Consider the following 256,773-nt stretch of genomic DNA (forward strand, 5'->3'; position numbering starts at 1 on the left):
AGATCCTATCCGTGTCATCAATCAGATAATCGAGAAATCCTCAGAGTACAATATGCTGTCTATATGGCTTTCATATATTACGAAAATGCATTTGATTCAATAGAGATTCTAGCAGTCAAAGCGCCATTACCCATCAAGAAGTGCAGAACGCTTACGTAAATGCCTTGAAAAATATCTCCGGAGATTCCGCAGCTACCTTAATTGTCCACAAAAAAAGTAAGAAGATACCCATAACGAAAGGGGTTAGACAAGGAGACACAATCTCTCCAATGCAAAGTACTGCATGCATTGAAGAAGTATCCAAGCTATTAAGCTGGGAAGGCTTAGGAGTAAGAAACAAAGACGAATAACTCAGAAGCCTTCGGTTTGGAGATGACATTGTCCTGTTCAGCAACACTCGAGACGAATTACAATGAATGATTGAGGACCTTAACACAGAAAGCCTAAGAACGGGGTTGAATTTTCACATGCACAAGACAAAGATAATGATCCATAGCATGACAAAGGAACAAGACTTCAGGATCGCCCGTCAGCCTCTAGAGTATGTGAAGGAGTACATTTATCTACATCAATTACTCAAGGGGAATCCTGATTAAGAGAACAAAAGTTACAATACAATAAAAATGAGTTGGAGTGCACACGTCAGACATTGCCAGATCTTCACTTGGTGCTTACCACTATCATTGAAAATATAGATGTACAATCAGTGTACACTACCAGTTGTAACATATGGGGCAGAAACCTGGGGACTCATATGGACAAGTTCGGAAACAAGTTAAACACCGCTCAAAGAGCGCTGAAACGAAAAATGTTAGTAGTAACGTTAAGAGACAGGAAGAGAGCGGCGTGGATCAGAGAGCAAACGGGGATTGGCGATATTCTAATTGACATTGAGAAAAAAAAAATGGAGCTGCGCAAGTCGTGTAACGCGTAGGTTAGAGAACCGGTGGACTCTTAGGGTCACAGAAAGAGTGCCAAGAGAAGGGAAGCGCAGTCGAGGACAGCAGAAGACTAGGTGGGTGGGGCGATGTAATTAAGAAATTTGCAGGCGCTAGTTGCAATCGATTGGCGCCGGAAAGCGGTAATTGGACATCCTGCAGTGGGCATAACATAGGTTGATGATGATGCGACCCGCAGCCTAAGGGCTGACCGTTGCCAGAGTGGCTGGCGGCGGCTGATGCCTGCTTGCTCCCGATTCAAAAAAAGTTCATGGGCGGCGAGCCTGTGGCGGCCCCTATTGCATGCTGCGCACACCGCTCGTTGTGAAAGATGTTTTTGTGCTGTGCTATGCGCCCGCCTGGCGATATCATTGAGTCCCTCGCGGTCAAATTTCAATCTAGACGTGAGGCGACAGCGCTCATTCTCTTTCAAGTCTTTCCCTTTCCACCCAGCCGCCAGCGACAACGACAGCACGTGACGTCACTGTACTAATCCTTGAAAACTAACATGCCGAGGATGACGAGGCCGCCTTCGACAAAGATAGCTTCTCCTATCGAAACATTGGCCAGCCTTTCTGACGCACCTTATCTCGGTTTATAACCTTTATACCACAGTGCAATATTCCATCTATCAGCCACTTTCTTGATTCTGAATCTCAAACTACAGCATTCATGGCGAATGCCCAGCTCTGCGCATGCGACATAAATATTAGGGGCAACAACAGATATGACGCTTAACAGAACTAGCTGGTGCATTCTTGGATAGATTAACGAAAGCCCAATACCTTGGATAGGACAGCGAAACAGACATTAGTTCGTGTCCTGTGTCGGTTTTACTGTGAAGCAGATGTTGCGTGCTTTTGTTATTGTGTGCAAAAAAAAAAAATAATAGACGGTTGTTTTTACCATGTTAGATTGCTGCTTTCGCAGTAAATGAGTTCTGAGCCGTAGTAATCCCTGAAATTTTCTGGCTCTTTTTTATCCGGCTCGAAGTTCGCATTCCTTTCAAAGATAGCGTGATGCTGTAGAATATACCGTTATTCCCTTCATGAGGCGCAATTCTGGTTGCAACTGCTTGTTGGCGTGCTCTCGTCATATTATCTCATTGTGATGTACAAGAAAATATTTGGAAGCACTTGTTTCACGTTTATGAACGTGTCATTGGCCAGACGCCTTATTGGGATTGGGATTATAAGTGGCAACCAATAATATAACTGACCCCCACCCCCCCAAAAAAAAAGATGCTTTATTATTTTTTTATTTCGCTTTATTTAAAAATGAGATATTTTCTACGTTATACTTGATAAATTAAGGTCGCTTTATACAAGTATTCGCATTCCATTTCCTATGGAAATTTTCCTATTCTAACAGCACTATCTGGGCGCTCACTACGCTACACTGCTTGTTGAAGTTCTCTGTGCTGACTTTCCAGGGCACATAGATTATTGTTGTATTGATTTAAACAATGCATGATTTTAGTAAGTAGTGTAGGCCGCAGCCATATGTTTACTTGTAAAGTCGAGTGTCCGCTTTCATTTCTTAGAGCATTTTTATTGCAGAACATTTGGTAATAGCTCTCCATGCTCCAAACTTAAGAACAAGGAGCTCTAAGGGACACACTACTGCGTGTTCCGATGGCAGGCGAGCGCATGCGGCTAGTGAGTGGGTAAGCACAGTATACGCGCTTGAAGCGCAGTTGTCACTGCCTGCCGTAGGCGGAATATAAACATTCTATTTTTTGCTCCTGCTTGATAACGAAACTAATTGCAACCGATATTGGGACGCGCTGACCGCATCAGTGTCAGCTGCCTGGGCCACATGAAGCGTGACGTATATACTGCAGATATTTAATCAGCTCGCTGTGCAAGCTGCGCCCTTTGGTCGTCCAGGTGGTCCAGTCAGAGCTCTGCCGTGCAATTCCGTGGCCTGGGCACCGCGGTGCGCCCAGCATCGCACAGTTCTTCTCCTGGGACCCTCTCCCGGGCCGGGACGTCACACATTAAAAAGATTCGCCTACGCCATTACAAGTAAGCGAAATCAAGTATTTAGTAACGTGCGCTACATGAGAATGTAATCGTTGATCCCCATTTTAGACGAGTTGCACCTAACACTATAGTGAAAGGTGTATTTTCCAGGAAACGGTTGCAGCTCTGTTGCACATTTGCGAGTGTAAGCGCATATATGTGCACGGCATTTTATCAACAAGTCTCGCTCGGAGAGCGAAGCAATGACAGCGATAGCGAGCACGCCAAGCCTTTGCTGTTGTGCAGCGTAGGCAGCAGCCTCGAGGCTAACCAGCCGTCAGAGGCATATCCGACGCGACGGAGACGGCGTGTGTGGCGAAACTCTGTCGTTAAAGATGTTCGCCGCCATCGAGTGGTGACGGTTGCTGGGGATCACCTTCGAGAAAGCGCCCTGATCCCGCTACAGAAGGCACTTCGACACTTCCAAGTACTGCAGTCTTTACTGCGAATATAGGTGTCCATGCTGACCAATCACTAGTGACAAAACAAATGATACCTAAATCACTGCATTGCAATAAATGTACGTCATCAAGAGCCAGATTCCTTTAAAAAAGCAAATGTTTTTATACCTATTTCCGTTATAATTAGGTCTGTCCAAAACGGCAAAGTACCGCCATGTCGCGGTTTTGCTTGATGATGATTGCGTGACGTACGCACATGAAACAAATTTTCAGTGGCGTCTGGGGTAAAACACGTTCGTGTCAGTTAAATAGCTGGCAGTGATATAGTGTCCAACCCGGGTACCCCTGGCGTCGCAATCAGAAACTCAACCGCACTGCTCAAAATGGGATTTGTATTATTAATCACTGGCACCAAACAACCGAAGCTTTTGTCGGAACATTTTTGCAGATTTTGCCACTTCGCAATATAATTTTCTGTCAATTTTACGACCCTTCTGCTCCAATAATTTACCTGTAACCTATTTAACGCGTGCAGCCGCTTCGAAAAGTCATTTCCTTAGAAAAGTGGCCCTCTACCACGGCGGCAATTATCGCGGTGGCACTGACTAAAGTGGTCTACTCTTCGCCCATTCTCACTCACGTCTTACTCAGATCCACACTTACAGCATTGATTACATTGGACTAAGAAACATCCAAAGTATAGTTGCGCACTAAAACTAGTGGAGCATACCTTCATACCTTTGCAGAAGCGCGGCTTTTCTTACGACAACGTGTACCCAGGCTACCAATTACCATGTTTGTATTGCTGGTCTGCACAGCACAAATATTAAAGCACATTTACCTTACAAAAAATGAAAAGAAAACACCGCCTGTGAATGGGAAAAAAGCGATATCAATACAAGGGTAAGTCGGGCCTGTCTCTGAATGAAAATTGAAGTAAAATTGAAAGGCGTTCGCGCTTCGTCACTTCGGATTCGCGAACGTTTCAGTTAATTTGTTGATCACCGTTTCGACGAGAAATTCTCGCAATTCCGATATGAACGAACCACAGCTGTAACATGGACGTATTTCCGCCAACCAATCTAATGTATCGGTAGCGGTACACTTGTAGCAGTGTTGCCGTTGGAGAAGCCCATGCATCGAGAGGCACCAAAGGCAATGCATTTTTCTTGTTTTGAAATCTCGTATAAGCGTAATGCATCAACGCCCCAACGTGATTAAACGTACTTCCTTAAGTAAACTGGCAGATCAGTTTAACAAAATCCTGAAGGGATACGTTGACGGATACATGTAAAAAATGAGGGGATTCGCTTCACTTACATTTAGCCATAAGTCGCGTACCTACGGGAACACACGGAATGAAATGGCTATAGGCTTTAAGATTTACACACTTATAAAGGCCATTGAAATCCAGGGAACGTCGTCGCTCGAAACATTTTTTTTGTATGGCTTGGTGATTTCTTATACTCAACAACAAGCTCCTCTTCCAGATCCAAATGAAGCATTAGAGTTCATCGAATCACGTATCTACAAATTAACTCCCGGCATATATTACCCGTTTCTAACAGCGGACAACAAGGCGCAGGGTAGCGCATGTCTTTGTTAGGGCTACTCTTAAAGCTGACACTATATTATGGCATAGCAGCCGCGGCGCTTTGCAGATGTCCAGAACCAAAATTGTGAACCGCGTTTGCAAAGCAATTCGGCTTCCACCAGGAAACATAGGCTCTTCAGTTAGTATTCGTGGTGTTTCACTACCAGCATATTTATCCTCATCGAAAAGTTTCGAACGATATCTTTAGAGGAGACATTTTTTTTCTCTTTTTGTGTGGTAAGCAGTAATGAGTAACGCCTGATACCAAAGACTGTGCATACAGAATGGACGAAGCAAGAATGTGTCTAAAAAAAAGCTTCCTTGGATGAGGGACAGTGTTTGCGACCTTACGATCATTGTGCCGTCTTCTATATTGTTAGTTTTATTGATGTAGTGCTCTCGATTGTGTGTTATCGCCGTTCTATATACTAATCTCTACACGGCAAAAAAATTTTAGTTCACCGCGCGTGAGGTTATACGGGGAATCACACGTCATACGAAAGCTTAAATGTATATTGCAAACGGGGATCAATTTGGCACTTGGCAACTTTTAATCGCTAAAACCTGAAACTTAAGCTTTCAATTCTCGTAATTAACAAAGGCACAAAATTAGGTCATATCAACAGCTAAGCTCGATTCTGAAGCTCACCTTTTCCTTCGTTTCCAGCTCTTCCCTGTCCTTAACCTAGAAATAAATTTAATAGTTTGTTCCACGCTTCTACGCACATGTCCACCATACGAGCGCTTTTCCCATATAAACCTGCCCCTGCCTTTTCTGCCGTTTGTATTTCGTTTTGTATGTTTAGACCACCACCCCGCCGTTCCAAGGTCCCACATGCCAGCTTATCTTTTTTGGCGCCTGCACCATACAGGTTCGCGCCATTTCTCTAGACTGCCGCGACGAAGCCTACGCCGAAATACGGACCTTAACGCCACTTGAAAGAGCAATCCGCTGCCTTGCTAACAGCCCCCCTTGCCCCCCCCCCCCCCATTCCATGTCGCCATCTCATTATCTTAAAAGATGCTGGGCCCAGTGCTGTTGCGCTACTCAAGTCATTGTTTCAACTCGTGTCCTATTGTTGCTTCCACGCTGACCGGCTGTTCTGGAACCACAAACGCACGCCGCCTGCGACACCTAGGGTTTCTGTTCAGTTCTCTGAAGGCTCCTTAGCCTCTCGTTCACCCCCAAAAATCCTCGTGACTGTCCCCAAGCTCTTTCCTTTTTTCTTCTTTTTTTCTTCTTCTGCCACCTTCCCAATCTGCCGCTCTTGTGCGCTCGTCTTAGAAAACATACCTAGAGACATCAATCGGCAGCGCTCATTTTCTTTTCAGCCTCTTACCACCGCACGTGACATCACCCTAGTAACCTGTTAAAAATGACCCGCTGATGACCATAACGCCACCTTTGACTAAAATAGGTACTCCTATCGAAACGCAGGCCACCCTTTCTGAGGCACCTTATCCCTGTTTGTAACTTTTATACCACAGTGCGCGGCTCTATCGGCCGGCCCCCGCCTTGATTAAAGATATCAGGTAACTTCGTAGTTCAGTAATTTCGAGTGTGTAAATCAGGTTAACATGTCTGAACAGGTCGAATGCTATGGTAAAATCAAAACGTTATGCTTCAACTTGATCAGCCTTGTCCAGATCAGGCGCGAAGAAATGGACTACTGCAGATTAATGCTAAACGTACATAGCCCCTCTCGGAAACCGTGCTGACATGGCGAAGAGGTCTGGTTATCATCTAGAAGCTTAGTCATAGTTGATGCGCTCCAGTATATTACATGATAAAAGTAAACTTGTAATGGAGACTTTACAAACGTCAGCGCCGCCTGTGGCGTCAAGAGAATTGTGGGAACTTTGAGGTTTCGTTTCGGTATTCGAAACCACCCGCTGCATAGCTGGACACAGCGACAGCAGAGGGATGCCACGGCGAGCACTCTGTACTCGTGGTCAACTTCTCTTGGATATAAAGCGAAAGCTACGGGGGAGGTAAAGAATACACTGTTGCGCCAAAAAAGGAAAATAAAGACTTGGGAAGGAAGAGTACGAAACGACAGATTGAGCGCTGATCAGCGCTCAATCTGTCGTTTCGTACTCTTCCTTCCCAAGTGTTTATTTTCCTTTTTTGGTGGAACAATGTATTCTTTAGATCCCAACCAACTCGCCCAGCAACAAGTTCTACTCAACTACTGGGGAGGATCTTTTGCACATGACTGTATTCTTACGCAATGTATTCCGGGCGCGCTCGGCAACGGTTTCGGTTCTGCCAACCTCACACGACCTCTTTACTTTAGTCAAGGCAGATAGAATTAACTCGGCGTGAATCAATGTTTATTCACATCCCACATCTACCAAGTTCTGAACAGCGGGTATCGCAGCCCGCGTCGGAGCTCCGAAGCAGCCGTATGAAGTCGATTAAAAGTTGGACGCTCAACCGACACTGGCTTCGGTAGAGCCCACGCCGCAGTCAGCTCGGTCACTCGTTTGTACATGCCGATGGGTGCAATTTCCAGATGGATTCGCTTGGTTTCCGCGCAGACGCTGTAAAAACTTTCTTTTGTGTGCTTTAAAAGTCTTCTGTTGATGAAGTTGGTCAACAGTCTCTCAGGGGAGTTGATTGGCGGGACAGCAATTGACGAACACTCACCAGAAGACATGGGTGTTATTTCGCGTTTGATGTATGTGGAAAACGTGCGATGGTATCGGGTGACCAAAAACTCGAACGAGCAAACTAAAAATACAATAAAATACCAATAGCTGACTGCTGAATTTTACGTCTCGTTTCAAATTAGGTTCTGTGAAAAAAAAGTATTATTTTCTATTTCCCACGTAAGAAAACATGAGCACATTTGCGGGACTACTTCCAGCAGCGGTGAAAGAGGCGCGCTTAGTTTCCGAAGCCTTCACTTCATAGCGAAGAAAAGTTGTTCGCGAGTATAGACAAGAACGGCACCGCGAGCGGCGCTGCTACGCCGGTGCTGAGAGCGCCGTATGCGGGGCAAAATTCAACTAGCGGGTGGTACGCTTCTCCCATCTCTCGTTCGCACCGCCTTGATTGGATCTTGCCCTGAGCGTGTTTGGGCACGTTTCGTACCGCGCGCGGTGTGTGCCTACGTGTGTGTGCATGAACATTTTCTTCGAAGAAAATTGTACAGTCTGTTTCACATTTAGGGGAAAACTCAGAGCGCATTGCATCGCGATGCGGCGAGCGCTTGAGTCAGGCGGCGGCAGCAGCTCGTGCAGGCGCAGGTGCTCGAGGGTCGGGGTCTTGAACAGCGTCTGCGACGGCGGCGCACGCTGGCCGCATTGTCGGGAAGCGTTCTACTGTCAGTTGCAGTGCGCGGATCTCATCGTTACTGCGTGAAATGAGCCGGTATTCTTTACTAAGCCTTGTGCGACGCCCACTGATACGCCTCGAAGGTAAGTTCATCGCTGAAACGTGCAGGACAGTCATAGACGACGTACTGATTCCATGCATTCTTGACGGCCCGTTCCTGGAAAGCGACCATATATTCTAACGCGATAGGCCGCCGATCCACATTGCTCGTGTTGTGCGAGAACTGCTGAAAGAGCGCGCCGTCACTCTCTTGGAATGGTGGCCTGAATCCCCGTCGCCAACATCATTTAAAATGTCTGGGGCTCGGTGAAAATATCGCTGGCGCACCATCCCCGCTATCAGTCGCCCGAGGATAGGCTTCGATCCACCATCGTCAGCAATTGAGACGTGCTGCGAATGAACAGATCCCTGATCAAGTCACTCTACACTTCACTGCCTTCCAGGACGAGCGCTGTCATCGCTGCCGCTGGGGACATGACGAGATACTAACAGAAGTTCGGAGCGTGACGTGTCCAATTCCTCGCCGGTGGGCAGGGGCTGTCTGGTGTAGTGAATGATTGTCGAGAAAAATCACTTCCAGCTCATTGTCTTAACCTAAAACATTCCTTTAATCGTATCTGTTTGTTTCATCGTGATCGACTCCCATAGTTATCATTGTTGAATGCTTTGTTTTCCTTTCGAGTCAAATAAAGACTGAGCACATTGCGCGCACATCTTGGTGCATCTTGCCGCTGCTTATTACGGTAGCACACACAGTGAAATATACGTGCACGCGTTCAGTACCCCGGCCTTTCGAAAGAACAAACGAAGCATGCTGTCAAAAGAAGTTTGTGGAACTCCATTATCGCCAATGAAGGCTCAGAGTTTGGCGTTTGGCACAACGTTTAGTAAAGAATATCAGCTCAGTTCCCACTGTACCGATGAAATCTGTGCACTGCCCCTGACAGTAGCACGCTTCTCGACAATGCGGCCAGCGCGCGCCGCGGTAGCAGACGACGCAGTTCACGACTCCGCCCCTCGAGCGCCTGCGCCTGCTCGAGCTGCTGCCGCCGCATGACTCCATTGCTTGCCGCATCGCGATGCAATACGTTACGAGTTTTCCCTTAAGTGTGAAACACTTAAGGGTAAACTCGTAACTCAGTGACTGCGGATAGAACTCGTAAACTTGTAAATCAGTGACTGCGGATAGAGAACACATGCACGTTCAATAGCTTTTCGGCGATGTCTGCACCTCTTTTTTCAATGAAACTGATAACGTATGCCTGTGTCCTTGAGTCAAAGGATTGATAAAAACTCTGGGCACTTGCAATGTATAAAAATGAAACATCTTGTGCAGAAGTCCATGCTCCTTTAAGAAACTGAAGTTGGGTGGTGACCCAGTGTGGCTGGGTCCGGCCCTATGGAAACACAGCCGGTTCATGTGTCCCAAAGTAGGAGCTGAGGAGAGCACTGTAATGTAATATAAACCTCTTTATTAGTCAGCCAGTAACAAAGACATCGTATTAAGCATTGAGATTATGTCTTAATACGCAGCTCTGATGTGGCGAAAAGAGTGAAAGATGAGAACGATGCCTTGAGATGAGGCAGCACTGCCTGCATCTGTGTAGTGAAATCATGTTTATTATTTGTGTAACTTCAGTGGACTCACTTTCTGAAGTCTAACGTTTACTGCAGCTTACAGCTTTTTTAGTTGCAGGTGCTTCTTTACTCGAAACAACGTTTGATTTATCAAATAATGTTGCCAGCGTGTTGCGGCTTGCCCATTATTTAATGTAAATTAAGGAACCAGTAATGCAGCTTCCATCAGATTCCGTGGATTTGCGTTGAAACGCAATTCCGAAGAGTTATAGAATAAACGTTACCTTGCATATGCCTCCCTCGAACATACTATCTGAGCGTTTATCTTGACTCATTTTACGCCCTGTTGGTGGTCAGCTAGAAGGGGTCCAAATCGACAGACATATCGCATATAGTTCTTTTGGTTAAAATAGCACAACCAGCGTCTCATCAGCGTTGACTTCGATGACCAGGGTCCTGAGGAGATCTCTCTTGCTTCTAATCTAGAGGGCCTCAGTCCTTCATTGCCAGCCCTACCAAAGGCCCTTCGAGAATTACGTCGAGACGTCTTCTGCTGTTGTTGCCACCTAAGAGGCGATAGTTTTCATTCAATTTGCCAGAATGCACGACGTCTATTATTGAAATCATAGATAGCACTGAAGAAATTATTGGTAAGGAAAGAGCTCAGGTTTCTATGACTTTAAGGGCAAAACACAGGTATCTGTACAAAGTCAGGATATACTGAAGCCCATGAAAAGGCTCAGGTATAGCGAAGGAACTGCACTAGATATACGAAGCATTTTAAAAGTCTCGGGTAGATTTCAAACAGTTGCAAGAGAATATCCCTAGGACTTCCAAAGGATGTGAGAACTCTTTTATAAGCTTCAAATGTCGTTGATGTACAAGCTACTCAGATTGGCATACATCTGCGATTCTCTTTTCTTATGTGCAAGGGTTGTGAAATCTTGAAGTATGGAGCTGTTCATTGTGTACTTCAATTAATTTAGACATGTATCTTTATTTAGCCTGCTCAATGCTAAGATCTCTTTTCCTTCAAACAGCACATTCAGGCCTGCCTTATTTCACGCACTATACTAACCCTCGCAACAGTTTTTTGGGCTGTGTGCATTACAGGCGTGATGGTGCCTACTCGCCAGCATACAAACTCCCCCTTTTTTTAAGCAAAGAGGGATGGAGATGAGTTTTGCAGAAGGAGAATACCCTGTTTTTTGCACTTATTACGTAATACCTTTTTGGAAGAAGAGCACCCTGATAAAATATTGCGTATTTTGTTGATTCATTCAGTTCTATGTATCCATACTTGTTTGCATGTACTATCCGCACAAGATTAAAGGGATGCTGATACGATTTTGAAGGCTGTGTGCAAAAAGCATCGAGTTAGTAGGGTAGGCCTTTCTGGTCAAGAAGAGACAGATTTAATTTCTCTTCGTACTGTAGACAATTTTATATTGGGCTTTGAACATCTGCATTGTTAGACATCACAGCATCACGACTTCCTGTATTTTCAGCTGCCTTTGCTCACTTTAAGCGGAACGGGTTAGTGATGTCACTCAAGTGATCAATCAGATCGCCTCCTCACACGGCATCAGGAATGCTTTAAAGAAACAGCCCCATTAAGCTTACATTTAGTTGCATACTTACACATACTGTACTGTAAAATAAGGAGCATTAGGGCTATGGCTTTGAGAGGGAGAATGACGACGAGAGAGGGAAACCTTGTTTCGGTGCTCGATCAGCTGTGCTACCTCCCGCTGCTCTATCGTTCTGGTCGCGAAAGCTTACTGCTCAAAGTGCTTCGCGAAAATACTAATTTGCTTACTTCTAAAAATGAATATAGCAAAATACATAAAAATAAATAAGTTATAAAGTGAAAGTGAGACATCCACTTCATGGTTGCAACTGCTACAAAGGAAACCCATAAGCATAGTGCGTCAAAAATAAATTATTTAGACATGCAGATCTTTCTTAAAACCAATGGCACACTTCCGCCTGAGAATGCAAATCATCTGCTAAAGCTGCAGTTGTCTGTACATGTGCGTTTGCGCACGCATGCGAGGGAAGGAGGCAAATAACGAGTTTCATTAAAAAGGTTGCCTCTCTTGTAGAGGTGTGAAGCAGCAGGTTAAGGGGAGAAAGAATGCGACAAAGGTTAACAATACAACATGGTGATGCAGATTATAAAATGTGGAGGAGTTCTGATTTAAAAATTGGGTGTAGTGATACATATCTGTTCGGTAGCATTAGCATGAATGATATCAGCACTGTTTTGTGCTCATCTTCTTGCGTTACAGACGCGTGCAGGGTGTAAGCTGCAGCGACTGCACGCTGTGGGAAATGTGAGTGCATCCATGTAAACTTGTCGTAGCATCACCGCAGTAACGAGATGAAATGTGTGTGTGTGTGAGAGAGAGAGAAAGATATCCGGGGACACCAAGTTCAAATCAACTGCAGGACATGTGTCTAATGAGGCAGGATAGGGCCTCAAGGTACGAAACAGGCCGGGGCACGTCACGGCTTGAGAGTAGGGCAATTTTTTTAGGTGTTTTAATATGATGTTCTGCCATTAAATGTTTGCGACAAAGCACTTTAGGCGATATGCTCTCTATGTATAGGCAACACTCTTAAGTACAAGAAAAACCATTTCAGGGACTCTAAGTTTGACAAACCTTGTCTCTTTGAATAGGGATATGTAAGGCTTGCTCACAAGCATGTTACAAGCATCGTGAAATAGAAAGCTAGCCTTTCATTGCATAAATCTCTAAAGAAAAAAGACATTTGCATTTTTCCATTTCGCCTCCATCAAAATGCGGCCGGGATTTGATCTTGCAACCTCGTGTTTAGCAGCGCCACACCAATGCCGCTAAGCCACTACGGCAGGTACCAATTACAATTACGTCACACAACAATGTAATTGATTACAGTTACGAATTACTGCCCTGTGAAAGTAATTGAGGAATTACTCAAAAGTAACTAACTATTTGGAGGCTACTATCCTCTGAAGTTTGATAACATTGCAGGGATACCATATTCAGAACAAGCTGGACTGGCACATTTAATGTGTCCTCTGCAGATCTTCACAAATTGTTTATGTTTACTAACAATCATATGTTAAAAAATTCACCAGTCATATTACCTAGTATTTGTTATTAAGACATCAGCAGTGACGCTGGAAGCTTTCTCTGTGTGCTCTGGGAAATAAGGGGGCGTAGTAACGCACATACATCTAGCACAAAAGAGTGTCATTGCTAGACAGCTGGGCAGCTGCCTAATGCCATCTGCCCGAGGAGGCATGCACAAAAGAAAGTCGTGTCGCCTTCCAGTTTTAAGCGTCTGAATCACAACGTGTCATGTAGACCAGCTGGCAAAACATCACATAAGGATTTTTCTGAGGGCGAAGCAGATATAGACAACCAACATTCCTCTTCCTAGGAAACGCCTATTGATGCATTAGCTTCTAAGAAAGCCTGTGCCACTATCCAAATAATCAAGAAACAACAATGAAGAATTAAGAAAAATGCAACGAAAAGATGACATCGAACTAGCTGAGAGCAACAAAACGTGACCAACAGTGCCAGGCCTGCCTGCTGGAAAATGTTTTGGACCATTTAGATGGTGCTTTCATAAATGACATTCTGACTCTGCCATTCTGCTGACTACTACTACGGTTTTCCGGCGAATTGACCATCGCGGCAATTAAAGAGGTCGGGACAACACCATTGTAGCAGTTTCAAGCTAGTACGCTGTCGTCCAACAATTCCGGTCACCTGACAGCAAACATTTTCCGACATGTTAGCAACTAGGATATTTTGTAAGGCTTTTAAACAGACTAAGTGTGGAAAAAGGTGGAGGTAGAAGCAGTTCTTTGAACAAGTGACTGAGCTTTCAACGTTGCAGGACTGCATGCGCGGTTATGTGCTCGTCATATCTAGGTTGTACTGGGTGAACACTGTACTTCCGATAGAGAGGCCAGATCAAAATGACACAGTGGCGTGATGATGGAAGTGTACAGACAGCACAATGGTTTTAATGCATGGTTTCATGCTAAGTATTAAATCGTAACTTCGGTATTGCCAAAACCTTTCCAGGTCAACAGGATCAACAATGGACATAAATTCCCAAGTAAGTCGCAAGAAAAAAGAAAATGTGCAACAAGACCTATAAAGGTGTGACGTTGTTACACAGTTGTTAGACCAGTGCCTGTCTTGTGTTTCGTTTGTCTGTGCGCTGCCCAAGAATGGATAGGCTCCAACTTGCGTGCTTTTCAAAGGAAAAAGTTGGTAGTGTTTGCAAAGGCACAGAAAAACCTTTCAAGTTAAACGTCGATAAACTAAGCATGGACAATAAAACTTATACGTACTGTAAGGCATCTAACACAATCGTGACATGCACCTTGTAGCTACAGAAGAGAAAATGCTTACGCGTGAGCAACAAGGGTAATTTCTTGGTGTTATCACATCCGCTTCAGTTATCGTTTACTAAGACACGCAGTCTTCTGCTTAAGCGTGATCTACTGCGCTCTTTTCTAGAAGATAGTTCTGACATTCTTGTACGAACAGAACATGGCTAAATCCCGGCCGAAATACCTAACAAAAAGGTTTTTGAAGACGGCAAACAGTACAACATATACCGGCGCGATTGAATGGAAGGAAGTGGTGGTAGCGTCTTTATTGCAGTTAACAAGAACATTGTATCTTTATTTGTTGACACAAACTCGGCACTTGAAATTGTTTGGGTCGCACGTTCATCACCTTCCACACAAATATTACTAGGGGCATGCTATCGTCCGCCAGACTCTGGTCCTTCGTTTGCGGATGAGCGCAGGGAAGGTATACCTGGGGCTGCTAAACACTGCCTTGCCAATAATATCTATCTTTTCAGTGATGTTAACTTTAGGCTTATTGACTATCACCTCTTGTCATCCTCTTGCCATGCTGCAAAAAATTTCATCAATTTAACTTTGGATTACAATTTGTTTCAAGTCTATAACCAACCCACTCGTGGTTCCAACATCCTTGATCTCCTATTAAATAATGATCCTGATTCCGTAAGGCTGATTCCACATGTCAGTGGCGTTAGTGGTCATAATATGTTGCAGCTGCAACGAAACATCCCGCTTACTTTTTCAGGAGTTAAAAATATTAATGACCATAACAAGACCAACATTAACGAAATAAATGCTGAGTGATATGTATTTTCTAATTAGACATTCCTGTATTGTTTTTTCGTCCCGCTCTGTCAATGAAAACTATATTCTATTGAAAGACACTGTCATGCTTCTGGTGGATAAGTATGTTCCCTTAACTAACATAAGTAATGATAAAGCAAACCCATGGTTTAATCAAGAACTCAGACAACTAAGAAATCAAAAGAAATGCCTTGACAACTGTGCAAAACACCTCCAAACTCGGTCCTCTTGGGCAAAATACAAATATTTAAAAGCATATTATAAGGCTATAAAACAGCTAGACATAGTTGCTACTCGCATGACCTGCCTTCTTTTTGAAGTCTAACCCTAAAAAGTTCTGGAGAATAATTGCTTCCAATGGCGTGGGCAGCCGTGTTTCTTTACAACGCGATGACCTAACACCAATTTCTGATCAAGAGTATGCATCAGAACTCAATGTTTTTTTTTTTTTTTCATGTGTTCTCACTCGAAAAAATCATTCCAGTGTGCCATCTGTTCTCGAAACTCGTGTTATGCAGCCGATTGGAATCTTCCTGGAAGGCATGTCTCTTATTTGTAACGTTAAGCTACGTATGTACATCTAGTCGCCTTGATAACATAAATTCTAAGATACTGAAAAATACTCTTATATTTCAGGTCAAATAATATTCCACCTATATAAGCAGTGATTACCATCTGGACAGTTACCAGCCGGCTGTAAGATTGATAAGGTCATTCCCGTATTTAAAAATGGAAGTCGACAGGCAGCTGAAAACTACTGTCCCGTTTTGCTGACCTGTATCTGCTGCAAACATTTCGAACACATTATTTCATCCCACCTTTACAACCACCTTGAGTCCAACAATTTTATTTTCACTAACCGGCATGCATTTCGGAAAACTTCATCATGCGAAACACAAATACTTGAACTGACCACAGATCTACATTATAACGTGGATGGTACCTTCAAACTGACTCCATCTTTCTAGAATACTATAAAGCTTTTGACCGTGTAGCGCATTGCTCTCTTATTGGAAAAGTATCAGTCCTTGGAATTTACAGTTTAACTTTATTGCGCATTAGAAACTCTTTATCTTGTCGCCTTCAAGTTACAGCAGCAAATAACGTTTCTTTTTCCCTCTTTGATGTAATATCTGGTGTACCGCCGGGTAGTGTCCTGGGCCCCTTGCTATTTTTAATTTACAATAATGACATTAGCACTAACATGACTTCTAATATAAGGCTTTTTGCCGATGAATGCATTGTCTACCAGGTTATTAAGAAAGCAAATGACCATTTTATCCTTCAAAACAATCTTAATGCTATTAACTTCTAGTGTGATAAGTGGCTAATGATTCTAAACTAAAAGCAAGGTAGTTTCGTTCAGTCGTAAGCACTGTACATCTAGATTCCCTTACACTATAAATAATACAATGTTACCTCATACTTCTTACACCTACCCAGGATAACTCCTACCCTCTCCTGGAAGAAGCACATAACTAACAGTTGCGCTTAGGCATCTAAATACTACGCTATTTGCATTATAATTTGCATAAGTCTAACTCGTATGTACATAAATTAGCCTATATAGCATTCGTTTGCCCGCAGCTCGAATTCGCTTCAGCAGCCTGGTCTCCTCATCTAAAGTACCTGTTAAGAACATACAGTCGATACAAAATAGGGCCACTCAATTTATATAATCTAACTACGACCGCTATTTCAGTGTTACTAACCTTAAACAAGAACTTGACCTCCAGATGTTGGATACGCATCGCTCTGTTTAACTTTTATGTCTACTATATAAATACGTTCATATCCTACCGTCTCGTCGCTTACCAAGCCACCCCCCACGCGCACATCACGACATCTACATAGTAACCTGAGCATCAAACGCATTTCAGGATGCACTCAAGCTTTTAATTCATCTGCACTGCCAAGCGCCATTGCACTTTGGAATGATCTTCCCGATGCCATCGCCACAACCACTGACCGTAACCATTTTCGCGAACAGCTGGGAAGGCATTTTAAAATTCTTTAAGGATTACACATACTGACACGTGTACTTATCTTTATCGGGCGACCACGTTTCGCCGCCTAACAAATGTTATTGCACAGCGCTGGACGCGCGTGCATATATCCGAAGTTTCTGGAAAGTTATCGATGCTTCTATCCGCTGTCTGTTGTCGCCGAACCTTTGTGTTATCCGATTTCATCGCCTGACGCGAATGGTGTATAACTTTATGGAAGGCACGCGGGTCCCAACGGAACATTCGACGACTGCTGTATAAAAGCTGACGCGCTTGACCCGCTGATCAGATTTTCGACAATCGCCGACCGTGTTCGCCGCTATCGTTGTGCTATAAGTGTAGCCTGTTTTGTGGGCACAGGTTCGATCAATAAAAGTTAGTTTTGTCGTTCACAGTATTGATACTGTTTTCTTCAACGTCACCATCGCGTGACATCTGGTGGAGGTGCTAGTGCGTTCATGTACCGAACGCCCCCGCAAAGCCGCGATCCAAGCCCGAAGCCCGAGGACAAAAACAACATCGCCCAAGACCAGCGTGCTAGCCGCAGACTGCAAGGGCTGCCCCCAGAGCACGGACTTCTACCTGAGTCGACAAAGATCGTGGTCAAAACAACACCAATGGCTGCCCAGCGTCCCCCGTTATCCTACAACAACCTCGGCACCCACCGACCTTCCATGGAGCAGCGACTGAAGACCCAGAATCCTGGCTGGAGACCAACGAACGAATCGCGACATTTAACAACTGGGACTCCGACGACAAGCTGCGGCATGTATACTTTGCCTTAGAAGATGCCGCCAGAACGTGGTTTGAGAACAGGGAGTCGACCTTGACAACATGGGACCTCTTCCGTAGCGGCTTCTTGCGCACCTTTACGAGCGTCGTGCGCAAGGAAAGGACCGAAGCCATGCTGGATGCCCGAGTGCAGCTACCTAACGAGAACGTTGCCACCTTCACGGAAGAAATGAACCGTCTGTTCCGACACGCCAACCCAGATATGACCGAGGAGTAGAAAGTCCGCCTTCTCATGCGTGGTGTGAAGGAAGAACTTTTCGGCGCAATGATACGAAGCCCACCGAAGACCGCAGAAGAGTTTCTTCGCGAGGCCACCAGCATCGAGAAGACACTCGAAATGCGAAACCGACAATTGAACCGCCGCACGAACTCTACCAACTACACAGGAATTCAATCGCTGGCCATCGACCATCAGCGCGAGACTATCAGAGCGGTCGTACGTGAAGAGCTGCAGAAGTTGTACCCTAGGTCGCAGCCTCAAGTAGCCTCAATCGCCGAAATTGTCAAATACAAGCTTGAGCGATCCCTTGGAGTTCCTGAGGTGCAACCAGAATCACCGCAGCCCAAGCCGGAAGCGATGACATACGCCGCCGTCGCCCGCCGCCAAGGCCCCCCTGCACGACCGCGCCAGGGACCTTTACCGCCACGATTCCGTCGTCCACCGCCGCCGCCGCCAGCACGCCCGCCCGTCGCCCAGCGCCGCTACGCGAGGAAGACGGACATTTGGCGCGCTCCTGACCACCGCCCACTCTGCTACCACTACGGAGAAGCGGGTCACGTCTACCGCCGTTGCCCATACCGGGAAATGGGACTGCGAGGGTTCGCCGTTAACGCACCACGACCATAGCTTGGCGAACGACCTGGCGATATCGCCGACTACCTTGCCGGCACTCAGTGGAGCGCTCGACGACTGTCCCGTTCGCCGTCACCAGGCCGCTACCTGTCGCCGCAGCGCCGACCATACACTGGCCCAGCCCGGGGCCGGTCTGCGAGCCCATATCCGGAAAACTAAAAGCAGCAACCGACGGAGGTGCGATTGCTGTTCGTCGAACTGACGAAGTTCCTCCGCCGCCGAAGAAGACGCCGAAGAGACCATCTCGACAACATAATAAAGACATGCCGCCGTCCCGACGAAGTCAGGAAGAAAAGACTACACCGACGAAAGACGACTTGACGACGCGACGTACCAGCTTCAGTTCCACACGACGCAGCTGTGATCCGACGCCAAGACCTAACTGCAACGCCAGACAAAGAACCACCGACCTCGACGTGCTTCTCGACGGCCACGCAGTTACCGCCTTAGTGGACACAGGGGCCGATTACTGCGTAATGAGTGGACACATCGCCACACAGTTGAAGAAAGTTAAAACTGCATGGGAAGGCCCTCAAATTCGGACCGCTGGAGGACACCTCATCACGCCGACTGGAATCTGCACGGCAAGAATTACCTTTCATGACCGGACTTGCCCTGCCACCTTCGTTATCCTCCAACAATGTTCACGAGACGTCATTCTCGGCATGGACTTCCTGAACCAACACGGCGCAATCATCGACCTGAAGTCGAAGTCGATAACGCTGTCGGAAGATCGAGCGATACCGCGGGAGAGCTCTCGTAGTCACCATGCCTTAAGCGTGCTCGAAAGTCAAGTCAGCATCCCGCCTCGTTCCGGCATTGTCATTTCCGTCGGCACCAAAACACCTGCCGACGTAGAAGGCGTCATCGAGGGTGATCAATGTCTACTGCTAGACCGTGTAATTTGCGTCGCAAGAGTGATCGCTCGACTGCCGGGAGGGAAAACTGAAGTGTTGCTGACGAACTTCGGCCAGGAGTTCAAGCACATCAACAAGGGCACGACGATCGCGTACATCGAGGAAATTCTGGAAACCAGTAATGCGTTTTTCCTCTCGGATTCCGCCGCATCTACCCCGATGACCATGGTTCCCGAACCAGACTACGACATTCATGAAATACATGGGTGTATACATAAACGAAGGAAAGACGTACTCAAGCACCCACCAAAATAATCTCGAAATAAAGTAAAAGCGGAATGCAGCATTCATGAAAAATAGAACATTTTGGGCCTAAGAAGTATGAGGTGTCGCGTGGACTCTGGAACCAAGTAATGGTGCCAGCGCTAGGGTTCGCAAATGCAGGTATGTGCTGAAAGTCGGGTATCTTGTCACGGTTAGAAGTTAGCCAAACAACGGTGAGCCCGTTAGCTTTGGGATCCCGCGGTAAAACGACAAAAGAGGCAGTGCAGGATGACAAGAGTGGACCTCTTTTGAAAACAGAGGTGCACAGAGCAATATTAGCTTTAAAGAAAGACTCAGGAACATGGATCAAAATAATTCGGCAGCTAAAGTGCACAAGTATCTGCACCTCAAAAGCATCGAAACAGAATCGAGGAAAAGGTCAAGAAAGTTGGCAACCAAGTATAGAGTAAATGAAAGTATAAATATAAAACCAGGTCTGACGAGAAACAAGGTGAAAGAAACAGAGACAGCGAAATGGATGCAACAAATGGACACAAAAGAGAAGACCATGGAGAATCACAAGAATGCGAGGAATTGGAAGGGAAAATCTGCCTGATAACACAAAGACATTACCTTGATATTTTAGGCTAGACCTGGTTGCCCAAGGACAGAAACACACCGAAGCAATGATTCGCAAGAATATGAGGCATTTTACGATGCCGCAAAAATGTGGAGAACACTCAGCACATTCTTATGAAATGAGAAGGCATTCACCCAGTGAGGTCCGTAGGGAAACGTACATCTTCCAGAAACGCTTGGATTTAAAGTAGACAGAAGAATCAACTCGTCAGCAGTAGAGATAAGGAAGATCCGTTTGGAATATATATTTGTGGAAAAAACAAGGAAGGAGATTGATACGACCGCATTCACTACAGGCATAGGTAGCGGTAAAGGTAGATGGAGGTGTTTTGAGGAAGAAAAATATGATGAAGGTATTGTATACAAAAATGCTAGAATGAAAAACATGTAGAGCATACCTGAATAAATAAAGCAGGCTTGGCCACCCTCTGTCACCGCCCGCTTTAAAGTAAATAAGTCATCATCATCACCATATGTCGTTCATTGGGGGATAGTTCAAAGCAGAAAGTGGGTCTCCCTTTTTAGATAGCGGTGCTACCCATGCAGATTTCCTGTCCGGTGACAAGACTAAACACCTGACGGATTCCTTTGATAACCACAAGGAAAATGAGCTAGATGTTCTGCAACACGAAGAAGGAAAAGATTTGGTATATTATAGGGTCCTGGCAATCACTTGAAATTCAACTTGAGAAGCATATATTGAATGCGTTCTGGTCAGATATAGGGCCGATATCGGGAATTGATGAAGGCGCCTTTTTTTGTGAATATTATATATGTCGAGAAAACGCCATGAATATGATGGGTAACGATTTGGGCGAAAGCTTTCGGATAAACAATTTGCTCCGCGTGGCGCGAGATTTTATTCATGGTTTCGCCACTTTTCTAAATACAATTCTAAAATCTTGCGGGATTATCGCTGATAAGGTTAGCAAAAGTCCTTCAAAACAATGGTGTTTCGCACTACAACCCGAACGGAACGAAGTTTATTTAAACGCTCGGATGATGAAACTTTCTTCCTCACACATCTCGCTTTCTATTTTCAATGAATAATTATTCTATTCACCCGTGGGGTGAACTTAGCTGGCGTTCCTTTTTTTTGTTTTTTGTGCCCGCAAGCTTGTGAACACATTAAATAAACTTGCCACTTAAGTCCTTCCAGGGCTGTGAGGCATCGTTTTCAACAAATCAAAAGATACGTGTTTCCAGATAATGAATATGACAGCGTCGTACGCTCGCGCGTAACTTTCATAATTTTAGGTGCACGCGTACTTTGAAATTGCCCAGCTTGCAGTGAAAAAAAGAAAGACGCAAACACGCGATAGCATAAAACAGACCGTACAGAAAGGGCGCATTGCTTGAGGTAGTGATGGAGAAACAACACGAGATCTATGAGGGCACTTAAGCTGCTAGACAAACCTGCCAGCTCTGGTGCAACTTGTAAAAGAGTGTGCGTGATACATTGCACTTAAGATATGACAGAATGAGCGTGAGAACAAGTAGTTCCAACAAATAGCTAGTAGTTTCCGGAGACTGTCAACGTTCTTTGTGATACTGAGCCACGTGGTTGTTAATCTTTAATAAACAGTCAAGCGCCAAATTTGGTGCTCTGTAGATAGCACAAAAACGCAAAGAGTATCCAAGCATACTGAGCTAGACGCGCAGACTTTCGCTATCTTTACTTATAGTAGGGATGGGCTAAAATTACGCACTAACAACTACAGCCTCGCTGTGTTCGAAAAATATTGGAAGTCGGTAGAATTATATCTGTAACGTAGCTCGCACTGCGGAGCCAGGTATAGGTTGTCACAATTGCATGTTGCAATTGCATTGCAATTGCGGGTTGTGGGTCGAAATGAGTTTATCGAGATTGTCAAGTACATTGACTATTCTGCCGGCCTTAATAAGCAGCAGCCTAACACGTTTTGCCTCAGCAGGCCATGAAAAGGGCTTTGAGCCCTTCATAAAAAGAAGTCGACAGTTTCTGACGTGAAATGGCCGAGGTGAAAGTACTATGTTCCCAACAACAACAAAAAAAAAGAACCTGTGACTTCACAAAGAACTTAAATAGTTTAGGGCTGAACTGATCGAACTCAAAGAGCAAAGTAGGGACATGGACGCTGAAATCAGGGGCCTTACTGTTGTTGGAAAAGAGGACCTTGGAGAGATCTTGAACAAAATGGCAACGTGTCATCGGGGCCCCTCTAGCTAAGTATGCCATTTACGTCTTGCATAGGGTGTTGTCTGTGAAGGAATTCTCGCACCGCTATGCTGACTCTAATTACTTTCGCTCTTGTACGACGGCTAACTTCTCTCCTCACGTTAACTGAGCAGGACGGCGTAGGCCACGTGCGCAGGAACCACGAACGAAAGAATTTCGCTCTTTGGAATTCGCTTTGAGACTGCAGAGGGATCAGCGCCCTCGAGATCATCACGTCGACGGCCAAGATGTCTTTCCGTGCATCTAGTCTCACGTCGTTGATCTTCTTTGGAACAGCGTTCTCAAGAAACAAGGACAGTGCTTGCCTGCCGTGGACGCGCAAATTGTCACTCCGAGTTCCGTGGCACAAACCGGATGGTATGAGGCCATCGTTGAGGCGCATATCTTACGGTGAACCAACTTGACTCCAAAGATGCATTGACGATCCTTCGCTTGGCTTTGCGGCTCAAGACAGGTTTAAAACCGTCTTGCGATGATTCGTCAGCAGATTCGCGGTGTACAGGTCAGTGTCCTCGCTGTCACTAGATGTATTTCCTCGCTTTCTCGACGCGATTCCCGGTGATTAACCGGATCCGGACGGGGCCTCGGCACGTTGCACGTCCATCACAGCGAGATGTGGGGCGGCAGACCCCACAGCACTGAATAAGCCAGAAAAGCAGAGAGACGGGCATGTTGTGTTCCGCAGAAAAAGCACTTCGTCGTCATCCCCATATTGTCGGAATTCCGTAATGATCTGGCCATATTTTTTTTTCACGGCACAAATGTATTTTTCGCTTGGTTAGACATGTCAGGAATAATTCAAGACAGCAATATCAAGACAACACAGCAGCAGCTGCAGGAAAGGCAAAAGAAGGAACAAGGAAAGTCTCGCTTTTAATTATGCTCATTGGCCTTATTTAGACGGCCTATACAGAAATAAGGAAATATTTACAGGCAAATTTATTTCCACGTAATGCCATTCGGAAATGGACGCCGGCGTAACTGAGAAGTTTGTAAAAGAGAAAAATAAACTGATTTCGGTCACCTCTTGCACCATAACAACGAACGTAACAAATCAAGTAAACAATAAAGCATCACCATATGTGCGTATGGCAACGTTCAGCAATACGAGAGATTATCATTCACCTCAACGTGCAATGACCGATGGCTTGACATCTGACTAGAAGCCTGAGCTTGTATTACATTGGGAATAGAAGCCAAATTGGGTTTTCTTCAGACAATATATGATTATCCTCATCGGCATGCCACCACTCGTCGGAACCTACTGCAGTGTGAGGTAGTCTGCTTTGCAACTGCGCACTATTCCCGACGGCCTGACGTACGATTGACAGCCTGAGATAATAATGAGTTAGAAATTAAATACATTAGCATTTTCGGTCGACCAACGCGTGGTCATACTTATTGTTATTCCACCCTTCACAGCAGTGTTTTGCTGTACGATATGATCTCTTTGACCCCAACGTGGCATTCCTGACATCATGTTTGATTGGCAGCCTCAGATAACGGTACATTAGGCATAAATTTTCATTTCTTTATTTTTTTCTTCAACCAATGTGACCAACGGGTGCTTATCGGTATTTCACTCCTCATAACAATATTCTGCTGCAAGAGGCATTCTATTGCATGTCAAATTTCATGTCAGTTTCATGTCAGAAGTTGGGAAGAAAATGCCGTCGCTCCAAAACATCTGCTTCACAAGTTGCCTGTGGTTCGCATTGCGAAAAACCGCACAGGCTGAGTCGGCAGCTACTTTCTTGCGCACCATTTCGTCGAAAATCATCGGCGTTCTTGTTGCATCTGCACTCGCTATACATCTGCAGCTTCGGTTCTTTGAGTGGGAAGACGCGACTGCCCACGTCCCACAGGTATTTTACATTTCGACAAGGAAAACATTTCACGTAGACTAGGCAAATGTATGTCCTAGTGCAAGACGGACGCTCCTTACTTTACATTGCGTGAATCTATAATTATACCTGCAATAGTGCTTGCGAGGAACTAATTTGCTTGGGATATAAACCTTATTTGTGTAGCCAAGTGTGCTTAAGTTGTTTGTATGACTGGCACATAATTAAAGCGGGAGAAACCACGGGAACGAAGGGCTTCGGTAATTATCAAGAACAATCGGAAGCCATCGGACAATGTCACCAAAGAATGCGGGCCGTGCGTGCAGACTTTTTCTATTGGACTCTGCAAAGGAACTGTAACTGAAGACTGAAATTCTAATCACCGTTGTATACGTAAGCTTTCATGCCTTCATCAATGCACTCTGTTAGTTTCTCACAAGGGGGCGCAAAAGGGAATCACTTAGGTGGATGTATGTTGCAGCTGTTCTTTTATTATTTATGTCACACTACTGCAGGCCTCATAGGCCCAAGCGGGTGTGGAATATGATAAAAAATAGAAAACATTTGGCTACCAAGCATACAGAATTATTAAGGAAAAATCAACAAATGTGTGTATTCGCACTAACAATTGAACAGGGTACAGGAACAATCCCTGCACCCGTAAAAATGTATATCCAAACAAAAAGCAAACTAATCTAAGAACATATGCTAAATACCTTGCGAAAATCAGTGGCCTCAAAAAAAGTTCTAAGAAAAGGGTTCCAGTTGAATATCAGCCGTGGAAAAGAAAATCTCTGTTTAAATGCATGTGTTCTTGCGGGATTTGGTTTCAGCGCGTGGTCATGTGTGTGCCCATTCTTTCGGGTACTTAAAGGTTGGATAAATATTGACATGAACTTGTCCGTTCTGCCTTTTAAAATATGTTTTTCTCTCTTTCTCGTTAGTTTTTCTTGCTAGGCCAACATGAAGGACGAAGACATCGTTATCACCGGCTTATCCGCGTACTTCCCCCAAGCGGATCACCTGGTCGAGTTAAAGGAGAAGCTGTACGGGGGTGTCGACATGGTCACCGAAGATGACTCGCGCTGGCCTCCAGGTGCGTGAGAGAAGTTTTTCAAATAAACTAAGCAACCCCTCACAAGTTACAGCGGGAACTGTGCCGCGGTTACAATGTCCAGATTAGATGTGTTTTTCCGGCAATAACTCTAATGACACGCTGTGCTGTCGGAACATCAATAATCGAACTAAAGATGACCACGAATACGTGTCGCAAGTATTTAGGCAGTTTAGTATTGCCTTAGCAATAGCGAATGCGTGACAGAATGTCTTCAAGTATCGCTTAATACGTCAATGTCCACTGTTCGAACGCTGTATACTTACTTTTAAGATTTTATCCGCAGTCTGCTTTTCTACAATGAGTGCATCCGTCAGAACAAATTACTACTTTGTTGCTGACTTCATTGAGCTGCAACGTGTGAACGCTGTGTGGACTTGCATATTTTACGCTGAAGCAAAATGTGCCCTTCCCAATTCGCCTGTGTGCTTCTTTGGCTATGTATTTAATATCAGGATCCATGCACTCAATCGACGATAGTGCTTCTTGTTGTAATCTCGCCTAGCTGGCATCATTAACATAACTTTCAGATGTCTCGTTATTTGTTCATTCACATGCTGCCGGAGATTTTGAGATCCATTTGCTCTATTTTATAATAACAATCGAATGTTATTTATTGCAAACGATGATTTCGACTACTTGCCAGCGTAAGAGCTTCCTTTTATGCTGGTACTGGTGGCTGAAAAGCAAGTTGCAGAAGCAACTTGCCGTAGGTCAAATATTTGAAGCGCAAGAATGACGATATAGTAACTTTAACGACAGATTTGTTATTGATGGGAAAGCGTGAAATGGCCTATTGAACGAACAAGCTGGCGTCTGTCGTCCGCAGCAGCGAAACGGCACCTAAGCTCCCATTGCCATTGGCTGCGGTCGCACGCCACGAGCGCGCCTCGACGGAGCAGAGTAGGTGAAAGGGAACACCTGCTGCGGCCAAAGCGCGCCAGGTGTTGCATTAGGAGAGAAGGTATCACCGCGAAGCCACGTCACCGTCGCTGTCGCCCTGGGGAGGCGGCGTGCAGTCCGTATCGCTCTTAAGGTCCCTCTATAATTTCCGACCTAGCGACATCTGCCGCGCGGGCCAGCTAGGAAGTTCCTGTAGCAGACGGCGCCCACGCTAAACCGCGGCACCACGGCATTGAAGAGGTGAAAAAATATCTGCACATGCGCGGAAATAAAACGCTACTGGTGCCTGACTGGGGTGAAAAGCGAAAGAAGGGCCCGAACTGCTAAATCTAGTCCTTTAATTTCAAATGAGCGCTGGAAGAAAAATGCTGAAGACAGCGGAACGAATGCTTGATCACCTCGATTCCGCATGTTTACATTTCGTTCATTTGCGGTAGTATTAACTTACATTACATGTTCACAGCATAAATTATCTGCATATATTTAAGAAGAGCGTGAAGTGTTGATTTACTTGCATTTACTTACATTTCATAAAACAATCGAAGCACTTGACGGGTGAACAACACGGAGTAGGAGCCGAAGACAACGCGACACATGTTTGGTGTCTATCCGCGCGAGCTTTGGCGATTGCTGGCGCTTATTTCCGTTTGCTCTGTGAATTCTTTTGCTTGTAAGTGTGCTGCGTACACATAACGGTTACTTTAAACGAAGAACTTGTGTGAAAAAGAAGGCTGACAGTCGCTTGGACCGAAATACTTCCGACAGTACAGTGTGTAAAACACACTGTACTGTTGGTGGTGAAAATAAACTTCAACTTCAACTTCAACATAACGTCGCTGAAACGTGCGACCCTCACGGCAACTAAACAACATCATGTGTGTGTGTGGAAACGAGTGCACCAACAGCCTTCTTGCCGCTGAGTGTGTCTATCGGGTTGCGATTACATGACGGCTGTTGTGTTTTGTGGTTCAGTGCTACGAGCCAGTGCAACTGTCGTGACATTCTAAAGCGGCGGTATGGATCGTGTCAGCGAGTCTACTCGATCGTGTTCGGGCTGCCAGCGCGATCTAATCTCGCTGCCCACCAACATCGAGCGTAATGTGTGTACGCTGTGAATGTGGTTGACTGTTCTCGTGGACCGTGCGACGTCGCCACGTAAACTTGAATCATGACGCGCATTCTTGTGTTTCGCCTCCGTGCACCGCTAAAGCCCCTTAAGAATTAGAGGGCCGTATTACGAAACGCACGCGAATCGGCCTAGCTATTACTGCACTGTGTTTTGCTGACAATCCGTGTATCGTTTCTGGCGTTTTTCTTATACGTCAACCTGCAGTTGTGTGTTTTTCATCAGTAAAATGGCATCCCGGATTACTGAAACATCGTCGAGTGTAAGGGAAACTTGGCAGGAACGCGTCGCAGCTGTATGTAATGTACTTTGATATATTGCATTATACTTTATTATTTGATGGCCAGTAGCAGTGGCTAGGCAGTATTTGTTTTTAAAAGCAGAGTAATGCAGACACTTAGGAATATATTTATTCACATATGCAATGCCCAAAATACGATTAGGATATTCGAAATGGCTTTTTGGACATATTGTAAAGCGCAGTTGACAACGCGCGCACAAACACAGGAAAGTGTAAAAGTAGAATTCGCTGCTCAAATTTATTATTCTTTATCGCACGTCATGATATTTGTGAGCGAGTTAATGCGCTTCTGCCCTACTATTTACTTGCATGCTAGGTCATAGTGCACTTGCTAAGTCAAAGGGCTCATAATGCACTAAAATTAAAGATATCCACAAATTTCGGCCGTCAACATTCATAAGCCCGCATTTCTACTGAAATGGCGCTAATAAAAATTAAGGATAAGATAATAGACAACTTTGAGCAGAAAATATATACAATAGGTGTTTTCCTAGACTTTAAAAAGGCATTCGACTCCATTAAGCACCCTGTTTTACTGTACAAGTTATATAAATATGGTATTAGAGGAACGGCTCTCACATTAATAAAGAATTACCTCTTAAATCGTCACCAGTACACGAATATTACGAATGCAAAATCCAGCTTAGGTCAGATACATTATGGAGTTCCACAAGGATCAATCCTTGGGCCGCTGTTATTTCTGCTCTATATAAATGATATAATTAACGTGCCCTCTACACCAGAAATAATAATGTACGCTGATGATACCAATGTATTCTTCTGCGGACAAGACCTAAAAGTCCTCCAAGTAGAAACCAATGTATGGCTGGAAAATTTGTCCACGTGGCTCTACGGTAATGAATTAGAGTTAAACACTAAAAAAACTAAGTACATTATATTCCGCGCTCGTAACAAGTGTATAAAACAAGAAATAGTTATCCAATTTCGTGATGAATTTATCGAACGTGTACCAACACATAAATTTCTTGGTGTCATCTTTCACGAGCATCTTGACTGGTCACCTCACACTGAAAAAGTTCGCACTGGTATATCTAGGTCCATTGCTATCATGTATAAAATAAAGAGCCTTTTGCCCATCTGGCTAAAGAAACAACTATACTACACATTGGTACATTCGCGTTTCCACTATTGTTTTCTTGTCTGGGGCACAGCACCTAAAACAAGCATAGAAAACATATATTTATTACAAAAGAAATTTTTGCGCCTAATAGATAATGCACCATACCTTAGCCACACTGCCCCACTGTTTTAGAAAACATCAACTGCTTACACTGTGGAATGTTATAAACAAAAAGATAGCGTTAGCTAGTTACCTACAAATGCATTCCGATCCTACGGCTTTTTTCCAACAATATCTAACGAAAACACACACCTACAACACCCGGCACATATGTTACAATAAGGAAAAAATACGTACAAACTACGGCACCCAGAAACTTAGCTACAGAATTTCCAGTTTTTTAAACGATCACCATCCTGCTGTAAACATTATCCAAGAAAGTAAATCATTCAAAGCTTTAAAAAATAACATCACTATGTATCTATTGTCACTGCAGGCATAACCCCTCCTTTTGTTTTGTTTTTTTCTGTTATCTCTTACATCAATTTTCCCAATTGTACATAAATATTCAATATGAAATAACTCTCGTCTCAATGTTACCAACCACTCTGTATTTCCATCTTGTTTAGTGTTGATTTTATGCGCTGAATGTCTTGTGCTCTCGAATGGGAGCAAGGGCACAGACTCCTTGTCAGGCAACCACTTGCCTTTTGGTCTGCGCCCTAGGCAACTGTACCACGTTGTCTGAATAAACTCTTTGACTGACAAATACTATCGCAGCTCTGCACACGCACGTAATTACTTTCTCTCGCACCTTCGTATCGCTCTACGTTACTTTCCTCGCATAGTCGTGCAGTTACCGACGGTTCAGTCTTTCCGTTCAATTCAATGCGACCACATTTATCTTCTGGTTACGTTTTCTTTGCCGCGCGGGATGCTCAATAACTTCTTGCCTTCCTCCGTCTGATCTCGGAACCTACCCGCACAGCAACAAGGCATTTCGGTCTTTCGCATACTAGGTCATACTGAGCTATTCAACGGGCTCATAACAAGTTAAAATGAATAATATCCACAAGCTTCAGCCACCAACATTCATGCGCGCGAGTGAAATACAATCACAGCTCGACACACGCACCTGTATACTTTCTATCGCATCTTTGTATCGTTCTATGTTACTTGCCTCGCTTAGTCGTGCAGTTACCAACGGTTCAAAGTCCTTGCGTCCAATTCTGTGCAACCATACTTGTCTTCTGGTTAGGTTCTGGTTGCAGCGCGGGATGCAAAATAACTTCTTGCCATCATCCTTCCGATTTCGGCACCCAATCGCACAGCAACAAGGCATTTCGGCCCTCCCGGAACGAAATTATCGCAGCAATGTGCATAGCACAAAAGGCGAAACGCGCGCTCCGCGCCCGACGTGCAGGAGCTTGCATGGCGGCAAAGGGGCGGAGCAAGGTCACATGTCACCGATCAGCCTATCGCTGGCGTCGTCGGCTGGATCAAAGCCTTTCGGTGCTTTGAAATTACTGAGGGATTTTAATCTCTCTCACTCCCATTGGGCTTAGCTACTGCGCCCGCCTGCCGTCGTTGGTTGCCGTTGCTGCATACTAGGTCTCTGGTCGCGCGGGACGTCGCTGAAATGCGGCGGTGGCCCCTCAGGCTGCTGCTGCCTGCTGGCTCGGGCCGCACGTACCGCTATGGTACATTGAAGCATCACTGCGAGCCGGCCTATTTGGAATTGATTTATCGTGATACTTTGCAGTAACCAAATGGAGACAACGAAGATACACAAAGACGAGCGCTTTCTAAGACCTGCTTTTATATATTTTTGTTATTTAGGGAGTTTATTTCCGTAAAAAATAAATCTGGCTGTTAGGAAGTGCTCATTCTTGCAGATACTTTACAACGAAGCTGTATACCTCTACAGTTCAAGGAAATTTTCCTGTCATTGGCGTGATAAGCAAAAAACTCCCCACACGTGGGCCGATCACGGAGATAGGGCAATGCCGGGCCGATCCGCGGCGGAGATGGAGAAGGCGTTAAGCACTCCCCATACTTGGGCCGGTCCTGAAGATAGTGCAATGCCGAGCCGACCCGCGGCGGAGGTGCAGTTCGCCATTAAGGGGCACGCATACGCAGCTTTGCTGGTCATCCTTCTTCACAGAGTGGAAGGGCGCTGAGTTTTTTCGTCACCGTTTGTTTAGCGCAAGGGTTAACGATGTATGGTACATTACTCACAGCGCAGAACTTCAAGGACTGTTCATCAGCGTTCAATTGGAGATTAATGCTTTCGTATTCACAAGCGATACGAATTGCTTAGGTCTCCTGGAATTTTCTTTATTTTTTGAGGTCTTCTTTACTTGTGCGAAACCAAATGCAGCGCCGAAAGCGTTCACTGGCAATGCAGCCCGGCGCTTCTAACCTGCGCCGAGCCGTGCGGTAGATTATTATTGGTTTATTAAGGCGAAAGCCTTAGATGGCTCATGGGTTGGAAACTCCAAGTCTGTCCGGCGTCATATCACCAAAATTCAAGCTCATGCGCCAGTAAGCTATCAAATTCTCCGTCAATAAACGAACTAGATTATCTCTGTTCACGTTGAACAGACACCCTTCTAAATAATCAGTACGGCCACAAAAGTGCTTGCGAGCGGTTTTCCGGCTTTGTTCATACTTGCCGAGCAGCGTACACGCCTCTTATGACGTTTTGAGGAGTGTAAGTACATACGTCTGCGAGAAGTGCACGGAAATCTGTTGTTGAAAGTCAGCGCTGTGCGTTTGTCTAATTCGCCTTTCGTTGTCCCCCTTCTTCTGCCTGCGGTACAAGAAAGTAGAAGTCACCATAGTGACACGTGTACTTATTTATCGCGTGACCTCGTTTCATCGTCTAGCAAATGTTATCGCTTAGCGCAGGACGCGCCCGCATGTATCGGAAGTTTCTCGGATGTTATAGATCGTTCTATTCGCCGTCCGTTGTCGCCGAACCTTGAGTAATCTGATTGTATGTATGCGCGACGCGAATGGTGTAGAACTTTCTGGAAGACACGCGGCCACCAGCGATTACTCTGGAACATTCGATGGCTCATGTATAAAAGCCGATGCGCTTGACCCGCTGACCCGTTTTTCGACGATTGCCTACTGTGTTCGCCTCTATCGTTGTGCTTTGAGTGTAGCCTGTTTTTGAGGGCACAGGTTGGCCCCATAAAACTCTAGTTTGGCCATTCGCAGTTTTGCTGCTTTCTTCACCGTTACTACCACGTGACAATATATGCATGCCCATGTAGCTACCCTCGTCGGTGAAAGTGGTAAAAAATTAATTCATTGAACCAGCGTGTGTGTCCTAATCGTCTTCATCGACATGCCACGACCGTTCTAACATGCCATTAACCCCGCCTAACTTGTGGCGATGTATCGGCGATTGAAAAAGAGATCGAGTGCAGAGAAGACAAGTAATATGATGTAGCAACGCGTTCGAATGAAAATTTCGAAGTAATGTAATGAATGTCGTTTGAGCGCGCAAACTTTCGGCTCCATCCTCTTCAGCGTACGCCAAAGAGACGGTCGGCTTTTTCTTGCGTCGTGTATTGTGGTTAGCATACCTATTGATATCTATCGTACCTTTCCCCTAAAAAATGATCTTCTGGGCCCCAATGGGCCAAAAGCACGTTCTCGTTACGAGTCATGCCGTAGTGAAGCACTGCAGTAAAACAATTTTACCACCGGAAGCTATATAACGATACCTAACTCTAAATACACGAGCGTTTTTGAATTTCTCCCCGTTCGAAATCTGGCCTGCAGGACCAGGAGTGAACTTGTATTCTCGAGCTCAGCAGTGGAACGCCATAGCTACTAAACTGCCACGGCGGGCCTGCATTCCTCTTAACTTTGTAAATTGTTGAGCAATAGCAATCTTTCTGTGCTTCTTGGTATAATCGTGCTGTAGTAATGAGAGTGGCGAAATCAGTGTTTCTCAAAAGTCGACCAGTTCCACTGGCCCTTAAGGACGACGTGGGCAAGGAAGTGGATCGCTTGGTGCAACAAGGGGTATGGGAACCCGTCGCGTACTCCAACTGGGCCACGCCACTGGTAGTGGTAAGAAAAAAAGACGGAACTTTACGCCTGTGCGGTGACTACCGTAGCACCGTAAACAAAGCTATTAAATGCAGCGGGTATCCTTTGCCCACTACCGCTGAAATGCTCGCAGCTCTGGGTTCAAGCAAATTTTTTACAAAGCTGGACCTAGCTCAAGCTTATCAACAGCTAACGCTGGACGACGAATCGGCTGAAGTGCTCACAGTTAACACGATAAAGGGACTGTACAAAGTCAAACGGCTGCCGTTTGGAATTTCGCTGGCGCCATGGGTATTTCAACGAGTCATTGATACGCTGTTAGCAGGCATTCCCGGCGTGAAAGCCTATCTTGATGATATCTTGATTTCTGGCCGTAACGCGGAAGAGCACGCCGAGAGATTAGAAACCGTGCTATCGCGTCTGCAGAATGCGCAGTTAAGAGTAAACAAAGACAAGTGCGAATTCAACAAGCCAAGCATTGAATTCTTGGGTCACAGGATTGACGCCACGGGAATACATCCGAGCCGAAGCAAGACTGACGCCATCCATAAAGCGCCCGCACCCACAAGCAAAAAGGAGCTGCAAGCGTTCTTGGGGTTACTAAATTTTTACAGCAGTTTTCTCAAGGGCAAGACTGAAGTGGCAGAACCCCTCTATCGACTGCTCGACCATGACCACGAATGGAAGTGGACAGTTGAGCACCGACGTGCGTTTGAGAGACTAAAAAAATTGCTGAGCTCCGACTCTGTACTTGTGCCCTATGACACCAAGCGTCCTTTAATTTTGTGCTGCGACGCATCTCCTGTGGGAGTAGGGGCAGTGCTAGCCCATCGTACGACTGATGGGAAGGGACAGCCCATAGCTTATGCTTCCCGGACGCTTGGAGCCAGTGAACGTAACTATGCTCAGATTGATAAATAGGGCTTAGCTGTTGTCTTTGGCGTGAAACGGTTCCACCAGTACCTTGCTGGGCGAGAATTTACGGTCATAACGGACCACAAGCCATTACTGGGCCTGTTTAACACGGACAAGAGGGTGCCTGAAGTTGTGTCGCCCAGAATGCTCCGTTGGATTTTATGTTTGTCTGCGTATAACTACAGCCTTCAGTACAGGCGAGGCCAAGAAAACTCCAACGCCGACGCACTCAATCGTCTGCCAGCTCCGGGAGACGAAGACGAGCCACAGCCACCTGGGGACGTGCTCCTGTTGGAAGCGGTCGAGTGCGCACCGCTGCAGGCGGCAGACATCGCTGCACTGATCAAGAAGGACAAAGTATTATCCATGGTAAAGGAATGGATCCTTAGTGGCTGGCCGTCAACACAACTGGACAGCAAGTTCGCACCTTACGAGGGGAGGAAGTCGGAGTTGTCGTTGCATCGTGATTGCATACTGTGGGGGAATCGCGTTGTAATTCCTAACGCAGCAAGAGAAAGTGTGCTTCAACTCCTACATGCAAATCACCCTGAGATGAGTGCTATGAAAGCGTCAGCTAGAGGGCTCATGTGGTGGCCGGAAATGGACCACGAAATTGAAGAGTTTGTACGACACTGTCCGCCATGTCAGAGTAACCGGCAAAGCGATCCCAAGGCTCCAGTGCATTTTTGGATCAAACCAGATCAGCCTTGGAGTCGCTTACACATTGATTTCGCTGGTCCAGTTTATGGAGAAGTATTTTTAATCGTGGTAGACGCGTACAGCAACTGGGCTGAGGTCGAAATCATGTCATCCATGAAAGCTACAGCTGTCGTCACCAGCTTAAGGAAGATGTTTGCGACACACGGTGTGCCAGACGTTATCGTTTCGGATAATGGCACAGCATTCACTAGCTCGGAGTTGCAAACGTTTTTAAAGTGCAATGGTGTGCGTGCTATTTTCACTGCTCCTTACAATCCCGCCAGTAATGGTAGGGCGGAGAGAATGGTACGAGAAGTTAAAGAAGCATTAAAGAAGCAACAGGAAGGTTCAACGCAGTGCAAGATTTCGCGGTTCCTGTTTAAACAGCACACGACGCCGCATTCGGTCACGGGGAAATCTCCGGCAGAACTAATGTTCGGACGAAGGCTGAGGACAGCCTTGGACAGACTTCATCCGGACCGGCAACACGCGCCGGAACCGCAACGACCGGAGATTAAGAGCTTCCGTGTCGGTGACGCGGTCTATGCTAAAAGCTTTTGTCCAGGTCCAAAGTGGAAGGCGGCCAGGGTTGTGGCATTGCGAGGCCCGGTGTCGTACATCGTCCAGCTGGACAACGGCGAACGCCATCACAGGCACCGGAACCAGTTGAGGAGCGCCTGGACGAGGTTCGAAGCCGATCCAGTCTCAAGTGCAGACTACCACGTCAGACTGCCTCCTACAGCCAGACGACCACAACAGCTGCCAGTCAGCACGGAAGCAGCCGCAGGGGCAAGTCCGGGCCAAGCTACCCAAGACCCGGTCGAGCCGCGAAGATCAACACGAGTTAGACGACCTATCGCACGTTATGGCATTGATGACTAACCAGACATGTTTGCAATTGTGTAACAAATCTTGGGAGAAAGGAATGTTGTATACTGTTATCGCGTGTCACACTGCATTTTCATGATAACCGCTTATCGGCCACGCAAGCAGCAGTCGGCAGATCACATGTTCATCACCCTATAAAAAGGGCACGGCATCAATAAACGTTGTCTGCTCCACCCTGGCGTCCGGCTGATACGCTACATTTATTTTTTGTATGCATTGTAACCGCCCTGAAAATGAGGTCGACGTCTACATCTAACCGGCGCCACTTTTAACCGAAACCAGGCATCAGAATTAGACATCTGAATTCACGATGCAAAAGGCATTTTCTTTATATATATATTTGTGTATCGTGTCACGTTCAAACGACGTCAGGGTTACATTCCAAGAATGTTTTCAATGACGTAGAGGTTTAACTAACTGAAGAAAAGCCAAATCATTCCGGCAGCGAAAATAAAGCGTCCACAAAAGAGTGCTCACTCTTTTGTGGACGCTTTATTTCGCTCTGTAGCAGATTGCCATACGCGGCTGATTGTGACCAATAGCTGACATCAGTGAAGAACGGGGTTTGTATGACTGAGCTTCTTCCTACTATAAATGTGTATATTTATTCACGTAGTTTAATAAACAGGCTGAAGTAAGCGGACATTGCCTTTAGAATTTCGAAAGTAATTAAGAACTTCCGGAAAAAGCAGACTATCGCCTGCTCACGCTCGGTCACGGCCGCCCGCTTAGGAATTAAGCTTCGGCCACCCGGCTTATCGGTGTCGTAGCCGTCGGGTCTCGATAATTTCGACTAGTTTCGAACACTCAAGTAACCTCGAACCAGATGAAATGAAATGTCACACCATAAGCCCGCTTGCGAGGGTGCGCTCACTTTTGGCCACTCCTGGTTAGACGCCTTGGCAGACTTAGCTTCGTGATGAGCAATTCATAACGATTGAAATAATTGGCAAGTTAGATGTGGCTCCAGTTCGTCGATGAAGCTGGTGCCGGACAAAGCCGGTGAGGAACACGTAGCACAGCCAGACCGGAGTATATGGGCGCGAAGACGCACTCTAACCCTGGCGTGCACAAAACAAGCGCTGCAGCTGCGGTCTCCTACGCACTGCCTCCAAGATTTGCGCGCGCCGGCTGTTTCTGCTGCGGCCGTGCGATTTGCCACACTCCCCACTAAAGAAGTGAATCTGGACGCGCGCGCCTGACAATCGCGAGAGGGCGCTGTTAGCCTAAGGTAGACATTACGCGAGCGTATGACGACGTAGACCGCAACGTTCTGTGGTATATTGTGGAAGGGGGAGGGTTAGGCGACGATTGTATACAGCTTGTGAGAGAGATTTTCCTAGAAGATACCGTTTGCGTTAAATAGGAAGGGATGAGGAGCGAGAAGAAAGTTGGTATCAAGGGAATGGGGCAGGGGTGCCCTTATCCCCACTGCTGTTTGTAATGTACAAAGTAAGCATGGAAAGGGCGCCAAACGACAGCATCATAGGTATTCGAGACGTACTATCAGCGTCAAATGAAAGTTGAACAGCGGAGCGCGTGGCCCAAGCATAAGTAAAGATATAGTGTGCGCCGTCCAGTCATCACCATTGACAGGCGCGCACATCCGGTTTGGCGGCACTGCGAGATCCCCCTCTAGGGAGATAATTCCACTTCTGTTCTGGTTCTTACATTTGAAAGGGAGAAAATCAAAAAATAGAAGTGAAGCTAAAATAATGCAGTTTACGGCGAGTCTTGTCGCACAGATCGCCGAAACCATAAGTGCTGTCGGCGAGAAGAACGTGCGCGTGGTGCTGTTTGCACCGTCATCGCCCGCGCCGCGTGGGCTAATCTACCTTGCGATGACGGTGCAAACTGCACCACGCGCACCGCTGTTCTCGCCGACAGCACTTACGGTTTCGGCGATCTGTGCGACAAGACTTGCCGTCTTCATTTATTTTTATTTAGCTTCATTTTACTTTTTTTATTTTCTCTTTCAAATGTGAGAACCAGAACAGAAGCGAAATTATCTGACTAGAGAGGGATCGCGCAGTGCAGGCAAACCGGATGTGCGCGCCGGTCAATGGTGATGACTGGACGGCGCACACTATATCTTCACTTGTGTTTGGGCCACGCGCTCCGCTGTTCAACTTTCATTTGACGCTGACAGTATGTGCTAATTAGCGTGACCTTTAAAGTGTGTGAAGGTTAAGATGCGGCGGCTGAGCACTCGCAAAAAAAAAAAAAAAAAAATCGGCCGCGCGTTTACTGGCTCGTTTAGTTGCCGTTCGTTTAGTCGCTCGCTTTCTCATTCGTTAGGCTGTATGAACTATAAGTTCGTGTGGCCACTATGTCTCTGAGACACATTTGTTGTAGGGCGCTTAAGCTGGTGCATTAATGCCGTCAGCGACCCTTTGTGCGTCAAAGCTGATACGCGCCGCGAATTCACACCGTAAGAACGACGCGGATTCTTTAGGTTAGTGAGGGCTTGCTGGAGGTAAGGATGTTGGCATTCGTTCCTAAACGTGTTATTTGCAACCATTCGCTACAAGATGTTGCCACACGCGCTTAACAAGTGTTGCGTACCTAATTGTAGCGCACGTGCACAAAGGTAAAACTGACGCCGACCAAAAACATCAAAAGAAAAGAAACCAACACGTTTCGGCTCCCATACGGGGGCCTTGTCCACGATGTTCTTTTCATAATTAATTAAGTCTTTTTGTGTAACCGTTTCATGTATTCTTATCGCAAGCATGTATGTGTGCGGGCTGCCGTGGAAGGGAGGCCATGGGTCTTGTCTCGGATACGTGCTGCCTCACTGGTGGTGTTGGGCCCCTGTCGTGGGCGACACTTGGCAGTTTTGACAGCAACCAAGCCTTTTCGCTTCTCGGTGCGAATAGCTGTGTCGTCGACATGCGGGGAAGGGCGCGGGGAAGGACCCCATAATTTAATTTTTTTAAGTGCAATTTTATGTGCAAGTAGTGTCTGCCGCTTCGAGTAGACCACCTCACGAACAATAATTTCGCTATTTGCCACAGGCAACGTGTAAGAATTTTTGAAAGTGTTCGCTAAAACACCCTGCACACACACACACACACACACACACACGCACACACACGCGCACACACACGCGCACACGCACACACACGCGCACACGCACGCGCGCACACACACACACACACACACACACGCACACACACGCACACACACGCGCACACACACACGCGCGCGCACACGCACGCGCACACGCACACGCGCACACACACGCACACGCACACACACACACACGCACGCACACACGCACACACACACACACACACACGCACGCACGCAAGCACGCACGCACGCGCTGTGATTCTCTCTCCACCACTTCCATTACCTGGCAGCTTCATCACAACTCTTAGACTTATATCCACTTTTCACTATCCTGATTAAATACGTCTCCTCATCACCACACCGAGGCATTTAAATGGTGTTTTTATCCACAACATAGAACTTTGGAATGTTTTACCTGGTCATTTTCGTCCTTTAAATGTCACCATGCTGAATTCTTCGATATTGTATACGTTAACCAGTGAACTTGCATTGCATATATTTTTCTTTTTGTTTTCGCTTTTTCATTCTTTGCTAAATTTGTATTCTGTACTCTCTGTTCCTGCAGTGGGCGTTCGGAGCAACGGTATGTTGAAATAAATGAAGAAAATAAATTTCAATCTGATGGCAGTGCCAACTTGAACGCAGCCAATTTATCATTTAGAGAACCTTAATCGTACACAAACCAGAAAAATCTATAAACCGAGGCAGATGTGCAAAATCGAAGTTTACATCACAGCATACTAGCATGTACGCCAGACAGCATCCATCCTACAGTGATGTGTACCCCTGGTGACACGAGACTACTGTGGTGTGCACACCAGGCCACTCTTTGTGCATAGCAGAAACCACCAAGCCGCTGTGTTGTGCACATCACGACACACCAAGCCACTCTGGTGTGCACACGCGAACATACCAGGCCACTCTGGCGGGGACCCCAGAACACACCAGGCCACGCAGGTGTGCACACCAGGTAACACCAGACCGTGCCAGTGTTTACACTAGGAAGCACCTGAACACACCAAAACCCGTCTGGTACCCGCCGTGGTTGCTCAGTAGCTATGGTGTTGGGCTGCTGAGCACGAGGTCGCGGCATCGAATCCCGGGCACGGCGGCCGCATTTCGATGGGGGTGAAATGCGAAAACACCCGTGTACTTAGATGTAGGCGCACGCTAAAGAACCCTAGGGGGTCGAAATTTCCGGAGTCTTGCACAACGGCGTGCCTCGTAAACATAAAGTGGTTTTGGCATGTAAAGACCCATAATTCAAATAATTTCAAACTGGCCTGGTGTATTTTTTAACGGGGATATTCAACCTTACTAACATGCTGTGATTGCGGTTGTACGACTCGGACGTGACCACAGGGAGCCGAAATCAGAGACATTCTAGGGCTCATACAAACAGGTTAGTGACGATTCACTTTGTGAGCGCGGCTTACGTGCAAGTGTGTAGACGCCTCGAACATGCACAGCGAGCAGCACGGCGTCGAAGCGCAAATGCAAAGGGCGCGAACGCTGTCGCGGTCGCTACATTGATCTAGGCTGCAACGCCTCGTGTGTAAAGTAAAGCGCATATTACTACATGTGACAAGAAGAGACGCTGCAAACATGTACAATGAACACCGCGGCGTCGAAGCTCAAAAGGGCAATCCTAGTAAGCCAGTTTCAATCTTAATCTACAGGCACCATCCTGCTCCGGCACTTGCTTCCCTCGCGGTTATTCTCGCCGATTTCACAGATGGGCCACCACGCTTACGCGTAAAACGTTATTGAGCACAACAAAACAATGTACATTATGCAGAAAGGCGAAATCGTGAATACATTTCCCTACTTACGCAGGATACAAGGGCACACCAAGACGACATGGCAAGATCCGAGACCTGACCCGCTTCGACGCCCAGTTCTTCAGTACGAACCCGATGCAGGCTCACCTGATGGACCCACAGTTGCGATTGTTGTTGGAGACGTCATACGAGGCAATCGTGGACGCCGGCTACGACCCGGAGACGCTGCGGAAGCGGAGCATCGGGGTGTTCATCGGCAATTCGGGCTCCGAGTCAGCTGAGGCCTTCAAAATTGACGCGACGAAAATGGCCCGCCACGTTTTAATGGGCTGCCATAGGACCATGTTCTCCAACCGAATTTCATACTCACTTGACCTACAGGGTAAGTGCATCTGGCCGTGAATCCAAGGGGGTGTCAAACGTTTCAAGCAAAACTGCGACTGAACCCATCTCACGATAAACGTCGACATTAGAAGTAAACAGAAACAGTGAATCGGTTGAAATACATAAGGTATTCTTAGTTAAGAGAGAAAATAACGTTATTTTCTCTCCTTATTAGGAATACATAACGTAAAATTTAAGTTTGACCGTTCTGTCAAAGTTTCAGTCTTGAATTTCGCGCCACAACTCCAGGGTTTCTTCGTCAGTGTGACATCATGGATTCCAAAGAATTTTTTTGGCATTTCGAAGAATGTGGGTTAGTAATAATAATTAAATCTTCGTAAGTTGAGCCCTTGTCTATATAGAATACAATGCAGTCAATTTTTTACCTAATACATTTTTTGGAGCCTGAGCCAACGGCGCAGAAGTTTATGACCTTTCAACGAGGTGGTGCGCGGAATTCAAGGCGGCGTCGCCACCCGTCTTTCGCTTTCTCGTCTTTTCTGAATTTCCACACGCCTTATAGCGGTAGATGACATTTTTTTGGTATAGTGGAAGGGTAATTTGCTAACAGAGCTCAATTTTGTTTTCTCTTTCTGCCCTATAATACGGTTGGCGATAAAGCGACGTGACCACACACCATATAGCCACCTCTGGGAGGCGTCATGTACAAGGCGTGTACTGCAACTGGGCCCCTCTCTTCTGTCAACACACACTGCACCGTCTAGCGGCGAAACCGCAAAGTCCACGCTTCGCCTGAGATATGTGTTATCTGAGAACTGTTCCCTCTAAGGCGTTGGCATTCCTAGGGTACTACATGCAAATGCCGGTAGCTAACAGCCTCTACGTCTCTAACCACTTGCTATGTCGCTAACCATTTTCCCGCCTGCCTCGGGCACTGGGCAGCGTACGGTCTAAATAAAAGTGCATCGGGATGCTGTGCTAGGGAAGAGGGTTCAAAACGAACAGTCAGGCCAACTTCGGTCACTGAGTGCGTGATAATGTTTCCACATGTGCTGCTTTTCAACGAACCTGTCTCGCACCGACATGGGTCTCCGTAGATGCTGGACAATTAATGCAGCCCTCTTCACTAAAACTCTTTGACTCCGACTGGGCGCCCTGGGCAGGTGCCACTCGGCGCGGGACGTCACTTACCCTATTTCGTGCGAACTTGAGTCACGGGGTATGTTCGACTTAGGATGCGATGTTCTAGAATGCTTTCTCTTATGTTGGTCGAAATAGAACTCACGTTCACGGCTTCTGCGGTACAAGTGAACTCGGTACGTAAGCAGGCTGCGATACAAGTGAACTCGGTACGTGCTGTTCCTTCAGTGAACTTCTCGCCAGCTTGAGTGTCTGTGTTGATGACACTGGGTGGGCGGCAAGCACGTCTGAATTAGCGTTAGCACACACTGCCGCGTCACCCTTCCTGCCTCACAGGGCACACGCGGACTGCTTTGAATTGCCGTTATATGGCGCAGCGCGTTTAAAAATAGGCGTGAGAGAGGAAGCCTGCTTTCGTATGACGCGCATCTTCGCGTTCACACGCACCGGCCCGCGATGCATTTCGGAGGTCACGCGCAGGCTTCGTGGTGCCAACACTAAATGGCACTGTGTTCAAAGGCGAAATGGCCTGTTTTTTTTCAGGGCTCCGCCACGGCAACGAAAATATTAGTTTTCTGTGCATATATTCGGCTTGCCTCTGAGATTTTTTCTAAGCCTTTAAATAGTAGGCAAGAGGCGGCAAGGCTATCACTTATTAGTTTATTTGCGATAGCAATGATATGGATACTCTAGGTGCAGTTCAGCCGTCGTCGCTGGCATCGCAATAATGTGCAGTGTCGAAGTTCGATAACATCACGGCCGTGCATCGAATGATGTGGGTGCGACTGTGAAAACGTGCGAGATTGAGCCGATGATGGACGCTCAATCTAAAGCGCGCAAGGCAGGAAGGTGGGGAGGAAGTGCGCTGCATTATCCAGCGGCGCCTGCGTATGGCACTGCTGAGCGCGGCTGTGCGGGCTCTGTCTTCACTCTAAGGAAAGTTTACGCCCTTTGGAGTGCCCCTTCTGCCACACAACGATAATCGTCATCTGCCTTGATGTGTCTCCTTTCTTGAAAACGCTGCGCCCGCTACTTTCCTGTCGGGAATGCTGTCATGCTGATAACTCGCATGCCGTTCGTTACTGGAAAGTACCGGGCTCGCAGCGTTAAAGAAAGGAAACGCATCAAGGCAGATGACGATTATTCTTGTGTGGCAGAAGGGGCACTCCAAAGGGTCTAAACATTTCTTGGAGTGTTGAAAGCGATGTGCGGTGGGCACAGAGTCAAGACGCACCGAGGGCTCATACCTTTCTGTGGGCAGAGAGAGACAGACAGACAAAGAACTTTATTGATGGTCGAGAGGAACCGCGTTAGGGTACCTCCCTTTTCAGGGAGTCCCTGGAGCCGTCGCGGGCCGCACTCACGTCGGGGTCGGAAGATCGTGGCCCTCCGCGCTCTCGCAGGGCCTCTGGACAGCCCGTAGTTGCTCTGATAGGTCGCCGCTTCCTAGGGATGCCTCCCAGTTTGTTAGAGTGGTAAGCGATGAGCTGCGTAACGCAGGGCATTGCCAGAGCATATGAGATAAAGAGCAGTACGCCTCCCCACAGTCTGGAGAGTGGGGTTCTACATTTGGCGCGAAGTGACTGAATCGGCCCCTGGAGGGAAACGACCCCATTTGGAGCATGTGAAAGGCCAACAATTGTGACATAGCGAGTTTAGGAGGTGGTAGCGGAAAGGCCCGACGAGCAAGTTAATAATGTGCGAAGATTTCATGGAAGGTGAGAAGCGAATCCCTGTACAGTCCTACGTCGCCACCCGTGAGTCCACCGGAACCGCCGCGGTGTGGAAGACCTCGCGCACAGTCATGGACCAACTCATTGGCGTTAACAACCTCAGAGTGCATATTGATTCCCATATGGGCCGGGAACCATTTGATGATAAGAAAAGCAGCAGCCCCCTCGATGCGAGGATGGCCGCCACCTCCTTTGAGATCGAGCCGGAGGCGAACGCTCAGGCTGCAGACGTGGAGTATGTAAACATAATGGGACGTAGAGGGTCCTTCAGTGTTATAGCTATAGCAACCTGCTCGTCTACTGTTGCAGAAATTATCCTAACGTATGCTGAATTAACGAGAGTGCCATTGGAGTCAACCGAGACTACGGCATAGTGATCAGAGCGCCCGTACCGGGTGTCGTCAACGAAACGTGCAAGATTCGGAGTGACCGCAGCCACTACTGATAGGGAACGAGCGCGGGCTAGCCGGCGCCCTACATTGTATTGAGGGTGGACGTTACGTGGCAGGCGATCTACCTTGCACGTGTCTCGGACCATGGGTGATAGGGTCGCGTTGCGCTCCGTGATTTCCTGGTGACCGCATCCAACGGATTCGAGTATACGTCTCCCCGCTCGCGATGATCAGAGTCGTATTATTTGGGCCACTCGTTGGGCCTCAATCACCTGTGACAGGGTGTTCTGCATGTCTAGTTTCATGAGACGCGCGGTGCTGTTAGTGAGTGGTAAACTCAGCACGCGCTTGATGCTTTTGCGCATGAGGGCGTCGATTTCGACCTCATCCCGTTTAGTCCAGCGCAACGCGGAGGCTACATAGTTTACGTGGCTCATAATAAACGCGTGGTAGAGTCTGAGGTAGAGTTGCTCTCGCTTACCCCCCTGGAATCATCTGGAAAGAAAAAGCAAGCAACGAAAATGCAAGAAATATCTTATTCTTGATATTCATCAGCAAAGAATGTGGAAGTTTTGTTCTATAGACGAAACATCGACTGCGATCACAAATTAGTAGACAGCTGTACGAAGTAAAGATACTATAGCTTTATCGGCCGTGTAAACTTGGAAATATTTGCTTAGTAAATGAATTACCAAACCTGGAGCCAGCGTGCAGAGGCAAACACGAACACGCCACGCTCGATGACCACGGACACTTGCTGTCGAAACGCCGGCGTGAGCGAGCGAAGTGATCGTGCTGTCTATCGATTAAACGGAAATAGCGGCGAGAAAACAGCAGGCACAAAGGTCTGAGCCGTCTGTAGATCGCTTTCAAGGTACGGCGCGTGCGACCGCACGCCACGGCGAACAGGACGCAGTTGGCCTGGCGGACAAGAACTCCTCTCCCCCCAACATCTCCCTCTAGAGCTGCCTCTCCGCTTTGCTTCCTTTCGCACGCACGAGATCGAGCCACGTTAATCAGTTCCTTTGCACCCGGTAGCGAAATAAGCACTTGCTGCCGGAGCCCAACGCCGGCCCCTTCCCTCTCTCTCGTCCCCTTCCCTCACTCTCATCCCCCACGGCCTTCTGCGCCACGGAAGACGGCGCGTTTGCTCACCGCTTTCCTCCCTTGAGCGCGCCAGATTGAGCCGCGATCGTCAACTCCTCTCGTGCGCTTTCACGTCGTCGACGGTGTTGTTGCCCCTGGAGTTTACACGCAACATGACGGCGATGTCAAAAATGGGCCTGGAGGGTCCACGTAAATGCTATCGCAATAAAAGCAGCAATCATGTGAGGGAGTAATTATATATCGGGAACATAGTTACCGGATGTTTACCGGGAAAATGAATTCAGGCAAGTCGCATTTAAAAGAGAACACTAGCGAAAGGTGAACGTACCAGGAAAAAATGCGGTGACTTAGAAATGCGTGTGAAAAGCTACCCTTTCTCCGACCTTGCCCTTTAGCTTGTGCGGAATTGTAAGTGCGCTGTTGTAAGTGCAATTAATAATGCTAGCTGAAGTACAGGAGATATCTAATCTTTCCTGAAAAAAAAAATAACTACATTATTTTGATTAAAGTGTTAGCTCTCTTGAGCCATAAAATGTTACGTTACTTAAGGTAAAAAGCTAAATATTCCTATTCTAAAACACTAATACGTGCAGCGGCTATTAGTAAGTAATTGAACATACTTTATTATTCTTTCTTTAATGTTAATTATTATTCTGATTAAAGCAAACTTCCGTGGGGCATATACTGCAGTTTTGGACTGCAAGCTCCCTACTGTCCAAGCCTCGCCTATTTAGCAACAGTTCTTAGGTTAGCGGAAAGCTGAAGGTAAAGCTCTCAAAAATATTTCGAAAAAAATAAATGTCCTTTCAATTACATATCCGCGAGGTCGTTTAATTAAGGCTTACTAGGAAAACACTAGGCAATAACGGAGACTTAATGTGGCACTCTAGTTAATCATGGGAAATGGTGCTATTCTGAGGATTGCAAATAAGTCAACGTGCATCAAATACGTACCATCTTCGCTCCGTCGCAGCAGTGTGTGGCCTAATAGATAACGAATAAGGTAAATTAGTAGCCTATAAAGTGAAATAATTTTATTCGTGATCAAACATTTTCTTATAACTGCGCTACTAACAGTGCAGTTACAGATATGTCATCTCGACGGCGCAACTAGATAAGTGTTAGAACTTTAGAATTCTAGTTATATTGTAGTTACGGCGAAAGAACAGACAGTGCCAGATGCGAAGCCACGTACTTAACTCTTTATTGGTCAATACGAAATGGTGCAGTGCGTCTCGTGAATCGCACACTGAACAATGTTGCAAGGCAACAGCAAATAAAAATGACATTAATTCGCTACTACATCTTTTTCGATCTCACAGGACCGAGCATGACAATTGACACAGCCTGCTCGTCAACGATGATAGCCTTGAACGAAGCCGTGCTAGCAATTCGCTCGGGACAATGCGAGGCAGCCATCGTCGGAGGAGCAAGCATCACCCTCAATCCCAACTGTACGGTGGAATACAGTGACCTGGGCGTGCTCTCAAAAGATGGAGTAAGCAGGCCCTTCGATTACAAGGGTGAGATCATTGTCGAATGCTTGCAACTATTGTGACGCTGACTTCTTCACCAACAGTAATTTCTTCAACGGCGGTAACATGTGATGTGAAAAACGTCGCGGTAATCAAGCATATGGAAATATTGAAAAGGCACAGTTTCTCCCCGAAGGCGAAGCATCGATTGCGACTGCAAATCAGCAGACATCTCAAAGAAGGATAGCGCTTTTATCAGCCGTATCAACTTGTAAACATTCGCTTGCTAACTAATTTACCAAGCATGGTGTCAGTGCACACAGCAAACATGAACACATAATACTCGATGACGGTGGACACTGGCTGCCGAAACACTGGTGCGATGAAGTGCGGCAGCAGCAGCCAGCGAAGTGAGCGGCGTGCTGTCTGTCGCCATCGGCACTTCGGTTGACAGGTTCAACGAATTGTTGGTTTGGTATCTAGCCTCCACAGTTATGAATCGCAATGGTAAGTTGTGCGTCCAGAAGGCGGGAATCTGCGTCTGGTCACGCCTCGCTCCAGGTTTGACTGATCAGGTAGCGCAGTTGGACAGAGACATTGAGGAGAGCGTATTGCCACATGTCATAAAGATTTTCCGCTTCGTCGACGATTATCTCAGCATTTACCGTGGTAGCGCCGAAGATGCTACGCATAAAATAGAATTGCAGTCAACATTTAAAATGTTCCCCGAAGTAACTCTCACCAAGCAAGTTCCTCTCGATGGCCACATCCGCTTCTTTGATCTTGACCTACACTTTAGCTGAGAGCACGCTTGCTGGATGTACGCCCCTCGGTCGAAGAAATGCCTTCTTCCGTTCGACTCTATCCACTCAAAGTTAGCGAAACGCGCGGTTGCAGTTGCTGCCATGAAGAACGCACTCTTGCGGTCATGCCCTCATTGAGTAGCACATAGCCTTGCTTCACAGGTCTAAAGGTAGAGAGTAGTTGGATTTCCGATTATCTTTTATGCGACCTTGTGGAAACCCTGTTGCGAGAACTGCAAAACAACATAGCTGCGCCCAACAAAGAAAACCTACAGCACAATAACCACCGTAATCCCATGCGCGCACAAAGTGTCACAGATGATTAAGAAAGCTGCGGGACGCGCCGGCGTTGAGGTTGCGTTTTCGGCCCCCAACAGGCTAGGTGATCTGTGTGAGCACGTGAACGCGAATGGCGAGTGGCGAGTGGCCTAATGCCTGCAGCAAAAGACTATGCCAAACATTTTCTTTCCTGCAAATGCGTCGTCGTCTACGAAGTGCCGCTTTTTTGTGGACGTATTCGCATTGGTCAAAAAGGCCGATGTATCAATCTTCTCCCTACGAGAACACGCTAACAACATGAAGCTAATGGTGGACAGCAACATGCATTTCTACTGTGCCATGTGCGCATGTTCCCCGTTTTCAGACCAGAGTGTTACAATCAGAAGTTATCAAAATCAGACCATTCGATAAATTTGTTAAATGTCCTGCATTGAACGGCACGGTACAATAATGTGGAAAGTTGGGCTAGTTGGTGATTAATCATCATACCGTACTGGTGAAGCAGCGCACTGACACGGACACTGTGAAGACACACAAGAGGAGACGAAACTCGCTGCACTCGCAACTATTTTATTTCAGAACACATACTTCATATTTATATACCTGCGCACCCTCAGGCGTCAAAGAAAATCAAGTTTCACACACAATTCGCAAGAGGGGAGAGGGTTGTATCAGTTAGCCATCTGTACATCTAAGCCATGGTGAGGTTGCCTTTTTGGACGTACACTAAAGGAAGAGAAAGTTGTGTAATAAAAATGTTTGTTAGGGGTGCAACAAATACGATAGGATTGCACACCATGATAGATAGGTGCCCTATCTTTGACGCCCGAGTATGCGCGGGCAAATGATTTGTAAAAAAAATGCCTTTAATCTCGCCCTGATTTTCTTTGACTTCTGAGGGTGCGCAGGTATATAAATATGAAGTACGTGTTCTGAAATAAAATAGTTGCAAGTGCAGTGACTGTCGTCTTTTCGTGTGCTTTCACTGTGTCCGTGTCGGTGTGCTGTTTCACTAGTAAGACATGGTACAAGTTGTGTCAGTGCCTGTTCTATGTCGCTCTCAAGGAAAGAGCTTGATTACTTGCAACACGAAGTGACGCAGTGCACAGGCTTCTCCAATTATTGTAGTCATTGATTTCTCCTGCCTCTTTCTTTCCTCTTCCTACAGTTTTCAAACATGCGCTGACTCTCTCGTACCTCTTTTATACCCCACTTTCACTACCTGTTTTAACTGTGTATTCATCGGGGAAGCATTTTTATTGTTTCATGGCGCTATTTACCTTTTATGTCTTTTTCTTTATTTTATCCTTTCGACGATCTCCCTTTTTTTTGAGCTACTATCTTTTTTTTATATTGGTGTCATAGCGTTGTTTTTATGAGGGCATGTTCTTTTTTTACGTTGCGGCTTGGGCGTCGCCTCGATCGGCAATTATTTTTGGGCATCTAGATATGAAATGTTTTCTGACACATGCGCACTGGGTTTGAGTGTTGAATGCTTATATAGAAAACTTTCTTGGGGTATAAATTCAGTTGGAAGTAGCACTTTGTATGTCCTCATTCTTTGCACTGTTCCAGATTTTTGCGCTTTACCTGCCCTAAGAATGAGGCCGTACCAACAAGCTCGGATGCAAACCCTAGTTAGTTAATCACTGTATTATATTTTCGGCAGTATTTGTGGGGTATGTCTGCATTAATTAGTATTCGCGTACTTTCCTCTCATCTTATAAGTAGGAACCACGAAATGCTTTTTATGCGTTATCTTCTAAAAAAACTTTCACCGTAGAACGATTTGACGAAATGAATAAATAAATAAAGAAGAGCCTTAGTTTCGAAAATTCCGCTTTTTTCGGTAGGATGCACGTTCAACAGCAGCACTTGTTTTTTTTCAAATGCAGGCGATGGCTACGTTCGCAGTGAAACTGTTGGCGTGTTCTTCCTTCAACGGTTTTCTGAAGCCCGACGTGTATACGCCAAAATTGTCAACGTGAAGGCGAATACAGATGGTTTCAAGGAAAAAGGTGAGCTGGTTTGAGCAGCTTTGCGGTCACACTGTGTTGAATTCGTAGACTGCCGCCGTTGGGAAACGCGTGGTCAGAGCCGATGCGCAAAACTCGGCTCTCAGCATCGTAAGCCATTCGCCGCCTGTAAATCTGGCACACCGTATTTCTGCACTTGCTTGCGCAGTTCTTTGCGCAATGTCAGCGATTTGTGCTACTCATTAGCGCCTTTCCCAGTGCGTATAAGACTGTTACACAGATGTCTACCTATCAGGGATATGCCTTCCTACCCCACTGGGACTTCTGCTTGAACAATCAACCGTTTGGTGTTTCGCAACATGATGGACTTGGGCGCACGAGGGTTCGACCCTTCAGCGCTTAACCGTCGGTGACAGCCGTATCCGAAGATCCTGAGGCTTCAGCCACTGCTTAGTGTTGAAACCCTTAAGGCTCCTCGGCGGATGCAACATATTCCCTTGGCCTCCACTTTAAGCATATGTTATCATCGGACCTACCCAGAAATCGGTAGTTGCCTTTTCTTGCCTTCTCCCCAACCTGTGTTATCCCCTGTCATTTTTAATGTTTCCTGTATTCTCCTTACTTCCTGTTCCGAGCTTCGAGGCAGCCAGGGTTAAACTTGTTTGGCACAATCACACTTGGTTATACAAATTGGCACACGTACAGTTGGAATTTGATAGGCCTGTGCTTGCCGGTCCGACAGCCCCCGGCCACGCCCCACGGTGGGGGAATGATGGTGCCCTGGGGTGCTATGCAGGATGCGCCGAGTTTCTCGTTCACCCGAGTTTTACCCGAGTTTGATCGACGGCAGTCAGTGAACGGAGATAGCGCGGAACCCTCCGAAGGTGCAGGCAAAAAAATATGTAGACAAAAAGCCGCGTATGACAACATGAGCGCACCCTGCGCGGCACGCTGCTTCCACGTTTCAAGCGCAGAAGGCTGCACAACAAAACGCGCCAGCGCCGCGTATTGTTATCAATGGATTATCGCAACTTAGCGATACCGTGACTGTCCCGCTGTCTGTCTGCACACTTGCCGTGAGACGCTTGCCACGCCTTTCCCGGGCGCGTCAAGGGCGTGTCTCCTCTTTCGTGCACTATCGTTCTTTCCTCCATCGAATGCGAACAGGGTACATGCGGCGCATTCTTGCACCTACACTTTGACTCAAACGAATACGTTAAAATACAACAAATAAAATAACGAACATTTTTATTTCTTTAAGTATCTGTTTTTCGTTTTCAGCGCTAGAAATTTGTGATGACAAACGTAGATCGAGCAAATTATTAAATTTTGCACTTCTTGCCGCGAGTGGCGACAGTGAGGCGAAACCTTAGAAGCGGTACATTGAAGCGGGTCGCACGCACGAGGGCGTTCATACGGTGATAAGTCGCCTAGGGGCGCTGCAGTGCTATTCTCAATAAAGTCGGTCATTATCCATGGAGGGTCATGGCCACTCTTTCTCTTTTAGGGGAATAGAAACGCAGCGCCGCGGTACAGCTGTTCATCGCAGGCGCTTCACTAGGCTATTAAGGCCCCCGCTTTACCAACTAAAAACGACACAACGGCTGTCGCTGCAAAATGGTGGTATGTTATTTTAGAGTGCGTAGTGACGCAATTCAGTGAAAATGTACCAGTTTATCTTTGTGCGCGAAGCCTCTGGGATACATTGCGAAAAGTGCGTGCTTTCCCAGTGACACAATTCAGCGCTTGTCATCGCTTGCCCAGTGAAGGCGCCTCTGAGCGCATGTATGCAGTATATGAGTGTGTTGTGCAGTCGAAGGTGCTTGCGGATTACCTCTGCTGGAGCCAGCAGCGATCGCAGATGGATATCGTAACGACACCGCAGCACTCGCATTTTGGCAGGTGAAGGCTCTTGTGTGCAGTTATGAAGTCAGATTTCGAACAGAGAGAGGTGTTGGAACTGTTGAGTGCGCAGTGCTTGTGATGAAGAAATGCCATTGCACTGGGTCTAGAAGAGCGAGCGATTCTCTGACGCTGATCGTGTTCACGACGCTGTGGCTCCGTTTCATCACCGATGACAGAGCAGCCATCTCAAACGACTGCTGCAATGCGCACTCCTCAGCACCGTCGTCCTCCTCGGCGCAGCGACGCCTTGCAAGCAGCTACAGTGACGTGCCGATAATTATTTACTGTGCGCTACGCGCCACAATGTAGGCGATGAAACCATGTTGTGCGGCCATCTCAGCCCGAGAAGACGTATGCATAAGCCAGCGACAGTCAACGCTTTGTTTTTGATAGTGCTGCTCAGTACTGTACATCACCGATGACAGTGCGTTGTGCGTGTTTTATGTCGGCGGTTCAGTGTAATCTGATTGTTGATGCCTCTCAGATCGACACCGTGTCGCTGTTGCCGGAAGATAACTTGGGCGTGGCCCAACTGTAGTGGGTGCGCGCACAAGAGTTACATGCCTCGCGCGGGGCGTGACCTCTGGTTTTGATTGACAGGCGAACTCGTGCTAAACTCGTACATCGCGAAACCCCCTCCGAGTTCAAATCGGGAACATGGCGGCGGCAGCAGCAGCCTGTTTCATTGCATCCAGTGGTAGCAAGCATCAGTATGACCGTCCGGACCCGTTCACCTACATGACCGACGGGGAGTTTCAGCGTCATTTTCGCCTGTCGAAGACATCAGTGCGCTGGCTGTGTGACGAGCTAGGCGAAGACTCTCGTCTGCGGAGACAGCGTGGCGGGCTTCATTCGCTCACCGTCGTAGAGCAAGTCATCTGTGCCCTCCGTTTCTACGGGACTGGGAGTTTTCAGGGAAGCGTCGGCGCCGAGCGTTACATTGGACGCCATCAAACTACTGTTAGCAACTGTGTCATAGATGTGTCTGACGCGCTTATCGATGCGGCAGTGCGTAAGCGGTGGCTAGCTTTCCAGAATACTGCGACTGAGCGGGCATATATAAAAGAATGCTTCCTACTTCGTGGGAACATTACGAACGTAGTCGGGTGTGTCGACGGAACGTACGTAGGAATTAAGGCGCCTTCAATGTCAGCGTTACTGTGATTAACATTGAAGCAATGTTTAGACACGCCATATTGCCAAATTTGTCACTTCTGTGTAGCCGACTTAAATTTTGTGTTAGCGACATCTCACATGAAGCTGCTTATGATACTGACTTTTTCGCTGGTTGATGACTTTTTACCGATTGTTCTACTTGTCTGTCAGGGTGCCTTCCAAATGGCTCACTTTGTTGGGAAAGAGGTTAATTAAGTATAAATAGATAAATGGATATCACAAATTGTGTGAAGTAACCTATGAATCCTAATCTCATAAAGAACTTGAGGTTCTTCATTGGTGAAGTTACTTAGTATGCACAATGCTGAATTTTGGTCATGCGTAATCTATCGGCCGCACTATGAAACAGCGAGGCATTGCACAATTTGTTGCAGCGCGAGATGTGGATGTTGCGCCAAGCCGGTTGTGCCGATGCATTTGTGGCGAAATGAGAATGCATTAAGAATCTTAGTCTGTTGGCTTGCATGAAGAAAACACTTCAGAGTGTTTGCTCTGTTCACTGTCGATGCATGTACCAGAGGGTCAATGCGTCTTCTTTTTTTGGAGGGGGGGGTGCGGCGTTATTCTGGATTGATAAATCATATATTTTCTTCTCATAATGAGGCTCTAATTCTTAAGCAGTAGAACAATGCACTTCCAATGCTCTGCAGAACTCTCTGTACGTGAAGATGTCATGAACCACCAAGGCAAAATTACATATCGGGAGAAATGTGGTGCAGATGCCAATGAAAAGTGGGTCTTTAACCCACCATAATAAAAATAAAAATTGCAGAACAAATAGACCATTTGTACAGCTTTAGACCAATGATTACACAAAACGTGATATGCTCAAACGAGTAAACGCTTGCCGCAATGCCGAAGTAGGCTGAGCGATATGCAGGATATATTGGCATTGAACATGTCTCGTAACCGTTATTTTTATTGTAAGCCCTCGCTGTCACACCTTTCGCTCCAGCACTCCCTTTACTGAAACGTGGCACTGTCTTTCCATTGGTGTCATGATGATAATGGTAACGGCAGCAGCAAGGCTGGTTAATGCTTGTCCCTTTGATTCCTGTGAGTTTAGTGGTAAAGAATATGGCACGTGCATACATACACCTGTGCTGCAAAATTTAACATTTGTGATTTTTTGGAGAGCTAATTTGTGTTGGGAAATTTCAAAGATGTGCACCATTGTGGCCTAATAACTAGAGCATTGGTGAGGTTGAAGATGGTGTATTGGTATAGAAGCTTGAAGTTTAATTGCAGAACAATTCGATGGGACCCAAAGAAGAGAAATACACACAGCAGAATGCTTTGCTGCGTGTGTTACTCTTCTTTGTGTGCCGTTGAATTGCTGTGCGATCCAACTTCAGATAGAGCATTGGGCTTCTTTGGTGCAGGACCGAGGAAGTGTGAGCTATTCGACAACATGCCAGTGCCTTGCCACACAATTATGGAAGTCGGAAGGTTTGCAAACAAAGCTTTGCTTTCAAATCCACCTGCTCATGTAATACAAGCACTGATTGAAAGAACCATCATACAAAAATAATGGTGAAATCAATGGCCTGTGAAAAGTGTAATTTGTATATAGACAGTGTTGACATAATAGGTGCCATACCGGCCTCAAAATTGTACTGGACAGAGCAGTTTGCTTCCTATGTGAAGCACAACCTCCCATTACATGCTGTGCAGATAACCAAGCTCAGTTTGTTTTGACGTGCTACACAGCATTCAGTGTAATCTGTTTTTGATTCTAAAGAAGTGCCAAACACCACCTCTCTTTCAAGGACGTCAAGGGAATATTTGGCGAGACCTTTTTACAGCCCCTCATAATGGAAGTGTGGCCAACCAGCTTTGCTTGGATGCCTTTATAGATTTCTGCTCCTGATCATTGTGTGCTATCAAGTTGCAGAAGTCTATGCAACTGGTGCAAGGCATTACGTGTTACTATAGTCAGATGCAACTTTAGGAGGCTGCGGAATCTGCCCTTTAAGACAGGTGAACACAAGCCCGCACCAATGGGCACGCACTCTAGACTGACATCGTGCCGCCGGACAGACTCGTTGGAGAGGGTCTATTTCTTTAGACGTGGAGGAAATCGGTTCCTGCGCTTTGGTCATCTGGGCGGGGCCTCTCCTGTCTTCTGAAGTTTTATCCGACTGTAAAGGATGCTGCTTTTCATACAACACAAAAGGACAAAGTGTACAATTATTTGGCCTATGAAATGGGTACATCAGAAGTGTGCTATGCAAGGGCTTAAGAAGCGTAAAATATAGCACATGCAATTATAGGACAATGTTAAAGAGTATGTGGTATCGAACATGCATGTAATGGCACATTTGAATCGGGGAGTGTTGCAGTCATATGCACAGTCTATAGGTGATAGCATTATTAAGCTCCTGCTGTTTCCTGTCTTCATTGTGAATTACACACACCGTTCATCTTGTGGCTAATCAACACGCACTGTATTCTTGCACATAGAAAGAACAAACAGCACAATGACGTGTATGCTGCATTAGTGTATTTTTTATTTACATGGTCCAAGAGTGGCACAGGTTGTCTTACGTTTTTGCCTATTTTAAAGGGACACCAAGTGCATGTTACAAGTCTCCTAATATGCACAGCACAATGTTTACTGCAATAATTTTATTCATGTTCTTCAATAATAAACAAAATATTAAACTGAAAGCTCCTTTATAAGGTGCCTTCTGTGGGCTCGACAGGAGAGCAGTGAGGGCACCGATACTACTGTTGCAGAGCAGCCCTCTGGACCTCTGCCACACACTCAAGAGCACGTGCCTGGCGCTCGCCTACTGCCACCAGGCGGTCTAGTGCCTCCAGCAGCAGAATGTTTTGCTGCAAAAAAGTGTATTGGAATGAATCAGCCGCATACAAACCATTATTTACAAAGAAAAATGCTCGTTGCACTATTAGTACTAAATGCCCTTAACTGTGGAAGCCTCTAGTGTAGTGTGCATAATAAAACAATGCGTTGGGACAACGTTGCTTTATTTTTCATAACTGAGGTTTTCTTTTTCAGAGCCAATTGTCATGTTGACTAGTGTGCCAGCAGCTGAGGTGGCCCCGCACCTTCACGAGTCTCTACTGTCAGCACCACAAACCTATTTTTGTTCGCTGCAAAACAAATGCCTCACCCTACAATACCATATTATACGAGCTCATTGCATCCTATGCCTACAAACATCATATTTTTGTCCCATTACGCAATTTTCTACCATCCTCGGCTGTAGTTCTCTCTCCTTGACATCCATTCCGTCATGCTTATGCAATCACCTGTTATGAATTGGCAACAAGTGATCGAATACGTGCATGGCCTGCCGGCCGATTCCTTTTTTTTTTCTTAATCTCAACTAGCATATCAGTTGCCACGGTTTACTACGCCACTGTCTTCCTGCCTTAATGCTATCTCCAACAATTTTTGTTCCTTCGCTTTCTGCACAGTCCTTGACATCTCAAGTTTCTTTGTTAACCTCCAGGTTTATGTCCCATATTGCATAACCGGTGAAATGCAATGATTTTAGACTTTTTTCAAGGATATCGTTAACGTGGCAATCACGATTCGGTAATGCCTTCCATGTGCTGTTCAACCCATGAAATTTTTGTAAAAGTTTCCTGCTTTATATCAGTACCTGCTTTTGATATTTCACCTGAATAAAGATACTCTTCCATAAATTTTGCGGGCTTAATGTCACTAATGAATTTCTGTTATCTCACCAAGTTAGTGAAGGTTACCTTCATCTTTTCCATATTTTCGTGGGCCCACTTGCATCTAAAAGCACGAACACTCATTGGTTCTCACTGCCTTCTTTAAACTGCTGGACATTCAGTTCGTTACTACGAAATTGACTTAATCCGTGCACTCTTATTAAGCTAAATATGAAACAGTAGAAATATACTTATCTGCAGTTTGTCGATGTCTCCTTCACTGTGTTGGTAGCCAGATCCATCGTCGGTACCACCTCCTTGTCGCATCGTAGCTATATAGGATGTCTGCCTTTTGCCCACACTATGTAATGTTCGTGACGCTCGCAATCACGCAGAGTGGAGGAACTCAGCGCACTCGCAGAAGCAGCACCGGACAAGTTGTTTCTTCAGCACTTCGCCGTGAACAGTAGGTGCGCGTTGCGATCTGTAAGATCGCCGAAGCTATTGGCAGTCTTTCGGGGTGGGGGTGCACGGAAAGATTGCTCACGGAGGAACAGAACTATCCAAGAAATAGTGGTCATCGTCGAGCCTGATCACTACGTCGCGCTCTGCAAGCTCGTTGTGCGAGTTTGTTTACACTGGGCGCCTGCGATGCTTAACCGCCATGCTCGCCCGGTGAATGGATGTGATGACGCCACCACAGCGTTCCCTCGTGGTATAATGCGAAGCGTACTAAATTACAAATTAGTCTAATGCACATTCAGTGTGCATGTTGTAAGCTTTAAAATGCTTCTAAACCACGTTAAACTAACTATTAATATTGTACTAAATGCGTTTGTTTTATAACTCGCTTGTGCATGTAATGCACTCGGTGGAACGACAAACAAGTGAAAGAAGGCACGACCATGCACCGACGGTATGATCACGTGAGCCCTAGTTTGTCGACCGCCCAGAAGGCAACGCCCAAGGAATGATAGCCAGCCAGAGTGAATCTAGATAAACCAATGAAACTGGAGGCTTGTCGAAAGATAAACTGTGTCTCGGTACCATTCGTGCTTTCATCTTGGGGTGTCACCAGAGCTCGTGAAGATCCCGAGTTTCGCCAAACTCGGCGCATCCTGCATAGCACCCCTGGGCGGCTAAGCACGAAGTCTCGCGATCGAATCGCGGCCACGGCGGCAGCATTTCGATGGGGCCGAAATGCGAAAACACCCGTGTATTTAGATTTATGTGCACATTTTAAAGAACCTCAAGCTATGCAACTTTCCGGATACCCCTGTTACGGCGTGATTCACAATCATATCGTGGTTTTGGTACATAAAACCCCGTAATTTATTTTTAATTTTTTAATGATGGTCCTGCTCAAAACAATAGTATTTTCCTGGCTATTTGTCTTGCCGCGTTTCTCGATCGCCTGCAGAAAAGAGGGCATGCCGAAGAGTTTGAGTTCCTTGTCCACCGCAAAGAAAATTTGCTTCGTTAGCATGTCATTTACAGCGTAAATCGAGCAAATAGGCAGCGAGAGCCAACCAGCGCTGTACAAAGATACTTTACATTTGTATCATGAAACGACACAAGATACTCGGGCAACAAGTATTTGAGATACAGATACAAGATACTACTGCAATTATTGCATCCGATACGAAACTCTCCATTTGTATCTTGACATACTTCGATAAATTCGCAAATTTCTTATTACAGATCTATACGCGGCTTCCCAACTATCATGCAAAAAGATATAAAAAAATATGCAAGTGCCACGTAGCTGGACAGAACCAAGGCAGTGTTGGTTGCCGCCACTTGCAGGTACTCAGATTATATCTTGCATTCCGCCGGATTACATAGTTAGTCTTGACTAATTCATGAAGTTATCAAATAATATAGTTAGATTGACAGTGTTAATGAGAATATTGTAGTAGAGGAACATAAAGAACTCTCTACACAGCTTTCTGTTGCTCAATACGTGCTACATGGAAGTGTTTTTCTGAGCGTGAATGTAACTCGCCAACACACGGAAAGTGCCTCGAGCGGCCAGTCACGCGTCAATTGTGCGTGTATTCGCAGGATTCTTTCACGCTCGTAAAAACACATTTATGCAGCATGTATTGCGCTACAGATAACTGTTTCGAAGGTTTTTCATGTTGCTCTACAATTTTCTCATTGACATATTTAATTTTTTATCTAATTTGAGAAGTCGCATAAGTAATTAGGATTAATTATGTAGTTAGGCGGAACGCAAGAAATAATCTGAGTGTCTGCAAACAACATTACCTTCGTTCTGTCAAGCTACGTGGCATTTGCATATGTTTAAATCTTGATGCATCTTGGGTAAACCCTGTATAAATTAGAAGCAAACAGCGATGGACAAATATCCTTGCTTGCAAATTTTTTTAACTCCAACCAACCTTCTTTCATTTGAATGAAATGTCGTTCAGTATCTAAAATGTTCTGTCTTTCTAGCTCAAAGTATACTATTTTCATTCAAAAAGAACTTTTCAGGGTACTTTAGCTGACATGCACAACACTTATTTATACACTGCGCTGTCAGAAGTTGTCGCTTGTCACTTTTTAATTGATGGGAGTCGCCGTTCTGCTAGTCTGCCAGCTAGCGGGCCCCGATATAATAGCAAAATCGTCGATAAGAAGCCCAGACACGATGGCGCAAATACCGCTGTGGAGCGTTACCTTGCCCGTAATCGTATTACCGTTTACGAATGTAACGTAGTCCAAGAAATTTATCTAGATTCTCGGATTTCGCCTGTGATGCACGGGTGCTCACGTGCACCTTCCATGATAATTCGGTACAGATCAATCTCCTACCGGCAGTGTTAACTCCTATCCCCCCTGCTTATCACTACTGTGATTAGTTTTGACTTAGGTTTCATGTATGAAATTGCGCGGATTCTAGTAAATAAACAGGTGGAAGTTGGCGCCCCTATGTGTCGTTTGTGTCTCACTTCGTCCTCGTCAGCTTAGCACCTTAACATTTGTTTTTGAGTCATGAACCAACTAGTTCAGCAACAAGTTTTGTTCACCACGTTGATATGAGTATTTTTGCGGCTAGGGCATATTCAGTGCTGCCTGCTTTGAGACATGTCAAGAAAACAAAATTTCAGAAGGTCATTGTATTCACTAATTTTCAAAGTGTCGAAAAATTTCTAATGTCATTCTGTAGAAGTAAAAACGTGGTACTAAGTGAACTTTCTTCTCTCCTGTGCTCGATACACATATCTATCCAGGATGTAAAGATATGCGGGATGCCATGGCACAAAAGCATTAAGGGCAATATGCTGGCAGACGAAATCACTACATCACAGAGCCCACGGGGATGACCGACAATCTAGTTGACAATAAGAGGGGAAAATGGAGCTGGGCAAGTCATGTAATGCGTGGGGCAGATAACCAGTCGACCGTTAGAGTTACAGTATGGATGCCACAGAAAAGGGAAGCGCAGTCGAGGATAGACAAAAATAGGTGGAGCTACGAAATTAGGAAATTTGCAGGCGGAAGCAGGAATCAGCTAGCGCAAGACACGAGTGATTGGAGATGGCTGGGAGAGGCCTTGGTCCTGTATATAGTGGACATAAAAATAGACTGAATGATAACGATGATCATTATATTCTTGTCGCAACCACCCCACAACAACTATCCTTGTTTTAATACTTCCATATGTTACTCACTTTAAGTGACTCATTTTTCAGCCGTTTTCATCTACCTATCAAAATTCATTCTTCGATATTACTGATACCACACCGCGCTGTGAAAAGTCGCAAACACTTGTTAGGTGCGTACCAAGAGTTTCTTCCGTGAGCAGCCGTTAGGTGTTAATCAGGATCGTAAACACAATTACGGCACACAACCGCTACAACTTACCTCAGGGATGTGCAGTCATGCTGCACCTTCGTCACTCATGCCGTGACAATTATAAAGCATCTGCGGCTTCGCCAATGTTCATCACATTACGTGTTGCTAGTCAATGCATTGTAATGCATGATCCTTATTAGGTGTATAGCTAATAGTCATGCATATTATCTCCGAAGCAATTGTGAACGTGTAGCGCGGTTATGTAGGGTTGTGATAGTGCTGGGAAATTTTCCAAAAGGAATGTCATAGAAGACCAAACGGACAACCATCGTATTTGGGCTTTCGTAACAATTATAGGCGCAGAATAAATTTTACTGCCTGTGTGAGCAGTTACTGGCTGAATATTCGCAACGGTCATCCAAACTGAAGGATATATAAAATGAACTTTTTAGAAGTGGCGTTTACCTACGTGAAAACTCAACAAAAATCCTTACCAAGCGGCGTGTGTGCTCAAACCCTCTTTATGGTGGGTGAGTGAACAGTGTATTGTGATGAGGTAACTAACCACGTACTTCGACACTAATACCTGATGTGGGATTTTCATGTGGTTCTAAACAAACATTGTTCCTGAAGCTCAAGGCCATGATTGTATTATTTCATTTGAGAAATAGCGCTTCCAGATGGCTGCACCACATCGCAACTGCTAATGGCGTGAACACCGGCTGAGAAAAGGGTGCTGTATGCAAATTCAGAGATGCAGAAATGGTGTACACGCTAGCTAGGTCTATGGGAGAAACAGAGAAGAAGCCAGCTATAGAACCGTAGTGAACACCAAAGAACAAAATTGGAAGGAACTGATTTATTAAGTTAAAGGGCTGTTTACCGTAAAAGCGAAGGGAAAGCGTCTGAGAACGCATAGATATAGGGAACATTTGCAATATGAAGAAGACTCGTGGAGTATTAATGAAACAGCTGTTGGAGACTAACAGGGAACAGCTGGAAAACTTAAGGTTCGAATTAAGTAATGACGCGCAATAAAGCGGGGTTTCTACAGTGAATAATGTAGACAACACTATAGAATGTTTTATCTTGGGTGACACCATTTCCCAATCGAAGCGCCGTCTGCCGTCAGGCGCCATTCTGGTATGTGGCATCGCGCTGTACAATGCACGGTGAACGTGCTGTTGACGACGAGTGCCAAATTTTCGTGTTCTCCTTGTAGGTCTCCACAAGTTATTGGGATTGGCAAACTTTACAGCATGTTGTTAACAACGTCTAGGGCTCCGAGATAGCCACAATGTCGAACTGCAACAGGCCTAGAAGAGTTTCTAAAGCTCTGCGCATGATCGAAAGAGGTAGTAAGTATGAATATTGTCGATAAGTAACGCAAGTGTGACGTCTTATTAGTGTATGTCTAGCCTTGAATTCAATTAGGCTATCGCTCACATGAAAACAAACACGGGTGTCTCCTTTTGGCATGCGAAGCACCGAGTAAACAAGTATTGCTAGGTTTGGTGCTCCTAAAATTTTCGCCGTATGTTTTTCTAAGAATATTTACGTCGCACCGACGCACAAAGCTTTGCAAAAACAGAACGGTAAAATAACTCGACGGGAAACTCAGTTAGCCGTAAGTACTCGAGAAAATGACATAGTGACAGTGGCCGCGAATACGCCACAATCAATGAGAAGCCTTGTTGTTTTGAAGAATATGCGCAATTCTTACGTCTTTAGCGGTGCCTTTGAAAGACAACGTCGCCGACTTGAGGGAGCTGAAGAACGAATTATTTTCTGTAACGACACCTTTATTAAGCAATACAGCGCGCGATGCGCGTCGTTGGCCAGACAGTTTGGCAGGGAGACTCGGAAGCACGGAAGAATCCATGTGCACTAGGGTCGGCCGGCGCATGGTAGACATGGTTAGGTTGCAGCGCGAAAAATGAACGCGCCTTGGTTTTCTTCGTCGGCGCGTGCTGTTTTGAAAACACCTCCTCGGTCAACTTTCAGCAGAACGTTGGTTGCCAGGCATGATAATTTCGGAACACATTTGAACAAAATAACTGTCATGTGCCTGTAGGGAGAAATAGTTGACTTCGTACATTCGCACCAGCTGACCGGCTCGAATGCGCACCCTTTGCTGATGTGCCAGTTTGATCATGGTTGCCCATTTCGTCGCCATGTGCTGACTGCAAAGGAAATAGGCTAAGCATAGACGCGACAAAGCTGATGACGTCCGCTTTCTCTTTATGCTGGGAATCGAAAGCTGACGTTTTTCGGCAACCGCAGATGTGGAGTCCACGGTATGGCCGCAGCTCAACGCGCACGTGACATTCGCTTCCGAAAGTTATTTTTACAGCCGAATACAGCACAGTGGTAGCCCATTGACCTTGAGTTATCTGACACCGGAGCAATGACAGGCGGAACAGGTTAGAATCGTGCTAATTTGCAATGGCACAGCTACGGTTCCCAGCTGTTGCGGGGAGAAACGGCGATCCGCACGTGCAAGTGCGAGGAGGAAAGCGGCGCCGCGCGCTGGTTCGAGGCTGCGTTCTTTCTCGCCGATAAAACAGTTCATAACGTTACTTGAAATTTTAAATGATACACAATGCTTTTAAGAACGACCTTGCGAGCATGTGTGTCAAACTGTTTGAAACGAGATCATCATATTGTCGTCGTCATTATCATCATTATGATCAGTTCAAGCACATAATTTACGTCCACGAAGCGACCACTGAGGGAGGCGATGGGCGAAAAAGCGAGTGTGGCGGCTACGGTGAACCATATTTTCTTCAAACCGCAGCCCGTGGTCTACGTGCTGAAGGAGTAACCCCAAGGCCCAAAATGCGCAGGGCAGTACAATGAAAAGTGGAGAGTGAAATTGTTAACGGGGATTGGTTATTACCCCGGATAAAATTAACGAAACAATTATTGCGCACATAGAAAGAATGCAATTTCGTCTGTGCTAAAATTCGAGGAACGTATATATCTCATTCGGTGCTGTCTCTCGCAGATGTTTCATTTCCGTCGGCCGACGTGCAGGCGAAGCTTCTTCGCGATGTATACACTGAGGCCAATGTGGACCCGCGGGAAATAGTTTATGTCGAGCCGCACGGAACTGGGACCAAGGCTGGCGGCACACAGGAGCTCGAGGCACTCAGCAACGTCTTCTGCCCACCAGGGCGTCAAAAGCCACTCAAGATCGGATCTGTCAAAAGCAACATGGGGCACTCGGAGAGCGCTTCTGGTAAGAAGCTGTGACTACTAAAGCATGTGGCCGTAGCAACTAACGTAAAAAATATTGGCTTCCGCTTTCTGCCGAAGATGAAAGTTTAGGAAGTATCTGTGACTATCAAAACGTAGATATCTGTGTCTGTGCATGCTCCCATTAAGTGGGCACTCGATTGGTATCAAGATCAATAAATAGTGCTTGTGATGTGATGTCATTTGCACAATGTAGGCTCGAAGCTTGCTTATCAATAACCAAGGGCTGCATTTGGAAAGAAGTAACGTATCGCTTTGTAGAGCTCATAGAGTCAGCAGTGCATCTAAAAGAAACAGACCAAACGTGGAAGAAAACTTTGATGTCCATGACGTCGCACAAACGTATCGGGCATCTCGCTTTGCGTGGAAATTTTTAAAGGTGAACGTTTGCTCTCCGCGGAGCTAATAACCTCCCTATCCGCAAGTGAATACAATTTATGACTTCAGGATTTAGTCCACCAGATTAAACCGTGTTGCTTTATTGTTCTTTCTCGTAGTACTCACTGCCGTCCCAGTTAGCTTCATCATTGAGACTTTCCAGACAGTAAGATCTCAAATTAAAATTTTTCACGGCAATAACAGAGACTTTTATCAGTTTTGTTTTTATTGGTGAGAGGCTCTTTAAAGTCGGACCATGAATTACGGTGCATGAGATGATGCGTTTGTAGGCGCCTGAGCGAGATGGCGCCACCATACAGAATGCGGCTCAAGGTCATGTGGATTGCACGTCTCTTATGAATTGAATCTAGCCGTCTGCACTGCCGTGCTATAGAGTTAATATAACCAATTCTACAGGAAAAGCTCCCCTCCCCATAGCGCCCATGCATCGGAATTTGTAAACGCGAGTTCCGGAGAAGACGTCCCCGGAAATTATGTCCACGGAAAATATGTCCCCGGAAAAAAAAAAAAATGTCCCCATTTGCGATGTAGGAAGAAACGTCCCCAGGCAGGTGCCCTTAAATGTTGTTGTAACGTCCCGCATTCAAACTCCCCCCCCCCCCCCCCCCCTCTTTTGTTCATTTCTGATTGCGAAAAAGATCCCCGCAAATATTGCAGTTTGCATAAACCAAATGCGCAAGAAAATATATCTATATATTATTTACACGGCGCAAAAGACGAGGAGATGAGAGCACAAACGGGGCGAAATAATGACAAACCAACTCGCCCAACCTTCCACCATACCTATATGTTTCATGTCAGATGCGTCAGATGCAATGTCATGGATCTATCACACGAGGGTGTAACGACATACAGGGGTGGCAGTTTGGCGCCTATGCGTTGCATCTGGAGGCAGCAGTTTGGTGGTAACACTAGCGCTCGCAAAACGAGTGTACAGACTAGCAGACGTGCATTAACAGTACGCAGTGCGCTCAAAATTGGATACTTGTCTTTGTGTTGACTTGAACAATATGGTACTTATTTGCAGAATGGAGGCAATCAAGTCGAACAAAGGAGGCACAAAGCTGCGCCTTGCCGATTATATGTACACAAGAGAAAAATATACTGCCGCCGGCATCGTTGGCGTTGTGCCGAACGTAATGGATGCAAAGGTGCTTTAATTGTGGACAAATCCTCAAGAGAATCCCGCCTGAGGGTTCCCCGCGACCACCCTATAGATAATGCTGCGATTATTATTGCAAAAACAAAACTGGAAATGAAAGAGACTGCACTTGTCTCGACGGAAAATCCATTGTCGCAGATGATATCAGAAATCTTAGCGACGAAGAAAAATGCCGCATCAGCCGCGAGCAGAGCCTGAAACGCTGCATTCGCCAACAGCGAAGGTGGCCGACGATTATCCGGAGCCCTCCACTACGGCGCCCCTCATAGCCCGAGTCGCTTTGGGACATTAAACACCCGTAAGCCTAAGCCAAGTGTCGAATAAATAGTGCAGTTATTTGTCAATTAATTTCGCACAGAATTCGTTCTTCCGTTATTTTTCACTTGGGGACATTGTTTTCTAGAGAGCGATTCCTGAGGCGACGTATGTTCCGGGGACTTATCTTCCGAGGACGTACCTTCCGGGGACGTTTTTTCCTACGCCCGGTAACCGCAAGGGCGCCGCCATGTGGCTACTCTGTGGAAATGTAAATGTAAATGTGCATGGGTCTGGGGAAATGTCTGTGGAAATGTAGAAGCACTGCCATGCTGCTGCGGTATCCTGGATTTTCACGCACCAATTGAAGACACACTTCAAGGTGGCCTCGCGCCGTCTTTGACAGCACGTGTCTGCAATAGCATAGTGAGAAATTTCTCGAAAGCAGATGACAAGAATATTACGAAACCACTTCCGCAGTTTGTTATGCACCGGACTCTATATACAGGGATAATATTTTGGCTAATGACTTCCGCGATTATTTTGAAAAGAGGTTGAAGGCAATGTGACACACATTTATGCACAGAGCCTCAGGAGCTTATGCCAAACGCGCAACAAGGGACGGCGCCTCAATACTGCAGCGCGTCTCGCTAAGTTGTCAGAGCAGACAACGACTTTTTCGCCCCGAAGGTGCGCGCTCCCAATGGGCGCTTACATGCGCAAGAGTATCCCTTACGATACTTCAATGACCAAACTGTATGCACAACGGAGCGCGAAATCAGAGAACCAGTTATCCAAATAACTCGGCCTGACCCAGTCGTCGTTTGTGAAAGAGGCCCAAGGGTCACCGGTCGCTCGCGTCAGCTCGTCTCATTTAGCGTGATACGACGCGGCTCACGAGCACAAATCGGCACGTATTGCAATATTTCTTCATTATTTCATGTTAGCGCCACGTGCGTCCCACTATACTTGATGCGATCTACAAACTGGCTGTACGTGGCGGTGTAAAGAAATGCGGACAGTTGCGCTGTAAGGTTTCTTGCCGTCAATATCCAAATATATTTTGAGACTGGCAAAGAATCAGTGAAGCATAAAAAATTATGCAGATTCCACGCACTGTGAGAATCGATGAAAGCGAAACTTTCCGTCCTGTTAGGCTTAACGGACAAAAATTGGCGGGGATGCAGATGGCGAATGTTTAATTTCTTCAAATGTTAGACCAACACGAGAGTGTTGAGTTGAGGTTAAACGTTACCTTGCGAGTACCACTGCTCTTTGTGTGCGTAGTACACAGGACTCACAGGGACAGGTACTTGTTTGAGGCGTTGTTGTGCGCAATATTTCATAACTTGTGAGATGGCTTAGCATTGTAATAGTCTCACATGGCACATTACGTCTCGGCAGAACTGTTGGTAGAAGTATGGGGCTGTAAGTGCCAAAACCACAATCGGATTATGAGGCACGCCATAGTTGCAGACTCCGGATTAATGTTCACACCATATCGTTTCTTAACGTGGTTTGAAATGAAGTGCACCAGCGTTTTTTTTCTATTTCACCCCCGCCTAAATTCAGCTGCCATGGTCGGAATCACATCCGCGACCTCACGCAATGCCATAGACGCAAAATTGCCATAGTGGGCACAGAAGTGTTGATTTGGCGTGCCGCCGCTTCCGTAGTGTCGCCTAAAGCTGCAGTGCGCTTTAATTAATGCGGCTCTGCCCTGCACGCCCTGCGTAACTTGTCAGATTGACGTATTTGCATGGTGTTTATTTTTCACAAGTAGAAGAAGCGTAGCGTACCGCACCTTGAACTTAAGTTTGTCCATTTTCCCCGCAACTGCTGTATTGTCTATAGTAGTAGTGCTTCCTTGCATTCTAACGTCACCTTTTCTCTATTCCCACCGTTCCCCCCCCCCCCCCACTTTTATGGAAGCTGCGAGCGAAGAGTCGTTTCGTGACTGCATCGGTTTTACCGCTTATCTGCCTCCTCTCCCCGTCCCCTTTCTACCAGTCTATCTAGCTTCCCTCTGGAGTTGCACGTTATTAGAAAGGTAAGGGTTGCAATTTCAGCAATTCGGTTGCGGGGGATCACGGATAATTACAGCTGTGGAGAGGTTAATGTGGCGACGCCCAGGGAGTTCCATAGTGTACTTTGCACATTCGACGTGGTGCAAAGGTGCAAACGAGTTTCTCGCGTCACTTTTTCTCTCTGCCTTGATCCCCTGTTTTATATACACACTCTGAACCACCCCCAGAGGCGGTGTACCAGGCAGCAACTGCAGCAGCAGCAGAAGCAGCAGTAGAAAATTCGAAAGAAGAGGCAAAGAAAACTTCGCTTTGAAGAAGCCAGCAACACGTGTAGATATCTGTAGCGACAATTACACCGCAGGCGTGTCGGCGAGGGCACATGACCATTGCTTCGTTGCAGTATGATAAAGAAAGTGTCTAACATGATGTATAGGTTGGCTAGTTAGCAATGCATTATAATCAAAAGTTAACGTGCTATGAAAACAGAGGACGTAGAACGCATAGAATAGGTCCGGTGCATTCTTTTCGACGAGCTGTGTGTTGTAGCGCTCTAACTTTTTATATTGCCTGAAACCTTGTTTGCCAATGACTCCGAGTGCTCCCGCCGGCAGAGCCGTGGCGCAAGACATTTATTGCAGGAAGTCGACGCACCGAAATCGGCGTTGTGTCGGCCTAGGGTGACTGGGACTAAACCCATCCAAACAACCCTAAACCGCAAAAGTAAGTGAAGGGCATCTGCGGCTAGCCACCCTACTGGAGCGATCGTCGCCTCCTTCGCTGCAGTGATGCCCCTAGCGGCAGTTTCTGCCTCTATAGGAAGCTGGGCCCGAGTTTAGTTATCAGGAAATAAGTATTAATAGGGTCTGCTGTTATAATTTTCGTTATAAAAACAGTAACGTTTTTTTGGACGACTTAATCGCCTTTGACATTTTTTTTCGTCGTGTTGGTTGTTTTCTCATGTTTTTATTCTGCGCGCCTGCTAGCGCTCGCTAGCGATGCCGCCGAAGCTCTAACGATGCAGGTTCGCCATGCACGCACTCACCGTGTGGTAGAAGATGCCTATGACGCGTGGTAGTCTTCGGGGTGCTGCTTCGCAGCGGAGTAGCGCAGGCATCCCGTGCTTGCAATTGAGGTCATTGCTTCGTTATTCAAATGAAACGCTAAGTAATCAAAGAAACTGTGCAAATTTATTTTTTGTTCTTCGATTTGAAAATGTACAACGAAGGAGCCACTGCTTCTTAAAATGAAAGTCACTCTCGCGTTACGAACAATTCCTCTGACGGAGATATTAACCATTCTTTTATTTATTTCCTCATCACGCACTTTCTGTTTAGCTTTCTTTTCGTGAACCACTGCTGCCAACTGTGCATCGAAGTCAGTCTAACTGCTCCTAATTTCTGAAACGCCCCTGCAATCACTAACATTGCTCGCAATCGTATAGCAAGAAAATGAAAACTTTGAAAAACCTGTCATTATAAACCGCTAGGAACTTATGCAGGAACTTATGAATGCGTTTAACAAAACGATAAAACAAGAAACTGCAACTTAGGAGCACTGTCGAAGAATTATTCCGGAAAATCATCGTATTTTGGTCAGATTAAAATTATTTCATAGGTACCTGGTTTCCATCACTCAATTTCTATTTAAGCATTCCTGCAACAGCTTTCGAACTCAAATGGTCTGTGTTTATCAATGCTTGGTCGAAATGGCCGCTAAGAAGGCTGTGTCCTTGATTGCAATCAAAGTACATGCTATGAAAAAAACGTTGGCAGTCATTTTAGCACACACTAATGTGGATGAAGTCGGAAGCCTACACGCTCAAGCGACGTTCATTAAATTTCTTGACACACTCATTCTAGGGTGTTGTTACTTTCTATGGTCCAAAAGAGGGTTCGTGTTCCTTATTTACCTCTATTTTAATTAACTGTGGCTTAACTCCGCCTTCAGTAACCACCAAAGGTCGTTGCTTCGACTCCCACCAAAGATCATGGGTTGGAACGCCTTGATTAAGTGCGTTTGAATTAACGTGGCCCTGATTAGCACCATAACCGTGGGTTCAATCACCTTAATTAAATCTGCTTTAATTAACTGTGCCTTCATTAACTTCGCCCTTGTTAACGCCAAAGGTCGAGGGTTCGACTCCTACCAAAGGGCTAGAGGGCCTTAAATAACTATCTTAACTGTTTTAATTTACTTCGCCTTAGGTAACCCCGAAGGTCGTTTACTTATGTCTACCTTAACTGTACCTTAATTAACTTCACCTGAATTAACGCCAACGGTCGCGGATTGCACGCCAATTTCGGTACCATTGAATTTTGGTGCCATTGATTTTTCCGGACGGTCAAATTATCGACCCATGAGCCATCTAAGGCTATCGGCTTAATAAATTGTGCACCTCTCCTACGTAATTCTTAAACACTGCGTTTTATTTGGTTTTCCATTTGGTGATGGCGAAGATGAAGGTGCGGTAACACCTGACGATGAAAAAATATTACAGTAATGACGGTGACCTGGAAATGGCAGCATCGTCGTCGTCGTCACAACGACAAAGGCGGAAGAACGAGCATAGGAAAAAATTTGGTGGATTCGTATTTCATCGCAATTGGTCATAATACGCAAATGAAATGCGTATTCTAAGACGCAGTGGCAGCTTTGTCACACATTAAAAAATAGCAGACCAGAAAGGTACAACTTAATAACAGTTCTCAATTTGGAAACCCGAGGAAACATAACCCCAATGTCATTGTGGCCAGTTGTTGGGTAGTCATTTATACTTTCCATGAACATTTAGCCGGCACTCTAGGTATAAACAACAGCGATGAAACACTTCGTTGGTGGCGTAGGAATTTCGGTATAGTGTTTTAAGAAACAGTTACAAACACACAAAAGGAAAGAAGGCATAATTATTTGCCGGGCGTCGCACTTGCAACTGGAATGCCAGAAAATGCGGGTGAAAATAATGGCGTGACGTAGCTACATGATAACGATTTTCGCTGGAACTTGGTGGAGAACAATTCATGTTAATATTTATTTTGAGTTTAATGCATAAAAGAGATTGCGGACAGAGAAACGCACTCATTCAAACATCCTAATGTACATCGTAAACATCATAGCAGCCCCGGCATTCCTGATTGTGGCTGCTACGTGTGCTTCTGTCATGGCAATGAATAGTTATCACTAAAAGAAAAGAATAAATGCGTTCCGGTTGGTGAGGTCGAGCTCCTATTCCCTAGCACAACTCGATGCTTTGCCCGTTAGGCCGTGATCACATCTGGACCTGTATCCTGCCAACAAGTTGCTTATAATGATTGCCGCATAATATCGAATGGCGCTACATGCGTGCGCGAGAACACATACCTGCGGCACCAGTTTACTTTATGCAAAAGACGCTGGTGTACATGCAATAGACAATTTTACAGGCTAGAGGAAAACTTCGCTTCACACAAATTCCAAGATATGCGTTGGATTTGCATACATTATGAAGCATTCTTTCCCTTTTCGACTTTTCTACTGCGGCTGCTGCTGATGGTGTTGTAGCTATCTTGCACGCCGCGTCAAGAGGTTGTTCAAAGCTCACATATACATGGCAGGACCATGGCAGAGAGGAAAAGCGACGCGAGAAATTAGTTTGGACCTTGGCACTGCATCACATGTGCGCAATGCTCTTTGGAGCTCCCCGGGCGTCACCACGATACCGTCCGGACGGCTGTCATTATTCGTTACCGCCAGCAAAAAGATTGCAGAAACTGCAGTGCTTACGCTTCTACTAACGTCCAACCACCCAGATAATGGTAGAGGGGAGGTACGGAGAAGAGGCAGAGAATGAGTAGAACCGATGCAGTCACGAAACGAGTGAACAGCCTCGTCGCTCTTCGCTCGCAGTTCCCATACGTGGCGAAGAGCGAAAGAGGGAAAGGGCGACTTGAGCAGACGGCGAAACGCTACTACTAGAGACGACAGCGGTTGCAGACAAGCTGAATGGAAGTTATAAGTGCGGTATGATGCGTTTCTGACATTTCTCAAAATAACCACTATACAAATTTTCCTGCGGACAACTGACGCAAGGCATGCACACTTCAAGCCGCATACGGGCACCGTAGCGCCTAGGTGACACTACGGAAGCAGTCACGCGTCAAATGAACTATTTCCTGCCTGCCGTGGCAGCTCTACAACTATGACCCTGTCTGAGTTTTGGGTTTGATCCCGATCACGTCAACCACATTTTAATGGGGGCGACATACAAAATCTCTCGTGTGCTTAGATTTAGATATTTGTTAAAGGACCACAGAGGGTCAAAGGTAATCCGTAGTCTTTCACTAAGGCGTTCCTCATACCTAAATTGTTGTCTTAGCCACATATAGCCCTATAATTCAATAAAGTTTAACGCTTCTACCACGATGAGACGTGCCATGTCAGGCAGTGACAATGTTAACCTTCTCGGAGAGTATGTACAATGGCGCACAAGAACCCCTCAAGCATACACGTCTCGCGGTGTGTTCTTTACACTATACGGACAAATCGCAGCGGTGTACGCATGGTAACATTAACCACCTACTGACCACTCCCGCATTGTGCTAAACGCTGAAGAAATGGAACATTCGCCGTCAACATCACCGCTAACTATCGTCAATCAAAGCAAACAGCACACAAACTTTGTTTACGTAATGCCCACAGTGCGCGGGATCGACATAGTTCTTTTAGAGCGTGGCTCTTAGGCGGCCGTTCCTGCGGTGAGCCTCAGCGTCGACATAACTGAGCGAGCAAGCAAAGGATGAAAGAGTGAATGCGAGGCGCAGCGGGGGATGAAAGACGAGAGGAGGAAAGCGGAGAAGGGTGGTGCAGCGGAACCATGAGGCAGAAAAAGCGAATTACGAGGGCATGGCGAAAGCGTGAGAGGAAAAGCGTAGTGTGGCGACGATAGCTACGAGATGGCGGCAGAGTAGCGCGCGTACTATGGGAGGTCCGTCAGCGGCGGCTGTTGTGAATCTCGCCCACGCTTCAAATACGCGCTGCCTCTGGCGATCTCCAGATTGGCGAGACAGTCGCCCTTCACTTCGCTCAATTTTCAACTTGCTGTACGAGACAGATTGAAAACACGTACAGAGCTGCACTCAAATTTCGCATTACGCAGTTTCGTAATAGTCGCAGATTTTCTTTTTTTTAGTTGTCTGAGTGCTTTATACGTTTCATGCCAGTGCCTACTCATGCTTTTGCGCTCAATTTCCCTTCACAGTTGCAACATCCAACAAGATGTGCAACACGGCCTATAGTTTTTTCTGAATGCGGCTTTGCCTATTCGCTCTATGCAGCGTATACGTCCACTAAACGGCACTACGGCACTATTAGTGGGCTCATTTGCATCCCGCATAGTTACTGTAAAACAAAGTTAAGTAAATCTAGCTGAGTGTGAATCATAACGTAAATAGGTTTCTGACTTATGGCTGTTGAGAACCCTTTGCACTTTGGCCGAATCTTCCTACAGGTGTCCCTGCTGTGGCCAAAGTGATCCTCGCCATGGAGACTGGAATTATAGCGGCCAATCTAAACTTTGAGAAACCAGACCCGCACATGCCTTCCTTGCTCGATGGGCGCCTGGAAGTAGTTGACAGGCCGACGAAATTCGATGGTGGAATGGTAGGCCTCAGCTCTCAAGGCATTGGTGGTGCAAACGTGCACGCGATCTTAGAGGCCAATTCAAGTCCGCACGTTGACAGCCTTCCGCGCCTGAAGACAGAGCTTCCCAGGCTTGTAGTTATGGCTGGAAGGAGCAAGGATTCGTTAATGGTGAGTTCTTCCACGATAGGACTTCTTTTTGTTGTCCATTGCCTGTATAGCCAGCACGGATTCTACGCTACAAACGGTTTCAAACGTCAGCGTGCAGTTTAATGTTAGCTGTTGGAACTGGCTATGCTGTGACTTAACTACACATATAGTGGTTTCCACAGAATTGTCTTGTTGTGGTCTAGGACTTGTAACATTTTAGTTAGCTGGCATTCTGGTACAGCTAGCTAGAGCTATACATTTATTTGTCCACTCTTGCAACTTTTTCTAGAATTTAGCAGATAAAATTGTAAGTGCATTGTGAAAACACCATTGCTTTCTCAAATCAGAAAAGCAAAAAAAGAAAAAAAGTTGTTACGAACACGTATTAAACATTTATTCGTACAGAAATTAACATTACATTGATCGCAAGTTTAAAGCAACTTCAGGTGTCAAAAATATTACAGTAAGCAATTTGCTTTCGGTAAGGGGGTGAGTCGGTTTACCGTTTTACTGGTCACAGAAATACACAAGGGAGGCAGATTTAAGTGAAGTGCTTTTCTTATCTGCTAACGGCTGCGCGCGGCATGCAACGTTGTCTTCGTAGGCATTAACGTGCCACGATTTACGTTGTAGATTTTCTTTCATTCGTTCAGTTTGCTTTGCCTAGAACTAAACAAAAAGAACCCTAGGTTGTTGCCAGCGTTGTGATGGATAGCTTTTGTTGGCTACAGAAGCGAACAACAGAGATGAAAGGGGCATCTGTGCATCTTGCTATGCTGTTAAACCAGCAGTGTACAGTGGTCGTGCCGTCGCTGAGACGGTGGACGCTGCCTCGCTGCCAGTCATTACGTTTGGAATATCCTTGGCATTTCACAATCCTCGAGACTGCCCAATCAAGAACCTGAGAAACCGTCGCTATAGTGTGCCGCACAATGAAAGGGGAAGATAAGAAAAAAGAAAACAGGCAGGGTGCGTCACGTGAACGTTACGCGGTTACTGAGCTCCAGTATTGGAGAAGGTAGGGATACAACAGCCGAAGTAGGGTAGTATGTTTATCTTCTATAAAGACAAAATATATGATACGTTTACAAAAGCGTCTTTAGCGACGTATCGGTATAATTTTTTGATGTGAATTCGTACTGATTATGCGGGGGTATGGCATGTCTTTTTTAAATTCCTTGTTTCTCTCGCATTTGTTTCCTTGCCAGTTTCACTGATATGCATGTAACTGGTACTCTACCTCACGTACGCAGATTGGTACGAAATCGCAAATGACGCGCTCATCTCAACCTATAGGATGCCGTTCTCATGTAATCACCCCAACATACAAAGTCGTGACTGTAAGGATAGGCGGAGCGTTAACGCAACTAGGACCTTGAAGGGGAGCACAGTGTGTAAATAATAATTATTGCGATATTCAACAGCGTATTGTTTCCCTATGTACTTCCGTCTTCGCAGCGCACTCTGGGTCGAGTAGAGGCGGAAGGTCCGTACCCGGACTCCGGTTATGCCCTCCTGAATCTTGTCGGGCAGCCGAGCGTGAAGCTGTTCCCGTATCGAGGCTTTGCAATCGTGCCAGTGGACAACACGGAAAGTGAACTCGTTAAGGTGGTGCAGCGGGCTTCGTCCGAAAAGCGACCCGTGTGGTTCATCTTCAACGGTATCGGCTCCCAGTGGAACGGCATGGCACGGCAGATGATGCACTTTGACCTCTTCGCCGACTCCATCCGCAAGTCGCACGCGTTTCTTCAAGAACAATTCGGAGTCGATCTGATGGACTTGTTGACCTCTGACGAGCCCCGATGCAAGACAATTCTCGGGCCTTTTGTGTCTATTGCTGCTGTCCAGGTACGTATCATAACGAGCATTGAAATTCTTTCACGAAAATCACAGTGAATCATCCCACTGGGATTGTACCATGCTCTTTCTTGCTGGCACATTGTGGCATATCTATTAGTTCAAAAAGTTATACGCGCTTAACAGTACACTGAATGTGCCTGTACTGGCACTTTTCGTGAAGTCTTTTTGTAATATTGAGAAATAGCCGTTTTGAAATCAATTGAAGGTTCCATCGGAGACATGCCATCAGTGGCGCTGACCGTGGGGTTACGAGTGGTAAGGGTGACTAGCCGGCAATTAACAGAAGTCGATTATTTACCTTTAACCTAATACTTTTAGTGACCTCATCGTAACAGTGAAACCACCGTGGTGGTTTAGCGGCTATGGTATTTTGCTGCTGAGCACAACAATTTCAGATTCCAATTCCTACAGGTCTCAATTACGGGTCCCAATCAGTAGAGACGTAGTGATTGGGACCTGTAAGGATGCGAGTGTCGATTGCAATATGTTATGGCTAGGTAGTATCTTTATGAAATCGCGCAGACTTATATAGGGATGAGTGGAGCAAAAGGAACATTCAAAGCCAAGGGAAAGTAGACAATTGAGTAATAGGCGTCGAGGTCTATTCAACACCACTAACAAGCTGCAGTGTCATTAGAGCAATAACTGGTTGTGTGTGTGGTTTGCTAGCGGCGTACTCGAGTATGGAATATCAGATAGTTGTACCACAAACTGAGCATCACAGGTTTCAGAGTCGACCAGTGAGAAATAGGCGCAGAAAAAGTTCCAGGCCCTAGATTATGTTTCAATGGCACGGCAAATTTAGGGATATTGGGCAGAAGTACGGCTATATATATATATATATATATATATATATATATATATATATATATATATATATATATATATATATATATATATATATATATATTGTTACAGGATGCAATTTGACGTATGTTGCGGATGGGGAAGACTTGGACACAGATCAGATGTTTGTCCAACACCTGACGTTGTGCAGGGGATGGGGTATACTAGACCCAATGGAGGATCATATCTGCTCTCCCAAATTCCAGTTCTGCGGCGAAGATTACACGACAGGTGACAAGGCTTGCAAGCAGCGGTACCAAATACCATATGTAATAAGAGTAAGAAGAAGACAAAGCTCCAAAGTAGAGACCGAGATGGAAGCGGTCCAACTGACAAAGGAAACCCCTCAAGGCGCCGGAAGGCGCTCACGCTCAAGAAGCACATCAAGATCAAGACAGCGCTCAACATCGAGGGGAGGAAACCGTTCCAGGTCTCGGGAGGCGCAGGTGCGCTTGGAGGAGCATGAGCGGAAGACAAACAAGAAAAAGGAGCCAGGAGCGACCTGGACCGAGAAAGTCAAAGGTACTATGAAAGTCACAGGTGCAATAGCCTCGCAGGAACAAAGCAATGATGCCAGAGTAGAACAGCTGATCAAAGAGGTTATATCAATAAAGGAAGCAAATGAAGAACTTAAGAAGCAGATGCAGGAAATGAAGAAAGCGTTGAGGACAGAAAGCGGCAGTGTGGCAATAGTTAAGCCGGTGTGTAGAAATAACAGCCAGGAAGAAGAAGACTCACCGGTGCCCAAAAACAGAGCTGTAGTTCCGGAGGTAGAAACGATGTGCTCGGTTCTGGAGGGGATGATGAATGAGATTAGGGACTTAAAGGACGCGGTAGACAGCGTTAATCTTAAGGTGGATAAAACATGGAAGTGGAAGATAATAGCCGAGAAAAGGCTGAAAAAGCTTGAGGCCCAAGGAGAGGATGTAGAATATAATCACTCGGAAGCCGAAAGCGCTAGAACACTCGCAGGAGCAATAGGTGGTACAGTGAAGAGAACAGTGACAGGGGGTAGCAACAAATCAGGGGGCAACGACAATAATACTGGATAACAGAAAGAGACTTAGTGTGTGGCAGTGGAACAGCAGAGGATTTCAGCGAAAAAGAGCGTCACTAGCACAGAATATCAAAACGGTTGAAAATAGACCGAAATTAATAATGCTGCAGGAAACTCTAACGGAGGAGATCGGGCTGTTCGGTTTCAACTCGGTCTGCAAAGGCAAAGAACCGGGCAGAGGAATTGCCACACAAATGGACAAGGAAATTCCCTACATAGAGTACGATCTAAAATTAGGGGCGAGTAAAATTGAATACATATTGATAGAAATTGTCCTAAAAAGGCACACAGGTAAAGCGCAAAGCTTGTCCTGCCTCAACATATGTAGCAGTCCCAGTGAGATGAGACAATGTTTCAGAGCAATCTTTAATAAGGCCATGAGGGTAGCCACAACTGCGTCCCTCACAATAGGAGGGACTTCAACGCCCAACACCAATCTTGGGGTTACCACTGGAGTAGTAAGAAAGGGGAAGGAATTTGGCATCTCGCCACGTATTTAGGCCATGCTCTTATCACAAACCCAGCCTATCCTACCAGGTCTGGCAGTTCCACGTGTAGGCACACTATCCGGGACTTATCCTTCACTTGCAGGTAAAGCATTTCACTTACATAGACTGGGATCATTTTAGAAAAATCAGAAAAGACAGAGGGGACATAGATAGAAGGGGGCGCATCAGATTACTAGAGTAGGTGGCTCAGCTTAGGGACGGCTTGAATGCAGCAACTAAGGCTATAGAGAAAGATGAAGAGGTCGAACAAATGGACAGTAGATTGGAACATTTGATCGAAGCCAAGCAATCAATTTTACAAAGATGGAATTCACAACTCTTAAACAGAAGACTTAGAAAACAAATTGCCCAGCTCAATAGGAATATAGAGGAACACAAACGATATTTGCAGACGCAAAAATGGGATGAGGTGTGTAAATGTGTAGATGGAAGGGTAAAACGTGGAGGCGATTGGAGTCTTCTCAGGCATCTGCTCAACGAAAAAGGCACTAAATCGAATAGACGTACGGCAGTGGCGAAACTGGTACACCAGGAAAGTGAGACTGCAAGCGTAGAGAGCATAATGAAGTGATTGCCAACTGAATACTTGCTTCTCAGGAAAGAGGATCTGGATGTGAGTTACCTCGATTACTTTGGGGTACAATGCAAATATATGGATCAGGAGTTCACCGAAAGTGAGGTACGCACAGCACTGCATGATCTGAATAGTAGGTCAGCAGCTGGCCCGGATGGCATCTCTAACAGATTGCTTAAGAATTTGGACGACAAATCAATAAAATATCTGGCCACATACATTAATCAACTATGGAAAGATGGGGTATATCCAGAAGAATGGAGGACGGCCAGTACTGCCTTAATACCAAAGCCGGGCAAACAAATCAACTTGGATAATCTAAGGCCAATTTTGTTAACATCATGTCTAGGGAAGACAATGGAGCATGTCATATTGAACAGGTTAACGAAATACGTGGAGGACAATGACATCCTACCGTATAATGTGATTAGTTTCAGATCAGGCTTGTCCACACAAGAGGCCATGTTGTTCATCAAACATCAACTGCTATTACCTAAACCAAAAAACACTCGAGCTCTCTTGGGGTTGGATGTCGAAAAAGCTTTCGACGGAATTAAGCATAGAGCAATACTTGAAGTGATTTAGAAACTGGGAATTGGGCAGAAAACTCTATGAAGTGGTCAAAAACCTTCCTTAGCAATCGTTTAGCTCACCTTGGATTCGGGGATATTAAATCAAAGAAGATGGATCTCGGTGATAGAGGGATGCCGCAAGGAACCGCCGAAGGAAGTATGGGACATGCGGAAAACAGACTTCAGAAGAGCATTTATGAGGTAGAATCTATCTCATAATCTCATAAATCTGAACTGCTTGTACTCAATAACAGGAGAAGGGGTAGAAAACCGAGGGGATATGTTCCCGAGGAAGAACCAAGGCTAGTACTAACCACGAAGGCAAACGAATCTATTAAGCAAGTAGAATCCATTAGAGTCTTATGGTTATTCCTGGAGGCAAACGGGACAAACGGAAGAACAATACAACATATCACAAGCAAGACTGAGGAAGTAATAAGACTGCTAAGGAGAATCACTAACAAACACAGAGGTTTGGGAGAGGAGAGCGCCGTGAGACTGGTCCACGCTTTCGCCTTGTGTGACTTCTCATATGTAGCTGGGATGCTCAGTTGGACACAGAAAGAGCTAAACAAGTTCATTCATTCATTCATTCATTCATTCATTCAAATAACTTTATTCTGTGCCCTGAGATTTGGTGGGGCGGGCCCAAACCCCGCCTAGGTTTCAGCCAAGGGTTGTTGGCCCTTGTCAGCTTCCTCGGCTGGCTGTACGGTCCGAGCTGAGCAACGCAGACTCCCAGCGCGCGCGGCTGCTGTCGCTGTTTGAGGATGCATCACCGTTACCCTGGATTACAGCCGTACATTCCCATAGGATATGTTCCAGGGTGGCTCTAGAGTTGCAATGTCTGCACTTGTCCGTTGGGTATAAATCTGGGTATATTAGGTGAATAATAGCTGGACTCGGATAGGATCTAGTCTGTAACTGCCGCCATTCTACAGACTGGTTTTTGCTTAATTTTCGGTGCGGAGGTGGGAATGTACGCCTCTGCAATCTATGGTATTGTGTAATTTCGTGAAATCTGGTCATTCGATCTTCCCACTCCCACTCATCGGTAGTCGGTGAGGCGGGACTAACCGAGGCTCGGTCCGTAAGCTATCGAGCCATGCGGTGCGCCACCTCCTTGCTACCGCCTGGTATTGTGTGAGCGGGTGTCCAGATGAGACCAACACTTTTGTCGCGGTTATTAGCTAATTTTAGTTCTCGTTGTTTCGTATGGCCGTCTAGGAATCACTGATGATTACGCCCTGTGGTGTTTGTGCTATGGCTAGCGCAACAGCTATTTCCTCTGCGGTTTCTGCATGTGGCGTTTTGACTGTAGCGCTCGTCGTGCATTTTCCCTCGTAATTTATCACCACTGCTCTGTAGGCGCGCTTGTGTCTGTATCTAGCTGCTTCTACAAATGTGGTGTCCTTGCTGTTGCCTCATTTCTTCTCTATATTGCGTGCTCTGCTTTCCCCTCTACCCTGATGGTGGGTAGGATGCATATTCTTGGGTATTGGAGGGATGGTTATCATGTCTCTGATGTGTCTGGGCATATCTACTTTGATGCCATGTTCGGTATGATACCTTATACCCAGGCGATCCAATATTTGCCTACCTGTTTAATTTTGGACAGGCGTTCGTGATGTGTTATTCGTTGTGCCTCGATTACCTCATCCAGTGTATTGTTGAGACCTAGCTGCAGTAATCTATTGTTGCTGGTGGTGATGGAGAGTTCGATTGCTTGCTTGTAGATTTTTGTGATTAAGCAGTCTAATTTGTATTTTTCTGACGAATACTAGCGTAGGTACGGTGCCACGTATACTATTCTGCTTATTACGAACGCTTGGGCTAGTTAAATCAGATTGCCTTCTTTCATTCCACTATGTTTGTTGGCTATTCGTTTAAGTAGCCGCATAATTTGAGATGTTATTGTGCCGAATTTGCGTATGGTCTCTCCATTCTAGCTGTTACTTTCAATGATGAGGACCTATACTCTGATCTTGTCAACCTTGGGCATGGGCTTACCTTCTGCCGTAGTTAGGTGAATTTCCGGATTGTTTCATTCCTCGTAGTTGCGTGGTTTTAGGCCACGTCGCGACGGTACATAAATGAGGAGCTCAGATTTCTCTGCCGAACACAACAGTCCGGTCCCTGCTAGGTATTGTTCAACTGCTTCTATGGCACGTTGTAATGTGTTTTCAACCTGTCCATCGTTGCCATCGCTCACCCAGAGGGTGATACAGATTAATTTAAAGGCTAGTCGAAACCACAGTGGGGTTACCGATTAATACGCCGGATAATAAATTAATGAAACTGGGGCTACACAACACAATAGCCGAGATAATTGAAGCACAGCAAATTGCCCACAGAGAGAGGGAACAAGGCGAGGTATAGCAATACTAGAAGAGTTAAGGTGGTGCCCAAGCGAATCCAAAATTTCAGGTGAAGGCACAGTAGAACTAAAAGATAGCATAAGAGAGATAATCAAGACGATCCTTTCCCCAAAAATATGCACCTGGTGCACAACCTGGAAACACGAAAGGCAAGGGCCAAAGCTCTGCTGCAAGAGATAGAACATACAGAGAACATGCTGCTTTTCTAGATGATGCGTGGGTCAGAGGAAAGAAAGCCTTTACGGCAGTAGTAGTAGACGCAGATGGTCTCACTCGGGATGCTATTACAATCATGACTAAAGACACGACAGTCGCGGAACAAGTAGCGATAGCATTGGGTTTAAAGAATAAGTGGACGAGGATTTGCAGTGACTCTAAATGGCTATTAGACACTTTACCAATGGCTTTGTAACAAAAAGGGCTGCCCAGCTGATCGGTGAGTTGAACAGCCAAGGGATCCAAATCCGCTGGTTTCCTGCGCACATGGGGTCTGTTGACCCATCTCGGAAGAATTTAAACGAGATGGCTAACGCAGCTGCACGAGGACTTGCTATCCGTGCACTACGCGGCCAGGACCTTAATAATATACAGGAGGAGAACAGGGACCAATCACTTATCCATAATGAAATCACGAGGCATTACTCCATGAACAGAAGGGAATATCAGTGCCACATGCTAAACTCAATAGAGCTCAAGCGGTGACTCAGATTGTTGCAGACAAGAACGTATCCAAATCCAAACTTTAATAATGAGCTATATCCAGAAGGAGAGGTACCAATCAAATACGAGAAATGTAATGGCATCATTACTCTGGATCGCATGCTTTGGTCGTGTCATGTGTCTTTTACAGACTGTGACAAGGAGAGAGACTGGTGGAGTTCTTTTCGATCAAGTACGGGCCGTCCAGAAGGCCCACGATACGCCGGTAAGGTTAAACCTTACTGTCCCGACGTGGGAGCCGCCTGCGTCAACCTAAGGGTTGATCTCCAGGACATTAATAAAGTTCATCATACCATACCATACAATACGGATCCGTAGCAGTTTTGGTGGAGGTTGCGGGGTACCTAGACCACGACAACACGCTCCGACCGCCTGGTTTGCCGAAGCAACCGCCTTGCTGGACCGCCTCGATTACCGGTGATGATTGATAGAAACGTCAGGCGATATAGACGGAAGCTGGACTTTACGAGTTCCAGCGGTCTCTTCAGTAACAGTTTCTGCGACGTCTGACTCCTGGAAACCCCAGCATATCATACAGCCTCCAACTTTCGCAGGCATGTCAGGCGGGGGCGTGGACGAGTGGCTCATTAACTACAAACGGGTGAGCGACTGCTATATTGGGATGGTGTAAGCCACCTCACAAATGTTGTCTTTTTTTAACGGACATGACGCTCACGTTGTTGGATAACACGAGGATACGCTTACAATATGGGATCGCTTCATGCCTCAAATCATAGAGCGTTTCCGTGATTCCGTCGCGAAGAAGCAGGTAGAACAGACGCTGCTTGAAGGAGCCCAAGTTCCAGGCGAGACGTACACAACCTATATAGAAGCCATACTGAAGTTCTGCAGAACGGTCAATCCTCGCACATTAGAGAGGCATTGTTGGCTAATTGTTGAAGGGAATCGCCGAGGATATTTATAACTTCCTCATCGAAAAGAAGAGCCTCAACTCAGTGGCGACATAATCCACCATTGCCACACTTTATATACCCTCAAGACGCAGTGCATCACAGCGATGTATGGCCGGCACGTAAATATTACGACTGTTGTAAGCGTAGACGACTGCCTATCACTTGATCTCACATCGGCTATTAGGTAGATTATGCGGGAGGAGCTGAGTGGACACGCAGAAATGACCTACGACACACCCTTCCGTGATGCTCAGCAGCTTTCCCGTCCCCCACTGGTTCATTTATCCATTTCAGCAACTGGTGTGGAAAGCTACCGCGCGAGGCCAACATCAGGGATAGAACCTAATTACCGCCAGAAGTCTAGTTACCCGCATACTGCCGGATATACGCATCGCTCGTCTGACAGCTACCTGTAACCAAACGAGCGATCTTATCACCCCGAGCGTTCTTACACCTCCTTCTAAGAGATAGAAAGATAAGATAATGCAGAGAAAGGCAGGGAAGTTAACCAGAGTAGTTCCGGTTCTAAGGGTACGTCCTGTGTGAACCAGCTGCGGTGCCACTGGGCATATTTCTCGATTCTGTCGCCAGCGTCGCGAAACCCCTGGGTGGTATGATCATCATCAATGCCATATTGGCCCGAGAGGGAAAATTTAAACAATCTCTGGTCTCGAGGACCACTTGCAACGACCTTCCCGAAAAATGTCCCTCGACGCAATCGCTGGTGTGATTTTCCTCTTTCCGACCACAGCTCGACTCTGCCGTCTTCACGCCAGCGTCGCTTTCCCTCGCGCCTTGGCGGCGTTCATTGTCACCCCTACCACAGCCGGTAAATTACCCGCGGGACCGATGGAGGTGACGTCGCCGGGAACAATAGGACGCAGATGACTCTGCCGGTTACAATGCTGCGAAACAGAGTAGAAGTATTAATCGATGAGATCTCTACAATCGCCTTGGACGACAGTGGGGCCATGATATCTGTTATGAGCCTTTCTTTAAAAAACTTCCTTCGTCCTAATGTGATTTTTTCTTTAGATAGTCATACTAGATTTCGTGGTGCAAGCGGAGAAAGGCTTCATTCCCTTGGTGCTTGTGCTGCGGATGTTTCACTGCCTGAGAAGTGTTTCTTGAATGAATTTGTTGTTCTTGAACAGTGCACGCATGATGTTCTCCTAGGAATTGACTCTTTAAAAACATGCGGGGCATCTGTTGATTGCGGTACAGGTGAGGTTTCTGTGAGCAGCGTCATTTTCCCAGAAATTGTTGATGAACGACCACGTCAACAAAATATATTTGTTGTTGCTGATGAAATGACGCTTCCCCAATGGTCGATGACGTCTGTTCCTACCATTGCTTTTCTTGATACCAGCGGTTTATTTGACGCCATGGTTAAACCACTCACCTAATTATCTGCTCAGAAGAACATGCTGGTGTCTAGTAGCGTTCTGTCCGTGACCAATGAAACAACGTCGTTGTGGGCCCTACAACTTTTGCCGGACCGTACTGCTTCCGAAACACATGAAGCTCGTTGTGTTCGATGACGACACGTCCAGTTCCGTTACGTGCGGTAGTGACAAGACAAATTACCGAAATGGCGTGCAATAACCTAAAGCCATTCGAAACTTTCTTGTATATTCCAATTCTGCGATCAGCCCTCCATGACTGGTCAAAAAATTTTCGGGCCACCCCAACTTCACCTGTCTCGCACGCGACCTCACGAAAACCGCGATAGCTCACAATCTGACACGATGTGTGCACACTAATTACCCCTGAATAGACCGAACTAAAAAAAAAAAAATTTTTCGCATTCGACGCCTGTTTCGTCGTAGTACTCGGCCATTGATCAAGCGTTTTTGAGGCTGCGTCCACTTCGCCTGTCTGTTATGACAGTCACGCGACATCATAAAACCGCGAAAACTCTTAGCGTCAGACTGATGTGTACGCGTTATAGTAACAATAATATGCCGAACAAAATTGAATTTTTTCCCGAACAGCCCGAGACTACCCGGTGCCGAAATGAATAGAAAATAGCTGCCCACTGATTGCTCTGGCGTTAGCTACTCGGAGAGGCCGCGGTGCATGAATTTATTTGCGCACAATCAATATCTTTCCGTGGCACTGTAACGCTATCTAACCCTTTCGGCACGTATGCGACATCACTTTGCCAACTCTTGTTTGCTGAGGATCTGTTTTAGCGGCATTTTCGACTCGCCGTAGCACGCCACCGCGATTTTAAACAAGCTACCGCAAGCTAAATAAGGGAAAGCGGAACAGTCCCAAACACCCGCGCATCCCTCTTCATCCGATGATCATTTTTCAGTGTGCTGGCTTGGCCCCATCCAAACCCCTTCCATTTGAGCGTGCTCGTCGCCTCTTGTCAGTCAATTAGCTAATAAAAGCGCTCAATGTAGACAATGTTATTCGTTTTGAAACCAAACAAAAGAGCCCTCCTATAAATGACGAGAGCGTTTCATTGGGCTGTATAGGCAAAACCGCGGGTCACTGCCCCATTCTTGCGTCGGCGGTTACGTAGATATGACGTCAGGAGATTGGAATAAAAACATATTGGAATAGTTTTACGCTAAAGGCCCATGAACAACCTGTCTGCCCCCTTCAACGGAAAATTAGGAGCATGGTCAGGAAGTCTCTGTGTTTACGTGGACGTGACGCCTCAGTACAGTCTCTATCCCTACAGGGTTCCGCGTTTCACTTCTTCCAAGATGGAAACGGTACCACTATACCATTTAGGTACGCTCGCCATCGGATCGATACCGGCTCAGCTCCCTCTATCCGGCAGAAGCCTTATCAAGTGTCTTCTTTGGAACGGAAGATTATTGCTGTGCAAGTGCAAGAGACGTTACAGAAAAAGGTCATCCAAGAGTCATCGAGCGCGTGGACAGCATCAGTTATCCTGTTGAAGAAAAAAGATGGCTCTTGGCGGTTCTGCATTGATTACAAGCGGCTAAACGCTATCACAAAGAAATATTTGTACCCAATCCCACTAATGAATGCCGTAATAGATTCCCTGTATTTTGCCTCCGGCTTTTCGTCGCTCGATTTAAGACCGGCTTATTGGCAGATACCTATGGATCTCGTCGACAGAGAGAAGACCGCATTTTTGACACCGGACGGTTTGTTCGAATTTCACGTTATGCGGTTAGAGAGCTTCGTAACGCTCCCGCCGCTTTTGAGAGATTCGTGGACACAATTATTCGCGGATTAAGATGAGAAATATGCTTATGTCACGTGGATGATGATGCCATTTTCGGCCGTGCGTTTGAAGATGTCAACACGCGCCTGAGCCTGGTTTGAAGCTAGCTTTATTCTCAACTCCGGAAAGCGGCGGTTTGGGGAGCGCTAGACATTGGTTCTTGGTCACTTGGTGAGAAAACACGGAGTCCGACCTTACGTACGGAAGATTAGGGCAGTCAACGCCTTCAAGCAACACCAGTCTGCGCGAGAGCTCCGCAGTTTTCTTGGAATATGCTCGGGTTTCAAACGCTTTGATCCGACATTCGATGAAATTGTGCATCCATTGACGAGTATGTTGCAGAAAATATGTATCCTTCAATGTGACACCGCAGTGTAAGTCGTCGTCGTGCTCCTTCCTCTTCTTCAACAGCTATAAAACTAGAATGAAGACCTTTATGCGGCGCGATACCATTGCGGCACGAGGGCTATCACAGCCGGCATAAGTGCAGCTCCCACGCAGTCTCAGATACATCCTCTCAGCGAGTAAGTTCACAAGCTCCTGCCAAACGAAGAACTATATGGGCTTATGTACGTGCTGTGTTACTGTGTGAATTCCCGTGCGTTCAGTCGGAGCGTCGGAGAAGTGGGCGAGGACCATGTGCCGCTTCAATAAGCTCCGGAGGGAAACATGAAAAGCACGTATGCTAATAGCGTCCCAGGTAACGTAGCACAATATTGCTACAGCACCTTCATGGACGATCAAAATCGTGCCGCGACAGCAACACGCAACAAGGGATCGGAAGTGCTAACTATACTGAGTAATTAGTGAACATCCACCTTCGACTGGTTCGCCATGTTTTGAAGACCGCCTCGGATACTAATGGCGTTTGTGAATTTATTTCTAAAGGAATAGCAGGGAATATGCTCAAGCCGAAGTGCTTGAGACACCTTTCAATTGTAAATATGGTGTGACTGCTTTGAGGCGCATCGGATGACAGATGCTACTCAGTGAAATAGACAGGTGCCTGAGGGGAACTACGTGCAATGAAGGGCGAATATAAAAAGCCAGAATATGGGCGTCAGACACCGCGGTAAGTCTGGGAAGTGTTCAGCAATAAGACAGCTGCGATCCGACTGCGAGCATATAAGCCCTTCGCGGTTACAGACATCAGTGATCCCGCAGTGAGCGGAAGGTTCTTCAACTATGTTGAAGACAAATGTGTCCGCTAAAACGGAATGCTCTTAGAACCGCATCATTTCACAAAACTGTATAATATATGCTTATTAGATGGTACCTTCAATGCCACATTTGTATATGAAGACTAGGCAGATGTGTCTGTGCACTCTCTAGAATGCTTGTGTGTGGGTCGTTTACGTCAGGGATTTTTTTTTCAAGGGCTCAAACGAGCTAATCCACTTAAATGTAGACACTTCTTCCTGAAGACGGTCAGTTGCATTTACCCTGCTTAACCCGCCAAGCAACGTAATAACGAGGCAAGTCCGTCTAGCACTCTTCCTACAGCTACACATAATCATGCCTTACCAATCATAATCAACGTGGATTCGCCGCCATGCATAATATTGAGGGTTTTATTCTGGAATAGCTTTGTTTAATATTGTGAGACCATAAAACCGAAACGTAAAATCTCTTCTACCTGACTGACATCGCAGAGCATGCGTGTAGATTGCAAACTATCACTACTGCGCTGCTTCCTTTGTGAAAAATGTCTGTTTAAAGGAAAGTCTTTTGTATTACTTGACAGCGTTCAGTAATCGGTACGAATGTAAATTGTATGAATAAGTGCAGTGCTACAGCGTTCTCCCATCGGCCTATTTAAATCGCCCAAGTTTCAAAATTTCTTCTTACTATTGATAATAACGAACGCCTACAACTAATTGTATTACTAAATATAGAGATTTACCAATAGACCAGGTTTGCTTATTGTATTAGAATATGTATTATTTGCAGCCATTTGCTTAACTTAAGGAGGAATTTTGATGCGTCTTTCTATCGCAGATTGCGCTAGTAGACCTGCTTCACGCTTTAGGCGTCCAGCCGGACGGCATGGTTGGCCATTCGTTAGGCGAAATTGGCTGTGCCTATGCCGACGGAAGCTTGACCGCCGATCAGGTTCTCCTTTCGGCCTACTGGCGAGGCCGCTGCATAGAACGGGGCTGTGCTCACAAAGGTTCCATGGCGGCAGTAGGTGAGTGCCCAGTGGTTTGATTCCGCAAGCTATTCCTTAATATATCTGATTGGTAGCGTAAGAAGCTGCCTTTAACGAAAGTTGGATTGCCCTGTGCTCAGCCTGGCATGCTACTGTCTACTCCATCTCAAAAGTCGTTTTCAGCACTATCGAAGGTACGAGGAGCACACAGGTAATCTCCTTGCGCAGTGGAATGTCGTTCCTGGCATAACTGTCTGATTATTAACGGGATTAGAGAATATTACTCTTGCTTGGGATATGTTACGTTTAAGCGGTACGCAACATAGTAGGCGCTTTATGCAGACACGTCATATACTACGAATTACTTTAATGGTGAGCAAGGGACGCAGCACGGAAGAACACATCTCCAGGGGCATTTGGCCTTTCAGAGTCCAGAGTGCTGCAAACGACTTGTGAGATGGAGTATAGGTGTTGGCTAATAGGTGCACAGTGAACATAGTGTTTAACATGGAAAATGCGACAATGCCTACAGCAGAAATGCACGGCTGAGTGTTCATTTTACTGTCCTAGGTTTTCAAAAGCACACCAAAAATCTAGCCGCCCCAGTGTTTCTGCACGTCGATGCCATTGAATGTATTGCAAGCGCTATAGGCGTGCTTTCCGGCCCCCTCATATTGCCATACAGAAACATGCTGCCACAACTGAGCCATGAAGGCGCCTCTGGACATACTTCAGATGACCAATTTCTAATGTGTCAGCTTCTTGCTAACATACTGCGTTTCATTACTCGTCCGATTACTCCCTCGATATAACTTTCTGCGTCAAAGAAGGAGGTTACGAGTTCGATTGGTGACAGCGGGAGATGTACGTTGGTGAAGTGGAATGCAAAGAAGCCGCGTAGGTAAATTTAGGTGCACGTTGAGGGACCCCAGGTGATCGGAATGAATCCGTAGTCCCTAGCTGCGGCGCCGCTCATAAAATTGTATTGCTCTGGGACATTGGCTCCTGTACCTCAATTTTACTTAACCTGAAATGTCAGTCTAAGCGTGATGGTGCAATAAATATTTAAAAAAGATCGTTCCTTCAAAACTACCTTCTTCTTATACAAGTTAAGGAGTTATAATAACACACTATTATACAGATGACAGATGAATGTTCACGGCTGGAATTTGTGTTCACAAAATTATGTCGTAGTAAACTAATTAATAAACCTCTACTGTTTACGCCAAAAACGCAGCGCCTCTTAGCAGTTTCTCCTAAGATAGGTTCTATAATATGCACAAATGTGTCGCTCATTCCTTGATTAATGTACACAACCACGATTCTGACCGTATTTGTCATTATGCGGTTTCATTGCGTCGATCGCGCTAGTATTAAACTGCCTTCAGTATACACATACTTGTAAAATACATATGCTGTTTTCTGTACTGACGCAGGCGTGACTGCAACAATAACGCAAACCTTCCCCACCGATTCATCCACAACCTCACTGAGCCACAGCCATTAAAAAAACAAAGGAGATAGCATGCGAAAACTTACAGCTGTGGTGCCGTAAGCGAATGTTTGTGTTCCTTTCACTGATCTGGAAGTTTACAGGGGATAGCTTTTTTCATTCCGTAATAATTTACAGATGTGATACCGTTAGCAAATGTTCATGTTCCGTCCACTGATCTCCAAGTTTGGAGGGGATATCTTTTTTCATTACCTAATAACTGGCAAGAAATGAAATCCATCGTCAATACATTGCCACCATCACCTCCCTTTCTGTATAGCACAAGTATTTGCTTAACTGCCATAGTTGGTGCGTGGATTGACCTTCAGTGGCTGAGAAGTAAGCCGCTATTTGGATTCTGATGTTGGCAGAATGCAAAAGCACTCGTCTACGAAGCTTCAGGTTCAGGTTGAATATTTCCAGGTTATAAGAATTAACAAGGAGCTCCACTCTATGGGGCGTGTCTTAAATACGCTGTATAGCTTGGTGGCGTTAACTTAACTCATCTGTCAGTCAACACGCTCGCGTTTCACCGCTTCACTGACAATACTAAAAAGTGCTCACTGTAACCCCTACAGAATAGCATTCGCTGTCGGTTTGTCTTCTGACGGGCGATTTAGGCGTCGCCGGATTTGCCCTCCAAGAAAAGTGTGTTCTGAAATTATCGGTCGTTATTTTCCTAAAAAAATGCGGCAGTACCCATCTCACGATGACTGTCCGTGGTAATGCGCTAGCGTTGAATCAATACTGCCACATAACGTATTCACACCGTAGAAACAAGTCATGATGAGGCATGTGCTGCAGCGTGAATCAACTTACGCGCTACCCCACGAACATGGCGCCATATAGCTCCGCCGGCGCGAAGCCACCGCGTTACATCTTAAATTCATGGTACCCTGGTCCGTGCGAACGCTCAGAAACACGTCAGGCAGCAACCCGGATTCTCACTCGCGCTTATTTCTTAACACACCGCGATATCTAGCTGTTCTGTACAGCAGTCTGCGCTTGGCCTCCGAGACGACAAGAGTAGTATGCGGCATCTGCGAACGCTGAGAATCGATCCCTCGCTTTTCGCACGCCCAGTTGCTGACACTCAGGGACCAAATATGGTGAAGTTAAATGGAAGATCGGCAGATACTCAGGGCATTCAAGGCGCAGCTCACTAAAGCGTCGGCCTGAAAGACGTTCATTGAATTGCGTCACACACCCAGTGTATTTGTGATACACCCTGCTAATACGTCGGGTTGCTGTCCTCGAGGAAACCTCGGGGGGGGGGGGGGGGGGGGGGCACGCTGTACTCCACTCAGCAGCGGAAAAATTTAAGGGGTCTTTTGGTGATTCTAGAATTGGCACATTCACTCTAGCTCATATCTAGTTACCTAAGCTCAAGTCAAATACGTTTTTTGAAGAGCGGCACACAACTACTGGCACGGACCTAGCGTCCCAAGTCGGTGTCAAAGACGTTTATTGAAGACCAGCAAACAGCCAGTCACAGGCACAGAGTACCGTTAGCGTTACCGTTACAGTTAGCGTCTAAGATTTTCATTGAACTGACGTACCTACCCGCATCTACAGTGACCCACGTCGGCGCGAGATGTTCGTTAAGAGCGGTGATATGTACGCATTTCAACAAACTCAGCGACGCAACTACTCAGTGACCCATGTTTCTCGAATGGTTGGTCCCTAACCCTGTGGCCTCAGCACAGCAACGCGATGCACTACCTATTCGACCATGGGCTACTCAGTGGCCCAGGTAGGCGGGAAAACGGTTAGGTACAAACAGGCATAGATTGCTAAAAATATAAATGGTCAGGTAACATCCATAAAGTACCTGAAGTACCCTAAAATGCTGAGGTAATAAAGCTTTCTCTGATCAAGTCAGTGAATGTTTAAGAACCCAATTAGAGGTGAGCAGGAAACGAAAGCGAAGGAGCTTGAAAGAGCCCTTGAACATGCATGCGGTCACCGTCTAGACGTTCAGCCAGATATGCTGACTTTTAAAACTTGCATTGCATATTGCGAACTAGAGTATAAAGAACAAAAAATATTATTATCTCTGGTTTTACTATACGTGCTAAATCTACGATTCGATTATAAGACATGTCTGAAGGGCTCCCGATTCATTTTTACCACCTAGGAATCTTTAACTTACAACCAATGCAGGTTGCCCTTCGGCTAAGGTCGAAGGCCTAGGCGTGGCAACGCGGCATGGTATGCATTTGTCCCTATATTGGCTCTCGAGAAGCTCTAACTTGGCGCTACAGATCCTTATACATACTATTTACGATGAATAGGATGAGCAGACTGCACCCGCCATGCCACCTGGGTCAAACATGCGGCGGCCTGGCGTTAAAGAGACACTAAAGTGAAAAATGATTTCTTCTGCATAAGTAAATTACCGTTCTACAACACCAAAAACACCACTCTTACAACGATAAGACGTTTGGTAAGCCAGAAAAAGCGCAAGAACGAAATACGGGTGGCGACGCCTACTTAAGTTCCCGCACCTGGGGGCTTTAACGTCTTGGATTTTGATGGCATCTTCTAGGGCCTACTAATTATATATAGCGGTACAGATTGACTATATTGTGTTCCAAAGGAACTAAATATTAAACATGGCAAGTTTCGGGAACCTTTATTCAGCCAACGCGGCCCAAATGCGAAAATATACTTTGGAATCCTTGACGTCACTCTGACGTACCGGCGCTGGGGTTTCGGCGCGAAATTCAAATACTTATACTTGGACCTTCATTTTCTCATTAATAATCAAACTATTTTTTTGAAATGGCTGCCTGCAAGGTTCTCGAACAATGCTTCATTAGTCTAAACTGATTAATTGTTTCGCTTTAGTGTCCCTTTAAACCGTGTGTATCCGCTAACGTTAGTCTAGCCGTTCAACAAAACAGAGGTTTGAGAAAAAAAAACGCGTTGACAGATACAATCATTAGATATACGGCATTCGGTGGTCAGATGTCTGAGGAAACACCATAAGTCCTAATCACGTACTGTGCGCTACCTAGCTTACTTAATCTTTTTCTTTTATGGAACAGCTTGGCCAACGTTAGTACAAATACCTTTTATATATTCGATATGCCTGGTTAGCCAGCTCATCTTTTCGAATAACAAAAGTGAGGCAGGTCAGTAGGTCACCAGGGTGAAGCTTATGTCCCGTGGGAAATAAGTTGATCTTAGAGACACTTTACATGTTATATATGCGTTGCTTTTCGCATGGGAATGGCATATTCCGAGAAACACATCTGTTTCCTGAAAGAATTCTCGAAAACACTCGCTTCCTGTTGTATGGAAATGGCCCAGAGCCTGATGTGCGACTCCTGTAGGTGCGAGGAAACCACTGAGAACCTATCGTGTACCTGTCCTGCCTATGACATACAACGCCTCTCCCTCACGACAACTTTAAACCAACTGGACTCGACGCCATTTCCCGAGTCAACGTTACTCGGACCGTGGCCACACCCGTCACTGGCACAAAAAGCAAGGCGTGCACGAACACATTACTTGATGTGCACCGACTTAAAATATCACTTATAGCGTCCCCCTGCATCATTTTACGTGCACTCAGTGCTCAATCTTTCCCTTTTTTCCTCTTTTTCTTCCCCGTTTCCCCTACCTCCTGTGTAGCGGAGAAAATTGGGCGCTTGTCTGGTTGATCTCCCTATGTTGCTGTTCCTCATGTCCACTTTTTCGATGAGTGGTGTTTTCTATTAGGGGATAAAGCTTTGCTATTTCTGAACTCAGATCACTCGCTCAATACGCTTCTTATTTCTTTTCATACTGTCATGGCAAATCAACACAAGACGAAATTGCAGTTAACAACCGTGTCAATATAAACGCTTCATCCTTAGAAACACCTATTGTTTCCCTAATTACGTTCTTGCTAAATGTCCTTGAAGAGCTTTTTAATTGTTTTCACATCTTGCCTGCAGTCGCATTCTGAATGTATTTAGCTTGGATTTCGTGACGCTGTGGTTTCGCAAACGATTCAATGTCTATGCGCCCTGATTCCTTCAAACATTAGTCGCATAATCTCACACTGCAAAAAAATAAAACTCAAGTTTTACGATATATTTCAACAAGAATCACCTGCGATGTAATTTTAGCAGTCATGTCGACATAAAATTTGCGCTAATAATTTATAAGAATGGAATGGGTCATTCTCTGAAGGAAAGTTTTCCTTAGGGCTCACATGGACAGAGGCGAGAAGACGCTGTCCCCCTGGTGTGTCTCCAGCTTGCCACAACGCGGAAGATTCTGTGACCGTGTCAGGCACCGCGGAAGCCGTGGAAAAGATGGTTGCGGAACTTCAAGCTGAGAAGATCTTCGCCCGCGAGGTCAACAGCTTCGGCGTGGCCTTGCACAGCAAGCACATCGAAAGCATCGGGCCAGCCTTCCGAGAAGCTCTCAACAAGGTAATGTGAGCAGATGAGCGACCTATTCGCCCTCGACTGTGTACCATCGCTGTGACATGACGAATTTAGAATGAAGTACGTAGTGCTACTGATGTCATTGCGAACTTCATTCAAGCAAGTGTTCAATTTAAACCGCTTTTATGCACCTAAATATCTTAGTTCGCTTCTCTAGTGCTTACTGAATACCTGACATCTGTTTTACATATTCCACCTAAACCTAGAAGAGGATAAATGATCTTGGACGTAGGTTTAAAAATGCTTGCGACTGTGTAGTCACTTAAATGTGTCCTGGAGCACCTCTCGGGCTGGGCGAAAAATGCATTCAGCAGATACCAAACACTGTTGTGAAGATCTTAGCCAAATATTCCAGTCGGGCGCATCACGTGGAGTTCACAAGCGAAGCGCGAAGTTACCGTTAACGAAAAAACTCTTGTCAGGGGTCTTCACCTCAGCCTTTTCAAAACTGCCGGCGCCTTGCATATGTCCCCATATGCAAATTCCCATGCAGGGCTGTTATTGGGCGATAGCTGACATCAATCACGATGGGTGTATGGATCAGTGAACTTCTTCCTACGGTTACTGTGTATAGTATTTGTCACAGCTAACTAAAGAGGATGAAGTAAGCGAAATCCTGCTTTTCAAATTTGGTAATAAATATGCACTTCCGGAAGAAGCCGGTTATTTTCTGCTCAATCGATGCCGCGCCCGCGCAAGTAAGGATGAAATTTGGCCACACTGTTTATAGGTGTGGCCTAAATTAGGTATGAAGGCCCTCTGGATAAAAATACGTGAGATAACTCATTATTCTAACGACTCTCACAGCTTGTGATGTAGAAGTTTTAATCCGAGTAAAATTTCTTCCAGATCAGGAAAAAGGAAATTGATTACACAAGCAATCTCACCGGTAGGCACGTAGGGACCCGAGCACATGGGGCTTGGCGCTTTCCGCGTTTAACCGCGCGTGGCTTAGCCGTATCCAGGGAAATGCATATCCTCGGTGTTAGGCCAGTGCTGAGTGAGCAATGGATTGTTAAGGCCCCTTGGCGGAGGCAACACACCCCTTTGTCGTCGGGTTAACGTATACGGCACCCTCTGACTGCCCCGCCCAGGCAAATTTGATAGTTGCCTTTTCATATCCTCCTCTTCAATCTTCGTCTTTCTCGTTTTCAATCCTTCCTGTCTACGGCTCTCTTCTGTATTACTTCCAATTTACTAGTGAGTGAGTATTACCCTGTAGAGTAGTCAACCTAGGTAATGTCATATGCGGTTATAGTGGTAACGTACTGCTAGTGTTTGCAGGACCAGGCGTTACTGCAAAAAAGCACACGCCCACTTATGCCTAGTTCCCAGAATTCCCTGATCGCCCCCAGAAAAGAGGGCGCACCTAATAAGTTTTCGAATTTTTTTTGGTAATGAAACAGTGATTTTCTCACGCAGTCGTGTAATTCACAGGGAAAAACTGGAAAGAACAGTGAGAGCCACCTCCCCGTTCCTTGTGGCGAAATCTCTGACAGATACTATTGGCCCAGGAAATCAAGGTGCGAAGTTTGCGAGCGGTGACCTCCTCTGGGAATCCTCCAATAGGAAGCAACAAGAAAAGCTGCCTAATCTAGTTTTCTTTTGGGACAATCCACTGAGTATTAAACAACAGCGCACGCTTAAGATCACACGTACTGTCATTTCGTACAATGCCTTGTTGGTACTCATGTACACTGAACTAGAGCCAAGCGAATCGAGTTCGGGTATGATGGTAAAGAAAACCTATCGAACATCTTATTCTTTCCTAGGGATCAAGTGTTTCAACCGAAAGCATCGATACAGGCTTTATAAAGAACATTGTCAGGCCAGACGTGCCAAAACCCCTGCGATGCTTCAAATGCCAAAGGTTCGGGCAAAGCTCCCAGAACTGGCAAGGTCCAGTGATGTATGCTAAGTCAAGCGCACATTAATATCCATCTTAAACATGCGAAAATTATCTACACTGTATGAATTGTGATGAGGAACACATCGCGCACTCGCAGTCACGCCCTTCATTGAAAAAAAAATTGCACTGAACGTGAAAGAGAAGATATGGTTCAACGAGGCACGCACAGAGGTGTCCTACTTGTGGAAGAATAACTTTGCCGAAGTGGCGCGCCAAGGAGTATCGTCACCGCGGCTTCCAGCGACTGTCCGGCCCGCTCGAAGCGAGCTGGCGGTAACGCCAAAGGGCCCCATTTGAATGTGGCTGCTCTTAACGATGAACGAGATGATATGTAGCGCAAAAAGAATGAAAAAGAAAGATTCTAAGTGACATACAGAAGGGAAATGAAGATAGCGCCGTCTTTCTTTCTCTTCTGTCAGTCTAACTTAGAATGTTTCTTTTCCGGTTCTTTGTGCCACGATATCATATCATTCCGCAAACACCAACTCGCCCAATAAAAGGTTCTTGTGCAGTTACCGATGCTACGCCATCCAATAAAGGCCCATCAACCTCCGGGCTTGGCCCTTCAGGGTTTTGTCTCTAGAGACGAGGCCTTTCTCGTGAACAAACTGCTCAAATGACCGTGTGCCCAGTGCCCCCTGTGAGGCGATGGACACGGCTCTCAGCCAAACGGCGTCGCCAGTGCAGAAGGAGAGGCGACAATATCTCGACTGCTCCAAAAAAGAGAAACCCCGCATCAAAGGGCCTGTACAGGTCTCTATAATCTAACATTCTTAAACACACGGCACAAGACTCTATATTATGGGCACTCATATAGTTTATTGGAACGGACGTCAGAGGTCACCTTCGCAATCTTGATGATGCAAATTTAGTCTCAGTGTGCTGTGTGTTCAAGAAATACACCTTAAACATACGCACAATTATTTTTTCTCCGACAATATGCTGTTTTTTGCAAAGACCGCGATGACACCCTCGTGTCATTTGGTGGGGTGGCTACCATAGTCCGCGCAGGTCTTGCTTGCCCAGGCCTAAAACTCCGCGCGCCCCTTGAGGTTGTAGCTGTCCGAAGGTTGTTGTTTGACAAGCGAGTGACCATCAGCTACGAATATATTCCTCCCAGTTATCAAATCATAAAACCGAAGTTCAAAACTACAGAAATGATCTTTCCGAGCCATACATAGTTAGCGGACATATTAACGCACATAACACTCTGTGGGAAGACTTCCGTTTGGATGGAGGACGGGGTTTAATAGAAATTTTACTATTTTCCTCTGGTGCACGAGTAATAAGAAGTAGCTTACGTACTGTAGTGTTGCACACAAAACATACTAATTTTCATTTTACTTCATCATAGCATCCAGCCCACTTGTGCCATATTTTGATTGGAACGTTATTAAGAACCCCTGCGGAACCACTTGCCGACAGTTACAAATGTTATAAAACTAGCTGAATGCTCCCGACATGTTTGCCGATAGAAGGCTCAATAAGCGAGCTGGGAAATGTTCGTAGAACTTACGTCTTTAGACCGGGATGACATTGCTGATTTTAATATGGATGTTGCTGTGGCTTACCTAAGAGGCTTCGTAATAGAGGCGGCCACAAAATGCAGTGAAAAAACTAACGGCCTAGACAATAAGCGTAGCATTCCATGGCGAAACAACGAATGTAGAAAATCACGACTGTCCAACTGCCAAAAATATCATCAGTTTCAAACAAAGTCCCGAGGTAGAGGAACACGCAGACGTGCTAAGAGAAATCGTTGGGAGAAGTACCTTTGTAGTATGAATTTTTACGCGGACGAGTTAAATAAACGAATGAATGTTTGATTTTTAATGGCGCAAGGGCCAAGTATGGCCAAAGAGTGCCATGTCCATGGTATTGGGTGCGCTTCACTGATGAGTTGATACTTGATACTTGATGAGTTCTATTAAGTTGGGGCGATGTGGCTGTAAAGGGGCCTTAAAAAGTAGGTGCTCTAAAGTACGTAAAATCTGTATAATAAGATTATGGCGATGGCGTATGACGTGTGCTATGAACATTAAGATGCATTTAAAAGAATAATACGATGTGTAAAAATATATAGGGATATAAGATTGGCTAGAGCACTACTGCCTCCATAGAGCCCTTGAAACGCAAGGGTCTGGAGGCATGTGCTATGCAACACAATTATCGCAGCGGCATCCTCTGGAACGAGGATACTCTACGAATGTAATGGGCTTATAACATGTAGGACAACATCATTTAAGAAATTGAGGACTGCCTTGATATTAAAAAGGGGTTCTCTGCCAAGAAACATAGCCGGGTGAAGAGGAATGTAGTATCGGTATGCAAGAGGAAAATGTTTCTTTCTCTCCGCTTCGGCTTTCCGGCACTCCAGGAGGACGTGGAGGACGGTAAGCCTCTCCCCGCATCTACCACAGGTTGGAGGGTCACTTCCTGGGAGTAGAAAAGTATGGGTGCCAAATGTGTGTCCTATTCTGAGACGACAGAATAGGACATCTGTTCTCCGTGATTTTACTACAGAGGGCCAGAATCCTAACTGTGGTTTTATCACGTGGAGCTTATTATTTGTTTCCCCGTCCCACAGGCGTTGCCAGTGGTTCCGTAGTGTTCTTCGTAAGAGAGGTTTCAGATCAGTAGCAGGGACCGCAGCGGTAAGAGTAGCTTGCGATGTAATTGGTCTGGCCATTTGGTCTGCTAGAACATTTCCCTCAATACCTCTATGGCCAGGTACCCAGCATATAATGATATGCTGGTTAGATATGTATGCTCTGCAGAGAACGGAGTAGAGCTCAACAAGTATAGGATTCTTGTGTTTAGAGAGTGAATTCAGGGCTTTTACAACGCTTAGAGAGTCTGTATATATGACTGTTTTTCGAAGTTTTGATTTCATTATATGCTTCACTGTCGACAATAGTGCATGGGTTTCTGCCGTAAATATACCAGTTTCCGGGTGCTGCGCGCCGGATTCTGAAAAAGATGGGCCGGTGGCTGCGTAAGAAACCCCTGCATCCGACTTGGAAGCGTCCGTGTAAAACTCAGTGCAAGAGTACTTATACTGGATTTCTAAAAAATGCATTTTAATATGTGCCTCTGGCGCATGTTTCCCGACATCTACAAATGACAAATCACAGTCTGTGATCTGCCACTGCCAAGGCGGTAACAGTTTCGCTTGAGTCATAGGACAATGTTCAAGGAGGGGAACACCCATTTCCTCAATTAGGTTCCTCACACGCAAAGCAAATGGCTTCCTCATTGCAGGCCGGTTATGGAAGAGCGTAGCAGCGGCGATATCGTTTGTGGTTGGATAACAAGGATGTTCAATGTTCGCTTGTACTCTCAGGAAATATGTGAAACTGCTATATGACCGTTGTAGATCAAGTGACCACTGATTTGACTCTACGTAGAGGCTCTGGATTGGACTTGTTCTGAAAGCGCCCGTCGCGAGACGGATAACCAAATGGTGGACGGGGTCTAGGATTTCTAATGCACTTGGTGTGGCAGAATTATAAATTATTGCTCCGTAATCAAGGCGGGAGCGGACAAGACTGTTATATAAGTTCAAAAGACACTTTCGATCACTACCCCATGTAGTGCGTGACAGAAGCTTGAGAAGGTTCATTGTTTTCAAACATTTTATTTTCAGATTTTGAATATGGGGAATAAACGTGAGCTTTGAATCTAAAGTGATTCCCAGGAATTTATGTTGGCTGCTCACAGAGAGGTGGTCTCCCTTGATCATAATACTAGGCAGTGGTGCTACCCCCCTCTGGTTTGGGAAGAGTACGCAGGTACTTTTTTGGGTGTTTATTTTGAAGCCGTTCTCATCCGCCCATTTAGACAATTTGTTTATCCCAAGCTGCACTTGTCGTTCGCAGACAGCAATATTGCAAGATTTGAAACTTACTTGTACGTCGTCAACATAAACACAATAAAACATTGCCCGTGGAACGACTGTATGTAGGCTGTTCATTTTAACAATAAACAGTGTGCGACTAAGTACGCCCCCTTGCGGAACACCAGTTTCTTGGATGAATGATTTAGATAAGACATTACCAACCTTTACGCGAAAAGTGCGGTTAGACAGATAGCTTTCGATTGTGTTTAACATGTTCCCACAGACGCCCAACGCGGAAAGATCGCGGAGGATCCCGCATCGCCACGTCGTGTCGTACGCTTTCTCTAAGTCCAGAAACACTGAAAGTAAAAACTGTTTATGAATGAAGGCATCTCTAATGTTTGCCTCAATGCGGACAAGGTGGTCTATTGTCGACCTTCCCTCTCGGAAACCGCATTGAAGGGGGTCTTGTTTATTGTTGCTCTCTAGGAAGCTGATTAATCGCCGGTTTACCATTTTTTCAAAAGCTTTGCACAGACAGCTTGTTAGCGCTATTGGCCTGTAGCTGCTGGCTAAGGCAGGATCTTTCCCTTGTTTAAGTATGGGAATTAGTATAGCTTCTTTCCAGGACGATTTTCCGGACGAGTTAAAGCTGCATGAGAGAGTCAATAAATTTAAAGGCCATCGCTCACACTGTGTTGGCAAATAGACAAGGTGATAGCCTGGAAGTTCAGGCAGACATTCTGGGTGAACATGTTGAATATAGGTCTATTGCATCGCACCCTACCGAACATTTCATGGAGATCAAGGAGCGCGCAGAGTGTCATCCCCTCAAACGCAAATGTGCGCGAAACGAGGCATACAATCGGCCATTTAGTTTCGCCGACTTCAGGCATCCCTAAACTGTTGCGACAACTCGGAAACTGTGGCAATCGTATCATAAACGAAATGATAAGTCTTTTCAATGCTTTGTAGGCAGCTAGCTATGTTCCGTCCTCTTGGAAGGAAAGTTTTATAATTCCCTTAGTAAAACATGACAAGCACCCATTATTAGCCATTAATTATTTTCCAATAGCAATGACAAGCTGTATTTGCAATCCACTAAGAAAATGGTAAACCGGCAGTTTTTTTTTTTTATTTAACATACTGTTAGTCCCACTGGGACTGTTACAGGAGTGGATTTATCAGCAAGATACAGGAATACAGTATACAGTACAGTACAGTAATACGCCAGTTATACATCAAGCGGGCAACAATACAAACAGTATATAGTACAGTACAGTAATACGCCAGTTACACACCGAGTGGGCAACAACACAAAATCAATACAGTCTGAACATGATCATCAGGTCTGGATTGTTGACAAGACTGACGAGGCTGCGAGCTCAGCGAACTTTTTCAAGGAATCCTGCGCAGTTATAGATTTATCTAGGCCGTTCCATTCTCTTATGGCTCGAGGGAAGAAGGAAAAGTAATATGTGTTGTTAGCACAAGAGTATTCATTTATCGTAAAGTAATGCTTGTGACGTGTTTCTCTAGAACGATTAAAACTAATGTAAGTAGCAGGATCCATGTTAAATGCGTTATGAATTAATTCATAAAGAAACTTGAGTCTATGGAGCGTGACGCGGCTTGATAAGGTGGCTAGGCTTGCGTAGGAAAGCAGCTCTGTGGGAGAATCAGTGCGCCGGTATCTATGGTAGATAAAACGAACAGCTTTTCGTTGAACTGATTCGAGCATGTGTACATCTTTTTGCATATATGGAAACCAGACGACGTTTGCATATTCTAAGATTGGACGGATAAGGACTTGATATGCGAGTAACTTGGTATCTGATCGGCACTCAGTTATTATGTGTTCTGGAAAGAAACAAAATCTTAGACCCCTTCATTTCTAGACCACCTTGTTCACATCGAAATATACATTAGAGATGCTTGTATACATAAGGATGTCTGTCTCCCGGTATTTCTAGACCTAGAAGAAGCTTACTGTACGAATGGCGCTTCAGGATTCTCTGATATTTTTGGGTGACACACATCTGTGGCAACATCATAAACACAATAGAAAGTTACCTCTCAAGTCGCGCTTTCCGGTAACGCTGTGTCTAGACCCTTCACCCAAGAGACTGGTGTGCCACAAGGGGGAGTTCCTAGTTGCTCGCTTTTTATTATAAAAAATGAATTCCCTGCATACATACATTCCACGCAAAATCATTTATTCTGTTTATGTGGACAATGTGCAGATAGGTTTCAAATCGTGCAATATTGCCATCTGAGAGCCACAAGTGTAGCTACCGATCCACGTGATCACTATTACAACGCCACGACGACGGCAGTACCAGCCGTTCGAGTGGTCGGCCTCGCCCACAGTACCTTATACTGGCCGAAGTAAAGACGGACAATAGAAGCAGTCGAAGGCGCCGTTAAATTTGTTGGGGCTCTGTATTGCTGTCTTCATATTTGTCATGGTAGTTTTCGTGCATGACCGGCCCTTAGCATCATTGTCATGTCAAAGGAAGCAGTGAATAAAAAATGAGTGCCGATCACTCTTTTCTACCGGGGTCAACTTAAGGTTTACTGCTTGAGGGCGAATGAATACTGGCGTCTTCGGCAGGAGTTATGTGCCACTCATGGCTGCAGGAAATAATACCCTATATATGATTAACCCAGTCACCTATCCAAGGTAGGTGAGGGAAACACCGTACGTCTCCCGTTAGCCGAGTGCCACTGCGTCGCAGTTACGTGTGGCCTTCAATCAGCGCACATTCCTCCAATGGCGCTGGACTGCGTCAAAGATAGTCACAAACAGAACAAAGATGGTGGTGATGTCATGCTCTCATTCTATCGCAGCCCGCCCTCCATTCCCCTGACGGCCCCAACATAGACATCTCGTCGTCTCATGCGAGCGCGTCTGCCTGAGTCGTTGCTTGACACCCCACAAATTCGGATAGTTCCGAAGTTTCCCGTGGTCATTCTTCTAGTGAAAGCGCAAATGGCCATCAACGACAACGCGCAGAGCACTGAGCAACACCCATAACACGCATGAGCTGTCTAGCCGACTAGCTGGACAGCCGTCCGCCGTAGCCGTATTACGCGAAAGCGGCAGACTTTCCAGCTGATGTGAGGGGAAGACAAAGCGCTTTCGCTTCTTCGATGCAATTAAAGTTGTTTTATTTTGTTATTGCATTAGTTATAAGAAGGCGGCCGCAGCAAAAGCAATTACACATTTTGGTTTATATGATTTCATTATTGGCGTTTTCTTTAACAGCCGTCCGCCTCCAGAACGGCGTGGAGAAATTAGAAAACAAAACTATCGCATGCTTTCCGTGCGATTGCCAAGGCGGTGATGATCAGAGGTGTTCACTTGCACGAGTTCCAAAATTCGCCTTTGAGCGTCGGGAACGCCCACAGGTTAGTCGACGAACAGAAGTATTGTATAATTTTTTTGCCCAGAAATGACACACACATCTGCAGGGCTTCTGTAAATGAGCTTGAGCCTACTCTGAAACAGGAGTAGGACTTGGGCTTGTTGGTGCGTATTTGATGAACGGCAAACTGCCCGCACACGAAAGCGGAGATGGAGGCTGGGACGTCACTATGGCGCTGTGTTGTCATCGCTTGCTATCCGCGTTTTCGAAAGTCTTCTATTTTTCGTTCTGAAACCCGTGGAATTCCACCTGTTAGCAGCGAGCACTTTGAGTATCGGGAGAGTAGCTAGTGACGAACAGCACAGCAATAAAGACGCAGGCACATGCTCCTTCCACATACACGCACGCAGAAACAGGAGATAGCGGAATATGGGGGCTTGTGAGGAGGTTCAAAACTGCAATGTGCTGGTGATCTGTGGTTATCGCTGCGGTGGGTACACCGACTAGAAGGTTGGTGTTTCGGGTGTTGGTGTTGATGTTCGGTGATTTTAGTAAGATATGTAAGAATAGGCAAGCTGCGTCAGATGACATGGACAAACGCAACGGACGCATACAAGCACTTCTATTTGTCCACTCGTCTCACTTGCGCAATATGTTGTACTGCGCAATTCGTCAGTAGTGAAACTAGTGGTAGGTAGGCTTCATCTCCAAATGCACAGAAACTTAAAGAAACTTCCATTGCGAGGCTTTGTGGTACCAAATTTCCGCGTGCCCTCGTGTCATGGTCATCACGCCCTGTCATGGTATGTTTTTGCTGTCATAGAACACACATTCTAAGAATATTAATTAATTTATTTATTTTGAATACCCTAAAGGCCCCGAGAGGCATTACATACGGGGGGATAGAATTTACACATGATATTTCAACGCAATAAAAATAACTGAAGGCGGCAATCAATCAAAGATTTTGGTAAAAGATACACTTTGTAAAAAAAGACAGTAAGAAAACGAAAGAAAATTGGGTTGAGAATACATGGTACAATTCACATTTGCTCTACATGGCACTTTTCAACAAGGCACAAGCGGCAGGTGGGTGTGGGGAAAATGCACATTTAAAAATTTATACATATTATAACACAGGCCAGTCAAGAAGGGGCAGCTGAACATTTTATACATTTAAAAGTGCGCAGGGCTGATTGGAAGGCAGACGGGTGAGTGATTGTTACAATATCTTGGTGTAGGGCGTTCCATTCATTCACTGATAACACCAAAGGGGAATTTTGGAATTTTTGGTCCTAGCAAATATGGGAGACACTTTGCATGCATGGTCATTGCGGGTGGGCCGATAACGGGCGGGTCAGATGAGAGCAGATGAAAATATATCAGATGTGTCGCTCTAATTAGATTAGGTGGCCAGTTCATTTGACTAAATTTGTAAGTGGAATACACTACTACCTGCATTGGGAGATACATGAAGGGGCAGAGTATATGCAACATGCCAGCACAAGTAGCATTCCTTTTTATTTTATTTTATTTTTGTTCCAGGGTTTCCACTCAACATAATGTCGGAATGAAATTGGGTATCAACATGGGGGCCCTCTTCACGCGGATACTACAAAATTCACTAGTGAAATATGTTGCATATGAGCCATCACTGATAGCATTCAGGTTGGTCACTGTTCAACTTCGGCCCCCGAAGTGTACTTTGCTCTCTGCAATGTTATGTGTGCCCGCCGTTTTTTTCGCCGTCTGCGATTGAATGTAATCACTAAACTCTATTATTCATATATTTCTGGCTGGCTACATTTGTCGAAAGCATGTTTAAACAGCTTGCCTGAGCACCGTGTAGCCTCTACAAGTGAGATACAGAAGAATAACATGTAAGATATAGAAATTAGTAGAAGAAAGAAACCAATAAAATCGCCGTACAAAAACGCGGACGGTATTTGCACTGCCCCGGTAAATAAGAGGAATAGCTTTAGGCGCTGCCTTCTTACAAAAAGTGATATAACTACGGTGACTAATTATCAAGGAAAACATTGCCGTATAATACACTATGTAATTACGCAAGAAGAAAGTAATTTGTGGATTTTGTGAATTTGTGTATTTGTGGACAAAAAGAAATGTCATCGGGGAGAATTCTTTTCTGTTCCGCCTATTCGTATACCTGAAATTGTCGGATTGCCCCTGATGCCGCTCTAAGGCACTAAAAAATTAGGTAAAAGGAGCATGTCTACGTTGCGCATGTTTATGAATTGCCTATATTCATTTAGGCACACTCTCCCTTCTATAAATTTGAATGTGATATTAGAATAAGACCGGATGAATTGTGAACAGTGGTAAGTATCTTGTAGTGTACTGTGCTACATTTGGAAGGTGCCTGAAGTAGAAGCAGCATGGTGAAGTTTATACACTTGTCGAAAAGCTTCCTTCCTTCTGCCTTCTTATAATTTTTGTTAATTTTGAATTCCAGGTTCTGAGAAGTAAAGTGCAATGATTTATTCGAGAGTGAAACGTAACACATTATTGCAGTACTGTACACTTCGGAAAGAAATGTAACCTGAACATTCGCTAGGTATTTATGCACGTTTTTCATTACTTTCGGCGTTCCATGACAAATTTTAATGAAAGTTAGACCAAGTAATAGGTAGTGCGGAATTAATTGATCAAAAGCGCTGTTTATGGCATGGTGTGTTGTAGGTCCTCTATTTTTGCTCGAGAGGTCATTTATTGTCTGTCTTCTTTAGGAGCCAATATACGCCGGTTTCACGAATACCACTATAGGTATGTTTCGCGAACACCAATTGACACGTTTATTCAGTTTTTCATTACTCTGTCCACTTGTTGAGAAATTATAACGCGCAAGAAAGCAAAAAAAAAATGTGAGAGTTTGCAATTCAATTTTGTTTGTCATTCATTTGTTACTAACATTGGCAATGGACCAGGTCATACCCCGGCCCAGGCCACGCAGCGAGCGCTGGATCAGCACTTCAGTGCCAGAGAACCGTTGGCACGAACCTGGCTCGCAGCTCTCCTCGGCTGACTACATCGTCAACAACTTCCTAAGCCCCGTGCTCTTCCATGAGGCCCTTTCGTACGTGCCCAAGGACGCCATCTTGTTGGAGATCGGACCACACTGCCTCTTGCAGGTAAGATGCTGCTGGACAGATCGGTTCATTCGCTGCATTCACCACAGTTCGTCAGGCTCAAAGCGCCGACAGCGCATATTCTGTCAAACCTTACATTTTGAGTTGTGAACGCCATCAGATGGAAATAGAAAAAAATATATATATGTACGCCACTTTTTTTCCAAGACAAACTTAAATACGGACTTTATCTTTTAGTTTGTTCTGACACGACACATCCCTGGTATTCTGTTCAATAACTTATGCTCATATTTCTCGAATATCCGCATTCTAATTCATTTGCACACTTACTAGTTAAGCAACCATTAATAAAAAAAAACATCATGACGGACAATTCTCTCGAAAATGTATCCTGCTCGCTTCTTAGGGCACTTCATGAACAATTGATCACCGTGATCGATTTTTGTTTACTGCGCCAGAGATTACTTCCGACGGTGAATCTCAACCATTATTTAGTTAGCCCATGAATTCCTTAGTAGTTGTGTACTAATGTGGTGCCCGCAGCTTCATTTCCGGAAGGGCAATTTCAATAAAACGCTATTTTCTAACAGTTTTGACGGCTTCGAAATTGCAAGGATCAAGGGAGATTTCATTTCGTATTCTGCTGTCATGCTTGTGCCTAGTGTTGCAGAAAGGCAAACCGTAGTGTAGAGTGTGCTTAAACGGCAGCCGATAAGGCCTGCCGGAGGTGGAGCAGCACCAAAAATATATTTTGGGGTATATACCATTTAACTCATCACAGGCGATCCTTCGACGCTCTGTAGGCCCCGAAGCCAGCTGCCTAGGACTGATGAAACGCGGCGTGGACAACCTCCAGTATTTCTTGCGCTCTCTGGGAGAACTTCACACTTTTGGTGTTGAAATGGACTTGTCAGTGATCTACCCTCCGGTTCCATGCCCTGTGCCTCGCGGCACGCCCAGCATCGCCCACTTGGTTAGCTGGGACCACTCCCAGACATGGGACGTCGCTCACTGGAAAGATTTCCAGTCACCGAGACAGGTATTTCAGGGCGCTATAACGTAAAACTATTCCAAACATGTGTATTCCAATTCTGCAATCGGCCCACAACGATTGGTCAAAAACGTTTTTGGACCACCCCCGCTTCACTTGTCTGTCACGCGAAGTCACGAAAACCGCGATAGTTCCCCATCTGATATGGCGTCTAAACACTGCATATGCATAATTTGAGCGAACAAAACAAAAATAGTTATTTCTGATTCGACACTTTTTGCCATTAGCCCTCGGCTATTGGTAAAAAGTTTTCGGGCTGCACCCACTTCACCTGCCTCTCACGCGACGTCACGAAACCGCAAAAACTTACCACGTCGAAGTGACGCGTACGCGTTAAAGATGCATTAATATGCCGAACAAAACTGAATTTTCTTCGGAATAGCAGCAGGCTGCCCCGTTCAGAAAGGAATACAAGATGGCTGCCGCCGATCGCTCCGGCACTGGCTACCCGCCGCTGCCGCAGATCATGGGTTTATTTGCGTGTAATAAAACTTTTTGCGTGGTCATGTAACGTTTTCGAGAACTTTCGGCACGTTTACGACCTCGTTCGGCCAACTCTTCTTTGCTGATGATCCGTTTTAGCGTCATTCCTAAGCTTCCGTTGCATGCCGCCGCGATTGTCGCTAAGCCAACGCAAACTAAGCAAGAGAAAGCGGACCAATCGCAGACGCCGGCACCACCCTCTTCATCCGGTTATCGACATTCAGTGCAGGGGCTTGGCCCCAACGAATCCCTCTCCACTTCAGGGTGCTCCTCGCCTCTTGTGAGCCAATTAGATAAAACAAGCCGCTCAGTGCAGGCAATGCTATTCGGTTTTCAAGCAAACAAAAGTGACCTCCTATGAACGAGGGGAGCATTTGTTTGGTCTGTTCAGACAACCCTGCGGGTGACCGCCCGATACTTGCGTCGGCGGTTACGCAAATTTGACGTCAGGAGATTGGAATAAAACATATTGGAATAGTCTTACGCTATACGGCCCTCAATCTCTGTTGAATTGAGACACATGGTTGATGCGGGATGCACATATTTGAGAAAAACATGATTCAAATTAAATTTGTGCTTGTCACTTTCCTTGCCTATCTGAAAAAAAAAGTTTCGTTGGTTTTGGTGGGACGCTTCAAACTTACGTAAAAGTTAATTCATATTTAGGGAGACCCTGCAAATCCGATCGCGGATTCAGGTCATTTCAGATAGTAAAGTTCTCACTGGCTGGAAACAGAGCACTCAACCATATCAATAAGGGTTCTCTGAAACTCTGTCGGCAACACAAATCTCAATTACCGCATATCGTTAGTGAAAGCTGGCATTCTAATCGATATTGACGACGAGTTTCTTGCGCGAACAAAAAGAGACTGGACAGTGTCAATGAGTACATATTTTTGTTCACGTGCATACTTTGCACGCCGTCTATAAACTAAAACAATATCTGGATTGCTTGGGCTAATAGCAAGTGATTATAATAATATTGTTAAGGAAGGATAAAAGAAGCGGAAGGAAGAAGATCGCGAGACGCTGGCTGGTGCTTGTTGTTGCTGACCGCCATTTTTAACCACACTGATTCTGCTTGTGCATATATTGTAAATACAATATTTTTATACTCCCAACATCCCCATAACACATTGGTGGAGATGCGGGGTACCACGGCTGGAAACGGAACTCCGTAGTGAACGTCGCATCACCGTCCCCAACATGAATGACGGCAGGCCCGCGGGATCAGCGTCGTTGCCGCCTCCTACGTCACCGTCGCCCGCTACGTCGCTGTCCCCTTCGGTTGTGGTTGTGCAACCGAAGGATTCTGAAACTTTCTGCAGGACTGATGGCGCCGACATTGAGGAGTGGGTGGCGATGCACGAACGCGTGAGTGGAATCAAGAGGTGGGACCCTACGCTAATGCTAGCTAACCTGTTGTTCTACCTAAGAGGCATGGCAAAGGTGTGGTACGAAAACCACGAGGAAGAGCTAACCAGCTGGGACCAATGCAAAGAGAAATTGACAGAGATGTTTGACAAACCAGCTTGCGTTAAAATTGCCGCAAATCAGAAACTGGCCTCCCGTGCCCAATCCCCCACGGAGTCCTATGTCTCGTACATCCACGACGTGCTGGCGCTTTGTCGTAAGGCCGATCACGACATAACAAAAGCTGCGATCAGGCACTTGCTCAAGAGCATTGCTGACGACGCCTTCAATCCGCTCATGCGCAAAAGCTGCTCGACAGTTGATGCTATCATAAAAGAGTGCCGACAAATCGAGCAGGCCAAAAGCCGACGCGTCTTGCAACCATCCGCCGGATTTCCCAATACTGCTGCAACGTCGGCGTGTGAAGATCAACCCGCACAACAGCATGCGTCGCTATCATAGGCCGTGGTACGAATTGTTCGACGTGAACTGGATGCGATGGCACCTGCTGCTTACTGTTCGCATAGCCCTGATGCAATCACTTTTTCAGTACCCCTCGTACAAGCCATCGTTAGCTAGCAACTTGAAAACTTTGGTGTATAATCTGTCTGTGCTGTCGTCAACCCCAGCGCCCCCCAACGAACGCCCTTCTACTATTTTCGCTCCAGCCCGATGCTTCTCTCCGCGTTATCGCAAATCGACTTAGTGGAGAACTGTAGGAGACCAGCCAATATGTGTCACCTGTTAAAGCATTTGTCATGTCGCCTGATACTGTCACAGCTCGTGGCCCTCAACACCTCGAACGCCGAACAACCTAAGCCGTTTTCATGGAAGTGCGCGCAATGTTTCGCCCACCGCCGAGTCCAAGAGCGCCGACAACTCTGCTACGAACACGCGGTACACTCGCATACCATCGCCGCGCGGACACCAGTCTCGTTCACCGCAAACACGTCGCCCATCTTCCCGTTCGTCAGAGCCACTTCGCATTTCGCCCCCTGTGGCTTTTGGCGCACCCTTGCGGAAAACTAAGAAAGGCAGCCCCCCGAGGGGGTGCTGCATTGCTTACTACTGCTGAAAATCCTCTTTTTGTGCCCACAAAGAGAAGTGTAATTGAATGGGCGGTGTACCTGTCCAAGCACTCGTCTACGGTGAAGCCCGCGTGTCTGTGATGAGTGCTGGCCTACGTAGACGTTTAAAGAAGGTGCTCACCCCAGCAGCAGCCCTAGTGCTTCGTGTGGCCGATGGCGGCGTGCTGGTTGTTCTTAGAATGTGCATTGCGCATTTAGGTGTAGCCGGCAAAGGCAACTTCACTTGTCTTTGCTGTGATCGACAACTGGCCTCACGATGTTATCCTTGGATTGGACTTTTTATCCAATCATTCTGCTCTCATCAACTGCGCAACCGGCTTTCTTCAGTTAGAACTGCCTCAACTCGCGGCTGCTCCGAGCACCGTCCCACCGCACTTGTGCTGGCTTCACGATGTGTGTCTGTCACCTGAGGGAGTTACTTACGTCACTTCGACCGCCCAGCCACAGGTTTCTCACGGTGAATATGTGCTTCGCCCCATCGTCGACATGCTTTCGAACCTGTTCCGCATACCTGTTCCGCGTACCGCATACCTGAGCCTGTTCCGCTTTTGAAGCTGTTTCGCATACGCTGGTCACGGTTACTAATAGCGAGGTCGTTCTAGTGCTTCTAAACTTCTGCCTCTGTCCTGAAGGGCTTCCGGCCGGCATGTTCTTTGCCAGCGTTTCTAGTCGTTCCGCATTTGACATTGAGAGTGAATGCAGAGAGTGGTTGATTAGCGCCCATGGCAGCTCACAGCTCTGGTTCCTTAACGGATGGCTTCGCGAAAATGATTGCAACTGACCTCACCTCTGCACAGGCCACGGACATATGTCTCCTGCTTGAGTCGTACAGTGACATCTTTGATTTCGGTGACAGGCCCTTAGGCCAAACGTCTGTTGATCACCACCACATAAACACTGGAGGCATGAATCCTAGCCGTCGGCGTCCCTATTGTGTATCGCATGCTGAACGTTGTGTCATCCAATCACAAGTTCCATCCGAGAAAATGCTCCGCAAAAGGGTCATTGAACCGTCAGCCAGCCCTCGGGCTTCGTCTGTCGTCCTCATGAAAAAAAAAGATGCTACCTGGCATTTTTGAGTCGATTATCGACACTCATACTCCCAACGTCCCCGTAACAATATTGTTACGGCTCCAACCATGAGTGGCACCAGTCATAGGAAAATGATTTCACGTGTACAGGTGAAATCGGTCTCGAGAGTGACCTTGTTTATGCCTGGTTGTCTCTTTTGCAAATATTGTAAATAGTTGTTTATATATAACTTATGCACCGTAACAAATTGGTGGATGTGCTGGGTACCCTCGAGAAAGAAGAACGGAGCTCAGTAGTGGTCGTAATCTCGGACCGGACAACATGACGGATGAAATAGGACCCAACAAGGCGCTGCCCACATCAAGGCCTGTAACCCCGACGGTTGTGCTGGCTCAGGCGCGCTATCCAGTAACGTTCTGCAGCACCAACCATCTCGACGAGGAACACTACATCGACACGTATGAGCGTGTAAGTGCTGTTGTGCCATTACCATCAGCCCGGATTCCGAATCTACAAGATGCAGAATTTATCCTGCGAGCGCCCTTTGGACAAACCCGGGGCTGCGCCGAAAGGCACAGCGCCCTAATTCTCCCTTGACAAGTCAAGATGCTGAGCCGTCAGGCAGCGGTGTCCTGCGGAGAAGTGTCGGCGAGCAACATGTTTAAACGTGCCACCAAGTGCCAGACAGCCCGGCGCCGTACCTCCCTTTGCCGGGAGGTCACCGCGCCCGCCAACTTTGAACGGGGTGGCCAGCGCGGTCGCTGGTTGGACCTCTCGGACGACCGTCGAGTGCTGGCTTTGTATTGGGCCGTTTGAGTGACAATGGTTTCTCGGGGATTATAAGGGCCGCCGCCGCCGCCTGGAAAACCGGATCCGCCGACCCACCGGGAGCCAGTGCCGCTCTCGACTGGAGTGAGATATGTCACGCGTTTTCGCCGGACGTCGCCGTGCGGGAACAGTCGCGTTTGCTGTGAGCTCTCGGCCCCAGTGCCGATCCCTTCATGTCCTGTATAATGACCTGTATATAGTGTATAAAGTCCCTTTTGTTATTCTCACCGACGCCTGACTCGGAGTCTTCGCTACCACGAAACGGGTGACGAGCGCTACGGGACCACCTCAAAGTCGGAATAGCGGTGGCAGCGGTGCAAAGTCGTAACAGTGCCCACGACTAATGGGATCTGACGATTATGTTGGCTGGCTTCGTCGTCTACGCAGAAGGCAGGGCGAAGGTGTGGTATGACAACCACGAGAAAGAGCTCAACAACTGCGACATGCGCATTCAGAAGCTGAGGGACTTGTTGAAGCCGTCCCACCGGCCAGAGGAGCAGCACTAAGAACTAGCGACCCGCACCCAGACGTCCACCAAATCATACGTCTCTTACATCCAGGGCGTGCTGGCTCTGTGCGGTAAGGCCGACAGCGATTTCGGCTGGGTCAGACAAGTTGGGGCATATACTTAAGGGGGTAAGTGACCATGCTTTCAACCTGCTCATGTGGGAAAATTGCGAAACAGTACAGGACATCATACCAGAGTGTCAACGCTTTTAGCAGGCCAAGAGCCGTCGCATTGCAACGCCGTTCGCTCGTCTGCTGAACACACTTGCCACATACTCTTGTGAGGACAAGCTAGGAGTGCAGCGACTATCATCATTAGACGACCTGACACGGATAGTGCGGCGACAACATTAATCCATGGCTCCTGCGACCCTTCTTTCCCGCCCCAGTGAACCGAACAACTTGCCTACAGAACCATTTGTGCAGGCCGTAGTCTGAGAACTCGGTTATCATGGAGTTCGTTCTGCCTGTGCCGTTGCCGCTTCACAGCTGTCTCATGCTCCAGGTGCATTGACTGGTCCATGGTATCCTGAACGCTACCAAAATACAGCCGAGTGGCGAAGCGCAGACGACTGGTTAACTGTTTTGCCTGCAAACGCATTGGTTACGTCCCTTGCCACTGTAACAACCGTACTGTCTTCTCCCCTCTACGACCACGATTCACCAGTTATTATTATTTAGCGTCAGTTATTAGCGTCATTACCAGCCTCCATAGGCACCACAACAGCCAAGCAATGACGCTCGTGCTCCTTGGAACATTCCCTCGTCGTCATTCCGACGTCAGCAGTCCAGCACGAAACCAGCTCGTCGACCATCGTCCCTATCGCCGCAAACTTTCTTCACCATAAATAACCTTTCTCTTCCTGAAAACAATGGTAAAAAAGCAAATGGTTTAAACGGCTTGACTATTTATAGGTTCAAGTTCCCTGAAAAAAAGAAAGACAATACATGCTTTTGCATTTTAGTATATAGCCAGTATTGCGGCGTGCACCATGCCATAGGCACATTTCAAACTGTTAGATTACTCAGTGAGCATGCGCGAAAGCTCGCTCGCCAATATGCGTCCCCGGCGCATTGGTCTGGGTCGGCTGTAGAAAGCTTAGTGGCCGAGAGCCGTAACTAAAAGAAATTCGTTACTCATGGCGCCTGTCACTGCTGCTTTAGGCTGCGCACGGGAACGAGTACTCCAACATCATGGCGCCGTATGCGGGACCCCTACCTACGTCTGAAATATTTAGAGAATCATTCTCTAGCGACTCAGCTGCTTAGGCATCTCCATGCCGGAGCGGAGTTTTCACGCCACTCTATTTCTGGGCAGCTGACATTGCTCAGAGGATGCGCGCTATTCAACAGCTCGGCCCATCGGAAGCTTGCGTCCAGCCCGAGTTCGTCGCATTGCTCTGTTTCCTCCAAACTGACTACGCCAAGGTGTTGGAAAGCCCGCTGCATGGTTTCTGCAAACTTTATGAAAGATGGACTGCACAAAGTGGGCATGGCAGTTCTTGCGGGAAAGCACTTTCTTTTCCTAAGTTTTTTTGTGGACTGGGCGGAAGCTCGTAATAGGATTAACCGTTGTTACCAGGGTACTGAACCGGTACTTAACCGAAAATGAAAAACAGGAAAAACTGTTACTTGTGCTGGAACTGGAAATGAAGTGAAACGGTAAAATGAAACCGAAAGCGAAAAATAATGGCTTATGGTTTAGGTTGGCCGACTTTTCTGTAGCTTTTCTTAAATTCATTGCCTGCGGTTATCGCTCAGCTGTGTTACTTTATTTGTAAATATAGAGCCTCTTCCAGTGATGTCACCGATATGACCGGCTCCAATCTCACATGATAATGAGCTTTCTATAGATAGCACGGCTCCTGACGGGAATCTATCGCGCGGTTTCCTTCTGAGAAACAAACGACAAGCGGACGTAACGCACAGCATTCTTCTTCAGTCCTTGCGACATCACTGAATGACACATATTCTCGCACCTGTTCTGCCCTGAGGAGTAGCCCGCTATAGCGCTAAAGGGGCAGTTTGCGTCAATGGAAGTACTATGGTAGGAGATCGGAATTGCTCCGTGTTGTCAGCCTGCTCAACACAGCGCAACACCAGCCTTTTTCTTCGAGGCCGTCTCCGCGTTGCTGGCCGTCTCTAATGACCCACGTTGTTACACATTTGCGAATACCTTGCTACAAAAATTGTCGTCGTGTTGTGCTGTAAATAACTGCTCTTTCGTTATGAGCGCACACTAGTCATGCCTACATGCATTCTGGTAACTAAGCAATCGACCTAATTCCTGCGTGATTTTCAGAAGAAAAAGAAAGCGCCGCGCGTGAGAGAACATCGGCTACAGTGATGGTGCTTTCACTCTTTCACTCAATACTGCACTCATACCGCTGCATTGTCAGAGCCCATCTCGCAATCTGACGGATAATCGTGTACTACAAAGCCTTTCATTTAGAAAATGCCAGGTGGTTCGCTTCAATCACATGTCCAATTTTCTAATACCAATACGTTGTTCTATGGCACCTTTTCTCGGTTACTGAATAATTTCGGGCACGCCTTTTGTGCGCGTCACTTGCAAATGTTGCTGCGGGCAGGTGAGCTGCGCACAGCTGTAACATGACTTCTGTGAGGCCATAGTCGCTGCCGTCAGTGTATACTACGAAACATATCTTAAGATGGAGCAGAGGAAGTCAGGCAATAATTCACCAAAGTAATTTGCTGCTCGTTTAAGCAGCGCCGTTTCTTGCCTTAACGAATTAATTGGTTCAGTTGCCCGAACGTGTCTGCAGTGTTGCCTAACGTGCCCGTGAAAAGCAAGCATACCGAGAAATCACTGAATACCTTTTGTATTTGTAGACGAATAATGAACTATGGTACGCTGCTTATCTGCATTTCACTTTGGAGTGCCGCTGTTTATACCAAAACCCAGAAGATTGATTGTGCTGGTGGCTATCTGAATTTTTAAAGGTAGATCGCAAAGCCTGCAGTAAGCACGCTATGCAACTCAGCATAAAAATGCTTACTATCTTCTTAAAATGTACAGGAAAACATAGCAACGCAGGTGATTCTGAAGATTAGCGTAAGATAGCACAATGGTCATAATTCGTTGACATGAACATGTGCTCTTGAGAAGTCGAAATGCATGCAAAGAAGCTGTGGTTTGGCAAAACATTTCGTAGGCTTAGGTTAGTAAGATAGCACAATGGTCATAATTCGTTGACATGAACATGTGCTCTTGAGAAGTCGCAATGCATGCAAAGAAGCTGTGGTTTGGCAAAACATTTCGTAGGCTTAGGTTAGTTAGCCCTAGTTCATTATACCCAGCGTTCATTTCATGTGGTAAATATTATGGCTACTGATTCCATTTCTATGGCAACAAATAATGTAGGCTGTGTGTCAAGTTCAATGAATATGGGCGCCTGCAGGTGTTTGAACACATTATGGAAGTTGACATCGAAGCCAACAGCGATGACAAGTACCTGGTCGGTCACCAGCAAGATGGACGCATGCTTTATCCTGGTATGGGCTACTTGGTTATGGTATGGAAGTTCCTGGCAAGCCGCTATGGAAAGCCTATGAACGAGATGCCTGTAATTATCGAGGACGTCAGACTGGAACGTTTCACGATCCTGCCTTCAACAGGTAAGGAAAAGATATTTTTGCTATAGATGATTTCATCAAGTAGCCATTTGCGACATAGGTGTACATTAGATAATTGCACCAAGTACGTGAGTGCTTAGCGGACGATGCGTTTAATGGAATGTGGAACACCAGCCCTCTCAGTAACCAGCCGGTGCTCATAACCCCGATCCATAAAACAGAAATGTAGCGCACCACTACTTGCTGCTAGGATAGTTGGTTTATATTTAACAGGGCGTAATATGGCGCAACAGAACAGAAAGTAATACCAGTACGGGAAAGTCGTTCGTGCTTGTCTTCGTCATTCACTTATCTCTGCTCCTATTGCACCGTATTGCCCATAAATGAGAATGTGATCTCAATCGATGAATTTGGCAAGTAGTAGTTCGCACGGGCCCTCTTTTTACCTCATGTCACATTTTTAGTGGGAACGCTGACAACGTAAACATACCTGGAAGCGTCCGCGCCACAAAATCCGCGCTACACCCAGGAAAAACGCTCGCTGCGCAGTGGCGGCCTCTTGCTGTAGCTATCTTGCTTTGCTCAGAGTCTAATTGTGAAAGGAAAACAGGGACGACCAGAATGCACGTGTAAATGCGTTAGTCCCCGTCTGCTCTGGTTGTCCCAGGCTGCTTGTCGAGCGCCAATTGCTCTCAAGGACTGCAAACTTGCCGCTCACCAGCCTTGCCTAACCTGCCTTGCATTACTGGTGCGCCCTTCTGCAGCAGCGATGTTACCTTTTGACGTAACATGGACATCTATAGCACGTTTTTGAGCTGTATATAGTTCCGGTTTTAGTAACACACACAAAAAGAAAAGACTGCGGCAGAATCCATCTCACGATGGCTGTCGACGGCAATTCGCTTGGCGTTTAATCAATATAGCGACACAACGTACTGCAACTGTCGAAACCATTTTAGCGTGAGGAGTGTACTGCAGCGGAATTCCTATTTCGTGCTTCGCTAAGAATATATCGGCGTCATCTAGCTCCGCCGCCACGTAGCCTGCGGGTGGCCTCCGAAATGCGTGGCACAACGATGCGTGTGAACGCTTAGAATTGTTCCCTCACATTCAGTGGCGCATACTCAGTCACCCAATTTGGCGAGAGTTTCAATTAACAGCAGCGTATACCCAGTGCGCTCATGGCACTGCTCGCTAATGCGTCGGAGGGGTGTTAGTAAGGAACCCTCCTTACGTAGGTTTGACTGCGTTCTGAACTGGAGAAATTTAAGAGATCTTTTTCGTAATTGTACTGCGGCATATTTCCAGTGGCACATTCTAGCTACGCACGTTGACGTCAAAAACGTTCATTTAAGAGCAGCGCGCACGTGGTGGCACATACCAAACGACCAAAATTGCCACCGTAGAGGTTCGTGAAGACCAGCGTAGACCGAGTGATCATGATGTGAAAACGCTCATGGATGATTCTATGACTGGCGCCCCAAGTCCTGGGCTCCACTGGCCTCAGCTGCGCGCCGGACTTCGTGGCACAGCCTCAGTTCTTCAAGGTGGCGTAAAGGGTTTGTTCGAACGGCGGTAGCTACCCAGACCCGTATGATACAGTAACACATGGCGTAAGAAAGGGACCTTGAAGAACGGCGCGTACGTATATATTGCACAATGCACTATTGGGGGCGAGCTCCACCACTGGAAAAGCTAGCCCCACCGTCGGCGTGACGTGGCATGAGGGATCACGTGGACACAGCGGGCGCGTCGTCTGCTCCTGAAGCGCCGAAGCGAGCTGAAAACGAAAGTTTAAAGTCCCACCTGCGCTTCGGTTCTGATCAGGTGGTGAGGCTCTCCCGCCTTAGGTGTCTGCTTGACATTTGAAAACACTATAATAGGTAGTGACCGCCTTTGGAGGCGTGGAGCATGGTAGGCTACTGTTCGGTGTAGCAGTGCCAGGCTCGCGCAACAAAGCCCGGTGTCAGCCTTATTCACACGTAGCCGCTGGACAAGAAGCTGCGTGAAGCTTGGCTCGCGAAACTTAGAATCGGTAAATAGCGATCGGCTACAACTCGGATATGCAGCAAGCACAGACGCGAGGAAGATTTCTGCTACGGCGCCGGGACTGTGATGTTCTGTGAATATCAGAAAACGAGCACTGAGACGCTCGTCTGCGCTCACTGCCCAGTTAATGTCAGGACGGTTTGGTCTATGAACTTGTTGATCCTAGACAGTGCCAAGTTCCTTGGAATGGAAAGGGAGTGGTAAGAAGCACATTACAAAAAGGCATGGCAAATGGTCATGTTTGTGTTGCGAATTAACGCACTGGATTACGAAAAAAACAAAAACAGCGGGAAGTCTTTTTCCGGCTTCTAAGGCTTTTACGAGCTTCGTTCGGAGAGAGATGGCCGAATAAGAATAGCAAGGCCAAGTGCAGTCACCCAATGAGAACATCATAATTTTCACAGGAAAGACGACCCTTCTTTTCCGGTGCGACGAGCCAGAAATGCCAGAGAAAACACTTTCGCTTCCAGATGCGGAGCGAATAGCAAGAATTCTTCAATATACTGATCCGAAACCCGCCGAAACCCATAACAGCATTTTTGACAAGGGCAACGGTGATTAAGAAGACTCTGGAAGCCTCAACGCCATGAACACGTGCCTAAAAGACCTAATGACACGGCTTATTATCATTAGTACAATGCGACGCAGTCGTGATGTGACGCCGAGGCCTAACTACAACGCAAGTCAAAGAACCCCCTTTTTCGAAGTGCTTCTGGACGGCCACGCCACCACCACTCTGGTGGACACAGGAGCCAAGTCAATATGGCACCTTGCACCAGCGTCACGATTTCCGCCGACGCAGGAGCAGCAGGAGACAAGGAATTCACTGTCGAGAGCGATCAGGACATGCTGCTGGACCGACAAACTGGCGTTGCCAGGGGAATCGTGGAATGCTACCGAAGAAAAGCGCGGGTGATCTGAAAAACTTGAACCAGAAACTTTAAAACCTGAAAAAGCACTGAAAAATTGCATATATGTGAGAAATTGAAGGTGTCAGTGATTCATTTGTAACCTCAGATTATACCAAAACTACAACAATTGTCGGTGTTTCCGAACCAACATTCCATATTAATCCGGGTCTTCTCAGGCATAACCCCCCCCCCCAAAAAAAGAAAGACAAATGCTCGAAGGCTCCTGCATAACTCTAAGGTCACCTTCACATCATGATAAAAAAATGGGCAAATACCACTTGCTAACCGTCGCATGATAGCCTAAGAAAGTGTTCGACCCCTTCATCAGAGATCGTAGCAAATTTTGATGCGAGAACCTGATGCTATAAGGCAAGGAAAGTCAAGGAAATACTGCGCGACGACATCATGAAGTCGTCATAAGACCAGTGGGCGTCACCTGTAGCCTTATCGAAGAAGAGGATGAAAGTGCGTTTCTGCGTCGATTACCGTCACCTGAACAAAATTACGAAGAAGCATGTATACACGCCCTCTCATGGACAGATAACGCGTTGGGCCGGCTCTGAATGTCGAAGTATTCTTCTTCGATGGATCTCAAAACTCTTTACTTCCAAAGTAAAGTCGCCGAGAGGAATCGGCAGACCGCCTTCATCGCGCCCAACGGCCTTATGACTTCGAGGTCACGCTGTTCTTACTTTGCTGGGCACATGAAACATTCCAGCGCGTGATGGACCCAGTCTTGCCTGGCTTGAAGCGGTAGACTTGTATCGTGTACTTGGGTGACATCGTTGCGTTAGCCTTGAATTTTGACGATCACCTTAGGCGGGTTCGTGCAGCTTTAGAAGCAGTCAAGTAATCGGGACTCACCCTGAAAACAGAAAAAGTGTCGTTTTCTTCACGAATAACTCTTCACGAATATTCCTCGCCCGCAAATCCAGCAAATCTGGAGCCTGCCCCGATCAAGAAAACACAGTAGCTTTTGTAAAGTTGCAAAATCCCGTCGATAAGAATAAAATGTGCAGATTCTTTTTGGCTTGTGTGGCTATTGCAGGTGAATTGACAATAGAAATTCAATCATCACCAAACCAGTGACGCACATTACAAAATCAGACGTTGATTTCAAGCGGGAAACCCCGCAAGTCAAAGCGTTTCAGCAGCTCAAACGACAACTGCAGTCTCTCCCAGTACTCCTCTACTTCGACGAGGATGCCAATACCGACAATATATTAAATATTACTTTGGCTAGAATCTTAGCGATGTGGGTCGACGTCCAACACAAGATGTGGTATACCGTCGTTCTGTACGCAACCTTCCCTTACAACATGGCTGTGCCAGACACAACGCAGATGACGCCGTTCAAGCTGATTTACCGAATGGGCTCGGCGACGACGATCAACGCCATGCTACCACACGTCACCCACAAAGTTAATCTCGATGTTGCCGGCGATCTCCAGTGTGCCAAAGAAGCCCGAAAGCTCGCCTGCATGAGCACCAATATAGAATAAAGGACGGATGTTCGACGGCGCTACATGTAGTACCCTTCGGTGACGTTCCGGTGACCATACAGATCAGTAGCTGACATGAATTCTCAAGGAAGCTGGCTTCTTCGGATGTATTCCACGGCAGTGCAGTTCCAAAGCAAGATGCTCCACATTAACCGCTTCTTGTGTAGTCTCGCACCTTGGGAAGGACAGCGTTGACTATTATTCCTGAAAGCTTTTAGTACGCTTCCGCATCGTGCCATGGTGTTCAGCGTGAGGGCTCACTCCGACTCTATAGCCTAGCTGAATTACTTCCTCTCTTCTGTGTAGGCAGAGTAGGAGGATATTGTAGCATAACGCAATCAGGCTTTCTCGTTCTCACTCTCGAGCTACCTGAAGTGGGTACATGTGCGGTAAAACTCGTCATCGTAGCAATCTAGGTGCATCACTGTTTGCACTTCACAAAGTAACCGCACATCGTACTTTGCAGTACCACATTGGCTTCTTGCAGGCTGTGCAGTTGTAAAGCTTGTAGCCCCATTTATTCCCATGGATTGCTATGTATGTATGATTGCTATGTATATTGCTATGCTATGTATTACATATTTGCATTCTTTTTGCGAGTTCTTCTATAAATGTGTGTGTTCTCTGAACCGTGTATAGATAACTGAATGCACTTCAGGAATCCGTTTAGGCGTGTTTGTCTACATGCTCGTCAGGTTGGGTATTCTTACTCCCTGCACTGCATCAAGGATTGCTTAGTGTTGTGCTATGGTTTGGTTGTTGTCTGGTCGAGAGGAACGTTTTCATCTTATATGTGTCTGCCACATGAGCGAGCCGAACATAATGGTGACGATGATGTCCGCTGTTTATGCCGCGCCTGTGAAGGTGGCGTAGTAAATATTCTGGGAAGACTGAACCTCATCCTGTAATGTTCGAAACGTACAAGGTTTGTACCATTCACTTTGCGGCGTTGAGTAAACGTGTTCCTCACAATGTTGGTGTAGGTGCATCTGCACGGGCTGCCCTCATAAGCTAGTTTCCTCAGGTGTCGACTGCGTTCCACGCATGTAATGCCTGAGTCGTGTGCATGCTCGTTGTGTTGCCACCTGTGGTGTCGCTTGCGGTTCCGCTAGCCGGTCAACCTCTGAAGTATCTGCTTAATCCTGTAAAAGCGGTCTGAGTTCTATTCTTGGAAGGTCTGTCACTGTCCTCATGGCTTGGCTTGAGTACTTTTGAGTAACCATTGCTGTAGTTCGGTAAATTTTAGGTGTAATGTTGCAATTTTTTTATTTGCTTGCATCGCGCCTTTATGAAACGAGATGCTATTTCCATTCAAGCGTCTCGACCCCGGTCGGAAATTATGTAAATTAAAATTATGGTCCTGATAACTAAACCTAGAGGCGCGCACCCTCATCGTGTTACATTAGGTATTTTTCCTGTATTATTTTTAAAATGGCTGTATTCTTCAGAATAGGACATCATTTCACTAAGCTCAATTGGTAGCTGTGCGTACTGCAATGTTGCTCTAATTTTTTAGGATGTCCTCTGATACCTTTTAGTTTTTACGTACTACTAAAGATGTATCATGCCTGAACCATCTATCAATGATTTATCTGTGGCAAAGTTGTACTGTAATAACGTGTTAATTCTTTAGGCACAATACTTACATTTAGCGACATCCCTCAAGAGGCTGACCTCTTAGTGCTAGCTACAACATGTTCGCTAAATATCATAGGTTGCGGCCACTGTTGCTAGCGACGCCTATACGCATTGTGTTCTGAATTGTGTACGAATTGATCTTCCTAACGTGGGCATTGATTATGTTATTGCTTACCGGTGGAATATTAACTGTTGTGCAGTGCTTGGTACGCTGCTCCAGAATGTCTCATTTCCGCATGCATTATATCATGTACGCTCTACCTAAGGAATGTGAGAAATATTAAGCAACCCTGAGGGTTGCTGCTATTGGTTAATAATTCACCGCTCTCGCTCCATAAATTTATCGCTTTAATGATTCAGCCAGTGCGGAACCACTCAAGAAAACTGGATATATTTTGTGCAATACCATATTTGATCAGAGTGCCCAACATCGCTGCATGGAGCACCTAATGAAATGATTTCTTACGTTTCAACGCCACAAGTTTCCTGATACGAGTGGACTGAATGGAGATGATGCTAACTCTGTCATCTGATGTAATGTACGCTTAGGAACCGGGGTGTGCAGGGCGGTACACGTTACGGTCTTTGAGCCAGCCAAAGAGCCCTCGTAGTAACTTTTAGCTCCTGAACTATTGATGTGAGTGAGATAAGCCGTACGAATTCTACTTTCTTAAGTACCTTATTCTTCTGAGGAATGATGGACATGACACCTGCATGGTATTCCCACTGGCCTCTGTAACTAAACAAATCATGTTATGTCGCTAAAGCTAGGACGGTGAAAGCCTCGAGGCCGAATGGCTCGTGGCGGTAAAAGACGTCGATGAACTCGCGACGGAAACGCCGTTAACGTTCGCGTGCGCTGTCAAAGAGCTTTATTGCCAAAAACACCGCATCTCCGATGCGTTTCGATGGTCGCAGGATGCGCACTCCGTTTGGGCGTTCCTTCACCGACTGAAATGCCACCGATTTCTGAGCGCTTATGCACTTCGCGTCGCGCAACACAGGAAGATAAGCAGTCAATGAGTCAAAAATTGATGAGGGGTTATATGGTCTCATCATGGTTGATAACGGTTCCACGGGGATAGCTAACGTGCTAATAGGTGATGAGGGCTTATAATGGTCGGATAAATTCTGATAAGGCCCGATAAGAGTTGATAAGGATCGGATCGAATCCGAGAAGGGTTGATATGGGGGGACTGGGCCCGAAAAGATTGATTAGGGCTGATTAGGATCAGATCGAGTTCGATAAGGTTGATAACGACCCATAATGCTGGATAACTGTTTATACTGGCCGCGTGAAGTTTCATAAGATTGATAATGACACCGGCCTGCGTGAAGATTGGGCAAGTGGCACAATGCTTACGCGTACTTACACAACTACAGTGGATATTCAGTATAATTTTTCGCAATTCCCTTAAAGCCAGTCACATCTTTTGCTATTGGCGTCTGCCAAAATTCTTCACATCTCTTGTTGCGAGCGCTGTTGTACTTCGTAGGTTGAAAAGTATCCGTGTGACCTTGCTAAGGCTGTTGCTTGCCATACTCGTGAGTGTATTCGTCACAGGTCCGCTGTCTGGGTGTGGAATTTGAAGTTTATTTATTTTTGGGCAATCATGTACAGAATTTCCGTGGACGCTAGCGAAAAGGCAAATAAATGCCGGGCAAAGCGCCAGCGACCCATAAGTACAAACACTCAGTGAGAATAACAAAAAAGGAGAGCAGTAAAAAAAACGGCAATTCATAATTTAAAAAGTTAAGAAGTAGTCGGAACTACTGCAAGGTTACACTATATAAGTAAAATATGATGATTTCAAGAGTAAGTATACAAACACTAGACGATATAATGAACAATATGTAAAAAATGGCCAGGCTTAGCTTGGTTAAGCCAAGAATGCGTTGCATATTGCGCGCGAGTTGGGGCCCAGCTTTTCCTCCGGCTGTCGTGACGTCACGTCACGTGGTTGCGCTAAAGGTCAATGGTGGCTGCCCGGCCGCGCGCAAGGGCTGAACTGAGTGATTGCAATATGCAACGCATAAAAACAACAATTCCGTACAAGAAAGGTGATAATTGATCGAATACACTTGACGCCAAGCGAGAGTGAGGCGTTAGGTTATTCTCATCAAGCCCGTAAATTGATATTGCACGCTTGAGAGCCTTCCGGCCACGTTCCTTCATGCTGGTCAAGCCAATGTTCTTTTCATTGGAATTCAGTGCTGTTCGCTATTCGCGTCTCACTACGGTGCGCGCCATTCTCGAGCGACTGACTGGTATTCTGTACCGTACACTGATAGATGTAAGCGATTGTTCGAAATATTGAATATTACTCCAATAGTCTGTTATTCGACTCGTACGCAATTCGAAAATCTAATACCCTAAGTTGTCTTATAAACCTGTCTGTTTGAATACTATAATTTAAATTACTGGGACGCTTAAAACTTTCAAAGAATGTGAAGGCGAACGCTTAGTTGGACGTTCTGTTGATCTGCTGCTGAACTTTGTGGGTCGTCTTGTACCTGCGCAAGCGGCTTATCTCCACCAATTCTCTATTCCCAGAACACCTGCGTCGCATTAGGGCTGCATGCTCCTTTCGTCGGGCCGCTACCGCAGCTTCATCCATAGCCGCTTCCTGCCGACGGCGGTGACGACGAGCGGCATTTCGAGCTGCTCTAGCCTCTTGCGCAGTGGCGTACTTTCTGGGTCCTCCCCTCCCATGACTAGAGACTGGCGCATCGTCACCCATGTCGATGTGGAATGAAACTCGGAACCCACCTCCCCAGCTCCCACCATTGCCCTTTGCCCTCAACGCCCTCCCGCGCCACCCCTAACATTGCCGTCCTCGTCCCCAGCGCCGATGTTGCCCTTTCTCTAAACCCCTCCGGTGCCGCCGCTAACGTTTCCGTCAACTCCCTGACGGCACTCCGCCGCCCTTTCTCAGATCCCTCCTCCCGCACTGCTGTTCTTCTTTCCCGGCGTGCTCCGCTTTTCTGTACTTCACAACGTGACCTTGATACATAGAGATGTAAGGCTTTCGCCTCAGAATTACAGTTCCTGAAGTCTACAGGATGAAACATTGGCTTTCGGCATTGCCCTTTCGATTATCGTTTTCTGACATGGCTAGTTATCATCTACACATCAAACACCAGACGTTGCTATTTGATATACTAGCGTCAATTCTCTCTGAGCCTGTATGTCGGCTTCGTTGTTTTCAAAAACGGGTGATCAAGTAAGAACTATCATTGGTATTGTTTACTTATTTACCAATTTCTTCTCAATGGCAATGCAAATGAAGCTTTATTGCAGTTGCGAACATTGTAAATCTCGGGATTCCCCACGAAACAAAAAATAGGCATAAATAAAACAATGCAACCAAATACAATAAACAAGCAAAGTTAGTAAGCAGCGAAGTTATATTTGAAAGGACATGCAGGCAGCATGCAAGCACAATCGCAATGAGTAACAGCTTTAGACTGTGTTTCATATCATGATGACACTTGGTAAGAACAACTATTTAAGCACGTTGGTGCGGCACTGAGTTTCTTGGATACCAGTGAATTAACGCAAGCGAACAGGTTTATTCTGGTAAGGCTGGGTTTTTCTGAAATGGTGAAATAAGCAATCTCGCAAAATGTGGTGTTTTTATTGCGATAAAAACTATATGGACTCTCCAGGCGAATTTTTGCCGTCGCCGTGATGTTCTACATAAATTCCAAGGGCGACAACACCGTCGCTTTATGTGCGAGAGAAAGCTCACAAGGGAAGCCGATGATCGCGGCTCAATCTGGCGCGTGAAGGAGGATAGCGAAGAGCAAACGCGCCGTCTTCTGTCGCGCGAAAGGCCATGGGGGGTGGCTGGCAACATACCGTTCGCGTTGCCTGTACACACCAATGGCACCGCATGCCTGTGGTATGTGACTCCATGATCGATTTCGTTTATTTGTGCAAACGATGGCATTTTTGATCCAAAAGGATGCCTAGGTTGGTGTCTATTATGTGCAAGTCACTTCCAAAGCATTCTATGCCATTTTTTCTTCCCCGCAGTAAAATTTGCTCATTGGAACCTGTGGATGCTATTAGCCCCGATACACGTACATCTTAGTTTTATTATGGTTTTTTTGACGGTGACAATGATCTTCAACTTACTGGGCAGAGTATTCAACATTTGTTTACATTAAACTTATAGAAGTGCGCTCGTAAACTGCCGCAGGGTGTAAACTAACCAAAGTAGCAAACTTGGTAGACGACAGAACACATAGTTTAGGATCTATCGGTAGATTAGTTCATACACGGAAGCCTGTTGTCGGTAGCTGAAAAACCAAGTTTTCCAATGAGCCAGCAGCTCTGGTGTGCTTCTAGTTTCATCATCTCGATTTACCGTGCACCCCATATTGCTCGAGCGATAAGGATAATGAGCTATCGCAACATGAACAAAGTCTTAAGACAACAACACACTGCCCTGTTGATCATGCTGTTGCTCATCTCGCCGTTAACACTTATGTCACGCTCTGATTGTCCCGAATACACATGGACCAAATGGTAGGTATACCAAGAACTCCTATCTTAAGTAATTTTTTGGGTATACTGTACTTAAACGTTGTAAGAAAAAAAAACTAAACTTGAATGTGTTGGGGAGGAAATGAAGTTCGCAGCTTGGTGGAGTTTGGTTTAGCGATGTGAATTCATTTCAATGAGTCGAGAACATACTCTTGCGTGCACAGGATGTGTGCGCTTCCAGATCAGCATGATGCCCATCTCTGGCGAGTTTGAGGTGTGCGAGGGCCGAGCAATGGTTTGCAAAGGCCGGATCCGCATGGTCGAAGAAGGTCAGACGGTGCTCTTCAAGGACCCTCCTGGAACGCCTGCAGATACTGTTACGTACGATATGGACTGTACGGACGTTTACAAGGAATTGAGACTCCGCGGATACCAGTACAGCGGAGCTTTCCAGGGTGTCCTCAAGGCCGACTCAAAGAGTAAGGGCGAACTAGAATTAATTATTTGTCATTTCCACAACATGTGTGGGGTTTTGGCACGACGCTTAACCTCATATTTGCAGCGTTGTAATACCGTTCGCACTTAATAGTAAGAGACCTGACGTATATTGTAGCTACAAACTGAGCATTCTGAAATGGCGCCAGTAAGCTATGGTGTTCGGTCGCATTTGTAAAATACACTTACTTGAAAACAAAACACGAAATAGAATGGCGCCTTAACGCCACTCCCATTCCTGAATTTTCTGACGTATTTCTCGCAATTGTCATCTTCCGACAATGCAATCTGTACGATGGTTTCCTAAGCTGAATACTGGTCATCGTCATACGACGGCGTAGTACAGTGCATACCAAGGCGGCCACATGTCGATTGGGGCAAAATGTGAAACACCCGTGTACTTAGATATCGGTGCACGTTAAGGAACCGCAGGTGGTCCAAATTATTGCAGACTCCCTCACTAGGGCATTCCTCATAATTAGATCGTAGTTTTGGAACGTTAAACTACATAATTTAACAAGTAACAATGCATGCCTATACATGACAGAGTGTAAGTCTCCTCAACGCAAAAAATCAGCGCCTTCTTCATTCTCTCATAAATTTGGCAGAACCATATGCAAAACTGAAATGGGAGGACAACTGGGTGACCTTTCTCGACGCGCTGGTGCATGTGAGCTTCATCTGGAAGACGAAAAGAGTCTTTTGCTTGCCTATCAGGATAGAGTCGGTTCGCATCGACCCCAAGATTCATGCAAGGATCACCGAAGTGGCCGGGGACGCGGGTGAGTGATCTTGTTCTTTTATTGACTGATGAAAAACTGATGATGAAGAAGCGTAGCTTGACGAGAAATATTTCCGAGCAGACGTACTTTGGATAGAACCAATGTCTACTTCGTTCAAAACACACCATTTCAATCTCAACGCGATGGTTGCTTTGAGAAAATAGGAGCTGCTAATTCCATCGCTCGTTCGCCTCTCCAGGAACGAGAATGTTTAGAAGTAGCCACACTTACAATGAATTGCAGGCGATATTGTAAGGAAAACATTGCCGCCAGAATTGTAGAGCCTGGAGCACTAAATGCGGTTTAAAATGAAACAAAAAAACTGGCAGTGCACACAGACGGCAACTTAGGATCCAGTTTCTCTTGAGACTTTCGTTTTCGTTCAACAAGCACTTTAAGTTTACTGCTCGCAATGGATAATCAACAGGTCTACATCTCCACCCTAATGTCTGTGTTTTTGGGACTTTGGGGAAGGGTGGGTTATTGCTTCTGTCTTGGGCCCTGTCCTACATTTAGCAGTGCTGCTGTTGGTGCGCGTTCGCTGTAGCGTTTAAGCCTCGTCATGCTTCCGCCAGCTGCACAGTGGGTGAAAGGGTAAGCCACGTCTTCGCAGCGAACATAGAAGCCGTTTGCTTTCGGCTAGCGATGTGGAGCCTATGCGTCGTGCGTTTAGTAGCTCAGCCTCGTAATAAATTGCTCTCTGTAGTGGGCCCAGTATATTCCGAAGGTTTCCTGTTCGTCAGCTGCTGCGGGTGTCCTCGCTTTTATACAGGGTGTCCGAACTATCATGTAGGAAGATTTGAGAAAAATGCAAATGTCACGTAGCTTGGCAGAACCAAGATAATGTGGTTAGCCTTCGGTTGGAGATATACAGATTATATTTTGCGCCCCACCTGATTACATAATTGGTACTAATTAATTTATCAACTTCTCATTAATTATAACAAGATGAGAAGTGTCAATGACATAATTGTAGAGCACCATGGACAACTCCCGATACAGCTTTCTGTTGCTCAATAGGTGCTACATAAAAGTGTTTTCCAAGCGTGACAGTACCTCAGGAATGCACGCAAAGTGCCTCGAGCGGGAAGTCGGGCGGCAGTTTTAGCGTGTGTTCGCGGGCTTCTTTCTTGCTCGGAAAAGTACTTTTATGCTGCACGTATTGATCAACATAAAGATGTATCGGAAGATTTCTTTTTGGCAATTTTCTCGTCGACACTTTTCTTCTACTTATAATATTTGAGAGGTTGATTAATTAATTAACCAAATTATGTAATCACGCAGAATGCGAAAAAGAATACCCTGAGCATCTCCAAGCAACGGTAAACAACATTACCATGCTTCTGCCCAGCTACGTAGCATTTCCATATGTTTAAATCCTGGTGCATGCTAGTTGGGACACCCTGTTGAACCACACTGTTGAACACCCTGTGGAGACAACCAGCTGAAGAACAAGAATCTTCTACTACAACCCAGTGGTCCAAGTTGTCTTATAGCTTGAGTTATTAGTCATGTGTTCGGGGTTATGATGCTGTCATGGTCATTCTGTCATCGTCATTCCAGCGCTGTCATCCGACTCCCGTCATGATGTCTTCATCGCGCTATCACTGTCTAAAAGTGGCCGTCAAGGCGTCGTCGTAGCGCTGTAGTTTTATCATTGTTATCACTTCAGTAACCTGTAATCCCATTGCCGCCGTGCAGTCATCGCCACAACGTCTGGCTTGTTTACATTGAGGTTATTCTTTCGTCATCTTTGAATTGTAATCCTACTCTGGTCATTCACCTTTGAATATGCCGTTCTTGATATGCCATTGTCGCCAGATAGGCGCTATCATGTCCCCATTGTAAGACCGTCGTCGTAATATGATCGTACACGTGCCATCACGTCCCTGCAGCTTTTTATGTCACTCATGCCGTCGTCGTCAGTCTATCCTCGTTATACAGGTCTCGTGATACAGTGATCATCACGAACTCCTCGTCATTCCCTTGTCCTCATGCCCTATTCCTGACATGGTCGTCACTGCATTGTCGTCATAGAATGGTCGTCGTCATGAATGCTTGTCCTAATGCCAAGGTAATGCCGCCGCAGTCGGTTCATCGTCATCTTTGGAACTTCGACATCTGACTCGCCTCATGCTGCCCTGACCAAGTGGTCGTTTCGCCATTGCCGTTACTTCAGTATCGTCATCCCATCGTCGTCAGGCCGTCGTCGTGATACGACCTCAGTCAATCCATCGACGTAATTCCTGGTTTGTCATTCTATCGTAATCATGCTATCGTCATTCACTCGTGATTATGCGGCCATTGTCGTGTCATAGTCGTCATTGCATCAACGTCAGATAGACGCTTTGATGTATTCATTGTCATAGCGTCGTCATCATGACGTATTGATGATGCCATTGTCGTCATTCCCGCTACATCGTCCGGTTGTCGTCTTACCATCGTCGTCTCGCCGTCGTCATCATAATACGGTCGTCGTCTTACCATTTTTCTCATGACGTCGGCACGTGGTCGTTGGTAAACAATTCTCATAATTTCAATAAGGACATGGCATTGTCATCATAGCGTCTTCTTTATACCCCTTTGTCATTCCATCAATATAATTTCTTCTTCGTCATTCCAGCATCACTGTGTTGGCGTCATGCAAACGTCGACGTGGCTCCATGCTCATGGGCCACCTTAGCAAGCTAGCGCCATAGCAAAGAGGGACGATATCGGATTATGTGGCTATAGCTGAATAATTGAAAGTCTGATTATTATCACTACACGTGTCGGTGGGTTTGAGCCACACCTGACGTAGTGCGCTCGGCTCCCGCTTTTTGCCATCGTTTTCGGATGTTTTTCGAGTGTGTACCCCTGAACTTTCCACATTTCCGGATCTGTGAAGTCACGAGGAACACGCCGATACCCGACTTTTGTGGGTGGGTGGACTTTTGTGACATTTATTCCAGTTTTTCTTTCGACTACGCCATCACTGTGTGCTGAGCCTAACCGTGTTAGGGTTCGCGAGGCGAGGCATCGCTCGCCCACCTCTTCTCGTCAGAGGCTTTTTCCACGGAATTTGTGATGGAGTGTGAGGTGGAAGGGGAGCTTTTATCCCCCGAGGACTTCACTAAAGACTCCGGGTGCCAGCTCGTTGCCGCCAGACGTTCTTTAGGGAGCAAGAGAAATGCGGCCAATGCCAGTGCGGCCGACGTTCAGCATAACGCCGGTTCCAACGCTCGGCGTCCCGCCGACCGCGCGGGCATTAAAAGCAAGATAATTCGAGGGGCCAGGATGCCTCCGCTGCCCAAAGAAAAGGCAAAGATCGTCGTGCGGCCCAGGGGAGGCCTGTGTATCAGCAAGTGTGGACCTACCGCAGTCGCCGACGCCATATGGCAGGCTGCCGGGCTCGATCCGGCGTCGCGAGACACGGACACGATGTGTCCCAACTTTCAACAAAACATAATGGTGATCAGCACACCAAACCGGGACAACGGTGCACGCTACGTCGGCATCGAAGGCATCTCCGTCGCCGGTCAACGTTTCGAGGTGAGCGCCTACGAGGCCGCCCCCCACTACACGTGCAAGGGCGTCATCCGAGGCGTCTCCCTTACCGACGGGCCCGCGGTGCTCGACAAGAAACTCGTAAACCCGAGAAATCCCACGGCGCTGGGCGCCAAAAGAATCAAGAACACCGGCACCGTGGTGGTCCTGTTCGAGGGGTACCGAGTGCCAAATTTTGTCTCTTACGGCGGCACGATAGTCAGGTGCACTTTATTTCGCAAGCAAATGGACGTGTGTTACAGCTGCGGCAGGCTCGGGCACCGCTCCGACGTCTGCCCTTCGCCCAACGACGCCATCTGCAGAGGATGCGGAGAAGCAAACCCTGACGCCCAGCATAGGTGCCATCCCAAATGCAAGCTGTGCGGTGGCGACCACCTTACCGCCGCCAAGGAGTGCAAGCGACGATTTCAGACGCCATATCTCGTCAGGCGCAGACGGGGGGAACGCTCCCGCGCCCTCAACGCCGAACATTTCCCGCCCATGGAGCGCGCGAATCAAGCCCGGCAAGCATCGCCTGAACGCCAATACGGTCGCAGCCGCTCCCAGTCCAGGGGGAGATCCAAGTCTCGTGGCCGCTCCAGGGGTCGCACCAGGAGCCGCTCCGTCTCCAGGGCCAGGTCGATGTCAAGATCCCGAGTCCGATCACGATCCAGATCCGGCTCCAGGGACCGCCCAGGTTGCAGAACCCAGCCAGCATCTGGACCTCAGCCGGCCTCCACACGTTTGGGGAAGCAGCCGACCCTCCTTTGGGCCGATCTGGCACGTCCCAAGCCCGGTGCCAATATAGAAGCTGCTCAGGCACCTCGTAACGACCCACACCCAGAGCGAGCTAGGGACGCGGAAGTCATTCGCTTACGAAAAGAGAACGACGACCTCAAGAGCATGATCAAGAGGCTAGTTAACGAAATGGCAGAGATTCGGAAACTCGTTACGAATGCGTCTGATAACGTTGCGCCAGGCAGGGCCACAGAGACTCCAATCCCAGCCCCAGTAGACGGTACTGCGCCGTCCTCCAAACGCAGAGCAGTAGTAAAACAAACAGGTGAATCGGGAGCGATGTCCTCAGAAGTCAGCGAGATTAAGCAATCTCTCATTGGGCTGGCAGATGGCCTCAAACAGGTCACTGCTAGCGTCAATTGTCTCACCGATAACGTTCGTCAAATTCAGGTTGCACTCGGAGACCCCAACAGGGGCCTCGGAGCTCTCGCTGATCGCATAGACGCCATTGAGGCGCAAATGGCTACACCCGCCTCCGTCGTACAACCGCTCACCGTTCCCGCCATACTAAAGGAAGCTAGACTTCAATATCCAACCAGGGCGGCGTCAGGAGGTCCCAGTCTTTGCACAGCCCTAACTGCCCCGTTAGGTGGTAGTCCATCCGGTCCGCCATAATGGATAGGTCCAAAGAGAGTTTTCGCATTTGGCAATGGAACTGCAGGGGATATTCCAACAAGAAAGCCCCTCTGCAGCAGTTCTTCAGGTCCTTCGCTGTCAAACCTCAAGTCATTGCTCTCCAGGAAACTTAGTCTCCGCCGCCTCGCTCCAGGGCTACAGGGCCGTGTCGGGCCTGCCCGGGGGGCGAGGGATTTGCACCTTGATTGATAAAAGGCTGACTCATCTCACCCACGACCTCAAGCTGGGGTGTGGTAGAATTGAATATGTCATGGTTGAGATCCTGCTCGACGTACCTCACCAGAATCAACCCCAGGGACTCACGCCAGCAGTTCAAGACCATCCTCAAGAAAGCGACCGACTTGGCCGGTCCTCGACCCTTGGTCGTCGTCGGTGACTTCAACGCACCGTACGGCATCTGGGGTTACGTCTACGACACTACCAAGGGGCGCAACCTGTGGCAAGACGCCAACGAGATGGACCTCACTCTGGTCACTGACAAGAATTTTCCTACTCGCATCGGCAACTCCGTCACCCGGGACTCGACACCTGACCTAGCGTTCGTCAGGAACGTTGAGGACGTGGGCTGGGAGAACACCGCCATGGAGTTCGGCAGCGACCACTACATTCTCGAGACCAACTTCAAGGTGTCTCGGAGTAGGATCAAGGAATTCACGTTCATCGATTGGGACCACTTTCGCAAGATTCGCGAAGAACCCAGCAGAGCCAGGGCACCCGCCACCCTCGAAGAATGGTGCGAAGGCGTCCGGAACGACGCTTCCGCGGCTACCAAGAAAGTGGAAACCGATCTCGACGTCGAGCGGATGGACAGCAGACTTGCCCACATGATCGAGGCCAAAAACGCCCTGCTCCGCCGATGGAAGGGTCAAAGGCTCAATCGCAGACTCCGAAAAAAGATCTCGGAGCTCAACAAGGTCATCGATGACCACTGCAAGGCGCTATGCCAGCAGCAGTGGGACGAGCTCTGCGAATCCATCGGCGGACAGATGCGCAACGGCAAATCCTGGGGTATGCTGAAGCACCTTCTCGACGAAAGCGGCTCAATGTCAAATCAGAGGCATACGTTGGCCAGGGCCCTTCACGAGGCCACCAGGTCTCACACGGTCGATGAGCTCGTCGCAAAACTGGTACAGAAGTACTTGCCCGTCCGTCGCGACGGAGATCCAGTGACCCAACTCCCAGACTACCGAGGCCCTCCACGCCCCGAGCTCGACGAAGACTTCTCCATTGCCGAGGTTAGGCCATCTTCGCGCTCAACCGCAAGTCTGCGCCGGGTCCAGACGGAGTCACCAACAGAATGTTGAGAAACCTCGAGGACACGTCGATCGTCTTGCTGACCGACAAAATCAACGAGTCCTGGAATAGCGGCGTTGTTCCTGCAGAATGGAAGATGGCCAGCACGGTGCTCATTCCCAAGCCCGGCAAGGCCCCGAACATCGAGAACCTCAGGCCGATTTCTCTAACCTCCTGCGTCGGCAAGGTCATGGAGCGCGTCGTCCTCAACAGGGTCAACGGGTACCTCGAAGACAACGAGGTTTACACGTACAACATGATCGGCTTCCGCGCCGGACTCTCGACGCAGGATGCAATGCGCCTAATAAAGCATCAGATTGTGGATGGCCGTTCCAGAGACGTCAAGGCTTTGCTCGGTCTGGACCTCGAGAAAGCTTTCGACAACGTGCTCCACAGCTTCATCGTAAAGACCATTTCAGATTTGGGTCTCGGCTCCAGATTCCATAGCTACGTCAGCTCTTTCCTAACGGACAGGAAGGCCAAGCTTCGCATTGGGGACTTCCGCTCCAACGATGTGCCCCTCGGAGGGCGGGGCACTCCTCAGGGCGCCGTCATCTCACCCACCCTGTTCAACATCTGTATGATTGGTCTTTCCGAGAGGTTGGCACGCGTAGAGGGCGTCAATCACACTATATACGCCGACGACATCACCTTATGGTGCTCCAGCGGCTGCGAGGGCAGAGTCGAAGAATCCATGCAGGAGGCGATAGACGTGATCGAGGAGTATCTCCGCCCCACCGGACTTCGATGCTCCCCCGCCAAGTCGGAGCTTCTGCTTTACAGAAAAGAGAAGGGAGGCAGACCCAAAGATTGGAAGCCAGTCTCCGAAAGCAGCATCAGTCTTCGCACTTGTGACGGGGGGGGGGGGGTGATACCCAGGGTTGACGTTATTCGGGTCCTGGGCATGTTTGTCGAATTCAATGGCGGGAACGGAACGGCTCTCCGCAAGATCATCGCAAAGACGGACAACGCTTTCCGCCTCGTTCGCAGAATAGCAAACCGGCACCGAGGAATGAAGGAAAACAATCTCCTCAGGCTATCAATGCATTCGTACTATGTCACTTTACGTACACAATTTCTATGCATAACTGGCTCAGAGCGGAGCGAGACAAACTCAACGCTCTCATCCGCAAAGTGGTCAAGAGGGCTCTCGGGCTACCCATCAGGACCCATACCGAGGATCTCCTTAGGCTGGGGGTGCATAACACTGCCGAGGAGATTGCCGAAGCCCAAGAACGCGCGCAACTCACTCGCTTGAGCACCACAACGGCAGGTAGACACATCCTCGAAGAGCTGGGTTACCAACCTGCGGGATTCCCGATGGTCAGTACCCCGATCCCCAGGTGCATTCGAGACAAGTTCGAAGTGGCCCCTGTGCCCCGAAACGTCCATCCCGTCCATAACGAGGGCAGACGCAAGGCCAGAGCAGCAGCCATCCTCAAACAGATCAAGCAACGAGACATTAGAGCAGGCTTCGTCGACGCCGCGGAGTACAGCGATGGGAAGACCTTTGCCATCGTTGTGGTCGACTCCAGCGGCAAGATTTCCAACTGCGCCTCCATTCGCACTTCAGACCCCGGTGTCGCCGAGCAAGCCGCCATCGCCCTCGCCCTGCTAGACGGTCGTGGATCCGGGATATATAGCGATTCCAAAACAGCTGTTAGGGCTTTTCAGAAGGGTTGCATCGCCAAGCAAGCTGCTCGTCTTCTTAGCAGCTCGAGTCGAGATGCTCTCACGCATCATTCAATCCACTGGTTTCCAGCTCACGTAGGGTCGGTCGAGGGTGCTCCCCCGAACCTCAATGAGTCTGCTCACGAGGCTGCGCGTGACCTCACCGACCGCGCTTCCTCTACAAGAAGCACCGACTCCCCTCCTCCCTACGGCCACAGGGACGCTCCCGCTACTCACAACGAGATTATTAAATTCTTCTACATGTCTAGAAGGGTCTTTCCACCCCCTCACCCCAAGTTGAATAGGGCGCAAGCCGTTTCGCTTAGGCTTCTGCAGACCACTACGTATCCGTGTCTGTCCGTTCTCCACGAGGCTTACCCGGACGTGTATCGCGACGACGCCTGCCCCTCTTGCGGGCAGACCTCCACTCTAGCGCACATGCTGTGGGAGTGTGGGTCGACATACCCCAAGTTCATCAAGGAGGAGTGGGACTCGCTTTTGCGTAGCCCCGCTCTAGAAAAGCAAATCCTGGCCGTCCAGCGTGCCCGCGACCGGGCCGGTGGGCTAGACCTGCCGGTCCCGACGTGGGACTAGCCGGGTGCGCGACGAGTTCGCGTCCTCGCCGGACCTACAATAAAGTTTATTCACTCACTCACTACACGTGTCAAACAAAGGTGAATTTAGTAGTAGTATGTTTATTTGGCCATATTATATACAATACAATATGCCCTCGAGGTGAGGCTAAAGGAGGTAGACCAAGCATACCTCCTGACAAGGCCTAAACCCAAGATCACACATCATGGAAACGGGGGCCGAATGGACAAAAGAAAAACAATGAGCAAACATGATCACAAGCATAAACTGTCGCTGCATTGCTCGATTCATTTTCACATTACTATCGACAGCCATCGCAAGATGAATGTTGTGGTATTTTTTGTAGAATCATGTTTTCTCCTATGGAAAAGATTTATCAGTAACAGCCATTAATTTCATAGTGATTATTGAGTCCACAATTCTCAAGACAGGTGGGAAGTAACGACTTTCTTCTATGCACTAAACCTTTAATTACTTGGACACTTGAATTTTGCTATTTCAACATACCTGCGAGCACAAACCAGTTGGTAGAACTCGTTAAATAATAATATGCACTGGCGATTACAACGCAAATTAAGACAAACACCATTGTTGCGAATCTTCGACAGGGATGCCTTCAACGTTGTGACTGGAAAGGCCTGTCCGTTTTGTTTCAGTGTTTTCGTCGTCTAACTTATTAAAGTGCAGCTTTCCTTGCCCTCCCTTCTGGGTACGGCGTAGCTGCTTCTTCGTTGGTTGGTATTTTGACTGTCGATGTCAATACGACTGTGCTGTCTTGCACGACTGCCCGGTGCCGGTCATAGTGCAAGCACCTGTCGTATCTAGTGCGAAGCGTGGCCGCCGGGCATAGCAGGTGACGTTCATAAGGTTTAACGGGAACTTCAAGACAAACGAGCGTTCGTGCCATCGTTGTGCTTCAGGCGCCGCCATTTCATCGGCTTTATGTCGTAGTGATAATTCATTCGTTCTCATGCCGTCATCACCTTTCTTCCCTCTTAATTATCTATTCGTCAATAAGTCGTCATTTTATTTTCATCACGCCGCTATTGTCACACCCCGATTTCAATTCCATCGCTGTCAGTCCGTCGTCGTCATTTCATCGTCATCACACTGCGGTCATCCCGACACCGTTATCATGCTGTCGTCATTCCATCGTCACCATGGCGCCGTTATGTTGCCATAATCTTCATTGAGCCGTCATTTCGCAGTCTTCTCGTGCATATCCATGGTCTTACAGTCGTCATAATGAAGTTGTGGTCGTTTTATCGTCGTCATTCTAGTTTCGTCACCCCCTTGTCGTCAAGCTGCCGTTGCCATGCCATTATCTACATACAGTTGCCGTTATACCATCGTCATCACTTCAGAATTGTCATCTCACTGTCCTCATAAACCCTTCGCCTTTCCCTCGTCATCCTTCCTACTTCGCCATTCCGTCGTCGTGAATGCGTCGTCAAGCTCTTATGATTCAATCGTTGTCATTCTTTTGTACTTGTTGTATTGTCGTTATGTCATCGCCGTCACGCTATCGTCGTTACTGCGTCGTAGTCTTACAGTCATTCTCATTCATTTATTATATAGTCGTCGTTATGCCACTGCATTTGTTCTATCATGGTCATTCCAACTTCGCCATCCGAGTGCCGTCATGCTGTCGTTGCAATCATACAGTTGTTGCGATCCCATTGTTGTGACACTTTCGTAATCATTCCAGAATATTTATTCCATTGCCGTTATGTTCTTATGTTGTGTGGTATCCATTGTTGATATTCCTGTTTTGTTGTTCCATCTTCTTCATGCTTTCTTTGTCATACCGTCGTCCTTGTGTTGCCATTGTAGCGGCGCAACTATCGCCTCCAGATCTGGTGAAGAAGAAGACGGCTCACAAGCGAAGAGCGCGAGAATGAGAACACGCCAGCGTGCTTGACCTGATATGCCTCGGCGCCATGGCTGGACTGCCTAAATAAGCGGTAGCCACGGTGGCTACCTCTTCGCTCCCTTTCGCCAAGGATTGGTGACACCGGACGACCGAGCCTATTCATGCCAGCGTCAACGCGCCTACTCTACAAAGGCGATAGTAACGTGGCCTCAGGCGGGCCGGAAGACGTCCCGCGGTTGGGTGTTCAGTAATTCTATATCGACATGCCGGACATCTACTTCATACAAGTGATCAGCATTCCAGGCTCCAGACGCGTTCCAGGCTCTGGCTGTGGTCCAGGCTCCGGCTGTAACCCCCCGGGCCCCGACTTCTACGAGGAATTGCGGGCAGCCTTCCTTGCTCACTGCGCCAGGTCGAGTGCACGGTCTCCACCTGCTGTCGCTCCGTCACAACAGCTCTCGCCATTCGAACCGTCGCGTCAATCTGTGTGTCACCCGCCGTGGTTTTTTAATGGCTATGGTGTTGGGCTGCTGAGCGCGAGGTTGCGCGATCGAATCCGCGCCACGGTGGCCGTATTTCGACGGCGGCGAAATGCGAAAACACCCGTGTACTTATGTTTAGGTTCACGCTAAAGAACCCCATGTGGTCTAATGTCCCTTTATGAGCTTTAAAAGCCAAGTAACGAAAACGTTTGTGGCGCCGCTGACGCACTTTATTGGACAGCGCTTACTTCCAGCTCCGAGCTGCTTGCGTCCGCCATGTTCTTCCGGGGCCAGGCCAGCTGCTGAGTTCGACGGCACTATCACTCTTGTTTTCTTGCTGTGAATTGTGTCGGCTAAAGATTGACAGCGAAGGTGACTTCTGTATATCTGTAGCTGTTTGCTGAAAGTCAGCGTACCTTTCCAAGCGCTTCTTGCATCCTGCTGCTACAATGTTTCATTGTTCGCCACAATACAATGATTTACGCATACTAAAGGCACAGATAGCACAAATGAGGGCGCCGTGGGCGAGCTTCAGAATAGCGCTAACCAGATTCGTTTATAAACAGCAAATTTGGCGTTGTGATCGCGGGTTCATTCCTGAGCGCGAATGACTCGTAACCGCACAATGCGACACCCTACTTAAAATTGCCTAGTTGAACTATTCTTGAATATTTAAACAGCAACATACAGGAGCTTCGGTAGCGGTTGTATTACACTACAAAACGAAAATAAAAGACGCTGCCGGCCATTCCAGTTGCTATCTGAGGTTTTGCACACAAAAGCTGCGGAACAAAGATGCGCGAGTGCACTGTTCTCTCGCGAACTAGGCAGCCGCAGCCACGACTGCGTAGCTTCACCGCTCACACCGTCTATGACAAAACAGCACGTAAATAAGAGCTGGAACGCACTACTGGCACGTTTCATCTTCTTCTCAGTGCCTAACTAATTTGCCACGTTTCTTTATTGCCTCTCTCAGCAAAGCCGTGACTCCAAATACATACCGTTCACGTGAATACCGCGTGTACAACCGCGCTCCGGAGCGCGTTAGGGAGAAAATGGCGGCTGACGCGAGCCGCAAGGGAGAGACACTTATCACTACTTGGCCAAAGCCGATCTAGTAATTTTAGTCTAAACTTCCGGAGTCCCACTCCACGGCGTGCCTCATAATCAGACCATTGTTTTGGCACCTCAAGCGGCATAATGTAATTTTTATCTTCGCGTTTTGTCCCCCATCGCCTGCGTCTATCCCCGCCGATCGACAGCCCACGCGCCGGCCCTGGAATTAAACTTCTACTTGTGTTCGTGAGCCTCATCCCCACCTCAAAGGCAGCTACGCGACAACTCTTTCCAATGAATTCACTGGGCCGTACGCAAGCACTTCAAGTTCTTTCTACAGCCCGCCGCACTCCTTCTTTAAGCGCTCCCTTAATCATCACCGAGTCGGAGGCTTTCCCACCGACTCCACTAGGCGCATATTTCAATCTTGAAGGCACGGCGACTGCTTAAGCATAACCTTCGCGATACCTTCAGCGACCACCGCAACCCTAGTGCTGTCGCCATTCGAGCTTTCGCCGTAAGCAGCAGCAGTCGAACCCTCCGATGTTCTGTGCTCACACCTTCCGTGGGCACATGGCCTGCCGAACTTTTACAGGACCACCTCTGCCATCTGGTTTCTTTAGCTCTAGAATCACTTCCACTTCAACAACGTGAGAGACTAACACTTGCACCATCACGATGCAAGTCGAGAGCTGCCAAACGGTCCTTTTCGGAGCTACGACTTCTACAGACCCGGGAATCTACGAGAATCTGCGGCAGGTCGTGATTGCGCACTACAGAATCACTGTAACATCGCCTCAGTCACAACCTACGATACCGGTGCTGCCTGGCGCATCGCTGTCGGATGCCGGAACCAGACAATACCAACGAGTGCCACTGCCCCTACCAGCCACACTACCAGTGCCACTGCCATTGTTCCATCTGTCTCGACGACACCGTCTTCAGCGTTGTTCCCCTCAATATCCTGAACTCTCAGCGCGCCAAAAACCAGCCAATAATACCCCACAACTCTTCTCGCCGAGTTGCAACGCACAAGACAATGCGCGCCTTTTGCACATGTTTCACTCGTGCTTCGCGATAGGAGGGGGGCCCCGTAGCGGCGCGACTATCGCTTCCAGAGTCAGTGAAGAATAAGACAGCTCTCGAGCATAGAGCGCGAGAAAGAGAACACGCTGGCACGCTCGACGGCAGCGGCCTCGGTATCGGCCGCTCCCGAGATCCCGGGGCACCATGGCGGGCCGGCCTAAATAAACGATGGTCTCGGAGGCTACCACATCGCCCCGCCTCCCTCGCCACCATTGTAGCGTCGTCATGCGGTCGTCGTCATTAGCCATCGCCGTTCCTTCGTCGTCATTACTTCATTGTTACGCGTGTGACCCACATGTTTCAGCGCCACAAGTTCGTCAGCTCGGCGTTTGCCTGGCAGAATGCGTCCAACTTGGTCGTGCGCTCTATGCTTGCAAATTGACTTCAATATGTGTGGACAAATATTCGCAGTGAGGAAAGCGAATACGAATAGTCAGGGTGTAGTATTTTATTCATATTGGAACGAGAACTATTATGTACTTTCGAATGTTTGAAAGGAACCCAATATTTCGCAACAACCGCCCGTATGAGTAGGGTTACTGTTCTCATTTTGCTAAACAAGGAATAGCTAAGCATAGAAAGTGTGACAACGATAAATGTTGCCGAAACAATGCAGAGACAACCTGGGCAATACAACCTTTGTGTTTGGTTTTGCCGCGAAAACTTACATAACAACCAGTGTTTTTTTCTTGTAGTCTGTAATTTACTTTGTTTTCGTAGTATAATTATGCAGATGTTTTATCTTTTACGCTACAATAATGTGTTGTTCTTGCAACAGGCCTTTTTACACGTGTCTACGCTACACAAGTCTTTCAGCAGCTTTATTTTTTAGGAGCTTATGATTGCGTATAGCAACGTTTTATTTAGAGCGTTTGGAAAGATTCCCATATAGCAGGCATTCATTGTTTGAGAGCTCGCTTACAACCATGCTTTATTGTTGATCAGAAGCTGTTCGTGAAGGTTTTATTAATTAGCAATAGCTCATCATGTGTTTAAACTTGATCATATTACATTATACCTTAGTGCATATCATTACTATACATTATTACGTTATACACTAGTGCGCGAAGTTGTGGTACCTGAGTACATGAAAATAAATATCCTGTCTCAATAGATGCGTCTACTTTTCACTATTCGGTATTCGATCCCACATTCAATAAATAACATTCGTATTTGATTCATATTTGAAAAGGTTTGTATTCGCCCACCTCTAGTCGTTAAACAAGGAGACTGTTCGTAAACACCAATGAAAACTCAACTTACATGGTATTCCTACAGTGCCTGGGGACCTGCTTCTTTCTGGTTTCCCCTTCTGATAGCTGGCATTCTTCATGTACAAACTCGCCGAACAAGTCAATCTTATAAAATTCGCATGGTGTTCAAACATTTCCTTTTCTGACGGTTTGTCTACTGTGAAGCCCTAAGTAGACAAAGCTGTCACTTTCTTCGCATGGTGTGCTTTCTATTTTTCATATGCACGCATTTAATGCCGTGTAGTGTCGTTTCGAAAAGTAACGTTTAGACGTTCAAAATTTATGCAATTCCCCCAAATTTAACAGGTGTTGTTGAAGTACTTGGCTTCTAAGAGTGACATGGGCAAACGAATGCTATAACAGGCTGGGCTCAGATGGAACTGACCGAGCGAAAACAATTTGATCTCCTATCTTCTCTTTTTTCACGCTGCACAGTGCTCGAGACAATGATATCGAGTAGAGTAATCCTAGAACCTGAAAGCAACATTAGTTACGAAATGTCCAGGCTCCTGAGTAGCTACAACACACAAACCACGCAGTGCCTTGATGTACGTAGAGTGGCTGGTAAATGGCTGACGTAAGGACATAAATTGTGGCCAGTCACAATTATATTCACACAATACATGAACCGGCGTCAGTGACCACATTCACATCACACTACTGTACGCCCAATCCATGTGCGAACATTTTGACCGCGAACTTTTTGCATTGTAGACAGTGCATTTTATTAAGGCCGTGATCGTGTCGCCTGTCAACAAACTAATGCTGAATGAATGCTCTAATCAATCATTGGGCAGCTTCCTGTGCTGATAATGGTGGCTAAGCTATGCTCATATATAGCTCTAGTCATAAAATAAAGAAATTATGTGACGCGGGCATTCTTAATTGATATTGAGGGGTCGTCCGCATGTTTTTCGACAATTTTGTCTCGAACTTCGGTTAGTGATTAAAGCTTGAACAAATTTGAGCGCACACAACACATGGTTTCCCGGCAAATATTGGTCTGCTTAACAACTGTTAATGAATGTATTGAAGTGCCGGGGTGGCTTAGCGGCTATGGTATTTCGATGTTTAGCACGAAGTCGCAGGATAAAATTCCGACCACGGTTGCCGCATTTAGATGGGGGTAAAATGCAAAAACCCCCATGTCCCGTGCATTGAGGGCACGGTAAAGATCGCCTCATTGACAAAATTATTCCAGAGTCCTTAACTAAGGCGGGCCTTCTAATCAAATTGTAGTAATTCTGGCACTTAAAACCCTAGAATTCATACATGAATGTACTGATTCTTAATAGTAAGCAGTGTCATAATACCTTTGCGGGACGTATATTATTCAAGACTACTTTAGATATGTTAGGTTCCCAATCTATCAGATTCTTATTTTGTCAGATGATCAACTTTGATTACTGTACTAGCAGATGCATAAAGCAAGGCGTCATTCTCCTTCTCGCTTTCTGGTGGCAATCCAAACAGGTACGTATACTTGGGCTCACGATAGCGATCAGGTCCTATATTCAAATAAAGTTTTTACCCGTCCAATCCTTCATTAAAGCAGACACTAACCATTGCCAATAATGTTAATAATAACGCATGCGGTAAGCCAATAGCAACCAGCACTTGCGACCAAACATTTTCGAAAAATATTGCCTTAGGTGTTCAAGAATAGCCTTATTCCTGCTGTGCGGAGCTTCTGAGAATCTGTTTGCTGTTTTGAGACAATAAACACAATAAATATAATGATAGTAAACAAGGTCTTCTTGTGAACCGCATTCTTTCTCCACTCTATATGCAGGAGTGGACCTCGTCTATAGCTCCTACCACAACGTTCGCCGTTCTGGTGGCGCCGAAGTGGAAGGCGTGAAATTTAACAGCGTGCAGCGCCGCCCAACGCTCCAGATGCCAATCGTAGAAGGGTACCACTTTGTTCCTTACCTGGATAATGAGACTGCCAGTCGCGATCGCGAGAACTCTTTGCGAGAGTATGCTGACGTGTGTTCCTGCATCAGCGAACGCGTCCTAGAGAAGATCGAAGAGCAGCAAAGACAATCCAACAAAACTTTGCACAAATGCATAAGTGTGCCAGAGGAAGTGATAAACTGGTACGTCGAGAACATTGCGTCGAATCAAAGCTTACTGCAGCTTCTTGTTAACGCCCACAAAGAAGGTGACGCCGCTGAATCACTGCCTTCCAAGTTGAAATCGGCACTACTTTCCTCCATGAATGCTCTCGAGCAAGATATGCTGAACACCAGCCTACTAGAAGAGGACCCCCTAAGATATGTCCTTGACGTGGTGCTCGAAAATACAAGTTCCAAGAAATTTTGTATGCTGGAGTTCGCGGACAAAGGTAGGAGTGTCGCAGCCATGGGTCCACGGTTGTCAGCTCTGCTGTCCACGTACGATGTGCACCTCAAGACTGAATATACTGTTGCACGCCTCATCCCAAACAACCTCGAGAAGGAACAAATTGCCGAAGACAGGGCAGTAGCTGCATGGGACCATCCCTTGGTCTCCGGCTCAGAAAAACTGCCCAAGGCTGACTTGGTGATTGCTTTCTGCGGCACCATGAGTGCGCTTGTTGACGTCGAGTCTCTGGCTGAAAAAGCGCACTCGCAGTGCGAGGAACACGGATTCTTTATTCTCTGCCATCGCACAGAATTGACCGCGGCAGAGGCACTCCTCTCGCAAGTGAGCGGTGTTCTTTTCCGAGTTTACTCTGAAAAGGAAACGACTCAAGCTCTCACAGCTTGTGGTTTTTGGTTGGTGGCACGAAAGTCGAATAACCTATCGACGCTGCTGCTGTTCAGGAAAGTTACTCTGAACGTCGACACTACCAAGCAGGTGGTTGTCAAGGTGCAGAATACCAGCTTCAGATGGGTGCAGTCGCTGAGAGAAAAAGTGGTTGAACACGACAGCAAGCCAAGTGGAGAAAACATCTGGCTGCTCGCAGAAGACGCCGGCAACAGTGGAATCATGGGCTTAACCAACTGCCTAAGAAAGGAGACCAGTGGACGTCACATTCGGTAGGTACACACAACAATACGTTGTGCCGTCTATTTGATGCAAAATGTGTGGTGAGTGGAAAATTAATTATGATGGACATCCTAGTTTCTTGTCATAAAGTGGTAATGCAATAAGGAGCAAGACAGAACTGCTGTTAGGAATTGTTTTGAGTAGTTAGCAAATACCTGCAAATTTGTAATGATAAATGAGCAAAAAGCACAAAGCCAATTCTGTCGGAACTTATGTGGTAAGAAGGTACTGAAACAAATTACCGGGATTCCAGATAGATGTAGGTATATATCTTTTGTTGCCACATTTCTTAGCGTACGCACGCAGTAAAATAAGTTCTCCATTTGTCTGGCTCTTTTATATGCATGGGAAAATTATGGTAAGGCTCAATTTAAGAATTGGTTCTTCATGTCAACACTGAACTCAGTTCCAGAATAAAAAATATTATAGAGATGGCGTCTGTCGTAGGCTCCTGTTTAGAAAAAACTAAACACGCAATCAGGTAAAAAAAAGATAACTAAATTTGATTAATATATCACGACAACCTCGAAAGAAATCCACGAATGGAATTTTCATGCACACCCTCCACATGTAGCACAATCTTTTTTGTCATAATCGAATCATGGCGAACACGCAAGTTCACCTCTTAGCTTCGTTGCAACTGTTCAGGAGAGTACTCTGTGCTCTTCAGTCAAACTAAATTAGTGAGACCAGGCATTTTAGTTGTTCTGCGCCAAGATAGAACATACCCAATACGGGAAAGCGGTTAAAGATAAGGCGTCAACTAGGAGAAATAAGAAAAGACATGAAATTTTATTCAAACGGTTAGATGTGGTAGGAAAAGGCCAAGAGCTTCCTGAACCCTTTAGCTCGGCAATGAAAACTAATAAAAGAGAAAATAGTGTTTAATAAATCACTTCAACAGCGTGTCTTTCCGAACCCTGGCTACTAGCTGTTCGCTCTTACTCTGAAGGTACCCCACCCCTTCTATATCGGTCTTTGATTTTTAGTATAATGGAAGACATGACACGATCATTCAACTACTATCAATTTAGTATTTTAACTAAGAATAATGGGGTAATAATTATGTATGTATGCGCAAAATCGGGCTCTCAGTGTGCATTTTGACTCCATATTTCAATTTGAAATTGATGCCTCTTAGCCTATCCTAGTAAAACGGACCACCATTTTGGTGTGGATTGGGGGTAGCCACAAAAGCGGAAACACCGGTTTGTCTTCTGCTCCGAAAGAACATCTGACATCTGCAACGTGGCTGTTTGTGTCGAGGTTTAGTAAATGTTTTTCACTTACACAAATTTATCCAAACCGGCAATTTTGTGCTTGTTTTTCTTTGGTACCCCCCTCCCTAACTGTAATGCCTCAATGGGTGCTGTGGGTAATAAATAAATAAATAAATAAATAAATAAATAAACATCTGGCGCATTCCTACGCCCGTTCTGGCACCCAACGGTGCAGCATGGATATTTCCGTTGAGTTGTGCTCGTAATTATTTCACTGGATCGCGCGATCAAAGCAACACAAACCACTGAACGCTCGCATAAACTACATCTATGCTGCGCTATATTATCTCTGGCTGACCGCCGAGAAACACATGTGTAAACAAAACCACTCATGGCGACCATCACGTATTTCCGGCTCTCGCTACCGATTAGAGCACTTGCAGTGCGCAAAAATAAGCCATGCGACAGTTACCTCCGTTAGCCCAAGGGATCCGTGGCTGGGGCATAAAGTTAATATAACTTACTCTATAGGGAAAGCTCCCCATAGCGCCCATGCAATGAAATCACAACCACAAGGGCGCCGCCATGCTGCTACGCTGTGCTGTCACGCAGACGCAGAAGACTAGATGCGATTCAGGCATTCAGACTAGACGCACAATCAGGGTATGGAAACAAAAAAAAAACGAAAACATTAAAAAGAGCCGATATTCTTGCTCGAACCTAAAATTGATGCGTTACGTTACGATTTTTTTTCACTTCTGAGCGACACCGACGAAAACAATAACGCTGTTTAGTTCATGTTGCCCACCTTTTCTGGGCAGTCCATCCATGCATTGTCTCCACTTGTGGCTGAACTATGCTACTTCATTTGAAAGTAAACTCTATTTTCCCGCGATATTAAAAGTGGTTGTTAGTGGGGTTTTCACCGTATTGCTTGGCATCCGAGGGGCGGAATCACCAGACTATAATGCGTGCAGAGTACTTTAGGCGTGTACTACATGTATTTGTGGTTTGTCCTCAGTATGACTATGAAAAGCAGGCATTCATCTCTTCCTTAGCGCCAATTATCAGCATGCCGTTCAATGAGAAACGGTTAGTGGGCCACTGACCGGACATACCACTAAAGCGAGCTATCGAGGCTCTAGTTCGAATACTTAGCTAACACAGGCCTAAATTCAAGACTATCAATAAACCTTCGAACGCGAACGTATATATAATGGCATCGTACGGCCTGTCCTCATCATTACTCCTCAGTTGCCTATTTTCCTTATCTTCCTTTTCCCCCTAAGCAGAGTAGCAGGCTGGAGGACCCTCTGCCTTTGCTCGGTATATAGTACTCCGTCTCCCTCTCCCTCAATAAGGCTCTGCTTCACATAGACTGCAGCAATGATGGGATGTGGCAGCGTACATCGAAAAAAGACGTTACACAGAATGAAGAGAAATAGATATAACAAGGTATTTATTTGGACAATTTAAAAATTCATATCTCGAAACTAGTGTAGTCCTGGGAATTCGTCCCAAGTGGATACACCTTGTGAACTCACCGGCTAAAATTAGTACATTCAGTTTGGGCCTCAAAGGAGTAATTCGTGTAATTATGTTAATTATGCAATCTGGTATTTTTATTTTTTATAGAAGTAATGGCCACCTGATCGAGTATTTAGCTCGATGGTTATAACGTGCCACATGCAATTTTTAAAAATTTAGTGCCGCTAAAACAACAGCTGGCATAATAACCCCCCCCCCCCCCGCCCACCCAGCCAAAAAAAAAAGAAGAATCATAGCACTAGTAGTCCTGTATTACAAAGAAGGTGTCGCTGACGGTTGCATGACGAAGGCTTATAGGGTGTTAGGAAATACTGCGAAGTCTAGTCCAACACTCCGGCTCTCTAAATTCATAAGGCGCTGGCGATACCTACATGGTGGCGACGTACTGCAAGTACTAACCTTCTAATTAAGCACGCATAACCGCATACTTCGGCATATTACTGGGCATATTATCAGCAGAGAACATGTATGCACATCAGTCTCTGCCTTACCGCTTACGGCTTCACGTCATCTTGGTGGTGAAGTGGACAGACGCTAAAAGACCCTCTGACCCTTCCTGCTATGATAAGTGACAAAAATGAGCGTCGCTCATAATAATGAACAAACACAAAATTCATTCTATTTCACACAGGTGTATATTTGACGCCACCCTGAAAGGTGTCAACAGCGTAGCCGACTTCAGCCCTACCAACCCTGCATATAAAGACATAATAGAGAAGGATCTTGTGATGAACATCTACCGCGATGGACAGTGGGGATCCTACAGGCACCAGGCCGTCCAGTGGTGTGAGTTGCCGGAATTTAATTTTTTTGGCAGTACTTTTTATGGGAAATACAATTTTAGTTGGTGGCTTGACTATATACAGAGTGTTCTTTTTATGGACCATACAGGTTATACATAAAACGGCCATGACCGTGAAGCGACTGTCATCCTCGCATACAACTTCCATGGCGAGGCGGAAATACTTTGCCGCGTCTTAAGTTACTCTAAATATCTAACTAACAAAGTTCCCTAATTAACTTTTTATTATTCGGTTGAGGGCAGTTGGTTATATCAAAACTTGTAGGCCCTGAGAATTTATGCCATAACCGTTTGAGATATTCATGTGTGGGGCGAAGTTTGAATAATTGCATGTCGCGGCAAATCCGGACCGGACACACAGCGGCACATGCTTACCAGGCAGTTCGTGTTGTATCCGTAATTTCCACGACTGGCTGAGACGTTCAGTTTCAAACCTCCTCCCGCTTGTTGTCACGGGGTGTTTCGGTCTGATATGATAGCCGGGTCACCAATTGTGCGCGCCCGCGGTCCTCGGGTTTGATATTGCCTGTGTTTAGCATTAAATTTGATGATAAATACCTCGAGTAAGGTTCGATTTTCAAGATCCCTAAACAATGAGGTCGCATTAAAATGTGACAGCCTTCAAGTTCGCCACCTATATAGCTGCCAATAAAGCACTAATGAAAAAAATCTCAGTGCCCTTCAACATTGTGAAGAAGGATGACCAGCGAAGCTGTGTATGTGGGCCCCTTATTGGCGAACTGCACCTCCCCCGCGGGTCGGCCCGGCATTGCACTAAATTCGGGATAGGCCCACGTATGGGGAATGCATTAACGCCTGCTTCACCTCTGCCATGGGTCGGGCTGGTATTGCACTATCTTTCGGATGGGCCAACGTAGGGGAGTTCTTAACACCTGCTTCACCTCCGCTGTTGGTCGGCCCGGCATTGCAGTATATTCGGGATAGGCCCACGTATGAGGAGCGGATTAACGCCTGCTTCACCTCTGCTGCGGTTTGTGCCGGTATTGCACAATCTTCAAGATCAGCCAACCTAGGGCAGTGCTTAACGCCTGCTTCACCTCCTCTATGGGTCGGACCGCTATTTCACTAGCTTTGGGATCGGCTCACGTATGGGGAGTTCTCTTTTTTTTTTTTTTTTTTTTGCTTATGACACGAAATTTTTCTTGGACGGTAGAGGTATACAGCTTCGCTGCAAAAGTAAATTAAGCATTTTTGGTGATTAGTCTTCTGAAGGTCAAGTTATCAGCGGCGAAGTATCTCCGCCTCCCCTAGGAGCTCGTCGGTGGGCAATAATTCCACGTTGACTGCACTTGTAGCCCGTGTGTAAAAATATATATTTTGTAGAAGACCCTGTATGTGCACTCAAAAGTATGTGTGTGTGTGTCCTACTGCTTCACTGAATTTTTTCTTCACACCGAGTGCCCAGTTAATAAATAAACCTGCACAGGCCGGGTGCTACCAAACTGGGCTGAGAGTGTCAAGGCATAAAGCTTTACTTGGTCAGGCAATATAACTGCGGTTACGAAGATGTGGGTATACCATGAACCGTGCACCACACAACCATCGAACTGCACACAGAATTTGCTGACAAACTTAAACTTCGCGTTAACTCACATTTGTATCAACTGTTTCGCTTTGTATGGTATTTCATTTGTGTGGACCGTTTTAAGTATCGCTCTATATCATGATTTCGCCGGCATTAATGAGACTCACGCTAGCTAACGATGCCTCCATCTTCTGACGCGTTCTAAAAACGCATGAATACACTTTCCGACCAGGAATGGCATGAACCTTTCCAACATTGATGCGTACAGCAATATGTGAGGCAGAGCTTGTGAGTGTGCAGTTAGGACTAGAGCAAAAAAAGAAACAAAGATTCTGAACCACGAAAGGCTGCGCCTTTCTTCGCAATTAGAGGAATCAAAAACGCACTGTGTTTCACCTGAGCCCTCACAAACAGTTCTAGGGCTTATTTTACTTTCAGCAGTTCATTCGTCATTCTCGCGATTTCACCTGGAACTGACTTCTATGCAATGAAATAAAGTGCACATGACTTTAATGCTCGGATTTTTTTTTTTCGTTTCTCGAATACGTACCCGTTGTGAGCATTGTAAGAAACCTTTCTTCAGCTGGAAGGTGCTCTTGCGGACCGTTAGGTGTGCGCGGATAATCGAAAGAAACTCTCTTTTAGTCTTAAGTCGGAAATTGGCCCAGCAAGTTACAAGCTGCAAAATGCCCTGCTTTATAACAAATTCGCGATATAATAATCACCTCGTCAACTTGAAGTTTATTTGGCATCTTAAGAGGAAGTTTAACTTGGGTCCTCTCGTCTTCCGACATGGGAAAGGAGAAATTGTTTTTCTCGGCAACGACTGCACCAAGTTTGCTGAGGTTTGTTGAATTTAAAAGAAGTTGTAGTCTAGCGATTGTTGGTAAGCGATCTTTTATTTAGGAGGTGACTATATTTGTAAAGATTGTTAGAAATCGCGAATTTTCAGAACATACAACTACGAAGCTTACATTAGAAATCAGCAATGGAAAATGATATTACAGTTCTTTAAAATGCTTTTAATAATACAACTACATTCAACAAGATAATTGTATTACACACTGCTGTGCCATATATCGTTATTATGTGAGTATTACTTTTGCGACACCCTTGGAAACACTGCAAGAAAATTATAGGCTGTATATTTATACATTTGTCCGCTTTAGATGCTTTAACGAATGCAATTTACAGACCGGCGATATCTGTTTTTGACGAGCACCACGCTAGTCAATCAAGTTCGCAGCCTCGAGGACGATGTGTAGGTGAATATATGAATAGCATATAATTCACTCGTTGGCTTAACTGCATTACTTATGGCTGCCGCAGACACGTGCGCCAAATAGACCTTCACATGAGAAAGTGGTCCTAGTACGACATTGTGGCAGCCACAGCAGGTTACGAGCAAATGCATAGACAGCGGAGCTAGCGAGCGCGAGGTTTTCGCAGGGGGTTCTGCTGCAATTATCAGCGCTGGACTTGAGGCTGCACGCCATCAGCACAACACGCAGGATGTTTGCATGGACACGGATGTTTTTGAACGTCATCATCATCAGCCTATTTTATGACCCCGGCAGGAAGAAGGCCTCTCCCTGTGATCTCCAATTATCCCTGGCCTGCGCCAACCACTTCCAACTAGCGCCCGCGAATTTCAAAATTTCGTCGCCGCACGTAGACTTCTGCCGTAATCGACTGCATGTCCTTTCTCTTGGTACCCATTATCTAACCCTAATGGTCTAACGGTTTTCTAACCGGCGCAAAACATCACCTGCCCAGCTCCACTTTTTTCTCTTAATGACAGTTTTAATATCAGGTATACTCGTTTGTTCTTTGATCCAAACCGCTCTCGTTCTGTCTCTTAAAGTTATGCCTAGCATTCTTTGTACCTTCGCGATTTGCGCGGTCCTTAATTTGTTCTTAAGCTTCTTTGTCAGTCGCCATGTTTCTAGCCCATCTGTCAGGACCGGTAAAATGCAATAGTTGTGCACCTTCATTTTCATTGACAATGGTAAGCTTCCAGTCAGGAGCTGATAATGTATGCCATATGCGCTCCAACCCAGCATTATTCCTCTGGGAATTTCATTTTCATGATCAGTGTTCCCTGTATGTAATTGACCTTGGTAAACGTACTCCTTCACAGACTTTAGAGGCTGACTGGTGACCCTCAGCTCTTGTTCCCTTGCCCGGCTATTCACGATTATCTTTGTCTTCTGCATATTAATCTCGAATCCAGCTCTTACACTCGCTGTTAAGGTACCCGATCATTTATTGCAGCTCGTCTCCAGTTTTGCTGAACAGGGCAATGTCATCTGCAAGTCGAAGGTTGCTGAGACATTCGCAGTCGATCCTTATTCCTAAACCTTCCCAGTTTCATAAATTGAGTACTTCTTTCAAGCACGCACTGAATAACATCGAACAGATTATTTCTCCTTGTCTCACCCCTTTCCTTATAGGTATCTTCCTACTTTTCTTGTGTAGAATTAAATTAGCCGTGGAATCTCTGTAGATATTGTCCAAGATATTTACGTAAGCGGCGTGTACTCCTTGATTACGCAATGCCTCTATGAATGCTGGTATCTTTACTTAATCAAATGCCTTTTCGTAATCTCTGAAAGCCATATAGACAACGTGATTGCACTCTGGGGATTTCTCGATTACCTGACTGCGACATGAATGGGATCTATTGTAGAGTATTCCTTCCTGAAGCAGCATGTTCTTTTGGTGAATAAAGTCCAGTAGTGCCGTTATTATATTGTAAATTATCTTGGTGCTATATTACATAATACGGGAAGTAAGCTGATGGGTCTATAATTCTCCCTTTTTGTGGGTTAGTATAATGTTTCCATTCTTTCAGTTCCCTGGGACCCTTAAAGTCGATGACACTTTGTATAGAGAGCTGGCAGTTTTTCAAAGATTATGTCTCCCACATCTTTGATTAAATGGACTGTCATTCCATCTTCTCCTGCCGCTTTTCCCCGTTTCATGTCTTTCAAGGCCCTTCTAACCTCATCGCTAGGTATAGAAGAAGTCTCTGCAAGCTCTTCATTACTACTTCGAATGGAGGTATCGTGGCTCCTTGGGTAGTATACAGGTCAGAACAGAATTCTTGCGCTGCTTTTACTATACCTTCGAAAGTGCTGATGATGTTACCATGCTTATGTTTCAGTGCATACGTCGTGGTTTGTCTATGCCAAGTTTTCTTCTCAAGAATTTCATGCTCCGTCTATTTTTTATGGCTGCCTAAGTCTTTCTCACGTTTCAGTTTCGATTATCCCTTATTTTGTCCTTGATCAGCTGTGGCAGTCTGTCTTGAGTAGGACACACTCATTCTTTGTCGTTTCTTTATTAGGTAATTTGTTACTTGGGAGCGCATGCCTACTGGTTGCCTTGGTGCCTTACCTACCACTTAAGTAACTGCCTCTTAAGCCAGCCTATATAAGGTTTCAATAATTACCTCTACGTCATCTACAGCTCTCTGTTCTAAGGATTCACATTTGTTTGCAAGTGCCAGCAGGAATCGGTCTGCATTTACCCTTACTGCATCTAGGCTGGCCTGTTTCTTTTTGACCAATTTTACTCTTTCTCTTTTCTCAGTTGAGGTGAATCCTAGCCGTCACTAACCTATGGTCACTGCCTAACGCTTCTACATCCAGGACTATGCTCATAATGGCAGAAACTATAAAATGAATTTCATTTCTTGTTTAACCATAAAGCCTTTTCCAGGTACACTTTCTATTGCTACGCTTCCTGATGAAGGTGTTCATTATTCGAAGCTTATTCCTTTCTGCGAATTCTACCAGCATTTCTCACCTAGCGTTCCTAGAACCGACGCCGTAGTTGCCAATTGTTTGTTCGCCAGCATGCTTTTCTCCCACTTTTGCATTGAAGTCGCCTATTACTACAGTATACTGAGTCTGCACTTTTCTCATCGGTAATTGAACATCTTCATAAAACTGATTTATCATCGTCATCATGTCTGGATGTTGGAGCGTAGGCTTGTACTACCTTTAATATATATCTATTATTAAGTTTCATTACGACTACTATTATCCTTTCATTAATGCTGTATAATTGGTCAATGTTGCTTGCTATGTGCTTATTTATTGAGAATCCTACCGCGCATCGCTTCATATCCGGGAGACCTCTATAGGAGGGGAGATGGCCGTTAGTCAGCACTGTATAGGCCTCACCAGTTCTTCTAATCTCAGTAAGGCCAATGATGGTTCCCATGAAAAATAATTATTTTGGCCCCCTTTGCATGTAACCAGAATTCATTTTTAGTACAATACATGTGTGGCCCTTTTGAACAGCAATGCAGGGCGCACTGAATCAGCAGCGTCCGGGAACGTAACAGAATACAAAACAGAAACTAAATATCACATTGCTGCTTTGCCATCCGAACTTACTGCTAGTATTTTAAAGTAAGTGGCTCGGCAATTCGATAAACCAGTCACCTTACTCATCGCTCTGCTCCTACGTTTGGCAGGCGGAGAAGCGAAGACCACCACTCAGTTCGCTTACCTCAACGTCAAGACGCGTGGAGACCTGTCGAGCCTCCAATGGTACGAGTCCTCGCTGGGGTATCTGTCCCCTTGTGAGAAAATTGGCTCCGAGGGACTATTTGTCGACGTATACTACGCATCTGTCAATTTCCGCGACGTCATGCTTGCCAGCGGAAAAGTAAACATGGACACGGCACGTGGTGAGTGTTTTCTCGTCTTTTCAGTGAGTACATCACCTCCCTGTGCTGCTTTCCCGCGGTCTCGGTCTCACCACTCCAGCAAACAAGCTCGCGTAGATACCACTGCGCACATATCTGCGTTAAAGAATTCCAAAGAACCATTTGCCAAAATACTAATTGCGTTTCAAGCGCCATAATTAGCAATGACGAAACAATTAGGAACAACAATAGCGATGACAATTGAAACGCGTGACATCAATTGTTACTGCCTTTGTTAGTGTACACGATGAGTAGAGGCAAGGTAGAGACGATAGTGAAACCAATGACAAATCATCAAAAGCAACCGAGTCCCTTCTCATACGCATGTGGAGCGAAAAATGATAATTAATTGACATGTTCCTCTAAACTTTGTACCTTTCGCAAAAGGAACAGTAAAACAAAGGCGTGTAAAATATCATGTGACATAACAAAAGGTGATCGACAGCACAGTGTTTCACTCAGAACTAAGTGATGTGCTAAGGCCGGAAGCGGCGCACCGCGTACGGCCGTTTCAGTGCAGATAGCCTAATTTAAACCAACTAATGATTCTTGCTGGCCAGTTTCCTCACGAGGGGCTGCCTAGAGAAAAAGAATACTTGCCGTTCATGTAGTGGATTCATTATATTGTCCTTAACCATCTATGGCAAAGCCAGCGTCATGTCATGTGCAGCGTAGGTCGGGATGATAACGGCATTTGTAATCCAGCGGAGCAATGTCAAAACATCATTGACATGGGCGATCATGAAGTTGGTACAACGTCGTAAAATTTATACGTAGCGTAAACTACTGTCATAAATCTACGGAGATAATGGGCTGGTCCCGGAGAGATTACTAACATGGCGCCTCAAAGCGCGAGCTGTGACAGGGAAACAATGTCTAGAAAGTCATTTGTAGACATTTTCTAGACAAGGCGTGGCGCACGCGCGGATAGTTTCCAATAAATGTGGCTGCCTTTGGAACGAGAGTGGTGGCCTAGGGTTAGAGCACATGGCTGCTGTGCTCGATGGCTGAGGTTTGTTTCCACCATCGGTCGCGCCTTGGTTTCTTCTCATGAAAGCGAAGCGAAACAGCTACCTACCGCAATGTGCCATGGATGAGGCAAAGAATTCTTGGCTATAAATCAGCTTGCCGCAAGTGGGATCTTAATCCACGTCGTCTAATTACGCGCGCGATAATCTTACCAATTGAGCTATCGCGGCGCCGGCTTCCCATCCATTTTCGTGGGTATTCTATGTGTACTGGATCTGACGGTGTTGGCGTTAGGCAGCTCCGCGAAAACGGCCATCCACCGCGATGACAGGTAAGATTTTTTTTAAAAACACGTTAGCGTTTCTTATCTTGGTGCCAAGTTTGGTCCTTTGGCGACGTTCGCAGCAGTGGGCTTATCCCGGAGATCAGAGACTCCTGGGTATATCGACATCATTCCTTCTTTGTCATTCCGTCGCAATCATGCTGTTTTTATTCAATCGTGATTATGACGTCATTGTCACGCATTCGTTGTGATACTGCGGTGGCCATTCTATCGGCATTATTCCAGCTTCGTCATCCGCTTTTCACCATATGCCGTCGTAGTGATGCCATCGTGGCATAAAGTCATCTTCATTACAGCTTCGTCATCCGATTCTCGTCATGCCATCATCGTCATACAGATGACTGCGTCACGCCATGTAGAGCATCGTCATGTAGTAATCAGTCCATCGTCGTCGTACACTCGTCGCCATCATATGGTCTCCATGCCGTCGTGGTCACGCCGTAGTCCTCACCATTTTAATATCGCAGTTGCGTCATCCTCATGTTTCCGTTTTCATGCCGTCGGGGTCATGCAGTCGTCATTCCTGTTTGTCATCTCCTTCTCGAAATACTGTAACTGTCGAGCCGTCGTCGTCAAGCCTGGCCATCACCCAAACATCCGCAAGTCATTGTGGTCGTCCCAGTACCCGGATGGGGCCTCGTCACTCTGCCATCGTCATACCATCGTCATCGTTTCGGAATCATTCCATTCTAGTCATATCACAGTCATCATAGCGCTTCCGGCTGCGCCAGCGAGAACTCAAACATTGGAGGTGAGCATATTTCTTTAAACGAGAACGCTAGGCAATAGGGTTTGCACTGAACGCTTATGGAGGAAGTTCCCGGGAGAACACGTTCTTCACCTGGGCTCCGCCGACTATCGATTTTATAGCCGACAAATCACGAAGTGCACCTGCCTTGAGTACTCGTTCCGACTGCACTCAACAAAAGTTGCGTTTCAAAACCAAGCTCAAATCAGTGAGTGAATTCTTCATCATACCACGCGACTTTGAAACTTCGAAGTGGCGGAAGCCCCGTTAGGCCTCTATAGTCCTAGCGCGTGAGCGACCGCCTTGCCACTTGTTAATAACCGGATAGCCCCTACCGAGCATAGGAGATGGCTGCATCAGAAGATATGGATCTCTACAATCCCGCCGCATCCCCATAACAACATGTACGAAAGCGGGGACACAAGGCAAATTTATGAAGTGGGGACTAGCAAAAGCCAGTGGATCACCGCCCATAACCAGGTGACGGACCACTGGCAGTTACTTATATCGTGGCGACAGCGAGAGGCTGCCAAGCACAATGAAAGGTAAAAGGCTTACAACAGCAAGCATAAGATTAATGGGCAGTCGTCGGCGGCGCGAAAAGAGGCAGGCAAGACGGCGAGACGGGCACCGGTCGTCGCGTCATGCGCCCGACGAAGGTGAAGCCTCTACCACCATTACAAAAGAATGATATCAAGATAATACTGAAACCCCACCAGGGACTCAAGGAAAACCTGAGGACAGAAATACCACAAGCAATTATTCGGCCTACCTAGACGATAATCGCAGGAAACGGATGGAACCAACAAAAAACCACCAGAGAGGATTTGGTACTGTGAATCCGAGAAGGAACGAATATCATGATCCTCTGCACACGCTCACTTGAGGTGGCGGAGGTCATTCGTCGAACCACATAGATGGAGATGCGAGGATACTCATACCTGGAGGATCCAGACGATAGCTACGCAGGTGCGCTGCACGGATTCCCAGCACACACCGCACTAGCAGATCTCCAGCCATACGTGAGGGTCAGGACACAAGGAGTGATTATCGAAAGGTACCGAATGCTAAGAAGCTCAAACACCGCTCTCCTCACATTGTCAGGACGCACGCGCCCCCAATGCGTGTACTACATGGGAGCGGAGATGCGGTGTACGGAGTACAGAGAGACAATCCAAATGTGCCTGGAGTGCATGCAAGAGGGACACTGCTCGGATGTGTGCCCAAGCCGCAAGAACATATGTCGGGGCTGCGGACTCGAAAATCCGCCCCCACAAGGATAGGAACGTCAAATGCACCGCATGCGGGAAGAAAGGGCAAGAGACACGTAGGGGCGCGAATAAACTGACTGCCGGATCACGACTTCCCAGTCTCGATCGCGAGAGCGGTCGGGAAACTGCACCAGAAATACACCGGGTCCCTGGTTTGGTTTGACGGAGGAGGAGGACCTTTATCAACGCCAATAATGGTCCAGATCACCAAAAGGAAGCAGAGCGAAGAGCAATTCCCTATCGAGGGTATTAATACTCCGTATATATATAATAATATTAATAACCCATGTTCACTAGACTCACTTTACTAGGAACTCTAAGGGACGGTGAAAATTTGTTCGTCTTATGAGCAGTTCATGTTATCAGAAGAATATTTGGCAACATCACTAGGTGCATCCAAATATCTTACTTCAAAACGGTAAATGAAGTAGACTTAAAGCCGGTGGAAAAATGACATTCAAGGCATTTATTCAGGAGAACTTAATAAAAAACTGTTTTGAAATGGTATTTTGCTTGGTTTCCTTCAGTCCGTGATGGATGTTTGGCTCTTCTGTGCAAATCGGCGAACAGCCACAAACGATGTTATCGCACCTGACGACCTTAACAATCCGTCTGTGCCTTCGCGCTGCTGGAACAAGTTCACTAGGGAGTTCAAGCAGGCATCTGCCTCCTCGCGGGTCATTGGTGCAGGCTCCGAGCTAGCGAAAGTACGAAGTAGCGCGTTGAGCGCGCGGCAAAGGAAGGCAACCTAAAGGAAAGTCTAGGTGACGTTGAGCGAAGTGGGGAAGGAGAAGCGAGACGAAGCGCCGCGCAGGCGGAAGGTAGGCGGAGGCGCGCCGTGTGTACCTCCTCTGGTAGTTGCTACATGTTTCATTTGCGATGCGGACGTACCGGGTTCGTCCTCGCGCGCGCCGTACGCTGTGTGTGCAAGTGAAACCGTGCGACGCTGAGGTGGCGATGGCGGCTCACGGGATGGGGGAGGGGGAAGCACGCCATCTTCCGTGGAGGGGAGAGGAGGGAGGGGGTGTTGTACTTAGGACGCCCGCGGTCGCGCGGGCTTTATCTCGAACGCGATCTGCTTTAGGGGCACAGTCTAGGTGGGTCGGTGGCCCGTAGCTTTGCGTGCGCTGTGTTCTCGCCATTAAGTTTGCGTTCACACGAGAGACAGCGCGAAGGTCACTTCGCTGGCTGCCGCAGCCGTGTTTCTCATGCCATCGTTTTGACAGCGAGCGTCCGCGGCCATTGGCGGCCATCGAGTGCGATGTGTTCATGTTTGCCTGTGCGCGCTGACACCATTCTTGTTAATTTAGTTATTAAGCGAATGTTTACAAGGGGGCGTTCTGCTCCCGCGGCTGCTGCGTATGGCGCCGTCACGCGAGCCCTGTCTCGAGTACGATCTGCGATGCGGACAGTCTAGACCCACCTATAGGGCCGATAGCTTCGTATGCACTACAGCACCCATATGCTTGCGCGTCAGCCGCGTTCACGATGTGAAACGTCACTTTCTCTTCTTATTTCCTCCTCTTGTTTTCGCCTCTGCCCACGGGCGATGTAGGGTGTCCGGATGCGCCAGTAGGGTGCATCCGGCCACCCAACATGTAGGGTGCCCCAGTAGGGTGCCCGGATGCGCTCGCCCCCGGGCGCGGCGCGTCGAAGCACCCTAGCCTCCAGGGTCGGTAGCGGTCACTCCGGATGTTCGTCTTAACCGCAGAGTATGTCTGCGGCGTTTTGTTTTTTGCGTTGAGCCTATGAAAGACCAAACAAGCGTTCTCATGTTGTTCGTTATATATATGGTAAAATACATGTTTTTGCCGCAAATTAAAGCACACATAAGGAAGACACATAAAAACAACACGGGCGGCACTTCCATCTGGTTTAATTTGGGCTGTGACCAATGAATATATATACACATATACGCATGCGCAGGCTGTTCACAAATCTCCGTTGCCCAGCGGTCCAACAATCTTGTTTCCGATTTGTAGAGCACGATAGACAGATCGGCGGACATGGAGCGCTCGTAAGTATTGAGGAGAATGAAGCGCCTCACACCAAGGGAAGCCATATTATCAGTGGCGGCAGCCTCTCACAATTTTCGTTCCCCTTTTGATCTTTTTCTGACGGGTTGCCGCATACGCATACGTCGCATACGCCTTCGCAATGAAATAGGAAAACTCAAACTTTCCAATCCGACTTGGTTTTTCAGGTGACAACGTCACCGAGGAGGCCTTCATCGGCATGGAGTATTCAGGCAGGGACTGGAACGGACGCCGTGTCATGGGATTGGTCGAGGGCAAGTCCATAGCAACTGCGCTCGCTGCCGACCCAACGATGATGTGGGAAATTCCGGAAAGCTGGACCATGGAAGAGGCTGCTACGGTCCCCATGGCGTACTCGACTGCCTACTACGCGCTCGTAGTGCGCGCCGACATGCATCCTGGGGAGTCGCTGCTAATCCACAGTGGCAGCGGAGGCGTCGGACAAGCTGCAATCGGAATTGCCCTTTCTATGGGCTGCACAGTCTTTACCACTGTAGGTGAGTTGAAGGCGTAAAGGGAAAAAAACAATAGGAAGTTTTCTTTAGAGTCGCTTAACACTTTCATATTCACCTTTGTAACGCAGAAACTAAAGATGCCTTCTCGACAATGCAACAGTGCGCTGGAACACCGCCAACAGTTTTTTGAAGGGAGAGTAGATATGGCACCTAAGCAAAAGCAAGCGATGGTCTACGCATGACGAATGCCACTATTAGACGATTGCAAAGCGATGTAGCTGGTAGTGGTCCACATCATAGCAGCTATAGTTTCCATGGCTGCGATGTGAAAACAAACATTACAAACAATTCGATGAGCAATGCTATGCCTCCTTCATACTCGCCTCCTTTTGATAGCTTTCACACTTCCCTAAAGGAGCGTGTTCACAACGGTTGTGCGCAATTAAAGTGAACGTACTATCTACTTAGTTGAACTCAGGAATAGAACGTGCAGTATGAGACAGCTATTTTAGAAAAATCTGTTATCAATTATCATTTTGTTTTTCGCGTGTGTTGGCATGAGCGCCACAATCTATTGAAGTAGTTGTGGGATAATAAGGTGCCCACGAGCAGCAATCGCAGTTTCGTAGAAACTGCAAATTACCCAGGTTCTCCGTTAATTTTCACACTATAACTGATGGCGTTTCGCGGAATTCCGGTGACGACGAGTGTTCAACGTATCATGTAATAATTCTGCTGGTCACCGTTGCTTTGAAAATCCAGGTTTTTTTAAGGTAACACGACCGAACGTTAAAGGGACCCTAAAGAAATATATTATTACCAGCTCGATTGAAAAATTAGGAGCCTGTAATAATGCATTCGTAATTCCTAGCAAGAACAGAGCTGTTGCAGGGCCGGGAATTACGAAAATAAAAACTTAGAGTGGCGCCACCTCTAGTGGACAGTGGTACCTCTCGTCTGACCTCATCACTGGCCGAATCACATGGAGTGGCATAGAGGCAGGTCACATCGTCATCTGGTTTGTTTACGCGTGGCTCGTAGGGTGGTAGCAGCAAGAGTGCTTCCAGGCGGCACTTTCCTGCACAAATGACATATACGCACACTGAAGACGATGATAGACTTCAAGAGGATTAATATAACCATATAAGACGACCTATTTTGTATTTATTGTCTTCATGAATTGCGGTTTGGGAGGGGGCGCTTAACCCCTCTGAGCTCTTAGACGAGTGAGCGGTTAATCTCTCTCGCGCCGCCGCACTTAAGCACGCGAACAGTGCGTGAGGCACGTGAACAGTACACCAGTACATCATTACCAAAACTTACCTTGGTGCGCTTTTCTTGCCTGAAAACAAGATGAACTTCGGATTACCGGGTCTGCGCGCAGTTCAGTCACACGCAGTGTAGAACACGCTACTCCTGGTGGAACCTTCTGATTGCGCGCGACGGAAGAGCGAGACAACGAGGAAGAAGGGGCGAGCGACTGTCCAGGAATAGCCTTATAAGAGACGGATCGGAAACGTAGTTCCTTGAAGATGCAGCGATCGACCATTTCTAGCCTAGTGACGACACGTGCATAAAGCTTCTGCCGTCAGGACGTGTTAAAAGAGGCCAAAATAGCAATAAAAAATACGGCTATTCATTTTTAAATTGATCGCTTCCCCGCTCGCGTGTCGTGCTGTCGGGAAAGTGAATCGTCATGGCATTTGCGCACCACGCGCGTGTTTACGTAAACGCTCTTCAAAAATGTCTCGGATGATATAGAGGGCCATGAGTTAGTCTGGCGCAGTCACCGCGAATGCCTTCCAAGGGGCAATATTCTGTAACCGTCCATTTCTTCCAATTGTATACGTCATGACGATGATGATCTTGACCGCATCCCTTTCGAAACGGCATCCCCTTTTATTGGCATCTTCTTTAAAACAGTCGCCTAGCTTGCTTCATCTATGTAACGCAGTCTAGTATTCTACCCATCTCTCCTCGACCTTTTCTTTCTTCTATAAAGCAACCAATCACTATAACGACTCCGGTTCAGTCAATCTTTTCCCAGCATCAGTCCCCTTCGACTCCCCTGTCAATCTTTCCCCAGCAAACTCTAAACTTGTATTGCTTAATTCGACTGCTGACTAGTACTACTTCCATTCGCTTCGTATCCCGGCGCTTCACGAAGATAGGCATTTTCTACGGGTCATGCTTCGATAATAATGTCTTGGCATTCATTCATTTCGTAACATCCGCGTGAAGCAGTGTCTGATCCTTGAGATAGCAGGGGCGTCACTTCATGCCAGTTGATCTTGAAGGGCAAAATGGGCGGAAAATGAAATATTCTTTGCGAAAAACAGTTCCGACTCGTTATTGTACGCTTAACGAAACCTTTCGACCACCCATACTACTCAAGGGTAACGTCGAAATGTTATTTTTTCTTAGAATCGAATAGATGTAGACAAGTAGCATTTTCTTCCGTCTTATAATCTAAGGAAGTGTTCTTTTTAATACGAGTAGTTGAGTACTAGTGACATAAAATATGAAGAGGAGTGCCTTCGTCATCGGGCAAGTGCCAGAATGTTGCTGGGGGGGTCTCAAATCGTGTCATGCATTACCTCAATTTATCGGCTACTAAAACTCTGTTCGCGATTGTATTGACGCCTTAGACATTCTAGGTCATTGCTTTATCAGTTTAACTTGACTTCGCAGTAAGCTTTAGTGTCCCTTTAAGAAAAATGCTTATAGGGTGTCAAAGGCCACCAAATGTACTGTAATATGGTCTCAACTTGTGCTACGAAGTGCTCATTTTAACCAGAACTGTGTTGCAGCAATAATGAAACAGACCATGGAAACGGAAAAGACCGGCGCACACGAAGTTAGCATGCATTTATTGTTTCTATCGCCCGTTTCGTTATCGCTGCTCCGCAATTCTAGTTAAATACATTTACGTTTTCTTTGAGCTGCCTCTTATCGGGGTTCCATAACATCAGGAGGAGTATTCAGAAAAATGAAGGCCGAGGCCATGGTATTGCGACCGTAACCGCTGCTTACGACCCATTCACGCATTCTGTCTCCGCGCAATTGGAGCAGCATTCTGTGCAAGCGTAGTTGCCGTCACACACTTTCCGCTCACAAGCGCCTCTTTACCTACAGCTGAATTGGCAAAGTGTTTATCTCGTCCACTTTGCCACTGGCCGCTCACTTCGCTAATAAAAGGAATCACAGATTCACCAGCCGGTCGCGTGATCGAATCCCGGCCACGGCGGCCGCATTTCGATGGGGGCGAAATGCGGAAACACCCGTGTACTTAGATTTAGATGCACGTTAAGGAACCCCAGGTGGTCGAAATTTCCGGAGTCCCCCACTACGGCGTGCCTCATAATCAGAAAGTTGTTTTGGCACGTAAAACCGCATAATTTAATTTAATTTTTCACCAGCCCTGTGTCAGCGACCACGCTAAGCAGCTCCCACTTAGCCTTACCCCATATTATTACCGGCTAGCTCCAGTTAGATGACCGATCGAATGTTTACATAAGCAATACTCAAGATTAGCTTTCGCTTGATTATCGCTCGGCGTTTTAATTGATTAGTTTCGAGTTCTGCTTGTGGCTAACTCCACTTAACAAATTAACAGCGGCAGCAAAAGACGAGGAAAATTAACGTAGTCAACAAGTCAGCGCTGCGCGTGTCGTATTATTTCACGTTGCCTTCTGCTCCCATATTTAATTCGTTATGTCCACTATACTGTAGTTGTCTTCACTTTGCAAGCCGAATCCACCAAGTGGTGATTGTAGTTATTGTTGACACGGTGAAAGTTGGTTTCCGGTCCGTCAAATGCACAGGTTAACAAAAGCCCGATGAATGATTTACACCACGACAACGTAATGAAGAGGAAGGATTCTGATGACCATGCGTTCTTAGGCGGGGACGTCGGTTTTAACAGAGAATGCGTACTCCAGACACGTGGGATCGAAGGATTCCGATGACCGTGCCTTCTTATTCGGAGACGTCCGTTTTAGTAGAGGCACACTACGTTCTCCAGACACGTGGGATCTCGTAGGCCAGCATCGAGAAGATTGACCTTGAGGAACCGTAAAACTCGGAAACCATGCAAGTGGCTACACTCTTCTGCACTCTCTGCTTGAAGGCCTAGAACTACCAGTCAGGTTTTGACCCCCAGTGACATACCGTTAATGCGCTCAGCATACAATCGACGTGCCTGCTTGATCATTTATCCACAGCGATTACCCTGCGCGAAATGCAAAAATCAGATCATGTGTCTTGCACGTAAAAGCCCATATGGTTATCCAAGTGGGCTAATTATTTTTTACCTGCTGGTTCACCTTCTAGTGTAACAATTAATTTACCGCGGCTTCAACATGCATTGCAACGTTTTTATCACTCTGCAGGATCTCAGGAAAAGAGGGAATTTCTCAAGCGGCGCTTTCCAGTGTTACAAGACCGAAACTTTGCAAACTCACGAGACCTATCCTTCGCAGAACACATCATGTGCGAGACTAAAGGCCGAGGTGAGTACCTCTCTTACCACTTAATTGAAAAATAATATTGGGCGTACAGCTTAGCATGCAGTCTGAACGAAAAATTGGAGGACCCCTGAGCACTCCTTATGAGTTGCGAGTTATGAGTGCTGCTGCTGCCCGAGCCAGCAAGCAGCAGTCCGCTGTGCCGACGTCGCATGCCACCGACGTCTGCGCGACGAGAGACCGAGGAAGCAGCAACGGCCACCAAGGCCGGCAGGCGCACGCAGCACCTAAGCCCAGTGAGGGTGAGAGAGAGATACCGACCGCACTCCGGCTTCCGAGAGCGAGGGTGATGTGGGGTCGCTGCGATACCTTTTCCCTTCTCGCAACAGCTCGCGCGCTAAGGCGGCAGCAGGTGCACCATTTCGCCCTCTCTGCTCCGTCAAGGCGTGCTCGTGACGTGGCGTCGCAGCCAAAGGAAATTTAGGTGCCGTTTCGCTGCTCAAGACCGACGGCGGTTTCTTCGCTCAATTGGGCATTTGATGCTTTTGCATCAAAATATACGTCTACGTAAACGCCGCTCGCTTACAGCGTTTGCAGCCTTGGTACGCACGGCGTAATGTTGTGGCGTGTGGGCAAAGGTCCTTATCATCTCAAAATTACTTATGGCTGAAGCAGTGTAACGATGTGCTTCAGCCAGTTGTAAAATTTCGGTTTTCTTCGACATAATGTTAATTGCAAAAAGAGTGCAATAACTGCTACCACAACTAGGCCTGGGTAAATGGACTATGTTTTGTAGCGTACAAGACGAGTATTGTGTACGACGTGCCCGCTGGCGTGGTAATTCTTATGCACATTACGTTGTAGCGTCGTGGATCATCGGGGAGTGCACGTGAACCTACTGTGCTCGAGAATGGCTTGCATTTCGGCTGCACACAGCACATCGAGCAGTTGCGAACCTTTACTTGAAGAAATGCGCGTTTTTAGAAGGTGCCATAACTGGCAAGCTCGGCAGATTTGCCAGTTTTTTGGAATACACGCAAAGCTTCGCCTTTACTTTCCCTGTATGACAGAATTCTTTCAGTAAAAGTTCCATGTCGGATCGCAACTGCTGTGGAACCGGTCCAATATATACTGGCCCGCAAAAAATGCCACGGTTGTGAGCGCGCATTTCACGTGACAGGGCACATACAGAACAGTTCAGCAATTATCAGTGGAAACCGCAGGTTAGGTTCTCCAGCGCGGAGCTTAAAGAAATTCCCCCTACTTGTGTGAAGACCGGCATTGCGCGAACGACACACTTTCTGTAGAATTGTGCAGGAGACTGCCTGCGGCCGTTCAAAACGAATCCGGACAGCTTACTAGCCTATTCTGTTACTTGAAACCACAAATCACGGTTTTTTTCGGAGCGTGTCATTCTAGAAATAAGTGAATTCAGAGGTACAAGAGCACTCATGGCAGAAGGCCACTGTAAGAAAGCTGGGATTATCTGCACGAGTAATGTGTGACTCGTTTTGAAAGGACAGCAGTTTTGGATACTTCCCCTGGTATTCATTGTTATATCTAGCCTCTGAGTGTCCCATTAGGTTTGTAAATGACATGACCGTTGACGGCGAGAATTATACGCGCACCGGCTAAAGAATTGCGGGCAACAGTGGCATAAATAAATAAGAAAAGTCAAGAAGCGATGTTGCACCATCCTGTTGATGGTGTTTTCCTCGCTGTGTTCGGCATGCCATCGCGGATGGGCAACGTGTCGTTGCCATTCTAGCGCCTTCATGCCTTCGTTGTCGTTCTGGCTTTGTCAAGCCGCCGTCGTGGTATCTTCGTCACCTCCACCGTCGTGACGCAATCGTCCTTTCCGCTGTCACCTTGTCGTCGCACAAGAGCTCCATGAAGAGGTTTAAACACGAAGCTATGGCTCGGACGAGACAATCATACCTGACGGCTTCTGCGAAACCTTGTAATGCCATTAGCAGCCTTTCCATAATTCGACCACTTTCCCGTCAGCGCGCCTGCCTCTAACTAAACGAAAATGTTCACCGATCCCGAAGATACTGCAGTCTATAGGAAGGAATAATTCTCACTGTTGGCAAGGACTGGAGCGCCATGCGTTTTTCAGGACATGCCAGGACATCGCGGGCGCACCGCTAGATGGTGCAGCGTGTTCAGAGGACGACAGAAGTGTGTGGCTCACGCAAAGCCACCTAGATAGCGCAAGGCATGTGCGCCCTGAGTATGACGTCATCCTACAAGGGCCAACTGCCATCTAATCCAATGGGAATGTTGCCGAGAAAGGCGTCGCGTTTTTGGCTTCACCCCTTTCGTAATGCCAGGCTTGGCAATAAATGTTTTGGCTTTAGTAGCATGACATCATGAAGTAGAGTTCGCAGGCCTTGTAATACCTACGTAGCATTGGCTCGCAGCATAAAAACTAATTAAGGTGAGAAATCGCCGCGGCGCTCCGGTTCGCGGTAGGCATCTACTTCATACGTGAGCATAGAGATACCGCTCGTAACATCGGCCTGGTCAACCAGTAGCCCGCTTGGCTTACGAGCGGCGGCAGTCTTGAAAGTAACACTATACTACGAGCGCTTTGACCCTGCCACGCTCCAGTATTTTCATCTTAAGTACCTAGGCAAAACAATCCACACCAACTTCCTTTTTATTACTATCAGAAATGGCCCGCCAAGTCTGTTGTCCCCTAGATTACGCTGCTAACGGGCAACTACATTGTTCTCGTTCTTTATTTATTACGATAGTAATTATATGGACACTGCAGGTGCGTTTGCGCCGGCTCGCCGTGAAGTTCCGTATAAAGCGCAAGGGCGATAAACTCTACACCGCGTGCCGTACGCTGTGTGTGTGAGTGAACGCGTGCGATGCTGAGCCGGCGATTGCGCCTCGATCTGGCGCACGCAACGGATGAAAGCGGGGAGGAAGCGCGCCGCTTTCCGCCGCGGGAAAGGCGTCCGGGTGAGGGTAGGGAGGGGTGCCACGTTCTACCCCTGGCGTTCTAGGTGGCAGCGCGCGCACGGCCGGGCCGCTTTATCTTGAAAGCCATCTGCGACGGGTACAGAGTCCACGTTGCGCTGTGTTTTCGCCTCGTTGTTCGCGTTGATGCGAGCGGCAGCACGAAGGTCACTTCGCTCGCTGCTGTTACCGCTTTTCCTCGCTGTAGCGTTTTAACAGTGAGTTTCCGCGGTTATCGAGTGAGAGGTGTTTATGTTTGCTTGTGCGCGCGTGACACCATGCTTGTTAGTTAAGTTAGTATGCCTATGCTTACAAGCTTATACGGTCGGTAAAACTAATATCCTTACTTCGTACAGTTGTCCACTAATTTGCTATCGCAATGGATGCTGCGCCTTTCGGGTGAGATTTCGACTTTCTTAACGCGATAGCGGTAAGGTCTCCGTGTCGCCGAAAATCCGGAGCTGGCGTCCGGCTCCGGCGTCCCCGTGAGCAACATTTCCCGTATATATTTAGGTATTGCTATATGCCACGCCTTGCTGTATGACATGTGGTATATGCGTGCTATATTGCCACACTATTCTATCACTAACGTTATTCATACCTTGTCTTACATGTCGACAAAGTTATGCCTCAGAATTTTGAGAATGACAGCCCTAAAAAATGTCATGATACAAAACACCTACAGCTCATGCCTTTTATCTTAAATCTTCTAAGACTGAAATAATAAATGTGAGACACAATAGCAGAAACTTGAAAATGATCTATTTTTTTTGGCGCTGCTGTGCACTACCTCCGGAATCGGCCCACACAAGAGGCCGCATTTCTTCCAGAAAGCTCGCCTTCGTGCATAGCCTTCGTCGCCAGCGTTTTCCGTTAAACATTATGGGTACATAAACTGCAGTTGCCAGGAAGCATGAGAAGCAGCCAGGGATCTTTGAATGCTATTGCGTTCCACTCTAAAAGGCGAAACTTAAGCGTCGTCCAAATTCTTTCGCTTCTTGCACTCGGCAAGAACATGCTTGTGCATTAAAAAGGAAATGTTGACTAGCTGGCGCTCATCACCCGCAATGCCATGAATATACTTGGCATCAATTTTTTCAGGCCCTGCCGTCATCGCATCTAAGTGAGTGATGCATACATCGAATTAGGCTGGAAATAAAGCTCCTTCACAAGCCGTTATTTCGATTTTCAGTAAGACAGGCAACGGATCCTAACAATAGTGAAAAGTGCGATCGAGAGGCCGTATCTTCACACAAAATTGTTAACAGCAGAAAGCAGAACCTATAGCGCTGCATTTTCGGCTGGATAACAAACAGTTGATGACGTGCGTGAGTCCCAGAAGAATATGCAACATACTGAGGACACCTCCGATTTTATGCAATGTATAAATTGTCGCAGTAAAACACTGATTAGCAAGCCGGAAGAATAAAAAATTAAGCATTAGGGGATGCTTTCATACAAGGAACAAGAAAGGCGCTTGAAAGAACAACACTGTTTTTTATTGAAACAAAGTTCCTTTGGCCAATGTTGTGCAGCCACTGCTGCTTGCGCAAGCCGTCACGCTTTCCTTGTTGTACCATAAAAAGTGCGTAACCATCTTCAGGCTTCTCGCTTCAGTTATATGCGCTACAGCATAGCGCTAGCAAAACACTCCAGGAACCACAGCATGCAACGTTCGCTTCACCGAGCCAGCATAGCTAAGGAGACAAATGGCGCCAACGAAAAAGTAAAGCACAAGTAAAACGCAGGATACGCGTGTTTCCAATGTCAACGGCAAGGAGACCAACCGTCGTGTAGAAAGGAGAACGGGGGCAAAAGAGATTCCCGCGGGGGAGGGGGGGTTAGACGAGGCGAGGGGGTCGCGTCGCGGCGGCAGAATTCAGAGTGGCGGTACTTTCAAATTATAAAGGGACTTGTATTCAGGGTCCGTTTTGTCGTACAGAATCGGATATAGCGCACTGTCTCCAAATACCTTTCCATCAGGACGTCTCGGTTTCGACTCATCATTGTAATAACAATCTCAAACCATGACAATCTAAACAAGCGCGAACGAGGCCAAAGCAAAGAAACCAAACAAGCGTGAGTGAGAACTGACGGGAGCCTACGATAGTACGAAACGAGTGGGCCGGCCGTGGCCAAATATGTGTAATACCAATAGTTGATTGGTGAATGGTAGGTATCGTTTCAAAGTAGATCGTGTAAAAACCGAAAAGAAAATATTGTTTTCTATATCCAACATAAGAAAACGTGAGCGAAACTGCGGGACTACTTCCAACAGCGGCCTTCGCTTCATAGCCAAGGAAACTTGTCCGCGAGTATAGAGAAGCGCACGCTGCAGCAGCTTCAGCGCGCGGACATGGCTGTCCACAGGGCCGGTATAACATAGAACTATTCAAATATGTTTTCCTGCCCATGTGGGCGAGGCCTGAGCCATTTTGACCTATCACGAAGTGCCAGTGGCGGATTTGGAATAAGATTTAGCACTTCCGCCAGGAACACGAAGCATCGATTACGATATCAAATGAGTTCACAGGTATAGGAACTAAGGATAGTAGTTCTATCGGCCGTATAAACTGGTAAACATTCGCTTACTAACTAAATTAACAAGTATGGTGTGACGCGCGCACAAGCAAACGTGAACACACCTCACTCGATGACCGTGGAAATTCGCTGTTAAAACGCCGGAGTAAGGAAGCGGGGCACCAGCAGCTAGCGAATTGACCTTCGTGCTGCCTAGCTTCAACGCGAACTAACCAGCGAAAACATAGCACACACGAAGCTATAAGCACATCACCCTTTCCCCATCGCTTTCAACATATGCCGCGCCATGCGCGGCAGCCGCAGGAGTAGAATCGTCATCGTTTGCTCACCCTCGCACGCTTTCACTCGCACATACAGCATACCGTGTGCGGAGACGATGTTATCGCCCCTCGATTTTATACGGAACATCACGGCCACGACAACTGCTGTAACGTGCCTGAATTGTCGGTATATTCGCTATCACAATAAAAAATCACGAGCGATTCCACTCTTTGAAGATGGTTGACTAGCGAAGCTGTTTAGCACACGACACGGAGGTGACATTATTTATTGGCTTGATTAGCGGTCATCGTGGCGAAAGGTGCGCACACTCATTGATCGTATTGGTCAGTGGTCATTATTTCACTCGCAACTGCAATCACATTCTTTGAAATGTCAAATCGATGCACGTACGCCGCTGGGTGGTCGGTTGGACCGGATCGGCGTAGCATCGCAAGGAGTATGTCTGCAACACGGAACGCGTAAACCGCTCGTTTTTCAGTAACGACTCATCCGTATTGAAATCACCGACACTGACAATAGTGAGTGTGTCATCGCAGCTAATTCACGCAAAGTGAGTAGCCATGATGTGCTGATCACTTTTTGCTTGCTTACGGGGGTATGAGCCATTGCTCACGGGGTATGAGCCTTGATGATTACAGTTTTTGACATGCTATTTTGTTTGTGGTATGCGTGATTAGAAAGAATTTAAGCATTGTTCGCTTCACTTTGTTGGGTGCTTGTAGCTTCTGCCTTGTGGGGCTATGAGTTATTGCATTTTTTGCTTGCTTACGGGACCATGAATGCTTACGGGGGTATGAGCCATTGATGATGGTAGTTTTTGTCCACAAAAATGTACGGAACACTAGCCATCTATAGCTTCGCTGTAAAACAGATTACACTAGTTTTATGTCATATGAGTCCAGGGATATTTGCGGTTTTGTGGGTGTGCGGTGACATATGGTGACCCAGAAGTTTTTTACTGCGTCGACTGGAGGGCGTAGTTTGAGAACGTTTTCCGCTATCATCATGAGCGTCGGCGTGGGAGTATATAGTTCGACGGTAGTGCCAGCCATGTTTCTGGCTTTACAAGAAAGCATGCGCCATGTCGCCGCTCGACCCACTCTTCTACATTTTAGTACGCTACAGCTACGAAGCGCGGTTCTACTTCGCGCTTTATGTTGGTTCATTCTGTGTTTCGTCGTGGTTTCAAAGTGCACTGGCATATTCCATATTGCACCACTCCACCAAAATTCAGATTGCCGTCCTGTAAACTGCTTCAAAATGAAATTTTATCTGGTCTAAACTTCTCCAAAATGTAATTTTGTCTTCTCCAAATTGCTCCTAAACGTAATTTTACTTGTTCCAAAATCTGCTCGAAAATGACTTTGTGGAGTTCCACCCCTGTAGATGTTTCATTGTTCGACGATGACTGCCAGTAGTTTCTAAAACTTTTCCCTAAGAATAGTTTTAAATCTATGACCGGGACATCTACAGAGAAGTTTCTGGCTTTTGTTGCTATTGATGTGGCTGTTTCGTAGGCAATCATATTGCTCTATGACAAGAACCCAGATTATTTACTGTGATAAGGAGGGGAAGCGAAGGAGGAGAAGGTAACACGTGAGCATACCAGGTAGCCTGACTGAAGCAGTATCCAGGCGTCTTCATCAATTTCATGCTGGCTAGACATGCTTGCTGTACACATCTATGAGTAAAGAAAATTTAGTACAGGACTTTTTCTTTTACAGAACCCCGTTAAACATCTCACAGCGTTAGGAAATTGATGAATATAATGGCTTTTTGTATATTACCTTTCCTTATATGTTTCACAGAAGATAGTTCTACGTATATCTCAGTCATAAACGTACTCGTTTCCGGCTGCAGAAGATCGGATTCTGAGAAAGATGGCCAGAGCTTTGCATAAGACACACGGGCATCTGATTTTGCTCCATTAGATTAATACTCCATGCACAAGTATTTTACCACAAGTTTTAGAAATTGCATTTTAATGTGCCCTTCTGGGGCGTCTTTAGTGACCTCAATGAACGATGTGTCACATCCTATGAGCTGTCATGGCCACGGCGGTAACAGTTTCCTTGAGGCAAGTGGCAATGCTCGAGGACTGATGCACCGACTTCTATACTGGGGAGAAAGGCTTTCTCACTGCAGGTCGATTCTGATAGAGCATGGCATTGGTCATGTTGTTTAAGGTTCAGTAAAATGAATGTTGAGAGTTCGCAATTACTTTTAGAATATATGTGAAGCTGGAGTACGTCGTTAGTAGATGGAATGAACACTCGTTTGCCTCTACGTAGAGGCTTGCCATAAGACTTGTCCTAGAAGCGCTGGTGGGTAGGCGGATGCTCAGATGGTTGACAGGTTCCAGCATCTTTAGAGCGCTGGGCGTAGCAGAATCGTACACTATGGCACCGTAGTCTAAATGTGTACGTATGAGGTTTTTATAGAGGTTCATGAGGCATTTTCCATCCAACCCCACTTTGTGCGTGACAAAATTTTGAGAATATTCATTGTTTTTAAGCATTTGTTCTTATGATACTTAATCTGTGGGATGAAAGCAAGCTTTGCTTACTATTATGCCTAAAAATTTGTATTCGATTCCCACAGGTATGTGCTGCGTTAGGAGTTCTAAATCAGGGTCAGCTATCATACCGCTGTTTCACGTTAAAAGAACACGATAGCTGTTTTCGGATTCAGCTGAAAGCCATTTTCACCGGCCCATTTACAGACTTTGTTCAGACTAAGCTGAATCTGCCACTCCCAGACTGTTTGGGTACACGACTTAAATACCACCTCCATGTCATCTATGCCTACTGATTAAAACATGCCGCCTGGAATGCATCAACGTAAGGAGTTCATCTTTAAAATGAAAAGCGCACAGCTAAATACTCTAGCCTGTGGTACCCCAGTTTCCACGATAAATGACTTGAACAGAACATTCTGAATTTCAACTTATAGAGTACAGTTAGACAGGTAACTAAGCATGCTTCACTAAGCATGCTTCCCAAATACCCATTTCTGGGTGGTGCCGCAATTTTCCGAAGCGCCACGTCGTGTCCTAGGCTTGCGGAACTGTTTGCGGAAAACAAGGGTTTACGAATAGTTACCTCAATGCGCACGAGATGGCCGGTTGTGGACCGCCTTTCCCTAAAGCCACACTAATGTGGATCGACCAATAGGTTTGATTCGCGAAAGTTTAAAAGACGGCAGGTAATAATTGCTTTCCAATTGATTTGAACAAGCAGCCTGTGAGCGATATCGGGCGATAGCTTGTCACTGAATAGCTTGGCTTTCACCTGCTTCAGAACCGCAACAATAGCTTTTTCCTTGTAAGGTACCCAGCAGTCCATATTAAGAAATTAGCCGCGGACATAAGACTGCTTCATCATTACGAAGTCGACAAAAGACACAACATCAATGGATCTTGGGCCATTGCGCCATCTATGACAAATACAGTGCGGGTGATGCCGCCCGCTTTGCCCATGGTGATGTCCATTGCATAGCACAACCACTGTCGCTAATTTCGCTGCTACAACGCTTCAGTTGCTATTACATGAACTGACATTGGCACAACGGAACTCGGCAGAATTTGCAAACACTCCAAACATAGCATGTATCTGCATCTACAACTCCGTCTTCCACCAGGAATATTGCAAGCCGAAGAAATGTTTCTGCTAGTAGAACACGACCATCGATTTCTGCAGGCCACATCTTTAAGACGAAGTTCGGAGCAAAGTGCCTTTCGCAAAGGCGATCTGTCCTTAGATGCATAGGGCCTTTGCGTGCAATCGCCCGCCTTGATGTCGCGTGCCTCGCCTGGTCGTATCGGGCAGTGAAAAACGGGTAATTATCTTCGCAGAACTAGTACCCACTATTACATAATGGCATGAAATACTTGCCTTGTATTACACCGCGCCTAATCACCTATACTGGTGCGGCTGCGCACGAACCACTTGAAATCGGCGGCCCCGGAAATAACGGCTTGTTAGAACAGCGGCGTCAATATGCGGCTTACGAAGACGGTTGGCCATGCAGTCAGTTGCACAAGGCGCTATTTAGTGGTACTTGTCATGTCATGGTGTGCGCCTTAACCAGAACTCTTGGAGAAAGGATAGAGTTAGGAGAGAGCATTAAGTCACGCAGCCAGGCTTGGCAAGCACGCGCTCTATGAAGTCAGCCCCTTTGCTCAGTGGCGGCCCAACACGTGACGTCTTGCGTCCAGATCATGGAACACGAATCGAGGTTTGCCGAGACGTTTGGTTGCCAGTAGCTATGCCAGTAACATATATTCGGGGCGTGCTAGTTCCGCTATAAGTGTTCCGCTACATATAAGTGGCGTGGCCTGGAGCGGGAACACTAAAACCAACCGTGCACTCTCGCGTGCGATCACGTGTTGGGCTGACAGGTTTGGCTTCAATAGCGTTACGCGATGCTCCCTTCTTTTTCCTTCCTTCATGCCAGAAATCCATCCGCCTTTCTTCACAAAGCACCTCTCTACGCCGTATACTCACCTAACCTGTTGTTACATCATGGCCCGGCTGTTCTGTGCAGTCCGGAGGCGAGGCGACGTCTGACGCCACACAATACCTTCGCGACGGCGCTCCTAGATGGCACAGTGTATCCAGAGGAAAGCGCAGGAGGGAGCCCGGCTGTGGTAAACGCCTCATAACGCGTTTTGGCGGTCGCCAATACGGTGTTCCTACATACAGGAAGGCGGAAAACTGGGCTAGTTTGTATGGTTCCAGTGGTATATCACAACGCGACAGATGAAGCACAGAGAAAAGAAGACTACGGGACGAGCTCTAACTTTCAACTGAAACTTCAATTTCAAGGCCATTCAAATATACATACATCTCAGAGCGGGCACAGAAAAGGCCGGTATAAAAAATAGAAGTATACTAACACGTTTTTAGGCACGAAAGTTCTTCCTTAGAATCCAAGGCAATCGAAAGCTGCGTGACTGATGTTTCTGACAATCTGCTGATCCGAGCTGCTTCGACAACTTACCGTTGAGTCTGCCTCCTGTGACTGTAAAATATGATGGTGTTGGCATACATGGGACACATCGACATCCAAGCTAGTTCGCATCGGTCATATCACTATCATGATTATGGATGCTTCTCCGTGGTTGCCAACACCAGCATATTGAATAGTCACAGGGGGTAGACGCAACGAAAATTGTCGAAGGCATACTGTCGCAACCATGCGTGGCGGAGCCTTCAAGTGCCTTACATTTGGAGGAACTTGAATAGTTAACAACGTGTTGATGAGCCTATCTTTTTATTAGCGTCCCATTCTGCGCACGCTCTGAGGCGTATGCAATTTTGAATGGGTTTGGCATTAGAGATTTCGTTGGAAGTCAGCCCTCGTACTGTGGTTTCGTTTTCTCCGTGTTTCGTCAGTTGTGCCGCCATAGAGCAGTGATCCCTACATTCTGCACTGTTAATCGCATTGCTGTCGCCATTTATTGTGATCTGGATTCTGCCGTAATGTTTTATATTTGTTGTCTACCACCTTCTGTTTGCGCAAGCGAGCTGCAAAGTTGGCTCGGTGATGTATTCTGAGACAAACGAGGCATCAGTGTATCGCTTTTCTTGCTATTCTACTGATTACGTTCTACCGAAATTCAAAATTGACTGACATCATCAGGTAATCACTTCGAAGTAGTGCTATGTTTAGGCTCGATCGCGTTGCCCGCATCAAGGTTGACGCACGGAAGTACATCTCCGCGCCTTTCTATACTGCTCGTCTTTGTCTCAGGTGTGGATCTGGTGCTGAACTCTTTGGCCGAGGAGAAGCTGCAGGCCAGCGTGCGCTGCCTCGCAAAGCACGGCCACTTCGTGGAGATCGGCAAGTTCGACCTGTTCGAGAACAACAATCTGGGCATGGCCGTGTTTCTCCAGGACGTCAGCTTCCACGGGGTCATGTTGGACAGCTTAGTGCACAATAGCGCGGCTGCTCTGGCTCACAAGCGTCGTGTCACAGACCTTGTCAGTCAAGGAATCAAATCTGGCGTTGTGCAGCCGCTCGATGTCATCAAGTTCACCCGAGAGCAGACCGAGCAGGCGTTCCGCTTTATTGCCTCGGGGAAACACATAGGCAAGGTCGTGATCCAGGTGAGTTATGCTCTTAAGATAGCGCTGTCGTTTTTCAAAGGAGAGCCTCGTGCGGCAAGTAGAATAACTTGCCACCGACAGAATTACGTCACTCAAGGTGGGCACATTTGAGCTTCGGTGCTTTTAGACATTCCCTGTTATGTACAAATCAAATGGTAAAAAAACAGCATAAAACACTATGTAATTGCCACAGGAATTTCAGTTAATGTCTTATGTCCGTGCAATGAAGAACCTGAAGCCACGTTATCAGCGGCGCAAAACGCGCAGTGGTTAACCTAATCCTCAGTTTTAGTTAGAACAAGGCATTTGACGGCGACTCACCCATGATCTAAGATATTCTAATGCGGCCCTGGACCACTTGTTATCAAAGTAGAGAAATGTGTTGAACATTAGAATGTCCTATTTCAGAAATACTTGGCCGCAAGAAAAAGTATTTCAATGCGTTCTGTAAAAGCGGAGTTATCGGCTATCAAAGACCCTCTTCGCGGTGCTTCCAGGGGTAGCACACTCTCAAGTTCAACAAATGGCCACAGAGGGCGAAAAAATCGACCGCGCGCCGCTGCTAACAAAGCCGACGTAATAGCATCACCTCGGGATGCGTTCGCTAGTTCCAACATTTCCCGGTAGAGGCGTCGTAATAAGCGCAATTTTATCTTACAAACTTTCTCTTACAATTACCGAAGCATTTTCTTTTACATAAGAACAGGGCAAAATTATCATTGCTAATTAGATATTGTACTCTTTGTTAGTGAGTTTATTGTTTCTTCGCCATTATAAACGCAAATAGCGTTCAGCATCATCGATCTTTCACGTGACCTCTGGCCTGGATTTAAAATTTTTACCGGTATTTCCGAGTGCACGGCGGCACGGATTCATTCGTTCGTACACTCAAGACTGGTTGCTTCTTTGTTTCTAAAACTAGTTTCTTGCGCTTCGATGTCTCGCGTTATTTAACTTGGGGTGAAGTTACGTGTTTGCAAGCGTACATGTAAGCCCGGCAGTTGGGTTTCGGTCGTGAGCCATTCGGAACAGGTCTGCATCGAAACGGGAGCTGGATTTTGCTGCGGCTGACAACGGCAACAACGGTGAGTCGTTTAACACCGCTGCTTGAATCGTTATATAATATCCGTCTCATTACCTTCCAGGCGGGCACAAGTTAACGAACTAGATCCTGCATTACATATGGGCAGTGAGGATCTCAGTTGCTGTTTCCTAAATAAACCTTTACTTGCGAGGCTGTCGTTTGGTTTACACACACAACCAGGAAAGAAAGAGCGATATCGGAACGCGCGTCTCATTTTTCATGTTATTGTAGCCGTGGTTGTAGGTGACTGAGTAGCCTTATCAATATACATATTAAACTTTTTTTTCGAGTCGGCCGGCAACGTCTTTCGTCCACAAAACCGAACAATCCTTTGGTAAAATGAAGTGAAAGTACAGAATTTAATGTATTAAACAGTTGCAAGCATGATAATTCACCTATATTTCGTACTTGTTGGTTCCAAATGTTCTTGCTGTTCAGATTGGTTTAACGTAGGGCATTTATTTTTGCAGTAGTGAAGCGGTGCATCACGTTCGTGCAGAAAAATAATGCATCAGTTCTAATAGCTTCATGACTTTCATGCATTTGCTTGTGGAACTAGCAGTGTGATCACTTCTAGTGTATAAATGAACCCACAAATGTTCTCATTTGTGATCCTTATAGTACTTGCGCTGTTGACATGCATTGTAGTTAGGCAGACATCAATTTTATGGACAATAGCAATATTTATTTAACATGCTGCTTAAGCACCCTAGAACAGACAGTGCACATTTGCATGTGTTCTGTAGTTGCAAATCATTACAACATATATGTCACACCTTTTTGCATTTCATATTGCAAAAATTTGCTTTTTCAATTTCTGATTCAGTCAAAATTTCTGTTCCAGACATGCAGTAATGAGGACGGCACCAGTATAAAGCAACACACTCCACGCGCTAAACAGAAGCTGCTGCCTGCTACAACAAGGTCATTGTGTGGACATTGGCTACTACTACAAGGTAAACAACACATGGTTCAGAAATAAATATGTTTGATATATGCTGTATTGGCTTGCTATTTGCAGCAGATATGAATGTTTGTTCATATTTATGGTTCAGTATAATTGGTTCGAACATATAAAACACACATAAATTTGGCTAATCTGTGCTGTATCTCATGTGTCACCGTTTTGCCCCAACAGAGTCTATGCCAAGCACATCTTGGTCGTCACAGGAGCTCCTATCTGCGCCAACAGGAAGGGGCTGGAGCCGAATTTGCCAGGCTTTTACACCAAGAACAAAGAAGCACATGCAGAAGAATATGAATGAGATATCAAGTCTGCAGAGCACTGTGTCAAGACTGAAAAGAGCTTCAGCCACCATTCCACCAGCACGGACATTTGGCTGAGTCATCCAGGTAACTCAAGAAGGACTTTCTAGAAATTCTTCATCTTCAGATGCACCTGCAACATCTGACCAAGCACGGACGACGCTGGCCAAAAGATTGAGTTCCATCAGTTTGCCCTTAATCAGCTTCCTAGCCATGTTAATTCCGTTTGTGCCAAGTGTAATTTTCTTCTATAAATGCAAGCTTTCTCATTGCCCATTTTTGTTAGAGGTCATTCATCCTCATCCAAATATAAAGGTCAACCGATTCTTCGCTGATACTTAATACCAGTCACTGTCTAGCAGCCTAACATATCTGTAGCAGTATCTTCTAGTGTATGTTGTCATGCGCAATTCCTCTCCAGAAATAGCTGATGCAGCATCGGCATGCGCCTTGCATTAACCTATGCACATGTGCTGTGCACCATTTTACCTTTCTTGATGTTTTTAGCCTTCAATGCTTGCAGAGCAGAGTGGCTTCTCTCTTGAATGCAAGCTTTCTCATTTTCCATATTCCTAGTCTCGATGATTGCTCCTCTTCCTTGATAGCCTGGGTCTTTGTGCAAGCTACAGTGAAGTGGCTGATTGCAGAATCTGGTTTTGCTGCCACACTTGGTTGTGGTAACTGTGTTACGTTTCTCAGATGTGGGGGCCTGGTCAGTTGCATTGGTAAGCAGTCCCTCGAGGTAAGCATTTGCTCCTGCAGTCCGCAAAGCGACATAGACTCCCAGTATACACACACCGTAACTGGTGCACCCCGTTCGTTCTGGCCTGCTGCAGCCATGGGCAAATTGTGCTTGTGGCCTACTTTGGCCATGATTTGCTCAAAACGGAGACCAGCATATGTGCTTACATGGTTCGAAGTGTATGAAGTTGATAGCCGTATGGGTGGAAAGGCCCGCAAGAATGGCTGCCGAAGGTGATGCCCACAAAAGCGACTTGTCCACATTGCGACAAAGTGGGACACAAAGTGTGAGCCACACATAGCGGCCCCCGAAAGAAAATAAATGTGCAGGTTGGAAAGGAGTTAACGCTAAAATGCCGGGTAGTCCATGTCGCTGTGTTGGTTGCGGCAGCAGATGCCTGCGTCACCTGATTGCTTCGCAATGGAAGTTGCTCATCTTCAACGGCAACTGTTGGTTCAAACAGGTGCGAGGCTCTGTCCAATCTGTTTGTACCACAGGTTGTCGCTCGTTACCAGACCACCAAATGTGACAAAGGCAAGCATTATGCCTGTAAGATGGTTCGTAGCCAAGGTATAATGTATTGTCTGAACCTCATGCGGTGACTGATTGCTGTTTAATTTTGCTGTTATGTCAGTTGGTTACGGCCGCAGTTTTATGTTTTTCGAATATTGCGGCCTGGTCGGTTGCACTGGGAAGCAGCCTCTCGTAGTAAGCATTTGATCCTGCAGTCTGCACAGCGACATAGACTCCCAATTTACGCACACCGTGATTCGTGCTCCCCGTTCACCCTTTCCTGCTGCAGCCATGGGCAAATTGTGCCTCTGGCCTTTCTCGGCCGCGATTAGGCATGAACGGAGACCAGCATAAGTGCTTACATGGTCGGACGTGTATGAAGTTGGGTGGAAAGGCCCGCAAAAGTGGCTGATGAAGGTGATGCCCACGAAAGCGACTTGTCCATATTGAGACAATGTGGGACACCAAGTGTGAGCCACACATTAGCGGCCTCCAAAAGAAAAGAAACATGCAGGCTGGAAAGGAGTCAATGCTAAAATGATGGGTAGTCCATGTCGCTGTGTAGGCTGCGTCACCCGATTGCTTTGCACTGCAAGTTGCTCATCTTTAACGGCGACTGTCGCCGCAAACAGGTGGAACACTCTGTCCATTCTGTTTCTGCTGCTGTTTGTTGCTCGTTAGTAGACCACCACGTGCGACGAAGGCAGGCACTACGCCTGTAGGTAGGCAGCTCAATGTACCCTAAGAGACCCGTGTATGTGAATGCTCACTGTTGCCATATGGTTCGTCGCCAATGTATAATGTATTGTCTGAACCTCATGCGGTGACTGATTGCTGTTTAATTTTGCTGTTATGTCACTTGGTTATGGTCGCAGGTTTATGTTTTTCGAATATTGCGGCCTGGTCGGTTGCACTAGGAAGCAGCCTCTCGTAGTAAGCATTTGACCCTGCAGTCTGCAAAGCGACATAGACTCCCAATTTACGCACACCGTGATTCGTGCTCCCCGTTCACCCTTTCCTGCTGCAGCCATGGGCAAATTGTGCCTCTGGCCTTTCTCGGCCGCGATTAGGCATTAACGGAGACCAGCATAAGTGCTTACATGGTCGGACGTGTATGAAGTTGGGTGGAAAGGCCCGCAAAAGTGGCTGATCAAGGTGATGCCCACGAAAGCGACTTGTCCATATTGAGACGATGTGGGACACCAAGTGTGAGCCACACATTAGCGGCCTCCAAAAGAAAAGAAACATGCAGGCTGGAAAGGAGTCAATGCTAAAATGATGGGTAGTCCATGTCGCTGTGTAGGCTGCGGCAGCAGATGCCTGCGTCACCCGGTTGCTTTGCACTGCAAGTTGCTCATCTTTAACAGCGACTGTCGCCGCAAACAGGTGGGACACTCTGTCCAATCTGTTTCTGCTGCTGGTTGTTGTTCGTTAGTAGACCACCACGTGCGACGAAGGCAGGCACTACGCCTGTAGGTAGGCAGCTCAATGTACCCTAAGAGACCCGTGTATGTGAATGCTCACTTTTGCCATATGGTTCGTCGCCAATGTATAATGTATTTGTCTGAACCTCATGCGGTGACTGATTGCTGTTTAATTTTGCTGTTATGTCACTTGGTTATGGTTGCAGTGTTATGTTTTTAGAATATTGCGGCCTGGTCGGTTACACTGGGAAGCAGTCTCTCGAAGTAAGCATTCGCTCCTGCAGCCTGCACAGCGACATAGACTCCCAATTTTCATGCACCGTGATTCGTGCTCCCCGTTCGCGCTTTCCTGCTGCAGCAATGGGCATATTGTGCCTCTGGCCTTTCTCGGCCGCGATTAGGCATGAACGGAGACCAGCATACGTGCTTACATAGTCCGATGCGTATGAAGTTGATAGCCAGATGGTTGGAAAGGCCCGCAAAAGTAGCTGATGGAGGCGATGCCCACGAAAGCGACTTGTCCATAGTGAGACAATGTGAGACACCAAGTGTGAGCCACACATTAGCGGCCCCCGAAAGAAAAGAAACGTGCAGGTTGGAAAGGAGTGAACGGCTAAAATCTGGGGTAGCCCATGTCGCTGTGTAGGCTGCGGCAGCAGATGCCTGCGTCTCCCGATAGCTTCGCAATGCAATTTGGGCGTTTTTTACGGCGACTGTCGCTGCAAACAAGTGGCACACTCTGTCCAATATGTTTCCGCTGCTGGTTGTTGCTCGTTAACCTGACCATCACGTGCGACGACGACGGTGGGCCGTTTACGAGCTCGCGTCAATGATTCCAGCGTATCTCGACATGCAAATTTTATTTCTGCTATTGCACGAGAATGTACACTGCTTGTCTTCTGCCAATAAAGTCGCGCGTTCTGTTCGCTCACTTGTGGCTTGTTTGTATGGGCGTCAGTAGAGGCTCTTGGCAATTAGAACGCATCAGGTACGCGGCAGCGAAGGCATTGAGGCATGCCGCATAGCCTGCAGGGCAAGCACGGCGCGTACCAGCATAGGCGACCGGCAAAAAACGGCCATATTGAATTTTGCTCTAAAAAAAAAAATTTGCACTTCCGCTTCCGGATTGAGCAACGTCATCTGGCGTCCCCCAGAGTAAGTTCCATGCGCTGCCGCTGCTTATTTTCGAACCACGGTGGAAGCTACAGTTTCCCTTCTCTAAGTTTGTTCTTTATTCTATGGTGCTTCCGCTCCTTCTTCGATGGCTTGCACTGCAAAGGCTACGGCGGCGTGGGGCATGCCCACAACGCTCCGCCTACTCAACGTCAGCGTGGCGCGCAGTTCAAATTTGATCGTGGATGTGCACGTTTACGCTCCTACTTTCGATTTTGGTGCTTATGAAGCGTCGAACTCAAGCCAAACGCGCTTGTCCTCAGCGAACCGCTGTGCGCTCAGCCAGTGGACTCGTAGCGGCACCCTGCGGCGGCCGCGGTAGCAACGCTAGGTAGCAGACCACAGCTACATTAACTGTAGTTCGTCTGTGCGCTCGTAAGCTCTAGTGTGGCTCTGCTGTGTGGTGCACACCAGCTTCGTCCCTCACCAGTCGAAATCAGCGATACCCGACGGCTACAACACCAATAAGTTGGCTGGCGAAAGGTTAATTCCTACGTGGGCGGCCGTGGCCGAACGTGAGCAGACGATTGTCGGCTTCTTCCGGAAGCACGTAGTCATTATAGAATTTCGACACCAGATCTTAGCTTTCCTGAGCCTGGTTGCTAAACTATGTCAACAAGTATACAAAATAACAGTGGGCAGAAACGCACTGCTGCCAACACCTTTACTAATTAATTTCAACTATTGACGAATTTCATCCGCCCATAGGAATCTGCTATATTACGAAATGAAGCATCGAGAAGAGAATAGAATCAGGCTTCTGTTGAAAAAAGAGCGTTTTAAAAAAGGGGACTTCGTGCTTCCCTTGCGGGCACCACGCGCCGTGCACGAGTGCAAAACGTGGCTGTATTATTCACAGCAGCGTATGCTATCCGTGCACTGTGTTTTCAAGAAACCCGAGGGGTGGTTCAGGGCTACTCTAATTTGTCAAATTGCTGGCTTGCGTGAACATAAATCTGGTAATTCTACGGTGACTAGGAAAATGAAAAAAAAAAATATGCAAATGCGTGAACCTGGAAAAGCGTTTTCTGGCGTGGTTTTCTCTAACAAATACTTATGAAGATATTATGATATGAACTCATTACCCTTGTTGCTTTTCCTGGCCTAAGCGTCGTGCCACACCTGAGTCATTGCGAAGATCTGCTCTTAACAACAACAACCGAATGAGACGACACTGATGGAGCGTACTTACAGATGCGGACGGAAGAGACCGAGTGCACGACTCGCGCGCCTCCGCTGACAGTGGAAGCAGTGGCGCGTCCCTGGTTCTACCGGCACAAGTCTTACGTCATTGTCGGTGGCCTGGGTGGCTTCGGCCTCGAGCTCGCCGAGTGGATGGTGTCGCGTGGCTGCCGCAAGCTGCTGCTCGTCTCCAGGAGCGGTGTGCGTACGGGGTACCAGAGGCTCTGTCTTCAGCGGTGGGGCGACCTGGGGGCCTCAGTGCTTGTAACCAACGACGACGTTTCGACGCGGGAAGGCGTTCGCAAGATTATCGAGACTGGGACAGCTATGGGACCCGTGGGCGGCATTTTTAACTTGGCCATGGTAAGAAGGCCGAGGTGCGCAGCGGCATAATTTTCCTAATTTCCATATTGATTACATTCGGCCTAGATCATCGTGAGCGCGACCTGCTCTTGCAGTTCTCATTAAATACATTTATCAAGGACAAGTAGTCACACCGGAAGGTCTTCATCAACAGAAATGCTGTATTCAAAGAAAATAGATTGGTGCACCGAGGGGTAGCTTACTCAATACCTTAATATGAAAAAATAAGCACTAATGCATTCTGCGAATCACTAACACATTGGTCGGAATAATCAATCAGGCTGACGCCATGCTAAATGTGTAGTGGAAGGAAGAATATTCAGCGCTCCATGATATGTCGGGCAAATAGTAGCATATAGTGACAGAAAAGTAGCGAGGTTAACTTCACCGCAAGGTTGTTTTAGCAGCTGTTAAATTAGCGTTAGGCGAACAGTCCTGGATTGCCCGAAAATGTGCCGTTTCCTAAATCTCTTCAGCGACACTGCTTCTACACTAATTTGCAATTGGTGAACAGAAATTGGTGCTTCAAACGCACACGACACAAACAACCGAAAGAAACAAACAGAAACATCAAGAAAATGAGTCAGTCGCTTAATTCTAAACACTAATTTGTTCAAGATGTCCTTCCCTGAAAATTATACTCTCCTTGTTATTGACCGATCCCCCTAATGGGCGAGTGCGATTTATCACGGAGATATAAATTCGAGACTGAAACATGCAGCTGAATCCTGGAACCTTACCTTACCGAGTAAGGCGGTGTTAAGGTGGGAGGTCACTAAAAAAAGCTTTTTTAAAAAGAAGGTATGGTTGATATAACTACTTCTTCAGAATAAGCATGGTTCATTTACGTTAGCCAGCTGATTAGAGCGCAAAATATTGTTTATTTACTTTTTGGCCGGTAATCTTCTGTCAAAAAATGGGCTAAAAGTGGTATTCACGCCAGCCGTGATAACTAAGTAATGAAAGGATTAATTGAGTAAAACTTTGCGATTTGTGTAGGTAAATGTTGGGGCTATGCAGTAAACCAGTATAAATATTATATTATATATATTAATAAAATAGTGTTAAAGAAACTGAAGAATGAAAAAAATGGTAATTTTTACCACACCTCTTTGCAAAATGAGCTCTGAATTCGAAGTATTGCATCCTTTTATTTTATTCTGGTTCGTTGCACAGGTATATGTATTTTTATTGGTCATATAAAATTTCAGTTCAAAATACGCACCCAGAAAAAGGTTATGAAAGTTTCCGTCACATGAGCTGGAGAAAAATCTTGCTTTGAGAAAAACGTAAACAAAGTTTTCAGACCTAGCGAAACATGTGCAAAACACCACATATAGACCTGAAATTCACAAGGTTCATAGCTGGGTTCCTCTCGAGATGCATTAGAGTCTCCTTTAGCTCGTGTAGCTGCTTGCCATTCCTTCCTGGCCTGTTTTGTCCTGTCAGTTGACTTGCGCTGAGCACTCTGGATGCGCTGCTGATCTCTCGTGATGCAAGCTTTGGACGTGTGGTACCCTGTTTGATGGCAGCCTTCATGAGGACTTTCATGGTGCTAACACTGCCATTATTAAAGTGTGCCACAGCATCACTCAAGGCAAACAATAGCGTAGGCAAGGTTACGTAGACCTCCTTGGGAAACCGCTGCCATATGAGACCGTTGAAGCACTCATTTGCATTTTGTGTCTTTCCACGCAGACACTTCATAAGAAGTTGATCCGAGCACAAATCATTGTACACTGTGTTCACCTTGTTAAGCACGTCGTTTGGAAGCCCTCCTTTGTGCACCTACTTCCCTTGGCCAACTGTTTCTACCCTTCTGTACAGCTTCTTCGTCGTCTGTTGATTCCCAGCAAATTTGTGCTTCCTTGTTTTGCGTGCTCTGAATTTCACCTTGCTGTTCGGAATGTGGTCTAGATGGCCTCAACACACTGCCGCAGTTGCACAAGCACTTGGGAAATTCGCAAAACGAAGCGTGATGTAGCCACATAGGTAAATAAAGCGACGTTTCTTTTACGAGCAATGCGACGAGTGTCGTTCGCCCTCATTGTGGCCGTTTCTAGAGTTAAAAATAATTACAAACGCAAAACTATGTTTTATGACATCAATTAACCTTTCATTCATAATAAAATTTAGAAAGTATCTTGAATAATAATATTATAGACTAAAAACACTTACGTTCTGCACCAATGCAATGGGATTTTGGTTTTAGTTTCAGTTTTGGAATACGAGGGCGTGGTATGGAAAAAGTACAGTAACTCCGGAACTATTGATGATAGGAGAATAGTTTTTGTTGCTACATATTTTTGAATGTTTGGCCATACAGAAACCACTAAAAGCAAAATATTGAACACGTCCAAAACAGTTTGCTCTTTTATGTGGCCTACCGCCTTAAAAACCTCTGTGTACATAACATTGTCAAATGCATTTACTTGTTCACCGCGCCACAAGGCTGTGATTTTCTCCTTCTTACGCCATCTTCCGGTTCATCATGCATTACGTAATGAATTTGATCGGAGCATTTTCATACTATAACTTCGACGATAAAAGGTTCCTTACTCAACTTCGACGTACCGTGGGGCGCACTTACTGGTGCAGACAAACCAGCACTCCCCCCTCCCCCCTTTGCCTCGATTTTCTTTTTTATTTTGAGCTTGCGTCACGTTTCGCCATGCGAGACTGCAAACTTATGAGTACTGGTAAGGGTTTTCCTAGTGGTTCTCACTGCAAGACGGTTTGGGGATATACAGTACAGCTTTACTTCGCCGGATTTACAGTGTAACTTTTCTTGAAATCAACGAAACCATATTAGAACTCTACCGACTAGGTACTCGGGCATTTCTGTGCATCTTGTACTGATACTTGTTGTGTTTGGTGGCTCTACATATATTAATTACGCTCATGCAGCATGATCATGTGAGCTAACTGATACTCATCACACTGAGCAATTTACGAAAGCCAATTATTGCTTTTGTGAATACCAGCGCACTAGCGTTGGAGTGCGCGAAAACCTCGCTTTTTCATTTTATATTCACAGGTTCTTCGCGACGCCTTGATCGAGAATCAATCGGCCGAGCTGTACGCCGACGTGTGCAAGCCAAAAGTCCTCGGTACTCAGTGCCTCGACGACGTGTCGCGAAGGGATTGTCCCGAGCTGGACCACTTTGTCGTTTTCTCCTCCGTGTCTTGTGGTCGTGGCAACGTTGGCCAGACAAACTACGGCTTCGCAAACTCCGTCATGGAGCATATATGCGAGCGCCGTGTCGCGGACGGACTCCCCGGTGAGTTGACATGCCTCTATATCACGGGCCCAGCCCACAGCAACTTTAGTTATGAAATTTCCATACGTGAAAAGTAACATCACCGCCTCGCCTTCTCAAGCACAGTTCAATGTATAAGCATGTATATGCCGACCCAACAAGAAAACCCGCTTGTCCGCTCATCACGTAAGACAAATCGCTATGCAGAAATATGTGCAAACTCAACTAATTCCAAAAGAAAAACATTGGTGGGGTTGGCTTTCGAGCTTACGACCCGACGCTCAGAAGCCGAGTGTCTTATCCACGCTTGTGGAATGTGAATGTATCTGAACGATATCAATGTATTGTGGAGGCAGCACACAACAATGGTCAAGGGAGAATAGTTTCGATTAAGGCTTTCTTGAATGCTTTAGTGATGGTGGAAGAAAAATTAAGTCTTCTCTAGGACCTCTTGTAGAAACGATCTGCAGCGTAGTAGACATCAGGAGAATTCCGGCTTGCGAAAATTTTATTCCGAACACGCCACTTCCCCCTTGAGTGCCGCTGGTCGCGGCACGGGCCTTTCGTTGGGGCGTTCCTTCACGAACGGGAATTCCACCAACCTCTGAGGGCTTATGGGCTTCGCGTCTCGTGACAATCACAGAAAGCACTCAATGAGCCGATGAGGACGATAAGCAGTGATGAGGGGTTATATTGTTCTCATCAGGCTTGATCGTGATTCTACGCAGACGGATAAGATGCTAAGGAGCGATAAGGGATGATCAGAGCAATTCTCAAAAGTTTCGATAAGGGTTTTTAAAGGTCCGGTTGAGTTCTGTCGAATCAGGTAAGGTTGATAAGGACCGATTGTGGTTGATAAGCATTAGATCCATTGCGTTAAGGTGGATACCGATGGATAAGAGTTGGCAAGGCTTGGATCGATTTCGATAAGATTGACACCAACCTGTAGCGACGCGGCTATCGCCTCCAGAGCCGGTGAAGAAGAAGACGGCTCACGTGCAGGTAGTGCGAGGATATGACACGATTGCGCGCTCGACATGAGCGGCTGCGTTAACTGCAGCTCCCGAGACGCCGTTGGACCATGGCTGCCCGGCCATGGCCACGGGAGCTACCTCTTCGCGCCGCCTGCCACAGATTGGTGAATAAGGGTTGTTAATGGTCATATCTAGTGCGATAAGGTTGATAACGACCGGCAAGGGTTGATAAGGGTCTATATTGGTTGGACCAATTTGATGATATTGATAATGACACGAGGCTTCCTGTGGATGAGCTGGTGGCACAATGTTTGTACGCATACTTAGACAACTCCAGTGGAGTTTCTGGGTGAAGTTTTTCAGCAAGTGTCCCTGTATCGCTTGAAGGAAGTTTTCTTACGTCGAATGACAAGGTGCGATGCAGCCGTAGAATAGAATTGCATTATAATTGAATCACTGCACACATGTAATTCATAATGTTAGAGAAACTATAGGTTGTGTGACACCACGAAAGTAAATTGAAGGCTCCAATTTCTCTTTCAAGATAAGAAGCGAACGATAGTACTGCAGAAACATCGAAATTCAGTTCTGTGCAGTTGGGAAGAAAATGCCGTAACAATAACATGTTATATATGCAATTTGTACACACGATTCAGGTCCTTAACCAAGGAAATGTAGGGTTGTATATATGTATGCAGAAGACAAAGAAATGTAAATAGCCTGGCAAGAGAGCAAAAATCCATGATTGCCAGTCAGTCTGTGCAGTAGTACATTCATCGATGTCAATCACTCACAGCGTACCCTGATCATGAAAAAGAAATATACAGAAGAATAACTATGGTATGGAGCACATACGGCCGGCTTTACCAAATCCTCACTGGAAGCTGACCTCTGTTCTTTAAAAATTTTTTTATTAAAAAAAGGGGTAGATAACAACATATGGGAAAGAAACTTGTAGGTAAACAAAGAAGCTCGAGAACAAGTTAAGTACTGCGTGAAGAGCGATGGAGCGAGAAACGTTAAGCGTCACGTTAGCAGACAAGAAGAGTGACGCGTAGATCACAGAACCAAAGGCGATGGCCCATACTCTAGTTGACATTAAGAGAAAGAAATGGAGCCCGACAGGCCATGTATGCCTAGGGAAGATAACCAGTAAAACATCAGAGTTACAGAATGAAAGCCAAGAGAAGGCAAGTGCAGTCTAGGACGGAAGAAAATAAGGAAGGGTGGTGCAACTAGGAAATTTGCAGGCGCAAGGTGGAATCAGCTAGCGCAACAAAAGGGTTATTAGAGATCGCTGTGACAGACCTCAATTCATTTCATCCTATAGTGCACATGAAAATAAGGTGCTGCTGCTGATGATGATCATGATGATTAAGGTATGAAGAAAGCATATTGCTACGGCATGAGCCGGGCGAGGAGAAGAGGAAGAAGACGTGAGCTGGTGCAGCCTCAGGAGGCCATCTTGACTTTACCATCGATCTCGTCCCTTGAATAAAGCCGGTTTAACATTAACCGTAACAGTTTTGTGGTGGAGGTGCGGGGTACTTCGACCAAGACGACGGAGCTGCGGCAGCAAGTGCCACGCCGGAGCCGACGCCTCGCTCGACTGCCTCCAACACCACTTGAGATCCTGATGTCCCACAGCGGCGACCAACAGCCTTCTCTGGCTGCTCCAGTGCGAACAACCGGCGCCTGGATGCATCAGATGGAGCCCCGCCCTTTCTGTGGAAAATTCGGCGAGGACGTGGAGGAATGGCTCACCCACTACAAGCGTGTGAGCAAGTACAGCGGCTGGAACTCCATGACTCAGCGCGACAATGTGGTTCTGTTCCTCACAGAGACTGCGCTAGTGTGGTTCGAGAACCATGAAGATACGTTCACAACGTGGGACAGCTTCGTTACTCACCTCACAGAGTGCTTTGGCGATTCCACCACGAAAAGGAAGCGGGCGGAGCAGACATTGCTTCACCGCGCTCTAGTCCAAAGTGAGACCTGTACTACGTACATAGAGGCGATCCTGAAACTTTGCAAGACTGTCAATCCTCGAATGTTCGAAGAGGACAAGGTTGGACACCTTCTTAAAGGCATAGCCGAGGATGTTTACAATTATTTAATCGGAGAGTCTCGCCTCAGTCGCCGACCTCATCAAGCATTGCCGCACATTTGAGGCCTTGAAGCTGCGCCGTATCACGCCAAAGTTTGTCAGGCTAGCAAATGTCACAACGGTGGCAAGCGTTGACGAAAACGACAACTGCAGTTTTCAATTTGACCTTGCGGCAACTATAAGGCAAATTGTCCGCGAAGAACTTGAACGACACACCAAAGGGGCGGATGTCGAACAGCTCAAGAACATGCATCTGCTGTGTCAGCATTGTCTGCCATGCCAGGCGTTGCAGACTGTCGAGTCGATCAGCTGCGACAGCACCGACGTACCTTTCCCGACGACATGACACACGATCAACGGACTCGTCGAGCTACCACCACGAATCGGAATTCGGAAGATCGCGTTTATTATTCGCAGCGTCCCAGGGTTGACTCCGAGGCATACAATGTCGGTCGCGCATCGCCTGTATGTTACAGCTGTGGCGCCTCAGGACACATTGGTAGTTTTTGTCGCCGGCGCCGACAGACAACAACATATGGCCCACCACCAACTTGGCCTAATTTTCGACGTGATAGTTATGACGACCGTTGGCCGATAGACTCTGCAAACACCACAGGTGCGCCACCCCGGAATACCTTCCGCCAGTATAGTAGAAGGAGTGGCTAGCCAGCTTCAGACCGCAGCCTGACGCCCCCAATCAGTCGCCAACGCCGTTCACCGTCACCACGGCGACGTGCTACGTCTCCACTGCCGTCGGGAAACTAGCCGGCGCGGCCGATGGAGGTAAGATCGCCGGACAGTCTGCGTCTCTGCGAAATACTCCTCTGCCTATTATGATGGTGAAGAACAAAGTGCGTGTGTTAATTGATAGTATACCTGCAGCAGCATTAGTGCATACTGGTGCTACCGTTTCCGTCATGAGTGTGACTTTCAAAGAGAGGCTGGGTCGGAAAGTTATGTTCCCGTGGAATGATGGTGTGACGTTTCGTGGTGTCCGTGGAGAGTGCCTAGTTCCCCTTGGTATTTGTGTTGCAAGTGTTTTATTCGGAGAAGATCTTAAAACAGAGTTTCTCGTACTACCGCGATGCACTCATGATGTGATTCTCGGGATTGACTTTCTTCAGGATTGTGGTGCATCCGTTAACTGTGGCACAGGCGAAATTACTTTGAATAGCGCGCTTCTCGCCACCCTTGCCGACACATTCTTACCACTTACCAGTGAAAAACTATTGTGTTGTTTCGAACGATTTGTTGCTACGCCTTGGTCGCTGTCACGTATCCCTGTCAATTTCGCTGCTGCCGACCTTTCATCGTTTGAAGCGCAAGTCCAGCCACTTACGTCGAGCTGCGCAAAGAAAGATGTACTTGTACCGCGCTCTGTCGTGAGAGTAGTGAATGGCGCCTCAAATTTGTGGGCTTTCAATTGTTCTTGCATCCCTGCCGCTCTCCCGCCTGATATGAAGCTTGCTGAATTTGACGAGATTAGTTACAGCTCCATTACAGTTCTAAGCGAGGAGGAGCAGTCTCATACTAGCGATCCTCAACGAAGCATTTCTGAAGAGCAGATCCTACCAATGATCAACACGGCACTGCCCTCACATGAGCGCCGCGCTATCGCACAAGTTTTGTGGGCACATCTTTCTGTGTTCGATTTCACACAAGGCGACAAGCAGGTTTCACTGCCGCGTTCTCGTGCTCGCCACAGAATTGACACCTGATCTGCGCACCCCATTCGGCAAAAGCCTTGCTGCGTTTCTTCAACAGAGAGGACAGTTATTGCTGAACAGGTGAAAGACATGCTGCGGAAAAGTGTTATTCAAGAGTCTTCTAGTCCGTGGGCAGCACCAGTAATCTTAGTAAAGAAGAAGGATGGATCGTGGCGGTTTTGAGTTGATTACAGGAAACTGAATGCGGTCACCAAAAAGGATGTGTATCCGCTTCCAAGAATTGATGATGTCATCGATTGTCTAGATTCCGCTGCCTACGTTTGATCACTGGATTTGCGATCAGGGTATTGGCAGATACCCATGCACCCAGACGATAAGGAGAAAACGGACTTCGTGACACCAGACGGTCTTTATGAATTTAACGTTATGCCGTTCGGCCTTTGTAAGGCGCCAGTAACATTCGAACGATTCATGGATACTATCCTCCGAGGACTTAAATGGGAAATTTGTTTGTGCTACCTCGATGATGTGGTGATTTTTGGCAGCACATTGAGTGAGCATAACAGGCGTCTCAATCTTACAAGCCGGCTTGATCCTAAATTCCAAGAAATGTCGTTTCGGAGAAACCGAGACGTTAGTACTTGGGCATCTGGTCGACAAAAACGGTGTGAGGCAAGATCCACGGTAGATTGAGGCATTCAGCTCCCTCGAAGCACCTAAGTCAGTGCGGGAGTTGAGGAGTTTCTTGGGCCTGTGCTCGTATTTTCGTCGCTTCGTTCGAAGATTCGCCGACGTGGTGTACCCCCTAGCATGTCTTCTCCAAAAAGCCGCCCATTTCAACTGGACATCGGCTTGCGACGACGCGTTCCGTCAGCTAAAATTTCTACCAACGTCAGGGCCCATATTGCGTCACTTCGATGCATCCGCACCTAGGGAAGTGCACGCTGATGCCAGTGGCATCGGCATCGGTGCCGTACTTGTGCAACGTCATCAAGGAGCTGAACACGTTGTGGCTTATGCTAGTCGCAATTACAATGTGACCGAGCAAGATTGCTTGGCAGCTGTTTTCGCTGTCCACAAATTTTGGCCCTATATCTACGGACGCCCGTTCACTATCATTACTGACCACCACGCGTTGTGCTGGTTGGTGAATCTCCGTGACCCGAGTGGACGACTGGCACGTTGGGCTCTTCGACTGCAGGAGTAGGACTTCGTTATTTCCTACAAGTCCGGGCATTGCCACGCAGATGCGGACTGTCTTTCCCGCCTTCCTCTGACGACGACGGAGTGTGACGAAGGCAATTTTCATGACTGTTTTGCTCCAATTTCTTCTACATTCCCAGACTCGATAACTTTCAAGGCAGAGCAGGAAAATGATATTAGTTTGGAACCTCTGTTTGTAGCCGCATCGAGTCCTGGAGCCACCGGTCGATTTTGTGTCCGTGACGGCCTGCTTTACAAGACCAACTATTCGGCTAAAGGCGCACGCTTCCTTCTGGTGGTGCCGCAGAGTCTGCGAACGCACATACTGAGAGCCATGCACAACGATGTAACCTCTGGCCATCTAGGATTCATCAGAACTTTGAACCAGATACAGGAGCGTTTTTACTGGCCCAGAATACGGGACACAGTCAAGCACTACGTCGCCAGTTGCGAACGATGTCAACGCTACAAGCGCCCTACCACCGCTCCGCCAGGTCTTCTCCAACTTCTGCCGCCGCCTCGCCTGCCATTTGAACAAGTGGGTATCGATCTTCTGGGCCCATTTCCCCGATCATCTAACGACAACCGATGGGTGATCGTATGTGTCGACCATCTGACCCGTTACGCGGAAACGGCGGCCGTACCGTCTTCAACAGCTGCGTCCGTTGCAACGTTTTTGCTTCGATTCATTATTCTTCGACATGGTCCCCCCCGTGTCATCATTAGCTATCGCGGTCGTCAGTTCGTTGCGGACGCCGTAGAAGAACTGCTTCGTCTCTGCAGTTCGCAGTTCCGTCATTCAACGCCTTATCACCCTCAGACAAATGGGCTTGTAGAACGTACGAACAGAACTCTAATTAACATGCTGGCCATGTACGTATCTTCCGATCACAAGGACTGGGATGACGTACTCCCCTTCATCACCTATGCTTATAATACTGCAAAGCATGAGACGACCGATTACAGTCCTTTTTATCTCCTTTACGCGCGTTCACCGCTAAGCTGCATTGACACTATACTACCGTTTGACTCCGTACTCCGTTGCCAAGACGCTTTTTCTTGCCGAAGAAGCCAGGCGTATCGCTCGTATTTGTACTGGGGCATCGCAACACCGATCGAAAGAGCGCTATGACAGCCGACACCAGTCTGTCTCGTACGCCAAAGGAGACTTTGTGTGGTTGTGGACTCCACAACGTAAACGTGGCTTATGCGAAAATTTCTACCCCAGTACACGGGCCCATTCATCATTGTAGATCGCTTGAGTGACTTGACGTACGTGGTGGCACGCTTGACGTCGGCTGGTCGTCGGTCTAGCCGGACCCAGTCTGCCCGTCTTAAGCGGTTTCACCCTACGCTTTCCGAGTGATTTGGACTTGCCCAGCGGGCTTCGTCTGGCAACCGGGGATTGCTACGGCATGAGCCGGGCGAGGAGAAGAGGAAGAAGACGTGAGCTGGTGCAGCCTCAGGACGCCATCTTGACTTTACCATCAATCTCGTCCCTTGAATAAAGCCGGTTTAACATTAACCGTAACAATATTATAGCATCACACTTTTTTTTTCTTTTTGGCACTTATGTACCGCATTTGAAGGGCTGTTCTCTGCAAAGGTGTAATTTGCAATGAAATGCAGTAAATATATACTGACTGCAGAGGGGGTTAACTATGCGGTTATATTCTGCTATTTATTTGACGTCTTAGTCGCGTCCATTCCAATCTCGGGAATGACACTCGAAGGGGCGGGCACAAATAGCATCGCCATTCACAAACTAGCAAAGAAGACGGATAGCGTCATCGGTCTAATCAAGCGGGTAGCTAATGGAAGGAGAGGCCTGAGCGAAGAGAATCAGGTAAGGCTAGCCCACGCTTTCTCGTTATGCCATTTCACGTACGTACAGGTCATGCACGTCTGGAAGAGAGCCGAGGGAGACAAGCTAAATGCAATGATAAGGAGGGGTATCAAGCGCGTGCTCGGACTACCAAACTACACACGCACCGACCGATTCCTACAGTCGGGTATTCATAATACGGTGGAAAAAATTGCAGAAGCACAAGAAAGGGCACAGATTTTCAGACTCTCCGGCACCAGGGTGGGCAGACGACTCCTAACATGGATGGGCGTCCTCCTGGCCACGGTGGAAAACACCTACCAGGGCATTCCGAAAGAGCATAAAGATAACATCATCATATCCCCCGCCACGTGCAATATCCATCCCAAGCGCAACGTGGAAAGAAAGAAGGCCAGGGCGGTGACTCTCCTAGGCCTCATGACAGAACTCCCTGGCGGCAGCTGCTCCGTTGACGCCGGCCCAGTACAGCGGCAGCAACAACTTCACAGTAGCGTCGATCAACCACAGGGGTTCGACCGTTAACGCCACTTAGGTAGGAAGCACGTCGTCGCGTGCGGTCGAGCAAGTGGCCATTGCATTGGCCGTCCTGGACGACAAACATGCCAATATCTTTTAGCAAAGCAATGAAGGGGGCTAGTTGGTGAACGTTCATGATTATATTGCACTTAGTGTTACATTTCGTCCACGTCCTGTCCTTCACTTAAAATCGTCAGTGTAACACTAAGCGCAATATAATCATGCCAATATCTTCAAGCACTCCACGGCAGCCATACGCGCCTTGAGCGTTGGCGGCGTGTGTAAGGAAGCCTGTCGCATTCTCGACAGCAAAAGCATTGCCACCCACACTCTCACGTGGTTCCCCGCTCATATGGGATCGATCATGGGAGGCCCCACAAACCTCAACGAGCTGGCCCTCTCGAAGGCACGAGTTCTACCTTTCCGCGATCATGGAGAACTCTCAGCCGGCCCGCTGTGGAGAAGAACAGAGATCGACCGACTACATACAATGAAATTATGCAGTACTTTTATCTCGGCAAGAGAGCCTTTCCCCTTCCTCACAAGAAGTTGAATAGAGCGCAGGCATTGACCATAAGATTATTGGAAGCAGGCTCGTATCCCTCTCCGGCTGTATTCCACAAGCTTTAGTCCTACACTTATGCCAGTAGTTATTGCAGGCACTGCAATGACTTCGCTAGCCTAGACCATATGTTCTGGCGTTGCCCCTCGTTGCGAGGCACGGAACAAATCAACGAGGACAAGTTGCTCTCCGCTATCAAGAGCCCCGACGCCGGGGCGCAACTATGGGCTGTCCAGAGACCCACGATTAGGCGGTCGGGTTTGGCCTGACTGCCCCACTGTAGGAGCGGCCCGCAGCGCGCTGAGCCAAGTACCTCAGCACTTTCATTAATGTTTTGCATCCATCCATCCGTCCATCGCTGCACTTGGTAGCTATGGAAAAACTGAAAGTGCCTTAGTGGCGAGCACCATGTCACAGCTTTATTATGACGTGGCCATAAGCAAGCTTTATGGCAATAAGCGCTGCATTCATTCATTCATTCATTCATTCATTCATTCATTCATTCATTTAACTTCGTCAAGCGCATCAAAAGGTGTGCAACAGATGATGTGGAGGATCTTACACCTCACATGCCTGAACAAAACATGGAGCTATTACCGTCCTAATAACCAGTGACTCTGACGTCGTCGAAATTTGTCGCTGACATTACCTGGTGAATACGTCCTAAATTATGTTTTTTTCTCATGCGTACAGTATTCTAGCTCGTTAAAATAGCCAACGACCCCCTAAAGTTATTTCACTCACTTACTCACCACCAATTCACGCAACATTCCTAAAACAGTTATTCTTGTAGAGCCGACTGTATATTGCTGGAAACAATCCACAAACATGCATTCAGCTTTCGGTATCAGCCGAAAGCTGAATGCATGGGAATGCAGCTGAATGCTGGGCGAGTTTGCGCGAAAGTTATGCGCCTGATATCGTGTATATTTACAATGTGATCAAGAGCAATATCGAAATGCTAACAGCTTACTCTCTCTGGTTGTTATTGTTTGTCACCTATCAACCCACGCAAGAAAACTCGTCAATCTTCTTCGAACAATTCGGACGTTGGATATTATGTATCGTACATAGCTAGCGATTTTTATTTCGATATGGGTAGAAGCACCACAGAACAGCTACAAAAACGAACTGTGCTTTCCAAATCTTTGTAACTGCAGGAGGCTTCTGATACCTGCTATGTCATCAGAATTAGATCTAATTTTTATCAACCCCAATACACAGTTTACGTGTTATATGGCTGGTGGTCTCGGCGAGCACCTGTCTGTAGTCTTGCCGGTTGAAGAACATGCTACTAAAGAAGTTTCATGATAACTAGGCGAAAGAATGTATCCCAACATGAGCTTGATTAAAAAAAAATAACTAATTAGCACTGTGAGCTGTGATGTTGTGAACAACTCTACGGCAGCTTTAGCGCGTATACCATGTACCTCGCTCTGTTCTTACATACTTATCCGTGTAATGTTCTCTCGCGCTGTGCAGATTTCATTAAATTCTACCGAGTCACTCAACTATCGTTGTTTCTATTTATCAAGCATGCTATACCTGCTGTTCCCGCCTCTTATAATGGTGCACCAGTTAAGAACATTCCTAATCTACGCATACCTTTTACCAATCGTCAAGAAGGGATACAAAATGTTTGTACTAATCACAATAACGAAAGAGGCTCCCGTACCTTCCCGTTACAACTTACATCGAACTGACTGAATCACGATAATATTTTCGCTAGAATAGCGTACAGAAGAGAAGCTTTCTTTGCTAATTTGGCCAGCCATATTTTTACCTTGGCTGCAGGCTCGTGTCCGGCACACGAGGGACTGGCAGGAAACGCGAGGGCAGACCGCATTGCTCGAGGATTAAATGTCCGAGCAACGGCATTGCCTAGCGACGACATTCCGCCGAATTCTCGTGACATCCTCCTACTGCGAAGGCAGGAGTGGAGACGTTACAGGCATCCTCACTCCGATTTAAACAGCTAACAGGAGAGGGACTGGCGTTGTATTCAGACGAATACATACCCCAACCTGCACCACCTACACAGAATACACCCCACGAGGTTCCCTGACCAGTGCCCGTGGTGCACAGACGCACGCTAAAACACATCACATGGGAGTGCCCCAGGAAGCCTCCGCACATAGACAGTCCTATATTATACCAACATCCACTAATGATGAATTGGCGGTGGGAGGTATGGCTTGCGAACGAAGGTCGGGGGAGCCAATTGGCTCTTCTGGACCAAGACCAGCGAGGCGCTTGTGCTAGTGGGGCCCTGGAATAGGGGCCCCAACCATCGTTACTTATTTTATTTATATTCAATAAAGTGTTTACTCACTCAGTAACTCGCTGAGTGTTGCTTGCTCTCTTGGTGAATAGCTAAAACTTGGAAAAAAATTAGTTACCTGGCCGATAATAGGATCAAACGTAATCCTCCATAGCAGATGGCACTATGCTCCAACCGTGTAGCCACAATTCCACGCATATTTCAATCGTGCCAACGCCAGCTAGCTCTATGACATGATCGCTGCGTGTTGATTATGATGCTGACTGCCATACTATGGCACATACCCGCCAAAGGGCACTGCCCAAGAAGCCGGCTGTACATTTAAAATAAGTAAGAACAAATGTTTGCATTGGGTCAGTCAGTGGAAACTGACCCTTGCAACGTTTAACTCCCGAACCCTCTAGAGTGAGGCTAGCTTAGCAGGACTCTTTGATGAATTAGCAGACATTGTTTGGGATATCATCGGCCTTAGTGAGATTAGAAGAACTGGTGAGGTTTATACATTGCTGAATAACGGACATGTCCTCTGCTATAGAGGTCTCCTCGGTAAGATACATTACTGGGTAGGATTCATAATCCATAAGGACATAGCGGGCAACATTGACGAATTCTGCAGCATTAATGAGAGGGTAGCTGTAGTCGTTATCAAAGCTAATAAGATGTATAGATTAAAGGTAGTACTAGCATACGCTCCAACATCTAGTCACGATGAGGAGGAAGTAGATCAGTTTTATGAAGGTGCTGAATTACCGATGGGAAAAGTGCAAGCACAATATACTGTAATAATGGGCGACTTCAATGCAAAAGTGGGGAGAAGCAGGCTGATGAACAAGCAATTGGCAACTACGGCATCGATTCTAGGAACGCTAGACGAAAGATGCTGGTAGAATTTGCAGGAAGAAATAAGTTTCGAATAATGAACACCGTTTTCAGGAAGCCTAGCAACAGCAAGTGGACCTGGAAAAGCTCTAGTGGTGAAACAAGAGATGAAATGGACTTCATACTTTCTGCTTATCCCAGCATAGTGCAGGATGTGGAAGTGATAGGTAGGGCGCTAAGTGCAGTGATCATAGGCTAGTGAGGGCTAGGATTCAACTCAATGTGAAGGGAGAAAATGCTAAATTGGTAAAGAAGAAACAAGTCAACCTAGAGGCAGTAAGGGTAAAAGCAGACAAATTCAGGCTGGTACTTGCAAACAAATATGCAACCTTAGAACAGAGAGATGATGGTTACGTAGAGCTAATGAATGAATCTGTAACTAGGTTGACTTCAGAGGCAGAAATTGAAGTGGGAGGCAAGGCACCAAGGCAACCAGTAGGCAAGCTCTTCCACGTAAAGAAGGACCTGATAAAAAAACGACAAAAAAAGGAAAGTGTCCAACTCAAGAGATAGGATGGAATTCGCGGAACTGTCAAAACTGATGAACAAGGCGAAAGTAAGGAATATTAGAAACTGAAAGCCGTAGAAAATGGATGCAGCCTGAAATCGGTGAGAAAGAAACTTGGCATAGGACAAACCAATATGTATTTACTGAAAGATAAGCATGGTAAAATCATCAGCAACCTCAAAGATATAGTAAAAGCAGCGGAATAATTCTATACTGACCTGTACAGTATCCAGAGGAGTCAGGATACCTCTATTACAACAGTAATGAGCAGGATACAGGAACTCCTCCTCTAACTAGCGATGAAGTCAGAAGGGCATTGCAAGACAATAAACGAGGAATAGCGGCAAGAGAAGATGAAATAACAGTTGATTTAATAAAAGATGGAGGAGACATAATGCTTGAAAGACTGGCGGCTCTTTGTACGAAGTGCCTATCGGCTGCAAGGGTCCCAGAAAACTGGAAGAATACAAACATTGTACTAACCCACAAAAAGGGAGACGTTAAAGAATTGAAAAATTATAGGCCCATTAGCTTACTCCCAGTATTATATAAAAGATTTACCAAAATAATCTCCAATAGAATGAGGGCAACACTAGACTTTAGTCAACCAAGGGAACAGACTTGCTTCAGGAAGGGATACTCAACAATGGATCACATCCGTCTAATCAATCAGGTTATCGTGAAATCCGCAGAGTACAATAAGCCTCTCTATATGGCTTTCATAGATTACGAAAAGGGATTTGATTCAGTAGAGATACCAGCAGTCATAGAGACATTACGTAATAAAGCAGTACAGAACGCTTACGTAAGTACCTTGGAAAATATCTACAGAGATTCGACAGCTACCGTAATTCTACACGAGAAAAGCAGGAAGATACCTATAAAGAAAGGCGTAAGACAGGTAGACACAATCTCTCCAGTGTTATTTACTGTGTGCTGTATTGAAGCTATTAAACTGGGAAGGCTTAGGAGTGAAGATAGACGACGAATATTTCAGCAACCTTCGGTTTACTGATGACATTGTTCTGTTCAGCAACAATGCAGACGACTTACAAGAAATGATTGAGGACCTTAACAGAAAGAGTGTAAGAGTGGGTTTGAAGATTAATGTCTAGAAGACAAAGATAATGATAAATAGCCGGACAAAGGAACAAGAGTTCAGGATCGCCAGTCGGCCTCTAGAGTCTGCGAAGCATAACGTTTACGAAGACCAATAATCACAGGGAACCCTGATCATGAGAAGGAAATTCACAGAAGAATAAAAATGTGTTGGATCCCATATGGCAGACATTGCCAGCTCCTGACTGGAAGCTTACCATTATCATTGAAAAGGAAGGTGTACAATCAGTGCATTTTACCAGTGCTTCCATATGGGGCATAGACTTGGACACTGACAAATAAGCTTAAGAACGAGTTAAGGACCGCGCAAAGAGCGATACAACGAAGATTGCTAGGCATAACTTTAAAAGACAGAAAGATAGCTGTTTGGATCATAGAGCAAACGAGCATAGACGATATTCTAATTGACATCAAGAGAAAGAAATAGAGCTGGGCAGGTCATATAATGCGCCGGTTAGATAACCGTTGGACCATTAGGGTTACAGAATGGGCACCAAGAGAAGGAAAACGCAATCGAGGACGACAAAAGGCTAAGTGGAGCGATGAAATTAGGAAATTCGCGGGCGCTGGTTGGAATCGTTTGGCGCAGGACAGGGGTAATTGGAGATCGCAGGGAAAGGCCTTCGTCCTGCAGTGGACATAAAACAGGCTGATGATGATGATGTGAGCGAATGAATAAATACGAGCCAATACAAGAGCTGTCACATTGCGTTGAAGGGTTGAGCTAGTTTTATTCCTGCCAAAGGTTCAGGTGTGCAATGGGCAATATTATAGTGTTTAATCGCCGGCTCCACGAACGCTTGGCTTCGTTGAGATCCCCAAACATAAGTTAGATCTTCATTAGTTAGGCGTCTCGCTAAGAATCGGAGAGGCGAATGGAAGCACCATAATTCCATAATAAATAACATTATCCCTAGCATTTGACGGACTGTAAAACTTCACGGCAGTTTTGATTTTTCAACTATCTCGCGAGTTCCTCCAGTAAATTATCCGTAGCGCGTGTTGGTGACGCCAAATGCGGTAACTTAGGCATACTTATTTATGTAGGTAGCCTAGCAACCTCATTCATTCTGTAGCCAACCAAGGACGCAGAAGATATTTCTTCCTTGAATTATTCAAGAAGTCCCAATTGTCTTGAGGCACATGGTATACACAATGCCCTAACATAGCGTGTGCTTGCTGAAATGTTGTCTTATCTCACGCAGAAATATAATGCTGCCCTTGAAACTAGTCACCTTCCCGTTTAGTTGCAGTGACCAAAAGTGGAGCTTAAATTTATGGAAATATATTAAAAAGGCCAATGGACCTACTTTAGGCCTATAATGGTACTATCGTATTTTTCAAAAGGCATAGAACGAATAATTGTGTACCATCTTCGCATGTTTCTTGTCAAAAATCTTTCTAATCGCCAGTTGACAGTTCCTCAACATCTCGCATATAGATATCCGCTAAATCTGCTAAAATATGCGTCCGAGTTCCGATTATAATCGTTCCTAACTGTTATAGGCAAGCTTTTGGAGTAACAGGTAGCTTTTCACGTTTTCATAGCACATTTCGTAGCACATTTTACGGAGGCCTACGTCTAAGTATGGCTAGTAGTAGGACATTTTTATTTATTTATTTATTTATTTATTTATTTTAAATACTGCCACTCGCAGTTGAGAGCATAGCAGGTGGGCATCACAAAGGCAATCATGTTTGAAAAGAAAAAGAAAAAAAAAAGACAACAACAAGAAGAATCGACAAGGAAATACTGAAGCACATCCGCCAGGGTAGCATTAAAGCATTAAATGTGGGTTAAGCAGTTATTCAAGCAAAAACATCAATATTACAATAAAGTTTAACAGTGCACAATCTAGTACAGTGTGGAAAAAATTCAAAATATTATTCGAGAAAAAAAGGGAAGAAAGCAAGCTTCTATACAGAGAATTTATGGCAAAGATCACTCACACATTCAAATTAACATTTCGAAAGCGGGCATGCTACGCACACGAAACGAAGCACAACCACGAGGACGGTTTACAACCAGTTGGGCAAGCAAAGAGAATCAACGCCGTATCGATCATGCGTAATGTGCAAACACCACAAAGAAGATTGCAAATAAAAAAGCGAAGAACAACCAGGCACAGGATTGCAGTCTGTTACAAAAATGGAAATGGAATAAAAAGCGAGCGAGTGATAGTACAAGAACATAAATATGTGCAATAGCATAAGCAATCTCTTACACCAAGACAACCGGCATACGTTTCAACGGTCATTACCAGCAAATGTTAGGAATGGAAATACATTGTAAAAGTGCAGGAGTCCAAGAAAAAGGAACTAGCGTTCAAACGAGAGAGGGTGCGCGGCAATTGTGATGGTACTAGAGGTTAAATGTATGTTCTAAAGTTGCAATCAAAGCGGACACTGGTTAGGCGTCCGTGACATCGGGATGTAACCGTATCGTAAGTGGAAAAAAACGATTGCCCAAACGAATCATTGTTGAAAGAATATTCAGTTAATGTGTATTTATGCTTATGACGAGTCTTGCACGACAACCAAGCAGGCTAAACAGCGACATGCTAGGCAGGCGTGATTTCAATACTTTTAGGCTTCAGTTTGGTAATTGACAGGCACGCCAATGTTACTAACCAAAATGTTTATTAGTATTATCTAGTTGATTAGCGAAATGACCGCGCATTTCTTGCAAAAACGGGAGTGCCCTATAGTTACGACTGTATTCGTAATTTTAGCGCATAAAAAGAAATACTTGGTATATTCATCTGAAGTAACAAAACCTCGGTGCTGACTCTTATATACTCTCAATGCAAATAACACCTGATGAAATGATTTGTTGTGAAACGTTGTTGTGTCAAGCATAAAAAAAAAAAGTTTCATCTCAAGTCCCATGCAGATTGGAAGATTTGATAAGTTTTGTGGCGTTGCGTAGTCTGTTTCTAAAGCCCAGAACCGTGAATATACTCGTTTATATACCTACTGTATTTGGGCGAGCGAATGTAATTGGCTAACGCTAGTTGTCTATCACAAACTGTGGTGGATTGTAAATAATGCTAAAATAAGCTGCCTTGAACTGTCCTTCCTAACCCGTCTAAGCGTTAGTAGAGATCGCAAAACGCCCTTTTCGTATACAATATAACAGCAATGCTTTAATAATCGTACACATTACTTTACCTGAAAGCATTGGTTGTGGCTGGATTAGCAGAGCCCTGCAGTGGAAGCATTCTAAACAGGTAGTAAGGTACCGGTGGTATGCATCTACAGTACAGTCAAACATTCTTATCAAAATGCAATGTGAACAAAATTTAAAAAAAAATATTGATGTTTTCTTGTATACTTAGGTTTGGCCATCCAGTGGGGTCCTATCGGAGACGTTGGTGTAGTCCACGATGTCTTCGGCGCTGACGTGACAGTTACTGGACTTCCGCCACAGTCGATAAATTCTTGTTTGGAGATGTTGAACTACTTCCTGGGCCAACGCCACCCAGTCGTCTCGTGCTTTGTCAAGCCGAACATGTCCACAACAACGGCAAGCGTCGAAAAGCAAGATCTTCTTCAGAGCGTGTCTCACATAATTGGTAAGTTGAGCCTAAGTACGTGGCAAGTGTAGTTAGCGTAGTTTCAACCTTATTTTACCTTTCGCGGCAGCTCTTAGGATATCTATTCACTACATGGGACTCCATGAGAAACCTGTACACATCGACTTATCGCCTTTCTTTTTAAAAGTGAACCAACATCATTAAGTTAAACGATAAAACTCTAACCCGAAGTCTTATGCAAGCGGCATCATATATAGATGCTTTATCATATATTTGTGGATAAGAGTTTAAAAAAACTTGATACTACTTTTAATGAGACGGCGTATCACCTCCAATGATAAAAATTCCAGTAAATAATATGATTTCCTATACCATGAGATTACGCTGTTATCGAGGATGAAGAAAAAGCACAATGAACGAAGGTGTGGTTACCTCAATGTATGTGTTTATTAAACTTAAGAGATTTTGCGTCAACAAACATGACCCGTCACGTTATCGACATACACAGAGATGCCACTGTAAGCATTTTCGTGTTATATTTTACCAAAGCATTTCACTGATTCGTAAGGCGCCATTAGGCGATAAAACATTTCCTTAAAATTTATCGCGCGGCCGAATTTTTCTGGAGCCTCCGGAGGATCAGAATTTTCAGCACGAAAAACAATTTGCGTGTACGCTCAGCTTTAGAATCTTTGCAGATAAGCATTGCCCGCCATATTCGCAAGATGTGGTAGCACATGTAGAGTAAAGTTTGAGCGACCGATACGTGAATAGGCAGCGCTTCCTATGAAGGAGAGTACGTGAAAAACAGTAAGCTGATTTATGTACTAAAGCACGGAATCAGTGCTCTATGGACACTTCTAAACTTTCCTTGCTATCTCTCGTACAGGAATCAAAGACCCATCGAACATGAGTCCGACCGTCAGCCTCGGTGAGCTGGGCATCGACTCTCTGATGACCATCGAAGTGAAGCAACTGCTGGAGCGAGACTACGACGTTGTCCTGACTGTGCAAGAAATTCGGCAGCTTAGCTTCAGTCAGCTAAAAGAGATCAGCGAAGCATGCAGCGACAATTCACCAGCGCCTGATGCCTCAGCTCCTGCCGAAGGACAAGGTACGCCCAAGACAGGATATACGTATAAATGCGGGTCGCTTGCGGTACGTTTCGGTTACGATCACGATCAGGCACTGCAGAGCCCTCGATGTCGCCGTGATGCGCTGATATCGATGTACGCATGCGCAGCTCTCGAGCGGATAGTTGCAGGTGATGTGATCCGCTGTAAGCATCGGGGGCGGGGTGCAAGAACCTATATGAAGGCTAGAGAGAGTTGGCGCATATTTAGTGTATAGGATACGCCGCGAGACACGCACGAACGTACAACAGCCGACGCCACAAGCGCCGATTCTCAACCATATTACCATGCGCGAAAGGCTCATCAAATCAAATTAAAATTTATTCATATTCATTTAATACCAGATTTTTCATTTCCTCTGCAACCTAAGCACAGCGTGCTTGTTGGCCACCTTCTTCAGGTAGCATGGTGAATCACCGAATGTATATCACAAAACAATGAAGTTAGACATACTAGTAAACACTGCGCATAATATACAAAACTATGCACACACAATGAGCAATTATGAATAGAACTCGAGCAAAAATGAAACTAAGCAAATAAATAAAGGGCTTCGCAATAGCTTGAAATCAGCCATGTGATAACACTTCACGAAATATCTAATGCCCAAACAAAGAAAGCAACCTTCAACATGCTAGAAGCCATCACTAATTTATCCGCAAAGATGAGCACCATTACCTTATTGATTTAGTCATACATGTAAAAAACCAATATTAGTCTTGAAATAGAACTTCTGGGGCCTGCTTTGCCGTTGGCGTATTCTTTTGCGGTGTACCCATACCATTCGGCAAAACCCATTACCCGTGTCCCCATTACTATTCAGCAAAAACGGTGTAGTCAGCAGTAGACGCATCCTCAACTCAATCGGCTCGGCAGAGGATCCAGTGCAGCTCTGCCTTCCGCTGCTGTCGTCATCATTGTGCGCAACGCACACTATAGTGCTCCTACTGAGCACCAGGAGAACGACGAATAAACTTTGAGAGTAAGCTTTATACCTTTTGGCGCCTGCAGCGCCGCTAGAGTCGTTGCACTGTGAGATGCCGGCATTGTGAGCGTTGTGAGATGGCTGGTAGTTGCCGATACGTTGTTTTGTCAGCGGCGCAGCACCAGTTTCCTCACGTGCTGCATGGCTCCAAAATGTCATTCCCGCATATTGCTTATAAGATGGTCTCAGGAGCTCAATCGCCACGCTAAGCATTGCTATTAGTTTGCATAATTCACCCTTCGGGTGAAACAGGCATTTTTTTTTCTATGTATTACATATGCGTAGCTATAAAGGTTAAACTAGTCGTCGATATTCATTGTCGCTAAACAGCAACATGAAACACGCACAGAGAGAAGAAAGGACAACACGAGTCGCTGACTCTCAAAGAAGGTTATTCGAGTTTGTTGGCTTGTGCATTAATATAGTCATGCTATTGCCATTATCGAGGAAAAAGGTAACAAGCAAAAAAAGATCCATAAAGCTCCTGCATTCCTCCCTCTCTAAGTGTTTCCTTGCACAGCTTAGCCACTATTTATATACACCTACGTACATTACGGCGTATGCACTGAGGTCCTTGAGGTTGCCATATTTATGTGGCGCCATCACGGTGAAAGGCTCCGTGTTATTTGGATTCGCTCATCTCCAGCAACACAGTGGTAGCTGTGGACAGGACAATAATATGGAGCATGGAGTAAAGTCAATGCTTCCTATCGAATCTTCTTTGAATATTTTGTAGCAGAATTTTAATATTGCCGTTTTTATAATCGGGGGTTTATGCACCTGTGTTTTGGTTGACGTCTTTTTCCGGTTCTTTTTCTATATAACTTGCGTTGTCGCCATTGTTAAGCTTTTGTTGGAAAATTACATTCGTATGCCTACTTCAACGTTAAACAATTTGTTAGTCTTAAGCCCAGCCGTATGTAACTTGCGGCATCGAGCCCAAACATCGTAGTTTCGAATCACTGGTTAAATGGTGTCATATCAACACCACTCTGTGGGTTCTTTCACTGGTTACGTTATCGCGGCTTAAACGACATATCTGACATTTTACACTTATGATTTGTCTATTTTCCTATCTTACCAGGCCTGGAACGGAAGGACTGAACTCAAGGCGGCGGATGCATTTCACGAAGACCTCATCGTATTCATGTTTACGCACCAAACTGAAGCTGTCCTGACTTGCCTAGTGCATCAAAAGAGGGTAGCCATGGAGCGATATGGATGCGGTTCAATAAATTTCACCCGCGTCTACGAATGACGTCGGCATGTTTCTTTTTGGCAGAACACTACAAGGAATCACCCAAATTAGACATCGAATCAGTTTCTACCCACCGTATTTATGCCTCGCAGATCTTCAGTGTGGTGGTCAGCGGCTGGACAAATGCTAAGAAGCCATACCCTAGTAATTTGAACTTAAAATTCCTGAGCCACCAAAGGGGACAGCCAAGGACAGGCACAGTGCTTCTGCGTTGTGTGGACCACGTGAGCATAGTCTAGTGTGTTGCAAGTGTGTTAGCAATGGCAGTCACAAGGTGATTCCTACAGAAACTGCCCACACTTATGTTTCTTTTCTGGAAAGGGGAGGCGGAGAAAGTATTGTGCTGACAGTTTTGTGCACAAACTGCGAAAGCGCAAAATACGCGACGCGTGAAGAAAAATTCTAGCTTCCCCTCCGGAAGTACACAACAGTGGTACGAGCTCAGCAAATACATTCAAGAATGAATTGGAAGGAGCTAATAAGTAACATTAATTAAGGAAGGTGACAGAACAAAACACGACAAGAGAAAGAAGATAAGTATAACAGCACAATGAGGACAACAAACAGCCGCAGATAAAACAAAAAAAATTGCGATGGCATGCTAGGAAGTTTTTGACGAAATACCACGGAAGGCATGGCTCGTAGAATATGGAGGCACAGTGAAACGCCATAAAAAATTCGCCGACGATTACGGTGCTACCTAATGCGAAATGTGAGCGCAGGTGTACACGCGTTTTCATTACGCGATATATTGGCTGGCGTGGACAATCATTGTCGTGTGGCACGATGCAAACGGGCGAATTGTGGCCCGACTGCCTCGATAATCGGCAGAACCTGAGAGGCAGCACGCGAGTGACGCGTGGGTGTGTTTCAGAGCAGCCGCCGAAGACAGACCTGCGCTTATGCTGCGCTTTGTTTGACGCGCTCGCCGCATGCTTCATCAATGGCATCATCGGTGAAGAGACGAGGCGCGGTGCTCTGGCGCTACCTCGGAGTGATTGTCGCCGCAGAATCTCTCATACGCACCTGCGCTAACACGTGCGCGGTGGACCTGTGGCGTTAAAACGAAGCTGCGGCAGTCGTGTAGCAACATGAAGATCTCGCCTTGTCTCTGCAGGTGCGAGATATCGCGTGCTCTTTCCTTCGTCTGCTTACAAGTCGACGCTGAATTTGCAACGTGTTTCCGCGTTACAAATTCAAGGAGAATGATCTACTGGTTGTCACCTAGGCATCTTTGTATTCAGATCCATCTTTCAGAGAATCGGATATGGCGCACTGTCTCCAAAAACCTTTCCACGAGGACGTCTGGGTTTACACTCATCATTGTTATAAACAATATCAAACTATGAGAAAGAAGCGCGAAAGAGACCAAACAAAGCAAACCAAGCAAGCGCGATCGAGAGCTCACGCAAGCACACGATAGCACGTCCGGCAGACACCAGATACGAGCACACATCGAGTGGCCGGCGTGCCCCCATGGCACCAGTTTCGCGCGCCCACGTCACTGAAGGGGCTGCTCTCATTGGTGCCCGCCGTTCGCGGCTGGCGTATTTCACCTTAAGCTCTGCGTTTGCTCTTTCATCCTTCGCTGTTGTGCTCGTTCAGTCGGTTAGACCGAGGGTGACGTCGACGCTCGCCGCAGCAACGGGCGCCTAAGAGCTGCGCTCAAGCATGTGCTACTTAACATGACTGCCCGCAGGTATATACAGCGTTTTTTCATGCATCATTCACCTGCTTTACTGATTGAGAATGCCTTGAGAGAACTCAACCCACCGTGGTTGCTTAGTAGCTATGGTGGTGGGCTACTAAGCACGAGAATGGGGGATCAAGTCCTGGCTACTGTGGCCGCATTTCGATGGGGGCCGAATACGAAAACACCCGTGTACTTAGATTTAGGCGCACGTTAAAGAACCGCAGGTGGTTGAAAATATTCCGGAGTACCCCACTGCGGTGTGCCTCATAATCCGGTCTTGGTTTTGGCGCGTAAAACCTTCCCGCAGTTACGTCTGCTTCAGCAGGAGTTTGGTGTGTTGCGACACCACGAACGCGAGCACATGAGTTTCGGAACCGCCCACGTGCAGCCGTGCGCGGCTTAGCCGTGTCTAGGGAAAGGGGGATCCTGGGGGTTGAGCCGATGCTGGGTGTTTGGAACTTTAAGGCCCTCCGGCGGAGACAACACACCTCTTCGGCCTCTGCTGCACATAAACAGCATTTTCAAACTGACCCACCTGGAGCAAATGGGCAATCGCCTTGCCCTGTCCTTCTCTCCAATCTTCGTCTTTCTTTCCCACTTTTTGATCATTCCCCTGTTCTATTCATTTCTTTAACATGCCATTTTCCGGGCGGCAACGCTTAACCTAGTGTAATATATACAGACTCGGGTATATAAATATATATATATATATATATATATATATATATATATATATATATATATATATATATATATATATATATATATGTATATATATATAAGGAGAGAGAGAGAGAGACAGTCAGAGAGGTAATTAAGACGATAAAGAAGGCCGTCGCGATTGCAAAAGTGGGTAGCCTGGTGGCCAAGAGCGCGAGATGGTGAAGAGGTGGATGGATCAGAAAGGATGCTGATGAGAGCACTGATCCAGGGATCCTCGCGATGCTCCGAAGGCATGTTGCGCAGCGCATGAGATGGAAGTGTGGGCTCAAGGGCGGATAGGCAAGCGCAGTCAGCGGAGCCCAGTGAGCGAGAAAGGGCGTCAGCGTCCGTGTGTTTGCGGCCGGAACGGTAGAGAATGCGTATGCCGTACTCCTGTAGCTTAAGGGCCCAGCGAGCAAGTCGGCAACATGGGCCCTTAAGGGAAGACAGCCAACAAAAGGTCAGTGACTACATCGAAAGGGTGACCATACAAATAAGGACGGAATTTTCCAAGGGCCCAAATAATGGCTAAACACTCTCTGTAACGAGTAATTAGACTCGGCCTTTGTTAGAGTTGGGCTCGCGTAGGCAACGACATATTCATCGAACCCTGCTTTCCGTTGTGCGAGTACGGCGCCAAGTCCAACGCCACTGGCATCGGTGTGGCCCTCTGTGGGGGCTGCAGAATCGAAGTGGCGGAGGATAGGTGGCGAGGTTAGCAGGTGGCCTAATTTCGTGAAGGCGTCAGCACAGGCGGGCGACCAAGCGTAAAATTCTTTGTCGCCACATAGAAGGGCTGTCAGGGGTGCGCCTATGGAAGAGAAATTTCGAATGAAACATGGGAAATGCGAGCATAAACCAAGAAAACTTTAAAGCTCGTTTAACTTCCTTGGTTATGGAAAGTCGGTGACAGCGCGGAGCTTGGCTCGATCCGGAAGGACGCCGTCTCGCGATAAAACATGGCCAAGAATAGTGAGCATTCGGGCGCCGAAACGACACTTTAAGTTGATTTGAAGTCCCACGTCAGTAAGGCATTTCAGAACGTGCTCGAGACGGCTGAGATGTGTTCGGTATCAGCGGAAAAGACAACCACGTCATCCAAGTAGCATAGACATGTGTTCCATTTGAGGCCGCGTAAAATATTATCCATATTCTCTCAAAAGTGGCTGGAGCATTACACAGGCCGAAAGGCATTACGATGAATTCGTATAATCCGTCAGGTGTTACAAATGCTGTTATAGGTTGATCAGATGGTGCCAAAGGGACTTGCCAGTATCCGGAACGTAGATCCAGCGAAGAAAAGAACTCCGCTCTCTGCAAACAGTCCAGGGTGTCGTCGATGCGCGGTAATGCGTAAACGTCCTTGCGAGTTATCTTGTTCAGACGTCGGTAGTCGACGCAGAATCGTATAGAGCCATCCTTTTCCTTAACGAGAACGGCCGGTGATGCCCAGGGACTGTTGGAAGGCTGTACAATGACACGGCGCTCAGAGGAGGATACTAGGTAAGGGCGTCGCCGTCAAGGTGCATGGCTGCCATCTATCTGGTGAAAAACGGTCGATGTGCGACCCAAACCAGAAGCATGGCTGTTGAAAGAAGCGCGGAACTTCTGCAGGAGAGCGATAAGCTGGCTTTGTTCTGAAGATGACGTTCCATCGTCGATGGGGCAGTGGAAAGCGTGGAGGAGTGACTGATCAACCGCAGGGTCGCAATTAGGTGCACCAAGGTCCGCAGAAGTAGAAACCGCAGGAACGTCAAAGATGCAAAAGGTGTCGACTGTAGACCGGTTGAACGAGGCCTAGGCATTCACCATGAAATAAAGGTAAAGGGCAGGCCATGGGATTGTCGACGACCATTTTCGTGACGCCACTGCGAAAAGTAAGGAGAGCAAAGGGCTACGGAGAACATCAGCGGCGAATCAACACCTCAGATGGCATAAAGAGAACAGTGCCACCAGAAATAGCGGCGCACGAGACAGGGACAAGATGGGAAGAGCGCGGAGGGACGGCATTGTCTTCGGACACACACAGTTTAGCAGTAGAAGGGCCGTTATCGATAGTCCTTAGGTCAGGAAGTGCAGAAAGTTCAAGTTCGGCGTGACAACAGTCGATAACGGCGTTATTATTTGCAAGATGGTCCCAGCCTAATATAATGTCATGAAAACATAAGGGCAGTACGACGGACGAATTCGACGGTATAAAGTAGTCCTTGAATGAAGCTGCGAGCAGTACAGGCAGCGAGAGGCGTTATATTTTGAGCATTCGCGGTTCGAAGGGAGAAGTCGGAGAGAGGCGTCAAAATCTTTCGTAGTGTGCGGCAGAGTTTGGCGGAAATTACGGATACGGCGGCTCCTGTATATACAAGTGCAAGGACGGCGATTCCTTCGACAGGCACTTCAATTACATTGACTGGAGAGGCACGAGGACTTGGGTATTGCGACGTGGACGCAGTTCGGGCCTCGGGAACTGCGGCTATCACTTTCCTGCTCGGTCGAGACGGCGCGGTGCCGCATCGGAGAAAGCGAGCGACGACGGGGAGAGGGTGAGCGGCAGGTAGACGCGGCTGGGCGGTCAGGGGAAAAAGAAGAGGTAGGAAGACTGGAAGGCGACGAGGAAAACGAAGTGGGGGAAGGTGGCGCTCGCCGCATGTTCCGAAGAGGAAGCATGCAACGACGACAATGGCGCACCACATGACCAATACCACCACAAGCAAAACATATTGGGCGGTCGTCGAAGGTGCACCATTGGTGGGGGTAAGGTGCGAGTCGTGGTTAAAGACTCTGATAATGCTCTCGGTCGGGTAGCAGCATAGGAGGAAAATACTGTCGGTCGTGAAGCGGCATAGATGGCGGCAAAAAAGTCGGCGGTGATAAATAGCGGGCGGCAAGAGCGTTTGTGGAAGAGATCGGGAAACTGCTTCAGCGTGAGAGATGCAGTGACTGGTGCCTGTTCAGCGGCTGGAGGAACGGCTTGAGATACTTGCTCTTGAATGAAGTCGCGCATCGTAGGAGGCAAAGCGGGTGGTGGTTCCGGGACAGAAGATATCAAAGATAGCTGGCGGGCGACCTCTGCACTAACGAATTCCTAAATTTTTATGAACAGAGTAGCATGGTTGTCGTCGACTCCAACGCTTCAAAGAGAGTCGGCGGGCGGAGTGGGACGACGAGTATGAAGCGGTTTCCAGCGCAACTCGTTGTAACTCTGACACAATTCTACCACTTCCGCGACAGTGTGAGGACTCTTCGATAATAACCTTTGAAACGCGTCGTCCTCAATACCTTTCATTATATGTTTGATCTCCTCCTCTGACATCGACGCGTTCACCCGTTTGCAAAGGTCGACAATGTGCTCAATGTAGCTCGTGAAGTTCTCTCCGGCCTCGGGTTCGTGTGCGGAAACGTTGTACTGCAAGAAGCTTTTGTACTGCTGGCCGACCGAAAACTTGGTTAACGCTGGTCTTGAAGACCGACCACGAAGTGAGGTCGGCTTCATGGTTTAGACACCATAGTTTCGCAACGTCCGTAAGATAGAATGCGACGTTTCTCAACTTGGTAACATCGTCCCACTGGTTATGGGCAGTCACTTGCTCATAAGAGAAGATACAATCTTCAACGTCTTTGTCATATGTGCCGGAGAAGATAGGGGGATTTCGCTGACGCAAGGCACCGGCACAGACCAAGGTGGCCGGCGCCGTTGGAAGAGTTGGAGGAGTGCACGCGTCGTCGGGCATGATGGGTGGTAGAGTGTGACTCTAAAGTTCCAGGGTGGTCGAAACCCAGATCCTCCACCACTTGCTAAAAGATTTATAAGAAACGGGAGCAGGCGAAATGGGTAGCAGTCACAAGCGTTCGGCCAAGGACAGCAACCGCGAGCTCATGCCGGTAGCGATGGGGCTGTGGCGCAGGCAGGCTACTCTTCTTCATTACAATATATATATATATATATATATATATATATATATATATATAGGTTATATATAGGCTATAGTGGAAACGTACCGCTGGCCTACGCAGAATAGAATATTTGCAATTTTGTGACGTCGCCAGGTTGGGTGCCGGGGCGGGCGGCGTGCATTCCTACCGAATGCGGTAATGCTATATATGGCTTCTAGTTTCCCACCGCTCCCTTATCGCTCCCTTAAGAGTGGCGCAGCGATGAAACCTTAAAATTTCTAATGAAAGCAAAAGAAGTATTTCCCAAGTACCATGTAAGACATAGTGAAAATGAAACCAAGACAGTCCTTACAATATCCCCATTTGAGGTCTCAATATGTCTGACAGAAGCAATTGGCTCTGATTCCAAAGTAACTAAAATGGGAAGCGGCGACCTTCTTCTGGAAGTGCGTGACAAGCTTCTATACAGCAAACTGTCAAAACTTGTTGCGTTTGATGACATTTCGGTCTCTGTAGGCCCCCACCGATCAATGAACACTGTGCGTGGTGTCATTTCTGATGACGACCTACTTGAACTCAGTGAAAGCGAGCTGTTGGATGGATGGCAAGACCAAGACGTGGTAATTAAGTTAAGGCGCGATGAAAAGTAAATTCCAACAAAGCATGAATAATTACGTTTGGAGCAAGTGAACTGTCTGATTCAATAGAAACCGGATATTGCAAAGTTCCCGTACAGCCGTACATTCCCAATCGGTGCGGTGCTTCAAGTGTTAGCGTTTTGGACATGGGTTTCACAGGTGCCGAGGGCGTGCTACTCGTGCAAAATGTGGATGTAAAGACCACAGCTCGGACAACTGTGTTTCTACAACCTACTCTGCTAAGTGTGACGGAGACCACCCCGCCTATTCGCAATAGTACCTGTCACGGAAGAAAGAAGAAATAATCGAACTCAAGGTCGAACTGAACATTTCTTTCCCAGAAACGCGCAAGCGTTTTTCTGTTCACAATCTATCGAATCCGTCCTACAGTGATATGATGCGGGGGGCAGCGCCACATCCTCTTGCGGCCGCCCGAGTCACACAGGGTGTGACGGCGGTTACGCCACCAGCCTCCTTGGCAGGGGCAGCCACTGGTGTTCCGCCCCCTGCCACGAAGGAGCAGCAGACCTCCGGGCCTGCCGGTCTCCGGTCCACTGCTCGCTCAGACAACCCCCCCCCCCCAAAAAAAAAAAAAAAAAAAAAATACCCGAGCGTGCCCACCGAGCGCGCGTCATCCAGCGCCTCTGAAGTGCCAATAGATGTAACAAACACTACTTCGGTGTCACAGACGCTGAAGGAATCGCGTAGCGCCGTGGAGCGTGCCGACAAAAAATAAAAATCCCGTATAAAGGGGCCTGGAAGGATCTCATGAGCTAACCAAATTGATTTCTCTTGAACCACACCACAAAACACTTCCATTATGGCGACACAGATACATAATGCACTGCGATGTGAGAGGTCTAATACACAATCTTGGTGACATTAAGGAACTTCTACACAAGTTTATTCCAATGGTGTTGCGCATGCAAGGGACACAACTCAATCCTTCACATAGTATCTTTCCTAGACAATATGCCATTTGCCGCAAAGACCACAAATACGCTTTCGCCTCATCAGGTGGCGCTGCTATAATATTTGATAAGGTGCTATAATATTTGATAAGGGTTTTGCTTTCAAGCATTTACAGCCGCAAACGCCACTTGAGGCAGTTGCAGTCAGAGTGGTGCTTTTGGTAAGCTTCTGGCCGTTACGTCTGTATACATTCCGCCCAGCTATCAACATTCGAAAAGAGAATTCGAAAGCTTTATTGCACAACTTGCGGAGCCCTACATTGTTCTTGGATACCTAAACGCGCACAACTGCATTTACCTAAATACCTAAATGCACACAACTGCAATGCACACGACTTCACTTCACACAATGAAGTCCAGTCGTACCGTACTTGGAATGGAATGTGGTTAAAAATCTATACGGAAGTGATCACTTTCCGATCATTTTAAAATTAACAAAACAGGTGGAAAGCTCCCCACATGTGCCTCAGTGGAAAGTCGACTTAGCGGACTGGCAGCGACACAGAGAGCTGACATGTTTGACTTGGGATGGCATTCGTATGATTGCTTCGATGATGCAGTTGCATATACAGCATTTATTGCCGATGCAGCGTCGATATGTATCCCGCAAACAAATCGATCTCTTTCTGAACGACGTGTTCCCCGGTTGAACGATGAATGTAGAGAAACGCGAAAGTAACAAAATAAGGCATAGAATCACATCCGTGACTCTCCGACTACAGAAAACCTCATCTCTTTTAAGAAAATAAAGTCGGAAGGTGGAAGAATTCATCGCCATGCCAAAAGAGAATTCTGAAAAAAATACATCTCCAGCATTACTTCTTATACAGACAATAGAAGAGCCTGGAACAAGGTAAAGAAAATAAAAGGCCGATAAAGTCATCCTCTACCACTAGTAAACACACAAGGAAACACTCTTGAGGACCAATCTGATTGTCCAGGAGCACATTTCGCGCACATTTCCTGTACATCCTACTACACACATACATTTCTAAGATACCAGTGTCAAGCAGAGCGACAGCCCCTGGGTCTCAAAGGCACAGGCAATGAAGCATACAATCGCTCATTTAGCATGGCGGAGTTCCAGGCTTCACTTCTTTGCTGTAACAAGTCCGCTCCGGGAAGTGACAGAATACTATATGAAATAATCAAACACACCCTCAAACCCACAGAACACTACTGTCGCTCTTTAACTCCATGTTCTTTGCCGGCTACATTCGGTCCACCTGGAAAGAAGCAATTGTATTTCCTGTTTTCAAGGAGGGCAAGGACCCCTCCTCCGCCAGCAGTTATAGGCCTATAGCTCTGACAAGTTGCATATGCAAGCTTTGAAAAAAATGATTAGCCGGTGCCTCATACCTTTTCTTGAAAGCAACAAAATACTCGATCCCTGACAGTGGTGTTTCAGGGAAAGTAGATCCACAACAGGCCACCTTGTCCGTATCGAGACAAATATCCGTTATGATTTTGTGCACAAACAGTTTTTCTTGCCAGTAATTTTGTTCCAGAGGAAGACACACGACACGGCATGGTGTATTGGGATTCTCCGTGACCAGGCTGGAATGGGAGTTATAGGCAACTTACTAAACGTGATTCAGAGCGGCCTCTCCTATCGCACGTCCCGTAGTAGAGTTGGTAACGTTCTGCCTCGTCCATTTATGCAAGAGGCTGGTGTTAAACAAGGTGTTGTGCTGAGTTGCACTCTTTTTATTGTAAAAATGAACTTCATCCAGACTGTCATACCACCGTACTATGTTTTATTCCACATATGTGGACGCCATCCTGATATGTTACAAATCATGTAATCTAAGTATCTGTGAGCGAGTACAGCTTCGTTTAAATAAGTTGTCTAATTGGGCGGATGAGAACGCTTCCAACTAAACCGCCAAAATAGTACGTGCGTCCTTTTCTCCAACAAGAGAGATGTACTACCAGACCCCGTTATAGACGTTCATGGATAACGACTGCGAGCTCGAACATAAATTCTTAGGTATCATCTTAGACAATAAACTAACCTTTATCTCCCATCTGCAGTATCTTAAAGTGAAGTGCCTCAGGACTATGAACCTGTCGAAGCTCTTGTCACGCACAACCCGAGGAAGTGACAGGAGTTGCCTAATTAGCTTGTATAAACGTTTATTACGATCACGCCTTGTCTACGGAGTCATAGTAACTAATTCTGCTACGCCTAGGGCTTTGAAAACGCTAGATCTTATCCACTACTTGGGTATCCGCCTTGCTGCAGGCGATTTCCGGACAAGTGCTGTACAAAGCCTGTACGTTGAGTGTAATGAATGGTCTATACTATTCCAAAGGACATATTTTAGCTTCTCGTATGCCTTGAAGGTACAATGAGGTGTAGATTATCCATGCCATTAAATTATTCGCGACTTGACCATGTCCACGCTGTTCCGTAACCGTTCAGCCACCAGGCCTCCTCTGTCCCTCCGATTGGAAGCACTGTCAGAAGAAACAGGCGCCCCTCTTTTAGGGAATGTCCTACTGGCTCCTACTTGGCATCCACCGCCAAGGGAGTGGCAAACTATCCAGATTTCTTAGAAATATCAAAACGAGCACCTGAGTGACATATATATCCGCTTTTTCTTGACCTCCAAGAGATGTATTTCTATCCCGAATATTACACAGAAGCTTAAAAGTCTCCTGCTGGTGTTGTCTCGGACCCTAATTTTCAACATTTGGTGCACTAAATCTGCACACCAGTATCTTGCCAGTGGAAGCATACGCTATACTCTCGGCTATTCAGCACATAAGGCTCACAAATGTCGCTATGGCGATTGTTTTCACAGGCTCATTATCTGTCGTGAGAGGCCTAATTGTTCTACTAAAACACAAGAACTCCGTTTTGGATGAACTGTACAGCTTATTGTGCTCCGCATATATGCTCAACCAAGTGATTGTCTTATGCTGCGTACCTGGCCACAAAGGTATAAAAGGCAATGTAGCTGCGGATGAAAACGCTACGTCAGTGAGTTTTAGTTACACAGATGGAAATATCCTCATCGCTGTCACCGACGTAAAGTCTTATGCACGCCGTAAACTGAGGAATCATTGGAAAAGACTGTGAGATAAACAAACATTGAATAAGCTACATGCGATAAAACGAAATCTTGGGAACTGGATAAGTGAGAAAACAGCACAGTACAAGGAAGTACTTCTTTGCCGATTAAGAATTGCGCACAGTTATAGCACTCACTGTCACCTCTTCACTGTGGGGGATCTTCTGACTTGTAGTAAGTGGTAATAATCTCCCAGTCCTCCATGTTCTTATTCAGTGCACTGGAAGAAAAACAGATAGGAAAAAGTGTTTCCTTTTTGCATATCGTGAGAATGTATCTCTTCACCGGACATATTTTCTTAGCAATTTTTCGCTTTTTAACCCGAAATTACTCTGAGTTTTTAGCTGGAACAGACACCCTTAAAATAATTTGGCCAGGTAAGCTTTAGCACAGGATTAACAGGCCTTGTATTCAAGGGATCTCTTGAAGCTCTAATGTCACTGCTATGTTTTCTTGCATCTTCTTTTTAGCGAAACCAAATTGCCATAACCCACATCACTAAATGGTCATTCTCATTATTTTAGTACCTATATATTTTGCACCCCCGCAGGGGCGTCTGCGTCAGCAAGCGTTTGGTGTCTTGCGACACTACGTACCCGAGCACATGAGTGTTGGACCCTCCCACGTGTAGCCGTGCGCGGCTTAGCCGTGTCCGAGGAAAAGGGGATCCTGGAGGTTGAGCCGATGCAGGGTGTTCGGACCTTTAAGGACCCCCGGCGGAGGCCACACACCTCTTTGGCCTCTGCTTCACGTAGACGGCACCCCCCGGACTGACCCACCCGGGGGAAATCGGTAGTTGCCTTTTCCTGCTTCTCTCTCTCCCTCCAATCATCGTCTTTCTCTTACTTTTCATCTTTCCTGTCTTCTCCTAGCTTCCGCTTACTTCCAGTTTTTCCAGGCAGCAAGGGTTAACCTTGTGTGAATAACCAACCTAGGTTATCTCATATTTGGTTATAGTGACAACGTACAGCTGGCGTTTGCACAACCTGTTTTACAGTCCCTGTAACGTCCTCTTGTAGGGCTCCACGGTGGGTGGCTGGCGTTATTGCCGAAATTTAACTTTGTCTATGGCTAGTTCCTTTCCTCGCCTTCCTGATCGCCCTCAGAAAAGAGGGCGCACCGAAGATGTGTTCCAGTTCTTCGGACGCCAAAGCCCGAACTTCCCACAGTACCATGTGATCCATTCAGAAAAATCCGATAAACAAGTACGAAACATTTCCCCTTTTCTAGTTTCCAAGCCCTTAACTGATGTCCTTGGTCCAGGCTACAAGGTATCAAGGCTGGCAAGTGGTGATCTCCTGTTAGAGCTGCATGATCAGAAACAATACGAAAAGTTTCCCAGTCTAGTATCATTTGGGGATGTTCCATTGACAGTAACTCCACCCCGCACACTGAAGACCACCCGCGGCGTTGTCTCGGATGATGATTTGCTCCAGCTGACAGAGGCTGAGCCCTTGGAGGGCTTCAGTGAGGAAGAATGTTGTCAATGTCAGAAGAATTAAGATGAGAAGGGATGGTAAAGAAATTCAAACGAAGCACCTAATACTCACATTTGGTTCAAGTATTCTGCCCGAGTCTGTAGAGGCCGGGTACATCAAACTCCGTGTCAGATCATATGTGCCAAATCCCCTAAGATGTTTCAAATGCCAGCGATTCAGCCACAGTTCGCAGAGCTGCCGGGGCCGCCAAACATGTGCGAAATGCAGTGCCCATGATCACCCCACTGAAGCTTGTAAGAACTCTCTCCACTGTGTAAACCGTGACGAGGATCACACCGCGTACTCGCGGTCGTGCCCATCCTGGAAGACGGAAAAAGAAATTGTAACGATAAAAGTAAAAGGGAATATATCGTTCAAAGAGGCATGCAGGCGGGTAGCATACCTACCAAAAAAAAAGCTTTTCCGAATTGGTGCGTCAGGGGGAGCGTCACAACGGCCTCCGGTGGTTGTCCGACCCACAAGCAGGGAGTCGGCAGTTACGCCACCTGCCCCCACGGTGGTTGCAGCTAGCGCTACTCCGCCAACCGAGCAGAAGCGACCATCCCCGGCCCCTTCCAGCGCTGGCAACAACCGGCGCAGCCAAATCCCACTGGGAGCCCCATCGACCTCCGGGCTGGTGGGTGCAGGGGTCTTGCCCTCCAAGGCGGGACTCTCTCTGGTTACTTCTCGCTCGCTAGAGCACGTGTCCGGCGCCTCACAAGAGGCAATGGACACTACACCCGTCCTCAAGGCGCACCAAGCGCCTAAGGAGCGGCGAGGCTCCCTCAAACGCTTCAGCAAGGGCAAAACCCACATTACAGGGCCTCGAAAGAGCTCTGTAATCTAAAGCATCATTTCCGTTTCCGTACACACAGCACTAATTCACTTTAAATACGGATATACAAATTATTCAGTGGAATGTCAGAGGTCTTCTTAGAAACCTTGACGATGTGCAAGAACTTATCCACAAACAAAATCCAAAAGTGTTGTGTTTACAGGAAACGCACTTAAAATTGAAACAAACAAACTTTCTCCTAGAGTATGTTACGTTTTGCAAAGATCGCGATGATGCTCTCGCATCATCGGGCGACGTTGCCATTGTTATTCATAAAAGCATAGCGCGTCAACGTTTGTAGCTACAAATGTTCCTCGAAGCAGTGGCGGTTCGAGTTGTTCTCCTAAACAAACTCATCACCATTTGCTCGCTTTACATACCTCGCATTACCAATTAAACAAATATGAGTTTCAGCCCTTTATACATCAATTGTCAGTACTTTATGTTGTTCTTGGCGATTTCAGTGCACATATCAGCTTGTGGGGAGACTCTCGTATCGATGCGTGAGGTCGTCTCGTTGAACAGTTCCTTTCTTCGTCCGCTGGGTGTCTGCTGAATAAGAATGAACCCACATATTACTGTCTTGCAAACAGAACCTTTCTTCAATTGATCTTAGCCTTGTTTCCCCGTCTGTGCTATTTGAACTCGAGTGGGAAGTTATCAACAATCCTTACGGAAGCGACCACTTCCCCATACTGCTATGAACACCTAAAGAAAATGAATATCTACCACAGGCCTCTAAGTGGAAGATTGATGCAGCCGACTGGGAGAAACTCCGAACTCTCACTAGTCTCTCATCGGATGACTTGACCTCGTTAGGAATTGATACTGCTCTTGAGTATTTTATAGCCTTCATAATGCATGTCAGAAGTAAATGGCTTGGCATGCAAACGGCGTGTCCCGTGGTGGAATGACGATTGTAGGATCGCTCGTAAAAAACAGAACAAAGCGTGGGGGTTGCTACGCGCCTCTTCCACTGCGGAGAATCTTATTAACTTTAAAAAAGTAAAGTCCCAAGGCAGGAGAACGCACCGACAGGCCAGAAGAGACAGTTGGCAGAAGTTCTTATCGAGCCTCAACTCTTATACAGATTCCAAAGTCTGGAACAAAAAAAAAATAAAAATTAAATTGTGGGGTTTTACATGCCAAAACCACTTTCTTATTATGAGGCACGCCGTAGTGGGGGACTCCGGAAATTTTGACCACCTGGGGTTCTTTAAAAGTCTGGAACAAGGTTAATAGGATAAGAGGGCGACAAACATATTCACTCCCTCTGGTGAACACACAGGGCGATACACTACAAGATCAGGCAGATTCACTTATGGAGCACTTTGAGCGAGTGTCGAGCTCAATGCATTATTCCGAATCCTTTCTTAAACATAAGGAAATAGTAGAACGTAAGCCAATCATACGAAAATCCAGACAGAATGAACCGCATAACCGGCCTTTCAGTATTGCCGAGTTGAGAGCTGCCTTCAACACATGCAAAAGCACTGCACCGGGACCTGACAGAGTTATGTATGACATGATCAGAAACCTACCTACTGACACACAAGTTACACTACTTACACTATTCCACACTATTTGGGCTTCGAGATACCTCCCATCCACATGGAAAGAAGCGAGTGTGGTTCCTGTTCTGAAGCAGGGAAAAGTCCCTTCATTGGCAGCAAGTTATCGTCCGATAGCTCTAACAAGTTGTGTGTGTAAGATTTTTGAAAAAAATGATAGATCGCAGACTTATACATTTCCTTTAGCTCAACAATATGCTCGATCCTTATCAGTATGACTTCAGAGAAGGACGGTCGACAACCGATCACCTTGTGCGCATTGAAGGAAATATCCGCGATGCATTTATACATGAACAGTATTTCCTATCGATTCTCCTTGACATGGAAAAAGCGTATGACACGGCATGGCGTTCCGGGATCTTGCGAGACCTGTCGGAAATGAGCATCCGTGGAAATATGCTGAACATAATTGAAAGCTATTTGTCGAATCGTATCTTCCGCGTGAAAATTGGCAACGTATTGTCGCGACCTTTTATACAAGAAACAGGTGTACCGCAGGGAGGAGTACTTAGTTGCACTCTCTTTATCGTTAAAATGAACACACGTCGTCCTTCAATACCACCGGCCATTTTTTATTCCGTCTACGTAGACGATATACAGATAGGATTCAAATCCTGCAACCTTACAGTGTGTGAAAGACAGGTAGAGCAGAGGTTAAACAAAGTGTTCAAGTGGGCAGAACAAAATGGATTTAAAATCAACCCCCACAAAAGTTCTTGTGTTCTCTTCACAAGAAAGAGAGGTCTGGTCCCAGATCCTTGGGTAGAATTGGACGGACAACTAATACCTGTGAACAATGAACACATATTCCTAGGTGTAATAGTTGACTCAAGGCGTACTTTCATCTCACGTATGAAATGTCTTAAAGCAAAATGTCTAAAAACAATGAATTTACTTAAAATCCTATCCCACCCAACATGGGGTAGCGACAGGAAGAGTTTGCTTAACCTTTACAGGAGCCTACTTCGATCAAGATTAGATTATGGTTCCGTAGTATATCACTCCGCCGCCCCGAGCGCGCTAAAGATGTTAGACCCCGTTGACCATCTCGGTATTCACCTGGCCACTGGCGCATTTAGAACAAGCCCTGTCAAAATTCTTTACGTTGAGTCAGATGAGTGGTCACTCCATTTTCAGAGAACATACATCAGCTTAACATATTCTCTCAAGGTTCGCTCTAATAATTAGCATCCGTGTTTCACAACCGTTAACGACTTGACGTGTTAAACACTGTTTCAGAATAGACCCTCTATGAGACTTCCTTTCTCACTGCGTGCAAGAAAACTTAGCGCGGAAATGGATGTCCCAGTTCTCGAACATCGCCTAATGCCTCCAGCTAAGCTATTACCACCCGGCGAGTGGCAGCTAGGTGATAGACTGTGACATATCCTTTGTAGAGGTCACAAAGCACGCACCTGACCTCGAAATCTCTATGCATTTCCGTGAACTTCAATCGAAGTACTCGTGCTCAGAATTCTGCACAGACGCGTCAAAATCATATTCTGGCGTATCTTTTCCTGCAGTTGGTCCGTGATTTTCAGAATCTGACGTATTGAATCCCTTAACAAGTATCTTCACTGCAGAAGCCTATGCAGTGCTGTCTGCAGTAAAACATATAAATAAATGAAAACTCGACAAAGCAATAGTATTTACAGACTCGTTAAGCCTTGTAAAAGCGTTAATTTATTTACAAAAGCATACAAATCCTCTTTTCATTGAACTTTACTCGCTCTTATGCAATATTTATCTATCACATAGACACGTAGTAATATGCTGGGCACCTGGCCATAGGGGCATCGAGGGTAATGTGCTAGCTGACAAAATGGCCACATTACTCACACCATTAACCACTTTTTCTAGAACTGCTGTCCCTGTCACAGATCTGAAGCCTTTCTTAAGAAGGAAACTTTGACAACACTGGCAGCGCATGTGGAACGCAGAAACAAATAATAAACGGCACGTTATAAAGCCACAGTTAGGTTTTTGGCCCTCCACAACAAAATCTCGGCGAACAGATGTCTTATTCTGTCGCCTCAGAATAGGGCACACATTTGATACCCACAATTTTCTGCTCACTGGAAATGAACCGCCAACCTGAGGCTGACCGTCCTCCACGTCCTCTTTGAGTGTCGGAAAGCCGAGTCTGAAAGAAAGAAACATTGTCATCCTGCATATCATTATTGCGTCCCTCTTCACCCGGCTATGTTTCTTGGCAGGTCACCGTTTTTTAACACCAAGGTAGTCTTCAATTTTTTAAATGATGTTGTCCTGCACGTTAAAAGCCCATTAAACTCGTAGCGCATCCTCTTTCCAGAGGTTGCCGCTGTAATAGTTGTTTTGTATAGCACATGCCTCTAGGCCCTTGTGTTTTAAGGGCTCTAATGAGGCCATAGTGCCCTAGTGAATTTTAGAATCTTATACATTTTTTATATGGTTTCATTATTTCGCAATGTACCTTAGTGCTCATAGTACACGTCTTTTGTCATCGCCATAATCTTATTGCATGTAGATTTTACGCACTTTATAGCGACTGTTTTAGGCCCTTTTACAGCCACGTCACATCCACTTCACAGAATTCATAACTCCACTGCAAACTCATGAACACTGGCTTGGCGCTCTTTGGCCATACCTGGCCCTTGCGCCAATAAACACCACACATTCATTCATTGGAATAGCGCACATACAACGCGCACCAGACTGCACAGACTAACCCCTTCACTGCAAATCAGACCTCCGGCCGGATGGCACTGACGCGAAGCGTATCTTCTGTGTTGGTTGTGGCTGGAAGTTTCCGTCATGAAAGCTTACTCACCATTAATTGGAATGGGTGATAGTCCTGCATGTGATGTTTGTGGATGCGAGCAGAACATTCTCCACTTATTGTGCCACTGTCCTCAATTTCAAGCACAAAGACAATCTTTCTCCAAGGCATTTGCGAAACTGGATAATCGTCCTCTGAGTGAACACACCGTACTAGAGCACCTTCCCCACCAATCATCGGCTCAGAAGGCAGTGACAGCACTTTTACGCTTACTGAGAACAACAGTTTTGCATGAGCGGCTTTTTTCAATGAGTCTCTGTGCACATCTCTATAGCCCCTTCTCCCATTCCCCAGCGTAGAGTAGAAAACCAGACTCTTGTCTGGTTAACATACTTGCCTTCCTTATATATGTCTACCTCTCTCGCCCCTCACTTTGCGGTTTGTCAGTTTCTTGTTATTGGCAACTTAGGACTGAATGCCAGTAAGCCCTACTGGGCGCCGAAAAAAATCACAGAACGCCTATTATACAGTTAGAGAATGGAAACTGTGCCTTGAACAGTGCAATGAAAATAAGAGTAGCGGTAGCGCCGTGAACGAAAGAATGTGACCGAAGGATGGCGCTGTCGAAATCAAAGCTACTATTATTATTAAGTACTGCGCGATTCGGCTACCGCGGTGGCAGATGGCGGGGCTCGTTGCGCTGCACGCTCTTTGATTTTGGCGTGTTTTGTTACCGCTGTCGGGCGGTACTCGCGTGTATGGTATTCTAACAGGACTACAGATATTTTTATTATGTCGTCAGATGGCCGAGAGGCCTGAAGTTGAAAAAGAATGCTAGAGACACGTAAGCTTACATTGTTTATTGCCAAATGTGAAGAAGCAGTACGCGCACACAATTTTAATACAGGTAAGGTGGACTTAACCAAGTAAATAGAACTTGCATGGAAACATACGTTCAAAACTTAGCCGCTCAATGGTGCTTCATAGGCCTTAGTGCCATCTGTGTGACGAGGGAACATTTCCGGCAAAATAAAAAATAATATCGCAACGGAAGAGACGTCATTGTTGTCGAAGGCGCGAAATTTGTTTTTGACCTGCCAATGGAAGCTGCATCTTCAAAAAACACCGCGGACCGACGGTTAACCAGTGAAGATCAAACGTGCGGCCCCAGTGTTTATCACTGGGGTACTCACAATTAACGGTTCACTAAACGACGGCTTGGTAGTGTTATGATTGGCCTGCAGGGCTAGTGCTCTGCAAACCTATTTCAGCCCGCTGCAGTTGTTTCAATGGACCCGCGGTGCTGGCGTCATTCAGAGAACCGGCGACACCGGCAAATCTAACCGACCATGCACTTCCTTCAGAGAACTGGAGGCCACGGCAAAGTTAATTGCCCAGCGCCTCCTCGTACAGCCCAGCGGCGTCGGCCAGGCTAGCCGTTCGACGGACCGAGTATTGTAGGTTGATTTGCCGTCCTCTTCATGGTCTATTTGCAGCAAGAGAGCTTCTCGGAAAAGGGTGTTTTGCGGTGCGTTTTTCCTCCTGCCCCAGGACTCGTCACAGTCTGCTGACACTCGTGGCGGCTACCAGAGAAGTCAGCTCTGGAATTAAGAGGCACCGGTTGGGGACAAGCATGGTAACGTGGCTACGAGGACCCGCTCAACTCGGTAGGTTCTGGGAATCCAAAGTGCATACGTGAGTGTGTGAGCCCTCCCCCTCAAAGGCGGGTCGACCACACGTCCAAAGACTGTGGACGGTCTCACTGGACGAAGATTGGACAGAAGTTTTCCCTCACCTAGGGATCTAGGAAAGACAGAGTTTTTGGCTGTGTTTGTATGTTTGTATTTCTCTGTGTTTGTATATTTGATTCGCTGGGGATCTTTTACTTGTATTCTGATTTGCGTGGGTATCGCAGCAAGTATTGCCTGACAGCAGAGCCAAAGCTTAAAGTAGCGACCATGGTCCTATATTATATGGCGAGAGCTGACCTGCTGTGGTTGTGTTAAGAGCTCTTGGTAGACGTAGAGTAGGACTTGACCGAATCAGAATTTGTAAGAGTATTCTTCAAAGTGACAATGATTTGAGGCTCATCGAACACCTAGGTAAACAAATTCGAGGCAAACAATGGGAACAGGAAGCAATTAGGCAAAGAACAGGAAGAAATTAGGCAAGAACCTGAAGAAGCTAGGCAGGAACTCAAAGGTATTTCGCAGGAGAAAGGCCTAACAGAAGTAACCAGGCAGTAGGTTGCTGCATTGAACAAAGGGATCGACGGTATGGAGCAGGCAATCGAACGAAGTCAACAGCGGCTTTAGAAATCTGTAGGCTGGACGCAGCGAAAGTGGGAGGAAGTGGATAGCAGATTTTGGTCGAAAGCCGAGAGAAGGAGTAGTACCTGCGAAATCAACCGCATGTTCATACGTGAACTCAAAGTACTAGCAGCTAACGATGCCTTAGTGGCAACAGAGGCCGTTAAAGGCTGTAGTGAGAGCAACGAGGTGCTGTGCCAACAGAGCACTGTAGAGACAGCTGGGCCAGCTGTGAGTGAATTGGCACAGTCACCAAGCGTCCGCGTCACTTCTAATGTTAACGAGGGCGTTGACGAAGTACACAGTATTGCTGACCCGATAGACGCAAGCACCCATGTCGAGTCAGGTCGGCGTGCCTGAGAGAAGTGCCAGCAGGACGATGCATTTGAGGGCAGTTCACAGGATTGCGAGATGCGTAGCTCCAGGGAAGACAACTGCGTTGTTCAGGGATTGGTGCAGGTGTCCGACAGTCTAGATAACCAAGAGAAGGATGATTTAGTCAGGAATACTTTGCACTGTGCGGGTGAGAGAGCGATCGAGACCGACGAGCTGTGTGCCGATGCCCAGCGTGAGCTAGGCAATGCAGTAGAGAGCAGTTCGCCGGAGTGCGAGTTGCATAGCTCGAGTAAAGACTGCTGCGTTGTTCCAGAGTTGGTTGAGCTGTCCACCAGTCGAGGAAAAGATAGAGTTGATTTAAATTAAAATCACTCAGACTGTGCGGGTAGGAGAGCGATCCGGGCCGACGAAATGCATACCGGCCAGCACGAGGCACGAGAACGCGGCATGAAAGGGGGTTTAAAGAGAAAGCACCCTAGAAGGAAGCGCCGTAAAGATCGGAATGCGGTGAATAGTGTAGCGCAGCCAAAGACGGCGACAAACGCAAAAAGCCAGGGCGCGAGGAAAAGAAAGTTGCGGTCGTCGTGTTCGACGTTGGCCTATCGAGCACGTTCGAGCCACCGGTCAAAAATAAACCGAGAAGCATGTTCTGCGCGAACACGGACAAAGGGCATGGGGCAGTTATCTTCCTCGTCGTTCCATCGTGCTTTTCGGGGTGCAGCATGTATTTCTAAGGAGCGCAAGGAGGGGCAAGACGAGACTAGGTGACAGGGAGTCGCGACCTGGTCAGTCGAGTTCTTGATGAAAGACTGGCACCAGGACGCAAGTTGGCCAGAGTCTGCAACGTTTTGAAGGAGCTGATAGTGTGTAAGTCCTACGCGCGAGAAGTGCGCCACTGCGATAGTGTAAGAACAGGCTGTTCGTGAAATTAAGCTCCTTAGGTTATTTATTTATTTTCTGTTTATTTATTTGTTTCTGGGTAGCCAGAATAGCTTTCGAACCACGGCCACCTCGAATACGGCTCAATAGTATGAATTCGTCGTAAACGTTTAATTTGGAACGGGAGACGAAGACAAGCTTCCGTAGAAGTGAAACGTGTCGTTTTGTTTTATTTTTGAGCATTGTGAAAATTTTCGCAATTTCACACTAGACTTTCTTTAAATATGTAATGTATGAGCTTTGTCTGTGTTTTCCTTTGAGAAGAGCCGACAGTTGAAAGATACGTTTTATGTAAACATTTAGTTTCGCGAGGTGTTAATTAAAGAGTAGTCAGGCTTTATTTTTTGTGAGTAAGCTGAAGGTCAATGTTATCGGTGAGAGGCCTATGGTAACGCACGTGAGTATTAGTTAACCTTCTTTATTTCCACAAGAGTTTTCGAAGTTTGTAAGGTTAAGCGCGTAGGTTTTCAGTAAGTGCATAACTTGCACTGAGAAGCGTTCTTAGTTTCTTTAGCGCGTGTCCTATGTGGACGGAAGGAAGCAGAATGTTTATGACTGGGTGGCTCGTGTGTATTGCGGGCGGCCGCGTTCTGACTTTTCTAGTAAGCGTGCCTCGAACTAGTTATTGTTTAAACGAACTAGCATTTGTTTAAGTGTTCTGTGGAGTCCGTAAGTTACGCAAGTATAGTTGCTCGTTTAAGGAATGTGTGCTGTATGAACTAGAGGAAGAAATGTGAGTAAGCGTGAGGAAACGTTTGCGTATGACGCCAGTACGCGTTCTGAATGGGGACCACAAAGCTAGCGCGATTGTGAATTACATACCTGTGGAGTTTACCAGACTGTTCAGTGGCTACAGTACGCGCGAAAAGTACGCCACTGCGTTAGGGTAAGAACAGGCTGTTCGTGAAATTAAGCTCCTTATGTTATGATCGAATATTCGTGGTTGAGAGCCTTCGGTTCAGTTGTGCGTAAAACTGTGCTCTTATGCAGCACGACCGTCAGATATGGTTGAACTCAGAGGGAACGTGAACGCTCGCTTTGGCGGCACAAAATTTTGGGGCCAAAATTTTGGGATTCGAAGTTGAGTGGCTTGCATTGAAATTTTGATAGGAAGCCTGGTGGGTTAACTGATCCCGGGCTTTTGCACGCTGAGTGGTATTGTGTTGCCGGGATCAACTCTTCTGTGCCGGTTGTTGTGAGATGGTTTAAGGCATTCCAAGGGCGCAGTTGTTGCGGAGAGCTAAACCGTATTCTTGCTCACCAGCCATTCTCTTCCTGCCCAGCGGTTGTCAGCACTAGCCAGTCGACATTTTCCGGGCCATGGAGGAGCTGTTACGATCGGCCTGCAGGGGTACTACTCTGCAAATATATCTCAGCCCACTGCAGTTGTTTCGATAGACTCGCGGGGGTGGCGTCCTTCAGAGAACCGGTGACGATGGCAACGCTAACCCACCATGCACTTCCTTCGGAGAACTGGAGACCACGGCAAAGTTAATTAACCATGCGCCTCCTCGTATCACCCAGCGGCATCCGCCAGGCTTGCCGTTCAGTGGCCTAGCCGGTCTGAGTATTGTTGGTTGATTCGCCGTCGCCTTCATGGTCTATTTGCAGCAAGAGAGCTACCCGGAAAAGGGTGCTTTGCGGTGCGTTTTTCCTAGGGCCCCAGGATTCGTCACAGTCTGCTCACACTAGTGGCAACTACCGGAGAAGTCAGCTCTGCAATTAAGAGGCGCCGGCTGGGGACAAGCGTGACAATCTGGCTACGAGGACCCACTCAGCTCAGTGGCTTCTGGGAATCCAAAGTGCGTACGTGAGCGTGTGAGCCCTCCCCGTCAAAGGCGGGTCGACTTCACCTCCAAAGAGTGTGGACGGTCTGATTGGACGAAGATTGCGCAGCAATTTTCCCTCACCTAGGGATCTAGGAAGGACAGAGTTTTTTAAAGCAGCTGTGTGCTCGACAAGCGGTGTGCTTGAAGATTTGTGCTCGTGTGGTGTGTGCTTCGTCTTTCGGGCTCCATTTGGGAGTCCTGCTAGACGGTTGAATCTCCTATCTCCTGTCGTAATGTAAATACTGTAAATAAATCACGCCCTCCTAGTTCTCGATGCGAGCAAGCTCGTCCCTACAACCACGTCCCAAGCGTGGGTGAGTTGGACGACAGGATGGGCCAGCTACCACATTGTTCATGCCTGACTACAACCCTCACAGTAAGCTGCCGCATCTTCGGCACGAAGTTCCTGATTGTTATCGGCTTCTCGAGCCTGTTCTGATGCCCGTGTTTCAGCAATGACATGGCGTAGACGCGCTCGTTCCCGGTTTTACTGGTGGCGTTGCTGATCGAAACCTGCCTGCTTCAAAGTAGTACGTATGACACGTGGGTTAGCCAATTCGGAGCCGAAAGAAACTGCTGCGTACTCAGCTGCGACGGAGAGCAATGACGTCACTACTGGCGCAGATAATCCAACGCCACCTAGATAGCACAAGGCGTCTCCACTCGTATCCATGACGTCATGTTACCTCGCCCGACTGCCGTAGAATCTATTGGGGTGCTCCAGAGCAGGGAACATAGATTTTGACGCCACCGCTCGCATCACACCAACATCGTCTGTGGAAATCTCCAGCCATGTAGCGCGACGACACGGAACGTAGTAAACAGGCCTTGTGTAATGTAGGTGGTGTTGGCTAATCGCGCGATCTCTTTCTTTCTTTCTTTTTTTTCCGCGCATGCGCATGGGGTTTCGCCTGAGGAGTTTTCGGCGTGCAGGCGACCGACAAACAGACGGACGGACGGATGGACTAATCCACTAGCCATATACAGCTTTGCTGTCGTAACCCACAATTCGACTCGATTGGCTTTTGAGCTTATAACGCAGAAAGTGACGCCGCAAGACGTCATGCGTACGGGTGTCAAAATCACACCTATGCACAAAGCATAGTTTTTTTTTTTGCACACCGAAGAAATCTTTCAACGTTGAGTGCTGGTCGCATCGTCGGACGCCAGGGCCATTGGCCAGCAGAGGCACATGAAGGGAGCTATATTACCTGGCGGTCGTAACTCAATATTTTGACTGAACAAGCCAAACAACAAGGAAGCACACCTCGCTAACGCCGCTCCGTCAGAGTTCATACAATTGTAGGCGTTGTTTATATAGGAGGGTACCACAGCGTGAAAAATGAACGTGGTAACATTTTGACGTATTAAGTGACATAAGTCATTTTGACATAAGCAATGAACTTTTCATCCCTTTGTAGCTGTACTCTCTGATTCGTTCTTGACTTCCTACATAATAGGCTAAAGTCTGCGTAAAGTCTGATTTTAGAAGCGATTTTTTCCTCAACGTTAATGTTGTAAATTAAAAATAAACGTTGACTCAAGACGGATCGCGGTGGAGCACCTGAGTTCACTGAGTATACTGACTACGCGAGAATGTTGATCCCCGTTAACAACAACTCTTTGAAAAGAACCTGTTAGATTAGTATACAACCACGTAAGAACATTAGAGGGTAAACCAGGGAAGGACAACTTCTGGCGAACGGACATAGGAGACCTTATGAGGTGCCTCCCGGAGATAAAGTTGTCCCTAGACACCCGTAGACTATTTTAAATTGAAGCAACATGCAAAGTACAACTTTGTTCTCGGCGGTGGCGTCCATTAAAAATATACAGAGTGCAGTAACAATTGAAATCATACCGCTTTGCTTGCAATAAAATTAAGCTCATTATCAAACTCACTCCCGGGTAACGTTACGTATTGTCTTCAAGTTTGTCGCTTGCAGATCACATATACATCTTGTAATACGTTAATACGAGTGTGATAATTTCCGCTCGCCATAACAAGTCTTATCGGCTGAGCAGGAAAGAAATTGTTTTTGGCCTCAAAAGTCAACATGTGTTCCTTTCCCTAGAAATAATTGTGCAGATCCCACGCACCAGGAAAACCGATGTTATGCGAAGCATATTGCAGGTGCCTGACTATCTAACAATGCTTTGGGTTCCGCAAAGAGATAACAGGCGGGTGTCAGAAGTCTGGAGTTAATTTTAAACCAGCCGCCTGAACGCTTCTTTAAAAGCGCGTGATTTTAACGCACACAACGCGTTGTGGGGCAGTAAAACAAGCGAAACCAGGGGAGGAACACTTGAAGATTTTATTCTAACAAATGACATATGCCTTTTAAACACTGGTGCTGCAGCCTACTGCTCCCTAGGAACAGGAGCTACGAGCTGTCTAGATCTGACGGTGCGCTCTCGAGCTCTCTTTGGAGATTTCCAATGGAGTGTTATCGATGATCCATATGGTAGTGACCATATGCCAGCTATCATTAATGATCAGCTGCTTTCCCTACAGTACCATTGAGATCGCCCCGTCGGAAACTCCGTCTTGCAGACTGACCCATCTTGACTCAAAAGTCCAGTCTGGATAACACTACAGCTGAGCTAACGATAGACGAAATTAATGAAAAGATTACGACCTCTATACTTGCTGCAGCAGAACAGAGAAGCCCACAATCCTCCGGCTTCTTGCGCAAAAAATTTCAATCCCGGCGGATGAATGAAGGTACAAAACTGAAAAAAAAACAAAGCGTGAGCTAATTTTTGTCGTATTATATATATTTCGACGATACCCAACAGAAAATAACCTCCTCTCTTTCGAAAAAACAAAAGAGAAAGCCAAGTACACACGCAGGGAAGCCAAAAGGCAATCAGGGAAAAACAATGTATCATCCATAAATAGGTCGATAACTTACGGAAGAATGTGGGATCAGGTTCATAAGTTTCGAACTGACTACACTCTGTACAAGATCCCCATACTTCACCTCCAGGTACGCAAACAAGTCTACCGGAACAAGCAGACATATTAGGGTAGCATTTCTATAACATATCAAGCTCAGTAACCTATTCTGCTGCATTTCAAAAGTATAAGCAATTCGCAGAAAAACTAAAGCTTCCGACCACAGCAAGCTGAGAGAGATCCTATAATGCTCCTTAAGCACTAGTCACTACTGTAAAAAAACAACGCCTGGTCCGGACAGGGTACATTAAACAATGGTCCCTCACCTATACCCTAAACAGTTGATACCTTGCTCCGTTTTTTAAACATAATTTGGGAAAAATGCCCAATGAGTGGAAAAAAGTCATTATAATTTCTTGGAAAGCATCCAACAACAGCAACCAGCTACAGACCTATAGCGCTCGCATACTGTCTTGCCAAGTCTTTTGAAGCCATTATAAACATCATATTGACATACGTCCTTGAAACCGAGAACCTGCTGGGTAACTATTAGTGTGCTTACAAGAAAGGTTGCTCTACGATAGCTCATCTAGTTCGGCTAGAACACGAGATACGCGCGGCCTTTCTACGCAAGCAATACTGTCTCACTGTTTTCGTCGATCTAGGAAAGGCGTACGACACAACATGGAGGTTTGGCATGTTAAGGGACTTAGGAGATTTAGGGATCCGCAGTAGAATACTCAAATGTCTAGCCGATTTCATGTCTGATCGGACATTCGAAGTGCGTTTCGAAATGGTGCTGTCACGCGTATTGACACAACGATGTGGGGCTCCCGCACCACAGGACGGCACGCACAAAGGTCGGCGCCATCACAGACGATGAAGCGCGTAACCTGCACGCTCTTCTTCTGGCCCGCCATTAAAGAGAAGCATCTATTTTGCAAGACTCCGTCTCGAATCTACGTTGCATTTTACTGGTGGAGGTGCGGAGTACATGCTACGACTCCCAGATCGAACACCGTCTACAAGCCCAGTACGAAGTCCGGTCGAGCTGACTCCTCCTGTTCCCGTACGGACTTGCCCTCGACTTAAAGGACTGGCACCTGAGCACGAGCCTCTACCCAATCAAGTCAGAAGGATGAGTACATCGCTTCCGTCTTCTTCCTTAACCACGCCGTCCTGCGGTGCGGGAGCCCCATATCATTGTGTCAGTATTGCTTCACGAAAACTGTCTGCCACAGGGATATGTATTAAGCACAACACTTCTTGTGGTGAAAATGAACTCCAAAAATAATGTAATTTCATCCTCTGTAATGCACGCATATGTGAATGATCAACAAATTGCCTGTCGTGCATCGAACCTGTCGACCTGTGAACGGCACTCACGCAGTTAACACCTGAAAACGGTTTTCCCTTCTCAACTGAAAATATTATTAGTGTTGTTTTTTCACAAAAGATAGGCCTAGAACCAGATCCCATCCTTAAGCTAGAGGAAGCCACACTACCGGTAAAACAAGAACACAAGTTTCTGGGTGTTCTGTTTGATAAAAAGTGCAACTTTCTCGCTGACATAAATAATCCTAAAATAAAGCGAACAATGCACTTCACATCCTCAAAGTCCTGCTCCGGAATCGCTGGGGCTCTGACCGTAAATTCTTCTAAATGTCTACCGCACTTTAGGACGAAGTATATTAGACTATGGTGGTATCATATATCGTTCAGCCAAAGAGTCTTACATGAGACGACTTACCTCAGTTCATAACCTTGGACTACGACTGGCAAGTGGTGCTACGGAAGATCACTTGTGCAGTTTATCATCATCATCATCATCATCATCATCATCATCATCATCAGCAGCAGCAGCAGCCTGGTTATGCCCACTGCAGGGCAAAGGCCTCTCCCATACTTCTCCAACTACCCCGGTCATGTACTAATTGTGGCCATGTTGTTCCTGCAAACTTCTTAATCTCATCCGCCCATCTAACGTTCTGCCGCCCTCTGCTACGCTTTCTTTCCCTTGGAATCCATTCCGTAACTCTTAATGACCATCGGTTATCTTCCCTCCTCATTACGTGTCCTGCCCATGCCCATTTCTTTTTCTTGATTTCAACTAAGATATCATTAACTCGCGTTTGTTCCCTCACCCAATCTGCTCTTTTCTTATCCCTTAACGTTACACCTATCATTTTTCTTTCCATAGCTCGTTGCGTCGTCCTCAATTTAAGTAGAACCCTTTTCGTAAGCCTGCAGGTTTCTGCCCCGTACGTGAGTACTGGTAAGACACAGCTGTTATAAACTTTTCTCTTGAGGGATAATGGCAACTTGCTGTTCATGATCTGAGAATGCCTGCCAAACGCACCCCAGCCCATTCTTATTCTTCTGATTATTTCAGTCTCATGATCCGGATCCGCAGTCACTACCTGTCCTAAGTAGATGTATTCCCTTACCCCTTCCAGTGCCTCACTACCTATTGTAACCTGCTGTTCCCTTCCGAGACTGTTAAACATTACTTTAGTTTTCTGCAGAATAATTTTTAGACCCACCCTTCGGCTTCGCCTCTCCAGGTCAGTGAGCATGCATTGCAGTTGGTGCCCTGAGTTACTAAGCCAGACAATATCATGAGCGAATCGCAAGTTACTAAGGCATTCTCCATTAACCATAACCAACCTTTATATATAAAGGTTGGTTATATTCCGCACATTTTTCTGTCACCTGATTGATAGTGTGAATATGGTCAATTGTTTAGTAGCCTTTACGGAATTCTGCCTGGTCCTTTGGTTGACGGAAGTCTAAGGTGTTCCTGATTCTATTTGCAATTACCTTAGTAAATACATTGTAGGCAACGCACAGTAAACTGATCGGTCTATAATTACTCAAGTCTTTGGCGTCCCCTTTCTTATGGATTAGGATTATTTTAACGTTTTTCCAAGATTCCAGTACGCTCCAAGTCATGAGGCATTGCGTATACAGGGTGGCAAGTTTCTCTAGAACAATCTGCAAACCATCCTTCAACAAATCTGCTGTTACCTGATCCTCCCCAGCTGCCTTCCCCTTTGCATAGCTCCCAAGGCGTTCTTTACTTCTTCCGGCGTTACTTGTGGGATTTCAAGTTCCTCTAGGCTATTCTCTCTCACATTATCGTCGTGGTTGTGACTGGTACTGTATAAATCTCTATAGAACTCCTCAGCCACTTGAACTATCTCATCCATATTAGTAATTATATTGCCGGCTTTGTCTCTTAACGCATACATCTGATTCTTGCCAATTCCTAGTTTCTTCTTCACTGCTTTTAGGCTTCCTCCGTTCCTGAGAGCCTGTTCAATTATATCCATATTATACTTCCTTATGTCAGCTGTCTTACGCTTGTTGAATAACTTCGAAAATTCTGCCAGTTCTATTCTAGCTGTAGGGTTAGAGGCTTTCATACACTGGCGTTTCATGGTCAGATCTTTCGTCTCCTGCGATAGCTTACTGGCATCCTGTCTAACGTAGTTACCACCGACTTCTATTGCGCACTCCTTAATGATGCCCATAAGATTGTCGTTCATTGTTTCAACACTAAGGTCCTCTTCTTGAGTTAAAGCCGAATACCTGTTCTGTAGCTTGATCTGGAATTCCTCTATTTTCCCTCTTACCGCTAACTCATTGATTGGCTTCCTATGTACTAGTTTCTTCCGTTTCCTCCTCAAGTCAAGGCTAATTCGAATTCTTACCATCCTATGGTCACTGCAGCGCACCTTGCCGAGCACGTCTACATCTTGTATGATGCCAGGGTTAGCGCAGAGTATGAAGTCTATTTCATTTCTAGCCTCGCCGTTCGGGCTCCTCCACGTCCGCTTTCGGCCATCTCGCTTGCGGAAGAAGGTATTCATTATCCGCATATTATTCTGTTCCGCAAACTCTACTAATAACTCTCCCCTGCTATTCCTAGTGCCTATGCCATATTCCCCCACTGCCTTGTCTCCAGCCTGCTTCTTGCCTACCTTGGCATTGAAGTCGCCCATCAGTATACTGTATTTTGTTTTGACTTTACCCAACGCCGATTCCACGTCTTCATAGAAGCTTTCGATTTTCTGGTCATCATGACTGGATGTAGGGGCGTAGACCTGTACAACCTTCATTTTGTACCTCTTATTAAGTTTCACAACAAGACCTGCCACTCTCTCGTTAATGCTATAGAATTCCTTTATATTACCAGCTATGTTTTTATTAATCAGGAATCCGACTCCTAGTTCTCGTCTCTCCGCTAAGACCCGGTAGCACAGGACGTGCCGGCTTTTTAGCACTGTATATGCGTCTTTTGGCCTCCTAACTTCACTGAGCCCTATTATATCCCATTTACTTCCCTCTAATTCCTCCAATAGCGCTGCTAGCCTCGCTTCACTAGATAATGTTCTAGCGTTAAACGTTGCCTGGTTCATATTCCAATGGCGGCCTGTCCGGAGTTTATACGTTTACTTTAATGAGCCTACTGTACAGCAGCCACGCGCACCTTACCCCGGTCTAGGGTAGCCAACCGGACGTTATTCTGGTTAACCTCCCTGCCTTGAACGTTTTTCTTTCCTCCTCCTCCTCCTTCGCTCCCCAGTGCCAGGGCGCAGACATCTTCATAAGCTGACACACCCGCACACACTGCGTACTGTGAGTGCACCGCCGCGAGACTGCGCGTGGCATTGTCGGCTATCAGGTCAGAACGGACACACGTAGGACGGCGGACCACATCGCGCATGCACGGACGGTGAGCTTAAGGTAACGTAGCCTGCTCTTATATGCGTATGTATTCTGTGTTTTACAGCGCAGCTGTATATGGCTAGCCGATTCGTCCGTCCGTCTATGTGTCGCCTGTACGCTGAGAAAATTCCTCAGGTAAAAGAAACCCCATGCGCATACGCGAAAAACGAAAAGAAAGAACCAATCGTGCCGGTCGCTCTGAGTGACGAATGACCTTCATGGCCATGGAGACAACGTGGCATGGCGGCGCTCCTTCGCTCCCATTGGAGGGCCGAAAAGCAAATAAAACGCAATAGCGTACCCACCATGCAATCGTCGATTTTCACGTCAACCTCGCGCGTCGCGACAACACGTCGATACTATCCTTCTTGTTGAAATGGATTGAAATTTAGTGCTACATGGGCGACAATGTACCGACCACGCGTCAGCGGTCGTTTGTAGATTAAACCTTTGGCAGAAAGTTGTCTACAGGGCAGCATAACCGATAGCGCTTTACCACAGCGACCACACAGCTATGGTCACTGTGGTAACGAATGAGACAAAACAAAGACGATAAAAACCGCGAAGTTACGTTTATTTGTCCTTATTCAATCAATATAATCAATATAGCAATCCTATAGCAATCAATGCGAATCAATATAGTTGTCGATATAGCCGTCCCAATAGAGTTTCACTGGTTATCCTTCTTCACGAAGTGTAAGGGCACAATTTTTTTTTAATTGTAAGATGCGTCCCATACAGTGAACACTTCCAGTGGGCTTGTTGGCACGCAAGCAACTAGAATGCCACAACGCAACCCTTTCTTCTCATGTAGGTAACCAATATTTGCTGTGTGCTTAAATGTCATATGTGATCAGACTTGAGGCAGATAAAGGCAATGTCTATTCCCGTGCATCTCTAATTGGGCGCTGAGCCTATGGGCACACGAACGTTTCACAACCGCCAGTTATCTGTTTGCGGAACCCAAAACAATGTTAGATAGTGAGGCACCGGCACAAAGCTTCGAATAACATCGATTTTCTTGGTGCGTGGTATCTGCACAATTATTTCTAGGCAAAAGAACACATCCTGACTTTCCAGGCCAAAAAGAATTTCTTTTCCTCTGAGCCGATGAGATTTGTTACAGCAAGCTGAAATTGTCGCACTCGCCTCCCGTTCTGGCCCATTTCGATCCTTCTGCGCCTACCGAAGTCCGTACTCATACCAGCGTTCACAGAATTAACGCAGTACTGGCACAACGCCAGCGCGGCAACGACCGTGCCATCGCTTACGCCAGCAGGCTCCTCTCACCCTCGGAGCGCAACTATTCCATCACTGAGCGTGAGTGTCTGGCACTAGTTTGGGCGGTTGTGAAGTTCCGTCCATACTTACATGGCCGACCCTTTTCCGTTGTAGCAGGCCATCACGCGCTTTGCTGGATATGCTCACTGAAAGATCCTACAGGAAGACTTGGTCGCTGGGCCCTACGCCTCCAAGAATATTCGTATACCGTCACCTACAAATCTGGCCGACTACACAAGGACGCTGACTGCCTGTCTCGCTACCCGGTAGACGAGCCTGACGACGTCGACAGTAGTACCGCCAACGGCATTTTCTCTGTGTCTGCCTTCGCTAACATCGCCGATGAGCCGTGCCGAGACCTATCGCTGCGAGCCCTTATCGAGCATCTGCGCTCTACACCTACCGACGCATCCGTTCGCCGATATGTCCTCAAGGGCAGCATTCTGCACCGAAGGAACTTCCTCCCTGGCGGATCTGATCTTCTTCTTGTCGTGCCAAAACATCTACGACAGACTGTGCTCTTTGAGATGCATGACGCACCCACTGCAGGACATCTTGGGGTAAACCGCACGTACGACCGCGTCCGCCGCCGCTTCTATTGGCTGGGTCTCGCTCGCTCCGTCCGACGCTATGTTCCTGCCTGTCATCCCTGCCAGCGTCGGAAAATACCTAAGGTGCTACCTGCCGGTCATCTCCAGCCGATCACCGTCCCTGTGGAACCGTTCTTTCGTGTTGGATTGGACCTCCTCGGTCCCTTTCCCACGTCATGCTCTGGCAACAAATGGGTAGGCGTCGCAACTGATTACGCCACCCGATACGCTATCACTCGGGCTCTCCCTACCAGTGGCGCCACTGACGTCGCGGACTTTCTCTTGCGGGACATTATCTTACTTCATGGCGCCCCGCGACAGCTGCTTAGTGACCGTGGTCGTAACTTCCGCTGGAAAGTTATCGCCGACATTGTGCGTTCCTGCTCCACTCAACACAAGCTGACTACCTCATACCATCCTCCAACCAATGGCTTGACAGAGCGCTTAAACCGTACTCTTTCCGACACGCTGTCCAAGTACGTTTCCAAGGACCATCACGCCTGGGACATTGCCCTTCCTCAAGTCACATTTGGGTAAAAATCGTCCCGGCACGACAGTGCCGAATTTTCTCCATTTTATCTACTCTACGGTCGCGAACCGACCTTGCCCCTTGACACGGCACTTCCTCCTGCTGCGATCTCAACAAGTGAGTATGCGCGCGACGCCATCGCCCTCGCCGACCATGAACGCCAGCTGCCCGTGCTCGACTGACGGACTCGCAAACCACTCATCAGCGTCAGTACAACGCCCGCCACCGTGACGTACAGTTTTCGCCTGGTGCGCTCGTGCTCCTGTGGTCGCCCTCTCGTCACGTCGGACTTTCAGAAAAGCTCCTTTCGCGATACACAGGGCCCTACCGCGTGCTGCACCAGGTGACGCCTGTGACGTACGAAATTGCTCCTGTGAGCTCAACCTCGTCATCTACTCTGGCATCTAGGGATGTCCTGCACGTCAGTAGACTCATGGCCTACTACACTGCTTCCGAGTCCAGCCTTTAGTCACTGCAGGACGGCGCTTTTGCCGCCGGGGGTAGTGCAACAGAACAGTATTTCCAATGACGAAGAGGCGAGCAGTGAGAAGACGACGACGACGATTGGAAGCTAGCGCGGGCTGTTGCCTCTTGGCCAAGTGCGGCGTATTACCTTGTAAATATACTTGTGCATAGCTTTTGATCTGCGTCTTCCTACGGAAAAATATATTACAGTATTTATATGTGATCTGCGAGTGACAACATGAAGACAATGCTTAACGTTACGCAGGAGTGAGTTTGACAATGAGGTTAATTTTATTGCAAGCAAAGCGGAACAATTTCGTGTGTTCTGGCCCTCTGTATATTTTAAATGAACGCGACCGCCCAGAACAAAGTTGGACTTTGCATGTCATTTCAATTTAAAATACCCTACGTACATGTAGGGACAACTTGGTTTTCAGCATGGGTTTTGTAAGGTCATTTATCTCCTTTCGCACAAGACTTCTTTCCTTGTTTTACGCTCTAATGTTCTTAAGTGATTGTATAATTGTCTAAGAGGCCATTTCAAAAAGTAGTTGCTAACGCTGTTCAATATGCTCAAGTTTCAGTATCCTCAGCTTTTCCAACAGGATCCGTCTTGGGTCAAGATTTATTTTTAACTTACAATAATAACACTGAGCAAAACATCACTTCTAATATCAGGCTTTATGCAGACGCTAGCCTATTACGTAGGGGGGAGTTAACGAATCAGAGACTAGCGCTATAAACGCATAAAAAGTTTATGCATTGCTGGTGTCAAAATGGCTTATATCGCCAAATAAGTAAAATATTACCATGTTCATTTTTCAGGCTTTATTACCCTCCTATATAAACAACGCCCACGTTTCTCTGAAGGCTGGTGGCGCGGCACTTGCGATGTGTGCTTCACCGTTGTTCGACTTCTTCAGTCAAAATATTGAGACACGACCGCAGATAATTTACTTTAGCTTCCTCCATGCGGCAGTCCTGGCACGTGGGCGTGGCGTCCGACGATGCGACCAGCACTCAACACCGAAAGCTTTCTTGCAAAATAGGCCTGCAAAAAACAACAACAACAACAATGTTTTGTGCATGGGTGCGATTTTGACACCCGTACGGTGGACGTTTTGCGGCATCGCTTTCTGGGGTGTAAGCTCAGAAGCCGATCGAGTCGAATTGTGGGTTATTACAGCGAAGCTGTATATGGCTTGCCGATTGTTCCGTCTGTCCGTCCGTCTGTCTGTCGGTCGCCTGTGCGCCGAAAACTCATCCGGCGAAACCCCATGCTCATGCGCGAAAAAAAAAAAAAAGAGAGAGGGAGATCGCGCGATTATCCAACACGTCCTACATAATGAAAGGCCTCTTTACTCCGATCGGAGACTTCGGGCTACCTGGCCCGAAATTTCTATTGACAAGGCTGGCGTAATGAGAGCGGTGACGTCAAAATCACTGTTGCCTACTCAGGAGCATCCTTATTAGATTTCATGGCAGTCGTGCCAGGTAACTTGAGGTCATGGATCGGAGTGAAGACCTTGAGCTACCTAGGTGGCATTGGATTAGCTGTGTCACTAGTGACGTCGTTGCTGTTTGTTGGGGCCGCGCGTCATACTTGCTACTTTGGCCCAGGCAGCTTTTGATCAGCAACACCGCGGGCACAACCGGAACGAGCTCGTCTACGTCGTGCCGATGCTGCAGCGCGGGCATAAGAACAGGCTCGTGCAGCCGATCGCAATCAGTAACTGCGTACCAAGGATCCAGCAGCCTACCAAGTCGGCGTTTAATGAACCGTTGGGAGTAACCCAGTGATAAACACCGGGGCGCACGTTTCAGCTTCACTGGCTAACCATCTGTACGCTGTGATTTTCGAACATAGAGCTTCCCAGGGCAGGTCCGAAATCAAATTTCGCACCTTTGACAACAACGCTGACGTCTATTCCGTTTCTAACGAAAATGACGTCATATATATTTTTTTTATTTCGCATGAATTCTCTCGTGACACAGATGGCACTAACGCCTGTGAACCGCCATTGAGACACCAAGTTTTGTACTATGCAAGCTCTACTACCAGATGTACTTACCTTGTAAACTCCACCTGAACTGTACGAAGATTGTGTGCGTGCGCTGCTTCCTCCCCTTTGACAATAAGGAATGTAATCTTACTTGTCTGTAGCGTTTTCTTGCCACTTGAGGCCTCTGGGTCATTTCGCGACATTATAAAAATATCTGCAGTCATGTTACAATAGCATACAGGGGAGTACCGGCAGCGGTAACAAAACGCCGTAAAACGAAGAGAGGGCAGCGCGACCAATCCCAGCAGCCGCCACCGCAGCGGCCATATTGCGCAGTGCTTAATGATAATATTACTTTTGATTTCGACAGCGCCATCCTTCGATCACATAATTTTGTTCACGATGCCACGGCTACTCTTATTTTCGTTGCTCTGTTCAAGGCACAGTTTCCCTTGTCAAAGTGTAGTATCGGTGTTCTATGCTTTAATTCGGTGCCCAGTAGGACTTAGTGATATTAAGTCCCACGTTGCCAATAAGAAGAAACTGACAAACCGCAAAGCGGTAGAGAGAGAGAGAGAGAAGAAAGGCGGGGATGTTAGCCAGTCAAGAGCCTGGTTGGCTACCCTACGCTGGGGGATGGGAGAAGGGGATGAGAGAAAAGGGAGAGAAAGAACGCGTAACGTGCACAGACAGTGATTGAGTCAAAGCTGCTCATGCAAACCAAACGTTCTCAGAAAGCACAGGAGTGCTTACTGCCTTCTGAGCCGATGATTGGTGGGGACGCTACTCCAGTACTTTCTCTTCATTCAGAGGACGATCGCATATTTGCGTCAATGTGTTGGACAAAGATTGTCTTTGCGCTTAAAATGGAGGACAGTGGCACAATAAGCGGTCAACCTTTTCCTCGCATCCACAAGCATCACGTGCAGGACTATCTGCCATTCCAATTAGGGCTGAGTAAGCTTTCCTGAAGGTAAGTCCCAGCAACAACCGACACAAAAGTGACGCTTCGCATCGGTGCAATCCGGCCGAAGGTTTGAGTTGCAGTGAAGGGCTTAGTTTGTGCAGCCTGCTGCCCCTTGTATGTGCGGTATTCCACTCTGCAAAGGAGAGCGAAGTGGGGGAGAGAACGAAATATAGCTATCGCGTTAAAATGCTTTGGAAAATGACCGTTCACATTCACAGTTTGAAACTAGAATACAACCCTTCTGCCTCACCCAATACAATTTGTTGGTGCAGTTTGTTTAAAAGTGTTGTAGAGTTCCATTTTACAGAAACCGTTGTCAAGGAAAGTACCTGGGTGGAGTCCAGGTACTCTCCCTAAAGAAATTAAATCGTGGGGGTTTACATGCCAAAACCACGATCTGATTATGAGGCACGCCGTAGAGGGGTATTCCGGAATAGTTTCAACGACCTCCGGTTCTTTAACGTGCGCCTAAATCTAAGTACACGGGTGTTTTCGAATTGGACCCCCGTCGAAACGCGGTGGCCGTAGCCTGGACTCGATGGGCACTGAAAGTACCAGATTTTCATGTAACACAGCCACAAATATAATTTGATGAAGGGCTTTTGGTCTCTCCAAAAAGAAAAACTAATGTACAGTAATTATGTGTCATGAACCCGATATAACGTGAGGCATGTCCTGAAACTGGAAATTTCAAGGAAAAAAATTTCCACATTGATGCAAATACGGTAGTACCCGTGAAAGTGAGTCAAGTACACGGCATCTGTTCTATATTGAGCTTATTCTAATGAATTACAAAACAATTAAATTAGGCATCTGGCATAGCCATCAACTCCACACCCCCTCATCGCACACTCCTGACAAGCCCTAGCCCATACGACGGACCCCCAGGTCTCGTGAGCAGTGAGTGAGAAGCTTAAGAGGAAGCTTTAACTCGGGTGCTCCTATCTAAATACACGTAAAAGCAGAATTCGTTTTTTTCGGCAACCACCGCACCAAATTTGACGAGGTTTGTTGCATTTAAAAGAAAAGCTTAAGATCTAGTGACTGTTGGTCTCGAAATTTCGAGTTATGTCGTGAATTTTTTATAAAAATTTTGCAAAAATCGCAAATTTTCAGAAAACGAAACTATCAAGTTTATAACTCCGTAACTCAGCAAGAAAAAATGATATCGCAATTCTGTGAATTGTACCTGATAGCACGTCTAAAACGGACAAAATTGGTATGTTACACATGAACCTCGAAAAATGGAGTAATGTGTAGTTACAACTTTTGCAGAACCCTCGTAAAGAACGTAACAAATTCACGTAAGATGTAAACTGACACATCAAATTTGTCCGCTTTGAATGGTCTAATGGATGCCGTTTACAGAATCGCGATATCTGTTCTCGATGCAGAGCTATTAGTTTGTAAACTTCGTGCTTCTATTTTTTTCATACATCTCAATTTTTGAAAATCCTTTTAAGAAAATTCAAACTCTAAATATAAATTCCGCTTCCAACAGTCACTAGAATTTAACTTTCTCTCTCAAATGCAACAAATTTCATTAAAATCGGTTCAGGGGTTATCTCAGAAAAACGTTTTTGCGTTTTTACATGTATTTGAATGGGCCGCGTCGGAGTTGGGCCCGAGCTAAAGCTTCCTCTTAACAACATACAGCTTGTTTGAAAGCCCAAACAAACGTGCTCTGCAAACGTCACTTCTCGAGTCGAAGGCTATATTCACAGCATTCTGCAGTGCATGCTTGCTGTAGAGAGTACCATAATAATAAACTTGCACAGCATTATTGTTGCCATTGGAGTAGCGCCTCATCGTTTGAAGATATGATTTATTGCCTTCGCAGAAAAGCACGCGCCTTAATGCGCGAAATTGGGACACGCTGTGCAACGCCAATCCAACTTAGCAGAGCTTTACAGCAGCACACGAGCATTGCCCGGAAGCCCGCTGGGGAAGCAAATACGGTTTCAAGACATTGCACGAGTGTGCAGACGGCGCTCTTAAGACTTAACGTGAGTGAAAGCATGCGCTGCTGCTTCGCACAAAAGCACGCACCTGAATGTGCAAAATTAGGGCAAGCCGTGCGACACCATTCGACCCTAGTCGAGTTTCACAGCAGTACACGAGCGTTACCGTGAAGCCCGCGGGAAAAAGCAATTTTTCCTGAATGCAGTGCACAGGGTGTGCTACACTGCGTTTCATTGTTGAAACAAATATTTTATCCCTTATATCCAAGAGCAGAAGTCTGTGCATAGTCTGTGTGGTAATGCCAGAAAACCAACAACGAAGCCCACTTCACTGGAATGGCCTTATTGCATTAAAATCCTGTAATATCAGCTTAACACAAAGAGGTCAAAGTGCAAATATACAGAGTCTGTTAGACAAGTTATGCAGCCTGATATTGGTATACGTTCTTTCTTTTTTACAGAAACGGAATCTTCATAGTGTTTTTATGGTGATCTGCTGGGCACTCTGAAAATTGGTCTAACCTGCCTGTCCACTGGAGCATGACAATGCACATTGTCACAATTTTCTGTTATTTTTGATAGAAAAAGGACATTCCTGTCTTTGTTCAATGCCCTACTTGTCATTCATTAGTTCAGCTCACTTTCCTGAAAATGAAGACAAAAAGTCGTAAATAATACATAGCACACAAACCATGACACTCAACTTGAGCAAGCACATGGGACCATTTAATATACCGCTGCCAAGAGTAGAGGCAAACAGATCGCACAGTAGTGTGTAGCTTCCCAAAGGAAATAGATTTGAGGAGGCAGAATAATTTGCGTGCAAATTCTGCTGGTACAGTTGAGTTACTTTGCTAACGGGCCTTTGCGTGTGCTTTGTTCACTGCGCCATGCACACCATCTGTATGCACCCTTGAGCTATTGGAAAAGCGTGATGGATCCCTGTTGTAACTATAATGGATGAGGCAGCAGCAGCTGTGCATTGACGTGTTGCTGTGATCCTCTATTTGGGCAACAAAGAAAGCATGTTTGCTTGCAAAGAGGTTTGCTGTCTGTCATGTTTTTGTGACAGGTGGTAGAAAAAGGAAAGAAAAAGGTAGTCTCTGGCCTGTGAAATGTTCATTCCATAAGCAGGCTTGACTGGAATGAGTGAAAACCAGTGATGCCCGGGCTCATCGAGGAAGCCTTTGGCCTCTGGACTGCATATTCATCGCCATTTGGCCAAGTTTGCTGCACGATCTAGTCTACAGCTATTCTTGCTGCTAGGATTATTTACCATCCGACATTGTTCACCCTCCAGTGTGACGTATTGTTCTGCTCGCATTTCTTTTATCTTTTTAGAATGACATCAGAAATCTTTTAACATGAATGTAGTCCACACGTAATTTCAGCTCTTCTTGCAATCAAACTCTAGCACAAGTTGAGCTTTTGCTTAATTGTGTTAATAGTAAAGAGTTATCAGGCCCATGTTCAGTCACACAAGTAATAAAAAAGAAGCACGATTGTCAATCATAGCTTTTTTTTGTATGTGCCAACACAGGGGTTAACAAAACTCTGCTCAATACAAACACTGATTAAGAGGCACTAAACGTTTACACTAGATGTGTAGTCTGGTAAGCTTTGTAAGCTATGGAATAAAAACCATTTCAGCTGTCCTACAGCACGGCTTAGTGTCACCTCAGCACTTCTTTACATCTACGAAATAGGGTGGCGGTTTCACTGAATACTGGTTTTGACAATCAGCGGGCAGTGTTTTCTTGTTAAAATTCCTGAATTCCTACAATTAGTTTTAGATAGCTGTCTTATATCGAAACTGCATCTTAGCATGCTGTTTTAAACGAGACTGTGCATTGCACCCAACAGATGTAAAAATTGACAGGGAAGACGTGAAAATTTCTAAATACCTTGCTGACTCACTCCATGTTGGCAGTAGATACAGCTGGCTCTGCAATAGAAACAAATTCATTATTCCCTACAGTGAACAGGATGCAGTAAGAAGCTCCTAAATGAAACAAATTTGAAAAATCCATTAATATACCTGAAACATACACTTTACCCAGAAGTTGTTCAAGAAGTTACCCCATGCGTACAATGGTGCCAACCAAGTTGATTTCTGTTGACTAAAGCAACACGCCGCAACGATATAACAGTTGCCAAAGAACTTTGTGAACCTATCGAGGGACATATTTTTAAATATTCTGTGAGAACAATAGTATATAGACCCTTATAACGTCCTGCAACATCCCTGTCAAATGTTTTTGTATACAAAGATCCTCGACATATGCCAGGCTGCATAGGTGATTGCTGCAGAAACAGGCACAAGAGAGCTGCGAGTATGATAGAAGCCCTTTAGCTGTAAACATTGCAAGCACATGCAATCAGAAAATAATATTTCTATGCACTTTAGTTGTTCCTACCTTATTCATGTTCGGCTATTTTCTGCACATTATTTACATCTACATTGTCATGCCAGCATTGATTTTAGTGCAGGCGCACTTGGAACTAATAAAAAAAATGTGTTGTCCATGTGCAGAACTGGAGAGTTCTTATTGCGTTGTGAAGCCGTTCCAAGGAAACAGTTTCTTTTTTTTCTTTCTTTTAAGTCGTAAACGAGAACAGATTAAGCCGTACTTATTGTGGCAGCACTACTGTAACTTCAGAACAGTTGCCTTTAGCCCCACCACAGAGGAAACTATTCCTACTAGTCGAATAAATAACAGCAGAGATGTATATCACGCTCCGGGCCCTCTTCAATAGAAATAGGCCAAAGCTTCCTCTCGCCAGGCAAATAATATTTACTGACGCACAGAGTGGCGCGATGTGTCGGCATATGAATTATATCACTTACGTGTTATGGTCAGCAGCACATCGCAGCACCTCCGTCATCGCCGTCTGTCAAGCATTAGTCGACGCTAGCGAATATTGCGGACACGAAGGCGCCGCTGCAGGGCTCCGGCCCGCGAACTGGCCGTTGCCGAGACGCCGACGCCACTTGGATATTTAGAGCGTCTGTAACGCTGGATCCTCCAGTAATACAGACCGCACAGCACGGATTTCATGAGTGCTGAACAGTGGGTAGTCGACGCAGACACATGTGACTTTCAGTGAGCAGCACATCCCTCGACATCCGTTAAAGAAAGGCGGGTACGGATACGCCACATTGCAGTTCGGTGACGCTTTGACATTTCAATTGTCACCACTGCCGAGTTCTCAAGGAAGTACGGGTCACACAAAGCAGATTCTGTACTGCCAGAGCTAACCGAGGCCAAAGCCGCACTGCCGCGCCACCACTGCTGCTCGCGGATTTCCTCCAAGTAACACAGAACCTGCAAACAACACACAAGCAACGCAAGCAAATTCACACAAGCTACGTTGAAAAAGTGTGGTAGAATTTGTCCATGGGAGAACGATCACGCCGAGAACGAACAGGCCACGGCGTCGACAAACAACGCAAGCAACGTTGAAGAACGCGCGGTCACCGCTGGGCGCGAGCCAAAGAGCCATAGAATTAGCGATTACGCCAAGAACGAACACGCCATGGCGTCACTTGGCGCCACCATCGCGCTTTCTCAAAAGTCCCTAAATGATTCTGTCCCTAGGCACCTAGGATCAGGTCATGTGAGGGATTTTCGTACGACAATTAGACGCAAGCACGAATACATACTGTGTCCCGGGGCATCAGCCCCTCCCCAAGCTTGTTATGCTTCACTGCAATACTCGTGCGTCTGCTTCACTAAGTAACATTTCTGTACGGAGGCGAAGCTGACTTTCGGGAACCGGCATTATGCAACGCACCATGCTTTCCAAACTTCTAAGCCAATCGCGAGGACCAAAAAGGCGGAGTCCATGCCATTGCTGACAGCAACGAATTATTTCAATAAAGAACACGGCACCCAACGGCAAGAAGCTTCTTAGCGAATGTCAAAGCAGCTAGGCCTAGCGTTGCCGCAGTGGTGGCTACTGCTGCCAGCGAATCTGCGTGCGAGAGCGCCGATTCCAGGCAGCGAGGTAATCAAAATGGCAGTGGTGGTGGCTTTGATTAAGGCCGTTTCGCACCTGCGGTCACGGTAAAACGTCTGGAAAATGAGACGGCGTGGAGTTCTTGCGTCCGAAATTTCAGACGTTGTGATACATTGACTTTATGGGGTACGTGGCGATGCCGCGAAGTCATCCAAATTATCGGGAAACCGTAAAGTCGGTCGTCGACTGTGCACTGGCAACTATTCCAGAGGACGACAGGCCGTCAAAGACGATTCAATACGAATCCTGTTTGTTACTCGAGCTAGCATTACCGCGACTTCCGACCTTTTCAATGAAATCACTGCTAATTTTTGCTGATAGAGACTCAAATTCCCTGAGCTTTCCCTGACTTTTTCCAGACTACTCAAAATCCCTGAGAAATCCCGGTTTTCCCGGTTGGTAGACACCCTCATTTAGCCGGTTATCGAGGTTGGTAAAGATAAGTGAAGGACAAAATATCTGTGTCAAGGTGAAAGTGTCTAATATTTATTGCAGCGGCATTCTGCCTACAACCTGGGAAAGAACTACACCGAAACTATTTGTGGACAACTCCGTGCTTCGATGCAATTCCATGAGTCTCCTTTAGAGCTGCGCACGATGGCGCATAATGACTCTACATTGTCGCTCAAGTCTGATAGCATGACATTTCCGCAGGCCCAGCGACGTTTGTCCATCCGTGATTCCTTACTGACCTGTGGAGGCAAAATAGAGAATATAGACACAAGATGCACGTAAGTGTTCTAACCATTGTAGTAATCAATGGATGCAACAGACATCTGCACTCGCATATATAAAATAGAGACATTTATTGATGTATTTCAGATATATTACGCAATTAAACTGTATAAAGATCACTCATGATATAACTTCATAAGAAATTGATACCTGCATACAGAACTTACGAAAGCAGCTCTATTAGCCATGGAGCTATCAAATGATCTGACAAGCTCTAGAAATGAGTATGCTTCAGTATATCATCTTATCGTAATGCTCATTTTGCACGCCAAAGTCCGACCAGTAGCCGACTGGATTAACCCCTAAAAATCGCTGCGACATAGTAACTTACATCTGTTTTCCTTCTTCCGTAGGACTGCTTGAGTAATCATTGAGACAGTGAGGACAAAATGAAATTGCTGACAGCGCAGAGGACATGGTTGTAACAATGTTAGAATATCACGACTGTGAAGAGTAAGAGAGGCAAAATTTCATGCCGATAACAATTGAGCTATTTAGCGTCAGAATAGATCGGGGATCCTCATGCCATGGTTAGCTATGAGATTTGCGAAAGCACTGACGGGGTCCCACTTGGTGCCTTTTTGGTGACCTGTTTTACTCCATTGTCATTTGCCTTGTATGTGTTGGCCCATTATGGCCAGGGCCGGACGAAGGCCTCCGTCAGCGACCCCCAATTACACCTGACTTGCGCTAGCCGATTCCATGTTGCGTTTGCAAACTTGTTAATTTCATCAGCCAACATCATTTTCAGCCTTCGTCGAGTGCACTTCCCTTCCCTTGGCACCAGTTTCTAACCCGAATGGTCCACCGGTTATGTGTGCTCTACGCATTACATGGCCTGGCTAGCTTGATGTTTACAGCATAAGCTGTTGTAGGCTCAATCCAACAGCCGTTTCCGTTGGCGATATTGTCCATCGCCGGTGTCCGTCGCAGCTGTCATCCGAAATGAGAAAAAAAGACATCAGGCTCCGCCTGAATCAAACCCTGGCTCTCTCTGCGGAAGTCAGCTACTCATTTATCAATAAATCAGCTACTCTACCACAGCGTCACACCAGCTTTTTTCGTTATGTCAAAGCGTCAAATGGCCCATTGAGCGAAAAATTCAGTGGATGTCATCTGTAGCAGCCAAACCGCTCCTAAACTTGAATCGCTATTCGCTGCGACGCCACGTCACGAGATGCGCCTCGACGGAGCGGAGCGGGCGAAAGGGGACACCTGCTGCCATGCCAGCACGCCAGGCGTTGCGTGAGGGGAGAGGGTATCGTCGCGACACGTCGCCCGATGGGCACCGCATCATCGGTGGCAAGCGGCGTTGGCATTACAGGCTGCTGCTGCTTGCTGTTCGGGCATCACGTACCGCTATGGTACATTGATCGCAGCGTAAATGTCGAAGAAACGCTCAGCGCCGTTAAATGAGCTTTCGAAATCCCAACGTATAAGGAATGGTTAGTTGTCCCTGAATTTTTTACACGGTATTTACCAAAATGATTTGAATGCAGTATGCATGCATAGGAAATACTTACAACATTATAAGCACCAGGTAGTAATAAACAATGAATAAAGAACCAGCAGTTCTTGCAAAAGAAGATTAGTACAAGGAAACAGCTTAAATCAAGAGAAGAACTTGAAAAGGATACGTTAAATACCTAATCAAAAGTGTATATTTACCCGGTCGACACTACTTTCGATCCTAAATGTTTTAAGTGCGTAATCATTTGAGCAAAATATGTTCTTCATGAAATCTTTCTTTCTGCATTTCGGTTTTGCAAACGAGTTTTCCATAGACTGTGCAGGCCTTTCATTAAAAACATCGAATGATACGTGATTACACGGAACTACAAAATATCAGATACTGTAAAAATTTACAACAAAATATTTGTCCAAAGTTCTATGGAGGGCACCCCAGAACAAGATGACGTCCTTAGAAAAAATAAAACAGTCTTCAATAGTTTTATTCGCGTTCCAAAGATGACAGTGAATTGACGAAAAAAAATATTCCGTTTCCGACGCGGGTTCTAATTGGCAAGGCTTCAATTTGTGAAATAATAATTTCTGAAACAAAGGTCTCTGTAGAAGGTAGAAGTAGCAATTTGGGCACTCTTGCAAGTACATCATGTCCTAGTAATCTGATGTATACTGACAGATAAAACGCCGCCGGAAACGGAACCGGTGCTTATTCTTTGTAAAGATTTTTTCATGGCACGGTCATCAAATTATCTAGAAAAATGAACAACCAGAAAAGCAATAGAACAATAAACCCCGCGCATGAACCCCTATAAACATGTTGTAGAAAGAAAATTCGAAGACACCGCCAGTTTTGACAGGACATGAACCAGGTTAACATACAAGAAGGCTCGTAGTACCGGATGATAGCTATCCCGAAAAAATAGAAAGCGCGAGACGAACTGTCGCACATACAAATGCACTAACCATCACCCTCCAACTGGTGTAAAAATATTATCGCGTCTCATAGGTTCAAAAGCGGCCGACCATATAAATTTAGAAGAAAACATCTGTGAAAACAGCCTGGTAAAGCCTTGCGGAATGAAAACCTGAAAGACATAAAACTTTGGTTGCCAGAACATGCTACAGGATTGTACTCTTCCAAATATTGAAAAATGGTGGGGAACAACGGCATTTGTGTAGCACTCGAGGGATGTACGCGCTCTCTCCAGTAGTCTGCACTTGAGCGTTTGTCCTGTTCACTCCGTTTCTTCTCGCCCTTATTTCCGCTCTACGACACTACAGGATGCACCAACCGGCCGAACACTCTACGCTTCTGGTGTGCACTTGTAGGCATTCAGTGGACATCCTAGATCTTTAGGTTGCACACTAGACCATTGAATGCCAGCATAATGAGATGGTGGGATGGACCAAGCTGGACACCATAGCCCGGAGCTCCTAGAGGTATTCACTTGCTCGACGGAGAGTGTAACGAACTCTTCAATGAGAGAAAGAGCTTTATCGACGCTGGGCTTGTCCTTGAAGAAGACTGCGATATGACCAGCGTTATGCTACCAATTTTGCCTCATTACCACATACATTAAAGCCACGAACATTGCTGCAGTTAAAGGATGCCCGAACAGAGTGGTTCTCAACAGCCAAGGGAAGCGGAGACATAGGATATCCTGTTTCACGAAAGAACGGATTTGAGAGGCTACCATTGACAACGAAGTGAGTTGTACAGTGGCTTTAACAAAGTCGAATGCCATTAAGCACTGTGCAACCAACATTTGCGTTTTCTTCAAGAGAATATATAAAGAAATGCCGGAAGCCATGAAACGTATTTGCGAGGTCAATATGAATAATTGCAAGTTGCTCATACAAAGTGGAACAGTACTGAATTACCGTATGAGCGACGCATATGTTATTTGGATGGAACGCCCTTTTATAACAGATGTTTGAAGAGCAACAAAATGAATTAAAATTGCTGCCTGCAAACAATTTGAAAAAATTCTAAAAAAATTGTAGTCAACGTTTGACAATGTAATCGGTCTATAACCATCAACAGAACGTAGTTTTTTTCTGTGAGTGCAGTCGGTGACGCGGTTGCTCGGACGCGTTTGGCTTGTTGTTTTCCCTCGTTGGGCACGGCTGTTTCGCACGAGCGCTGTCATTAAAAGCTACTTCAAGCGAGCACAGCACGAGCCTGCGCTGCCGCGTGATTCGCCCGTACGTTACTGCGAACTCATATGCATTGCATCAGTTATCAGTTGCTAAAGGAGGCACATTGCAGGCATAACTTCTTCTCTAGTGGCATGCAATCAACAAAGATTACAGGAGGCCCGCCGTTTCGCGGCATGTCGAAAGACCGCTGCCGTCGCGGCGCGTGCGATCGTGCGCTCGAGAAGTTCCGTACCAATGATGTCTGTTTATCGCTGCTGTGAATTCATTTGTAGCAAGCATTTCCTCGCGTTTGTGCGCCTGAATTTAGCAGAGTGCAAACCTTACCTGAAGTTCAATTTCGTGCGCGACTCGCTTCACTTGCAATTGACACCGCGCTAAAACTTCGCCGCCTATTTCTTGAACGGCGTACACGTATTCGGCGATGCATAATTTCTTGCCTTTACTCAGCGTGCCACCCCTGAAAAAATCTTCGGCGCCCGATATTCGCTGCAAGCCGTGGTACAACAAAACCGAAAGTGGCGGGTCCATATTGTAAACGTGTTTTCCGAAGCAGACGACCGAGCTTGGTACTACCCAGTTCAGGACAGAGGGCCCTGTTTACAATGATTTTCGCGGCGCCCTCTTGGCAAAGCAGGAGCCCCATACCCGTTTGCTCTCTGATCCAAACCACTCTCTTTCTGTCTCGTAAGGTTATCCCTAGCAATCTTCGTTCCATCGCTCTTTGCGCGCTCTTTAACTTGTTCCGAAGCTTTTTTGTCAGTCTCCAAGTCTCTGCCCCATATGTTAGCACTGTTAAAATGCACTGATTTTACACCTTCGTTTTCAATGATAATGGTAAGCTTCCAGCAGGAGCTGACAATGTCTGCTATATGAAATCCAACCGATTTTTATTCTTCTATGAATTTACTTTTCATGATAAGCGTGCCCTGTGATTAATTGACTTAGGTAAACGTGCTCCTTCACAGACGCTAGAGGCAGACTGGCGATCCTGAACTCTCGTTTCTTTGCCCGGCTATTCATCATTATCTTCTGCATATTAATCATCAACCCCACTCTTACCCTCTCTCTGTTAAGGTCCTCAA

The 256,773-nt window shown here is 46.5% G+C and overlaps 1 protein-coding gene across 1 annotated transcript; it reads left to right on the forward strand.

The window, feature by feature from the left end:
* The first annotated feature begins 25,484 nt into the window (after positions 1-25,484).
* LOC126534093 (fatty acid synthase-like) lies at positions 25,485-208,813 on the forward strand. Its single transcript, XM_072284047.1, has 29 exons — positions 25,485-25,633; positions 34,227-34,410; positions 35,394-35,529; positions 40,540-40,866; positions 46,524-46,724; positions 49,654-49,776; positions 63,275-63,508; positions 72,851-73,237; positions 74,537-74,979; positions 87,771-87,960; positions 93,611-93,840; positions 105,841-106,119; positions 106,859-107,116; positions 115,902-116,118; positions 126,893-127,147; positions 127,772-127,945; positions 130,956-131,689; positions 132,103-132,250; positions 144,005-145,235; positions 148,645-148,799; positions 154,848-155,063; positions 160,616-160,945; positions 165,295-165,414; positions 176,917-177,272; positions 184,669-185,019; positions 188,057-188,300; positions 205,280-205,516; positions 206,367-206,591; positions 208,680-208,813. Exons 1-29 carry the CDS (start codon positions 25,497-25,499, stop codon positions 208,697-208,699), a joined length of 8,142 nt encoding a protein of 2,713 aa, XP_072140148.1. The 5' UTR covers positions 25,485-25,496; the 3' UTR covers positions 208,700-208,813.
* The last annotated feature ends 47,960 nt before the right edge of the window (positions 208,814-256,773 follow it).

This window comes from Dermacentor andersoni, chromosome 8 (genome assembly GCF_023375885.2).
Source record: "Dermacentor andersoni chromosome 8, qqDerAnde1_hic_scaffold, whole genome shotgun sequence".
Lineage (NCBI taxonomy): Eukaryota > Metazoa > Arthropoda > Arachnida > Ixodida > Ixodidae > Dermacentor > Dermacentor andersoni.

Excerpts from the sequence above, each read along its gene's own strand:
- LOC126534093 (XM_072284047.1), top strand. The coding sequence starts at position 25,497 with ATGAAGGACGAAGACATCGTTATCACCGGCTTATCCGCGTACTTCCCC. Across the intron at positions 40,867-46,523 it reads ATACTCACTTGACCTACAGG|GACCGAGCATGACAATTGAC; the intron begins GTAAGTGCATCT and ends TCGATCTCACAG. Across the intron at positions 155,064-160,615 it reads AAACATGGACACGGCACGTG|GTGACAACGTCACCGAGGAG; the intron begins GTGAGTGTTTTC and ends TTGGTTTTTCAG.